Source organism: Lemur catta, chromosome 4, assembly GCF_020740605.2.
Source record: "Lemur catta isolate mLemCat1 chromosome 4, mLemCat1.pri, whole genome shotgun sequence".
Classification (NCBI taxonomy): domain Eukaryota; kingdom Metazoa; phylum Chordata; class Mammalia; order Primates; family Lemuridae; genus Lemur; species Lemur catta.
The window spans coordinates 44,333,952-44,622,309 of NC_059131.1; the positions used below are offsets into that span (position 1 = coordinate 44,333,952).

Sequence of the window (288,358 nt, forward strand, 5' to 3'; positions counted from 1 at the left end):
GCGGCATCTTTGCTTCTTTCTACGGGTTCTGCTGACACCTTGATTTTCATGCAGTAAAACCTACTTCAGGTTTCTGACCTCCAGAACTTTAAGATAATACATTTGTGAATTTTTGAGTTACTTTTTGGTAATTTGCTACAGTCATAATAGGGAACTAATACAGAAGTTATACAACCATTTTTTATCCTAATGGTAGCAATATTCAAATTTTAGAAATGTTGAACTTATTATTTCTTTGCCAACATCAAGAACAAAAAGGAAACTATTAAGTCTTCTCAGGTAATATAAAAGATATAGCATGCATTTACCTTCTGCCATTATTTTTCAATCTGAAGTTTGTTCAGTTGCTTCTTTGCTTGCTTGTTTACATGTCTATGAAATAATTCAGCTTTTAAATTCAATTAATTAGTATTGTAATTAACATTTTTTATTATGAGGCAGTACAATGTTTGTTCTGGAGTCAAACATGTTTGGCTATGAATCCTGGCTCTACTACTGCCTGCGTTGTGTGACCATGGACAAATTATGTAGACTTGCTGAGCCTATTGACCTTACATGAAAAATGGGTGGAGAATTCACATACCTACCTCATTATTATTTGATATTAAATTAAACAATGCAGGAAAAGCATCTGGCACTAGTAATCACTCAGTAAGTGCGAAATATCATTATCTTCCCTTGCAAGAATTCCTTTTTGACCTTTGCACTAAGTACCTAAATCATGTTACACATATTTAGGTATATAAAAGGTAAAATTTATTTGAACAGATTTATTGCTCACTACAATAATTTAGTTATTTTATTAAAATTAATTTTTTTGTCTGACAGAAATATTCTGCTTACCTATTTGTCTGACAAGAGTATTCTTTGGGGAAAAATTTTGAGAAAGAATATGTGGGTAGGTATATTGTGTGAGTCTTTACATAGCATGAGAAACCATTATGTTGCTCTCAAATGTAAATGTTAGCTTAGCTAGGTATAGAATATTAGAAATTTTTATGTTTGAAGCTCTCTCTCTCTGTCTTCAGACATTTGTTTTTTGGAGAGACCAATTTTGGGGCAAACTTGATTTTGTTTTTTCTTTATAGCTAGCTTTTTTTTTTAATTCAGTGAAGACATTTATTCACTCAGGTAAATTTCCCCCAATGTTTTCTTTGATGATTGGTTTTCTGTCTACTCCCTTTTCTTTTTCTAGAATTAATTCCTTGGGCTCTTGAGTTACACTGCCTGGGTCTTGCAAATCTTTTATGCTGGGCAAGTTGCTTAAACTTTTGTGCCTCAGTTTCATCATGTATAAAATGGAAAGCATAATAGTACTCACCTTGTACAGTTATTATGAGGATAAAACCTGTTATTGTATGTAAAAGATTAAAATTCTGCCTAGCAGATAAGTGTTCAACAAACATTAATTATTATCAATAGTATTTTAATCATCACATTCTTATAGAATTTCAAACCTACAGATTCTCTCTCACATTTTAATTTTAGAATAGTGTTTTGCAACTAAATGCAATCTTTTTGTAAATTGCTAAATTGTTTGCATTTTGATAGACATCATGTTTTCTAGACTCTTGGGGGAAATATGAAGTAGAGATTTCTGAAAAGTTGCTACTATTTCTTGGAATAAATCTGTTTTTATTTCTCCCCAGAAGACATTCGCTGTATCTTTTCACAATAGGTTTATTTCTTGGAATAAATCTATTTTTATTTCTCCCCAGAAGACATTTGCTGTATCTCTTCACAGTAGGTTTCCTCCCTGGAACTACTAAATATTTCCATTTACCTGGTAATTTTTCTGTTTGTTCAACCTTACAGAGCCAGACATTTTGTTCAGCTGGGGAAGTTGTTAAGGGAACCCCCAGAAATTATGTGGGTTTTCTTTTCTAACTTTTAACTCTTGTCAAAGGAGAAAGGAAAATGTTTTCATTTTCTATAGCTTTATTTTAAAAAATTTTGTAAATTATTATGGCTACATAATAGTTGTATATCTTCATAAAACTATAGAGGCATACAATGTGAATTAATCAAATCAGGATAATTGGATTGTTTTATTTTCCCTTATTTCTGGGAGCCCCAAGTGGCTGCAATGAACACTACAAGAATATCTGGGGAGGCAGTCACATGACAGAAAATTCTTCGTTTTGATCAGAGATTTATTTTTTCCACAATTTTTGAATAGCCCAAAGTTAGCTAAGCACTTGTCCCTGAATTTTCCACCTGACATGTCTAATCTCATGGGTGACCTGTTATGACATTGCTTATCTCAGTCAGTTGTCCTATTGGTGAACATCAGCCAAGCAATGTACTTTTATTTGCCCTCCACTGACTACCCCAGGGCACTCAATTCACAGCTTCTGTTCAGATATTGGATTTTGGAGAGGAGGCTCAGATCCTGTTCTCTTATTTTGCAGGTGAACTTTTTTCATCATAAGTGCCTAATTACAGACCAATTATTCTGGCCCCCAATTTGATCCCATTTGCACTGTGCACTACATTTTGTAAGGGCAATTATCTAAGTTGGGGCATCTTAAAGGCCTTCTTTCCTGTTACCCAACACTGTTAATGATTTCTTTTTCACTATTTCCCACTCTACATTTCTTTGATAAATTCCTTGGGACTTAGGAAAAGAGTGTTAAATATATGTGTTCACGTTACTATCCTGAAATGGAATGGTCCTATTTTTCTTTTTTATGGGAGATCCTTACTTTCCCAAAGCACTGACATTAGTATATAATGAACCCATATTTGAAGTATGTGATTAAATATGTAATAAATCTCCTTGAAAGAGAAATCAGTTACCTTATTTCTTATTAATGATAGTAAAGCTATTCTCTTAGATTTGTTGTTAAATTTCTGTTAAACAAATAAATAAACCAAATCACATGAATTTTTTAAGGTGCTACTTGATAATTATATGAAAATATTCATGGTACATATTGTATCATATTACAGACAACAAATATATAAAAGAACATAATCTCACTTGAATATTTGAAAATATATTTTAAAAAACAGAAGCTTAAAAACCATTAAATTCACTCCAGTTCTTCAATGACAGCAAAGTTTTTATTTAGTTCATCTTACCTTGTTAATTCTAAAAGATTTCCATTTTGTGAATAGTGTATGAGTGTTTACCCACTCAAAATTCAAATTCCTTTTATAGGAAAGAATTTTTAGATTGTTATGTTTCTGAAATTTATATTTCAAAAGGTATTTTTATTTATAAATATAATGTATCATTGTAATATTGAATTATACTTTTTTCAAGTTACAATACTTCTGCAGAAATTCTGATATGCCCTCTAGGCTACCTAAATATATATCCAACTCTTCTAATTCCTCTGGATGAATACAGTGATCAATATGGAGAAATTACACCTAAACATTTGTGCTATTTATTTATTTTTATAGTAGCAATATGGTCTGGCTAAGAATCAAACTCTGACTTTTCTTTTAACTCCCCTTTTTATGATCTAGGGACAACTGACCACTTCGAATTATAAGGGTATAATGACTGGTTCTGTCTATTCTGTATGTTTTGACCCATCTGCCTGGATGCTTCTCCTGCTCCAGGACCTCAGCACTTTCCAGTCTGTACTCTCACTTCATCCAAGTAAACTCTGTGCATCCACTGGTCTTGTGTCTTCTGCCTTGGGAAATTTTCTATACCCCAAGTTTGGCTTGTATTCCCTGTGTGTGCTCATCAATATTACAGTGCTTTTTGTATAGTATTTTAAATGGCTCTTTAAATGCCTTTCTTAGCAGATAGATAAATTAAACTCATAGCAGGCAAGGACTAGGTCTTCCTCAAATTTGTAACTATAATGCCAAGCGTAACATCAGCTCTCAAAAAATATTTGTGGAATTAATCACTAAATAATGTGACCATGTTGAACATAAGAACATTAAAGAGAAATTTTTAACACTGCTATCACAAAGTTGGCAACACTAAGAATATAAGTAACTATTAGTATGTTAAGTGTCAGGGTACTACCTGAGTTAAGGCTGATGAATAAGTAATTCTGAGTTTGTTTTTTAGAAAATTTAGCAGTAATCACAAAATGGAAACATCGTGCAATATTGACATTAGTTAACATTTAGCCATTACTCTATTCACACTAGGTTTTCACAGCAAATGAGATATAAAGAAGCAAGACAATTATCCAGGAAATTGGAGTGTGTGATGGGAATAGAAAACTTTGACCTAAATGACAATAAGTATATACTTTAATCTATCTCTGATTTTCTAATGCTATAAAAAAGAACTAGCATTCTAGTTACTTCAGAATCATTCAGCCTTCCTGACCTCCTACTTCTAGTGTAAAGTCTCCCCTTAAACAAGTGCTTGTCAATCTTGGCAGCACATTGAAATCACCCGTGTGATTTTGTTTATCAAGCTGAATTTCTGAGGAGGACCAGGGCATCTATCTACTCCTCAGAAGTATACTAGTTTCCTTATTGCTCAGAGTGAAGAGTAAATAAGTACTATTTCAAGAATTAGAGAATTGACTATGTTATACAAAATTATAGTTATAGAAGAACAACAGGAAGAACTAGAAAAACTGTGTACTTTGAATTTTTCAAACATTTCAAATATTTTATTATAGGGGAACACAAATATATACACAAAACAAAAAAAAGCACAGATCATTAGGAATGGATTTAAAAGAAGCATTAAAAATAAAAATAAGTATAAAACAAGATGATATAGCTAAGAATAAACATATTAAAGTATATGGAAGGACTACATGGAGAAAATGTTGAAAAATTATTTAGGGACATTGTTTGAAATAGTAAAAGACTGAATGCTAATTAAGTACCAATCAACAGAAACCTGGTCAAATAAAGTGTGATACTTCCATATAATCAAATACTGTCCAGCCATTAAAAATTAAAATGATAGTTTTTTCTATGATATGAAACAATTGCCGAGATATACTGTTAAGTGACAAAAACAAGGTACAGATTATATAAAATATGCTACTATTTGTGTTAAGAGCAGAAAAATAAATGTTCTTTGTAAATATATACATATGTACGTATATAAGCATTTGCATATATTATACGTTTAAATATGAATAAAATATATCTGGAAAGTGTAATAAGGAATTGTAGTTTCTTCTGGGAAACAGAGTTAGCTATGAGAGACTTACTTTCCATTGTATAACTTTTTGTAGAATTGAGCACTTTAATTAATTAATTTATTTATTTTTTAGACAGCCACAGAAGCTGGGATGAACATCTGTTAAATGTGCATGTATTATCTTTTTTTAAATAATAAAGTAAAATCTCTAAATTAATTCTGATACTGGAACTAAAGACCATTGGTGTAGTATAAAACATTTAGACCTTGATAAAGCTACTATATAGCAAGGGTTTTAACCTTTTTTGTGTCCTAGACCCCTTTGATAGTCTAAGAGAATCTTTGGAGCCATTCTCTATAAGCTTTTGTTGTTTTAAAAATGGATAAAATAAAATGCATAAGATTTTAAGGGAAATAAGATATATTAAAATTAGTTTTAAAATATTTTAAAATATTAGACCTGGCAGTGGGTCTAATAGCCAAAATTTTGTAACAGCAATGAACAAAAATGATATTTAGGAAATCTACAATAGCTCTATTGTGATATGAAAACATCTTCAATTTATTTTGTTGGAAAAATCACAGGTAATGTTAATACTATGTAGTTTGTTGTATAATTACAGGAAATTCTAAATTCTAGTTAAAATTAGTGAAAATAAAGATATGATTTATTTTTTCCCTTGCAAGCTCACAGACTACTCCTAATATCTATCCCAGAACTCATTGAATGTGTATGGATTCCAAATTAAGAACATCTCTTTTTTAAAAATTTCAAAATATTAAGGAGGTACAAATGTTTTTGTTACATGGATACTTATAATGCTTAAGTTGGGGCTTTTAGTATGCCCATCACCCAGATAGTGTTCACTGTACCCAACAGGTAGGTTTTTACCCCTCCCCTTTTCCCTCCTCCACCCTTCTTGATTTCTAATGAGTTTTACTTCACTCTGTGCCCATGTGTGCCCATTGATTAGTTCCAAATAATTAGAGAGTGCGTGTGGTGTTTTTTTTTTTCCATTCCTGAGATATTTCACTTAGGATAATGGTCTCCAGTTACATCCAGGTTGCTGCAATAGACATTATTTTATCCCTTTTTATGGCTGAGTAATACTCCATAGTGTATATACGTACATATATACACCACATTTTGTTAATCCACTCATGAATTGATGGACACATAGGTTGATTCCACATATTTATGATGGTGAATTGTGCTGCAATAAACATTCAAGTGCAGGTGTCTTTTTGATAAAATGACTTCTTTTCCTTTGGGTAGATACCCAGTAGTGGGATTGCTGGGTTGAATGTTAAGTCTACATTTATTTCCTTGAGGAATCCCCATACTATTTTCCATAGCGGTTGTACTAATTTGCAGTGCTACCAACAGGGTATAAGCATTCCTTTCTCTCTACATCCATGCTAGCATCTATTGTTTTTTGACTTTTTAGTAATGGCCATTCTGACAGGGGTAAGGTGACATCTCATTGTGGTTTTAATTTGCATTTTCCTGATGATTGCTGATGTTGAGCATTCTTCTTTTTTTTTGTTGACCACTTGTCTTTTATGGAAAAATTTCTGTTCATGTCTTTTGCTCACTTTTTAACGCAGTTGTTTGTTTTTTTCTTGCCAATTTGAGTTCTTTGTAGACTCTAGATATTAATCCTTTATCAGATATATAGTTTGCAGACAACATACACTGGAGAAAGGAAGTCCTATTCAATAAATGATGATGGGAAAACTGGAAAGCTATGTACAGAAGAAGGAAACAGGACCCTTATTTCTCACCATATACAAAAATTAACTCAAGATGAATTAAAGACATAAATGTAAAGCATGAAACCATAAAAATTGTAGAAGAAAATGTAGGAAAAACTCTTTTAGGTATCATCCTAGGCAAAGAATTTATGACTAAGACCCCAAAGGCAAATACGGCAACAACAAAAATAAATAAATGGGATTTGGTTAAATTAAAAGGCTTCTCCACAGCAAAGGAAATAATCAACAGAGTAAATAGACAAACTACAGAATGAGAAAAATATTTGCAAACTACACATCTGATAAAGAACTCTTTCTTTGTAAGAATTCCCTGGGCTTAAATTCCTTTGTACACAAAATAAGGCCAAGTACAGTAGCTCATGCCTGTAATCCTAGTACTTTGGGAGGCTGAGGCAGGAGGATCACTTGAGGCCAGGAGTTTGAGACCAGCCTGAGCAATAGCGAGACCATTTCTCTACAGAAAAATCTTTTAAAAAATTATCGGGGCATGGTGGTGCACACCTGGAGACAGGAGGAACGCTTGAGCCCAAGAGTTTGAGGTTGTGGTGAGCTATGATGACACCACTACACTCTAGCCTGGGTAACAGAAGAAGACTCTGTCTCAAAAAAAAATAAAATTCCTTTATATACAAAATAAAAAAATTTAATACAGACTTTTGTATCATAAGGATTTCAGATAAGGAGCTAAAAATGTTACTTTTATATTTAATTCGAACTCATAAGTATGCTTGAAATTTATTTTTTATTTTCTCTAAAATATCACAGACAACAAAGTAGCTATAAGTAATATGGCCATTTAGTTTGAGTGTGTACTAACACATGAAATGAAAAAATATAAATTACTCAGTGAATCCTTTCCATATAAACATCTGTCAATATTGATTCTACCTTTTTTTTACTAGGACTTTCTCTTAACATTTTTTTTTTTTTTACATTTCCATTATGCACAGGATTCAGCCAATAGCTTCCCCCATGCCTCCCAACATTATCACAGATGGCTACTGAAACCTACATCTTCATTTGATTTTATATAGCATTAACTTTTTAATCCTGGAATATGTGATTGAAAGAAATTGCTCAGGTTCCAATGCCCCTGACTTTTAAACAATCACTGCTTCTTCCTTTTGTCTCAACCACCAAAACCGTTAATACTTTGTACCCTCTATAAGTTGCAAAATGTCCACTTAAAACCCTTAATCAGTCAGAACGTTGGTAAATTATACCTTCATGCTATCCATATTGAGTACCCATTACTCCTGGACATAGCACATTAACTGACTCATTAGCTATTTCAAACCATATGGACTTGGGTTTGGGTGGGTCATTTTGATAATATCCTGAGGTGAGTTTCCTAATTATTGCAATTATGTGATCTCAATCATGAGGCCAGGTTCACAAAATAGTGTCAGTGCCTTTAGAATGGGTGTCACTGCACCCAGACAATGACTGAGATGAGCAACATGCTCTTTGGTTGTTATAAGTCCCTTGATACTCAAAAAGTAATTACTTGAAAAGTTCTGAGAAACTGCCAGAAACAGTCTGAGAACTGAGTAAGCATGGAATGGTTTAATGCTTGACAATCGTGGATAGATTGCCTGAAATTGAAAGTGGGAAAACTTGAATGCCTCAATGTTGATGCTGTGTAAACATGTGTTTCTAATGTAAATTATGTATACTATTTTAAGCAACAAGGTAGACTTTAAAAAAGGGGGGCAGGGGAGGACAGGAAAAGAGCAAATGTAAAAATCATGCTGTCCATAAGAAATTCTGTGATAGCATCACAAAACAAATATGAAAGGTAAGAAGTTCACATGCTACAGAGTTTGAGGATTTTGTATAAACAAAATGTGTCTATATCGCCTGCCCCTATCTATCAGCTAGTTAATATTTTGGAAGACATAGTGTATCAGAAGCAGGAAGACAGAGATGGAGAATACAGTGAGAGCATAATGTGAACTATCCACAAAGAAAGAGGTCGAGAGACAAAACAGAAACAAAAGATAAATTGTAACAGGAGGAACATCAATATATTGAATAAATATATTCTTGCTTTAAAAAATGTGTCTGTCTACACACATGTACCACATTTTGTTCATCCATGCAACTGTTGATGGACACTTGGGTTGCTTCTTGGCTACTGTGAAAAATGCTGCTATGAACACGGGTGTATGAAGATCTGTTCAAGTCCCTGCTTTTAATTCTGACCGGTAATCTTTAAAGCGCAAAATAGTAAATGTGGATTTTCAAAGACTGCTCTCTGCCTAGAAATCACTAACTACAAATTAAAATAAGACGTCTGCAATTAAAATGATGATCAATTTGAAAGTAAATTAGACGAAATACCCAAAGCTTAACACTTCCTTTCATGTTTCTCTCTTCTTTTATAGATCATAGCCAACGAAAAAAATTAGAAGTCAAATATTACTGTTTCTAGGCCTTTAAGATATATATGAAAGAATTAGCACAATTAGCCAGGCGCGGTGGCTCACGCCTGTAATCCTAGCACTCTGGGAGGCCGAGGCGGGTGGATTGCTCGAGGTCAGGAGTTCGAGACCAGCCTGAGCGAGACCCCATCTCTACTAAAAATAGAAAGAAATTATTGGCCCACTAAAAATATATATAGAAAAAATTAGCCGGGCATGGTGGCGCATGCCTGTAGTCCCAGCTACTCGGAGGCTGAAACAGTAGGATCGCTTAAGCCCAGGAGTTTGAGGTTGCTGTGAGCGAGGCTGACACCATGGCACTCACTCTAGCCAGGGCAGCAGAGCAAGACTCTGTCTCAAAAAAAAAAAAAAAAAAAAAAAAGAATTAGCACAATTAGAGTTGCCAAGGTAGGTCAGCTGGGGCCAGCACCTGAATACCATTATGGAATCGGTATAAAAGCTTTGGGGGAGCGTGGCCATTTTCAAAATATGGGGATTCACTGGGAAAAGCAACGAAGTTTGTAATCCATCCATTTGAATGCTAATGTGAACACTAACTGTCTGGTAAGGAATATTTTTGACTCTGAGGAAAAGTCCAAAGATGGGGAGACAGAAGAGCAGCTCCTGAAATAAACATCTATTTAGGCTGGAATTGTGGTTGATGTGAATGGGTCTCAGGTTTGCCAAGCACCATTTAGATGTGTAAATAGCTTGGAGGTACAGTGACAAATATTTCCAATTTAGAGGTGGAAATGACAGACTAGAAAACAGGATAAAACAGAAGTTAAAAGAAGCTTGGGGTTTTCTTGGTCATTCAGTTAGAAGAATTAAAGTACTTCAGTGAAACCTCAATTGGTAGTGGGAGCGTAAATTCAGGGGATTTATTCACCGAAGGAAAAGAAACTCCTTTGGCTTCAACACTTTTAAGTTTATTTTTAGTAGGAAAGAGAATTGTGGCCTTACTGATATTTTATTTTGGAATTGTATGTCCTTCTAAACTCCAGCCTGTCCAACTTTATTCCTTTCCAGACATCCACAAACCCATCTGAAGCAAATCTATTACCTCTGTTGTAAGGGCCAGATACCCTTTAGACATTTTATTTCAAGTTTTTTTTTGTTGTTTGTTTGTTTGTTTGTTTTTTGAGACAGTCTCACTGTAGCCCCTGGTAGAGTGCAGTGATGCCATGGCAGCTCACTGTAACCTGAAACTCCTGGACTCAAGCAATCCTTCTGCCCCAGCTTCCTGAGTAGCTGGGACTACAGGTGTGCACCACCACTCATAGCTAATCTTTCTATTTTTTGTAGAGACAGGGTTTCACTCTTGCTCAGGCTGGTCTGGAACTCCTGGCCTCAAGTAATCCTACCACCTTAGCCTCCCAGAGTGCTGGGATTACAGGCGGGAGCCACATCACCTGGCTTATTGCAAAGTTTTGATATTTTCATAAAAGACCTGACTCCTAAAACACTAAGCTCTTAAGGCATTGCATAGTATTTAATTATTGCTGTAAGCTGAGGATGCTAAATTTAATTGGTTAGTGTGACAGCAATTTTATGAGAAAGATCAATCATTTTTGGAGCTAGGAATTATCAAAAGAGATGCATATATAAAGGAAAAAACCTTTATCAGAAGCCAAATGTAAATGTGGGTGATGGACATTGCTTTCTGCATGGTGGTTGGCTTGTATAATAAAGGCATAAAGGCTAGCTAGTAAAGCTTCTCTTCTGGGCAAAGGATACTTCATATGGTCATTCTTTAATTGAGCCATCCTTGTCCTTAATTGCATGTAACACTGAACAAAGTATGCAATTTAGTACAGTGGTTAAAAGTACAAGTTCTTCACTTAGACTTCCTGGGTTCAAATCCTATCTCTGCTGCTTCCACACTATAGGAAGTTACTTAAGCAAGTAATTACACTGCTCAGAGCTCCAGGTTCATCCACTATAAAACTGGGAAAAGAAAGGGCATATCTCATATATTTTCTTTTTTAACTATTAAATAAGTTGATTCCCACAAAGCAATTAGAACTGGGCTTGGCACATATTAATAGCTCCATATGTGGTAAGCCATTACTATTGCTGTCACTGACACGGTGGTTTCCCTCTTCCATTTGACTTCTTAAGGAGAATTCAAAGGCTAATTTTAAAGAAATCTCAAATTGAAGGATCAGACAAAGGAAGAGAATCACAAGATAGAGTTTTTTTTAATTAAATGTCTCCTACATTTTAATCATTTTTAAGTTAAATGTCTTTTATCTACCCTTGTGTTTGTTGCTCAAGGCTCTTCTGTGAATTTTGCAAATTCATAAGCCATGGTTTATCTATTGTTTGACTTAGATCTGATAGACAGCCAAGGAAGGTGGCCTGAACTTATTTTTCAGGGACAGAATGAATCCTCAAGATGGCTTAAAGCTGTCCTTCTGTTTTGGAATGCTTTTTCTTGGTGTGCATTGAGGTTGATTCAGTTTACTAGAGAAAGGATGCCAGTTGGGTGGCTTTTATAGAAAAGGTAAGCTTCTGCTACACCTGAGCTTTGCCGATCACTGGCTCCTGTATTAGCCTTTCCAGGCAGTGCCTCCTTTATCTAACTTTTGCTCCCATACCCCTAGTTCCTTTTCATCTAATTTATAAAGTGTACAAAGTATTCATCAGTTTGTAATGGTCCCTGTGATTTCAGTATAAATGACTACTCCTCATGCATTAAATAGTGTTCTATAAAACTATGTGTAAATGAAACAAAATGTGACTCTACTGGGGTATTTTAATATTTCAACTATTACAAGTCTTCCCTCGTTCAATGTACTCTGTCTCACTTGTTCCATTACATCATGGGGGTGTACAAAGTCAAAATTGCCTAGCACATTTTCCCTTCTAGGAGAATAATGGAAAATTTTTGAATTGCTGAACTTATTGGAATGTCTGTTTCCTAAGAGCAAGTGTTGCCAATGAGACCAATGGGGTGGGGGGGGGGAGAGAAAGAAAGAGGGAAGAAAGGAGGGAGACAGTATAGTGTCCAGTTTATGAAATTAATTTCTGGAGCATGAAAATCTAAGGAAAGTTGATATGAATTCTGACAACTATAGATCCACAATAACTCTTCCTATGAATATACAACTATGAAAAATAAAAAGGTTCCCAAATGGTTTGAGGTTCTTGCATGAAGCTTATCAGTATTGGCATGTGCAGCATTTTAAAAGAGTAAGTATGGTTCTGCTGTATTTTTAGAATGTATTGACCTTAATGGAATAAAATACCATATATTAACCTTATTTTTCTTTTAGGCTGGTGTCAAAAGGTAAAATATTTCTTTGTTGACTGCTGAAAGAATATGAATCTATAAACTTTAGCGGTTTGTAGCTAACTCATGGCAATATAGTTTTTAAACTTTTACTTAAATAAATAATGAGTAGTAGAGCTGTTTTATTCAAATTAGAAGCGCCCTTCTCTTTTTAACTCTTTCTCTCTCTAATGTTCTAGCTCTGCCATCCCATCATATTCCATAATTAATGGCACCAATCCAGGATGCCCAGTGACTCAGCAGGATGAGAAAAACGTCATCAGAGACCAGCAAGAATCCAAGGTACGACAGAAAGACCAAATGCCATTCTGTCCAACCCTATGGACATACGTAAGATTCCACAAGTATTAAATTTACATCCAGAAAATGTACCAGGGGTGGCTAGTGGTGAGAAGACTTCTACGGAGTAAGGAAAACAGCCATCAATGATAGTATAATCTCTAAAATAAATGAATATATATTCAAAAGAGTCTTTTAAATGACAGAGAACTGGGTTTCCCCTACTTAACACACGTGTGATTTTGTGTGGGTCACATGTTAGTGGTGGTGATGGAGGGAAGTGGTGGAAAGGGTTGGGGGGGATGGATTGGTCAGCCACCTGTGGAAATGGGGGCTGCAGAGTTGATAAAAAATGTCAATTATAAAGTTAGTCAACTACATAAATTAAAATTACTTTTTTGTACATCTGAGTCATTATATATAAATATTGATCCCTGTACAGATAGAAATATTGACAGAACTTTCTTACAGGTGTTTCAGACTAGAAAAATAATCTTGGCTCTATCTATAAGATTTATAAAAGTATAACATGGGAGGGTCAACAAAAAGAGAAAAACAGGAATGGTGACATTAATAACAGAAAAAATTTTTCCAGAAAAGAAATTAAATTGCATTTCCATGAATATGGCCAAAATTTATAAAGAGAGATCTTAAGAAGGGGAATTGGGCTTGACTAAATGACATAGTTTTAGGAAAATGTAACACTACAGTAATTATCTGTCTGCTAGAGGACAAAGACCACAGCCGGGGCTTTCAAATGAAGACGTGCCTAGCAAGGAAGATAGTGACTATCTGTTATTAAATAAGGCTCAAACAATCCCTTAATCTGGGGCTTTAATCTAGATAGAAAATGTCCGAATACTGCACCTGGACTTGCCAGCTAGTTTTAGGATAGATAGCAGGAGAAATCATTTTTATCTTGGGACTTCTATTTATTCTGGTCTAGTGCTTTATACTCCAGGGCTCCCAGAAAGAGGTGACATTTCAGACGGACAACAAGTAATATCATTTCCTGGTCTTATCCATAGTTCCTATTTACAATAGCTCTGCATCAAGGGTTAGGGATATGACAAAAGGAAACTGTTTCTTCCAAAGAGCAATCCAGTGGAATAGTTGCCAGATTCTTAAAACTCTTGGAAGTTATGTTAAAACACTTAGCAATTTTGATTTCTCTAGAAGAATACCCATAGACATTCTGGAATATGAGAGATCTAATTGCAGTTCAGTTATTCAATAATTTTTAAAAAGCCAGCTGAGAAATCTATCTGACAAATTCCTTGAGAAGCCAGAAGAGCTCTGTGGAAACAGATCAGCTATTTTCTATTTCTATTGCAAATGAAATAAAGGGGGAAAAATAATAGACAAATCTCCAGATACGAAGAAAACAACATAATTTGCATCTCCAGTTTCCTTCCACCTCAATGTCTTTTGCCTATTTGGCCCACTTCCACCATTCTTCTTTGTCTTAAACCAGTCTCCTCTCAGCTACCACTGGAGTTAAACTCTCAGAGGTCTCTCATTTTCCTCTCTAGCATTGCTAGATGGGACCATCGTGCTTTGCATCAATTCAGGTAGAAACAAGGTTTGAGTTTTACAGAAGGACTTTCCCTAACATTTAAAGAGAAAGTTAAGTACTTCTGTATTGACCAAATGTCTTGACCAAAAGATAGTAGTGGAATAGCTTGCAAGATCTTGCCCTGTTTTCTTTTCTTAGCCACAATCTTTTCTTATTGCTATATTAAATTATTCAGATTGCTACATTGAGGCAGCTGTAGACTGTCTCATCTGTCATATTGAGGTTCTTAGGATTTGTTTTTTTTGTTTGTTTTTGCATCAGAGTGACCATTCTGATCTGGGTTCTGATGAACTCCTGGTCTACATTTATGTTTGATCTCATGTGAGTTTTCTTTGAGTATCTAGATGAGTAAGGTACATTCCTATCTGGCCCCTAATGATACCTTCTGATGTTCTGAAAGAAACAATTCACACAGCATTTATCACTGCTGAACTGAATATTAGTCAAACTCTAGAGTCATTGGAGTTCCATATTTTCCTAGATTTTGGATTTCTGTCTGGTCCAGTCTGAAAATCTTCAGAGGGCAGTTATTAAGATAACTAGTAACACTTTAATTCTTATCTAAGTTAGCAACCCAGCTTAGCTTCAAAGTCATTTTTTCAGTAGGTAGTCTCAGGCATGATGCTTATTCTTGTCCTGCAATGGCTAAAGGACCTCTCCTATTATAAAGCTGTTGCTGCATGTTAGGTTGTCTCAGGCCTCCTTCAGCTCTCATCAGCTTCATACAGATACCAAGGTTTTGCTCAATGAATATGCAAGCAGATATTGCTGTTATTTCCTCAGATCTAATAACTTTAAATTAATTACCCTCTCACAATCTTGCCATCATCCTAAGCTTTGACATGGGCCAGAAAAAAAAATCATATTTTCTTGTTTGATCAAATCGTATTTGAAATGTCTATTAGATCTTTATAGAAATATCAAGTAGGAAGGTAAACACTAGCTTGGAATTTACTGGATTGCTCAAAATTTGTGTGACAGATTATACTTTTCAAAGATGGCAGCAAAAATCTCTCCCATCCTGCATGTTCTTCTCTATTGTGATCTTCACAGTACTCCCATCCAGCGGTGGGTCTACCTTGCTGCTCCTTAAATCTTGGTGGGCTTGTGACTTGCTTGTAATCAATAGCATGGGGTTAAAAGTGACATATGTGACTTTGGGGGCTGTGTAGGAAAAGGCAATGCAACTTCTGCCTTGTTCTTTGGAACACTCAAGTTTGATACTCTGAGATACCAGGTAAGGTAGGAACAGTACTCCGAGGCTGACACTCTGCGAGGAACCTACTGACCTACAGAATATGTGAGCTTAATAACATAGATGTTGCTTTCTGCCACTAAGTTCGAGTGGTTTGCCACACATAAATTGTAACAGACTATCCTTCACTTTAATAAAAGATGCTCAGTGTCTGCACTCTGGGTACAGACTAAACAGAAGCAGATTAAACAAAGTAGACTTGGAATAGCCAGTGGGCCAGAAGGAGCACCAGGAGAGTTTGGTGTCATAATAATAAAAAGAAGAGAATTGAGCTTAGAAGTGATGCATTTTTTTGAGATAAGAAGACCAATAGTATGCTCCTCCCTTCCCTCAGAGTGATTGGCTTCAGTAGGGGCAAAGAAAAAAAAAATCACTGAAGTCGAGAGGTCAGGTAAAGAAAACTTTCAAGTACATTTTTAAATGATGTTTAAGACAATTGTTTAGACTCCAGATCGTTAACACCACCAGTATCCACCAACTATAATTTCCCTATGTCATGTACAATTCAAATGATAAGCCAGGTGCTTCCCTTTCTCTCAAGATCTAGGTAAAATTGGCTTAGAACTCCTTCCTAAAATTTCTCAGGATTTTCAGGGGCTTGTGTTTCCATGGCTACCTCCAGATTGCTGCTTCTTCATGTGCTTGAGTTATATCTGCTCAGATGTGATACATGGACTCTTCAATTTACACACTCACTCATACAAACTGAAAAAGTGAAAGGAAGGTAGAAGAGGAGTTGAAATTACAGCAAGCCAAACAACTTAGAGTGGAACAGTAGACAATGTCATTCTTAAATGGCTCTTTCTCCATCTCACAACAATGACCCACGATGACCTTTTACCCTATACAGCATCCAGCTACATACCATCTCTCTGGGTGGTTGATCTCCCTTCCCCTTTCTGTCTTGCTTCTCTTCTCCCACTCTTGGAAAACTCAAGGAAATCCAAATTGTTTCTTAATTCTAAAGAGCAATTTTTCTTTCAAGGTTTTCAGCAGATAAAATTCACTTCCATAGCAGTTATTGTAGTTATGAACATACAGAAAATAAGCCATGCTCTTACTTTTGACTCATATTTAGTAGTTTTTCCTGGGATTTTAGTCGTTCTACTCAAGAAGGTTTCCATATGTTTTCTTTCAGCTAGGGCTGCTATAACAAAATACCATAGACTGGGTGGCTTTATAAACAATAGAGATCTATTCCTAAAATTTATTTAGTTCTGGAGGCTGGAAAGTCCACGATCAGGGCACTGGCAGATTTGTTGACTGGTGAAGATCTACTTCCTGGTGCATAGATGGCTGACTTTTCACTGTGTCCTTACATGGCAGAAGGCGGAAGGAAGCTCTCTTGGGCCTCTTTCATAAGGGCACTAATCCCATTCATGAGGGCTCTACCCTTACAACCTGATCACCTCCCAAAGGTTTAGGACAGTTCTCTAGGTGGTTTTGTACCATCTCAGTACTCTGCCCTTTCTCAATTGTAATTCTTAAGAATAACTGTAGAATGTGCTGGAAATGCAAAATTCTGAGATTAGGTGGAGCTGCTGGAACACCCAAGGCTCTGTTCCAGCTTCCCCTCACCCCCTGAATAGGATGTCAGTGCTTTAGCCTAACATCTCATGTGACATTGGGGAATAAAACCCAGGATGGGCTCCTTTTCCTCTGTTCTATTCCATCGATTTGTCCTGGCCTCAGAGCATAAACACCACCTCTCATTTTTGTTCTTCATTTCTCAAGGCAAGGCAAAAGGAGGCCTGACACCAGATTGTAGAAAACATTTTTTTAACTTCATTTATCTATTCAAACTATTTATTAAACAACTATACAATAGGCCCTATTCTAAATACTTGGTGGTTGTCTCTTGGTGTGGGGAGCAATCTCAATAGTGCCAACTTATTGCTCCATAAGGCCTTTTAGGCCCATGATATGGTCTGAATGTTTTGGTCAATATAAGTGAGGTTGTGCTCCTGATGACACAATGCCTAGGTATTCTTTTCAGCCTTAATACCTCAAAATTTCAAGGGGTGGTAGTATCACTTGTCAAGTGCTTTCTCTACTGTATTATGGGCACATTGCTCTTCTAAAAGAGGATGTTTTACATTGGTATGATAAATCTTCTTTCAACAGAATTTTATCTAGGCTGGGTGCAGTGGCTCATGCCTATAATCTCAGCACTTTGGGGGACTGAGGCAGGAGGATCACTTAAGACCAGCAGTTTGAGACCAGCCTGGGCAACATAGCAAGACCGCATCTCTATAAAAAAATTCTTAAAAATTAGCTAGTGACACTGCACTAAAGCCTGGGCAACAGAACAAGACACTGTCTCTAAAAAATAAACAAAAAAATGCAATTCCATCTACTACTTTTAACAGAAGTGCCTCAAAGTTTCTTACATATGTCCAGTATTAATCTTTATTTTCTGCTGCTAATATATTTTTATTATTTTTGATATATAAAATTTGTATATAAAATATTTTAATATTTTAAGTATTTTATTTGTTATATTTTTCTCTATCCCCCTCAAAAATATTATATTGGACATTTCAATGGGTATTTGGGAGGAGGGATGTAAAAACCTGCTCTTATCGTTATATTAACCAGAAGCTTTTCAATGATTTCTTCACCAAACTATGTTCCCCTTAATCTCTGTCTTGTCTATTGTCTATTTATTACATTATTTTTGTTATTGGTAGGAATTGCATTCCAGAAAATTATTATGTATATTAAAAACTTAAGAATATCCATGTAACATGAAATATCCTGTAATAGATTGTCCAGATAGCTTCAAAGGAAGATTTCCTGATTCTGGTAACATTTGCATTTCATAGTTGATCAAGTGCCCTTGTAAAATAATCACCACTGTCACGAATACTTCTCACTGTTGAGTCACTCCAATACATTGGCATTTGAATGTTCATCACCCTTATCAAATCAATTCAGCATTGCTAACTTTATATCTAGGGAAAGGGATTTTTGTAGCTTTCTCCATAACTTGGAAGAAGAAAAGAGAGAAAGATCCATGAGGTATGAAAGAGCACTAGAATTCTTCTATTTTATAAGTGAATTCAGATGGCATCAGATGAAACCCAACCGCATATGCATGGAAATATGAAATACTAAGGTGTGGATAATAGTCAAGTATAAAATGAGATTGCTGTGTAAAAAAACACCATCTTTAAAATAAAGTTGTTCTTTTAAACTATATAATTGGGAAATAATCCTGAAAGAAAGAATTTCCATTGCTTGTTATGGTTGTTATCCATTAGGAAGACTTCCTAAGAACAGCTTGAAAGAATCCTCTTAAAAGTCCTTGAATAACAATAATTTTTTCTTATATGCCTAATACAGCTAAATAAAGCATGGTCTTTCCAGAACTGAGACCAATACAATATATCATTAATTTTATCCAATTGCTTCCTGAAGAGGTCCCAGTTATATGACTTTTTTCCTCACCTAATATAATTGGTAAATAGGAAATAGAATATAAAAAGCATTATATTTACTTTTCCATCAAGAAAAGGGAGTATATTAGATGTAACAAATTATTTTGCACACTTTGTATTAAAAAAAGAATATATATTCCTTTAAACTATAAAGTATCTACCTTCCATGTGGTACTAAATTATCTTTTCTTAAGACCTCTTCTAAAAATAAATGTGGTGAACAAGGGGTGGGCAGATCATCAATTTCACTTTATAGCGATAACACACTTAGATTTTTCTTTGATGTAGTGAGTAAAAAATGTCTGAGATCTAACATAAAATATTAATCTACTCCTCTTTCTATTCCATGTCTTAAGATAATCCATGTAATCAGTATCAAAATGGTGTACACCTTCCACAACCTTTTCTATGCTCATACAAATAAAATTTATATAAATTTAGATACAGAGAGAAAGAATATGTGAAACTAGCCAAGACAGTACCAAAAACATTAAATGTATTATAAAATTACTATAATCTAAAGAATATGGTATTGGCTAAAGAATAGACCTTTCACATAAACACCACTCTCTATTCTATGTGGCTATCACACATGAGCAGTTAGTGTTAGCCTCTTGCTCAAGTTTCTAGTAATTCTCTATTGTCTATAGTACTGATGCCCAATAGAATTTTCTGTACTCATAGAAACATTTTATAATCTACACTGTCCAACATGGTAGCCACAAACTCCATGTGGCTAAAGAGTACTTGAAACATGACTCACACAACTGAGGAAACAAATTTTTAATTTTGCTTAATTTTAATTAATTTAAATGTAAATGATCACAGGTGGTTTGTAACTACGATACTAGATAGCAAAGGTTTATAATGTCAAGGCCAACCACCTTATCAAGCACTTAAGCTCTCCACAATTTTAGTTCAAACAACTTGAGCTCAATGTCTGCAGGGCTTGAGAATAAAAACAGAAGACTCTGTTAGAATCTATTTATATGCGAGGGGTAGTTGGGGGCAATGGAAAGGTGGGGTGCAGGAGACAAATAATTTTTTACTCTTGTTCTATAGACATTTGCATATGTACAACAGAAAACTTAAAGAAAAAAAGTTGTTTGAGGAAGATACAGAGACCAAATTCCTCATATTTGAAATGAGTATTTTAAAAGGAGTGGGCCAATACCTTCCTACTCAAGAGTATTCCCAGGATCAAGAAAACTGAGGAAATGTTACCAAAAACTTGGCACTTATCCTGAATGAGGACAAGAGGTTTGAGGAGAAGGAAAGAGAAGTTTATTAATTTGCTGGCAAAGGAGGAAGTTGGCAGACTCCCATCTTAAAGTGCCAAGGACCTGCCTCTGAGCAGGAATACAGAGCTTTTAAGGGGGAGGTTTTCAGCTTCAAGCTATTGTTGTTCTACTATAGTTGATGACTCTGATTCATCCCATCTTTAGCCAAGACAATCTCTTGACCTCCACCAGACAATTCCCTTGAGTCATCTCCTGTGGTACAAAGAATGCAGGATACCCCCCTGCCCCTCTTGACCACTGGCCTCAGGCAGAGATGCAGGTGTTAATTCCCAAAAAGATGCAGGGAGATTTTAGAGAGACAGAAAAACATTTTTACCCCTTTTCAGGCCATTTCTTATGTTACAGCAATACACTCATATCTGAGGGAAATATCGACTCCATTAGATGGTTTACCATCTTCTCATTTAAACCTTACAATACTTCTGTTATACGTACCCTTCCCTTTGGCTAATAACAAAACTATTTTCAGAAAATGATCAAATAACTGAATTGAAAAATGGGCAAAGCTATAGAAAAAAATTAATTTTGTGAAGTTCAAATGCCTGATAAATGAGAAGTTGCTTAACTTTATCAGTAATTAGGAAAATAAACATTAAAGCAGCACAATAATTTGCCATCTGATTGGCAAAATATTTAAGACTGAAAACAGGCAATGTAGCAAGTACTTATTCAATGAGCATATATTTGATTGCTTACTACATGCCGGTAAAGGGATTACAATATGATACTATAGGGGGCAATGCTCTTTTCCCCCTAAGGTTCATTGAAAAGTCACTGATATGAGGCAGATCAATTAATAGGAGGAAAAAGATACAAATTTATTTAACGTCTATACACAGGAACCCTCAGGATGAAGATTGAACTTCCCAATGGGTTTTAGAAACTTGTATGCCTTACTGGTAAAATGGGTTTTGGTGGGGGGAGAAAGAAGAATTCTGTTGAGAAGTAATAAAGGATTGCTAGGGAGGATTAATGGATGGGGAACAAAGATTAACTGGTAAATAGTTCTCTTTGGAATTTGAATGAGTTTGAGAGATGGGGCATTATCTCCTTAAAGTATCTGTTCAGGTGTGGTCACATTCATGGTATATAGGAAGGGGAAGAAAAGAAAAATTGTTGCTGCCCAAATGGGTTATATTGCGGACACGGAGAAGAGCCAGTACCCTGACGCACAAAACTCTTTGGCTGCCTCCTTTCTGCCTAAAAGCAGGGCATAAATTTCCCTTTGTAAAGGCAATATAAATTTCATTTGTAATAGTGTTTCTCTTTCCAGTACCAGGAAAAGAATGACTCTTATCTGCATAACAAACTTTACTAAACAACCCTTATCTATTGTAGATTTCCCAGTCACCTTTCCACAATTTCCCGCCCCTAGGAGCCCAATCCTCCCACTTTCTTTTGTCTAGTCACTACTCTACAATTTATCACCCTTTGTTAAAATGGCATATAAGCCCCCAAGTTTAATTGGTTCTTTTTGTTTTCATTTCTTTTCTATGAAACCCCATGCACATTTAAAAAAAAATAACATCAATAAAAGGACATATGCCTTTTAGCCTATTAATCTTTCCTTCGTCAGTTTAATTTGCAGGCCCCAGCCATACAACCTCCAGTCACTGCTATCGGTGCAATTAAATTAAGACATAAAAATCCCTGTTTTCTTGATGATTCATAATCAGACTGAAAATACCTAAATAGTCTTCTAAAAGAAAAATGGTTGAATGATGATACATCTATACCATGAAATACTAGAAAATGTTTGAAACTGGAATGTGGTAAAATAATTATTTATTAATGCAGGTTTGGGAAACTAAGATGCTATTAATTGGTAAAAATCAAGATGTGGAACAGCAAGTAAAATATTATCTCATTTATGTGAAAATAAAACAATTTTAAAATGGCATTATGTAACCCACATAATTCTGGCCAAGTTGTACCACATTTTGAAAAGAGGCTCAGCATAGGATCATATTCCCAGAAACAACTCTCCTGCAGCCAAAGATAATTGAAAGCAATGTGCATCCTTATTGCACTTGCTCAAAACATTGCCACAAGGGGAAGTACATTCAACTCTTTAAAAAATGCTCTTTTTATATCTCTTTCAGTCTCAGTAATCTCAGAGCAGTGGCTCTTCACAAAAACCTTTTCGTATTCCTTTCTCCTTTCTCCCTGAAAATCTCCTAGACCCAATAGGATTGAACTCTGCCTTTTTTGCCTCTCCTTCAGCCTTCTTGATTTACTATTTTCTCTTCCTTAGTAGTTTACCTTTATTTCAATATGAATTCCTTGGCTTCCTAAGATCTTTCTTTGTCTTTCTCTAGCCCATTACCTCAATGTGCACGTTAAAGACTCAGGACTTGGCCACTAAGTTGGGGGAAGGGAAACACTACAGGCGAGGAGAAAATGTGCCTGTTATACCTTTAATTCAAAAAAGCAGAATAAAGATAGTACATACACACAATGTGAGTACAGCTATGGAAAACATATAACCTGAAAACTTTTATGGGAAGAAAAATAAAGCACTGAAAGGAAATGCACTAAAATGTTAACAGAGATTATTTTTTAAAATTGTTTTTCCATGGGCAGTTTCCCCCTCCCTATTTACTTCTTGATATTTTCTTAAATATTCCTAATAAGCATGTATTTTATAACATACAGACTTAAATATTGGTATGTCTCAGCTAGAATCTATATTTTTGCTCATTTCTAGATTCAGATATATCTGAGTCTATTTACCTGAAATAACAAGGAGTCTCCAGTGAGAGAACTCATATGTTAATGACAGAATGGGAAGTCTGGAAGATCAGGTTTGTGCGGTAACTTTCCTGATGTCTGAAAGACAACAAATCTGAATATAATGTGCTATCTTTAAACTGCTGTGCCCACTAGCTCCCCACTGCATTGTGAAGTCCTGAATTTGGGGGTAGCACTTGGAAGGAAAACCTGAATAAACTGTTTACACTAAAATATCTGCTAGCCCCAGAGTAAAAGGGGTAAAGCACTGAGGCAAATTGTGACCCAAAGGGGCAAGACAAGCCTTTCCTCTTGTGTGGACCACAGCTTGGTTAAGTGCATTAAGGGTTCCAGAGAACCCAGGTACATTTCCATGCTTTGCAGGCTTTACAGTGTGTGGAAGGAGGCAAGTAGCAGTATCAGCCAGTACCTTGCACCTAGTTTGTTTAGGAGTCTATGTCTCAACAGTAGATATTCACCAAAAGGTCCACAGCAGGAGAGAGAAAATGACAGGGTTTATTTAGGAGCACATCTGAAATAGTCACTGGGAATGGCTAGGATTATTTGGGGAACAGAAGGTTCTTTCAGGCCGCTCAGAGGATGGTGCTGCAACTGCATGAAAGGAAAGCCTAATAACAAGGCTTACATGATTGCCGCCCAACCAGGTTCACTTGCCTGCTGCCCAAGAGGAAGCCAATACTCTGAGACAGCAGGGTTTGCAGCAGAGAAAGTTTATTCCGCATATCACTAAGGGGGGACACAGGAGAAATTTCTCAAATCCACCTCCGTGAGAATTTGGGAGAAAGGGTTTTTAAAGACCCCTGGCATACTTGCCATAGGCAATTGAATCTGCTAATTGGCTGGGTTCAGGGTGGAACCATAAGGTTGTATAAATTGTCTTCCTTGCTAACCAAGTTCTTGGGTGGGGGTCATAAGACCAGTTGAGTCAGTTCCATGGTATTGGCCACTGGTCTGGGTGGGTCATTCTACCAGAATGCGGGACCTGGAAGATATCTCAGAAACTACCCCCTAGGTTTCAAAAAGGTGATATTTTCTAAGGAGAAAGCTAAGAATCTTTATGACCACCAGCTATGTGGCTCCAGAGTGGCGATTATAGAGAAGTAAATGGGGGACAATGGATAATTATTATTATTTTTAGCTAGGCCTGTGCCTTATTTTTAGCTAGGCCCTTACCGCAGTTCTTGCCTTGTACCCCTTTTTATTAATTTGTAAGCGTGGTTTCAACATGACATATGGGACAAGTGTTTCTTATCTCTCCTCTGAATACATCATCAACTCTATTCTTACTGAATGCAGAGATTCTGCTTAAAGATCATTCAGCCACTTCCTCTTCTTCCTTTCCAGATCATATTTTTGGTTACTGCAGGCATGTTAGTTGGGGAGAAAAAGGATGTAAAGTATAAATGTAGTCTTAGGATTAACCTTTTATGAAGCTTGTATTTGGGGAATGGACAGGGTAAGACTCATACCCTTTTGGTTAGTCAAATATTAGGTTTACTACATTCAATTGTTTGAGAGATAATTTCATATATATTTACATTTAAATTGTTTGGCAGCAGGGTTCTATTAATATCCCTAAAAATATTTTAATTGAGCCTGTTGACATACTGACAGAAGACATTTTAAATTATTTTTTGTATCCTTGTCTTTCATTTATATGGACAATCAAGAATTATGTCTTTTGGATGATTAAATTCATGCTTTGCATTATAATAGTCTATATGTAAAGAACACAAAGGACATAGATATTTGGTCTGACTGTGTATCTGATAGGCTTGGGATTCCATTTACTTGAATTCTATTATTTTCAAAATTTCTGTGTCAATAACTGCTTAGCTGTCCAGGGGTTGTGAGTTTATGAGTACAAATGGCCTCCTCATTTTTATAAAACAAAAACTAGCTTTGCTCTGGCAGGCAAAACGTTCCCACTGAAGTGATCTCCTTTTCTCACTTTAAATAACAAAGATTTGATTTTTCTAAATGTTTTGTCTATGCAACATCTTTAACACCTTAATTGATTTGAAATGATCTTGGCCTTGTAAATATGCTCACTAAACGGTTAGGTTTTTCTTTTTCCTTTGAACCAGTGTAAGCATTTTATAGCACCTGGTCCTTTGAAAAGCAGAACCCACACCATACCTACAAGTTGGCATACAGCCAAGAAAGTCCGTGTGTGTGTGTGTGTGTGTGTGTGTGTGTGTGTGTGTGTGTGTGTGTGTTTGCCGTGAATCATTCATAGCCTGTAAGATCTATCAAAATAGCTTTGTTTGAAAACCTTGTTTTTCTTATCTTTTTTTCTGATGACTCACATTTCAGTGCTTTCATGTCTAGATTCTCTTTTCTTTCTTGTTTCTCATCATGTTCATTCAGAAGATGTTCTTTCACTAGTTCCAAAATTTGTATTTCTATATTCTGTCAGTTTTCATCTTGAAACATACACACAGCAATATGCTCTGAATCATAAAATTCTGCATTAAATCTCAACACTTAAAAAAACCCATATTCTCAATATAGGTTTACCTGCACTTCTGTTGCCATTTTTATTTAGTACAAATTTATGAACGTTTTAAATTCATTGGCACTTATGAAACCTGAAATTTTATTTTACTGTTAGGAAGATTTTGGCTGCAAAAAACATAAAAACTAATGCTAAGTGATTTAAACCATAAGTACTTAATGCCACATAGAGGCATATGAAAGTACAGTGGTTCAGGATTAGTTGAAGTAGTAGTTCAATAATGGCTTCAAGGACTCAGGTTCTTCCCATTTTTCTTTTCCGCAATCTTTTAAATCAGTTTTATTGAGGCATAATTTATAAATAATCATTTTTAAGTATACAGAAGAGTTTTGACAAATGTATACTCATATAACCACTACTACAATCAAGAAATTGAGCATTTCCAACATTCCAAAAACTTCCATCAGCCCCTTTGCGGTCAATCCCATCTCCTCACATAATCTCTGGTAATTTCAAATAAATGGAATTAGATAGTACGCACTCCTTTGTGTTGTGAACTAAAATAAAATCTTAAGCCCCTCATCTGACTGAATGGTATTCCACTTGGCCAAGAGGACCCCAGGAAAACCTTAAAGCTGAGTTGCTGGCCATGAAGACAAGGGATGTCAAACACACCTTATCACGTCCCCTCCCTTTTGGAGTTACTCTTTGTTACAATAAGATACTAAATTGTTAACAGTCTAAAGCCGTGGGAGGCAAAGCTTAAAGCATACCTGCAGGCCATTAATTTACTTAAGAGATTATTCGAGTTTTGGTAAATGTCCAGTGACTTGTCTCTGATTAATAGACATCCTTATTTTAAGTTAAAACATTCCAAGCCTTTAGACAAAGCTTCATTTCTTTAACCAATTACAAATCAAAGAATCTTTAAAACCACCTTTAGTCTGTATCCTGTAACTCCCGGCTTCAAGATGTCCCACCTTTTGGGCCAAACCAATGTATGCTTTCCACACATTGACTTATGATCCTATGTGTAATTCCTGCCTCCATGAATATATACAACCAAACTGTAACCCAACTACCATGGGCACATTTTCTCAGAACCTCTTGAAAACATATGTGCTCTGGGCCATCATCCAGGTTGTTGCTTGTCTTGGTAGTTTGTTCCTTTTTATTGCTGAGTAATATTCCATTATATAGGTGATATATTACAATTTGTCTATCCATTCATCAATTGATGAAATTTGTTTCCAGGTTTTGGCTATTATGTATGAAGCTACTCTAAACATTCACATATAAGTTTTTGTGCAGATATAGGTTTACATTTCTCTTGAGTAAATACCTAGGAACATGAATTCTGGGTCATATAGTAATTAATATGTTTAATGTAATAAGAAACTGCCAAACTGTTTCCCAGAGTGGCTGTACCATCACCAGCAATATAAGAGAGTTCCAGTTGCTCCACATCCTTGCTAACACTTGGTATCTTAACAGTGTTTTTTGAAGAGCAAACATTTTTAATTTTGATGAAGTTAATTATCAATTTCTTCTTTTAGGTTTCCAGCTTTTATTATGATTATTATTATTATTGGACTTTCTAAGTACACAAATTAAAACACTACAAAGACTTTCTCCTAGGTTTTCTTTCAAAAGTTTTATAGTTTTAGCTCTTAGATTTAGGTCTATGAATTAATTTCAAGTTAATTTTTACGTGGAGTGTGAGTTAAGGGGTGAGGGTTTTTCTTCCTTCCTTTCCTTTTTGCATATATGGGTATCTAAGTGTTCTAACCTCATCTGTTGTATGTTCTTCCACTCCTGGTGTATTCGGTTTGTACTTTTTCCCACCCATGTATCGCAAGATGACTGTAGCTGTTCTAGGTACTACATCCAGAAGAATATCCTGGACAGGCTCCCTTTTTCTAGAAAGCGTTGAGGAAACTTTTTTCACCCCTTACTAACTAGACTTGACAAAGGTTTACTGTTTGATGTCTAAACTAATCACTGGACATGGGAATGGGGCCACCATGACTCATTTATTCATTCAATAAGGAAATGGTATGTTCTCTATATTCTTTCTAGGGGTTGGGGATACAGTAGTGACTAAAACAGATAAAAATGTTGCCTGACTTCATGAAGCATACAATTTACTGAGGAAGACTATTTGTCTATTGTCAAAATAAATATGTAAACTATATAGTACATTGCTATCTATTAATGGGAAATAAAGGAAAAGAGGCTATGAAGTATAGTCGGTGGGCTCAAATTTTAGATAGGGTGGTTAGGAAAGGTGTCACAGTTGACTTTTGAATAAAGACCTGGAGAAAATGATGGAGTAGGCCATATAGATACCAGATTGAAGAATGGTCCAGGCAGAAGGAAAAGTGCAAAGGGAAATTTTGGCCATAATTAGGGATGTCTGGGGACATTTGGTTGTCATAACTTGGGGGGAAAGGGAGTGCTGGGGAGGCCAGCGTTGCTGCTATATATCCTACAATGTACAGGACAGCCTATGTCTCGACCTTCCTCCTGCTCCAACAAGAAATTATCTGATCTGAATGTCGATGGTACCCAGGTTGAGAAATGCTGTTTTAAGTCATTGTAAAGACTGGTGTATACACTAGAATGACAGTGAAGTGTTGTCAGCTCAGAAATTAAGCTTTTAAGAGGATCACTTGGCTGTCTGTTGTGAGTAGACTAAAGGGGTAAAAAGGGTGGAAAACAAGTATAGCATTTAGGAGAGTATCCAGACAAGAAAATATGGTTTGGACCAGGATGAACCTAGTAGGGGTGGTCAGTGGTAGATTGTGGATATATTTTGAAGGTTGCGCTAACAGGATTTACTGACATACTGATATGTGCATGTGAAGGAAAGGAAAGAAGTATGAGTTATATGCTGTGGCTGGGGCTGCAGCTGTATCTTCCCAAAGAAAGGGACCTGGAGAAGTGGTGGAAATCTGAACACATTTGGAACGGGGGAAAGACTATGCATGTGGTTATTAGGTTAGGTAATCAATTGTATCTGTAACATATCTATATTATGGAAGTAAGAATGGACATTGTTGGATAAGTGAATGACTACTTTAAAGGGCATAATTATTCTAAAACCTAAGTTTCTTTAAAAACTGCTTTTATATTCACCACATCGTTTTTTAAGAAACATCTTCTCATGCCATCTTTCATTTTGGTGAGAGTTTGATAGATGTAGAAGTCCCAATTCCTTATCCCATCAAGGTCACTAAAGGTCTTCAATTTTCCTTTCAGTATTTGCACCCCAAGCAATTATTGACTTCTCCTGTGTACAATGTTGATGTATTGTTTAATAGTTGTTTTCTAAGCATTTTTGTCTACTATAAAATATTGTAAGCTGAGTCCTTATGTATTAGAAAACTACTTAATATAGTACTCTCACTTGTCAAAATAAACTTATAGCCTATAAACTGGGGTTAATTCCATTTCACAGATGAAAATGCTGAAGTTTAGTAAAGTAATTTCATTTAGTCAAGATTATCCAACTAGTAAATGGCAGAGCTAGGTCCTGAGCCAATATGCCTTTCAGGGCCTTAAACGGCTGTGTTTTAGGTCCTCTTACTCCACCTTCCCGTTCCAGGGGGCTTGGTTAGCAAGGTGAGTTGCTTGTTGAGAGTTCAATAAGGACTTGCCGATTGACTTGGAAGGTCCTGGTACTCAGGTCACGGTACTGGAGACCTAAAATTTTTCCTATACAAATGCACGTCGTGGTTATTTCACACCAGACTGATCCGATGGCTCATCCTCCAGACTCTGGCGGGAGAGGCTGGATGGCAACAATAAAGCTCCCATTCCCGATTTAGCCCTGTCACTCTCTGTGCTTCCCCCGGGCGTCTCCAGGCGTGGACAGGCCGCCGGCAGGGCACCGCCGGCAGTGGCCCGTCCGAGGCGTCGCGGGCCGTGGGGCTGGCACGGACCCGCCCGGCGCGGCCCCGCCGGAGGGAGGTCGGCCTGGCGCTTCCCGAGGGCCGGCTCGGGCGCAGGGCCCGCCTCCCCGCGGGATTGGAGGCCCGCGGGCCCCGCCCGGCCCGGCCCAGCGAGGCCGGCGGGAGGCGGCGCGCACGGCGGGACGGCGGGAGAGCCGACACCCGGTCAGTCAGCTCCGGCCCGGCGGTTCCGGGGGTCGGGGCGGGACCCCAGCAGGTCCCCGGCCTGCCCTCCGCCTGTGTGGCCGCGCCCCAGGCCCGGGGAAGGGCTGCCGTCGGAGTGGGCCTCCGGGGCGGGGTCGTTGCTTCAGTGGTCGGTTCCCGACTGTTCCCTAACTCAGAGTAAGAACTGGCGGCACCTTCAACCCGCGTCTGCTAGAAGTGGGCTTGGAGGAGTTAGGTGGAAAAGAGTTGAGCTTTTCTTTTTGCCGGAGCAGAGAACGCGAGGCGGAAGTCAGTCTCCCGGCGCCAGCGGCCTTCCGGGGCTTGGGGCGGGACCCGGCCGGGGGTCCCGGGGCCGCCGAGGAGGGGCCGCGCTGCTTTCGTTTCCTCCCCCGGTGTCAGTGGCTGCGGTCGGCCTGGAGCCCGGCTCTGGTTCATGTTAAGGCCCCTGGGTATCCTTTGTCGCTGGAAACTCGTGTTGCCCGCTGATCACAGCCCTGGGAAGTTACCCGGAAGCAGCAGGGAGGCCGCCCCCAGGATGTGCATTTCATATCAGGGGCTCCTTTCAGGTCTTAAGTGCTGGTGCCACTGACTTGCCCCCACACTGTGTTTGCTTTGTAATTATTTAGAATTTATGCTCTACTCAATAGTTGTTTTTCAAAGACTTTAAGTTTTAAATCAGCAAGTGGATAATGGGCATCAGTATACGTAATGTATTGGTCAAGGGAAACCTCCCTAAAAACTTTCTACTTGATGATACAACTCGTTAGTCACGGTTCACCATTCCAAATTCCTGGCTTCCCTTGTGTTCCTGCTGGGAGGAAGACAGGTGAATTTTGTTGAGGTTATAGGCTGTGTTCCTTCACTCTGCCTGGGGCGTTGCTATTGTTAAGTAAAAGCAGGGCTTTGGATTAAGTAGGTTAAGGAGGGAAAAACCTATTCAAGGAAAAATGGATACTTTCTCATATGGAAATGGGAAGTTTATATGAAGAAAACTTTACATTTATGTATATATATATTTATAATTAAATTTCATATCAAAAGCATTCATCAGTTAAAAAAAATTCTTTAGAAATACTTAGAAGATCACCATTACCTTTAGTTAGTTTCAGGCCTATATGCTGGTATATTTTTTTCCCTAAGAAATTTTCTTCAACTTAAAATCTCCCATTGTAGGCCGGGCGCGGTGGCTCACGCCTGTAATCCTAGCACTCTGGGAGGCCGAGGCGGGTGGATCGCTCGAGGTCAGGAGTTCGAGACCAGCCTGAGCAAGAGCGAGACCCCGTCTCTACTAAAAATAGAAAGAAATTATCTGGCCAACTAAAATATATATAGAAAAAATGAGCCGGGCATGGTGGCGCATGCCTGTAGTCCCAGCTACTCAGGAGGCTGAGGCAGTAGGATCACTTGAGCCCAGGAGTTTGAGGTTGCTGTGAGCTGGGCTGACGCCACGGCACTCACTCTAGCCTGGGCAACACAGTGAGACTCTGTCTCAAAAAAAAAAAAAAAAAAAAATCTCCCATTGTGATATTTGCTAACCTGTGTACAATTACAATTAATTGATTAAAATTGTATGGCTGTACTGCAGAGATTTTGCTTTCATTGTTGGTGGTACAGCAGTAATCTCTGAGGCAGGGCTATTTTCACTTTGATGAAGTGAGGAAGAGAAAGGGTAAGAAGGCAAGAAGCGAAGAGAGTAGTTTGCTAGCCCTGAAACTACTCAGTGACCTAGTATTTTACTAAATTATATATCCATGAAAATCCCTTGATCATTTAGCAAATATTTACTGAGTACCTACTCTAGGTCAGATGCTTTGCTTGGTAGCAATGATGTGTATAAATACATTACCGTTGTCTGTATTTTCGCAATATAAAACTATTCTTTCCTAGTAACTGAAGACCTTTTCATTTTTAACACTTAACAGTCTCACCTAGAGGAGTATTTCCATGTATATGAAATTTATTTTATTTTTGTCATTGGAAATTAATCACTTGTTTCTTAAGGTGTATTCTGCACTGTTAATATGTATTATAGATTCTCTAAATGAATTTTGGAAATGTTGAGTTAAATGAAATTAAACAGATTGGTTTGTTTTTGTTTTTTAATATAAGTACCTCTTAGATTTCAATATTGTATGTGAATTTCTAATTTGAATATAGTATATGGCTTTCCCATATTGAATTGACTGTAGAATCTTAATTTCTGGGAACCTGGGAAAGTTCCCATAGAAGACATTTTGGGAAATGTAGTTTAACGCTAAGGAGTTTTTTTGTTTGTTTTTATTTTTACCCATTTATCTCACCCTTCCTGCCAACAGAAGTGATGCCACCAAGAAGAAATGAGAAATACAAACTTCCTGTTCCACTTCCAGAAGGGAAGGTTCTGGATGACATGGAAGGCAAACAGTGGGTACTGGGCAAAATGATTGGCTCTGGAGGATTTGGATTGATATACTTAGGTAATGTATAAGTGTAAATTATCAAATATTCTTATATATGTGACTGTTACTGCCATTATTTAATAATTAAAAAAATTGAAAAATATAGAATTCATAAATATACTTTATTAGAATTCATGAATGTACTTTATTAAGTAGTAATATGAAGATAGTTAACGTTTAGTACAATGTCTAGGGTTTATGACATGACTGACCTACTCCTTGTTGTCCATGTTTTTCTGAATACCTCTTAGAAGTCTTTTCAGAGCATAATTATACAATCTGCCAGACAGAATGCTAATGTTCCTTTTTTGAGAGCTTGTTTTCTTGGAAACATGCTTTTTACAGCTCAGAAACCACAACTGTATAAATACAAACACTTTATGTTTGTGAATCTTAATCATTAATATTTAGGTAATGCAATGGTCTAGTCATTGCTTAACTGAGCTCCACTGACGAGTTAATAGATAAGGCGTCTATTGCATAGAATGAATTAACTTCTCTCTTGTGTGTCTAGAGTGGTATTAATTATATGCCATCCTTGGGATACTTGAGAAGGTAGGCACTCAGATTATTTTCTGTGTTCTGTGGTACAGGTAAGGAATCTTGGCAGGCTATGCTTTTACACTGCATTTAAACGTCTAAAAATTACACTGAATTTAAATAAATCAGTCAGGGCTATCTTAAATCCGTAGTGGAATGAGGAGGGGATACCCATTATAAGACTGGATTTGGTGAATAAAATAAGATAAATATGAATGATTTTTTAAAAAATACCCTCAAGGATAAATTCTCCTAAATGTATTATCTCATATTACATCTGTTTCCATAGATGTTTAAGAAGTTAATAAAAGAGTCATGGATCATGAAGGAAAAAGATTCTCTTCTGATAAAATTAAGATTGTAGTTTTGAATGAATGGATGAAATTTGGTCAATAAGCAGCTGCTTGTTAATTACCTTAGTGTCTAATCTAGTTGGAAAGGCAAGATCAGCACAAAAAAAATTTATGGGCTAAGTAAAGGATAGTTTCCTCATTTAAAGGGTCCAAACTTGTTTGAAAAATGCTGATTCTAAGTGCTAGATTGAGCGGACAGGCAGCACTGTACAATAAGAATGTCATGTAAGCTGCATATGTAATTTAAAAGTTTCTAGGAGCTACATTAAAATATGTTAAAAGAAACAGGTGTAATTTATTTTAGTAATCTGTTATTTAATCCAATATATCCAAAATAAAATTCCAATATGTTAACATGAAAAAATGAAATATTTTACTTTTTTAGGGAAGGTCTTTAAAATCCAGGGTGTATCTAGTCTCAAGGGCTCAATAACCACATATGGCTAGTGGCTACCATATGAGATAGTGCAGATGAAGACCATGTGAGTGCTTGGAATCCACAGAGGGTAGAATTCCCTGTCGAATAAGTGTTTGAAAATTGGAATTAGTGAATTCTCTTTTATAACGAAGAGTTAAGATCTCTAGTATACTATCTGGACTCAAGGTTAGAGATATGGAGTTGAATAAATTATTTCCGATGTGTCTGAGCTATAGTCTTAGATCCCACAGCTTATCACTTTTATTTTCCTAATGTTTGAATTATTTGAGTAATATCAAAGAACTAGAGATAAGCATTGATTGGAATCATATCTTTTTTGTCTTTTAAAAATGTAAATGTTATATGTATTAATATGTATTTAAATTCAAGTGCATTTTTAAAACTGAATAGTATGTCTGTACACATGTATGTATATATGTCTACAGATACTACTGGTGTGGTTCCTGTTATGAAAAAGGAATGTATTTGCTCAGGCATGTGACGTATTGTTCATATTTAAATATAGAAAAGTTCTTCTTTCAGTCACATTTTTAAACTTATTTTTTGTCATTACCAAAATACTACTGTTTTACAACATATTTCAGGGTTTAATATGTTATACAGCACCCTCTACTATCTGAATTTTATTTTTATTTATTTGGAGACAAGGTCTCCCTCTGTTGCCCTGGCTAGAGTGCTATGGTGTTATCATAGCTCACTGCAACTCCAAACTCCTGGTCTCAAGTGATCCTCCTGCCTCAGCCTCCCAAGTAGCTGGGACTACAGGTGTGTGCCACCATACCTGGCTAATTTTTTTATTTTTTGTGGAGATGGAGTCTTGCTGTGTTGCTTAGGCTGTCCTCGAACTCCTGGGCTCAAACAGTCCTCCCACCTCATCCTCCCAAAGTGCTAGGGTTCCAAGCATGAATCACTGCACCCAGCTCTATCTGGTTTTTAGAACCTGGACCCTAGAAAGATTAGTAAGTGCATACCACTGGGGAAACATTTTTAAGAAATGTTTAGCTATTTTGAGAAAAAAGTCTCCATACTTCAGAATATATAATAAAGCTGTATGTTCCAAATGTTGTCATTGTTCCATCAGAAGTGATGCTAATGAATCATAGGATCAGTTTAACTTCATTAAACTTAGTTTTTACTATTTTCAAAGCTATATAAGCAAATTCATATGAAATTACATCATGTTTTTGCATTTTATCATGACTTTCATCCCTCCCTGTATATAAATAAAGAAAAGAAGCAATTAAATTCAAGTTTTCTTCAATACTTTGTGTCCAGCTACATTCTTTTCAAGTATAATTTCCAGATACACTGTTTTGGCAGACACTTTATCAGCATTTGCTGCCTGAGGCTGAGAAGAAACTAGCTTCTGTGTCTAACTCATTGTGCATGTACAGCTGTCCTCTAGCTTTGAGATCAATAGCCAAGGCCTTTCAGTAATCAGCAACTCACAGTAAAGGGGTAGGGGCAGAGAAGTGGGTATTTACTCGACTTGGAGAAATCATGTGCCTGTAGCATTAACAGGAATAGTTATAAGAGAGAAAAGAAAAGTTTGAATACAAGAACAAAGTCAAGGTTCTTTCTTTGTATATGAAAAGAGAGGGGGGTGAAGAAGGAAGAAAGGAAACTGGTTTAGGGGATGGGAAAAATTGTTCTCATTTTAGTATCAAATAAGTGAAAAAGTTTCTAAAACTCCAGGGAAGGAGAGAGAACTGAGGGTTTGAATTCTACTTTAATGCTAGGCTTAACATAGAACCGAGTAAACTAAGGGAGAATTGCATAAATAAGAGCAGGGATTTTGGTGTTTGGTCTGAGTTGAATCCTGACCTGACTAAGCCACTTAAAAACTGAGTTACTTTTACCTAGTTACTTAATCGTTTGGATTCTTTGTTTCTATTCTGTATAATTGGGATAATAATAATTATGAGGATTAAATGAGATAATTTTTTAAAGAACTTGGTAAACTCTTAATAAATGTTAATTATGCACTTAGAATTTTCCATTCTAAATATCCAGGGTCACAGTGGATTAGGATGGTGACAAAGACCTCCATTGGAAGGGTTTTTTAGTTATCCTGCCATGGACTCAGGTGGAGTTAGTTACTAATGTGGTAAAACTAGGAACATAGAGAATGTCAGCAGGAGACTTTATGACATTTTATTTATCAACCTATATCTTTTTCTTCCCTTAAAATTTAGTATAATAGCTGTGATGGATGGTGAAAAGTTCTCATTTAAACTGTATTTTATCTGCTTTAGATATGAAAGATGCTGGGTTTCAGAAATTATTCAATATCTAGAAAAACAGAATTGTAGTATACACTTCAGCTACATTCCTTTGAAGGCTGATTATATGAGTAAAAATAAATATGATTTATCTGTGGAAGTTTTTGTTTTTTGAAGTTTGGCATAGTGATGACCATTTAGCATCTTTGGAGTGTCAAGACAGAATAGATGTTCGACAGTTATTTGCCTAAGAGATTGAGACTGGGGTTGGAGCACTTTATCAAACAAGTTAGTTTGCTTTGTCCTCTTCTGTGATTATAGATGTCACTCTTAACTCCAGTCTGCAGTCTTACAGATGAGTACCTTTAGTCACAAGGAAAGATGAGTCAAGGAAACTATCATGATTTCATCTAGGAGAATGTACATCTGCTTTATTGATGGTAAATCAATAGCATTAACTTTATTATTAAAGAATAGCACATTATTATAGCTAAAATTAATGGTGGTGAAGCCTTACGATTGGATCATTTATTCATGGATAAATGTTTAAACTTCATCCAAGTGACCGTTAGGCATTTTTGGGGACATCCTGTCAGATTACCCTAATTTTGTACTTTTGAAACATGGAATCTTTTGGGGGAGATTTTTAGAAATTATCAAAGTTTAACTCATTTATCAATAAAGAAACATTTCTATTTATGAAGAAATAGAAAGAAAACATTTGTGCCTGTATGGTTTTTATTTTTTAGTCAGCTGTAATGGATTGATTGTTTTTAAGATATGCAGAATAATGTTCACTAAAGTCCAGTGATCATGCTAGCAACAAGGTAGAGTATTGGAATACATATTGCTTCATTCACATTGCAGTATTATATGCTATTTTGGCAGTGTTTTATAGAGACAGCTTTAAGATAAGCAGTTAGTCTTATTTGACACAATGCAACATTATGGTGCCACTGCAATTGTTAGTAGGCAATTTTGCAAATGATACTGTGGGGGTGAAAATAAGGGAATAAATGTGGAAATAAGGATAATTTATACTAGAAATCATAGTATGTGATAAATTAGTTCCCAGATGAAGGTGTAAATAATGGAAAATAACTCAAAAAGAAGGGATCACTTGGTATTTTGTAAATTTAGTGCACTTGTTGGACCTTTAAACAAGAAGTAAAAGTCCCTAGAAGATGTATTTTAATTTTGTATGTGTTTTAATTTTGAGTTTTTAAAGAGATAGCAGTGCTCATTTACCTATCAGTTAAGAAATCTAAGCTGTTAAGAAGGTTTGGGTTCTTCTATAAAAAGAAAGTTCTTGTAAGGCCTAGCCTTTGCTTGTGTTTTCATTTTTTTAAATGTCCTCTTTTTAACATATTTTTTATTATGGTTCTTTATTTGTAGCATTTTACTGTCAAACTTTTTTGCCTTAAGGGAAGGTTTATAAACTACTTCATTCTTCAGTGTGCTTATATATTATGTCTATTCCATTTTACCTGTTACTATCTTGTAACTGTTTACAGTGGTCAAGGTTTTTTTTTAAAATTTGAAACCTATTGCTATGGGGAAATTTTGTCTTCCTGAAATGAGCTCACCTCTATTGCCACACAATAAAAGAACTCTCAGTTTTTGAGAGCTTCTGGCCTCCTTATGAAATATGGATAGACTTCTGCTTCTGAAGTGTTTTAGGTTTTTCCCTTTAGATAAGGAAGAAGAGGAATAAATAGTATGAGGTGTGTTTCTTCTTTTAAGACACAAGAATATCTATAAAATAAATGAGAAGAAAATTAAGATACTTTAAAGCTTTAAATGAGAGTTCATTAGAAACTAGCTATTGGGATGATGAATCTTTGTTCATCACCCACACTTAAAGGTACTTTTGGCTTTTATACTACTTAAATACTTGATTTTGCAATTTGTGCTTCTTTTAGAATGTTTGCCTCTTATAGCTCCATTACATGACTGAGTTTTTCCTGAACACTATATAGTATTCTATATGAACGAATATTTCAGGAGAAAAGATAGAAAACTCAGTAATTATTTCAAGATAGTTGTTGAAGACTTCCATTGTTTCTTTTTAAAAGGATGACCTTTAGTTAGCCAGGTGGATTTATCCTTTCTTTAACATCACCAATCAAGTAATACTTGAGGGAAAAGATTCTGTAGAAAGACATCCATTGAAGGCCAGAAACATCTACAGATGCAATATGATCCCAAGCAATGAAGCATGTGGCCCTTCATTGGCATTATATGATAACAGGAGGATCTTCTGGCAGAAGAACTGACTTTTGCTGCGTTCTGCATGCTGCCCCTCCAAACCCATATTTGATTGGCACCTATGCCCTATTGAAACTGGCATCACACCTTCTGAATGGGCACAGTGCCAGGCAAGCAGATGGGTATGGGCAAAAGCATGCCAGAAACCCAGTATGTGAATCAAGTTTAAGTATCAGGGGCCCAAACTCCCATCCAGGGATATAAAAACTGCAGTCTGTTGAGAGCTTTTTGTGCTTAAGGTTAAAGGACATGCCATTTCTACTCCAGCTTAGAGGTTGATTAATTTTGAAAGTCAAATAGGAGCTCCTGTGGCTGTATCAGGCAAAATTCTATCTTTGGTGAATGAGAATTACTACTTCGTGTAGGGAAGGGAAAGTATTGTAATGAAGTTTCCAGTGAGAGTTACTCTCCAGCAAGTGCCTCCAGCACTTAAGCAGCATGCATTCAGTGGAGATGAATATTCCTATTCTCCTACAGAGCCAGGTGCAATCAAAGCCAGATCTTCAACCTGCTGCAGTAAAGAACCCTAAATTTAGAAAGGGCAAGCAAAGTTTAGAAGAACTCCTTGGTGGCAGCTCTTCTCACCATGAGCTGATGAAGCTTCACAAAAGTGTATAAAGGAGATGAAGGGAAAACTCCAAATAAAAAACCTTCATAATATTTCAGCCTGAAACAGAAAGGTCTTTAATAAACCAAAGCAAAAAGTTTAGTCCTTTCTCCTCAATGCAGAAATTCTTCTGAATTTTCTATCAATAAAAATTTAGTTAACCAAAATGTTAGAACCAAATTAATGCATAAGTAACTAAACTTCCTATTTTTACATTTATTTCATTGCATGTCTGTCATGTATATAAACTTTGCTTCTTGAATAATGGATTTTGCATAAAATTGAGTTCTAAACATCATATTCCTTATGATTGTCTCACACCCACTACAGAACTCCCCCTTCCCCCAAAAAGAGGGCACCGTTCCTTGTGATCATTTTAGTCACATCTTCTAAGTGCTCTTAAATTTACAGGAATGCCTGTAAGACCAGCTGTGGCCAAGAGAAGCTTTTCCTAATCGCCTTATAGCCATTGCTTTTGCTTTTCCACTGTGTAAACTTTATCTATGAACAGATTCCATGAGACCGTTGTGAATACTTCAACGTATTCAAAACATATAACTGCCACAAATTAAACTACTAAAACTAAAGCTGGTGCACTGTAACTGCCAAGTAAAACTGGCACGTCCCTCTGTCAGACTGCAGGAGAGAGTGCCATACAGTCCTCGGAAAACACAATTCATCCAGAAGCACTCTTGTCACTTGCTCTGATATTAAACCAGAGAAAGTGACATTAATTAAAGAAGTGACATGAGCCAACAAAGGCAATGAATTTTAAGCTTTGGCTCATGTGCAGACCTTAATCCAACCTGTTCTGCTTAGGTATTGTGGCCATTTTTGAAGAGTAGTTAGTGTGGCTACTTTCACTGCTCCTCCTCTCATCGTGCCATTTTGAAACACATTTGCAGGAAACTAACATTTTATATCCAGAGTTGGACTGGTTAATTGGCACACTGGTAGTCATTGCAGGGCTTCCCAAAATAGTGTGGTGGCATGTGATGCATTTATTGCACTTGATAACTGTGTGAGATGTACAACAACTAGAGGTACAGGAGAGTTGGTCTAACAAAAAGGCAAGCAACAGCCAAACAGCAGAGCACCTAGTCTTGGTAGACTGGAAGCTGGGAGGGTCTGTTGCTAGGACTTGTGGAAACAAATGGTAGCTGGTAGCTGTTATGAAAATTGTAGCATGTTAAACAGGCAAGCAGGGGAGTATTCATAACTTCTCTCTCTTTGTTTCATAGTGTGCTTTCTTGCGATATTCGTTATTTCATATGATTACTATTTTGTACACTGTCTTTTTAACCATTCCTCATACACACATGCGTGCACACTCACACATTATAAATTCCTTATAGACAGTCACACAGAATGCTTAAATATGGCCTTGCATGTTATAGCTTTTCAAAAATGATATCTTAAATTAACTCTAGAACTAGTCTGTTATGGAAAAATGATTTTCCTAATAGGTTGTCCGAGACTAAATTTTTTGCTTTATATGTGGTCTGTATATAAGGCACTGTACTTTCAGATTTAGAGACATTATTTTGTATATTTTGGGGAGTTTGTGGAAGTATCTCTTCATTCCCTTTTCAAGTAAATTTTTAAAGTAAAAAAAGCTGTGTACTTAATTTATAGATTGCAGCATTTATTGGGAAAAGTACTCTGTTAATGCATAGTATAGGGGATTTAAAAAATGGACATTGTGTTAAGACTACCAGTTTTGTGTTTAGAATAAAACATTTCTACTGAATAGCATTTAATTGAAGTAGACCTATTAATAATAGCAAGTAAAAACTTTTGTGGGGAAATGGATGCTGTTTACTGTAAAATGAATTGACTTGTAGGCATGTAACATGCATAAGAAATCAACTTTTCAAAGAATGTAAACACAAATTTAACAGAAAATAAGTTATTGGAATTTCTTTTAATCTAAGTCTGAAAGGTTTGATTAAGGGTTTTGTACATAGTCAGAAGCTTTTGTTATGGTTTCTGGGCATAGGTATTTTATGTTTGAGATTGGGAATTTTCTATCTATGTAATTAGTTATGAAGTTTAATGTACATTTTTTTATATCAGGCAGACAATGGCTTCAAAGAGACAGCAGTGCTGCAAAGGAGCAAGAAGAGAAGGCCAAAGTTGACACACAGAGAGGCAAAACAGTGTAGGAAAAAATCAACACGTTTTGCAAAATCAATCATTGAAAATGTGTCAGCATTCAGGAGACTGTCTTTAATTTGCAATCCAAGTGAAATAGAGTATTTAAATATGAGAGGCAGTATTATTGAGCCCAGCATGCCTGCTACCACTTGTTTGACTAGCTCAGAATAGAACACTGAGAAGCAAGGGCTCAAAGTTAAATGAACATTTATACATTTTAAAATCAAATGAAAGATTCAGAGTATATTCATGAATTAAAATTTTTTTTCAGAACCCTAAATTTAATCAGCTAGAATTACTTTTAAAGTGTCATTCTATTTAACTTTTGGGAATGATGAATTTGCCTTTTAATAAGGATGCTGTATTTTATCATGAAGATGAAACAAACTGTCTTTTGTTAATTATTCCCCAGAGACACTGGCCATTTTTCTCTCTCCAATGCTTAGTGTGGAGTAAAGGCAGCTTCCCGCAAATTTATTTCAAGGAAGAGCAATTGGAAGCTTCAACATGTGTGAAAGAGGCGCATGGAGAACATAGCTTCCATTTCAGGTATTCTGTGTGCCACCTAATGAACCTCTTAGAGGTGATGTTGCCAAAGCCCCACTGAGAAGGCCGTGAACATAGAAAACAGAAAAGTAAGAAAGAATGAAAGAAGACTCTGGCAAAGAGTAGCGGATGTGTCGATTTGTCTGTGGCATCTGATAACTGCTGGGACTAGTTTTTGAAATCTTTTTTAGAAAATTATCATCTTCATCATCAACTACTAAAATCTTTAACTTAGTGTGTGCCAAGCTCTGTGCTAAGTGCTTTATTTCATTAATCCTCCCAGCAACTTAATAAGGAAGATATTAAGGCCTAAGGAGGTTAAGTAAATTGCCTCCAGGGCAAAGTTTTAATAATTGTCTCCATCTACATCTGTACTCCGGTTTCTTTGCTCTACTGATTGATGTCCCTTGTCAAAGAACGCTTTGAATTTATTGCTAGCCAGAGAAAATAGTGGCAAATGGCATGCTTATGACAAGCTCATTTCTAAAGTAACAGCAAAATATGTAATTGATAGTATTGGCAGCTAATTTAAGAAATCTGTTAGTGATGATGCTAATAATGGTGTCATTTTCATTCAGATTGACAACTCAAGGCGTAGAGCATCAGTGATATGTTTTTAATATTATTAAGATCACAAAAATCTGTGAAAGAACATCTGATATTTATAGTAAACCTAATGTTAAGCACTGGAAAAAATACATTAAAAATGTACCATGTCTTAGATCAAATATTTTTATGAAAAAAAGTGAGAATAGTCATCTAGTAGTGCATACAATCTGATTGAGAAAGATTTGGTGGATTTTTATGCTTTTGCAAAAATGAATAAATTTATCTAGCTTATAGGAATTTTATACATTGTTTGAGTCAAATAAGCAACAGGAAGATCTAAAGAGGCCTCTTTAAATCCCTGTGATACGATTTTAACAAGTATATAAAAATAGATTTAAAAAAATATATTGAATTATTCTTGACCATGTTTTTTTCCACTGGATAATAATTTAAAGATACACTGCTTAGGAGACTAGGTTTTTTTAAAGAGGAAAACAAACAAAATACTTAGATTAAAGTGGAATCTTGTTAAAGACTATGTCCCCTTACAGAATTTGTTTCAAATACCAAAATATTTTATTTGTAACATGTCTAGGTTTTAGAAAATTATTCAGTTCTTTCAAGATATTACACAATAGTAATGATTTATTGTAAACCTATAGGTGATTCATGAAAAAGTTAGAACATTTCATGTAGAGTTAAACCCTTAGGTGTTTTTAATAGAGAAGAGATATTTATTAGCTACTGCAATGCTCGTTTTTATGCTAGAATACTTTTTTTTTCTTTGGCATATATACATAGCAAGGAAAAGAATGAGCAAAATACAAGCTATTATATTAAATACATGTATTTGAGCACTTATGGTGATATGGGGTTGTTAATTTCAAATTCTGGAGAATGTGAAGAAAAGCTATTTGTTACTTGATCTTATTTCTATTAAAAAATCATGTGTTACAGTTCTTAGATCTCTAGTGTCAAATGTGAGTAGTACTATTGAGAATGGAGTATTAGTTATATAAACTTTCTTTCTGACAAGTATTAGGAGGATGGTAGACAAAGTAAAATTGACAAAAAAATTCCTACAAATTACACTTAAAAGTGAGAAGACTGAACAAAGCTGTCTATCTAATGGGGAAATGAAAATGGGAAGAAACAATTGTATGGTCTTTTATAATCAGAATTTCTGCTCTAGCAGAAAGCTTTGAGGAAGTATAAATGTTTTGAAATTAACTAGTTTAATGTAAAGAAATCTTTGTAAAAATAGGATATTTTTATTGGGAGGAAAGACCTTTAAGTTCCTTTTGACTTTGAAAACCTGTGAGATCCTGGAAGATGGTGTTAAATATGTAAATGCTCTGTCGATATTGAAACATGGACATAGGCACTGGCATTAAGGAAAGGACTGATGCAGCTGAGTAAAGAACTAGTTATACTAATAATGAACAAGCAAAGCAAATCTAAGTCACAGAAAAATGACATACAGAGATCATCAAGAGGTAAAAATAATGGCTGTATTATCTGTTTATATAGTGTATCTTTGGATAATAAGAAAAGCACACGCAATTGTAAAGACACGTAAAGCAGAGACCATAATGAAAAATGTAGGAAAAATTTCCTTTATTTGCAGCCTAATTACAGCATAAATATTAGAAAGTGTTTCAAAAGAGTGGGAATAGGGCTGGGGTAAAGATTCTTATATAATAGATTTTTAAACCTAACAAACAGAATTTCTAATATCACTTAAGGAAAGGAGGTCAGGAACTACTTCAGCCCTTACTTTGTAGACTTGAAAATAGAAAGACTTCATGACAGCAAAGGGAAATACGACTATCATTCCAGTATATTGTATGGCCAAATAGAATGTCCCTTAGGAGAGAGAAGGAAATATTTGAAATATTTGAGATCTTAGGAAACCTGAAGTCATTTCATAATAGATTATCACTAGAATAAAATGATTGAAACAGACTTACAAGAGATAAATTAACTAAAATATTAAGAAAAGATTTGATGATACAAAGTAAAACTAATAAAAATTATGGAACTTATTTTAAGAACTGAGTTATACACACAGAATTTTACAGTGAAATTCACGTTTCTAGATTAATGAATTGTCGTTCAAATTATAGAGTTAATAGCTAAACCAACAAGTTAAGTTATGTATCAACCCTTCAAGCAAGCTCCAAATGTATTTAGTTAATAATAATGCAAACAGCTGAGTTAGTTATCAGTGTTAAGTTTGAGAAATAAATGGATTGAAAAACATAATGTTGTAAGATGAAATAAGCGTGTAATGTATATCACAGCCAGTAGGTAATTGGTGAAGGAGAGCAAATAAAAATAATAGAAATTATTAGATTATAATACAATTGTCAGTTACTACATTAGATAAAAAGTCTTAAACCCTCTATTAAAGAATATTATTGGTAGAACCCCATAATTGCCAAAAGAAAAATACTTAAGATAAAAAGACACCAAAAGGTAATATTTTTCATGCACATGTAAGAGTAAAACAATAGCAGGATTTCTTGTTATTTTACATTCCATAGTAAAAATCATTAAGAGAGTAAACAACAATGTTATATGAGGTGAAAGGTTAATAAAACATAGTGAAAACATAATGATAGAATTTAGTATGATGAGAATGCTACTGTTTATTTTTATCCTTGAAGAGGAAATCTAGCAGCCATCCAATAAGAAATTATTGTTAAGTATAACTGGAAATATTATAAATAATTCAGAAAATGACAAAGCAGTTACTGCTGAGTCTTTACTCTGGTCTCTAAGGAACTCAGGTACAGAGGTGAATGGGGTAGGGGTTCTGGTCTCCACTCCCATGTTTCAACCTCAGTATTTCTGCTTTATCTCCTCTATATCAGGCACACCTCATCCTATTGCACTTCACTTTATTGCGCTTCATAGATACTGTGTTTTTCACAAATTGTAGGTTTGTAGCAACCGTGCAATAAGCACGTCTGTCAGTGCCATTTTTCCGATAGTATGTGCTCACTTCATGTCCCATTTTGATTATTCCCACAGTACTTCAAACTTTCATCATTATGTCTGTTAATGGTGATCTGTGATCAGTGATCTATAATTACTATTGTAATTGTTTTGGAGAACCACAAGCCATGCCCATATAAAACACAAAACTTAATTGATTAATGTTGTGTGTGTTCCGACTATTCCATCAACTGGCCATTCCCGTATCTCTCTCCCTCTTCTCAGACCTCCCTATTCCCTGAAACTCAACAATATTGAAATTAGGCCAGTTAATAACCCTACAGTGGCCTCTAAGTGTTCAAATGAAGGGAAGAGTCACACATATCTCACTTAAAATCAAAAGCTAGAAATGATTACGCTTAGTAGGGAAGGCATGTCAAAAGCCCACGTAGGCTGAAAGCTAGGCCTCCTGCATAAGTTAGCCAAGTTGTGAGTACAAAGGAAAAGTTCTTGAAGGAAATTAAAAGTGCTACTCCAGTGAACACATGAATAAGAGAGTGAAACAGTCTTATTGCTGATATGGAGAAAGTTTTAGTGGTTTGGATAGAAGATCAGACCAGCTACAACATTCCCTTAAGCCAGAACCTAATCCGGAGCAAGGCCCTAACTCTTCAATCCTATGAAGTCTGAGAAAGATAAGGAAGCTGCAGAAGAAATGTTTGAAGCTAGCAGAGATTGGTTCATGAGCTTTAAGGAAAGAGGCTGTCTCCATAACGAGAGTGCAAGGTGAAACAGCAAGTGCTGATGTAGAAGCTGCAGCAAGTTATACAGAAGATCTAGGTAAGATAATTGATGGGTGGCTGCACTAAACAACAGATTTGCAGTGTAAACAGAACAGCCTTCTACTGGAAGAAGATGCCATCTAGGACTTCATAGCTAGAGAGGAGAAGTCAATGCCTAGCTTCAAAGGACAGGCTGACTCTCTCTTTAGGGGCTAATGCAGCTAATGCTCATTTACCATTGTGAAAATCCTAAGGCCCTTAAGAATTATACTAAGTCTACTCTGCCTGTGCTCTATAAATGGAACAACAAAGCCTGGGTGACAGCATATCTGTTTACTGCGTGGTTCCCTGAAGATATTAAGCCCACTGTTAAGCTCTTCCGCTCAGAAAAAAAAATTTCTTTCAAAATATTACTGCTCATGGACAATTCACCTAATCACCCAAGAGCTCTGATAGAGATGTACAAGGAGATTAATGTTGTTTTCATGCCTGCTAGCACAACATCCATTTTGCAGCTCATGAATCAACAAATAATTTTGACTTTCAGGTCTTATTTAAGAAATACATTTTGTAAGGCTATCGCTGCCATAGTGATTCCTCTAATGGATGTGGGCAAAATGAATTGAAAACCATCTGGAAAGGATTCACCATTCTAGATGCCATTAAGAACATTTGTGATTTGTGGAAGGAGTCAAAATATCAGCATTAACAGGAGTTTTGAAGTTGATTTCAACCCTTCTGTATGACTGAGAGGTTCAAGACTTTAGTGGCGGAATTAACTGCAGATGTTGAAATAGCAAGAGAACTAGAATTAGAAGTGGAGCCTGAAGATGTGACTGAATTGCTGTAATCTCATGATAAAATTTGAATGGATAAGTAGTTGCTTCTTATGGATGAGCAAAGAAAGTGGTTTCTTGAAATGGAATCTACTCCTGGTCAGATGCTATGAATGTTGTTGAAATGACAACAGAGGATTTAGAATATTACGTGGACTTAGTTGGTAAAACAGTGGCAAGGTTGGAGAGGACTGACTCTAATTTTAAAAGAACTACTGTGGATAATATCCTATCAAACAGCATCACATGCTACAGAGAAATCTTTTGTGAAAAGAAGCACGGCAGACTTCATTGTTGTCTTATTTTAAGAAATTGCTACAGCTGTGCCAACCTTTAGCAGCCACAACCCTGATCATTCAGCACCCACCATCAACATCGAGGCAAGGCTTTCCACAGCAAAAAGATTACTATTTCCTGAAGGCTCAGATTATCATTGGCACTTTTTAGCAGTAAAGTATTTACTGCTAACCACTGACAACCACTGAGCTGTTCTCCATCACTATAAATTTGTCTTTTTAGGCATGTACAGGACTACTGTAAATGGAATCATGTGGTATGTAATCTTTTGAGATTTTTTTTTTTCCCTTTGCATAATGCCTCTGAGATTGATTCAAGTTGTGCATATTAGTAGTTCGGTTCTTTATTGTCAAGTAGTATTCTATGGTATGGATGTATCACAGTTAGTTTATTCTAACATTGAAGGACATTTGGGCAGTGTGATTCCTTCAGTTTTTTTTGTTCAAAATTGTTTTAGCTATTTTAGTTCCTTTGTTTTTCCAGATACATTTTATTATCAATTTTATATTTATAGAAAAAGCTTTGTGGGGTATTTTGATTGGTATTGAGTTGAATCTATAGAAAAATTTGGGGAGAATTGACATTTTAACTAGGTAGAGTCTTTCAAACCATGAATACAATTTAGGTCATCTCTGATTTCTTTTTTCAGCTTTTTGTAGTAATAGTTCTTAACATACCAGTCCTATGTATGTATTATTGGGTATACGATGACTGTCTGGAAAGTATCCAGCCATTGTTAATAAAACAAGAACGGTTTGCGTTGACACTGATGTAACCTGGCAGCCAAGGAGAGTGGACTGTCATGCGCATGTGTGAACAATGACGACTTCACTGTACTAGTCAGTGGGGTGCTAGACACTGTTGAATGAGCATGTGTACTGTGTGGCCATCACATTCAAAATGACTGAGCAAGTAGAGCAATGAATCTGCATCAGATTTTGCATTAAGCTTGAACGTTCCTCCACAGAAACTATTCAGATGATTCAGAAGGCTTACAAGGATGATGTAGTGGGTGCAGCATAAATAAAAGCATGGCACAGACACTTCAAAGATGGTCGAGAATCTGTTGAAAGTGATCCATGTTCTGGAAGGTCTGCAACAAGCAGAACACCTGAGAATGCTGAACGTGTACGGGTTAGGTTAAGAGACGCTGGGAGAACTGTGTGAGGTCCCAAGGTGCCTACTTTGAATGGGACTGAGGCCTAGATGTCCTACGTACAATGTTTCTTGTATCTTGTATCTTCTTCAATAAATGTCTCTATTTTTCATATTACATGGTTGGATACTTTCCAGACAGACTTCCTATGTAAGCTTTTCTTTTCAAGTTTGATGTTATTGAAAATGTTATTGCTTTTGTAATTTCAGTTTTCATTTGTAAATTATTAGTATATAGAAATATGATTGATTTTTGTGTTGACTTTATATATCATGATCTTGGTAAACTCACCTATTCTAGGATTTTTTTTTTTTCTTTTTGGCATATTCTTTGGGATTATCTATGTAGACAATCATGTCATCTGCAAACAGGGAGCATTTTCTTTCTTTCTTTACAATCTCAGTGGCTTTTTATTTATATTCTTGACTCACTGCACTGGCTAGGACTTCTAGTCCTTTATTGAGTAGGAATGGCAAGAGTGGACATCTTTGACTTGTACCCAGTTTTCTGGAGAAAACATTCGACCTCTCACCATTTAGAGCAATGTTAGCTTTAGGATTTTAATAGATGTTATCAAGTTGAGGAAGCTCTGCTCTATAATGTACTGAGAGTTTTGATCATGAATGGGTGTTGAGTTTTGTCAAATGCTTTTTCTGCATCAATTGATATCATAATATCATATGGTTTTTCTTTAGATTCCTAATATGCTGGATGACATTGAATGATTTTTAAATATTGAAGCATTCTTGCATTCTTCAGAGAAAGCATTCTTGCATTTTCTGGAGAAAACATTCAACCTCTCACCATTTAGAGCAGTGTTAGCTTTAGGATTTTAATAGTTGTTATCAAGTTGAGGAAGCTCTGCTCTATAATGTACTGAGAGTTTTGATCATGAATGGGTGTTGAGTTTTGTCAAATGCTTTTTCTGCATCAATTGATATCATAATATCATATGGTTTTTCTTTAGATTCCTAATATGCTGGATGACATTGAATGATTTTTAAATATTGAAGTATTCTTGCATTCTTCAGATCAACCCAACTTAATCATGGTGTATTATTCTTTTTAAGTATTTCTGGATTCAGTTTGCTTGTGTGTAGTTGTGGATTTTTGCATTTATATTACAGAGGGCTATTGGTCTATAGTTTTGTTTTTCTTTTTTTTCCTACCACCTTTGTCTGATTTTGGTATCAGGATAATGAATGCTGGCCTCATATTATAAAATGAGTTGTGAAGTATACTCTGGTGTCTGCAAGCGAACGTGTAGAATTAGTGTTAGTCATTTTTTAAATGTTTTGTAGAATTCTACAGTGAAGCCAACTGGGCATAAAGATATATTTTTCAGAAAAGTACTTTTTTAAAAAAAAAACATGATTTCACTTTCTTTAGTGGTTATAGGACTAATCTGGTATTCATTTTATCTTGGGTAATTTTTAGTAGTTCATGGTTTTTAAGGAATTACTCCTTTTCATCTAAATTGTCAAAGTTTTGTGTATAGAGTTGTTCATAGTATTCATTTATTGTACTTTTAATGTCAGTTTTATAGTGATATTCTCTCATCTCTGATATTGATCTTTTTTTATCTTTTTTGTCAGTCTTGATACAGGTTTATCAATTTCATTGACCATTTCAAAGAAATGACTCTTGGTTTCATTGATTCACTCTATTTAGTTTCACTGATTCCTGGATATTTCCTTTATTATTTTCTTCTTTTATGTCCTGCTTTGCCTGCATCCCACAAATTTGGTATGTTGTCGTTGTCTTATGTATTATATCTTAATTTGTTGAAAATTTTATCAGTTCATGTTATAATTTTTGCTCCAGCTGTCAAATATGTTTAAAAGAATTGAAGAGGAGACACATAATACATTACATGTTTCTAGATGTTTGCCACTGTTTCTCTTCCTTTATTCCTGATGGTCTACATTTTCTTGTCTCAGTATCTTTAGCAGTTCTTACAGAGCAAGTCTGCAGGCCATGGATTCTCCTAGTTTTTCTTCACCTGAGAATGTCTTTATTTAGCCTTCTTTCCTGAATAGTATTTTTGCTAGATATTGGATTGACAACTTTAATTTTAGCACTTCCCTTTTTTTGGTTTCTGATGTGAAATCTGCAGTCATTTGGGTCATTCTTTCCCTATAGATAATGTTTTGTTTCACTCTGGCTCCTTTCAAGATTTTTCTTTGTTTTTTTAGCTTTTAGCAGTTTGACTATAGTGTATCTGGACGTTGACTTCCTCAGGTTTATCTTGTTGGAGGTTCTCTGAAATTTTTGAGTCTGTAGGTTTATGTGAAAATAAAACTTGAGATATTTCAGTCATTATTTCATCAAATATTTTTTCAGTTCCATGTGCTTACTAATCTACTTCTGGGACTTGAGATGTTCAATGTTTTGTTACTGTCTGCAGGTTACTGAGGCAGTATTCAGTTTTTTATTATTTTATCTCTCTGTTGTCCAGATTGGATCAATTTTCTATTGATCTGCCGTCAAGTTCAGTTACTTTCATATGTCATCTTCATAATTGTATTCAGCCCACTCAGGAATTTTAAAAAAAGTTTTTGGTTACATATTTTTCAGTTCCAAAAGTGTCATTTGATTCTTCTTTGTATTTTCTATGTCTTTGCTGCATTGTTCTATCTTCCCATTTGTTACAAAAGTGCTTGCCTTTACTTGCTGGAGCATTTTTATAAAAGTTGCTTTAAAGTCTGTCAGGTAGTTTGAATATTCCTGTCATTTTGGCTTTGGTGTCTGTTGATTGCCTTTTCTTATGTGAATTTTTTCTGGTTTTTTGTATGCCTCATCATTTTGGATTATATCATAGATATGTTGAATATTATAAGAATTCGGAACTTTTTTTATTTCTAACAGAGAATACCAATATTTTAGCATATAGTCTTCCTGGTTGCATTCAGGCCTCAAGTTCTGACCAGTCTTCTATGGTTTGAGGTACATTGTTGGCTTAATTTTGAGTAGCATAAGTGTTATTCAGCACCGGGCGCGGTGGCTCACGCCTGTAATCCTAGCACTCTGGGAGGCCGAGGCGGGTGGATCTTCTGAGCTCAGGAGTTCGAGACCAGCCTGAGCAAGAGCGAGACCCGTCTCTACTAAAAAATAGAAAGAAATTATCTGGCCAACTAAAATATATATAGAAAAAATTAGCCGGGCATGGTGGCGCATGCCTGTAGTCCCAGCTACTCGGGAGGCTGAGGCAGTAGGATTGCTTAAGCCCAGAAGTTTGAGGTTGCTGTGAGCTAGGCTGATGCCACAGCACTCACTCTAGCCCAGGCAACAAAGTGAGACTCTGTCTCAAAAAAAAAAAAAAAAAAAAGTGTTATTCAGGTCTGTTCTGTTGTGTTACACTTAGTGACAGGTTTGGGACTTGGGCAGTGGTCTGTTCTGTAGTTTACTTTTCAGCCTATTTATGCTGTTTAATGTTAACTCCACATATGCACAACTTGTGAGTGAGCCCAGGAGTTCATAACTTTTTATGCTTGCTTTCCCAAGCTCTTCTCCCTCCATGATCTCCTTGGTACTTTCTGGTTCTGTGGGATCTCATTTTCAAGTTCTCTGACCAGAAAATTGGGCCTTTATTTATCCTTTCCTGCCATGCACCTGTGTCTAGGGCAAGTGGCAAGAAGATGGAGAGAAAAAAAAGTTACTGGATCACCCTACTCTGTTGTGACCACAGGTCATTTGATTGGAGAGGAAGGTTCCCATCCTTCAGAGTTTTAGGTCTCTATGGTTTACTGTTGCTGCTGCCACTGGCCTTAACACAGAATTGCGTGGGTGCTCGGATGGGAGAGAAATGAGAGAAAAAAATAAAGGAAAAAAGAAAAACAGCATTTTCCACACTCTTTCTGAATGTTAGGAAAATGTCAGTTAAATTCATTGATTGATGGTGCCGTCAGTTCAACTACATCCTTACTGATTTTCTGCTTGCTGGAACAATTACTCATAGAGGTATGTTTAAGTTTCCAACTATAACAGTAGATTTGTCTATTTCTCTTTGTAATTCTTTTAGTTTTTGCCTTATGTATTTTAACATTCTGTTGGTAGTACATATGCATTAAGGATTTTTATGTCTTCTTGACAATCAGCCCCTTTATCATTTAATGTTTCTCTTTATCATGGATAATTTTCCAGGTTCTAAAATCTGCTTTGTTTGAATTTAATGTAGCTACTCTAGCTTTCTTTTGATTTGTGTTAGCATGGTATATCTTTCTCTATCCCTTTACTTTTAATCTATCTGTGTCTTTATATTTAAAGTGAGTTTCTCGTAGACAACATATGGTTCGGTCTTATTGTTTTCATCTACTCTGTCTCTGTCTTTTAATTGCTGTATTCAGATCATTCACATTTAAAGTGATTGTTGGTATATTTAGATTAATATTTAGTGAATTTATAACTTTTATATTCGCTATACTTGTTTTTTATTTTCTTTTTTTCTACCTTCTCTGGTTTTAATTGAAGATTTTTTATGATTCCATTTTCTCTCCTCTCTTGGCATATCAATTATTTTTTAAAAAAAATTTTAGCAGTTGCCCTAGAGTTTTCAGGAAACATTTACAACTAATGTATACTTTCACATGACACTATACTACTTCACAATTAATACAGGTACCTTATAATAATTCTTCTTTCTTGTCCCTTGCTGTAATTCATTTCACTTATCCATCAGCTGTAATCACCAAATACATGGTTGCTATTATTAATTTGAACAAATACTTTACCAATTAAAATAAGAAAAATAAATTTTTATTTTATCTTCATTTATTCCTTCTCTGACGCAGTATATTTCTTTATGTAGATCTTTGTAATAATACATATATTGTTTTCCTTCTCTCTGAAGAACTTCTTTTTAACATTTCTTGCAAGGCAGGTCTTACTGTGGTAAGGTGTGGGAGAATAGGAGGCCTCTTACAATCTTATGATTAGATCTGTTTTTTTAATGGACCTATGCCCCTGGGATGTGACCTTCACCAGTGTTTCTCAGCACCCTTCTACCCCACTTAGGTAAGATGGGAATGCTAGAGGGGACTGGAGTTGGTTATTTCCTTTCTTTCATACTGGCTCTGGCACAGTAGGTTTCCCCTTCCCCTGCTGGATGCAGGAGGGGATTTTTCTCTGATCTTCACTGTGAGAACCTGGTGGGCTCCTGGAGATAAAACTCTGCCCCAGTAAGCTGTGACTCCGTATTCACTTGCCTCCCCAGTTGGTGGGCACTGGTTTTTCCTATAATCTCAATTCTCTGGTGGATCCAAGAAGAGTTGTTAATTTTCAGTTTGTTTAGGTTTTTTCTGTGAGGACTAGAGTGAGGACCTTCAAGCTCTTAATATGTCAAGAGTAGAAACCTCCACTTACTTTTCAAGAATGTTCAAATAGCTACTGTAGTCTTTCTGTCTAGTTTTTATAGAAGTTTCAGTGGGAGGCATAGGGTTGAGTGCTCCTGCTCTGACATCTGTACAGATGCTCTTCAACTTGTGATGGGGTTATGTTCCAGTAAAGGTATCGTAAATTGAAAATATTGTGAGTGGAAAATACATTCAATATACCTAATCTACTGAACATCATAGCTTAGCCTAGCCTACCTTAAACATGTTCAGAACATGTTCATTAGCCTACAGTTGGCAGTTGGGCAAAATCATCTAACAGAAAGCCTGTTTTACAATAAAGTATTGAAAATCTCATATAAGAGTATCATAAGGCATATTGCTAGCTGAAGAAAAGATCAAAATTTGAAATTCAAAGTGTGGTTTCTATTGAATGTATAGTGCTTTTGCACTGTTACAACAGTGAAAAATTGTTAAGTTGAACCATTTTAAGTTGAGGACCATCTTTATTTTTTAAACTGCTCACTTGACTTATTTAATGATTATATTTCTATTTAGGTTTTTTAATTTTCTGAATTATTTTGGTAAATTATATATTTTCTCTAGGAAACTGCCATTCCTTGTAAATTTTTAAATTTATTGGTGATAATATTTATAGTTTTAGCTTATCTTTTTCAAAATCTCTTCTGGATCTATGATTTTGCTCTCTTTTCTGTGCTTAAACAGTTTTGCCAGAAGATTGTTTATCACCTTATTTAAAGAACAATCTTGATTCTCACTTGTTTGTTTAATTTTTTTTTTTACTTTTTAAATTTACTTTGTAACTTTTAAATTTCAGATTTAGAAAGGGCTTGCAAAAAAGAGTTCTATATACTGTTCATTTAGCTTCCACAAATGATAATATCTTACAAAAACATAGTATATTACATAGTAATCAACACCAGGAAATTAACATTGATACAATACTATAATATTAATGTATTTATATGCTTTACTAAAATTTTGCCAGTTCTACTGATGTCATTTTTTTTGGTCCAAAATCCCAAGATGACACAATACATATATTAATAGTTATCATTATCTCTTTAGCTCCTTCTGCCTGGTAAAATTCTTCAGTCTCTCTTTGTCTTTTATGAGCTTGACACTCCTTTTTCTTCTGCTCTAAGATATTATTTATTGAAATATTTTCTTTGTAGACTTTAAATATCTTTGTGTAAGCAATTTGGAATAGAAAGGATAAATATTGTATTGGACCTAGAACATACCCTTTCATTGAATCATGGTTTCTCCACAGAAGTCTTTGGATTCTTAATTAATTGAATTGATCTTAGTTTTTTATTCTCTCAGAACTTTCTTTTCTAAATCTTAATTGAGTGTAAAGTCCTATCTGAAGAATTCCTGCCCCTCACCTACAGTCTGTTAGGTGAGTTATTCTTCTGTCTCTTAGAGAAGGTGAGGCTAGGCTGCAAAGAACCCCTACTTCTAAGGGTCTTCCCCATTTTCTCAGCCTCTTTAGGCATGTTTTTGGGTATATAATAGGGATTAGAAGTGTCTTCATTTGGCCTCCCAAAATAATTGGCCTTAAACTATAAGGTGCTTCCAAATTAATCAGAGCAAAGTAATCTGGGAGACCCCTCACTTCTACCCACCCATCCTTCGCTACCCCCTCTGGCAATTCTCCAGAAATCCTTATCTCCGAGGTTCTTCTCCCTATTAAAAAAATATGTATTTGAAGATTAAATGTTTTGGAGTCTTATACACTGCCACAATTTGCTATGGAGACATCTGTTCTGTTGGTACTGGGATAAGTTCGATATCACCACATAAAACTTTGTTGTCCCTCCTTCATCATGGAAAGGAATTAGTCTGAATTCTGTTAATTCCCTCACTGTTCCTATGCTTTGAGCAAAGGGACAGCTGCCAACGTAATTTTGTCCTTTCTGGAACCACCTCTTAGGCCAATCTTAGAGCCTTCCAGCTTTCCCTCTCACAGTATTCTCAATCTTCAGTGGCCCATAGGACCACAGAATTTTTTTTAAAACATCTTAACCATTTTTATTGGTACAGTTCAGTAATCTTAAGTATATTCACATTATTGTTCAGTAGATTACCAGAACTTTTCCGTTTTGCAAAACTGAAACTCTGTGCTCATTAAACAATAACTCCCTGTTTCCCCTTTTCTGTGGCACCTGATAACTACCATTCTACTTTTTGTTTCTATGAATTTAACTACTTTAAATACCTTGTAAAAGTGGAATCATAAAGTATTTGTCTTTTTGTGAGTGGCTTATTTCACTTAGCATAATGTCCTCAAGGTTCATTTATGTTGTATCACATGACAGGATTTCCTTCCATTTTAAGGTTAATGTTTGATTCTATGTATAGAACACATTTTGTTTATTGGATCATCTGTCCACAGACATTTGTGTTGCTTCCACCTCTTGGCTAACTGTCAGGAATGCTGCTGTGAACATAGATGTGTACACCCACCTAATTTTTCTATTTTTAGTAGAGATGGGTCTTGCTCTTGCTCAGGCTGGTCTTGAACTCCGGAGCTCAAGCGATCCTCCTGCCTGGGGCTCCCAGAGTGCTAGGATTGCAGACATGAGCCACTGTGCCCCGACTTATGTTTTATTGTTTACATTGCTCATATTTTCGCTTTCTCAACCCTGGAATCAGCCTTTTCTCCAAGGAGCCATTGTTCATTTTATTGGAAATGGTATTAGAAACCATAATGTGGGTGTTAGGTGTGCTGATTTCTACTGGAAAATTATTCCTTTAGGCCTTTTTAGCTTTTTGGTTTTGATTTTATTAATTTCTGTTTGTATCTTTAGTTTCCTAAGTTATTAAGTTGAGCACTTAGCTCACTCATTTTTCAGTTTTCTTAAAAATAAAACACTTAATGCTATAAATTTCTCTCTAGGTATCTCTTTTATTCATTAATTTGTTTACTGAATGCTATGGTTTGGATATGGTGTTTTGGCCTCACCCAGTCTCATGTTGAAATTTGATCCTCCTTTTTGGAGGTGGGACCTGGTGGGAGGTATTCGAGTCATGGGCTTGAATCCCTTGTTAGTGGCTTGGTGCCATTCTCATGGGAGTGAGTTCTCACTCTTAGTTCCTATGAGAAATGGTTGTTAAAAAAGAGCCTGGCATCTCCTCCTCTCTTGCATGTGATCTACACACACCAGCTTCCCTTCTTCATCTGCCATGAGTGGAAGCTTCCTAAGGCCCCCATCAGAAGCAGATGTTAGTGCCATGCTTCTTATACAGTCTGTAGAATGTGAGCCAAATAAACTTCTTTATAAATTACCCAGCCTCAGTTATTCCTTTATAGTAACACAAATGGACTAAGACATCAGATATTTAATAAAATAACATACTAGGCCCTCTTCTAGGTGCTTGGAACACATTTAAATAAAACAAACTATTTCTGTCTTTGTGGAGACAAATATTCTAGCAGACGAAGACAAGTAATAAGTAAGGTTTTTAACTGTATCCTAATGAGTTTTGATGTGATACTTTCACTACTACTCCGTCCTATGTATTTTTTAATTTCCACTGTGATTTCTTCTTTGCCCAGAGAACATGGGCAGTAGTACTTATTTGATATTTATTGAGACCTGCTTTCTGGGTAAAAATATGGGCAGTTTAAAAATATATTTTTGATGTGTGCCTGAAGAGAATGTATGTACTCCATTAGTGTTTTAAAAAATCTGTCCTTTAGAGAAAAACTGGTAATTTCATTGTTTCAGTCTATTTTTGTCTGCTTACCTATACATTATGGAATTGTATTAAAATCTTCAACTATTTTTGATACTATGTTGTCAACTTTTTTCCTGCTGGTTTTTGATTTATATATTATGAAACTACATTGTTAGATGATTTCAAGTTTATCATTCTTATCTTTCTGTTGCATCATTTCTTTTATGATTAGATCAGATTAACTTGATATCTAGTAATTTGTAATTATTACCTTTCTGTTGCTTCATTCCTTTCATGATTAGGTTAAGCTAACTTAATATCTATTAGGCAGGGACCAAATTTGCAGGTGGCAGATACAGGCCAGGAGGGTGGTTCCTAGGGGTGGAGAATCAGGGGAAGGGATTGCAGGAAAATACAGAACACCTGACAATCATGTATATCAATCATCTGGTAAATACCACGCCTCCCATGATCCCTCACCCAGACCAGGCTAATAAAAGGGAATCACCTGGAAGTCCTTAGTATTTTTCTCCACTTGTGCAGACCTGTTCCTCTCTCCGGAACATGCTTTTGCTTTGTGCAGCTCCCTCCTTTTCTGCAATAAAAGCTGTTCGTGTGGAATTGCTTCCTATCTGTGGTCACTCCTTCACACCAGCCCTGCTTGTGAATTTTCCCAACAATGAGCCAAAGAGCCAGGACAACAGTCCGCCAAGAGGCTGGACCTGACAATATCTATCTATTCTTCTTTCCTGAGATTTATTTAATTTTGAAAATGTACGTTCTACCCTTCTTTCAGCTAGTTTTGGCTTATTAATTTATTTTCTATTGTTTTTACTTTGATGCCCTGTATAACTAGGTTTTTTAGGTTTGTCTCTTATAAAAACAGTATATATTTATTTATTTTTTTAACAGTCTAACAGTTTCTTTTTTTAGTTGGTGAGCTTAGTCTATTTAAGATTATTAAATACATTGTGATTACTGACATTTTATCAAATCTAAGATGTCATGGATTATAAGATACATGATTATTTTATGTATGTTGAGCCTATGTCAGATGCTTAGAAGTTCAAAATTATTATCTTACTCTTGAATAATTTCTTTTGTATTTCTGTAGGATGTGCTTTATATCTAATACCTAATGCTGCCCTTTAAGTTATGACACAATACTTTAAAAACAGTCTTACATATGGAATTCATAGAATATTCAGTTGTTGCAGTTGTATCTTACTGAACTTTTTTCCATTAATATCAAATTTGTGTCCCGTTGCTCTGGTTTGGGCTGGGTAGTTAATTTTTCTACATAAACAATAATTTTTCTTATCACTGCCAAATCATTATGAATAACAACATGTAGTTCTATCAGCTATGTACGTAACTCAGTTGAAGTAAAGATAAATGGACAGATTCGTGGTTGCATAGGCAACAGCAACTTTAAGATACCATAATTTATAGGATGCATTGAGATTTTAGAGGTGTTAACAAATGAAAAGAGTAGATAAAAATTGATTTACTCAGGTATTTTCATTTATTTTATTATTATATTTTGTGTGTTTTCTATTTCCTCTAACATTTCTGTTTTGTTAGAGTTTGGTTTAGGGTTAACTCTAACCTGGAAGAAAGGTTTAGAACCTTCTTTCCTGCCTTCTATTAAATTGGTTAGGTTTTTTTAATTCTCTTTTTTTCTCTACTGATGTTGAAGTTACACGCTTTGTTTCTTTTATTTTAATGGTTAACCTTAAAATTTCAATGTACTCGATTTAACAAACTATAAAGCTAATCAGTATATCCACTTTTCTGGATGATAAAAGAACATTTCAACATTTTAACTCTGATCATCCTGTTACTGCGTTATGCATTGTTTTGTCAGTGTTTTCAGTCTACCTTATTCTAGATTTTAGTTTTACATTTGTGTATGAGTATTTAATGAATGAATATTTAATTACATATCTTATAATCCATGACATCTTAGATTACTATACTGCAAAAGTATATACCATGTCTGTTTTTCATCATCATTTAATTTCACTAGCTAGAATAGGACTTGGCTTACAACAGAAAATAAATATTTTACCTGGGCAAGGTGGTATGTGCCTGTAGTTCTAGCTGCTTGAGAGGCTGAGGTAGGAGAATTGCTTAATTCCAAAAGTTGGATGCTGCAGTGAGCTATGATGTATCCACTGCACTCTAGCCTGGGCAACAGAGTGAGACACTGCCTCAAAAAAACAAACAAAAAAAAGAAAATATTTTGTTTCATTAATTAACTGATTGCTTTTTACTGTTTTACTATAAAAAGATCTCTGGTAACTAGAATAATCTATTTGTTCATATGGAACTTCCATCTCTAAGAGCCTTCTAATCAGTTGATTTTGGATTTCGATCCTCCGATATAATCTGACTTGGAAGTTTGTAGAGATTGTTGTGTAGCTACCAGTAACAAATATAGAGAGGTTGTAGCACGTGATTATATTCATTTGAAATAATGTGAAAGGAAGATTTAGATTATAAAGTGATAGGGATAGAATGATTGAAATCAGTGAGGAGTGGGATCTTGGACTGGTTGGATATCTTTTTTTCCAGTAGTAACATAGTAAGTTATTTATCTTGTTGAAATCCCTATTTTCCTCTGTACTTTTCAGCTTCTTACATTCTGTTGGGCTTAAAGATTCATTTGTTGCTGTGGTTACTTGCTGTTAGATAAGAGGCAGAAGAAAGTTTCTATGGTCTACTTCAGGAAGCAAGCAGACTTGCCTAGAGTAGGTACTGCTCTAAGTGGACTAAGGTTGAGATAGGATATTTTTCCCCAGCCTTCAATACCATGCTAGTAAGACAGTTTATCATAGGGTGGAAAGAAAGTTTTTTTCTCACCCCTTCCTCCATACCAAGACTGGACCGCTTCCCCTGCACATACTTTCTTCAGTTTTCCTCTTATTAGATGTAGATAATTCACTCTTCTTGTTCTCTTGGGACTATTGTATGGGTGAAAATGAAATAACTTTACATGAATGAAGATGAAAAGAGAATTTTAAGTGATATAAATAAGTTTAATTTGTTACTGTAAAGAGGTCAGATAGGACTAATGTTATTGATATCTAATAATTTACAAGTTATATCTAACATCAACTAGAAGAGTATTAATAAGAGGACACAGCATTTTAATAAACATACTGAAACTATATCTGAAGAATTTGATCTTGTTCTCAGTCTGAGTACCAATTTTCAATTGTATTCAATATTAGTTCCGCTTTTTTTCCTTTGTCTTTTCTTAAAACATCCTAACTAACACTTAACACAGTGCCTGGCATATTCTAGCTTCTTGATAAATATTGGCTAGTTGAATGAGTGGTGGAATACATGGATAAAGAGTGAATAAATGAGTGAATGACAAAGTTTTAGAGTTTTATAATATAAATAAATATACATGTAAATTTCCCTTACTCAGGTTTGAAAACAGAATAATCTTTTAATAATTTAGGTCATGTAGAGGAAAGGATTGATTTATTCTAAAATTTGAACACTGGATTTTTTCTGAAGTCAGATTATAGCATCTGAAAATGGATAATAATAAAATGAAGTAAGATAACGAAATGAATTTATGAGATACATATTCTTTAATGTAGGAATAATTGCTAAATTCAGAAGATTATTTTTAAAGACTTTATTCTTATTTTTAACCTAGTTTATTCTAGAATTTTGTCAAGTAGAAATTGTTTTGAACTTTCTACTTAAAATGAATCCATTTTCATTTCTGAATTATTATAGATTCTAATTTAATGAAATTGAACCAGTGAATTTTATAAATATTATACATCAGCTATTGGGTTTAATGGCATATATTTAGAAATTATTTTTCCCTGTGTACTGGATCCATATGATTAATATTTTCTTTTGGTTCCTGTATTTGAATTTTTGGGTTGGTTTATGGTAGAGTGTGGGCTGTGATGCCAGGCAGATCTGCATTTCTATCCCCAGTTTGTCACTTAATGAGAAACTTATTCATTCAGCTTCTCAAACTTTTGTAGCATATTGTGTGAAATGGAGATGATACCTACTATCATCTACTATCATAAGAGGTTATTGGGATGATACAATAAACTAATACATGGAAAGTGCCTGGGATATGGTGGGAGACTCAGTAAGTAGGAGCAACTATTTTTTCCCATTGTTTTTTTTTTTTTTTCCTGCAGCTTTCCCCACAAATAAACCAGACAAAGATGCAAGACATGTAATAAAAGTGGTAAGTGTTACTCTTAGATTTGTATTTTACATATATTTGAGTTTTTTCTTTTCTGCTTTATTTTACTTTTTTAAATGTTTCTCAACATAATTTTTATAATTAGTAGGCCATTAAATATGAAATGTCCAATTTCCAATCAAAAGTGTGGTTTATTATATCTCAAACAAGAAGGAATGCAATTAACCAAAGTATGTGCCTAAACTGTTGACACAGTTTTGCCATTTTAACTTAACAGTAGCTTGTTTATGCCAGCAGTGAAGAAGCCTGGAGAGTGAGTGGCTTTGAAATCACAAAAGGCATTTTACACAGCTTTTTGAGAATTGAATATTTTTCCTTGCAATAAGTGGCCCAAAGCCTGGAAGAAGTGGTAGTCAGTTGGTGCAAGGTCTGGTGAATATGGTGGGTAACAGAGAGTCTCCAAGTCCAGCTGCTGTAATTTGAGCAACATTGTTTGTGTGACATGTGGTCGAGCATTGCCCTTGCCAGATGATTAGCCTGTCTCTATTGACCAATCTCAGCTGCTTCATCATAAGCATCCTCATCTTTTAGTCCAATTGGTTGCAGTAGACATCCACTGTAATCAGTTGACCAAGCTTCATGATGCTGTAGTGGATAATACCAGAACTGGACCACCAAACAGACACCATTAGTTTTTTTTGACAAATATTCGGTCTTTGACTGTGTTTCAGCACTTCATCTTTATCCAACCATTGTGTCAAACATTTGTGATTGTCAAAAAGAATCCATTTTTTGTCACATGTAACAATATGGTGTAGAAATGGTTCACCTTTACGACATTACAGCAAAGAAAGGCAGGCTTCGAGACAATTTCCCTACTGATGCTCATTTAATTCATGCAGAATCCATCTATCCAGCTTTTTTACCTTGCTCATTTGTTTCAGATGGTTTAGTATTGTTGGAATAGTAACGTCAAACCTTGCGGCTGATTCACACTAGGTTGAGATGGATTTGGTTCCACTACAGCTTTCAGCTCATCATTATCCACCTTGGTCTCAGGTTACCCATGTGGCTCATTTTCAGAATTAAAATCACCAGAACAAAACTTCTCAAACCATCAACATGCTGTTTGTTCGTTAGCCACATCCTTCCCAAATACTTTGTTGATATTTCAAGCTGGCTGGGCTGCATTGGTTCCACAATAGAACTCATACTTGAAAATAACACAAATTTTTGACTTATCCAGGATTTCACAAAAATTGCTCTAAAAAAAAATTTGAAAGATAATCGCAAGCCAAAATGTGTGTTTGAAAGACTGAGGATATACATTCACAATAAAAATAAAATAAGAAGTGTCAAAATGAAATGTCAGGGATATCAACTGTCAAACTTAGTACTTAAGGAAATCGGACATTGTGTTCTTAATATCCTAACATTTACTTATAAATCTAATGTTCTGACATATTTTCACATCATTAAAATGTTAAGACTGGAGAACTGTTGTTTTTCTATATTGCCATCAATCATGCTGGTATCTTATCTAATTATCTGTGTTCTCTTTCTCCCTCCCTCCTTCTCTCCCTACTTTTCTATTCTAAATGGTAAGATCCTTAAACACAGGCATAGGGTTTTATTTCTGTTTGTATTCCCTGTGCCTAGTATGATGAATGGAATATAGTAGACCACTCAATAAAGGTATCCTGTATGAATGAACCACAAGGATAGTTTGCAGTGTATCACCCTGATGTACGTATTAGCATACAGTGTCTGTGTGTTTATGTATACAGTTCTCAGTGCTTTTAGTAAGTGCGTTCTATAAGATTATTTCCTGTGTAAAACTGAATAGGGATGATACTATAATATGTTGTTTATAAATGAATGAGATTCTTCAAGTTTATTTAGTGTTTTCTGAGATTTTTAGTGGAAATCTGGTGCATATTTTATATTAATAAAAAGTGATCCAAACACCATATACCTACTCATATTTTTACAATTGAAATACCAATTCCATTTTTAGGATTTTTTCCCTGTAAAATTAATTATTCTTTACTTTCATAGGAATATCAAGAAAATGGCCCATTATTTGCAGAACTTAAATTTTATCAGAGAGCTGCAAAAAAAGACTGTAGTAAGTAAAATTAGCAAAACAAGCTACTTTCATATATGTGCTTGCTGAAGCGAGTGTTGATATTTTGGTCTTTTCTAGCCTTCTGGAAAATTCAATAGGAAATTTTGTTGTAAAATGATATGCTTAACTGTTGTAACATATAAAAGCAAGACAGATGGTATATAGATCTTGATACGATGTACATAATGGGCTAAATGTTTTAAGTCAAAATTGTTTATACTACCTTATATAAAAGGTTGGGTTGTTGATCTAAGCTATCTAAGCTACTGAGAGTTATCTAAGTGTAAATGATAGTAGAATGAAATTACTTCTTTTACAAAAAATAAATTTGTATAGAAAGGCTATAAGGAAAAGACATTAAAATAGTCAGTAGTTATATATATATAAATAAAAAGGAATGATTGTAGAATGGATTAAGGTAAGGTGTGTGGAAATGATTAAACATTAGGATGTTTAAGAAAATTTTAGAGGCCGGGCGCAGTGGCTCATGCTTGTAATTCTAGCACTCTGGGAGGCTGAGACAGGAGGATAGCTCAAGGTCAGGAGTTCAAGACCAGCCTGAGCAAGAGCGAGACTCCGTCTCTACTAAAAAATAGAAAGAAATTATCCAGACAACTAAAAATATATAGAAAAAATTAGCCAGTCATGGTGGCACATGCCTGTAGTCCCAGCTACTTGGGAGATGGAGGGAGAAGGATTGCTTGAGCCCAGGAGTTTGAGGTTGCGGTGAGCTAGGCTGACACCATGGCACTCTAGCCTGGACAACAGAGCAAGACTCTTGTCTCCCAAAAAAAAAAAAGAAAATTTTAGAAACCTGAATGTTGGAAAATTAATTGAAGCTGATATAAGATATAAGAAATACCATGTTAGAAGATTTGAATGTGAAATGAATAAGGTCAGAGATGAGGAAGAATAAAAGCATTTTATAAATATTCTAAATACTCTGTGATATACATGGGCTAAGTAAAACATTAAAGAAGTAGATAGGAGTAATGACTAGTCAGGGTCCTTTACATCATGGTTAGGAAAAAGAATGATTGGTCTGGCCTCAATAATTAACTTTGTTTTCCTTAATAAAGCCATCTAAGCATTAAGACTGTAGTTACTAACTGCTTAAACTATGTCAGTGACAAATAGAATCCATTAAATTTGATTGTTTATCAGTAGAGCTGTCTTAAACATTAAACATATATGATAGAAGAGTGAAAAAATGATTACAATACCTGATTGTTTAAGTGGATTTGATTTTTAGTAAACTAAGTTTAATCAAAATTTCTGTATAACATAATTTCAGAGTAAGATGATTTTTCAGCCTAATTTTTGTTTCTTCCTCTACTATGGCTTTAGACTTTGAAGTAATAGGGAAGAAAAAGCCATCTCTCTACTAATCCTTTGGTAGTTAACATATGTTATGTTTAGAAATGTTGTTAGTATATAAAATAATGAATTTTTTTCATGAATAGAAACATTTGTGTATATGGTACCAATGTATTTTATAATACTATGACTTTTGTTTTTGTTATCATTGATTTAACTTTAAAATTTCTGTATATGTTTTTTGTTAATTATAGTGATAACAAAGAGTTTGAGGTCATTAAATAGATATATTTGATTTTAAAAATTTTTACCTTCTAGGAACGTCTAATTACTATTTTGCTTGGCTAAGTAAGTCTTAGTATCTATGCAAAGGTGCAAAATATCTTTTTAAATAACATTAATCTTTTTTGTTGTTGTCGTTAAATTTGTCTTTGCAGTCAAAAAGTGGGTAGAACTCAAACAGCTTGATTATTTAGGAATTCCTACATTTTATGGATCTGGTCTCACTGAATTCAAGGGAAAGAGGTAAAAAGGAATTATAATCAAATACTGCTCTATTAGTTATCTATTTCTATATAACAAATTGCCCAAAACATATTAGCTTATAAAACAAACTTACATAGTAATATCTTAGTTCTGTGGGTCAGGAATCTGCAAGTGGCTTATCTGGATGGTTCTAGCTCAAGATCTTTCATGAGGCTTTAGTCAGATATCTGCTGGGCTGCATTCATCTCGAGGCTCGACTGGGAAAGGATCTCTTTTCAAAGTCACTCATATAGCTATTGGCAGACCTAAGATCTGCTTCTAAATTTACTTAGGTGGTTGTTGGCAGGCCATACTTTCTGACCATGTGGGTCTCTGCATAATATACTAATATAATATAATATTAATAAAATATATTACTATGATACCTGAGTATTATAAAAAAAATGGCAGCTGGCTTTCCCTAGAGGAAGTAATTGAGAGAAAGAGCGCATGCACAAGAGAGTGTATCCAAGAAGGAAGTCATAGTCTTTTTATAATCTAATCTTAGAAGTGATATCCCATCACTTCTACTGTATTCTCTTTGCTATAAGCAAGTCACTAGGTTCACCCATACTCAGATGTAGAATTAATTAAACACTATCTCTTGCGGTGGGTCACAACAAAGAGTCGTAGCAATATCTTTTAAACCCTCCAATATAGCTAATTATCATATTATATAGAATCCATCAATAGAAATTTGAAAAAGGAAAAAAACCTCTTCATTTGTTATATATCCATTTTGTGCCAGGGATTTTTTTATATACGTTATCTTGTTTTGTCCTTTGAATAGCCTTTTAAGATAGGCAATATTATTTTTATTTCATAGGTGAGAAGATAGACTCAGACATCAGTACTTTGCTCAGATGGTCTTTAAATGCTATAAATAAAAACAAAATGAGCAAAGAATAATCTTGAAACAAAATAAAAGGCTGCCAGTAGGGGACTGAATGACTGATTAAATCATGGTACATCCATATTATGTAACATGCAGCCCATTAAAAAATCAATTAGAGCTACACCAGTTGACTTGGAAGGATTTCAATGAGATATTATTGAAAAAAGTAAGATGGAGAAAGTGCATATGATAAGATCACATTTTTGTAAAATAAAAATTCTTGTGTGTGTATACATAGATATAGAAGGCGGTGGTGATGTGGGTATCTAAGTAAAGGGAATAAAAGAAGGGTGGAGGGTGGCAAATGTTAAGGAAAAAGAAGAGTACTTTAAAAAGACATATTTATAAATGTATAGAGGCAATAAATATCTTATAAGATCAAGAAACAAATACAAATAAAACGTTTTGTGTGGACAAATAATTTGTTCAAGGTCACATGGCAAGAAGGTGATAGAGTAAAAATGAATTAAATTCAGCACTATCTAATTTAAAAAGACTGTTCTTTTTAAACAATGCACGGTTCACTGCAGCATTCTCTTCTACTAGAAAACTAACTGCAAAGTAAATAGTAATATCTTTCTGCAAAAGAATAGCAGGATTGTTAATGTACGTTGATTCTCTATAGTTTATTTATTTATTTTTTTTATTTCAGCTCATCATGGGGGTACATAAGTTCAGGTCATATACATTGTCCCTGTCCCGCCCATCCCCCCGAGTCAGAGTCCCAAGCGCGTCCGCTCCCACTCTCCAGACAGTGCGCCTGGCACTCGCCATGTATTCATACCTCGATCCCCTCCCTTGCATCATACCTGGTTGTTTAGGTCAAGAGTATTTTTCCTTGTTTCAGGTTCATTAATAGACAGTTTTAAGCATTAGTTGTTCAGAAAGATCTCTTTTTGATGTCTCTTTCTTATAGTTACAGATTTATGGTAATGGAAAGACTAGGAATAGATTTACAGAAGATCTCAGACCAGAATGGTACCTTTAAAAAGTCAACCGTCCTGCAGCTGGGTATCCGAATGGTAAGAAGGAATGACTGATTTCACGTTTCATTTTCATATTATTTATGTGTTAAAATATACAAATATGTGCCCTTTGTGGAATTATCAGAGAATGAAGGATTATTGCTCCAGAAACGTCAGTTATTGAGAGTAGAGGGTATTTTGGTGAAATTGATAACTGTGGGCTCTGTAAGTGACAGAATGTGCTGTGTTTGGCACTGCAAACTCAATTAGGCATTGGTTCTACAGTCTAATCCTTTTTTTCCCCCTCACAGCTCTATTTTACATACCAGAACAAGCTTTCATTGCAGTAAGAATAACCTTTCTTTTGTCAGTTATATTTGTAACAATGAAAATCATGACAAAAGATATTTTTTTCCATACTAAACATGGTGGTCTGGGGGTACTATGAAGTTTTTATTATGAGTCTGGGATGGTGGCAATAATTAGTTGTGGCAATGAATAATATATACTTTGCCAAATAAGAAGCGATGAAATCTTAATAGCACCCATGCACACATTTGTTTATACCACATATTTGTCTTATCTTGCTTGCGTTTTGTTTGCCAAAGTCTCCATTTTTTTTTCCATTTTTAATAGAATAAAGCTACTCATATCAGGTTGGGATGTGGCAAATAGAACACATTAATTTTCCCATTCATGCATTAATCCATCCACCCAGCCAGTAAATGTTTGTTGAACACTAAGTGTGTGTAACATGGAAGGCAGAAGGGCTTTAAAGATGAAACTAAGGAGTTTTCTATTACTATACAGAGGAAGAATGCCTTTCCCTGTACTCATGGACATGGTCTTTTGTTCTGAGGTCCTCAAGACTTGATTTATGATTATTGGGTGAGGAATTGCTGAGTGGGTTTCATGATTATTTCACTGTGGGTCTCTGATTTTATGCTGTATTTTTCCTCTTTGCACAGTGTGGTTTGGCCACTGGGCTATCAGGAGCAATGGCATAAGCATTTTTGAATTCTGGTTTCCTTCCTTCAGAGGTTCAATTAAAACACTTGATATTAGAGGATCATTTTATTTAACTTTTTTCCAGGATGAGCAACTAGAAGATGTGATATGTTAGAACAGAGTAATGAACCGGTAATTGTGAAATATATCACTTTGTCATTGTTAATATAAATAAAATCCCATGTTATTCTGTATTCAAAATGTTCAAGTTGATCATGAGTTCTAAATAGATAGCAGTACAACCTTTTATTATCTGTTTCTTTTCACAGTTGGATGTACTGGAATATATACATGAAAATGAATATGTTCATGGTGATATAAAAGCAGCAAATCTACTTTTGGGTTACACAAATCCAGATCGGGTAAATACACATATTTAGCTTTTGCTTTTGGTAAAGGTCCTGAAAGTACCATAATGAAACATTCAACAAACAAACTCCTAACTCAGAAGAGTTTACAAATGAGGGCTTGACATAGTCAATGTTATAATTTGTCTTACCTTGCTTATCTAATTTAATGCTTACATCAAACTAAGGAGTAGTTAGGATGAGAAACTGAGAGTGAGAGGGGTTAAATAATATGTTAGTGGCCACATAGTTAAGAAATGGCTGAGCAGGAATTTGAAGTTTTGAAATATAGATAAACAAAGAACCATCAAAATCCAGTGGGAGAAGGAATGGATTTATGCAGAGAAAAAAAATATAGCTGTCACATTAGTTCCTCTTCTCTGACTGTATAACCAACTAAAGTTTTAAATAGAGAAGCATTTCCAGTAGAACTTTCTGTGATGACGGATATATTCTGTGTCTGACTGTCCAACATGGCTGTTAAGTACTTGAAATGTGGCTAGTACAATACCAACTGCTGGTGAGTATATGGGGCAACAGAAACTCTCATTCATTGCTGATAGGAATGAAAAATGATATAGCCACTTTGGAAAACAGTTTGGCAGTTCTTAGAAAACTAAAATACTCTTACCATACCATCCAGCAGTTGTGCTCCTTGGTATTTACCCAAATGGGTTGAAAACTTACATTCTTACATTCACACAAAAACCTGCACACAGATGCTTATGGTAGTTTTAGTCATACATGTCAAAACGTTGAAGCAACCAAGATGTCCTTCAGTAGGTGAAAGGATAAATAAACTGTGATACATACAGATAATGGAGTATTGAGTGCTAAGAAGAGACAAACTATAAAGCCATGAAAAGACATGGAGGAAACTTAAATGCATATTACTACATGAAAAAAGCGAATTTGAAAGACTATACTGCATAATTCCACAATTTCCAATTGTGGAAAAGGCAAAACTTTGGAGACAATAAAAAGGTTAATGGTTGCCTGGGATTTGAAGAGAGGGGAGTGATAAATAGATGGAGCACAGAGGATTTTTAGGGGAATGAAACTACTGTGTTTGATACTGTAACGGCTACGTGTCATTATATGTTTGTCAAGACCCATAGAATGTACAACACCAAGAGTCAGCCTTAAAGTAAACTATGGACTTATGTGATAATGATGTGTCAATGTAAGTTCATCTGTTGTAAAAGATGTACCAGTCTGGTGAGGAATATTGATAGTGGGCGAGGCTGTATGTGTGGGCACTGGAGATATATGGGAACGTGCTGTACCTTCCAGTCAATCTTACCTAAATTGCTTTAAATTTAGCTAAATTGAATATAAAATTTCTCTTAAAAAGGCTATTTAAGAAATGTGGCTTATGTTTTTAAATATGAAAACATTAATATTGAGGAACTGAATATTTAAATAACTAAACATAAGTAGTAGCTATTGGCTCATCACAGGTTTAAGGACTTAAAAAATTGAGTCTATAAAAATTTTAAAAAATGTAGTTAAATATTTAATCTCTGTATGGGAAAGAAATTTCTAAATAAAAATGCAAGAGAAAAAAATCTAAACAGAAAATACTGACAAATTTAAAATTTTAAGATGTCTTTTTATTAAGAAAGTTGAAAAAGTGAAAGGTAAATGAGAAATTGTAAAATATATTTATGACAAATATTTGAGAATATCTAGCAAGCACTAAAAAAAATAAGAAAAACACCAAATGCTTTCTTAAAGCAATGCCCAAAAGGAATGAACAGACAAAATAGAAGAAACACAACTGTCCTAGAAACAGATGAAAAAAATGTCACCTTTGCTAAAAGTAAAAAGATGAGGGGATCAAAACAGCGAGGCACTATTTTTAAAGGATTTATCAAATTGAAATCATTTAAAATAACAATCTGTTAATCTTGAGGCTGATGAAGGTACCGGCACTTGTATAATCCCTTTGGGAATGTAAGGTAAATAGGAGTAAGAGAATAAATTAAGTTAATGGAAGGGAAATTTGTTAATATATATTAAAAGCCTTTAAAAGTCTGCATACTTTTTTAGGGTTAGGTTTATTGAGATATAATTTACAATAGTCACCCTTTTAAACATACAGTTTGATGTGTTTTGACACATGTGTAGATTATGTAACCACTACCATCATCATGATACAGAACATTTCTTTTATCCCCAAAAGTTCCCTCTTTTCCCTTTATAGTCAGTTTTCTTCTCTTGCCCCCAACCTCTGATAATGATTTCTGCTCCTACATTTTTACATTTTCAGGAATATATATAAATATATAAATGGAATTATAAGGTATGTACTCTATTGTGTCCGTCTTCCTTAGTGTAATGCTTTTGAGATTTATCCTTGTATTTCATTAGTAGTTCATTCCTTTTTATTGCTGGGTAGTATTCCACTGAAAACTACTGCAATTTTGTTCGCCTGTTGATGTATATCTGGGTTGTTTCCAGTTTTTGACAATTATGAATAAAGCTCTAGCATTCATCTACAATCTTTTGTGGAGGCATATGTTTTAGTTTCATCTGGGTAAACAGAAGTAGAATTTCTGAGTCATACGGAAGTGTATATTTAACTTAAAAACTGCCAAAGTATTTTCTGGAGTAATCTTACCATTATATATTCCCATCAGCAATGTGTGATAATTCATTTGCTCCACATCTTAGTTCCATTAGATTTTTAAATTTTAGTCATTATAGCAGATGTATAGGAATATCTAGTAATTTAAATTTATATTAATCATCTCTAATGACTGTTATTAAACTCTCTTCTAATATACAGCCAATATCATACTATCTTGATTAGTATAGCCTCATAGTCTTGAAATTAGGTAGTGTGAGTCTTCCAGTTTTGTTCTTTTTTTTCCAAAAAATTTTTGGCTATTCTGGCTACTTTGTAGCCAGAGTAACTGAGAATGGTGACGACTATGAGTTGATTTCATTACTGATGGCATTACCAAAAATGATACTGAGTAGTGATTTTGAGTAACATCCATTTGGCTGTATCTCCTGGTGTCACTAGTGAAGAAAGTTGAAGCAGTTTAACTAAAATCACAACTTTTATTTCAGTAGTACAGACGCTATCCTCACATCTGGAAGGACACCCCTTTGTTGATTAGAAGCATATTTCATGCACCAGCTTACATTCCTGCTCTTACATAAAGCCTTTTTGATGATTCTGGTCTATACTGACCTTATCATTTTTCTTATGTCCTTTATCTCCAAATGTATATTTTAAATTTGTGGGCACTCAGGTCTCACTTGCCTTGTGTTTTCTTACATTCAGAACTAGAACGAACTCTTTAAGACTTATAGGTAGGTATACTTCTTCTTTTGTATTTCTTATAGCACATATGTTTGTGTTCCTTTCCTACAATCAATCCTTCAAGAAATACTTATTGATTGTTTTAGACATGGGGCCAGTCTTGATGCAATATCTGTCATCTCACTTAGTGCCCAGGAATACCTTGATTGCTAAGCCCCTTGCCCCATCATGCTCCATGTGTTTCTGTTCCAAAGCTGCCTACTAAGTCAAAGAGGACAGCCCTCACAGAGAAGAACAGCTCTTCATGTCAATGCAGGATACCTGTGATTTTTAAAAACACTTGTCACAGTGCCTTCTTGGCTACTTGGAGTTGTGCTGAACTGAGAGTGAGGGTACTAAGTTCCAGCTGTGCTATTGAGCAGAACTGTGGCCTTTAGCAAATCATTTAACCTGTTTGGACTTTGGCTAAATGATCTCAAAAGTTTTCTCTAGCCCTAAAATTCTATGATTCTCTGAAAGTGTGTTCTCCAAATACTTAATGCTCATTGCAGGAGGTAATGTTAGTGTTTCCAAAGTGTCTTGCCTATTTTTGTACAGTTAAGGAAGTTAAAAAGTTTAAATTTAGGAAAAAAAATAATGATCTGGGAGAAGAAATTGTAGCACCTGACCGGTAGTATCTGGTAGCAAAATACACACTTTCAGATTTCCTAGGATATTCATAGGGTAGGTAGGGTCATAAGCCTCATTAAAGCTGCTTGTTCACTGTTTGCTAGAGGGAATTCTAACACAATCCATTTATCAATCATGCTTGCTTGTAAAGTGGAGTGTGATTGTGTTTGTAAGAATTTTACATGGAATGTGCACATAATACAGTTAGATACGTATAATACATAATACACTTAGAAGTAGCATTTCCTTTGTTGAACATATAAAAATTAAGTTCTGGTCACCTCTATATATGAACATATATAAAATTTAGTTCTAATAATATCCTTATCTTTCATTATCTCTAGAGTAGTAGTATATATCTTAGCTGGATGATACTATAATATTAATAGGTAATATAGCTGGTGAGGCTACTATAAAGTATTCTGTTACCATGTGGATGGATTATATCATAGATTAAATAACATAGTGGTGTTTATAGTCACTCATAGCGTGCAGTAAGATGCATGTTATTCTTTTTTTCCTTCCTAGGGAGGTTCTGCTGTATATTTTCAGTTAGGCAAAAGAGATTTTGGAAATTGTTCCTGTGATTTTATTTATTTGGACTTTTAAAATCAGTATTTTATGAGTTTTATTTTAATGGGATTATTTTTAAAATATATACTTTCACTGAATTTTTCTTTATTTCAGGATAGCTATTTGTCATATGAATATATTGTTTTTGAGCTTTAATAATTTCCTATGTATCTCTTTTTCACAGATCAGTTCTATAAACTATTTTAGGGTTCTTTCAGTATGATTTGTCAAATGAAAATAAAGTCAACCCCAAATTTTATTTCCATCTAACTGTGTAATGTGTTAGTACTGCTGTTTTACTAAACTCTAATATGTTTATTAAAATATTTTAAAATTGTTTAATCACATGCATTTTTTAGCTTAACAGTGTTCCTATTGTCAAAATTCTTTCTTAACATGGGTGTAATCAGATTAGAGCCATATTAAAAAATTCTTATTTTGATATATTATGCAAGTGATAGGCATCTGAATATGGCCTACTAGAGTGTTATTTTGGAAGGTAGTGATGGGTAGAAAATATTGAAGAAAACAGCATAATAATTATAATTTAGAAGCTGTAGTTTCCATATTTACAATTTTTGTGAAGTTTATTTTCCAGTGCTAATAAGACTCTGAAGCAAGTAAGAACCTGTTAAACATATAATTTTGCCTTTAGGATAATAAACTATTTTTAACCTTTTATTTAAAAAATTTTCAAACATACTGAAAAATGGAGAACTCCATATGCCTATCACTTTAATTTAAAAATTAACATTTAAAAATTTTGTTTGATCTATTTTTTGACTGATATATTGTAAAGTAAATTATAGATATCATGACATTTTACCTAAATACTTAAGTATGTGTGCATCTCCCCAAAATAAGGGCAATTCACCATATTATCACAATGTTATTAACACTGGTAACAAAATTAACAATCATTCCTTAATATCAGATACAATTTTATTTCTCCCACTTTCTTCTTTATCCTAAAATTTATGAGAATATGGGAATACAGATAATTGTTATTTCAGTTTCACTTGCGCTCTTTTCCTTTCTTTATGACTTTTTTCAGTAGTCTTTTTTGTGCCATAGCTTTCCTTTCTGTAAGTTGAGTAAATTTATATCATGTAATTTCTTGTCTCTTTTCTCTCTCATAGCCTCCAACTCACTGGATAGAACTGGTTGTTAGTTACAAATATGATTTAAGAAACTACTGGTACAGAACCAGGTGAATGTGATTCCTTTCAGTTATATGTTTATCAGGAGAGCAAGTTTCTTGTATAAGTAGGAAAACAGGGATTGTGTTTCATTTGCTGTTATGTTTCCAGCAGCTGGCACAGAGCATGGAATATAATAAGTTCTCAATAAATAAGTGAGAAATTGAATAGATTAATGCATAAGTAAATCTGTCACTTAATCAATGTTCAGAAGTAATAGCCAAAACCAACCAAGTGGAGCTGGTTGTAGTATATAGCCAGGTACAGTAACCAAGTTATTTGTACATTTCTTAAATTTCTATTGGGTGAGATCTAGTCACTGTGTTAAGAGACCTTTACTATTTAATGTAGCCATTATGAGCATTTTCTTATGGATAAAACTCTGTTAGCATATTCACAAAGAGTAACTGAGAATGGTGACTACTATGTGTTGAATTGTGTCCCTTCAAAAGCTTTTGATGTCTTCACCCCTACTGCCTGTGAATATGACCTTATTTGGAAATAAGGCCCTTGGTGGTGATCAAGTTGAGACGAGATCATTGGGGAGAACCCTAATCCATATACAGATTCCTTATAATAAAAAGGGGAAATTCGAATACAGACATGCATAGAGGGAAGACAATATGGAGAGATGGGGAGAATATCATCTATAAGCCAAGAAATACCTGAGGCTATCAGAACCGAGGAGAGAGGCATGGAACAGATTATCCCTCACAGCTCTCAGAAGAAACCAGTCCTGCTGACACCTTGATTTCAGACTTCTAGCCTCCAGAACTGTGAAGCATTACATTTTTGTTGTTTAAGCACCAGTTCAGGGTATCTTGTTATAGTATCCCTGCAAAACTAATACAGGGACTTAGACATAAATCTTTGGGTGGAGGTTGGGATCATAAATTTTCCAAATAATTTTAATAGGAATCTCAAGATAATGTTCTATTCCATGTAAATTGCTAACACCTTATCGTGAAAACCAGTGTGTATTTTAGCCATATGTAAGCTTTGAGCAACAGAATAGGGAAAGAGAAAAATAAGGAAAATTGGGAACAGAGGGCAGAAAGAAGTATCTACTTTTATTCTGCCTATGGCCACTCCAGGTGGGGCCAAACCAGTTATTCTTCCTAAAATGATTTGTTCTTACACATAAGGCCTTCAAGAAGTTAGTTCTTTAGCACTGCAGTCCTCAGCCCCTGGGTGGTGGACTGGTACCAGTCTGTGGCCTTAGGAACTAGGCCACACAGCAGGAGGTGAGCAGCTGGCAAGTGAGTGAAGCTTCATCTGTATTTACAGCCATTCCCCATGGCTGGCATCACCTTCACCGCATAAACTCCACCTCCTGTCAGATCAGCAGTGACATTTGATTCTCATAGGAGCAGGAACCCTACTGTAAACTGTGCATGCAGGGGATTAGGTTGCGTGCTCCTTATAACAATCTAATGCCTGATGCTCTGAGGTGGAACTGAGGCACGGTGATGCTAGCGCTGGGGAGTGGCTGTAAACAGATTATCTTTAGTAGAGAAATTTGACTACATGATAAATGTAATGTGCTTAAATTACCCCAAAACCATCCCCAGCCACCCCACAGTCTGTGTAAAAGTTATCTTCCATGAAACTGGTCCCTGGTGCCAAAAAGGTTGGGGACCGCTGCTTTAACATATATAATGGGATCTATTGGGATCCCCACTTCATTATGTAGTCTACTTATTTATTCAGAAGTGTCCTTGTACAGGATCAGAAAGAAGATATAAAAAGAAAGATGTTTACTTTTTCCTAATCCCAGACAAAAGGTTTGACAGAAGAAGGTTGGGCCTGTTTTCTGAAGCTCTATTTTGTGTGACTTTCAGTTTTGGGGATTCAGTGTAGAGTAGTTAAGGATTTGAGTTCTGGGATCAGACTCCCTGGGTTTGAGTTCTGGCTCTATGTCTTGTTACCTCTGTGATCGTAGCCAAGTTATTTTACCCCTTTTATCGTCTCTTTTTACCTATTTTGTCCTCTAAAGATAAGAATAATGATACCTCCCTCAAAGTGATATTTTAAGGATCAAATTATTTAAACATGTAAAGATTTTAGACTAGCATCCAGCAAATAGTAAGCACTTAGTAATTAGAAAAGTTTTTTATGGTTGTTATGCTGATAACAAAAGAACACCTTATCTTATTTTTCTCCACAATAATTCTTTAGATTTATGAAACAAGACTTATATTCTAGTTAGATATTAAGAAAATGGTAATGAATTAGACTTAATAAGTATAGTTCTCCCCAGGTATGTAGTTTGATGATAGACATCCTCCTAGTTATAGGAACTAGAACATTAAGGGTCTAATTTCTACGATAAGGGGAAAAGTTTTCATACTTTAGTAATGTATGTACTCTATAAGTGTACAGTGATCCATTTAACAAATCATCTATCCCCAATAATATAGTTCCCAAGAGAATGCTTTTGAAAATTAGTGTTTTGCAGTCTACACTCACTACATGTTTATTGAGTGCCTAGTGAGATCCAGTGGTTATAATTCTATTTCTGAAAGCCAGATACATATGTGACCAAAGAACTCTTTATGACCAAAATATTTGAGCATCTTGATTCACAAAGGGTTACATAGGGTTACTTTCAGGCTTTAAAAAAAAATTAGTGTGGGAAAATGGCCCTTCTGAATTTTGAATTACTCATTGAACTGTGTAAATTGGATGGATTAAGAGGTATCCTTGATTAGGGGCTGTTTAAAATCATTGAACTCCAAGGGCTACCCATGTAAGAATGGTGCTATTGCTGACAACCTCAAATGCTGTCTTTGAAATTAATATAATTTATAGTTAGTGTAGAACAAGTAGGCTATTTCCAGTGCTGGATAGCTATGTTTTATGTAGACACACCTTATATATGTTGAATCTTTTTGTAATATAGCAATGATAATCAAATTGTATCAGCTAACATTTTGTGAGTATCTGCTGTTTACAGATATACCAAGCTCTGTGAATGCTTAGTGACATATTGAAAAGTCTTGATTAGGTTCAGATTTGAATTAGACAAAAAGGAAGACCATTAAGTGGATGCAATCCAGGTTCTCCTCTTCCATTGCTTCTTTATTTTGTTAAAGGATAGATACAAGTTGTGTGTCTTGATATAGATGAAAATTAAAAAGAGACGGTATTATAGGTTTCTCTATATAATCCTTCAGAACTTGTGTCAAAAGGACAAATTGGAAATAGACTGTAATTGGAAAGGTTTCTATGATAGGTAAAGGTATTTTTAGTAAAGAAGCAACCACTATGAACTATTGAGGGAATTTCCCCCAAAAGTGTGGAAAGTATATTAAGTCACAGTCCTATTTGATCAAATAGGTTTGCACATTCTGTCAGGAAGGAATAGAAAAGCAGGTCATGGGGTCAAAATGCTAATATCATTTAGAATATTGCTAAATATACCTCAGAGTTTTGACATGTGAATTCATGGCACCATTCAAGGCAGTCGCAGCCGCGGGCCTGCAGGGCAGTGGGTGCAGTGAAGTGATAGCGGTAAGAGGCGTGACTTCTCTGGCGCTTGTTCGTATAACTTCATGGGTGTGTCTTGAAGTCTCTACTCTCGGTGAATAGTAAATATAAAGAAACATAAAGGATACAATTCCAGATTGGAAATATGAATAGGTAATTATGAGATCTAAGAAGAAAAAATCCAACATATAAGCAGATTATTTTAAGAATAAGCACATGTTGCTTCCATCAAAAAACAAACTGCAGACTATACGGCTCACTAAAAGATAAAGTGTCAAACTATAGTTTAGAAAAATATATCTTCATGCTTATTCTAATAAACCTCATGTTTGAAAAGTAAGCTAGCACCTTTTTGTTTTACAATAGGGTATGCTAATTAAAAGGATTTAACTGTATAAAGTAGTCTAAATTAGGATAAGGTATTAGATTGTACAACAGGAAAAATTTAGTGTATCTACTGAACATCACTCTTCAAAAGTGAGCCTCATTTTTGGGACTGTATCTGCATCTCTTCTCTAATGTGACTCTGCATGGTGGAGCTAAGATAGTGAACAAATGTGATTTACTAGGTGGTCACATCCCAATGGACAGTGACACTTGTTCACATTAGTGTCCTGCTTCTTTCTTTGCAAGCTCTAAATGTCTTGTATCCCTTCTTCAGCTTATTTTCTCCTATCAGTCATATCAACATCATATCAAGTATTGAGAAATGCTTTCATTTGAGCCAGGCTGACAGTCAAGGAAGACAGGAAGGCAGTCACCTTTGGTGGGAAGGAAGCCTTTTACTTTTCTCCGTAGACTACTACTCTGTCACTCAGTTCTCCATAAACTGACAGAACCAGGAGGTAGCTGAATTAGGGTGTTAGTCACTGATCAGCCATTTTGCTTTTGGTACAGAAGTGATTAAATAATTTTCTTTCCAAATCTCCTCTTCCGCTACGTGTTGCTTTTCTCTATTTATTGAATACTCAGCTAAACTAGCCAGTTAAACTGTTTTCAGAGTTAAACTGTTCAACTGTTTTCGGAGTTACCTTTTGACGCTTGCAATCCACTTCCCAGTAACTTACGGCTCTCTTCGTTTCCCTTCTGTTCACCAGAACGCTGGTCCAGCCTCCCATTGCCTCTAGCCTGGACTCTCTGCTTCCATTTCCTTCTTATGATGCTGCTAGTGCTAGTAATATTATTTATTGCTTGCCAAAAAAACATTCAGTGACATCTATTTACTTATAAAGATTGTGTCCCAGGTTCATAACATGACTTCCAAGGCTCTCTGTAAACTGATGCAAACCTTTTTTTCCGGCTTGTGTTGTGTTTCCACCAACCTTTCTGGTCACGTCTCACACTGACCCATGCCCTGGTTTTCCCTGTTGTGTGTTACTTCTTCTCTGTCTCTGTCTGTGGAAATCTTAGATATTTTTCAGGGCCCAACTAAATGTTGTTTCTTTCTCTGAGTCTTCCTATTAGAAATATCCTTTCCTTGCTGTGAAATCTCATAAACTATCATGCTTTTGTCAGAATACAGGTTATCTCTAGGTCTGTAGATATCCTTATGCCATCTCCCTGTCCTCTATATGGGACATATGGAAAAAAACAGCCTTCTAGTCAGACTGGTTTAGGTTCCAATCCCAGCTTTGCCAGTTACTAGACATTTATTTGTCTTACACAGAGCACCTCACCTTACTCATCCTATTTTCTCTTCCCCAAAGATCTTAAAATAACTTCTTAGGGTCATGAAGGATAATCATTTGACCTCTGTAAATCATTTAATGCTCTTACATGACAAGTATTCAATAAATGTGCATTCCTTTTTCTTTTTATTTCCATTTTAAAGTGTACAATTCCTGATAGTTTATTATGCTTGGCACTCAAATATCTGTTGAAAAGAATTTAGTTCAATTTGTCCAATTATTAGCATCAAGTCAAATCAATAAAAAATTTATTCAGACCGGTGCAGAAGGCCTTAGAATAGTTGCTGTCATAGATACAAAAATGTATATATAACATTATCCTGATCTCTTGTCCCCTGGGAGCTCACAGCCTCTAAATGTGGAGCCAAGATATAAGTAAAAGAAAAGCTAAGTAACTTTGTATATAGTTAAAATAGCAGATTCATGTGGACATGGGTGAAAACGCAATACATTGCCTTGTAGTTAAAGGGATCGCTATATACAAAAATAGGATTCAGGTGTGAGTGGTGAATCCGGGCAGCATGGTAGGAAGTGGATAAAAGTACTTGGGATATCCCTGGAGGGGATCACCGTGAAGAACCTTTCATAGGGTCCTTCTTAACCATTAGCTTGACCCATCCATCTGGAAAAATAAAGCAGTGTGAGAGCCTCCAAGCATCAGGAAACAAAGGAGACTGGAAGTAAAGGCTTAACTAAGTGTAGAACTTGAGAATATGACATACATGGATAAAATCTGGCTCAGTAAAATAGGAAGTGGATTTTTGAGACAGGCCTGCTTAGTACAGGAAAAATTATGTTTTTCATGGTCATACTCAAAGGCTAATTTGTTTATCTTCATTTCATTTGTTACTCAAGGCTATGATTTATTGACCACCTGTGTCAAATTGGCTTCTCAGGGAGGCAGATGCTGAGACACAATTACAAGTACAAGGGCTTTTTGGTGGGGGAGGGGGAGGAGGTATAATAGATAAAAGGGGAGGAAGCAGGATTAGACGGGGAAAGCTTTAAGAGTGGAATGTTGATCTGACACTTGTGAAAGGAAAGGAGACAAGAAGCAGAACTGGGGAGAGAGAGCCTTGGACTATGATGCAGATCTGACAAAATAGAGATTGCCCATTAGAAGAGACTCTAGTTGGGAAGAAATGACCACACACTCTCCATGATCAGCCATTGGTGGGTCCTGCCCAGGAAGAGTGTGGCCTTGGTTTGCCTGCTGTGTCAGGTCCCAGTGGCCGTGCCCCTGGAGCCTGTCAGCTTATTGCATTGCATTCCTCACAGGTGAAAGGCCACTTCTTTCTTGATGACATTGCACCTCAGTGGCTACCACATAGTGTTTTCAATATTAAAATTGAAAGTCCATGAAAGAATTAGTTCAAATTAGATGTTGAATCTAATTGGCAGGGCTGAGTTCACTAAAACAATAAAACCCTTGTAGAAGCTGTACTTAGTATTGGTTAACTTGCATTATCTGGGTGCATACATTATTTTTGATCTATTAAATGTGGAAAATGACATACATCTGTCAGGTTTCAGTCTGAAACGTTGGTTCTTGGCACGCTCATGGCCAAAGAATGACCAGACATGCCAAAGTTAGACAAGCACGAAAATGGGGTTTATTGAGGAGAGAAAGATAGGATTATGGAGCAAGAGCAAGATACAGGTTTACAGAACATGATACATACGACACAGATGATGACTGGACCCATTTTTGCAGCCAAGTGAGAGCCAAATGAAGTGCGCAAAAGGAGAGCTTGGTTATGGTCTGGGCCTTGTTTTGTGGTATCTGGATAGGGACCTCCCCGTCACCACAGAATCACGTCACAGGTTCACACTTCACCACAGAATCACTTTGGATGGTTGGGGAACTGCATGACCTGAGTCTTACTGCACATGTGTGTTCTAGGTCACTTTCTGGACTTTCTGGTACCCATGTGGCTTGGGCTGTGGGCTAGAGTCTCCTCTGCATTCTTTTGCAGCTGGGGCACCAAGTTCAGATTGGCAGATTCATAAGATATTCCCTCCTCCCCAGATATGGAGAATTAGGGTTGGCCAGGACCAAGATGAGGGCAACAGCACCCACTTTCATCCCCAGGACACCTAGAATCCCTCACTATCTTTCCTATCTACCTTACAAAGTTGTTAAAAAACATAATATCTAAGAAAAGTGAGAAAAAGTGAGTACCATATGAGAGGCAGTACAGTGTAATAGATCTCTGAGTCAAAGTGAAGGGAAGCAGGTAGGGCTGTCCCTTGTACTCATGGAGAATGGAATTGGTTATTGCATGCAGAAAAAGTGCATAAAAAGAAAATCATTTAAAATGCTTTAAGGAGCTAGCCATTTATACATTCCTATGGCTAGTCTTACTATCATGGAAATAGTCACCCCTTACCCAATCCCGTTGTAAATCTTGAGTTTCCTAGATAGGCTTGTTTAAAATCAGGGGTATTATTTATACTTAAAGTGAAAAATATTAGCTAGTTATTTTCGATTTCACAGAGGAAAAAAAAGATAATATATAAAACAAGTTAACTGAAACCAAATTTTATTCTAGATTAGAGATTGGCAAACTTTTTCTGTAAAGAGTCAGATAGCAAATATTTTAGGCTTCTGTGAGCTCTGTGGGTCACATATGGTTCTCTGTTGCATTTTTTCCTTCTTTCTTTCCTTTCTATAAAAATGTAAAAAAAAATCATTCTTAGCATTGAGGCATACAAAAATAGGACTTAGACTGTGACCCATACTATAGATTGAGTTCTTCTTAAACTTATTTTTGACTTGAATATAATTTCAGAAATTGACAGAACCCCCAATTCTACATTGTTTAAAAAAGGGAATGGAACTTGGAAGTCATACTGGTCTGGATTTGAATCCTGCTTTCATCCTTTACTAGCTTTGTGACTTGGGCAAGTTATTTGTGAGTAACTGCTGGGATGCTCAGCTTTCTCATATGTAAAGTAAAACCAGTACTGCCTGGCTGGGTGTGGTTGTCTGGATTTAATGAAATAACTTGTGAAAAGTACTTTGCCTAGTGATTATTACATAATGGAGCCTCAAAAAATGTTACTTCCTTTCCTCCATTCCTCTTCTTGTTTGACAACATTTTCCATCCATTTTTTCCCCCTTTCTTTCAATTGTTCTAGGAAAATTGTAGGCTGTCTCTACTGTTATCTTAGTATTATAGAACTCTCAGTTTGACCTAATCTGAGTGTTTAGGGTCAAAGAGAAAACTTTCCTTCTGCCCTGCCTGAAGATTCACTGGAATGAGCTGACAGTGGACAGATTAACAGGGAAAAAGACATACAAATTTATTAACGTGTACATGGACACAGAGGTCCCGCAAATACGAGGCTCAAAGAAGGGCCGAGAGTGGGAGGTGGGGGGAGGTGTAGACAGTTTTAGCGGTAAATGATTTGTAAGGGAAATGATTGAGCCCAAAGAACAATTAATTGGCCTGGGACAAAGTTTCTCTGAGCTCTGGGGGAGTTTGTGGCAAATTGCAGGAAGGTGAGGGGTGGAAATTCACTGTGAGCAAAGGTGGTCTTACTATGCAGATAGAGGATCCCAGATAATCTCTTGGAGCTGCCCTCAGAAAAATAGATGAAAAGTCTATCTGGGTGTGGTTACAATTTTTTGTGTTTTCTCTGGTGGTTCATCTTTTCTGGTTATTTGATGATATTTTTAGAGAGGGAGTTTTAAGACAGTTGCATTTCTTCTAGAGGAGCTTCCCTTAATCAGATAAGGGAACTTCAGAGAAAGCCCCTTTTGGTGCTTCCAGCAAGAAAAGGGGTAAGAGAGAGGGGATAGGGGAAGGTCAGAGAGAGACCTTGGTTCTGAGGCTTGTTTCTGAGGCCTTTCAATTTTCTTTAATTCAAAACACTCAATATGTCGAAGTAGCATATTTGGGGGTATTATTTTCTGAGCCCCAACAAGTCAAAAAATTTGTCAATGTTCTGACTACTTGGGACAGATTATTAGTTTTACTTACTCTCACATATAATTCCTATCCACCAAAGGCAGTCACTCCTAGATCTCTACAGTAGTGCCCCATAGTCTGTATTTTAAAAATATATTAATATATGCTAGTGGCAAAACTTTCATGTGAATTTTAGAGAATTTTTCCTAGAATTCTGTAAAGAATATTCATATTCCTGTAGATTCTAAGAGAATTCTAAGAATATATATTTAGAATATAAATATAAATACTCTAAAATATATTTAGAATATAAATATCTTGTAGATTCTAAGAGAATTCTTAGAATCTACAAGAATATAAATATTTTGAACCATATGCTAAAGTAGTAGATAAAACTCCAAACTGGAAAAAAAAAAAAAAAAAAAAGAAGATATATCTGGAGGTGTGGGGGTAGGGATGGATAGTTATTCATTTTGCTAAAGGAATCTTAAACTTTACTATTTTGTTCAGTTGCCTTTTATGATTATTTGAATCCTACCTGTAACTCTCTATTAAAATCACCAAGAGCATTTCTGGTTGGTTGAATAATAGCAAGTGTTGCTTGAGAGATTTTTTTCCTTAGAATTTATGCTCCTCGAGGTTGCAACCATGCATATTTTAAATAACTTTTAGTCTGAAATAGTCATTGACTAAAATAGCAAACAGTTAAGTATGTCTTCTTTATTGTATTGTTAGCTTCTTGTCTTTATTTTATATGTGAACTCTCTACCGCCCTTCAAAGTTGAAGCAACCTAGCACAACCCTGAGGCCTATAGTTCAGTAATGACCAAGACAGCCTTAAAGTTCCCTTCAGCTTGGGTAAACTTTTGACAGGCTTCGTCCTGACTTTAGGCCCCTGACCTCCATTTTTAAAGCACATTTACTTGAGAAAACTTGAAATCGTAAATTCTGTCCCTGCCATTTTGAAATGTAAATCTTCTGCCAGCCTCTTGCTAGTTTTACAACCCAGGAATGGGACTCATCCCTTTGCAGGACAGCAGTCTCTGTGGAAGGTAGGAACCTAAGCACCAATTAGCAAACATAGATGGCTTAATCACATTGGCCAACCTCCCCCTAACCTCCTCTAGTACTTTTGCACTAGCTCTCCCTGGTGCTTAAAAACTTTACCACCTTTTGTTTTAGTGGATTTGAGTTCAAACTTTCTCCCCTACTAGTCTCGCTCCCTTATTGCAATAGTGTTGAATAAAGTCTTCCTTATCTGTTTAACTTGTCTGGTACGATTTCCTTTGACAGTGATTGAGAGTAAAGGCTCTACAGTCAAAACTACCATAGAATCCTGACTTTATTTTGCCATACAATTCACATACCCTCACTAAGCTTCAGGTTCCATATAAATAAGAGATAATGGTACCTCCCTACAGGACTTTTCTGATGATGGCATAGGTCAGTGAATGTAAAGCACCTAGCGTACTGTGTATGGTACATAGTAGGTACTCCATAAAATTTAGAACTTAATTTTGGGGCTAATGACTACAGAAAAAGCCTCTTGATAGTTCTTTTTTAAAATAGTAAACTTGTCTCTTGTATTCCATTTGCATAAATATGATTCCATTTGTTGAATTATCAATGTATACTATTTGGGGATATCTGCTTTGCAATGTGAAGTCTATTTTTTTGCAATAAAGGCAAAAATGCATCAGAAACAGTGAAGGCAAGCAACTGGTTCTATATCTGATCCTGAGGTGTCTAGTTTACTTAGGGCAGTGAGATCAGTTACTTCTGAGGCCATGTTGATAAACAGTATCTGTGGGAAAGAGAGGCAAACTGAAATATTTGTTTTCAGACAGTCTAGCAAGTTACTCCAACAAATGAAGAAAACTCTGTGCTCTTTATATTTAAAAGTTTAAAATATCTCCTACTTAGACTACCCTAAAGCCAAAAACTTAAACTAAAATTCAAATGCTGAGTTTTCTTTTAATAGATATTATATTTTAAAGTGCAGATTATGTTTCAATACTATCTTGAAGTTACATTATGAAACATTGCCAAAATTGCTAAATTTTAAAGAAATGTATATAAAATGATACCTTTGAAAAGTTGAAACTGCTTTTTTTTTTTTTTTGGTGAGGGGGAGTATGGTAACACATAGTTGGAAACTACTGTTCTCTGACTACATGTCATAATAAATGTCTAGTCAAAACAGTTCTCCATCCAATGTATGCTGTATCTGTAAAACTACTCCTCCCATCTTCCTTCTCTTTCTAAAAGTAATTTGAGGTAAATTCACTTGAATTGCTACCTCACTTTTAACGATCTGTATTCTGCTTGCAATTCTGAGTGACTTACAAAGGTAATAGTGATGATCTGAAAAGCCAAAAGTGCTGTGCTGATGTTCCATTCTTAAATACAGATAACATGATGGTGTTTTGGGGTTTTTTTTTTTGAGTCATTACTTCATATAGTTTATTCACTATATTTATATTTCTTGTTAATGTAACTTTTGTAACATTAGATTTACAATTGACCCTTGAAAAATGCCAGGTTAGGGGCTCTGAGTCCCCCTGCACAGTTGAAAATTTTCATATACTTTTTGAATCCCCAAAACTTAACTACTAATAGTCTACTGTTGACCTTACCAATAAGATAAACAGTTAATATGTATTTTGTATGATATATATATTATATACTATATTATATACTTTGTCTTACAATGAAGTAGCTATAGAAAAATATTATTAAGAAAATCAGCCCTGACTTAAGCATTATACAAAGTATTCATGTAACAAAAACATTTATACCCCCTTAATATTTTGAAATTAAAAAATAATAAATCATAGGGAAAAGAAAATGTATTTACTATTTGTTAAATGGAAGTGGATCATCATAAAGGTCTTCATCCTCATTGTCTTCATGTTGAGTAGGCGGAGGAAGAGGAGGAACAGGTTGGTCTTGCTCTCGCTCTCTCAGGGGTGGCAGAGGCAAAAGAAAATTTGTGTAAAGGTAGACTCACACAGTTAAAACCCGAGTTGTTCAAGGGTCAACTGTGTATTTGAATGTTTGCTATCATCTCTCCTTCCTGCTTGAAACAGTTTTATGTTTCAGGGAGGGGTTATGAGAAAAGGCAGAGCCTCACAAACTGCATGAATACAGATAAAAAGACATATTGTGGTTTATGATGTCTAGATGCCCACCTGGAAGGAAGGGAATTTAGGAGGAAAATAAAAAGTTTAAAAATCTAAGTCAACTCAGAAATAAGATATGCCAATGATGAAGTAAGGATTTAAGTTGGAAAGTTAGTTATTATGGCCCCCCGTTGTATCTACTTTATCCTAAGGTACCATTTGGTTTAATAAAATGTAGATCTGAGGCTGTTCTTAACCTATCAGTTCCTTAAGACTTAATTAAAAAGGTTATATTTTCAGAGGACAAAAGCATTATTCATTTGTCTATTCATGTCTTCCAGGTTTATCTTGCAGATTATGGACTTTCCTACAGATATTGTCCCAGTGGGAACCACAAACAGTATCAGGAAAATCCTAGGAAAGGCCATAATGGGACAATAGAGTTTACTAGCTTGGATGCCCATAAGGGAGTAGGTGAGTTTCTTTTTTCTTTTCCTTATTTTTATTTCAGAAGAATGATTAGAGTCAAGGGTAATAAGGCTGCATAAAATGACCTCTGAATAGTTTGAAGAATGAGAGCACTGGTAAGATTTTATTCAAAAGTAGTGAATTCCTGTTATGCCAATTAATATTTCTTCTAACAGTGAGAGGAGATACAGACTAGGACAAGTGATGAGGGAGCAAAAGGGTATCAACATAGCAAAACTTGATGCTTATTTTGGCCAGAAAATCACTAGTTTGTATAGGTTAAACTTGGAGGTCAGCGCTGAATTTTTTTGCTGTAGTGAATATCACAGATTTAGTGAAGGTGCACATGTGAATGATTATTCCTGTTTTTCCATTGTGCCATTATCAGAGCTTTAGAAGATACCATCTCTCAACAATAAGGATATCTTTTCTGAAACTATAAAGTGTTAACTTGTGGAAATCTCTCCTAGTTGCCTTTCATATATCTTACTTATTTAAACTCACTTTGATGGTATTGGAAACACATTTGCAGGTAAATTACATACATAGTCCTTTTATTGGATATTGATTGTACTGCCTTGCATTCCAAGGCAGACTTAATTCAACAATTCCCTAATTAGTTAAAGTCATAACCTATGTCTTGTATTCATTTACCATTAATTAAACCTTAGCTGTTTATTACACTGCAGTCCAAATCCAATAGCCGACCCAGAAAGCCATGGAAAAGGAAGTAGAAGGTCAATATTGAAAATATATGGTGCAGAGTCCCACTGATGGTTGCTTTGTTCACAATCAATATGGTCAATGCAACTGTACTTTCTTAGTTGCTCTGTCAGCAAGACAAAAAGTCAATTCTAATGTTATGCTAGTGAAAAAATGGTGATTATTGAAAAACTTTGGCTTTCAAAATTATATTCTTTGTGAACTTTGTTTATAAAAGTATTTTCAAATATGCTAGATCAAACAAATAATTTTTAAACAGCTTTGAAAGGACCACATTTTCATTTAATAATTAGACATTTGCACTTATTAATGGTTGTTGAACCCTAAACTGATACTTTCTAACAAGTTTTAGTTGGTGAAAACAATGGTATATTATTGCCTTTTCTATTAAAAGGGCCATTGACCATGTAATGTAGAAGGTCTTGATCACTTTCCAGAGCAATTAAAATCCACACTAGTTTAAGGTAGGCCAATGAAGAAGTGAAAGAAGTATATCAGTTGTGTATTTTCTTTTCAGAAAGAATCATCGGTTAAATTTTCTGAAATGGAAATTAGCTTTGGTATTCCTGATCAGAATAAAATGAATCACTACAATTTTTTTTCAAGTATAGTTTGGTTAAAAAAGTGATGATCACTCAGAAATTTCGTAGTGTTGTATAATGTTTTGCCATTCACATTGTTATAAATCAATGAATACTTAAAGATAAAATGAGACATATCTTTAATTAAATTAAGAAATATAAGAATTAAATGCTCATTGATAGTGGTTTTTTTTTCAATTTAAAGTTCATTCAATTTCATTCTTCATCTTTGTCAGATTTATTCTATTATACCTAATAGAATTTTCAGAAGCCTTAAAGTACTTTTTAGATAGTGGTATAACTGGGAATTCATCATACAGATTCATAAGCATTGGTCCAGTTATATTAATAATGATACCAGCTTGTGATTGGGCCATTTATTTTAAGTGATAGCTCTAATATTGCTCCAATCTGGTTCTGAGTATTAAAATAGCTAAGAAACCATTATGATGTGAAGGGGAAGTAGAGTTGTTATGTGTTGGTCTGGTCACTGTTTGGACTGCCGTAATTCTGAAAGTCTTCTTCAGTTACTTTCGTAATTTAGGGTAGTGTTTTCATTGTACTGTCTTCATGAAAGATTTGAACAGGTTTTTATTCTGTAGCCTATTGAAATTTTTTTCTCCCTAAATCATAATACATGTTGAATGCATTGGGTAGATTTCACCACACTAGGTCTTTGGGGAGAAGATTGAACTGAGAGTGATCCTAGAAAGATGACATTACATCCCCAGGAGGAATATTTTTGGTCATTGCTAGAAAGTTATATGCTGGAGTGAATATTCATTTTTATCAAAGAATGTAGTAGATTCTCCTAATGCATTTTAAATAGGATTTACACTAAACTAGGAATATTGATATCTATATGTATTAGTAGATTCAGATATAAATATAGATATACATACATACATATATATGCACATACATACACATCTGTACATACAGACATAGATACATACACACATATTTGCTGACATTTTAATATGCAGTTTTAGTCTGGAGTATAAAATAGGAGGTTTGATATCTTCAAATGTTTGAATAGTATTCATTCCTAATGTTTTATATTTAATTTTCCAAAATAAAACATCTCAGTTTAGGATTTTATTAGAAAAGAAATAATCATTTAGCCATAGTTAGAAACCAGAATAAACAGTGCCATAAATCCTTATAGGTAAATGCAGGTCAGATTTATAAATATTCATGTGTTTACTTTTAGTACAGTCACTATATAGTTTAATCTCAGAAAAATCTTTTCTATACCAGTCCAGCTATGAGATCAAATAACTACTGAGGAAAGATAATGCAAAGGAAAGCATAAAGAGCAAAAGTATTGTCATAAGGATATAGAACTTCTAGTTATCAAAGCAGAAGTGTTAGGTACTTTTATCTGTGTCTGGTCAGGCCAAGAGAAATATGCAGGCTTCAATGTAAAACTGACTTATGAGCTTAGTGCTAAATAGGGACTGTTAACCTGATCAGACTATCCGGTCTCTGCTACTTTTTGTAGTGATTATTCAAAAAATGAAGCTAAATCTCATTTTTCTGTGGATTAATTGGGTTTTTGTAATCAGCTGTTTCACTTAAGCATTTTCTGATTCAACTTTATGTAAAAGGAGGGTAGTTGAAAGGGAAAAAAAAACATTTTATCTATTATCTTGTTATCACAAACCAAAAAATATGCACAGAGATAGATAGAGATGGATGGACAGATGGATGAAAGGATAGATAACTATTCCTAGAACTGTCATACATCTATATATGTACATATATTTTTGAAAACTGTTTATTCTTCCAAACTCAATTCTCTTGTGTGACCTAGAGGTATTTTCTAAGTGGCTAAAGTGCCTCATTTAGTATAAAATCAGAGTAATGTATGTTGGGATTATTTCTTCCATTATTAATTTTTTATTCTTCATAAAAACTAGCATGTATAAACATTGACATATTTTGGGCTTGTTGCCTGATAATTAAAGAGAATGATATTTGTGTCAAATATACTATTTTAAAATTTGTTACATTCTTAGGAATGTTAAAAAGCAATATTTGGATCAATGTGTGATATAGATTTTTGTAGATTTTTCTACTCACTGAGGCATGCAGTCAATACCTAATTTCTCTAGAGAAATACTGCATTTAACATATTGAGCTTTTTTAAATACTTCAGACCTATGCATTGAGTGTATAATACCTGTTTTAATTTGACATCATTGATGACCATAAAATATATTTAAATTGCATTTTAAATGTCCATTTGTTTATGTAATATATTCAGTATCAAGGAAAGAAATATATTACATAGTTTTTTATTTTTGCCAATAGCTGTGGTATGTGAAATCCAAGGCTTGTGTTATTTCTTGCATGGTTTCATTTTACTCTAATACTTCAGCTTACAAAATATATGTGAAAGAAACTGAGAATGTATTTTCATGTTACCAAACTTGGGGAAATAACATGGTTTACGCACTGCTTATCTTCTTAACCAATAATTCAAAAAAGGTAACCCATTTTTCTATTATGATAAGATAGCAAGCTAAACCATCAAATTACTAACATTCCCTGTTGCATCTGTTACTAGTCAGAATAATATACTGTTTATTTCTTCTTTCATGTAAATTTGACTGCTATAAATAGTCTTTGGGTAATGTTTAAATAACCAATAATGAATACTTTTTTCTATATTGGCATAAGCCCACTTTTTACATTTAATCGTGACTTTTAAAGTCTTGGCATATATCTTGGCTTTTTAGTTGAACTATTTTGTTGGCCAAATGTAAGATACCTTTGCTCTGTTGAGTAACCTTTCCTGCTTCACACAGTAGTGTTTCACAAAAAAACTAGGGCTTGGAATTTAAAAACTTCTGAGAAAATAAGAAACCTGAGTTTAATATTTTATTTGAAATATGACACATTGCATTCTACCTTCCTAATATCCTTTTTGGAATTGCAGTAAATCATGGTCACCATAAAATTTACCAGCTCTTTTACATATCCTATTTGACAAAACACTGAATTACATAGGTTCCCGGTTGGAAAACGGAGAATAAACTTTAAATTTGTTCTGCAGATAGTCACCATTCACTCTGTCAGGTGAGCATCTTATTCAGATGTTTTCTGCTTTTTCATTGTCATTTCTGAGCACAAATACTAATATTTTGGGCATTTAAACCCTGTCTGCTTGAGGCAAAAGTTATCAAGTTCACTTTATTATTTTCTACCAAACCTTGTTTTCTTCATACTCCATAATATTACTCTATATGAGAAATAAAACTAAACAGAAAACACTTTAGGCAAATCAGCAGAACCATTTTGGAATTAACTCTTAGACTTTTCTTTTTCTCCTGATTCCTCTTTCATTCCATTTAGTGAATGAGCCTGGTTAATTTTACTCCGATTTGTCTAGAATAAGCACTAGTTCTCTAAGGTCACTTCTCTGCTGTTCTTGTACCAGCTTGGAAGGACCATTTAAAACTTTAAAAATAAATACTTTGACTAGAGATCCTTCTTTATCAGAATGAAATAGCTTTAAAGAAATCATTTCATGAAAAGATGGTTGCATGAAAAAGTTGATCAGTGATGCAGCTCAGTTATTCCTTGCCAAAACAACTATTTTTATGTCAGTATGTCTTAGTGTTTTAAGTTAAAATGCCTGCTTTAAATACTTCCCTCACTACAGAAGTCATGTGTATAATGTTGTTTGAATAGTGTTAAAACTAATAACGGAGGCAAATTAATTGTTAGATTGAGCACAGGCTTTGGATTCTGAAAGACTTGGATTTCAGTTCTGAGCTCTGTCAATTTTTGCTCTGTTATGTTGAGTAAGTTATTTAACTTCTCTGAGACTCTTGTTTTTCTTATTTATTAGCAAAGTTAATAATTGGTACCTTATATTGTTTGAATGATTAAATGAGAAAAGCAGGTAGAGTGCCTGGCACAGTAGCAGCTCTCCATAAATCATGTCATTTTTTTTATTTTAATCATGCATTCCACTGTGAGCTGTTTTTGGAATCTTCTTTTTAGTGAAGAATTTAAGTTCCCACCTGTGCCTTTTTTTATTGTTACTCTTAGCAATACTTTATAATTTAGAAAAGTTGAACAATGAAAATACCACAGGCTTTCAACAAAAAGTGATTTACATTGTTCCACATTAGTAAGCTGAATATAAATCAGTTGCTAAAATAATATTTAGAAGCTAACTTGAGAATGTTTGTAGGAAAAATTTTATTAATAACTAAATTTGACTACATTTACAAACAATAGTAAAAGTTTGATTTTTAGGACAGCTATAGGAAAACATACTGTTAATGGTTATATCAATTACCAAATGCAGCTGAAAAACCTTATGTATTATAAATAAATTATGCAGATAGATGACTCAGAAACAAAACAATTCATAGTATGTTTTCTATCCAAATGAATGAAAATATATTAAAAAGAAATATATTGCCCAACATCATCTGATCTTAGAGCTGAAAATGTAATAGTGTTAGGGCCAGAATTGGATCTCATTCCTAGTCCAGAGCTCTTTTCCATTTACTGCCTTACTTAGCATGTTTTAAAATGAATTTAAAAATTGTATAATGAAAGAAGCAACTTTCAAATTAAAAAATATTTTTTCTAGTTAGATATTAATATTCCTCTTCAACTGTGATCAATTCTTTGTGTAAATTACACATGCACATATAGATTCTAATATTGTCATCTAGAATATTTGTTTTTAATTAATTTAACAGGTATTAAAATTACTCTTCTGTGTATAGTAGATGGAAAGAAGACATAATCATTGGTAGAGTCTAAGATTTTAACTTTACTAAAACAAGTCAAACTTTTCAGTTTGTTTCCCTAGGAGGGAATTTCAGATAGAGTTATGTACTCAGAAACATATGTAATGCTTTTGTCTCTTCAATGGCAGAAAAGGGTGACTATTTGATGTTCTTTTTAGCATTATGTTTATTTCTGTAGTAGTAGAAACAGTTGTAAAAACTATCACCTAACCATAGTTATTGATGTATATGTGCAGTAAAAGAAAATAAGTAAAATCTTGAAAAATATGATAAAGTGTTTTAATTAGGTAAGACCAAACTATAATAGTGAAGTAAAGTTAACTCTCAAAGGGCTATTTCAAATGAAGACTAGTTTATGAAAGATTGGCTTCAGAAATCTAAATGACTTGTCATTACTTATAGCTTCATATCAATTAATCCCTCAGTTGGTGGAGGGGAGGGGGAAAGTGGCTAGGAAGGTTCATTCTATTTTAATTCTGATTGCTTTTCCTCAGAGGGCCTCTTGTGTGTAGCCTGTGTCATCCGAACAGGTGCCAGAATATCATATTTTGAAAATTAGAGGATGTGAATTTTTTTAAGTGGTGGTAATCGGGAATTGCCATAATGGAAAAGGGACTTGTGAACACATCTGTACAAATGGAACCATTCCATTATTAATGGGAGATTTATTACTGAAGAAATCACTACAGAACAGTGTGGTAGAGATTGTGTTTTTATTTTAACATGAGAGCCAAGTCTTGCATTAGGACATTGTTGAAGCTTGTGCAGAAAGCAAATGGCACCCATGGGACTGTAGCATTCTGCTAGATTGAAGGGCCTTTAATAATCCAATACTCTAATAGCAGTTAAGATAGAGTGTGTGTAAGAGCTAATCTTGTCTTCTGCTTTTATAATAACTTATGTATGGTAACCAAAAGAAGTTATGATGTGCTGGCAGCATTGTTCTTAGTAAATGACTTTTTAAATTAAAAACTAAGTTCACTGAGTAACTTTTCAGAGTTTATTTAATGAAATGTAATAAAATAGGATACCTGTTTACAGCAGATTTAACAGCCACGTATTGCTCTTAGGAGATTATATATCCCTACACAGATGAACATTCAAGTAATGGTAGAAATGTAAATACCAGCCTATTGTTTTATAACAATTTGGAATAACTATAAAAATGAGTTTATTTTATGGGTATTTGCTAATGTTTTAATCATTATTTCAGTGATTTGTTAATAAGAATCAGTTATATTTGACATGGTTCTTAGATTTCATTGTCCATCTTTTGATAAAAGGCACTTAAAATTATCTAGAAAATTATGATGAAATTAGTCTACAGCATTTAATAGCTTGATATAAATATTTACAAGGGCCTGAAAATGTTCTTTTAATGTATTTTTCATGAAAAGCCATCTTATATTAAATTTTGAAAGCCTCTAGTTGGCTTCGAAATCCACTCCCCACCACCTTTCCCCCAATCCCTCATACCATTGCTTCACTTTTATATTTTCTATTCAGGATATGGGACAAGAATTTTATTAGCTTGTTGCTGCTTTTATCTAAAAATAATAATTGTGAAATTTTAGCACTGTATATCCAAAGCAGTAGACATATTTTATTGTATTTTCATATAACTGGAAAATCTTAAGACGGACCTGTTTTTTAATACTGCACACTAGATGGCAGTTTTGTCATATTCTTCCAACTTCAAATGTACTGGTAAGAGTGGAACAGGAAAGGCCATCAGTGTTTAGTCTGCATTCAAAGGGTCTCTGCATGACCAGTGCAGACCCCATGGACTTCCTGGAACATATGTTAGCAATTTAGCTGCAGACATTTATTTCTTTGTTTTACTGCTTGGCTCTTTGAGAAAGTGTTGGTGCCGGGTTATGGGTTGTCTGGATCATGTCAGAGGCCATGGGGATCAAGTTCATGTGACAGGCCAGACTAAGGAAAGATGAAGTTGGAGGAGGTGAGGAAACTGACCCTTACTTTCAACAGCAACAAGTCACTGCCTGTCTGTGGACTGGGACCAAATGCTTAGGCGTTTAAGTTTTACTCCAGCTGAACAAACAAAACACTTTGCCCATTTGGCTTTTTCATATTTCATCAATAGTAGTTCACTCAAACATTTCTCCATTTCTCAAGAACTTGCTTATCCCTCATCTTTCTCTCCTAATGCTTACTCCTATAGCCCTGTCCAGACGAAGTGACGTTGAGATCCTTGGCTACTGCATGCTGCGGTGGCTGTGTGGGAAACTTCCCTGGGAACGGAACCTGAAGGACCCTGTGGCCGTGCAGACTGCTAAAACAAAGTACAAATTTTCAAGTATTTCATCATTTACTGCAACAGGTCTGAAGGAAAATAATATCCCAGAGAAGATTGGCATTCACCCAACATGACGACCAAAGCAAATTTCTTTAATTAGAAAAATATTTTTTTAAAAACCAAACAACTAACACATAAAATCCATTAATATAATACCTATGAAAGCACATGTATTTGAATTACAATTGAAAATATAAAGTAAAATATCTATTCCTTTACGTGGTGTTTTCCAAAGCTTAGATTCTAGGTGGTGGTGTTTTCAAGGAAGAGTATTTTCAAATTAGCATTGTACAAGTACGTAGAAGTATTCTGAGCTTGGTATGATTGATACTAACTGTGCAAAGCAACATTGTGAAATGAGACAAGTAGGGCTTATATTTTTTAAGTGAGAGCAGCTTACCTCTTATTCTTGTCATGGAGGAAGTATGTTTTGTTTCTTAAGAAATGAACAAAATTTTTATATGAGCTGTTTATATGAGATAATCTTACAGCCACATAAACATTTTTAATATTCCACATTCAGTTTTTTTATCACCTAGATTCTATTAGCATAAGAATTAGGTCAGACTAAGAACAGTGTGTGTTACTGTTTTTCAGTTCTCTCACTGATCAGGCCTAAAAAAAAGTCAACTGCATGTAATACAGAATAGCCATTTTTTCATCATATACCAAGATAATGCTCAGCAGTAGTTATCCACAGATATCACAACTGGAAAAAGCAGCTAGGTTTTAAGTAGGACAAGTCACAACAGATGTGTACAAAAGGGTGAAGGGGCAGTCGATTCATAGAAATCAATCTTCAAATTCAGTGTGGCATCAGTTTTTAATAGAAAGGCTAGCCTGCAGATTCAGATTAATGCAGATTACATTTGTAAATACTGATCTGTATTATATGAAATATTTCTCCCCTTGGAATCTTGGTCATCCTAGTCCCTTACCCAAAACTAAAACATTTATATAAGCCAATATTAGAACTACATCAGTTATTTACTACAGTGATTGTGGTGTTCATATTAACCCTCATGTAACTGATATTTTTTGAAGTCTGGGTGAAATCAAAGCACAATAATGGGCATATATAAACAGTTTTGGTATCTAGTTTTCCAAATCAGTTTACTTAATTTGAATAATATAATAAAGTAATGATGTTATTTAAAAAGCTAGCATTTTAATTCTAATGATTATATGTATATTTTTCTTTTAAGAAGACTAATATGAATTGTTTTACTCCTTTATCAGTATGCAGTTTATAATGCAGATAAACTACAGGCATTTGCAAACTTCTTTTAGTATATAACACATGATCATAATTTATTCAATTTGCTGAGAAAGTATAACATTTTCTTCATAAGGGCATGATTGCATATTCAACCATAACACTATATCTCCCTTATGTCCTTTATTTCCCTGACAGGGTGATATTAGATCAATGCATTTATTGTTGCTATTCTGCCTGTGCCTGAATTTGTGAATCACTCACTCATATCAATAATTTTAGTTGAATATTTATACAGGTTGAATATCCTTTACCTGAAATGCTTGGTACCAGAAGTGTTTCAGATTTGGGATTTTTTTGGATTTTGGAATATTTTCATTGTACCTACCGGTTGAGAATCCCCAAAACCTAAACCTGTTTAATCGTAGGACAGTATAAAACACTGCCCAATGGAGAACAATGTGAATAATTAACCGCTGTCCAATGGTAAATACCTGAGGAAAAATATCCCAAAAATTAGATATAGTTTCTTATTATGGTTTTTTTGATACAAAATTTATGTCACAGAAATTTTGACAAGTATCCCTACTTCTGCATTTTTACATGTACAAATTTGAGTTAAAGCATTTATATTATGCTATAATAATACATTGTTTAGTGTTGGGCTTTGGAAAACTATGCCCTCACAGTATGGCGCTTTGGCGTACTGAGTACTTTGAGCTAAAGGAGATCAGAAAGCCTCAAGGCAGGTCGTAGAAACTAAGACTCCTCTCTGCCCAAAGAGGTCACTCTCTCCTTTCTCCCTTGAAGACCTTCATTGCAGAGCAGAGGGGTCTTGAGAGGAAAGAATGCTACACACAGAGGCCAAGAGGCCTTGCTGGGTCTCCCTTCACCCCTGCCAGTCTGTTATTAGATCATACCCTATGTCCAATCACATTTCTATGCAGCTGTCCATTCTTCATGGAATCCAAGCATAAAGATAGACAATTTTCCCTGTGTCTTTGAGTCTTCATTTCTGAAGCCTCCCATGTTGTGTAGAACTTTGATTAAATAAATTTGTTATGCTTTTCTCTTATTAACCTGTCTTTTGTTATAGGAGTGTTAGCTGTGACCCTTATTATGACGGGTGAGGGAAAGTATCGCACCTTTCTGGCCCTGCATTAGTTTCTGGGTGATTAATATAAAATTAATCAATGGGAATTAAGAGATCTTCCTACTTCTGCTAACCCTCCCATTCATTATAGGTGGGGTTAAAAAAAAAAAAAGCATTGAAAATCATAATTTTGGTGACCTACCAACACAGAATTAGAGTTTTGCTTTCTAATCAAAACAGTGAATCGCGGGACTGAAAACAAATTCATTGTGTTTTACTCTGTTTTAGTCTGTTGGATGAGCTCCCTGAGTCAGTGCTAAAATGGGCTCCTTCTGGAAGCAGTTGCTGTAAGTCAAATGATAATTTCTACCTTCTTTTATGATTTACAGGTCACCACATTCGTCATTCTTATTTTGTAGCTTTTGCTTAACCTGCCCACTCCTATTCCCATCAGGGTAGGAGGAATCTCTTCAGGGTTGCAGATAGGTTGCTAGAGAACAGAATGTTTATTTAGATTATCTTTGACATTAGAACATAAGAACCCTATAAGAAAATAATTAGGTAGAGTTCTAGGCTATGCTGATTGCATTTAAAAAATATATATATTTGAGAATCATGCACAGGTTAAATAGTCAATTGTATCTGGTGTTTATAGAGTTAAGACTGTTTTTCTTCCTTAATATATGGTTGAAAGAAGATAAAGTTGACCTAAGGAAAGACTATTTTCAATCAGTAATTTAAAAAAACAAATCATTAAACACTTGAGTGCTATTTAGACCTGGGTTATGCTGTGACTGAATTGCCAGCAAAAATTTTTTGATTAGCAAGGTCATATGATTTTGGGATTTGGAGGTATATTTCATAAATGGTTTTCTCTTTCAAGTTAGTATAGAACTTTTTGGAATTCTTTAATTGATAATGTTATCAGTATAAAATAGTCAACTAGGAATTACCCAACTTCCTGTCATTTGTATATGTATGCCTGACACATTATTCAGCACTAATTTGACAATTGAGTTAGATTGCTTATAGAAAAAAAGCCAGCTCCTGCTGTCAGGCTTGCTTTTGCTCAGAGACAAATAAGCAGAGTGAATGTTGTTTTCTATTTGCATTGGGCAATCTCAAAGTTAGTTTTTAGCTGACTTCTGAAAGTAGATATGTACACTGACCCTCTCTAGCTAAGGTCAAAGAGCATCAGTTTCTATCTGAGAGTTGAAAAGTAGAGTTAAGTCATCTTAAATTTATATTCACAGCCCTTCTTTGACTAGAAACCAGAACTTCATTTGGATAGGAAATAAAAGAAGAAGAAATAAGTTCTATTTCCCACATCCATTTAGGAAGTACCATAAGTCTGTCCCCATGTGACTCTTTTGCTTTCCCCTTTCTGTTGTACTTTTCTTCTGATGGAGGCCACCAAACAAGGGAGATCCTTATTTGGAGAGATGGGTTGAAAGATGACAGTTTTGCTTTTGTACCTACATTAAATAACTTGGTCAAAATGACAGTATTGCTTTTTGTCTCATACTGTTACTGGCATTCTTACCAAGTCTATAGTTTATGTTTTAATCAGTGGGACAGAAAGAGAAGGAGATGAGCAGATGCCATTTGTTGTTTTAATTATATATCTCCCTTACCTTTCTTGTCCCTCGTATACAAAAGATAACTGTTCAATTTAGGATTAGGAAAAAAAACCTGATTCCCTGGATTGTACAAGATAAATGATTGTGGACCATTGTATATTGTGTTATTCTTCTGTTGTTAGAGATGAGTTAAGACTTGAGTTAGATGAGAAATTTGGTTGGGAAAGACACCAAGTTCTCCTTTCTCAGTACAAATCATTTATTTGACTCTGTACAATTATAAAATGCATATTTCTATTTCTAAAGCACAAAATATTGAAACTTTAATATTAAGTGATAATCTCTTAAATTAAGAAGTTGTGCTTAGGAAAAGCACACCATGAAAATTAAAGGAACTGATTTATAAAAGATTTATTACTAAGGCATTTTATGAAATAAAACAGCCAAGAAGTTTGCAGCATGCATGTCCAACTCAGAGTAATAATAGTTTCAAAAGTTTCGAGGCTGGGTGCGGTGACTCATGCCTGTAATCCCAGCACTTTGGGAGGCCAAGCCAGGAGGATTGCTTGAGGCCTGGAGTTCAAGACCAGCCTGAACAAGAGTGAGACCCCATCTCAGCAAAAAAATAGGAAAATTAGCCAGGAGTGGTGGCATGCACCTCTAGTCTCAGCTGTTTGGGAGTCTGAGGCAGGAGGATCACTTGAGCCCAGGAGTTTAAGGTTGCAGTGAGCTATAATGGCACCACTGCACTCTAGCCTGGATGACAGAGTGAGACTCTGTGAGTCTCAAGAAGAAAGAAAAAAAAAGTATCTCTTGAAATCATAATAATGATACTTAATATTTCCCTGGCTTAAAAAGTAGATGATTCAAGAATATCATAATTTCATCCTACTCAAAGCATTTTGTTTTATAGCTCTGGAAAGATGCTAGTAAATTTAAAAATGTAGTTAATATAATAAATCCAGATCTTGAAAGGGTAACATTTAAATCAGTACTACATTGTAATAGTCTAAGATTCAGGTTTATAATAATAAATTTATGAAGCGGGTGGTTCTTTTTATTTTCTCCCTTTCCTACCTCACTGATACCTCATTTTTCCAAACCCCAGTCCCATGAAGGCTTTGCAGCACAGCTGCTATCAGTTGGTGGAATGCCAGGAGTTTTCTATTGTCTTGTAACAGTGATTTGTTCCCAACATAGTCACCTCTCTTCTCCATTTGGGACATTCTGGTAAATGGAATTGTAATATATACATAACTTGGCGTACCACTCTTCAAAGGACCAAACAACAATATTTATGTTAAAATGGTAGTGAATGTTATTTTTTTAGTCATTTTAGTCATCCTTTTAGGAATTGGATGCTCCCCCAAGGAGCTCCAGGAAACATCAGTTATAAATGTGGTGATAAAGCAATAGCAGTTGCTAGTTAACAGAGATGTGGTTGACTAAATGCTGGATAACAGAATTTTATATATCTCATAAATTAGAGAGGAAAATAGTAGGTTGCATAATTGCTATAATGTCCAGGAAAAAAAAAAAAAAAAGCCCAGAGACAAGAGTTCTCATATTAACCACATTAGCTTCATGGTCCTGGAACATAACATAGCTCTTGACTCAGTGTTGTAAAATGGTTACTCTAACTTTAATAGGGAGAAAGGAATGATGACTATTCCTTTTGGAAGTTTTCCCTATAGGGAGTGAAAGCCAGTGCCTCTGAAATTCTGCTCTTGAGTGGAGGTAGACCTGGAGGGAAAGTGAAGGATTAGGAAATCACTTCTGCCAACCCATGAAGCTTCCCAGATTTTTTCCACTATGGGATATAATAAACAACTAAGTGAGAAAATAAGAGGTACTTGTATTTGGGTCAGTATTAAGTTTTAGAAGGGTAAAGGCATATCTAAACACATCTGTGAACAAATGAAAACATGCCAGTTTTTAAACAGTGTTTAGTATTATCACTACTTCTATCCCAGTATTAGATTGTTGTACCTCCGCCTGAAACAAAAATGCAAACTACGAACATTTTAATGCAGCTATGTTTGTAACTTTTGGTTACTAATTCTACTTGTATTTAAAAGTTGGTAGTTCATAACCTTTTTTGAAGAAGTGAGATTACTATGTAATTCTAGGGAAACATTTCTTTATGTTAGAGAAAAAAATAAAAGGTGGCAACTCCTTACTCTACTGGTCTAAAATGGAGAAGACTGCTGTGAATGTGCCAGGCTAGCTGGGTATTGAGGGAGGTTTCATGCAATCTAAAATCAATCACAGTTAGCAATATGGAATTCAAGGTCATTTCTAAATAATACTATTATAATTCCCAAATCAAAGCCTTAATTAAAATTTGCAATAATTTTTTTTCTTTGAAGTAAGGAGCTTTATAATAAGTAACATTTGTTTTTAACTGATTTTTTTAAAATTCAACATAAAAAGTATGAAGCATGTATAGTCTATTATATTATTTATGTAGTCCTTACTAGCACCTTATAAATCAAAATCACTAACTATAATTATTAAAATTTGCTTCTCTCATAAGATTAGTGAATTGTAAACATATCAAAAGATATGTAAAAGAGTTACCTGTTTGTCCCATCTTGTTAAATCTGTAGGTCAGTATACTTTAGTCACTTTTGAATATCATTTAAAAAGTTCTTTTCATTCGTTTGCTTTTAGTTTCTTCAGGATGTGTGTGTGTGTGTAAATGTGTAAGAGAAAAAGGTTTTGAGATTATTGGAATCCTAACAATTTTTGCCAATTATGAATGAAATGTAAAATTTTTAATATTTCACAGGTGAAATAGCCCAATTCTTGGAAAGTGCTTATCGTTTAGCATATGATGAAAAGCCAAACTATCAAGTACTCAAGAAAATTCTGAACCCAGGTGCAATACCTTTAGGACCACTGGAGTTTTCCACTAAAGGACAGAGCATAAATGTACATGCTCCAAACAATCAAAAAGTAAGTAACGTGATCCCTGGGATCATTTGATTATTTACTTCTGTGATGCTTTTCTATTAAATGAAGTTATTTTAGGTCTCAAAATGAATCTGACAACTAAATTTTTTATCCTTATATGTAATTCCTATTTCCCCTAATTCAGCACCAAGAAAGTTTATTGAAAGTTCTTTTGACCTATCATCTCTTAGAGAAAAATAGTCATAGAGCTATGACTAGAGTAAGCTTAAAGGCTAATGCAACTTTATTCATAAAGGCCTTTATTTGCTTCTTTTTTTCAGTTCTCTTTAGGTATTGTCGTCTGTTTTTGCCTACCAGTTTGGCCATGATTTGATGGTGATAATAGTCTTAGATTTAACCAGATTATTTTTATGCACTGATATTTCAATCTACAGAAACAATTCTTTAGGAAAAAAAGAGCTATCATTTTTTTAAAGTTACACCTCCTCCTTTACTCTGCTGTCTTCCAACAAACTCCCTCACACTGACTGAAAAACAAAAAGAGAGGAATCAGAACTTAAAACAATACAAAAGAATTAGAACTTCAAACATTTTTAAGAGGGTGGCAGAAACCTGAGACTGCTGTTAGCAACATCACTGGACAGGCAACTAACTGTCTGTTTCTTCCTTGACGCTGTCCATATGCAAAAAAAAGTGTGGAGGGCATTTTTTCCCTGGTACGTGTACAATAAGGTAGGGTCAGGATGCCATTCATTTTTAATATTCTTTATGAACTTTGGATCATCACAAGTGTTCATGAGCCAAGAATGCAGGATGCAAACTAATGTGACTGATAGGCTGCTAGATGAATGGTGAGTCAAGTATCAGTGCACAGATGGTTCTGATTTGCTGAATTTTGTAGCTGCTGCAACTGAAGACATAAAATATCCTTCTAGTCATAAATTAGCTCTTTGGAAGCAAAACCTTGGCACCAGAGCTTTACAACCTTCAATTAGTAGGAAAAGAAGTATTTGAATGACTGTGGTATTGACATCTGTAGGCCTGCATAGTAATCATTCCTAATAGAAGAGAATATCTGTTTGAGGAGGTTTTGCATGGCTAATTAACTACCAGTGAGAATATGTAATTTTTTCATGATCTCCTGATTGTCACCTTTCTCTCATGATACAATTACATTTTATTGTAGTAAGTGCCTCACAAACCAATTGTCAGCACTATTTACGTATTGCAGAAGGCAGAACAAAAGTTCATGTTTAATAAAAAGCCACTGGATTTTGATCTTGGTAATTACTAGACTTATTTTAACAGTTTTATTGACTTTTGTGTTTTTATCACTTTTGCGACAAAACAAAGAGCCATTTCCTTGACATAGTATTTCCCATGCAATAATGGTCACCACTTAATCTACACTAACTTAAGTAGTTTTTTTTCCTTTTTTGTAATTCTTCGGTTTCATAAACTTAATTGAAATATAAAAGAAGCCATTTTAAAAACTGATAGCTATATCCTCTGATATAAAATTCTAATTATTATCCACCAGAATTTTCAGTTTCATCAAATTCAAAGGGTGTTGGTTGTGAAACTTTTTATATGCAGAGAACACGACATAAAACATTTTTTCCAATGAGCCTCCATCAAAAATATTCCTTTTGATTAGAGCATTTTGATTATGAGTAAAAAGAAAACACTTAAGAATAATATGGCTTCTTAAGACTTTAGTTAATTTCTGTTAACAATGTGATCAGCTTGGCTATATAGACAGATAATTTGGGGATATATATCACAGCAGATCGATATTTATTAATGACTTTATTTCTCTAATATTTTTAAGTGCACAAATATATTTAATAATGATAATATAAAATATTAGCTCACTATATATGGGCTAAACTTGAAGTATCTTAATTTTTATTTATAATATTACAGATTTTATAATGCTACAAAAACAAAACCTGAAAATGTTCAAAGCAAAGTATGACAGTATAAACTGTCAACTCAATTCCCTTAAATGATGCAAGTATAAGATTATTTCCACAAGAGATTGCTTCCATAACAAAAATTATTCCAGAATGAATAATCAACCACATGCCTCCACATTTCTCTCTTTTTAGTCACAGACAGAATCCCCTTGTTACTAACTAAAAACATTTCTTGTTACTGTATACATGGATCACTTTAGTTATTTAATAGACTAGTGAGTGAACTCTGGACTGGTACTTTAAGTGGACAATGATACTTAAAAAGGAGCCATTGGACCAGAGAAGGTATACACATATAGAAAAAAAATGCTTCCAGTATTCAAAGGGGAAAAAGTCACAAATGTTTAAAATTTTTAAATGTTATTTTGGGCTCATTATAAGTGAAACTTATACTGAGGAAAATTTAGTATTCTTAAGAAAAATATGTTTTGGTTAGGTATTAGAAAGTAACACATCACCATAAAAATCTCAGCAACTTTACATCATCTTTTTGCAAAAGAAAAAGGTATTTTTCCAATTCTGGATTTTACTATGCATCATAAATTGCTCCCTGTAAACTGAGTCTTCCTCTTGATGTCCCCTTCTTATTACGGTGCTTGAATCCATGTTGTAATAGTGTAGACACCTGGCATAATGAGCCCACCCATCTTTCTTAAATGCCTTTTGTGTAGGCAGAGGAGTAGCTGTGTTCAAGCTAGCCTACATTTCAGGCAGTAAAAGTTTATTCCTTTATTCACCCTAAATCTGAGGTTACTACGGCAAATCCAGTGGTGAATGTATTACTATTGGTAGTAGTAATATTTGTATAGAATTTAACAGTTTACAAAATTCTTTCCTGAATTTTAATTCTCAAAATAATTCCGTGAACTTCTCTTCATGTTTATTTTCTCCATCTGAAGAAGGAAAGTAGAATACAGGTTCCAATTAGAAGCACATTTTTGGTTTATTAATTTTAAGAGTCCAAAAATATTCTTGATTTTATAGAACAGTGTGAAGTTCCAATGGAAAATTAAATAAAAACTACCTCATTTGAATAGCTTCTTTCTTGAAAATGACACATTTGGATAGTAATGTCCTTCTATTTGATTATGTGGGATGTCTGGGGTATTTCCTTTACTTACTCTTATATCTCTGAGAAAAAGAAACTTTCACAGTGTTCGCAATTAAGAATTAAACTTTATCATCCTACGTCACTCTTACCATTGTAAAAGTTTCCCTAGAAGTAGAAATTTTCCATAAATTAGATATCATTTTGTTTGTCAGCTACGAGTGTCCATGGCACTATAACCTAACCATTCAGCCAACTAACGGCAGATCTAGGAGGCATAATCTTCTCCAGGAAGTCTCACAGAGGACTGAAGATATTGTACCAAATTTTGTTTATACCTAGAGGTTTCCAGGACAAAAAAAACCCGTTCTATCTAGAGTTCATAACATATAGGAGGCACTAAAAATCTCAATAATATCTTAACTAAAAATAGAACTACCATATGATCCAAAAATCCCACTTCTGGGTATATATCCAAGGGAAACGAAATCAGGATGTCAAAGAGATATTTGTACCCCGTTGTTCATTGCAGCATTATTCACAATAGGCAAGATATAGAAACAACCCAACCTACGTGTCTGTTGGGTGAATGGATAAAGAAAATGTGAAGTGTACAGATGCGCACGTGCGCGCGCACACACACACACACACACACACACACACACACACACAAACACACACGATGGAATATTATTCAGCCATAAAAAGAAGGAAATCCTGCTATTTGCAACAACATGAATGAATCTGGAGGACTTTCTACTAAGTGAAATAAGCCAGACACAGAAAGACAAATACTGTATAATCTTCCTTATATGTGGAATCTAAAAAAGTTGAACTCATAGGAAGCAGAGAGTAGAACAGTAGTTGCCAGGGGATGAGAGTTGGGGGAAATGGGGAGATGTTAGTCAAAGTGTTACCAGCCTCCATTTGGAGGTTTTTCCAAGTTCTTGGTGTTTGTGGGGAAAAGAATTTCAGGATGCACTATGTAAGCCAAGCAAGTGACAGTTTTTATTTAAAACGAAAGTATACTCTCAGGGAGGAAAGTGGGCAAGCTCAAAAGAGAGCAGCTGCACTGAAAGCAAGTGGTTTTAGATCTTTTGAAGTCTTACTAATTGAGGGGAGGAATATTCAAGGCCAAGGGTTTGGCTTTTACTAAGAATGTGGGTAGTAATTCCAAGAATTGGGTTCCCTCCCATTTTCGTACTTTATATGGTTGTCTTGGAACTGTCAGGGTGATTTCAAGGGTGAAGAAATTTTAACACTACAATGTAAATGATATTGTAATTAGCCAAAGTTCATGTAAGGTGGCAGAGATAGCTGAGGAGCTAGTCAAAGCCAGCTTTTGCCTGCAGTTAGCAACCCCTCTAGTTAGCTTCTGCTGAAGAGTTGTTTATTTTAACACCTGCACCGATCTGCAAGTCCCTGCATCTGGTCTCAGCCCTGTCTCCTAGTTTTCTACTCTAACAAAAGGGTACAAACTTTCAGTTATAAGATAAATAAGTTCTGGAGATCTAATGTACAGCATAGGGACTATGGTTAAGAATACTGTATTGTATTCTTGAAATCTGCTAAGAGAAGAGAGTAGATTTTGTGTGTTCTTACCACATACCAAAAAATGGTGACTATGTGAGGTGATGAATATTTTGATTAACTTGATTGTGGTGATCATTTTACAGTGTATACATATATCAAAACATCATGTTGTACACCTTAAATATATACAATTTATATTTGTCAATTATATCTCAATAAAGCTGGAGAGAAAAGATCTCAACTAATCGTTTATGACATAGAACAGATTTTCACAATGATTGACAAGCCAGTGTCTTAGTAGGATTGAACTGTGCAACAACCTGGGGAAAGCTTTTGTTTCACACTAATGATGTGATGTACATTTATTACCAGGATGACTTCAGTGGAAGAGTGCCTCAGATAATGGTTACACGTCAATTTTCCCAGTAGTTTGGGAGGGTTGAGTGGTGGAAATAAAGAGTCCCTGCATGATTAGGAAACATTTCCAATTTGCAGGTTACTGAAAGGCAGTAGTTTTGCCATCCTTAGATAAGCTGGGATCCTAGAGGAGGGGCAAATAAAGAATGATGTTGTGACAACTTAGACCTAGCCACAAAACACCGGCATGTTTTAAAGAGAAGGAGTGAACACACTTGGCAATAGAAGCTAAAAATTGAGAGACTACCAATTAAGGCTCTGCTTGCCCAGCCAATGTAATTCATTCTCTGTTTTGGCACTGGCTACTCCATTATTTCCCCTTGTGCTGTTCCTATATTCTGCCCCCTATTTAACCCATGAAAAAAGGTGATGGCACTACAGCTGCTGTAAACATGAAGCTGCTGAACAAATACTTCACATAAGGACCTTCACTGTAGCTTTCAATGTTCCAACTGTATTGTGGGATCTGCCCTTCTATTTCCCTGTCTACTTCAAGGTTATTGAGAGTCAGTCATCCCCTAGATATCACCATGGTGTGAAAAAGAAACATTAGAGAGAGCAAGCTTGTTGTAGAACTTAACCTCTGATACTGGTACATGATATCAGATGGCATGAACTGTTAATCATCTTGCTCAAAGGTTAAACTACCTGCACCAAAAAGTAAGCAACATCACAAGCTCCTTTTATACATTCACATTAATTAGGCTCACTTTAATGATAGAAAACTAAGATTTTAATTAATAAGAATTTAAACTACAAAGATGTACTGGATCCACTCCCAGCAAAGGTTAATAATGAATTCATGTGCAGTTTTAAAATGTGACAATTTTCTGTAAAAATGCCGTTTTCAGTAAGCAAGTTATCTTTAGAGATAATTTCTAAAGAGTGCATAACAGTGACACTAATTTTAATTGGTCTTGTCCCATTGATGAGAAAGGGTCTGGATCTTGCCAACTACTATGTTTTTTTCTATAACGTCCATTTGCTGCTTTCCTCTGTATTTCTTTCTTTTTTAAAGGTTGGCCAGTTTAGAATTTTCAAGAGTCTGGACATGAATGCATTTTTATAAAAAAGTGTCAAAAGTTTTCCATTATGCATTATTACTTTCTGTACCAACAGGTTGATTCACAAAAGGCTGCAACAAAGCAAGTCAATCAGATGCAAAATAGGTTAACGGAAAAAAAAGTCCACAGTGAGAGAAGTGCTGAGTCCTGTGCAACAGGGAGGAAAGTGCAAAAGGAGGAGAAGCTCACTGGACTGATGAACAATGAAGCAACTCAGGTGAGAGGGGCTGCTGGGTTTTTTCCCCCTTAATGTTACATTAGAATATGCCCTTTGGGAAGAAAGACATCTTATTTTCTCCTGAGGACCAAGGTTGTATGGTTTTGTTAAATGAGAAGGGACAGAACATCCTATCCTGCTGATAAAATCAAAGCAGCCGACACCAGTTATCACGGAAACAGAACAGCAGTGGGCACATTGGCGTACAGATCTGATTTCTTTATTTATCCTAAGAATGTAATGAAGTTCACTTAAATTTCTTATGCTATCTATGATCCATTAGGGACTCTTAACATATTGTATACTTTTACATTTGTTCCTCAAGTCTAACCCTTATAATTAATGTAAGTGAAGTGTTTCCCTGTCAATATGGTTGTATTTTAAAATGATGTGTTTTTTACATCATTCAGTCGTTTGGGTGGTTAGTGACTCACCTTTAGCAGATGACTCATTCAGGCAAAAGCAAAAGCCCTTCCTAATCTAACCTTTTTTGACAAGAAGGAGAAGCATACAATGCATTTATATCTGTAGTGGAAAAATATTTAATTTTGTCAAAATGTCCAACATTTTATATGATTTATACGCTAGCATTTTCCCCAAATGATTTGAAGTAGTTTACAGTATGAAACAGGATAATTTAATACCCCACCTTGTATACCCTACCCCCAAGAAAAATTGATATATCAGGCAGCTGGGATGTTAATCACTAAACCGAGCACTGAATTTGGCTCTGAACTTCTTGGCAGCCAAGGCAAAAATTAAAAGCATAGTAGTTATACATTCCTCATCCAACCAGCAAGCATACGAGTTTATCCAGAGAGAGATATGCTTTTTTTTAGTATTATTAGGACTCTTTTACATTTATTCAGTATAAAATAGTAGCATTATTTGTTGGTTTATTTTAAATTTATGTAAAGGAGTCTATTTCAAATGGGTATATTTTATAGTTCCCATTTATAGAATTAAAGACAAATATTGCTTGGTGATACAGTTTAAGATTCTAAATCCAATTGAGAGATTCTTTCTCAACTCTTACTGTGCACCAGAATTACCTGATGTACAGAGGTAGGGAGGTATTATAAAAATACCGATGCCCAGGTTTCAAGCAAAAAATGGATTTATTTTGGCTGAGGTGGAAAGGGGATATGGATGTTTAGAAAGTCCAGAAAGTCCTTTATTTCTTTCCCCAATCAGCCCCCTTCCCCTGGAGGCAACCACTGTTCCGACATTCTGATTTTCATCACTAGGTTACTTCTGCCTCTTCTAGAATTTCATAATACATGCGGTCATACAGTATGCATTCTTCTGTGTCTAGCTTCTTCCACTCAGCTTGTTTTTATTTATTTATTTGTTTTTGAGATTTATCTGCATTCATGCATGTATCAGTGAGTTGTTCTTCATGATTCACATGTCCATTCTCCTGTTAATGGAGCAACCTGGGTTGCTCCTGTGTTCTGGCCACCAGGAATATAGTTGCTGTGAACATTCTGGCACAAATCCTTCTATAGGCATGTTTCATTTCTACTGAGACATGGAATTGTTGGGTCATAGGGCAGCTGACATATAGTTCTTGAAAATGACTCCCACCAGTAATATACAAGAATTCTGGCCATTCCACTTCCTCCTCAATATTTGGTGTTATCAGTCTTTTTAATTTTAACTATTCAAACATGTGCACTAGTAACTTATTATGGTTCCAATACTCATTTACCTCATGTCTAATAATCTTGAGCACTTTTGCATGTGTTTACTAGTCATTCATATATCTTCTCTTATAAAGTGTCTTTTCAAGTGTTCTGACCAATTTTATTTGAATATTTGTCTTTACTGTAAAGCTGTAGAAGTCCTTTATATATTCCATGTAAAACCCTCCTGTCAGATATCTTCTCCTAGTGCATGGACTGCCTATTCATTTACTTCATAAGTGTCTTCACATGAGTAGAAGCTTTTTATATTATTCATTACTTTTATTGGAAGTTTATCAGTTTTTTTTTCTTTAATAGTTTTTTTTTTTTTTTTTGGTAAGGAAACCTAAGAAATCTTTGCCTACCTCAAAGTCACAAAGTTCTTTTGCTATATATTCTTATAGAACGCTTATAGTTTTAGCTTTCATTGCTGAGTCTATGAGACTTCTCAAATCAATTTTTGTGTACGGTGTGAGGTAGGGGTTGAGGTTCCTTCTTTTCCATATAGCTAGCCAGTTCTATATAGCTTTATATTGCAGCATCATTTGTTGAAAAGACTTTCCTTTTCCTAATTGAGTTTCCTTAGAGCCTTTTTCAAAAGTCAGATAGCCATATAAGCATGGCCTATTTCTAGACTCTATTTTCTTCTATTCTGTTTGTTTCTTCTTACACCAACACTACACTGAAATTACTGTAGCTTTACAGTAAGTTTTGAAATTAAAAGTATAAGTCCTTCAGTCCTTTTCTTTTAAAAATGCCTTGGCCATTTTACATCCTGGTCTCCTCCATAAGATTTAAGAACCAGCTTGTCAATTTCCACCAAAAAAAGCATAGTGGACCTTGGATTGGTAGTATATTCAGTGTAAAGATCAAATTAGGGAGAACTGGAATCCCAGCAATGTTGTGTCCTCCAGTGCATGAACCTGGTACTTCTCTCCATTTATGTAGGTAGTCTTTAATTTCTCTCAACAATGTTTTATAGTTTTTAGTGTAGACATCTTATACATCTTCCATTAAAATTATCTCTAAATGTTTTTTGATCCTATTATTAATGTTTTAAAATTTCATATTCTAGTTATTTGTTGCTAGTAGATAGAAATATAATTGATTTTGTATACTGACATTGTGTCTTGGACCTTCCTAAATTCACTTATTAGTTCTAGGAAGTTTGTTTTTCAATAGATTCTTAGGATTTTCTACATAGGTAATCATGTTGTTTGTGAATCAAGACAGTTTTACCTCTTCCTTTCCAACATGTATGCCTTTCATTTTTGTTGTATTACACCTGCTAACATTTCTCATACTACATTGAATAGAAGTTGTGAGAGTGGCCTTCCTTGCCTTGTTCCTGATCTTAGGGAGAAAGCAGTTATTCTTTTACCATTAAGTTAGCCGTGGGTTTTTCCTAAATGTTCTTTATCAGGCTAAGGTAATGTTGTCATATTTGTTGAAAAATGAATTCAAGTCATCAATGAGCATTAAATGCTTTTTTGAGATCTGTTGAGATGTTCATATTTTTTCTCCTTTACTAGTGTGAAAAATTACATAAATATTTGAATGTCAAATTAACCTTTTATATCTAGGATGAACCCCATTTAGTCATGATATGTTATTCTGAATTCAGTTTGCTGAATTCCAACTCAAATCCTGCTGAATGTTAATTCCATGAAGGATTTTTATATCTATGTTGAAGAGAGATATTGGTTTGTAATTTTCTTTTCTCACAACATCCTTGTATGGTTGTTTTCAGGGTCATTATGAGTTGGAAGTGTTCCCTCTGTTTTCAGAAAATGTTTTGTAAGATCTGTCTTTCTTAAACGTTGGATAGAATTTAGCAAGAAAACCATCTGGGCAGAGAGTTTTGTGGGGAAAAGTTTTAATTATGAATTTACTTTCTGTAACAGATGAAGTGATCATTAGGTTTCTTTTTCTTCTTGTGTCAGTTTTGGTAATTTGTGTTCTTTAAAGAATTTGTCCCTCTCGTTTAAGTTGTTAAATTTATCAACACTGAGTTAGGATATTCTCTTATGATCTCTTTAAGATCTCACATATCTGTGCTAATGTCCCTTCTTTCATTCCCGATAATGGTAACTTTTGGTTTCTTTCTTTCTTTTTTTTTTTTTTTTTTTGATAGTCTAGGTAAAGTCTTATTGTTTTCATTAACCTTCTCAAGGACTTTCCTTTTTTTTAATCCACTGTTGTTTTCTGTTTCACTAATTCTTTATCATATCCTTCCTTTTATACTTATTTTGGGTTTAGTTTATTCTTTCAGGCTTTGTAAGGTGAAAGCTTAAATCATTGATGTTAAGCCTTTTTTCTTTTATAAAATATATAGTTAAAGCTATACATTTTTAATCTGTGCTTTAGCTGTATTCCACAAATTTTGATATGTTGTGTTTTCATTATTGTTTAGTTGAATATATTTTCTAATTTCCCTTGACTTATTCTTTGAGCCATGGATTGTTTAGAATTATGTTATTTAATTCCTAAATATTTTTGAGATTTGCTTGGTATCTTTTTGTTATTCATTTCCAATCTAGTTTTGGTGTCATCAGAACATATTCTCTATTATTCCAGTCCTTTGAAATTCATTGAAACTTGTTTTATCCCTCAGCAGAAGGCTAGTTTGGTGAGTGTTCCTTGTGTACTTATAAAGAATTGTGTATTTTGAAGCTTGGGGTATACTGGTGTTTAAATGTTAATTAGGTTAAATTGATAGTGTTGTTCAAGTCTTCTGTATCTTCATGTTTTTGTTTTATCCTTTTGTTTCCTATTTAATAACAAAAGAATGTTAAAATATCAACTGTAATTGTAAATTTGTCCATTTCTCCCTTAGTTCTATAAGTTTTTACTCAGTGGATTTTGATGTGTGTTATTAGATGAGTACAGATTTAGGACTGATGTTTTCTTGGTAACTGTCCTGTTTATGAAACATTTTTCTTTCTATCTGTTTGGTACTCTTTGTCTTGAATTCTACTTTAATTTTTAATAATTCCAACCTTCCTATGATTAGTATTTACATGTTGTATCCTTTTCTATTTAATCCATCTGTCTTTGTATCTATATGTATTTTTGTAAATAGTATATAGTTGTCTCACTGTTTGATAAAATCTGACAAACACTACCTTTTCATTGATTCATTTACATTTAATATAATTATTGATATAGTTGAGTTTAATCTATCATTTTGCTATTTGCTTCCTATTGTTCCATTTGTTGTTTGTCACATTTTACCTCTTTTCTGCTTTATTTTGCACTGAGAATTTCTATTTTCTTGGCTTTTTAAACCATACTTCTGTGGATTTATTGTTTCTATAGTGGTTACTAGAGAGCAGGGGGTCAGCTCTATGGCCTATAGGCCAAATTCAGCCAACCACCTATTTTTGTTTTGTTAAAATACTAAGGAGGTAAAATGTTTTTGTTACATGGATACCTTGTATAATACTTAAGTCCAGGCTTTTAATGTGCCCAGCACTATAGTAGTGTTCATTATACCTGATAGTTTTGACCCCTCATCCCCCTCCAACCCCACTTCTTGGTTTCCATCATCCTTTATATCTCTTTATGCGCACATGTACCCATCATTTAGCTCCCCATTATTAGTGAGTACATGTGGTGTTTGTTTTTCCATTCCTGAGATACATCACCTTAGGATAATGGAATCCAGTTCTCTTCAAGTTGCTGCCAATGATATTATTTCATTCCTTTCTCTGGCTGAGTAGTATTCCATGGTATGTGTATGTATAATATACACACACCACATTTTCTTTATCCACTCATAAACTGATGGGCACTTAGGTTGATTCCACATCTTTTCAACTGTGAATTATGCTGCGATAAACATTTGGGTGCAGGTGTCTTTTTAATAAAATGACTTCTTTTCCTTTGGGTAGATACACAGTAGTGAGACTGCTGGAATGAATGATAAGTTTACATTTATTTCTTTGAAAAATCTCCATATTGTTTTCCATAGAGGTTGTGTTAATTTGCAGTTTCACCAACGGTGTATAAGCATTACTTTCTTTTTGCATCCATGCCAGCATCTACTGGTTTTTGTGTTTTTAATAATGATCATTCTGACAGAGGTGGGGTGGTGTTTCATTGTGGTTTTAATTTGCATTTCCCTGATGATTATGGAAGTTTAACATGTTTTCATATATTTGTTAGTTATTTGTCTATCAGATGTATAGTTTGCAAATATTTTCTCCAATTCTGTAGGTTGCCTACTTAACTCTGTTGATTACATCCTTTGCTGTGCAGAAGCTTTTTAATATAATTAAGTCCCATTTATTTATTTTTGTTATTGCTGTATCTGCCTTTGGGCTCTTAGTCATAAATTCTTTTCCTGGGTCAATGTCTGTAAGAGTTTTTCCTACCTTTTCTTCTAGGATTTTTATGGTTTCATGCCTTACATTTAAGTCTTTTACCATCAGTTTTAATGTCTTTTATCAGTTGTAATGTTTCCTTTTTTATTTCTGATTGAACTTACTTGAGTTCTTTCTCTTCTATTTCTGGTTAATGTGGCTAGTGGTCTACTGATTTTATCTTTTCAAAGAATCAACTTTTTCTTTCATTGATTCTTTGTATTGTTTTTTTAGTTTCCATTTCATTTAGTTCTGCTCTGACCTTTGTTACTTCTTTTCTTCTGTCCCATGTGCTGATGAGAATTCTACAGTTTTTGGGTAGAATGTTCTGTAAATGTTTATTAGGTCCATTTATTCTAGAGTCTCATTTAAGCCCAGTGTTTCTTTATTGATTTTCTGTCCAGTTTTGTCAGTGGGGTGTTTAAGTCCCCAGCAATTATGATGCTATTGTTTATTTCTTTGCTTAGATCTAGTAGAATTTGCTTTATAAATCTGGGGGGTTCATATGTATTTAGGATTGTTATTTCTTCTTGTCAAATAATGACTGTCTTTGTCTTTTTTTTTAATCATTGTTGATTAAAAGTCTCTTTTATGTGACATAAGAATGGCTACACCTGCTCACTTTTGGTTTCTGTTTGTGTGGAGTATGTTTTTCCATCCCTTTGTCTTGAGTCTGTGCAAATCCTTGTGAGTTAGATGTGCTTATTAGAGATAGCATATACATGGCTTATGTTTTTTCATCCATTCAGTTTCTTTTAAGTGGGGCATTAAGACCATTTGCCCTCAGTGTTAGTATTGATACGTGGGATACTGTTCTGTTCATCATGTTGGATGATAGATACCTTGTTTTGTTTTCCCTCTTTTGCTATTGTTTTGTAAGATCTTTGAGCTTTAGCTTTCATATGTTTTTACACTGGTATCTATTATGCTGTTTCATGCATAATACAGTTTGGAATATTTCCTGTAGGGCTGGCCTAGTATTGACAAATTCCTTTAGTGTTTGCTTGTCTGGAAAAGTCTTTATTTCTTCATCATTTATGAACCTTAGTTTTGCAGGATACAGAATTTTTGGCTGGCAGTTGTTCTGTAAAAGACAAATAAAAATGAGCCCTCAGTCCCTTCTGGCTTGTAAGGTCTCTGCTAAAAAATCTGCTGATAGACTGATGGGTTTTCCTTTGTAGGTTAATTGTTGCTTTTGTCTTGCAGCTTGGTAGAATTTTCTCATACAGTTTGACTTTGGTCATGTTCATGACTGTGTGTCTCAGAGATGTCCTGTTTGCTGTGAATCTTCCTGGTGTTCAATGACCATCTCTGAGAGATTGTTCATTCTTCTTTCTACATCTTTGACTGACTGGGTTAGTTTGAAAGCCTTGTCTTCAGGCTCTGAGATTGTTTCTTCTGTTTGGTCTAGCCTGTTGTCGAAGTTTTCTGCTATATTTTGAAGTTCCCTAAATGACTCTTCATTTCTTTGAGTTCTGTTATATTCTTTCTTATGTTGTCTAGCACTTTAGCGACTTTTTCATTTTTTTTATTGATGTCTTGAAATATTTTTTTTCTTCTTTGTGTTGGGTTTCAACTGTCTCTTCAATGTCACTCATCTTATTTACCATCCATATTCTGAATTCCATTTGTGACATTTTGACAATTTCCTTTTCATTGGAGTCTATTGCTGTAGATCTATTGTGATCCTTTAAGAGTGTCAAACTGTTTTTGGTTTTTTTTTTTTTTTTTTATATGCTGCCAGAGTTCTTTGGCTGGTTTCATTTCATCTGAAACCTCTTCTTTCAGCTCAGGGCAGATAGGTTTCCAGCACACCTGTTCTTTGCTGAGAACTCGCCTACTTAGTGAGAAGGAGAGGTCCATAGATTGCACTTTCGTGACCTATTTCGGGAGACTGACTTGGCATTGGAAGGGTGGATGCACTGAGAGCCTGTAATGCAGCTGTTCTGCGTTGTCCCATTCCCCTGTGATTGTCACAGTCCAAATCGGTGCTGGGTGAACTCTGAGCACAGTGGTTTCTTATTCTCCAGGCTCCTATTGAAAATGCAGGCAGGGGCTGGGCAAGTCCTGCTCCATGGAGGCTAGCATTGTGGGATATTGTTCAGCCTGGGTCTCCCCGCAGCTGTGGCAGTGGCAGCTTGCCAAGGCTATCTAAGCAGTGATCTTGGGTGTCAGGGCTGCAGGCGTTTGCTCCACCTGGGTCCAGGTGCGATCGTGGCTTGTGACTACAAGGTACCTAAGAAAGCATTGGGCCAAGGGGTTGATTCCCACCAGGCAGTGGGTGGGAACCCCCAGGGTGGGGCTGTAGGGACCAGCAGCACTGGAGACTCAATGGCAAGGGCTGCAGGGCCTGGTGGCAGGGAGCCTCAGGGGTAGGGCTGCAGGGCCCGGTAGCAGCAGCACAAGAGCCTCCAGAGGGGCATGGGGACAGGCCTCTGGGCACCTGGGGCTCTCCTCCTGCCCATAATCCACTGAGGCAGTCACCATGGGGCCTCTCAGGTGGTGTCTGTAGTGTCCGTTCTGCCCCTCTCCCATGTGCGGGGGAGGGGTGCTCAGCACCCTGTCATGGGCAAGCGAGAACATCTGCTCTCTCTGCTCCCTCCCCGGCCTGGCCAGGGTGATGCAAAGTTGCGCAGCAAAGCCGAGCCCGGTGTAGACCAGGCACTCTGGACCTGAGAGCTCAGAATGGCATCTACTGCAGTGATCTGGGAACAGAGGTCACCAGGTTCCTGCTGTGCCCACTCTCCAGTGCACTGTCGCTGCACAGACTCCAAGCAGCTCCATGATCAGTACGAAGGTCTGCAGCAGTGGTGGGAGTCCCTCACAGCTCGGGCCGCAGTATCCACAGGGGAGCGTGGAGTGCCAGGGTTCTCTCCTCCTGGCCTTGCCCACGTGTGGCTGTCTCCCCCAGATAGCTTCCGGTCTTGCTCAGTGAATGACCTCATCATCTTCTCCTTCACTCTGATTGTCCTCTGTCACTTCTCTGATGATTTGTAATGCTCTGCCCAGGAAGGGCCCTCCGTAGGTGGAGGTCCGCCTCCAGCTTTCTGTCTTCCCCTTGAGAGCGGAGGGTGCGAGCTGCTTCTAGTCCACTGTCTTGCCGGGTAGCCCCCAACCACCTATTTCTGTAAATATTTTTATTGAACATATCCACACTCATTTTCTCACATGTTGTCTTTGACTACTTTTGTGGTATAGTGGCAGAGCTGGATAATTGCAGCAGAGACTATATGGTCCAGAAAGCCTAAATTATTTACTATGAGGCCTTTTACAGAAAATGTTTGTAAATCCCTGCTCAGAGTTAACTCTAATAGAAATGTAATGTGAGCTACATATGCAATTTTAAATCTTCTAGTAACCACATTTTAAAAAGTAAAAACAAACAGGTAGATTTTATTTTAATAACATACTCTAATTAAACTAATCTTTACAATGTTGTAATCATTATAAAAATTACTGAGATATATTACTTTTTTTTTCTAAGAAGTCTTCAAAATTTTGCGTCTATTTTATACAGCTCATCTCAGTTCCAATTAGCCGTATTTCAAGTGTTCAAGTCACATTAGACATCACAGATCTAGAAGGTACAATGTGCACCTTTAACCTAACATATCACAATCTACCTTGACTTAATATACCACTTAACGTATAAAATAAGAACCTTACAAAATTATACTTCCATTCACCCCCATCCTTTGTGCTACTGTTCTTACACATTTTGCTTTTACGTGTGTAGTAAATTCTGTGATACATAGGTATTGTTGCTTTAAGGAGTCATTTTTCTTTTAAAGAAATTAAGAAAGGAAGAAGAAAAAATACCCGAATATTCACAATTACTTGAATTCTTCATACTTTCAGTAGATCTGAGTTTACATTTGGTATCATTTTCCATCAGCCTAAAGAAATTCCTTTAACATTTATTGTAGTGTAACTTTCCTGGAAACCAATTCTTTTGCCTCTTGTTTGTCTGAAAATATCTTTAGTTCACCTTTACTCTTTTTTTCTTGAGGGGAGATCTAGGTCTCTCTTTTATTTCTGCATTTATTTTTGAACATTTTACTTTGAAGTAATTGTAGACTTGGAAATTACAAAAGCAATACAGAGAGCTAGCATGCATCCTTCACCCAGCTTCCCCCAACAAAAACATTTTATGTAACCATAGTATAATTTTCAAAACCAGGAGACTGACATTGGAATACTACCATCAAATACAAACCTTATTCGGATATCACCAGTTTTTACATGCACTCATGCATGCACCACGTTCACCCTACAGCTCTGTTCCATGAGCACAAAGAAATCCCTTATAATGCTTTATACTGACACCCTCTTCCCAATCCTAAACCCTGGAAAGCATTGATTTGTTCTGCATCACTGTAATTTTGTCATTTTGAGAATGCCATATAAATCAAATCGTATAATATACAGCTTGCTGAGATTGGCTTTATTTCATTCACCATAATGCCCTTAAGATCCAGCCAAGTGTTTCATGTATCAGTAGTTCATTCCTTTTTATCAGGTTATTAACATATTAACTGCCATGTGAGTTGTATTTAACTCACACTAGTTTTGAGCTTGGGGCCTCATGAAGCATATGTAACTCACATGTCTCTTTACCTCGGGACCCATGTGAACTATTTTTCAAGTTGCATATGCCTTACACACAGAAAACAATAAAAAATAAATTTTTCATTACATTAGAAAGGATCATTTTGTTTTTGAAGTTTGTATTCTATTTTTGTAATAAAACACCATGGCCCCAAGGAAAATTTTTTTTTCTAGTGTGGCAGTCAATGAGGTAAATATGAAATGGCCAATTTTGAATTGAAAGTTTAGTTTATTACATCTCAAACAAGAAGCAGTACAGTTTATCAAAGTGTGTGTCTAAATTATTGACACAGTTTTGCCATCTTAATGGTAGCTTGCTTATGCCAGCAATGAAAAAGCCTGGAGACCAAGTGGCAAAGAAATCGCAAAAGACATTTTCCACAGCCTGATGAGAATTGAATATTTTTCCTTGTATGAAGTGGTCCAAAGCCTGGAAGAAGTGGTAGTCAGTTGGTGCAAGGTCTAGTTAATACAGTGGATGACAAAGAGTTCCCAAGTCTAACTTTTGTAGTTTGAGCAGTGGTGAGTGGTGTTTGTGCGACATGTGGTATTGCAAGAAGATTAGCCTGTCTCTGTTGACCAATCTCAGCTGCTTAATCACAAGCATCTTCATTATTTATTTCATCCAACTGGTTGCAGTAGACATCTGCTGTCATTCAATGACCAGGTTTCATGAAGCTGTAGTGGGTAATACCAGCGCTGGACCAACCAAACTGACACTATTAGCTTTTTTTGATGAATATTCAATTTTGGACTGTTTCAGCACTTCATCTTTATCCAACCACTATGCCCAATGCTTATGATTGTCAAAAAGAATCCATTTTTCATCACATGTCACAATATAGTGTAGAAATGGTTTGCCTTTATGTCGTGACAGCAACGAAAGGCAAGCTTAAAGACAATTTCTCTGCTGACGCTCATTTAATTCACGCAGAACCCATCTATCCAGCTTCTTGACCTTGCCATTTGTTTCAAATGGTCCAATATTGTTGGAATAGTAACGTCAAACCTTGCTGCTAATTCACGCATAGGCTGAGATGGATTTGCTTCCACTACAGCTTTCAGTTCATCATTATCCACCTTGGTCTCAGGTCACCCACGTGGCTCATTTTCAAGATTAAACTCATCAGAATGGAACTTCTCATACCATTGACACACTGTGTGTTCATTAGCTGCATCTTTCTCAAACACTTCATTGATATTTGGAGCTGTCTGCACCGAATTGGTTCCACAACAGAACTCATGTTAAAAAATAACATGAATTTTTGACTTATCCATGGTTTCACAGAAATTACTCTAAAAAAACAAAATTGAAAGATAATTACAAGCCAAAACGTGTTTGAAAGAATGAGGATGTGCCTTCACAATTAAAAAAAAGAAAAAAAAAGAAGTGTCAAAGTGAAATGTCAGAGAGATCCACTGTCAAACTTAGTACTTAAGGAAATCGGACATTCCATACTTAATAACCTAATATTACTTAGTAGTATTCCAAAGTGTAGATACACTGTTGAAGAACATTTGGGTCATTCCCAAACCAGTTTTTGTCCTTTAACCATTTAGTATGTTAGCTGTAGACTTTTTCTTAGATGTTCTATCAAGTTGAGGAAGCCCTCCTCCATTTCTAACATACTTAAGAGTTTTTATCCTCAGTGAGTGTTGAATATTGGCAAATGCTTTTTCTATATCAATTAATATGAACATGTGTTTTTTTTTCTTTAGACTTTTAACCATAATGGATGACACTGATTTGTGTTTTTGAATATTGAACTAGTCTTGTATTCTTTGAAGCAACTCCACTTGGTCATAGTGTATTATTCTCTTTATATGTTTCTAGATTTAATTTGCTGGATTTGAATGAGGATTTTTGCTTCTGTGTTCATGAGGGCTATTGTCTGTAGTTTTCTTTTTATCCTACTGTTTTTGTTGGGAATGAGTTGGGAAGCCTTCCTCCATTATTTAATTCCTGGAAAAAAATGTGTAAAATTGGTGTTGTTTCTTTTTAAAATGTTTTGTAGAATTCTTCAGTGAAACAGTCTGGGCCTGGAGATTTCTTTTCTAACTATTTCTTTAGTAAGACTGTTCAAATTATTTATTTCAAGAGTGTGCAAACTTTTCGGTAAAAACACAGGCAGTAAAAATTTAGGTTTTGCAGGTCATATGGACTCTGTCACAATTATTTAACTCTTGCATTGTAGTACAAAAGCATCCAAACAAAATGTAAATAAATGAGTATAGCTGAATTCCAACAAAACTTATTTTTGGCACTGAAATTTGAATTGCATATATTAATAATTATCAAGTGTCACAAAACATTTAATTTTTTCAACCATTTAAAAATGGTTTATCAACCCGAGATCTGTTTCATGTTAAATTAGTTTTGCTAATTTGTGGTTCTGTAGGAACTGATCCATTTCATCTAAGCTGTTAGATTTTTGTTGGTAGAATTGTTTATATATTCCTTTATTTAAATTCCTGAAATGTCTGTGGGGTCTGTCAGGATATTTATTTTTTCCCAGATATCAGTTATTTGTCTTTTCTCTGTCAATCTTAGTAGAAGTTTATCAATTTATTGGTTTTTTTCACATAACCAGCTTTTGATTGATTCTTCTGGATTTTTTTATTATCAATTTCTTTGATTTCTGCTCTAATTTTTATTTCCTTCTTTTCTGCTTGCTTTGGATTTATTTTTTCTTTTTAAAAAATTTTAAAAATTTCTTTTAATTGACAAATAATTATGTATATTATATTATGGGGTACAACGTGATGTTTTGATATGTTTACATTGCAGAATGATTAAATCACACTAACAAATCCAATATGTCACATACTTGTCACTTCTTTTTCTGGTTTCTGAGGTGGAAACTTAGATTCTTAAATTTAGACTTCTTTTCTAATAGAAGTTATTATAAATTCCCCTTCTAGCATGACATTAGCTATGTCCCACATATTTTGATATGTTGGATTTTCATTTTCATTCATTTCAATATATTTTTTAATTTCCCTGGGGTCTCTGACCCATTCAGAGGATCTCTTTAAATTTTCAAGTGTTTGGAGAATTTCTTATTATTCCTTTCCTTCACCTTGACTTTGGTTTATTTCTTCCTTTTTGTTTCTAGTTTAGGTAGAAACTTAGGTTATTGATTTGAACCATTCGTTTTTTCTAATGTAAGCATTCCATGCTGTAAATGTGCTAAGCCCCATTTTAACTTCATCCTGTAAATCTCTGTAAATGCTGTATTTTTATTTCATTCAGTTCAAAATATTTTCCACTTTCCTTTGAAACTTCTTTTAATATCTTAATTATTTAGAAGTATGTTGTTTAATTTTCAAGTGTTTAAAGATTTTTCTGTTATCTTTATGTTACTGATTTCTAGTTTAATTATATTATGGTCTAAGAACATAAATATTTTAGGTTTTGTTTTGTGACCCAGGATATGGTTTATCTGATGAATGTTTGAGTTACAGTTGAAAAGAACGTGTATTTTTCTGTTTTGGGGTAGAGTATTCTATAAATATCAGTTAGATCCCATTGGTTTGTGGTGTTATTAATTTCTTCTTTATCCTTGCTGATTTTCTCTCTGGTAGTTCTATCATTTACTAAGAACACGGTTTTCTAGTTAGGAAGGTGTAAGGTGTAAGGTGTTTGTTTACTGCATAGCAGGGATAATTAAAGGCAAGCTCCTTTCCACAGTCTTTGAGGCAATGGGAAGTAGAGGGGTGCTGTCTATCTGCTGATGTTTGCTTAGTGCACGGTGGGGATGGTTGGTAGGACTCTACTGCAGTCTCTCTACAGTGTCCTGTGGGGAGGAGGAGAGGCACCACTTTTGCTTGTGTTAGTGCAGAGAGGGACAGTCTATAAGGCTGTGCCCTATAGTCTTTGTAGCACCTGGTGGGGAGGGAGGGAGGGAGGGAGGCCACCTCAGTGGTGCAGGCTGGGAATGGTTGATAGGCCTCTGTCTCACAATTTCCCTAACACCGGTACATAGGAGAGGTTACCACCTTATTAGCCCAGGGATGGTTATCAGGGCTCCACTTCAGTCTCCAGAGTGCTTGATGGGGAAGGGCAGGTGTACTCCCTGGTTAGGGCAGGGTGGTGACAGTTGACAGTATTCCACCCCAGTTTTCATAGCACCTGGAGAGAAGGGGGAAAGGTACAGTTTCTTTCATGGTGTTTACCTAGAGTACAGCAGGTATAGTCAAAAAGATTCTGTCCTGTAGACCTGCCCTCCCCCAGGGCCATTGGTTAGATAGACCAGGTTTTTCTTAAGCTTTTTTTTTTTTCTGTCTGTGTATATTGCTGTTTCCAGGCTGCTTTATGCCCCAGGCTGGGATACATAGAAGGCACCAAAATGAAAGGAGGGTGGGGATTCATGAGTAGGTAATTCCTTGTGTCCTGAGGTCCTTAGCTAGTCTGCCTTTTTTACAACTTTCAGAGTGTTCTGATGCTTTTTGTCCAAAGTCTTCAGTTGTAATTAGCAGGAAGAATAGGGTAGAATGTACTTACTCTTTCTTGTCTGGAACTAGATGCCCCTCACTTCATTTTGAAGCCTTCGAGTATGAAATTTTTCTTTCAGAACTTTAAAGATGTTTTATCCCTGTCATCTTGGTTTTTTTTCTGATAAGAAGTTAGCATTTATTCTTATTATTGACCCTGTATATAATGTATCTCTCTCTGGCTGCTTTTGCTTTTTATTTTTGGTTTTCTAAGGATGATTGTCTTTGTTTATTGCCCTTTGGGGTCATTGAGCTTCTTTTATCTATGATTTGATATTTGTCATCAAATTGAAAACGTTTTCAGCTATGTTTCATCAATTTGTTTCCTGCTTTAATTCCTCTTACTTCTGAGATTCAAATACATGTATGTTAGAATGCTTTACCTTTTTCACAGACAACTGAGGCACTACTTTTTAATTAGTCTTTCGTCTTGCTATACATCAGTTTGAGTATTTTCTTTTGTGTGACCTCTAGTTGATTGTCAAATCAGCTGATAAAACCTAGCCAATGAGTTTTTCATTTTATACATTGTATTTTTCAGTTCCAGAAGTACATTACATTTCTCATTTCTCTGCTGAGATTCCCCCATCTGTTCATTAATTATGCTCAACTTTTCCTTAAATTTCTTGAACATTTATGTAGATGTTTTATAGTCCTTATTTGATAATTCTACTATCTGGGTAGAATTGAGTCTTGTTATTTTTCTCTCCTGGTTATGGGTCCCATTTCCTGAGTCTTATGTATAATAGTCTTATAGAATCTTAAGTGTGGCCTTCCTGAGGTCTGGGTTATTCTTGTTTCCCCAAGTATCACAGCCTGGTTTGTTTTAGGTACCTTATAAGTTATTCCATATATTTCGTCTAATTTTATTGTCTTGTATTTATTTCATGGGCTTTTACAGCAGGAGAGGAAGTCTGATAACCATTATTCATGGCCAGAAGAAGTGGTATTGACATTTTTCACAGCTTCCCAGTTGATTCTAATGTGCATTCAAGGTTAATAACTGGCCTAATGCAGGGTTTCTTGACAGCAGCACTCTTGGCACCTTGGGCTGGGTTATTGTTTGTTGGGGGAACTTTCCTGTGTGTTGCAGGTTGTTTAGCAGCACTCTCGGTATTTATCCACTAGATGCCAGTAGTACTCCCGCCCAGTGTGATAACCCAAAATGTGTCCAGAAATTGCTAAATGTCACTGTGAGGCAAAATCATCCCAGGCTGAGATGAGAACCTGGGATGCTCTAGTAGAATAGATTATTGCATTGCGTAAGTGTAGTGTGCAAACCAGCCGTACTGGCATCATCTGGAGCTTCTTAGAAACACAGGATCTCAGGTCTCAACCCAGACCTTTTGAATGAGATCTGCATTTTAACAAGATACGATGATCTGTATGCTTTCTAATGTTCATAAAACAATGCCATAGACCAGAGGCCAGCAAAATTTTTCTTAAAAGGCCAGACAAAATATTTGAGGCTTACAGTCCACATGGTTTTTGTCTAAATTATTCAACTCAGCCATTGCAGTGCAAAAGCAGCCATAGACAATACAAAAACAAATGGGTGTGGCTGCATTCCAATAAAACTTTATTCACAAAACAGGCAACTGGCCGATGAGCCAAATTTTGCCCACTCCTGTTATAGATTATCTTTCCCAATCATACCTCTCAGTATACTGAAGACCACTGGTGGTTAAATTCCTTGATGACTGCCTTCCCATTTGATGCCATTTGTTGCTGCTTAAAGAGAGACAAGTTGTTTAGGTTACCTAGTAGATAATTCTGCAAATTGTAGTAGCTTGACTTCTGTTCTTACCTAGGTGGAGATATTTCCCAACCTTCCACATGGAAGTTATATTAAGTTAGCTTATCCTTTAGAAATACATGATTTGATGGCATAATTCTTTTTCTTTGTGGAAAAATGTTTTATGGGCCCACTGGAATAATTATTCACTTCTTTTACCTTTAGTGAATAAAGCTGAAAAACTTCAGGAAAACTGTATTAATGTGACTTTTAGCTCAGACAGCAAAGAGTAGTTTAATCAGTAGTACCTGATTCTCAAATAATTTATATCTTTTTAATAGGAAAGCTAAAGAGCCTTCAAACATCTTTTGTTTTATGTATCATTTGTAGGAATCCTTTTGACCCTTCTAAAACTGCATCCAGAAAGTGACTTTTGGTGGGGAGGAAGGACGTTTGAAGGGTGGCAATTTAGAGGTTGAGGGGGTAATAGTTACCCTGAAGAATGATGGTGTTGCAGCATCACATGTTTCTGGATGAAACTAACAGTGAGCAAAATTAAAATACTTTCTTTTATAAATTTTCCTTCTTCTAAGATACTTGATAAAGGGTACAAGGAGAGGACCATTTATGCCAGAGACCACCAAAGTGAAACAGAAACAGAACTACTCTTAACTTGCAGCCAGTTACAGTGGTGAGCAGGCAACTGATTCCTGGGACTTGGGCTGACAGGAATGATGATAAAAACATTGAAGCAGCTTCTGAAATTTCCATATACGTAACCAGTTAATTTGTTTTGTATTAGTATCTATTGTCTGTTTTGTATTAGTATCTATTGTCTATATTGGTTGGTCTGTAGCTGTGGATTTCCAAGAGACATGACACTATACCCACCCCTGAGGCAGTTTTCTTTGGTTGTGTATAGCCTTGTCCTTTACTCACTTGAAGTTGCGAAGGTGTGCCAAAGGTTCAGAATCATATTAATGGCCTAAAGCTTTCTAATTATGACTATCTTACTCTAATAAGATTAAGCCCAGTTTTTTGGTCTTGCCAAGAAAATTTACTTTCCATATTATATCCTACAGTATAATTTAAGAGATGGCCCCCTTATACGGTTTAAAAAGAACCACTCAAGTTAGCCAGAATTGGTTGTTGGATGCCATTAGGTAATTCATAAACTTAAAAATCCAAGATTTTTTTTTTTTTTTTTTTTTTACTGAGAGTTTTGCTTTTGCCCTGGGTAGAGTACAGTGGCATCACAGTAGCTCACTGCAACCTCAAACTCCTGGGCTCAAGTGATCATCCTGAGTAATTGGGACTAGAGGCACGTGCCAAGATGCCCAGCTAATTTTTCTATTTTTAGTAGAGATGGGGGTCTTGCTCTTGCTCAGGTTGATCTCGAACTCCTGAGCTCAAGCAATCCTCCTGCCTTGACCTCCCAGAGTGCTAGGACTATAGGTCTGAGCCACCACCCCTGGCCAAAATCCAAGATCTTTGCCTAAAAATTACTTCTCTGGAAAAATAAAACACACAAAAACTTGATCTTGTATAACAAATTTTATTTAGCAGAATACACAAATACAGAATAACTCAAATCTAGTAACTGTACATGTATTTTTTCCATAGGAAAGCACAAGGAGAAGACAAAAATATCAAGAGTCTCAAGAAATTCTGAATGAAGTAAACCATTTCCCACAAAAATTCAGCTATATACAATTCCCAAATTCGTTTTATGAACCTCATCAGGATTTTTCTAGTCCAGACGTATTCAACAAGTCAAGATCTCCATCTTGGTATGAACACACTCCCACAATGAGTACAAGGATCACGGACTTAGAAAGTTCTACAGGACTGTGGCCTACAATTTCCCAGTTTACTCTTAGTGAAGAGACAAAGGCAGATGTATATTATTATGGCTTCACCACACTTGTCCTTTTGGTGTTAGTATGTCTTGCTTTATATTTTCTCTGAAGATAGCAAATATCCTTTTAATAATTTTTAAAGTTTCTAGTTCTTCATGGAAATGTTACATTTTTGTTTCAGGGTTTCCTCCCAGACATTCTCAAGGTAATTGGCTTAAAAAAGAGAATATATCTTAATAAAGACACTCTAAAAAATAAAATTGCCTTATACTAGAAATACACAGTTTGGAAAATACTTTTCTAAAGTTTAGATCATCTAGGAAATCTAGAAAAGGAGTTTAATTTTTTTATCAAAGAAAATTTGTAAATTAAAGTATTAATGCTAAGGACAATTTATTTTACAGAAAACTTCCTACTATTTTTTAAAAGAAAGTAACGTGTTTCAAAGGTTTTAGATAAACTGACATACTGTACAGGTATCTATCTTATAAAACACATTATTAAAAGCTGGGCACATTTTCTGAAATGTGATTAACAATTTGCTTACCTTACTACAATATGGGCATTCACCAAATATGATGTTAAAACTCTGTCTACTAGTCAGTAGTCCTCTCAACCACTGAAGATTTTTAAAAGATAAAGAAAAGGAACAGTGTCAGTATAATTACAAATTAGATACTCCAAATGTCATTAAGTGCACTATATTTTTATTCCAGATTTACTTTCTTAATTTTGTTTTGTAAGACTAAGGAGTATATTTCCTGAGCCAATACCAGATATTAGTATGCTGAATAACAAGGGGAAAGCAACATGGAATTTGAGATCTAAACCACTGGTTTATAACCAAATTATGGGCCCCTTTAAGAATGTGATGAGTTATGCCCTTTCTCTACCCGCAAAGCAGATATATACAAAAATAATGTATACAAGTTCCTGGGGTTCACAGACCTTCCCTAAATCACAAATTAAGAACTCCTACAGTAAAAGATACCATAGGCTCCTGAAAATTTAGGTCTTAGTTCTAGTCTTAATCACTAACAGTGGGTTAATTCTCAATCCATTGATTACAAACATGAGGCAGTCAATTCTAAAAAAATTAAATGAATATTAATTACTACAAAAGAAACCACATGTTCCCTAGGTGTAATTAGACCTGATATTTTATGATATTATATAAGGTAAATTTGATGTCTCTCCCTAAGTTCTCCATTGGTAAAGTACAGATAGTTCCACCTGCTATCTCTAAAAAGGTGATATTACAGAAGACACCAAAAACATAACAACTGCAAGGTGTTTTGTATATAGAGCACAGAGCTATTTAATATATCAACTGTGCCCTAAGATGAGTGCTGTAGAGGGCAAATGACTAAAGACAGGAATGAAAGCAGACTTCACACATAGTAAATAAATAGTTAATGGCATTGCCTGAGAGTACCATAAGATGTTCAGATCACAAAAGGCATTTTTTTATAATATCAAAAGTAGGATTATTGCATCTATTCTATACTTACATATATCCTGAAAAGTAACAAGGTACTACATGATTGCTAATTCCCTTTCACGTTATTGCTACCACCACTCCCACGTGGATGAATCGACAGTTTAAATTGTGGTAACATGAGATATTTATGGAAAAATTCCAATGTACCATCAGTTTAACTTATGTGTCAATAAGCTAGTCCATGAATATATTCGGGATAGATTTTCCCCCTTGGATACTTGAGAACATTTCTTCACTCATTAGTAACTATAATGAAAAAATGAAGCACATGAGCATCCGGAATAAACTAGTAAATAGCAAAAGAGGGGATCGCTATTGACTTAAGCAGATTTTAAATTCTGTATGTTCTGAATATGCATACTTCCTACGTTGTGTTAGCTGTAAAAAGTGTTGTTGATGTTATCTTTTACCTCATATAAGCATATTTGATGGAAAGGTTGTCCACACTGGGAATTATCACACACTTGATCAGGAATGGCACCATCAAGTTGATAGGCATAACAAATTCCACAATCCATAGTAAAATCCTTCAAAAGAAAAATAGTTATAAGCACATGTGTTGTTTTTACTTTATTATTTTTTATTGATATATCATACTTATAAATATTTTGGGAGTACATGTGATATTTTGATTCATGTATACAATGTGTAATGCTGAAATCAAGATAATTGGGATATTCATCACCTCAAACATTTATCTTTGTGTTGGGAACATTACAATTCCTTTCTTCTACCTATTTTGAAATATGCAATATAGCATGTGTGTTTAAGAGATATAAGGTGAGAATAGGAAGAATGAATGATACAATAATAAAATTTTGTAATTAATAGTTTGTATAAAGGTAACTTGTATTACAGGAAATACATCACTGTTTAGCACTGAGCAAAACGATTTGTAACAGAGTGTTTCCTTTTCATTCAATAAATGTACACAGATATACTAAAAAACAGATTCTATTTTTGGCTGGCAAGATGTTTGGGCTTTAGAAATTTTCTCAAATCATACATCAATATAATGTCCCTGTAGTATGTAAAGATAAGAATTGACATTAACTAGTGATTAGTAAACTGTGAAATTCTGTAACTAAAGAAAAGAAAAGAACATTACCACCACTTAGTAGTCTGCAACCTTAGCAACTGTGTCAAAAATCAATTCTATCATTTTGGGGATGTAATGGTGTCTATTCAATTTTGTAAAACTGTACTACCATCCTTCACAAATGCTTATATCAAGCTAATCAGAATTTTATTTCTGCCATCCATAAGCAGATAGTATAGAAAATCCAAACATCTCATTACCTACTTTGGACCTTTTCCCTTATTATTAATAATAAGTATCCGTCATTAACCACTTCACTGCTAAAGACCATGAAAAGTACACAGCTGACCTATGAGCCACAGGGGTTTGAACTGCGTGCACTCACTTATTCATGGATTCTTTTCAACCAAACACATATCAAAAATACAGTATTGGCGGGATGTGGAACCCACATTTACGTAAAACCTGCATACATGGGGGTTCTGCAGGGTGGCTGCGGAATTTGAGTATGTGTGGATTTTGTTATCCGCGGGTGATCCCGGAACCAATCCCTGGCATATACCAAGGGATGACTGTACTTATAACCACCAACTCAAAGGCTAACAAGTTCTTTGACACAACTCTTACTTGTAGTTCAGAAGTCTATATTATAACATTCTTTGAATTCCTTGACTTTTCTGACTCATTTTCCTCTGAAAGAAGCATTTAAATTTCATTATGCAATGCTGTCTGGAATATCAAAGCACTGATAAAACTTACAGATTTTTCCAGGATATCACGAGCTGGAAAATCAATTTCTAAAACATCTTTCAAATTTTGTAAGAGACTATTTTCTGGATCCCTGAAAGCAAGGGAAAAAAAAGTTATACTATTAAGTTTGTTAAATCATATTAAAGTAACAATTATATTGCCAAGGTACCTACCACAAATGTATGTTCCTGCTCAGCTTAATTCCCAGGGGTTTTACCACTTCAGATATTTAAAAAAAAAAAAAAAAAAAAAAGTTTAATAACTTAAGGTTTGCTGCTCTCATTTTATAAAGCTATATTTGGTAAAGAATTTGTTTCTTACCTACTTGATTAGAAAACCGAAATCATATATTATGTTATAAAACAAAAAAGCATACAGTATAGAATGATGAGACATTTTCACTTAAAAGAATTACCATTAATATATTAATATTTTCAAGTAATCTTTTAATAGTGGTAGGCAAGGATTTTGATTCTGCTAAAAAAAAATTTAAATGTGAGATCTCATACCATGGTCAGCTCCAAGAAAGCAACACTCAGGAAGCATAGTGGGATGTCTGGGGTCCACCTCTATATTTATGGAAACATTATTCCCTAAAATGAAAGAATATTAAAGTTTTTAGAAGTAGAACAGTTCATCAGATAAGCCAATAAAAAATAAAGGAGTTTCGGTCTGGCTACCTATATCATTGTATACCCAAGGAAAAGATTAACCAAATGTTTTTTAAATAGTTTTTTATAAAGATAAATGTATTATTATAGTTTAACCAAAAGAAGAAATTTTGAAATTATCACCATCACTAAAGATTCAGGGATCCTAAGTTTCAAAAAAACAAAGTTAATCCACAAATTACTATAATTAATTTAGATTAGAATTGTAGTGAATTCTATTACAGTAAAGTTTAAATAAAAATTTTCTGTGGAATAGTAAGAATATCACAAGTCACAAGTTTAAGAAGTGATGATCTAAATTACTTTGTATGGTTTTCTTGAAAAATTTACATTTCATAGAACTATGATCAAAACTGGAAATACAGTAAATAGATTCTTGTGGGGTTTTTTTTTTTTTTTAAGAGACAGGGTCTCACTCTATCATCCAGACCAGAGAGCAGAGCTCACTTCAGGCTCATACTATTGGTCTCAGGCCATCCTCCTGCCTCAGCCTCCCAAGTAGCTGGGACTATAGGCATGCACCACCATGCTTGGCTAATTTTTAAATTTTAAAAATTATTATTTTTTTGGTAGAGATGGGGTCTTGCTGTGTTGCTCAAGCTGGTCTTGACCTCCTGGCCTCAAGCAATCCTCCTGCCTTGGCCTCCCAAATTGCTGGGATTACAAGCATGAACCACCATGCCCAGCTTTAGATTCTTTTATAAATTTTAACTGTACTGGAGTTTAGTATAAATTTCAGAAATTTTACTCCTATTCTTGAAGGTACATAGTGTAATTGTTTAAAATCAATATGAATTTCACTGTTACGGTTAAACTGTCTTGATAAATTCTATATGCTAAGGCTGGCCACAATATAAATGCAGTTATTTAATACAAAGCTGGCAAAAAGAGGTCATCACAGTTAAAAAAAAATGACTACAGCCATTCAATGAGTAAAATAAAAATATTAAAAGTTATAACCTCATTTGTTAATGCATTCTTTACTATGAACACAAATTTCTTATTAGCCTTTAGCAAAGTAATCTACTAATGGCTCCAGAAAGTACTTTCACTTAACCACTATATTAACTAATCTTTCAATTAATTTGTTAAAAACTTAGTCGTAAGAAAGCAAATTCATGCCTGAAAGAGGAAAATAAAGGAGCTAAAAGGTAAACAGAGAATGAATAAAAACCAGACTGTTTATGCTGACCAATGAGAAATATAATAAAAAGTATATTTAATTATAACCTGATAAGAATAATTTATTTTAGTGGGGCCATGGTAATAAATTACTACATTTATTTGAAGAAAATATTTTCATTCTTAATATCTACTTGTTCACAAATATACCATAATTTGGTTAATTATTCCAAATTAAATACTTTTAGACTTTTTCAAACCAAGAAAGTAACAATACTATTTGTAGAATTACTGTATAATTATAATTTCTTCTTCTCATAATAACATGTCACTTTTTCCCCCCAGATAATCTATTATACCTGAGTACAAAGCATAAAAATTGCTCACTAATTTGGATATTATTCACATAAGAATTTCAAAATATTCTTCAGAATGTATGCCTTTCAACAACTTATCTATTTAGACTAGGGAAAAAAAGAAGCAAGATAAATGGGTATCATAAAACCAACTATGGTATTTAATGTGAGCTCAAATATACTTTAAAATATCTAAAATCTTGAGAGACGCTAAACTCTTAAACTATGTTTTGCTTTCTTACAATGGAAATGTATAATCATTTTATAGTTAACAGAACGTGATAAAATTCTGGGGATATTTATGGTTATACTATATCTTATTCATATTCCTATATTTATCATAAAGAAAATATATAATTTACTTATTTTGTACTTTCTGATTACTCTTTAATTGCATGGTCCACTACAGGTTCTTTTTTCTTCCTCTATATTTTTGCAAAAATATTCCCACATCTGTTCACATCAATCTTAGTCTAAGTTTCACAGATGATAACTTCATTATTTCTAACAGGCTTTTGTTGTTGTTGTTCTAAATGTTGAGAATTTTGAATAACCTACACTGACTATTTCTGTGCTAATTAACAGCTAATTAAACACTATCTCTGAATGTTACTTTCATTGGATCATCGCCTTTTATAATAGAACACCTAAGTATTTGCCTTTTTCACCTACAATATTTACATTTACATGCAAAAAAAAAAAACTACAGCTCATTCCAAAAAGTTTTAATAATTGACTTCATACAAAGAAGTGTAAGAGTCTGTCATCTTTAGATTCATTTTCATAAGTAATACAAAATAAAATCAAACAGCTAAAAACAAACCCTTAATCCTCTTTTTCCTACCTAATGCAATTCTGCGTGCTGTCGCACTCCGTGTAGGTTTTTGTGGCTCAAGTACCCAGGTCTTCTCATCGATTTCATCCATAACATCCCAGAATGCCTTCAGTGATTCTAATGCTGCCAAAAACTGACTATGAATGCTTATTAAGGAGCTCTGTAAAAAAATGAAAGCTGAATAAGTTATATGGCACTCTACCAATAGCAGATACTCTTTCACTTAAAATGCACTCAATTGAGAAATTTTAAGCTCTGTTTCATTTCAGCTGAGAAGCACATTTCAGTAAACAGAATTCAACTATCCCTGCTTCACATCCCTTCACCTCCTTTAGCATTAACAGGATTGTTTTTTATTGTCACCATACACCTTATTGAGAAAGAATGGTTTTTTAAAATCATGTTTATTATTATGATGCATGTTATACTGTATGTATGGAATAGTAATTAGTAATACAAGATGACATGTATGTATACCTTTATTAATGTATATATCTAACATATTGGATATAATATATAATTTTAGTATGAAAATAATTTCATTTTAGCTGCAGCAATCAGGTAAAATGCAGTGTTATTTGTAATTTGATAAATTGCCTTTAAATATTATTAATAAATAACTCTGCAGACCTAATTAGGCAGAGTATGAAAAGGTTTTACACATTTTTTAAAGAATTCAAACAGAAATTACAAATATTTTTTTCCCCATGTTTAACTTTTAGCCTATCTCTGAATTTAGTATTTTCAGACATTAATCCTTTATGGTAATTAGCTTAAATATATTTTCACTAAATAATAAGTAAAGCTATCTCTGATTTATTTTTCCATCACTGATTTTAAAAATTAATTTGTATTTTCACTTTTAAACAAAGTCAGCAGTTTCTCATAAAATCTGATATGTTAAAGATACAGTTTAATAAATACTTTTGATATAAAAACCAATCAAAACTAAAACAGTTTAAAAAAGAACTAAGGGTTTTAATTATTGTTTCAAATAAACAAAACGTAAGTCACTGAAAATACTACAAATGTATTCATCTGAAATAACTGACCATACCAACAATCCAAGTATAGGATACAACCTAAGATGAAAAGAAAGTAGCCACTTCCTTAAACATGTATGTTATATCTATGTTCTTAAGGAAAACCCATTTCATTCCATCACCTGTCTGGGTTTATACTTGGATTAAATTCATGGCTCCGTTTCACCAAGCTGAATTCAACAGTTCTAACCTTCTACACATATTACAAAAAAAAAAAAAAAACACAAAAAAAAGTATAAGAGTAAGCATTCGAGCCTCATGTCTGAAAATAACCTTTTAGGATACTGAAAGTAGAATGTCTGTTCTCTTCTGGTGTACCATACTTATTTTACAAGTTTAGATGACAGAAACCAGAAAACTAAACTCCCAAGGAGCTAGTTTTTAAATCAGTACAATACTGTCTCTCAGTGTGTCTGCTTTCATTTATTTCTATATATGTGTATTTAAAAATCTGTAATTACATATTTCACTATATACCCAAGAAAGTTTAATCCCTCCCAAAAAAAGTTACAAAATGTTTTCACAGGGGCATCTTTTATTTGAAATTTATTATATCCAATCACATTGTCCATTTCTTTTTTTTACAACTATAAATAAAACCCCCAACTCTGTATTATAAACAGAAAACTTTTTTTAAAATATGAAAAGACATCAAAAAGCAAAATGACCCTGGAACTAGAAGTTACGTGGTAATTACATAAAAAGTGAATTTTAAACCCTAAATTAAGGCATTATCTGATTTCACTAGATAGCCATGTGAGATAGATACATTAAATGGTATTACTACACACCAGACAAGACGCCAAAAAAAAAAAAAAAAAAAAGACAAGTGGTACACAGAAATATTCTCTTAGCAATTTCAATAACCTTAGGAGGTAGACATTAAAACTATTATATCAGTAAGCTATGTGATAAACTAATAAGTTTTTTCTCCAACTGCTTATTTTGTCCATTAAATCACTCACATACCCTTATTTTGAATTTATTTCCCCAATTAAATTAAAAAATATAATATTTCTAAATATTAACAATGCAATTAAATATTCTATATACATCACCATAAATGCCAAGGAATAATATGACTGAAATTCATTAAGAATTCTGCAGGGAGATGAGTTCTTTAAAATACATTTTCAAAAATAAAACTAGCCAACTTCTTTTGTAATATAAGCAGTCTCACATCTCACCAAAACTACTAATACTACTGTTTTAAGTTTTTTTTTTTTTTGGCCAATTTGCAATGTGTAAAATAAAAAAAAAAAAGAAAAAATTTTCAGAAAAAAGTGAGAGCGCTATTAAGAAATAATATTAAAATAAAAATATAAACATTGATGAGGACATAAAGCAACTTGAATTCTCATATACTGCTGGTGGCATATAAAATGGCAGAACTGTTCTTAAAAAGATTTGGCAACTTCTTTAAGAGCTAAATATATTCCTGCCTTATGATCTAGCAATTCCACTCCAAGAAAAGTCAAAAGGTATGTCCCATAAAACGACTTTTACCAGAATGCTAATAATAGCAGCTATATTCATAAGCACCAAAAACTGGTAACAATCCAGATGTCCATCAGTAGAAGGAAGGATAAACCAAGCCCAGTATATTCATGCAATGGTACACTGTTCAGGATTGAAAAGGAATGAACTACTGATACATGTCACAACATGGATGAATTTCAGAAACATGCTGGGTGAAATAAGCCCATGTACAAAAGAGCACATGCTTCTGTTTATATGGTATCTGGAACAGGTATAACAAAGCTCTCTTTAAAAAAAAATCAAAACAATGAGGTGTTACTGGGAAGGGACAGGATGATGATAATATTTTGCATCTTGACTATGGATCACACAGGTATATCCATTCATTGGAACTTGTGCACTTAAGATTTATGCATTTTATTGTTTCCAAATTTTATTAATACAAAGAACTGAAATTTAGTTAAACATATACATGCTGGTGTATTTTGAAGAAAGTTTCTGATACCTGCAAATTATTTGGGAGACACTAAAAATTAAATGAATTTATGGATGGATAGAGGATAAATAACTGGAAGGTTATATGATAAAGCAAGTTATAGTAAATGTTAACTGTTTAATCTAGGTGGTGGATATATATGGGTATTCACCATTAACTTTTTCAACATTTCTGTATGTATGAAAATTTATAATAAAATATTGGGGGGATGGAGGTCAAAAATATTAAATAACTTATAAATTATGTGAGTTACTTATAACTGAGAAAGTTAATCCAAATTATTTTATGCATTGGGTAATAGACTAATTTGTTTCATTTTTTTCAAATATTTAATAACTGGCCTTTTTACATAAATCTTTTAAATCTAAATAATATATCTAAAACCTTCTCTTAACACACAAATACATCTTTCTAGAAAAAAAGCTCACTGGATAAGACAAGTTATAATCTTTGAAATGCCTATGATAGGCATTCTTAACCAGAGAATCTTAAGCAGATTAAAAAAAATACATCGTTATATTCTAAGTAAAATTTAGCATTTCCTTCTACTATGGATATAGATAACCACAGAAATATTATCAGTACCTTTAACGTTCTCTACAATAAAAATCATATTGGAATCACCTAGGGAACTTAAACGTTGATATATGGATTCTACTCCCAGCTATTCCTTTTGAATTGATCTTAATGCAGCCTTTGGTACCAGGATTTTAAAAGTTTCCCAAGGGATTCTAATGTGCAGATAAGGTTAAGAACCACTGGTGGAACAATGAAGAACAGCCATGCTTCTTATTGTCCAAATATTACCAGAGTTATACTTCCGTAAGATCTGGGCAGTCCCGCTTGTGAGGAAAATAAAGGCATCCTTAAGAACATTTTCATCATAACTTTGTTTTTTTTGTTCTTAGTGTTTAAAATAATATTTTATTTTTATAATAAATTTTGGGATTTTTGAGGAGTATACAATGAATTTATTAAAAATAAAGCCCATTTTATAAAATTAGACCAATGAAAGAAGTTGTTTTACTTTTAACTTAAAATAGTCAATTTAGAACTACATTCAACCAACTATCTAGGTCTAGCACTGGAGAACGCAAGTCCTTATTTACAACACACCAAGTTATACAAAATTAAGTAAGCAAATACTACAAAAATAAATTATGTCCTGATATTCAATCAAGCAAATGTGAAAAACGTGTCTAACTATTATTACACTCTATACTAGATACTGGTGGTATTAAGAATATAGAAGATGCAATATAGTATGTTGATTAAGATCACAGACTGTGTAGTCAAATCTCAAGTCCCTTTCTTGGCTCCACCACCTAAAGTTAGCTGCATCTTTTTCAACAAGTTACTTAATTTTACTTAGCTTCTGTAATATGGAAACAGTGTTAATCCTCACAATATCTGAGGGAGATAAGGTATGTAAATGCTAACTTCTTAGTATATAGTAAATGTTTAAAATTGGGAGCCATTATTATAAGACATACAGTCCTTGACCTAGAGAAGTTCACAGTCTAATGAAAATGCAAATGGAAAAAATCTGTACCCTACTAGACAAAGGATTGATACCTTTAATATATAAAAAGTTACTGAAAAATCAATAACAAAATAGAAATGAACAGATATTAATAGAAAAAGTGGGATAAAGACATAATTCCCTAAAGAGAAAATACACACGATCAATTAAAAAATATTCAACCTCATAAGTTCATACATTATTTCTCTAATTTTAGAGCTTCAGGGTAAGAGAAGGAAATAAGCAAAGCCTCAGAGTTAAAGGATAGTGAAAAAAATAAATGGATTTTCCTTCATTAATTGAAATAGCTTAATTGCAAGGTTTGTCTCCACTCTTTATGGCATTCCCCTTATTAGTTACTCCATTACTATAAAACCCCAATGAAGAGGGGAGCGTTTTGTAGGTCCTAAGGACCTCGATCCATACACTTAATCGATTCCAGAATAATCAAGAGTGGTTTGTTCTGACTCTGCTTCAATGCCTTTATTCCAATCCTTCACTGGTCACTAGTTAGTGCAGTTTAAAATAACAAACACCTCCTTTTTATGACAATTTTATTTTCTTCTTTGTACTTTTCCATATTTCCTATAATAGCATATTATTTTTATAATCATAAATAGCATATGTAGAAAGAGAAGTAAATTGTTATCCATCCTTTCATGATGTTCACAGTATAGTGAAAAAATATATTAAAGTTAATTCAGTGAAACTAATATTTTAACCATTTGCCAGGACTATGTTGAATTCTCTGATACAAAGATAGAAGCACCCAGTTTGCAAGGAAGTCACAGCTCTAATCTTGATGGTAACAAGGTATTTAATCTTAAAACATACTCAGTCTCTCTAAGCTTTGACATTGCCCCATAAGTGTGGGTGTGCAGTAGATAACTTCTAAGGTGACTTCCAGCTCTACAAGTCAAGAATTCTAAATATAACTGTTTGAAAATCCATATGGTAGGTACAATTTTCCACTTAAAAGTACCTATGTTCCCTTTCAAGATGCCAATTATTATAATGTACTCTCATTTATTTCTAATTCTTGTTTATGAACAGATTTTATCAATCTAATAATATAAATATATATCCATTAAATATAAATAATGTATACTTATATGATTTAACATATAGTAATCATTTCCTCTTTGATCAAAAGAACTTTCATAGCAGAATCAAAGAACTTTTTTATATGAGAATCAAAATATTTAGATTACATTATATTTTATATCCCCCCATGTATTTAAGGGAGAAGTAAAAAATGCATTATACGACTACTGTTATTTTCTAAAATATAGGAGGGCTATTGCAATCTTCCAAAAATTCTGACTTTCTGGAATAGGTTTGGAACCACAAATTCCTAGCAGAAACAACGAAGAAATTACACAGCTTAACCATGGTGAAGATCCAAAAAATGACATCCAGAACATTGCAACTGGTAGATTTACTAATCAAAGGAAAATGCCATCTCTTTTAGCACATCTATACAATAATAATAATTAATAATAAGACAAGGAAATGAAATAGTAGAAGAAAGATATAGCAAACTGGAAAAGGAAGACAAAAGAAATTGGCAGGAGAAAACAAACAAATCCATAAACATATACAAATATAAGGCTGAGTGTCCAAAAAGTAATAAAGTCTCTTACAGAGAAGAAAAGTATCCCAGAAGCCAAGATAATAATGCAGAAGCCTCTCAGCTAAGCCTTGGTATAGTGTAAGGGAGAGAACGGAATGCTAAGCAACCTCTTGTCCTTCAAAAGCCCAAAAAGGACAGAGGAAACATCATGAGAAAGAAAATATGAAACAAGACACGAAGAATTGACAGTCAAGTATATTCTACGTCATCTGCCCCAAAAGGTTTGCAGAAAGGTTAATGTTGAAAACAGACCAATCACAACAGATTTTTTTAATCCATTTGTCTATCTATTTTAATGTGCGATAGGGCTGTAGCAGAACAATGAGGCACAGACCAAACAAGAGAAACTGGAAAACTACCTCTATAATATTACATGCAGAAGGAACACAAAAGCTAAGTTTAACAGGGAAGATATTCCCTGATACGGAATCCAATCTTCCCATAGTGAAAAGCAAAGGTCAGGAGAATAAAAAACGTATTAATCTTAAGAAAAAAATAGACATCTCCACATGATTTGAAAAGAACAGGCATAAACACATTAAGAGATCAATCCAATACTAGGTCCATCTAAGGTACTTAATGGAATCTCTGCACCTAAATCAGAATACCTGGACTGTTCTACATATGGGCTTCTCCATGAAAAGATCTGTATTGGGGATCTCTGTGTTAATGTACTAAAAGCTCCTGAACACATATAACTGAAAAGATTTCTGAACAAACCATTCGTTCAGTACGGTATCTTTGGCATTTAAACCTTGAGATTGTGAACTGTTAGAAATTCTGTTCAAAGGTCACCAAATTACAACCTTACAAAAAACTAAACAGCTAATTCAATTTCCTGGATAGTTTTACGATGCTGAAGCACAGTCTATTTCGGCAATGCTTGCCAATTTTTATGCTGGAAGGTATATTAAGTCAAACACTCCAATATTCGAGTAGGCAAGGACAGGATTGGTTATTGTTGTTCATGTTTAATAAATGAAACAAACCATCAGAAAACTGGAAATCATTATTCTAAAACCTCAAAAGGTATCACATTTTCTAATTATTGCTTATGAAGTATAAGCCAATGAATAGAGAAGTAAATGAACATTTTCTTATTAGTTCCAAGACTAGAGAATATACCTTTAGTGAAAGAAATCAGTGGTCTGGTTTCTATAGTGTCATCTTCCACTGCTGAATTATTTGCATGCTTAGGTCTAAACTCTTTTGAAAACATATTAGTACCTCTTATTAAAATGTTTAGAAACACTTTTCTTAAACAATTCTACTAGCAAACTAGGTATAAGTGTTGCTAAGACACTAGTGCCTATAGCCATTGTTATATAGAAGTCATAGAAAATTTTTCAAATGGTGGTGACAAGTCAAAGGAAGCTGATAACAACTGTGAAGATTACAATTTTCTATGGGCGAGGAAATCATTTGAGAGAAGTCTAGTGAGGCCTTTGATTTATAAATTGATTTTAAAGAAGGCCTGCCAAGTTACACTGCTTAGGAGGTCATATATAATTGCATAGGTTTTGTTCAATCTTGAAAAACAAGTCGAACAATCAAAAAGAAAACATCTGGGTATTTTTTTTTTTAAAAAGGTAAATTTCTGGGCCATACATGATCGGTGTATTTTGATCTTTGTTGTATACATCTTTATCCATAACACATGACAACGACAATTTGAGCTTGAAATTCCCCCAGAAAACAAAGCCTGAAACAAGGGCTTGTATGGAGATTATTGGACATGAACTTACAGAATGGGAGTAGAAACTGGAAAACGTAAAACACAAGATAGCCAAAATAAGGCTTTCAACCTGGTCCTTGTGGTCAATGACGGCTCTGTGAGAAGGTATAGAGAAAGCTCCTCAGAATTCCTATCTAAGAACCTGCTGCCTGTGGTGGTTCATGCCTGTAATCCCAGCTAGCAGGGAGGCCATGGTGGGAGGATTGCTTGAAGCCAGGAGTTCAAGGCTGCAGTGCGCCATGATCACGCTGGTGAATCACCATTTCATTACAGCCCGGGGAACAAAGTGAGATCCCGTCTGTAAAAAAAAAAAATTTAAAAAATAACAAATCCTGTCCATGAGCATTTATGCCCTGGCTTCCATTCCCTACTGGTCGAGTTGCCCTCAGGGGGACTAATTCTCTCACATTTCCAGGTCTGCACATGTACATCTGCCTTTAGGCTCCCACAAGCACCCTCGGTCTTTAAAAAAATCCCTGGAGCAAAGAGAGGAGATACAGCAAGAGCTGAGGTGAGGTCTTTTGACAAGATATACCACCTTGAAGCAGACTGAAGCAATGTGGCTAAGTAAAAATTGTTGCAAAGAAAGTGCAGTAAGAAGAATTTATCTGATTCCTAGCCAAAAGGAATCAGGCAGTGACATAAGTTCAAACTCCAAGCATTAAGTAAATATATTTTGAAAAATTTTTCCCTATGAAACCAATTTATATACAGCTTTAATGGTAGTAAAAGGAGTATCCTTGATGTATCTAGAATGTGTGTCTATATAAACACTGCCCATTTGGGGTTTTCTTATTATTGAGCTTTGAGAACTTTTTATATATTCTAAATACAAGTACATCATCAGGTATATGATTTGCAATTATTTTCTCCTAGTCTGTAGCTTGTCTTTTCATTCCCTTAATAGCATCTTTCAAGAGCAGAAATTAATTTTGATTAAGTCCAATTTATCAATTTGTTCTTTTTCAGACTTTGAATTTGGTGTTATAGTAAGAAATCTCTGCCTAACATAGTTACACTTTATCCTGTGTTTCTTCCAGAAGTTTTATAGTTTTAGGTTTTACATTAAATTTATGATCCATTATAAGTTAATTTTTAAAATATAGATCAAAGTTCATTGTTTTTGCATACAGATCTCCAATTGTTTCAGCACATGGTCCTTCCTTCACTGAACTGTTTTTGTGCCTTTGTTGAAAATTGTTGTATCAGTCTATTTCTGAATTCTCTATTCCAGTGATCTATTTGTCTACCTTTATGACAATACCTTATTATCCCAATAAAGGTAGATTTATAAGTCTTACAATCATATGGCATTAGTCTTCCAATTCTGCTATTCTTTTTCTAAGTTATTTTGACAATTATGAGTCCTTTGCATTTCCATACACATTTTAGAATAATTTTGTCAATTTCTAAAAAAAAAAAAAAAGAATTCTGTTAAGATTTTGATTGCATTGAATCTATAGATCAATTTGGAGAGAACTGTAATAGCCAAATCCTGAAAACAACCCATATATCCATCAACAGGTCAATAGACAATATGTGATATATCCATAAATACTCAGCAATAAAAAGAATGAAATTTATTAATATTACATGCTGCAATATGGATGAACCTCAAAATAATTATGTTGAGGAAAGAAGCTTGACATAGAAAAACACATAGAATTATACATGATTCTAGAAAATGCAAACAAATCTACAGCAACAAAAAGCAGATCAGTAGTTGCCTGAGGACCAGGGGAAAGAACAGGAGGGAGGGACTACAACAGGGAGGAAGGTAACTTCCCTTCCTATGATGAAAATGTTTGTTATCTCGATTGTACAGATGATTTCATGGGTGTAAATATTTGTCAAAACTCACCAAATTGTACACTTTAAATATGTTTACCTTATTTCATGTCAAGTATACTTCAATAAAGCTGTTTAAAAAAACACTACGATTTCTGGACAGTAATGGATCTACATAGCAGTGGTTCCTTTGCAACAGTTTTCTTAACAACGAGGAACTTAAAAAACAAACACAAAATAATAACACTCCTTATAGCAAGGACAAAGAAAGCAGAACAGTTCATACATCCAACACTTAGAGAATGAAATTTTATTACTTTATGTGTATATGTAGATATATAAAATGTGTATGTATTGGAGAAGGAAAGGGGAAAGATAATATAGGAACTAAGATGTTAGCTATTCCCCATTACTGTTATTAAATTATATTAAACTAGGAAAGCACTTAAGCAGAAAAGTATGAACACTGCCATTCTCAAATGTAATGCTTATTATCTTTAAAAGCATTTTGTTACTTTTACAATACCTGAAGTGAAGTAATAATGTCAGTCACTTAACCAGATCTTAGTGTATAATATCTTCACTCTAAGTACTATTATTTCCAGTATTTTAATAATTTCCACACAGTTCCAGAATGTGATCCTTTTGTGCTCTGATGACACTTAAATTAATAGCATAATCTTCTGGTACTTGCAACAGTTGCTTTCCATTCTGATTTTTTCATTCTTTCCTATAATACTTGCAGATAAATCCTCTAATAATAATTTTTATCTTTATTTTTGGGGGATTCAAAGGCTTCAATAGAATAAGGAAATATTAAGAGGTAAAAATGTTCAAGAAATTTAAATATTAATTGCCATAATTTCTATCTTTAAAGAGGTGATAAATCTTCTAAATATCCAGTTCTTTTGATCTGACTTGGATGCTATACTGATGTTCTCAACTCTTTCTATAGGTACATCTATAACTGAATCTGTTTAATCAAATGCTGTTATCTGTCAAGCGATCCACAAAGAGCTTATTACCTCTTCTATACTTAAGTTATTCTGAGTGTAACTGACCACTGATCATTTAAATATTTGCTACTATTTTTAGTTCATATGAAGAGGGTATCTGCCCACAAGGTCAAATGAAAGAAGTCACCTCATGTATAGCCAACAGAGAATGACTGTAGCAATTCTATTAAAAAAAGAGAGAAAGAAAAAATGTTTGTCTAGTACATGTTATAAATAAGTAGGCACTATCAGTCTTATCCTCAGCTATCCTATATTGTAGACTACTAAAATCAAAACCAACCCAGTTAGGAAAAAAACAAAGCAGTCTAGCTTTTTGTTCCAATTAGGTATTATCAAAAAGAAGGGCACTACCCCTGACGAAAAAAGTTAGCTATATCTAATTTTTCATCACTCACAGTAAAAATAACAAAATAAGAAAACAAATGGTCACAATAATCTTTACTTCAGACAAAGTCAAGACTAATAGAAAGAATACCATTGTGCTGATGGCTGCCAATATTTACAGTCAGAGTCAGTGAACTAACTGCTAACAGCAATATCATTTAAAAAATAAATAAATACTGCCCCATTGCCTCTAATCTCCAACTCCAATATTTCGGTTTGCTTCCCTACATCTATCTGCTAAATTGGTTTGGCTTCTGATATTCAACTTCTATTTCAGCACAAAAGGATAGAGGGGAATATTTCGTAGGTGACAATGTTAATATAGTGATTTTGGCACATATTTGCATTAACACTTCTTACCACTAAAGTATCATTTCTGTTTGACACCTACTGGATTTTTAATCTCAAAATAGCCATCTATTTTTCCAAAAGAATGGCTTAAAACATATATGCGCACACACACACACACATACACACACACAAGCATACCAATACCCATATATCCCAAATTAGCTTTTGGATTAAAAAACAAATTTTAAGTATAAACACACACATAGCGTGCCAATTTACCAGAGTCCCTGACAAGAAAACCTGAGGTAAGGAATGTTAATAAATTATACTTGTGTTGAAATAAATTTGCTTCAATGATATTTGCTAAAACAATCTTTGGATCCTCAAGGAGACTTATATTTTTATTTTTTCTTTTACTTGGAACACCTGCTATGTGAGAATATTTTACTGAGTTTCTCTAAATCATAAATAACACTATTAGTCCATCTAAGTATTAACGTGTATTAACCAATAAAATTATAAAACCAAACAATATTTCTCTTAACAACTCTTATCCATGCTATTTACGGTACAATGTGTACATAGTCATCTGCCACATCTATATAGCCTGGTGAGATCGATGGTTCATTAATCATCCCTATTTCATTTCTGAACGTCAAAAAACTCCTTGATTGTTGAATATAAATAAAAATGTTGTCTTTCAATATATACTGGTAGGAACTATTTGTTGTTATATAGATATGTATGTGTACATAAACACAAATATACAATATAATGTAAATATATATGGAAGGTATCATTTCTTCACCCATATTAGTTCTATTTTAAGAGCTCACCAATTCATAAACTGCATTAACTCCCTATATCACTTTGTACATCTGTATAGCACTTTACAATTCAAAAAGATTTTCATACACAATATCTCAATTTACTCTCACATACAATCTATGATGCAAATATTATTTCCCTCATTTTATAAAGTTAAATGATTTACACAAGGTAATGAACTGGTATGGACACAGCCAAGCTTGTAACCCAGACTTTTAGACTCTGTGTTCTCTTTTTACTATGCTACCAGTGGTCCCGCAGAGTAAACTATGAAGCCTACCAGGATGGTCTGTAGCAAAGTCATATTTATTAACATCAGCAGGTAAATCATTTAATGCACCTTAAGATGATACTGAAGGCTTCTGATAAACAATGTGTTCCATACAACTAGTTTCTTTGGGTCTTTAAATCCACAGAAGAGTTTTACCATTCCACAAAAGTATCTCACATGCTCTCAATGCACAAATCTAAAATCTCTTCAAAGCTTAAACCAATTTTGATCATCTTAGAGGTCAACTGAAATTCTACTGATATAATAATATCTTCTTCCTTAATCTAGCAAGTAAATGATGGTCTGAGATTCAAAGTCATATATCCAACTGCCCACTAAACACATTGACTTAGAAATACCACAAGCATATGGAGGTTGAATGAGTTATAACCACCTAGAAAACTAAGGAAATGAAAAAGTAAAATAAATGTTAACTCTAGGAATAATAAAAACCAGGGCAACAAAGGAAAAATAATCATAGTTAACCACATCACTGTATCAACATAGTATAATTATATATCTATAATAATGTAAACACTAAATGTTATTAAAATTACAATATAATTATTTGGAGAGAACAGGAAGATAGGAAGTATGCATGTGTATGGGGTGGGGATAAGGAGAGAAAGCAGCCAATTCCTCAGTATCTACAGTGGAAGTTAATAGATAATGCCTAAAACAAAAGATAATAACATGCAATAAAATAAATTAAAATCAAAAGAACCAGCTGACAGTTAAAAGTATTTGCCCCTGGAGAAATTGGTGAGAAGGAGGCTAGGAAATGCTGCTTTGTCTAAAAACAAAAACAAAACAAAATAAAATAAAACAACCTGTAAACCTAACTTAAAACTATGTTCACGTATTACTTTGATCAAAGTAAAATTTTTTTAAAAAATTAATAGCCTGCCCACATTCTGATGATCAACTAGAAAATATAACCAAAAAGATTGCATTTATAATAGCAAAAAGAAAAACTTCTAAATACTTAGGAGTAAATTCAACAAAAAATGAAACATGTAGATTAAGAAACCACTGCTACTTTACTGAAAGCTCTAAATATAGAGATAACATGTTCCTAGATTGCAAACATATAAATTCTTAATTTGATGGATAAATGTAAACCAAATTATAACTAAAACTCAAGTGATTCTAAGGATTATCCAGAATAATGCACAATATTATCAATGATCTTTTAGAAATGAAAATCTGTTAAGTGACAAGCACAGTTTCAAACTATTATCCAGTGAGATCTCAATTCAAAATAAAGGCATTAAAGGTGATTTTATATTTTCTTAATTTTGCTTGCTTGTATTTTCCTTTTGTCATTTAGAATCAATGCAGACTACTTTTTTAAATAAGTTATTAGAAAACAGAAAGATAACTAATAGGTGACTGAGTTCATAGGTCACCTGATCCCTTCACTGATACTTTTTCTACCATATCACAGAATCTCAACAATGAGTTTCCTTTGACTTTTTTATCCATACCATTGTGGCAACAATAAGACTGCCAACAAGGCAAAAGTATATGTAATTAGCCAATTTAAAGTGAATAAAAATCCAGTACTATGAGTTCTCCAACAAAGATAAAAATAGAAAGAAAGAAATTTCAATTGGTCAAAAGAACTTCCACAGGATCCTTAGATTGTATAATTGAGGGTTTATGCCCCCCGACATTGTGCTTGTTTTAAACCAGATTTTGCTTAACATATCTGTGAAAGAGAAAGTTCACTATTTCCATATACAGCATATATGAACTGAGACAATCATGTGACTTGTTTGAAATTATACAATTAAGTCAATGGCTGAACTGTAAACAGAACTGAGAATACCCAACTGCTAGTCTGCTGCTCTAACTAATGGATCATGCTCCCTGCTATATAATAGGCCTGTTTCTTTTAATTATAAATTCTTCATTCACCATCAGTTTTTCAGCCAGAGGCTTTATCATTAGTTTTGCTCTTCTTGAATTCATGGCATTATTCCAAGAATATCAGATTTCCATAATAAAAAATACAAATACCACTACTTACTGCCCCACACTAAATCTGAAAATTCCAAATGACTATGGCAAAGAGTTCACCAAGTCTGCAGCTAATGGCACATTTACGAATTGCAATTTTAACAACCATTTTTGCTTAGTCAGTAACTTGAAAAAAAAGAATTTTGTTTTTATATAATCATAGTATCAGTGCACTTAAAATCCAACATTAGGGCATTCTATAGCCTCATTAGTCAACAATATGCATGTATATGACTTGTATGCAAAAGATCAAAAGGATTGTTAAAGATATATTTTGGAGCATTTGTGATGTAAAATGGTAGAATAAGATAAAATCATGAGAATGTTCTTACAATCTATGCTAAAATCTACATTAGAAAATTCACTGAGTAAACAAAGTAAATATCTGAAAAGAGGTATTTAGACACTTGTCTTTGAGAAGCACTTTGTGTTTCTTTGGCACATATCACGGCAGCAATAGTAGCAGCAGCCTTGCCCTTGGTGCTGATTTCTTACTACTCTAAATGTCTCCTCTGAGCCAGAATACACTGGCTGTTGCTGATCATGCTGTGAGACACCTGCACTGGCTACTAGGCTTGTCATGACGCACAAAACCCTACCATCTTCAGCTTGACATTGTGCAAGTTATAATTATTCATCCAAATGAATATGTCAGAGCAGCAGCAGCAGACCTCTCATCAGAGCAAAAGAAAAATACATCAAAACATTATCAACCCAGCAGGAAGACAGGGACCATAAGGAAAATTACCCATTTTTAATATGGATGCCACAAAGCCATGTCTATTATATTACAAAAAGAAAGGAAAATAAAGATCTTCCAAGTTTAAAGTCCAGAAACACTGAATCCAAAGAGGAAATGTAAAAAAACAGACCAGAATTTTTTTTTAAATCAATTATCTGAAACCTAGTTACGGTCTGTTAAATATAACTTTGCTATTAGACTACACCAGTAACATTTATGTTGCTTAAAAACCACAATTGTTTAAAAGTTGTTAAAAAAAAAAAAACCCAAAAAGACCTCCCACAAATAGAACTGTTTCCAGCCAGTCAATGCAAAAAGATCATACATAACAAAGAAGTCTCACATTGCTTCTTACTTTCAAAGCATAAACTAATATCGCCAACATTTTTATCATGTCTAAAAGACTCAGAGTTCATACTGCTGGCACCATCACAAAATCTTTATGATATACACTTAGACTCTTACAGGTAAATGATATTTTTTGAGAATTTTCTAAATTTTAATGGCAAATGTAAAAGAAAAACTGTAAAATCACTTCTTGATGCCCACAAATGAAGAAGACACATCCAAACTGTATAAGCATATAGAAAACTGGCAAGTATATATACAGATTGCTATTTCATACTTACATACTTAAATAAATATCAAAAAATCAAAACTTTTAGAATTATATGAGAATATCTTTTCACAAAAAGATATGGAGGATTTTATGAGAGACACAAAAAGCAGAAACCACAAGGAAGAGTGATGTGACCACATTGAAAGTTAAACTTCTGCATGACAAAATATATCATATGCAAAGTTAAAAGAAGCTATTTATATCCCATAAAACCAACAAAGAATTATTATACAAAATACAGAAGGAATGCTTATTATAAAAGAAAAGAACATTTCAAGTAAGCAAAGATATGAACACAATAATGATTATAAATTCTTGATAAGAATTAAGGCCAAATTAAGATCAGACTAAAACTAGAAAAGGATTTAGAAAAGTACAAATTACTATGCATTGCTAGGTGGGAATATAAACTTATATATCCAATTTGGGAAGGCAATTTGGCAATATTTAGTAACCTCAGAGAAGAACATTCCCTACAATCCAGCATTTTCACATCCAGGAATAACCTGCTAAAAATCTCATATACATGTGAATAAGAAAACATGTAAGGGTGTTCACTTCAGTGCTGTAAGAAATTGTGACCAATCTTATCAGTAGAACAACAGATAAATAATTGGTTGACTGACATAATGGAATAATATAAAGCATTGGAAATAAATATATCAGACACATACAGATCATGGATAAATAACTGAAATGATATAAGAAAAAAAGATGAAACTGCAAATACGACATAAATGTGTCAAAAAATATGCACAGAGAGCATACACACCAATTTCAGAAAAATAGTTACCTATTTAGAGGGATAGAAGCAAAGAAAAAGGAGTGAAAGAAAAGGGGTCTTAGCTGTTCCTTAACATTTTATTTCTAAGATAGAGATAAAGAGAGAGAGCTATCTGAGGTAAATGTGACTAAAATATTAACATCTGTCAAATTTGAATTGTGGATAAAAAGATATCAATTTTTATCTGTAGTTTGCTAAGAATTTCAGTATATTCTATAAAGAGAAGAATTTATGACATTGCATTTACTACTAATTAATTCTGTTTTATTGGCGATATTACAAAACAGAAAACTTACCTGTCCCAACTAAACCTAAAACTTAAATTTGAAATAATATTATTTACACATATTTATTTTATATTTATATGAACAAGGCACTGAGCTGGTGTTAAGGAAGGAAAATTTAAAAGCAATTGTCTTCAAAGATTTTCCAATCTACTAGAGAGTTACAAACTAATTTTGTTAAATGGCAGAATAAAGTAAGTGCTAAACAATCTTTTTTTGCAGATGCAAACTTTTTCATAGATTAATGTCGGGAAAACTTCTACAGTTATCTACATAATAAAATACTAAGAAATTGATCAACAATATATTTTTCAACCTTGGAATTATAATAAATATTAAAGTGTAATTTAGAGATAACATCTGGAAGGAATAATATAATCCAGATACAATATTTTCACCTGATCTCACTGAAAACATAATGATAAAGATTTCAGAGCCAAATAGAAAATGTATATTAAAAAAACAACAAAGCTATACAACTTATACATAATTCCAATTCTTTAAAAAGAAAAAAACACAGTATTTCCACACAGTATTTTTTACATATTTATTACATTCATCAAAATAACAAAAGCAAATCACATGCTCTTTCTTGTCCTTTATTTTGCTGTGTTTTCTTGATTTCCAATGGGGGAAGTGGGACTTTTGTCTTTAAAGAAGAAAATGAGAAAAATAATTTTTCGATAGATATAATGCATGATTAAAATAACATCTGCACCTTCACAAGACTATTTAAATCCTGATAGGCTTTTTTTTTCAACAAATTTCGTATCTAATTACTTTACTCATAAGATACAATAACAGCATAAATTTTTATTTGAATCTTATCAAAATTTTATAACAAAAATGAGTGGTCTCCATTTAAAGAATATTTGTAAAATGTCACTAGAAATTTTTTTTTCTCTTTGCCCAAGAATAGAAATGGTCTCTCTAATTTACTATCAACTGCCACAATTTGCTTGATGAAAGAACCAATGCCTATCATCAGACTGTTCTTTGAACCTAACTAATCATATTCTGCCACATCTTTAAAAATCACACACGATATGTTGATAGTACTATTAATAATCATACCACCTTGTATCTACAAGTTATAATTTATAATGCACTTCTAAAAATCATTATCTTAATAGACATCATCAATGTACTGAGAAATTCAATTGACAGAAGCAGAAGAAAGAATGTTCTACATTCTTTATTCAAAGTATGAATGTTTTAAAGCATACAAAAAAAGAATACAGTCTAACTTCAAAGATAAATTAAAGACAAACACTTTAAAATAATAAACTGAGTAAAAATGGCAAGGTTTTTATTTTCAGTCATAATTCATTCTTCTCTGAAAAAGATTCTCTGATACTATGTCATCAATGTTAAAAGTTTTAGGAATATGAAAAATTTTAGCCAGTTTTCCACTTACTGCTCATGCTTTCTAAAGAATTCTTTAGAATTCATATTTAAAGGAAAATGTCTGTCAATAGAGCTTCTGAATGTTTAGCCACAATGAAACACAAAAGTCTGGAGGCGAGAAAGAGAGTGAGAGAGTGAGAGAGAGAGAGAGAGAGAGAGAGAGAGAGAGAGAGTTGTGTGTGTGTGTGTAAAGAGAGAAAGAGAAACAAACTTTAACTGTTAGGAAATATAAAAGAAGCATTACAGAAGGCCTGTTTATAAATAAATGCTTTTTAAAAACTGGAAAAAATCACTTTATGACCTATAATGGCCACTTGAGTAAAATGAATATACAACTGGTCCTCATATCCATGGGTTCTTCATTTGTGGATTCAACCAACCGCAAATAGAAAATATTCAAAAAATAAATAAAAAAGATAACACAACAGTAAAAAATACAAATAAAAACACACTATAACTATTTACATAGCATTTACACTGTATTAGTTATTACAAGTAATCTAGAGATCACTTAAACTATATAGGAAGATGTGTATGGGTTATAGGCAAATACCACACCATTTTATATAACGGACTTGAATATCCACAGATTTTGGTATCCACGGAGCGTCCTGCAATCAATCCCCCACAGACACTGAGAGACAACTGTACTTTTTAATTATTTACAATACATCTAAGAATTTACCTGTGGTGTCCAGGAAACAGAAAATGGAATAGGAAAATCCACAAAACAATCTGGTGATTCTGCAGGGTACTATGAAAAAGCATAAAATTATGTCATTTTTGCTTCTTTGTGATAATTTCACATGAAGTATTTTTAGAACGCTAGATATATTAGGAAAAAAAGGACTATTATAACTGCAAATGTATTATGTATAAATATTTTTATTCTACTACCAGAGTGTTACCAAGAGCTAATAGTCAACCTATGTTCAGGAGATACAAAGTTCAGTGATTTGTGAGTGGCAAAGCAGTCAGTGTTGAGTAAGAGTAATTAATTAAGTCAGTGTCAGGTTAGCTGCTAATGTTATGGTTTGAGGGGTGAATCAAACTGGATCTCAGTTTATCTTAAAAATGAGAGATCAAATTGTTAATATTTAATTTCCCTCCAGCCTAAAACTTAATTTCAAATTTCAGTCACCATTTAAGTAGGCATATAAGTTAAAAGAATCAAGAAATGCACAAAAATGAATATAGTTATCAATTAAAAATTGTTTTCCATATTAAAGCAATTACTTTTAGCAAGAAGATAAAAAGAAACAATGAAACATCTTCTGGTTTATTAAGGAAAAATAAAACTAATAGTTTTAAGCAAGAAAAACTTTTTCAAGGTGGGTAAATACAAAATTAATTATTTTATTAGTTATACAAAAAGTGGCAGTCAATAAGAACAAATCAAGTTTCTAAATTAACAAAGATAGGCTGGGCATGGTGGCTTATGCCTGCAGTCCCAGTACTTTGGGAGGCCAAGGCAAGAAGTTTGCTTGAGGCCAGGAATTTGAGACCAGCCTGGGTAACATAGCAAGATCCCCATCTCTACATATTAAAAATTAGCTAGGTGTGGTGGCATGCACCTGTAGTCCTAGCTACTTGGAAAGCTGAGGCAGGAGGATCTTGAGCCCAGGAATGTGAGGTTATACTGAGCCATGATACGGCCAGTGCACTCCAGCCTGGACAACAGAGACCCTGTCTCTAAAACAAACAAAAAACAGAAAGTTAACAATGACAAAAGGACAAAAGGTATAGTTTTTCTGAAAATCAACTTTCTTAGAGAATTATACAACATGATTTCTCTAAAATCCAATTCTGATTCTTCAAAGTCTCATGTAATTAAAAATACTCAGTTCTTGCCATTAAAAAGTTAAATTTACTGAAAGGATATTAGTTTTAGAAAAACTTTGACAAAATGTTCATTTGACAAAATGTTTAAAATAAGTTTTAGACTTTCACTTTTTTCAGCCTCTTATTTTTTAGTATTCCACTGGGTAAGCAGAAGGGAACAAAAAATTCTCACTACAGTATTTAACATATATCTGAAATCAATGTTTTCCAAAAAAGTAACATTTAGCTACAATAATTAGTTGGCTAAAAAGAAACTTATCAACATATACTCAGACTAATGGTATCTGGCTATGCAGAATAACATAAAGGTAGATATATAGGAAATCACATAAAATATTACAATGTTCTACTTCTGGAAAAAAATCGGGCTAAGATTAAGGGAGGAAGCTCTATTTCAGACAATTAAAAATATCATATGATGTACTTCAGAGTATAACTGCTGTAATCACTAGAAAAACAATTTGTACACCATATTTAAAAGTCATGTGATTGTCTCAAAGTAAATACAGACAGGACCTCAGCTTTTTCTGGTTCTAGCTCTACTAATTAACTTGTAAGATCTTGAACAAGTCATTTAATTTCTTTGGCTGTTTTACATGTAAAAATGATGAAAATCAACTAAAAGTGTTAATAAAATTTCTTTTCCCTCTAAAAATGTCAGGATTCTTTAAAAATAATAATGCACACTTGAAACCTCCATGGGTCAAAATGGAAAATTTAGTTCAAGTTGCTGCTATTTATCTTCTAGTGATGCTGACAATGAACAATAATGAATCATCAATCTAGATAGAGTAAGAAGTTAATGAAATGTTTACTGTACTGGGAATAGATATACCAAGTAAAGTATCTGTGGCCTCATTAAGTACATACACAGCTCATTACGTTAAAAGAGAATAAGATTCCACATTCAAGTAGGACTCAGTATAGTAAATGATACAAATGTATTGGCATGGAATGGGATCCACAAATAGTTAAACAAAAAAGCAAGTTACAGTAAATACAATATGATCCCACACACAGAAATGAGTCCACTATGCTGAGACGATGACATCTTTTAAATATATTTTTATATTTGTAATACAAGTATGTATATAATAGACTGATCTATTTATGGGTGGTTTACCGTATCTATTACGAATTAAATATATATGTGTTAATTATATACACACGTAAGACCAATTTTGTTTATATAATAAACTTTACATAATTGTATAGAATCTTAAAAGGATTTATCATAAATTATTAAATATGAACTAGCATTCTAGATATTCATTTGCAGAAAGTTTCTAAATCATACCAGTACCAACTACAATGTATATGACTAAATACAATGTCACAAAATAACTTGATCAAAATTAGGATAGTTAATTTTAAGAAACTAATTGTCAAAACTTTTACTTTAGAAGCCTAATTGACAACAACAAAACTCCACTACAGGAATATTAATCGAAAAATGAGTATAGTATTTAATTATTTTTAGGTAAAATAGAGATCTCTAAATCTCACTTGAAGCAACTCAATAAAATCAATAATTATAAAAGAATGAGCATTATGTAATATTAAGTATAAAATCACACAATATTTTTTAGGCTATACAGTATATTATTCTAAAAAATTTTTAACCAAGTCTGTTCTGTGATTGGACCATCTAATCAGTAAGAGTGACCCCAAGTGAATGAATACATACAAATTGCAGCAAGAGACAGAGCACACAGCATCTGATATACACCTGTGATTTGTTTTTCAAGTAGTTCTAATCTTGACCAAAGCTGAGGAAGCTCTAGTCTACTTCTTTTGTAAAACCAAGATAATTCCATCCCATAGTTCAGATGTACTCTATTACATAAAAATACCTATATATTATATTAAATATATTATACCTATATATTAGGAGGTGGGGACTTTGGGAGGTGGTTAGGTCATGAAGACGGAGCCCTCATGAATGAGATTAGCACTCTTATAAAAGGGACCCCTGAGAGCACTCTTACCACCCTTTTGCATTTTGAGGGGACAATGGGAAGAAGGCAGTTTGCAACCCGCAGAAGGGCCCTCACCAGAACCCAAATATGTTAGCACCATGATCTTGGACTTTGAGCCTCCATATTTGTGAGGAATAAATTTCTGTTTATAGGCCAAAAAAAAAAAAATTTTATACACACACACACACACACACACACACACACACACACACCCCTATAAAAACCACAAAGTTTATCTGTTTCCTTTATTATATTTGTTTTTGATTTATATATTTATTTTTAATAGGGGCTGTCTAGCCATAATGGGTATTGTTTTCATTGTGGGATTTTGGAGATGGTGAGGGGGAGTGGAAGAATTGGGAATGTATTATAGGAAAAAATAAAACAGTGCATTTCTTTACTATATATCAAAAAATCAAATTAAAAAAATGTATGTATCTATAAAAACAAGTCTGCTCTAATGGTTTATTGAAAAAAAATCAGCTTTCCCCTTAAAACTTAGTTTGGATTAAGACTGTGCATTATGTATCCTTATACAATTTCAGCTATAGCTGTTTTTAACTGACTCTCCTAGGCCCAAATATTCCTTAAAAAATAAAATTTTGGTATAGATAAAAGCTAAACTAGATGGACAAATAAAGATTCTAATAAATCATACCAACATAAGATTCAGTTTCATCCTGTCTTTTTTTTTTTAACAGATTTTTTTTTTCCCCTAATTCCTTCCCAGCTCCAATAAAGCTTACTCTTCTCTTTTGCCAGAGCATATAAAAGTGCTTCATAACTACAAATGTTGCAAAACTGACACTGGAAAATATTCTCCAGAGAAATATTAAAAGCATCATCTTATCCACCTTAAAAAGGTACAAGAAAAAAGCAGACAGAATTGACCATATTAGTTGTCAAATCTTCACTCTCAATACTACCAATAAATGAAATAAATCGCATCACCTGGATTAATAATAAAATCTTGTAGGTGTAGTTAAAGGCAGCATAGACTTACAACATTATCTTCTTAGTAAGTAGAAGACCTTATAAAAATGAGGACAGGATGTATTTAAAATCCTTCACTTTGGTCTTCATAGGAACAGAGCAACTTTTATCAAGGTACAAAATATAAACAAATAGACCTTTGAAGGAAATGACAGAACCCTTGCCACTGGCAGCATGTGACCTTTTGGAAGGATAAAGGCAGATTTCTCCCTGATCTTAAAAAAAAAGTAAACGTTTAAAAACTAAAAAGGAATATAAAAATCTTTTAATTTTAGTGAAAATAACCATCTAACTTCCTTTACAAACAATAAGATTTCTACCTCACTAATTTTTTTTCAATACTTATCACATATGGTTCTTAAAATTATACCTAAACATTCTGTGTGTGAGAGAGAGAATGAGTCATTTCTCAACCTGTCTGATACAGAGCCACTATAAGATATCAACTTTTCTGTGTCACCCAGTACAGCTTTATATATTAATTTTCTCTTGTGGAAAGCTTAAATGCCAGACACATTTTTAAAAAGGACAAACACAATTGATCTTTTCATCACTACAATCTTCTGAAATAGAGTTGATTGATGACTCCTAGGAACAATAAAAAAAGTTGGATGTCCTGGTTTTCTTCAAATTCTAATGTTTCCTCAGTGATTACTAAGTAAATGATTAATATGCTGAACTTGCTTATTCAACTTATTCCTCAAAATCCACAATCTAGAACTAAAAAATAAAGATACAACAGCCATGTTTTGTGCCAATAAAATTAGTGAGTAGTTACAGATCACTAGCCTATAAGGGCTTTATAAATAGAAGCATAACCTTTAAAAATTCTTAAAATACATAAGTCAAAAAGCTTTAGCCAAAACAAACAAATAATAAAAAGTATCCATATGTGGGTTTCTGTGTTAGGCAGTAGGGACAGGGGTGTGGGTCAGAGATAAGAACTACAAAAGAAATTCAAGAGTTGAAAGCAAAAGACTTCTTCAGTTGAACTTGGGCTAGTGGAAGGATTCACTCATTTCTATGTAGGATGTTACGAAAACAACATTATGGTATTTTGAGGCTGTCAATCTTACTTGTAATATTTCTTTAGTATAAAAGTCTGTATTTCGATTGAATTTGGACTAAAATAGTAACATAAAATTATATCTAGGCTTTTGGAAAACTAGTAAATAAATTCTTTGAGGTTTTCCAAAATCAATTTTTAAAAGCATCATATACGTATTTTTTGATGCAGCTAGCACTTCTTTACATTGAAAACATTCAGAGTTCACTTCACAAAGTATCCCCTGGTCATAATAACATTTAACAAGGCACATACCTTAGCCTTCAACTTGAGAGTGATTAGATGCTCTCTACCAGAAGCATCTTCTGCTTTTAACTTGATGGTACTGAAGCAAGTATCCACATATACAAGTCTGGTGAACAGAACAGAATAAAAAATGATCACACTGAGGAGGGCAAAGGAGAAGAGCTGGGATGGTAGGATTCAAAATGAAAATATTTGCTATATTCCTATTAATCCACTGTAAAAATTAATCAGAGGAATTTCTGCATGCCAGCCCTTTCTGCTGCTATAGATTTACTGCCGTTAATACACCAGCCTAGCTCTTAATGCAGTCATAGATCTCTGGATTATTTACAATGTGTGTCAAGGCTCATGCTGTGGTCAGTGAGCACTATGTTTCAGTTTTTCATCACTGGAACCTTTGGCACACACAGCATGTTCCTGTCAGCCTCTACTTATGTACACATTAAACTTCCTGTCAAACTCTTTGATCCATTTCTGTAGTTTCATGCAGTATGAGACTTTTATGCTTCCTTTGTTTTCCTCCTCGATGAACTTCTCCTGTATTATCAATAATGTTACTGCACACAATCCTACCTGATATTAGTTCATATACTCAAATTGATCCTCTAAGGAAAATGCTGTATAAGCACAGGTACAGCCCAGTCTCCTAACAATAAATTTTCTTTTTGTGTGATATATAGCTTCTGACACTTAACATAGGCATGTATTCAAGATGACTAATATTCTAAACATATAGCATAAGCACAATTGTTTTGGCTTTAAGTTGCTCTAAATGCATGAATTTTATACAATGGAAACCAATACCCTTTGAAATATATCATTCTGCAAAAACATGGTCCCCTGAGTAGCATAAGCTACTGCCAAAAAGGTTCAAATGTAGCAGTATATTTACTAGTGAACTAAGCATGTGGACATTTTTTGACATTTTTACAATACAATTCTCTTGTAAAGATAAAAAGTAGTCTAAGAGTATCGCACAACTTATCACCTAGACTGATGGTAAGACCCATTAGAGTTCAAAACTAACATTAGCCTCCTAACTTAGGAAATAATTTTTTTTAACATCACTATATGCAATTTAGTTACTGATCAGGTACTCTATAAAGGTAAAATGAGTCAACTGCAAGAAATGCTGGGCAATGAAGTTGTGGAACACTGTAATGAAAACAGATCTAAATCTGAAGAAGATGTCTATTTTCAATAATAGAATAAGAAGTAAAAAACCTGTATTAATAGACGGAAATTTTATCATAATCTGTAAAAAGTCTAAGATCTCAGAAAATAAATGAAAGTAAAATTATTCTGGAAAAAGTGTTTATTTACATAAAATATAAATGGCTATATAATCTTTATTTTCTTTTGGCTGTATCTGTAAACATCTCAAACACCCCACCTCCAAAAAATTAGAACATGAGTCTTTACCACATTTTTTATCATATGACTCTAAAGTTCAGATACATAGATATCTGACTCTACAAATTTCCACATTTCAGATTCAAGATGCTGAGATGAGCATGTGCATTTATACACTCTCTCTAGTCCCTAAAAAATTATTTAAAAATAAAGCAATTTTAAAAAAGTATAAACCTATAGTTACAAAAAGAACAAGAAGTAATAGCATTAATAAAAGCAAATTTTCAACAACTTTTGTAAAAATGTAAATCAAATAAAAGAGCACTGGCTGACAAAACAGATTGGGGGGGGGGTTCCAGGAGAACACAGCTGGCAAAAGGGCAAAGTCTATAGACTAGAGAGTATGAGGGATACACTGGAAGAAATTATGGGAATTTTTTTTAATACAAGAAACCAAAAAGGGAAGAGAAAATTTTAAACTGAATTATAAACAATACAGCTGTGTTAAAAAATTGTAATTACTCTACCATTAACTTTTCAGCTAAAAAATATTTATGTAGTCAAAAAATTAAACTGATTACTAATTACAATTTTTAGAATTCAGCAATAGACAAAGCTAAAAGACTTAATTATAGTTACAGAGACTAATGTAAATATATTTGACCACTGTAATTTAAAAGGAAGAGATGACAAAAATTGGGAAGTAGAAATGGGAAACATATCTGGAGGGAAGATTAGGAACAATAAAATCTGTAATTGCTAATTTGAGAGTCAAGAGATAACCATCTTTAATTGAATGGAAATAAAAGAAGTTTAAGAAATAGTAAAGCTAATGGAAAAATTTTAAAAAATGAAGGAAAAGAGAAAGTAGTATATTAGCTAAATTATTTTTTTATTATAGTAGTCAGTATGGAATTCCTAAAATTGAAAAATCAAGAAATGGAGATAGAAAATGGTGTGGGAAAAGGCTATTTGCTTTTCATTATAAGCTCTAAACAGCTCATACCTAAGACGAATAGAAAGAGAGAGAGAAAGAGAGAGAGAGAGAGAAGGAAAACAGGCCTACCTGTGCAAGGAAAGAAGATACTATGAACTATGTTTTTCTCAAATTTACTGACCAACTCAACAAAAAGCATATCTAACCAAACTTGAAACAAGAAGAAATAGAAAATCTGATTAGTCATATCAATTAAAGAAACTCAAAAACTCTCCTGACCCACTCTTCACTTAATTCTTTTAAATATTTAAGAAAAAAGAAGCAACAATCTTACACTACGTCTCCTAGGGAACAGAAAAACTAGAAAACAATTCCTCATATTTTTTATGAAGTAAGCATAACATTTATGCCAAAATACGATGATGATAATACAAGATTGAATTTGTAAATATAATAATACATCATAGCCAAGTTGGTATTCCAAGAAAGCAAAGTTGGCTTAACATTCAAAAATCAATCATACTAATTCACCATATTAACAACAATAAAAAACAGGAGCAAGGGAAAATTATATTATCATCTCAATGCAGCTAAAAACATGAGATAACATACATTCATAATAAAATTCTTAGCAAACTAAGAATAAAAGGGAACTTTCTCAATCTAATAAATATCTAGTGTTCCCTTCAGCAGCACATGTACTAAAATGAAAGGATACAGAGAAGATTAAGATGGCCCCTACACAAGGATGACACACAAATCTGTGAAGCATTCCATATTTTGCACATGCCCTAGAAGGTCATTTTGCTATTTGCTGATTAGCTCCAATGAAACAGTGTGAGTCAAAGCAAAAGAGGTGGCACCCAATACTGAAATTGTGATTTTCATGACAAAAATATCTATGTAAAGCAATCTATGAAATTAGAACATAGCAGATTACACATAGACACTAATGTGCAAATATATCATTAGCATGCACCTCAGAAATGGAAAAAAAATCTTAAAAAGGTATGGTAAGCATCATATTTAGGGTCAAATACTGAAACATCCATTGAAATTCAGAGCAAGACAAATGCTTGCTATAATGACTTCTATTCAAAAGTTTACTGAAAATCATAGCTAACACAATAATGCAAGAAAAGAAAATAAAGGGTGTAATATATAGAAAATAAGAAATAAAATTATTATTTGCATTACAGATGATTGGCAGCTTGGAAACTTTAATAGAACCTACAGATATATTAGAATCCATAAGTGAATTTAGCAAGATCTCTGAGAGCAAAATCAATATGCAAAATCAATGGTATTTCTATATACAAGCAAAAAACATTTTAAAGAGTGACATTTTAAAAAGGGATATCCTTTACAGTAACATTTAAAAAACATTAAATATGTATGAATACATCCAATAAAAGATATACAAAATCTGAACACAGAAAAATACAAAAATGTTGATAGAAATTAAAAGAGACTAAAAAACAGGAGGATATATGATGTTCATGGATTGGCAGTCTCAATATTGTGAAGATGTTAATTTTCCACAAATTTATCTATTTATTTGATTCAATCTCAATCAAAAATCCAGTGTGGTTTATGTGAAAATTCACAGGGCTACTTTGGGGTAAGCAAATATATTTTAAATAAAACACCAGAAGTGCTAATCATCAAAGAAATTCATAAATAAACATACACACACACACATACCCCACACACACAAATAAAAACTGGACTACATTAAAATTAATAACTTTAGTTCCTTCACTGACACCATTAAAAAAATAAAAGGCAACTTACAGAGTAAGATGATGTTTGTTTGTTTATGTTTTTGTTTTTTTAGAGACAGAGTCTAACTTGGTTGCCCAGACTGGAGTGTAGTGGTTTGATCATAGCTCACTGTAACCTCAAACTCCTGGGCTCAAGGGATCCTCTTCCCTCACTCTCCTGAGTATGTGGGACTATAGGCATGACCCACCATGCCTGATGAATTTTTAATTTTTTTTTTGTAGAGACAGAGTCTCTCTATGTTGCCCAGGCTGGTCTCAAACCCCTGGCCTTAAGGGATTCTCCCACCTCAGTCTCCCAAAGTGCTAGGACTATAGGCATGATCCACTATTTCCAGCCCAAGATGCAACATTTTTAATATATACACAACGGGTCTTCAAAAAGTTCACGGAAAATGCATGTTATGAAAAAGTTATGCATGGATTTCAAAATTTTTTGCACTAAAACTCATACTAACTTGTTATCACATGTCTGAAAAGGACCTATTTAATAGTTTAAGGAACTAAGAAGGATAAAATATCAGTTTGAAAAGAGCCCCTCTCAAAGGAACATGAATTCTGCTAAAATTGAACCAAGAATAAACATCAAATTTATTGTGAAGGTCCAGTGGAAGAATGGTAAAATCACTGATGCTTTGCTTTACAAAAAGTTTATAGATACAAAGCCCCCCCCAAAATCAGCAGTTTACAAATGGGCAACTCATTTTAAGAAGGGACAAGGCAGTGATGAAGATAACGCCTGCAGTAGCAGACCATCCACATTAATTTTGAGGAAAACATTTATCGTGTCTGGTCCTAACTGAAAAGGACTCACAATTAACAGCACAAACAATAGCCAACACCATATACATCTCATTTGGTCCAGCTTATGCAATTCTAAAAGAAAAATTATAGTTGAGCAAACTTTCCACTCGATGGGTGTCAAAACCACTGCACCCAGAACAACTACAGACAAGAGCAGAGCTTTCAATGGAAATTTTAAACAAGTATGATCAAGATCCTGAAGCATTTCTTTAAACTTAAAAGAAAAGAAGGAGAAAGAAGAATCTATAACAGTCATAAAAGATAAGAAGAAAGAGTTTTAAGGAGGAAGAGTTGGTTACTATTAACAAATACAAGAAAAAGTCAAGAATAAAGACCACTGGACTTGTCAAAAGGAAGGCAATCTTCATGAACACAATTTCAGTGAGGATGTCAGAATGAAAGCCAGATGGCAAAAGATTGAGAAAACAGAGACAAACTGATCTTTTTATTTTTAATACTACTCATTCCATAAAGGATTTTTGAAAAAGAAATTTACAAAAAAAAAAAATTTTGAAAAATAGAAGAATAAATAGCAGGAGAACAAAAGCTAGGATAAGATTGGTGACAGAAATCGAAATCCTATATCTAGCACAGCTATAAAAAGTGGGCTAAAAATTTGACATTAACATTCCCAGGGGCCAAGTCAAAGAGAGCATAATCAATTATAGGAAACATATTATTCATTAAATAACAGGTCAGATATTCAGGAGAAGCATGATTTTTTCAACATCTGAACTGGGAGAAAATTTCTTTCCCAGTTTCTCATAAAGATAGTGTTGTAACATAAAATGGAAGATCTCCAAACGTAAAATCCCTAATGCATTTCATCAGGCTGTTTCGTACAACATCCCTTAATGTAGGTTAGTGACATCCTCACGAGCAATTAAACAAGAGACCAAAATAATGCAGTTCCATTCTAAAATCCAAGGGTAAAATTTAGAAAACATATAAAATAACTGGATTATATGGACTTTAAGCTGTCCATTTATAGTGAAACACTATTACTTGCAATCATGATCTTAATAAGGTTTTAACAGTTGAAACTTGAAGTTACAATTTTTGGCAAGAACCAGAGTATAAATACTCAGGGGTTCCAAACGACAGATCCACACACTTTGACTATTAACCAAGAAGACAGTAAGGTTAAGAAGTACTTACAAAGAATTAATAAGTCAACTAATGTACATGCCTAAAAGAATGACTAACCCCATCTCTGCACAGAGTTGCACCAAAAGAGGTATGGCCCACTCATTCAAATTCAGTAGTGAAAAAAAGAGAAAAATCTGATCTGCTGTATATTGTAAGGAATATAAAGGGAAGTAAGAGGCACAGGCAAAGAACAGAAAAGAATCTTGCTTCTTTTTCTAATAATCACACTGCATTTTTATCACTTCTAGAAAAAAATTTATATGTAAGTTGGAACTCTAAAATATGCTTATGTCTCTAGTTTTTCTTCAGCTATCAGGTAATGGTGTAAAATACATTAAAGAACATATATTTTGTACTTAAGATATACACCTTGCTTTCTTTTAAATGGCTATTTGATTTTCTGGTTCTTTTTAGGTTAGCTATCAAAAGGCCAACTCAAAGAAAATAGCTAAAAAATAACAAACAGATGAATAATAAAATGCTTTGAACACATTCAAAAAAACTTAGTGGTGAAAAATTCCACATTCTTTCTACATGATAACTAAAAGTCAGCCTTTGATTTATCTTAGTAACAGAGCAATCTAAACTGAAACAATAAATGAATACTAAAACATTATTGACAGTGGTTAAGAAGTGATAAGAACTAAATTGACATATCTTTACTGCTCTTTAGCTCAAAGTAGAAAGTTTATAGTATACCTAATAATAAATGTAATATTTCAAAGTACCCTCACTAAGAAGGCATTTAAATTCAGAAATTGAATAACAAGCAAATCACCACAGATTTTTTTTGCAGGTGATATTATGGATGAAGCTTTAACAACCTGCATACCCATCTACCAAACTTCTTTTAAGTTTCTTTATGCATCATTTTTTTCAAAAAAAGCTAGATGATTCTTCCAAACTCTACTTACTAAAATTCACTACTCAAATTACAAAAACACTTAAAATGTTATATATATTAAATTTAGACAAATTGAATTGTATATTAATCCAAAACAACTAAATTTATACCAAAATACTGCATTTTTTCAGTCTTTCACATTTCTAAGCATCACTTTTCAAATATGAATAATTTAGTAAGAGAATAACATTATATGTTCAGTAAAAATATCTATTATGTTAACATCTTACTGTGTACATAAAAATGTCATTTTTTTCCAAATTACATTTAGCATTATACTTTGTAGGTTGATTTTTTATGATATTCCTTTTAATTCACAGCAACAATAAGGATCGGATACTCTAATTACAATGAAACATTTTGACTAAAGACAGGTATAAAATAAAATTGCTTAAGCTGGAAATAAATTAAAATGTATAAAACAAAGGCATTTCTAAAACATATTTTAAAACAGACATACTTATCCCAACCGAGAGTTCCTATCTCTTCAATAATGCTTGAGTAGAACTGAGGAGGAGGAGGTAGTGCATATAGCTCTTGTCTATTCTTTAAAGCAACTTCCTGTTTACAAGAAAAAAAAAAAAACTGAATCAATTGTGGAATGTCAGACAATGAAATGTTAGTACTTGAATACAAAACACAATTTCAAAATCTCCTTAGTGCGTAATTAAAGTGTCTACTGCTTTTACAGAAAAATTCAGCTGACTCACTCCTCTTCTCATGAAAAAGAGACATGAAAAAGTTAAAGGACTGCACTGAAGGTCATGCAAAATGTCAAATTTTATACCATGAAAAGAACTTAAGATTTTAATATTCTCCTGGACTATTATGCCTATCAGAGATAAAAAAAAATTTAATCTCATCCTCAAGGCTTTACTATCTTTCTACTCCCATGGATACGATGTTTGATATTTAAAAAAAAAGGTGCCGTTAAGAAAAGCCCAAGCTCTAAGTACATTGCATTGACTGATATATTTACATACCATTATGAACCATATCCTAACAAACAAAAACCCCTCCTTATCACAATAACTACATGCTAATTTCTGTCACTGATTTATATATTCTGTATTTCTCCTCAACTAGGTAAGTTCAAGCATTACTGCCATCCCTCTGGCTAGGGCCTTTTCTTGCTAGGTCCACATACGATGTCTTCAAAATGGTTTACGTTCCCACCCCACCAAAACTAAAATTTATATTTTTTACAAGAAATAACATCACCAGAATTGCTGAGGCTAAAAATTACCAAGTACTTTAAAGTTGCTAACCTAGACAAGTATCTTATTTGGAAAAGTAAAAACAAATGTATCTACAAATCACTTAGAGGTTTGTATGGTCTGGACTATCAAAAGGTATGATAAAAAACAAAGAAATAAAACTTCCAAAATCAGCCACATTAAATAACAAAAATCACATGGAAACAAGTTAAAAAATCATAAACACTTCTGACAAATATAACCCTCACATAAAAGTTGAAATGTTTATTCTTTTAAGTATATCATCTATTACTACTCCTTATACTTTCTCTTTTAACAGGGATAGGATACTATTAACTTGAGATAATATTAGAAAGAATAGATTCTTATAAAATGGCATTTCAAAATCAGGAGTATTAACTGGAACAACCTCAATCTAGTTCTGAATTTGCTTTAGGATGAAAAAAAAATGTAAAAGCAAATTCAGAAAGCTAAGAAAGTCCATATGGATTTAATTTCAAGGTAAGCTCTTAGAAGACAAGGCAAATACTGCCTTTCTTATAATCTAAATGCCCAATGATATCTAAAAATAGCCTGATGGGTCACAAAAATAAATTTGTACTATTAAGATTAACCTCTAATAGTTACTAAATGAGTTAATATAGTATAGTATTTCTTTTGAAATTTCTGTTTTTATTCAGATATATTAATTACTGCTATCCACAAAAACTGAAGATAAACTTAGATAATAATAAAAATATTTTTTAATACTAGGCTTATGACATTTAGAAACTCTACCTTCTACTTTGGAAAGTCAGATAAGTTATTTCTACTCTAGAACCATATCAGAAAAAAAGGGCAAAGGCAGAGAAGCAACACATTCTTCATAGAGAAGGAGGCAAAAGAACAGAGTAGAAAGGTTTTACAAACAGAAGTTTTAAATCTGACTTTAACAATTCCTAGTTTTGAGCCCTTATGCTCTCAGTGGCTCAGCTCTAAAATAGAGATAAGATAACCTACCTCATAGGGTTCTTTTAAATATAGGTAATTGTTCATTTACTAAAAATATATATGCTTGCTGTATGCCTAGTAATTACTAGGAAACTCCAAGGGAGATTTACAGCATTTAGTAAGTTCAGTAACTACTGACTTCATCTGAGCATCACTGTCAATACCTTCATCCGTGATTATATTATAGAAATCCTATTTCTCACAACACAACCTGGCAAACTAAAATTCTTACATTTTTAAGTACACTATCTTAAATGAGCAATAAAATCACCAACTTTGTCCATAATTTCTGAAGAAAGCTAAAATACAGGTTCTCATTTGTATTCAGAAATATAATAACAAATGTACTAAATAGATCCAGAGATCTCAATATTTTTAGTTTTAAACCAATAAGTATTTCTTCAAAATTAAATGAACAACAGAGTTGTGACTTACAACCTAATAAAGTTAGTTTCGGTAATAAGTGCTTAATGGGACATGTTATATATAGTTTTACTCGGGTTTCCTTAGCCCTTGTATTTGTACAGTTTTTTAAAATTACAATAAAAAGATTAAAAAAAAGTTTCAAACTTTTCTCCAATGTCAGATGTAAACCAAATATGCTTTCCTTCTTCACTTGACCTTTTTATTGTATTACGACATTTGATAAAATTTATAATCAGCTTTCCATTGAAATACCAACATGTTTCAAAGAATTACGAAAAACAATCCCAAATTTCACATAGAATCAAAAAAGAACCTGAAGGGCCAAAGCAATGCTAAGCAAAAAGAACAAATCTGGAGGCATCACATTACCTGATTTCAAATTATATTACAAGGCTATAGTAACCAAAACAGCACATTGCTGGTATAAAAGTAGAAGCATAGATCAATGGAACAGAATGAACAACTCAGAAATAAAACCATGTACCTCAGAAATAAAACCAGTACAGCCAACTGATCTTTGAAAAAGCAGACAAAAACATATACTGGAGATAGGACGTTCTATTTGATAAATGATGCTGTGAAAACCGGATAGATAGATGCAGAAGAATGAAATTGGATCCCTGTCTCTCTCACCACATACAAAAATTAGCTTAAGATGGGTTAAAGGTTTAAATGTAAGATCTGAAACAATAAAAATCCTAGAAGAAAACTTAGGAAAAACTCTTCTGGACATCAGTACAGGCAAAGAATTTATGACCAAGACCCCAAAAGCCAATATAACAAAAACAAAAATAAATAAAAGGTACTTAATTAAACTAAAAAGTTTCTGCACAGCAGAAAAAATAATCAACACAGTAAATAGACAACCTACAGAATGGGAAAAAATATTCACAAACTATACATCCGACAAAGAACTATTATAACATCCAAACTCTATGAGGAACTCACACAAATCAGCAAGAAAAAACTAATAACCCCATTAAAAAGTGGGCAAAGCACATGAACAGACATTTTTCAAAAAAATACATACAAATGGCCAATATATGAAAAAAATGCTCAACAAAACTAATCATCAGGGAAATGAAAATTAAAACCACAATGAGATACCACCTTACCCCTATCAAAATGGTCATTAAAAAGTCAAAAAATAATAGATGTTGGTATCGTTGTGATGAAAAGGAATAATTCTTGGTGGAAATGCAAATCAGTACAACCATTATGGAAAACAATATGGAAATTCCACAAAGAACTAAAAGTAGATGTACCATTCAATCCAGCAATCCCCACTACTGGGTATCTAACCAAAGGAAAAGAAGTCTATATCAAAACTACACTTGTATGTTTATCACAGCATGATTCACAACTGCAAAGATACGGAATCAACCTAAGTGCTCATCAACTGATGAGTAAATAAAGAAAATACACACACACATACACACACAGAGGATCACTACCCAGCCATAAAAAAGAATGAAATAACGTCTTCCACAGCAACTTGGATGGAACTGGAGGCCATTATCCTAAATAAAGTATTTCAGGAATGGAAAAACAAATACTGCACGTTCTCACTTATTAAATGGGAGCTAAACTATGGTTATACAAGTCATATAGTCGTGACACTGGAGACTCAGAAGGGAGCAGGGTGGAAGCGGGAGTAAAGGATCAAAAATTAACTATGAGTACAATGTACGCTATTTGAGTGACAGGTGCACTAAAAGCCCTGACTTCACCACTATGCAATTCATCCATGTAACAAAAAAAACCCTAAATCTATTGAAATAAAAAAAAAATTTAAAGAAATTTATAATCAATTTTGATAAACCTTATTAATTAGGGTTTGTAAGTTAATAAATCAAAATTTAAACTTCAGAAATTGACTTTAAACTCTAGATTCTGATCCCAAACATTTTATAAAAGCCTTACCTCAAAGAATTGTTATGAAGATTAAAAAAAGGACTCAAAAAAAAAAAAAAAAAAAACCAGCAAATGAGCTCTCAGTATGTGGTAGTTGCTGCTAAGAATTAAAAAGTCTCAAAAAGAATCACAAAGAAATATCAAACTGCTTTCAGTTGTTAGTAGCAGTATTAGTATTGTAATTTTGATATAAATAAATATACAAGTAGGAAAAACATAAGTAAAACAGAAAAAGTAAAACATAATTAAAATATCATAATACTATAATGTTATCATTAAAAACCAATATTTTCAGAAAAGAGATACAAGCAAATAGGTAAAAACGTTACAATGCCAAATGTGAATTGGAAATATCAATATGAACTCATGATTAATTATACTCTTTCTAAAAAAATATTTTTTCTTAGCTTTGTCCACTGAAAATGCCTAGAAGTAATAGCAATGAACAAACACTCCAGTTTCCAGATTGAGGCATCCAAATACCATTCCCCACAAAAAAACCACGGCTTTTTGGAGAAATGACTGATTACAGTTCTGGATAGGATGAGGAAATAAGCCTGAGGGCAACTCTGTCAGAAAGCAGAGAAGCTTGGGTTAAATTAAAAGAACTCAGGAGCCAACATGAAGGGGCTTACACTGACCAAAAATGGGACAATTTAAACATCAAAAAAGAAAGCGACTGCAATGGATTAAGTAAAGTTAATCAAAAATATAAAAACCCATGAGTTTACACTAATACTTAAAAAAAAAAGGAAATCTTTACTTCCCTGTGGCAGTTTCTAGGCACCAAATTCATTATTCAATAAATTGATTTTTTTAAAAAGGGAAAAGAAACAAGCAATTATCCTATCTCTGCAGTATGAGTTGTGCCTCAAATTAAGCAAATAACAGATGAGGGTAAATTCTTCTCTACAGAAGATTTTCAGCTAATAAATGCAGATGATGGAATTTTAAAAATCACTATTTGTAAACCCTAATGAAATAGTGGATGTAGGCAATGATTATCCCTGGATGTTCAAATCACTAGATGATAGGCTTATGCGAAACTTTATATTAAGATGGGTCCAAACCTAATGTGCAATCTTAACTTTACTGAAAGAGGAACTATCAGACATCATATGTATCCTGATGCAATATAATAAGAAATACAGAGCACCAAGTATTCTTACCAGAACAAATGAACCTAAATCTGCTGAGACCTCCAAATCTAACTGCCCGATTACAAAGAATGAATATCTAACAAACCAAATGCAGAATGTGGGAACTTTATAGGACATATAATTGGGTTTATTCAACAACTAGATAGAATGAAAAAAAAAAAAGTGGGGTAAAGAGAAGAAACTGCAACAAACTAAGTGACCTTGTAAGTCTAATATAAGACTTAAGATACATATTAACTAAATATATGCCAAATTTTATTGGCATGCAGCCACACCTATTATTTGGATAGTAATACAAAGTAGCTATAAGGAATTATCATTAGCTTTGCTGGAATTATAATAGTATATTTAAAAACAGACAAAAATCATTTAGCTGTTAGAGATTCAGAGTGACATATTTATGGAGGGATGACTATAATGTCCGGGATTTCCTTTAAAATACTCTAGTCCTTTTCTCTAGAAAAGTATTATAGGAGAAGAAATATGACTGTCAAAATGTTGAAGTTAGGTCATAGGCCCATAGGTATTCACTATAATCTTCCCTATTCTTTTGTTTATGTTGAAAACTTTGGTAATGCAAAGTTTTTTTAAGAAGATAATAAAATGTCTATAGGATAAACTAAATAATCAAGTATTTTACACAAAAAAATTATTAATTGAATAAACTGTTACGTAACTATACATATGAAATGAAGCCTAACAATTTTTTCAGAAATCTGTGCCTATATACAAAATTATTTATACAGCATATTATATCTTTAAGTATGACTATCTAACTTCTCCTTAGATGTTAAATTCTCTTACAGGCCAGGAGTATATTTTATTTCTTTACCACCTGCCCAACACTAGTGTCAAGGGTATTCAGTTTATGATAAAATCAAAGTGGTTCCTACGCACAGTTCTGTCCCTCACGCAGTTCAAGAAAAGTACCACCAATATTTATGCATACAGTAAAATAAAACACTAAATGACTGGGAGTTGAGAAGATTTAAATTCTAATAATGTTAGCTTTTAAAGGAATTACAGGAAAAAATTAACATTTAGAATATGGTAACAGTGTTAGAAAAAAAAAACTTACCAAAACCATCTTCAACTCCATCATAAAGCTCATTAAATCAGGAGAGTGCTGCATTCTCTAGATCAAAACATTTCCAATTAATCTCATTTGTACAATGAATATTATATCCATTGAAATTGAAATAAAAATATAAGCCCAAGTGAATGTAAAAAAAGATCAACTATATTTACATCTGAAAAGTATAAGAAGTGAAGTACTGGTCATCAACCCAACTATTCCTATCAATTTCATTTAAAAGAGTAATTACAGCCATCAAATCTATTCTGCTGAGATATATTGAATTGTATAAGAATGTCAGTTAAAACCTCACATACCTCTGTTCCTTTACCACTGTTTACTGCCATATTTAGCAAATCTAGCAAGCTACATGACTATTTTTTTAAAAAGTGGTATGAGAGTCATGTGATTAGGAAGAGGAGCATAAAATATAAAAATTCGGAAATCTAGTTCAAGCAATAAATTAACAATTACTAATCAACAGTATGCTTTACTTTGATTTTTTTCCTTTCCCTTAAATACTACATAATCGTTATTTTTGTCCTTTCACAACTAACCCGTATTCATTCAAAAGGAGACAATCATTCATTAAAGCAAAACCTGTTATAATAAAATGTCAAAAAGGAAATAACCTCTGAAGTAGAATAAATATTTAAGACTGATGGTTCCATTTCCTTAAAATCCTTCATTCTTAACATAACTATAGAAAAGATCGAGATGGTTGCTTACACATAGATAGTATGTGCCTCCTCCACAGAGAGAAGCCGGAATAGTAAGCAGATTCTTACCTTTTGAACAGATCGTCTAGGAAAAAACACTGGGATTCACCAGGGGAAGCAACAGGAAGCATCAAAAGTGAATGAGCAGGGGGTTCAGGGCAACTTGCCCAACCAGGAGACAGCTAACACCCAGGAGAAGCCCCTGGATGCAGTCAAACAGTAAGAAAGAAGCCCCCAGGGCTCCACTCTCTGAGACAAGGGATCTCGGCTACAAGAGATCCCCTGACCCATGCCGGTCTCAGGACTAACATAGGGAGCTGCTGGAGATTGCACAGAGATAGTGTTACAGAAAGGGAACTCAGGTGGAATCCCACAGACATCCAAGCTTAGAGCAGCTTGAGCCACGCACCATTCTGAAAGCCTAAATATCAGGGAACAGTAGGGATGGAGCAGAAGAATCAATATTGTCAAAAGTAGTCTACAGATTGAATGTAATTCCTATTAAAATGCCAACATCATTTTTCAGAGAATTAGAAAAAAGCCTAAAATTCATACGGACCCAAAAAAGAGCACAAATACCCAAAGCTATCTAAGCAAAAAGAACAAACCTGGAGGCATTACATCACTTGACTTCAAATTATACTAAAAACCCATAGAAACCAAAACAGCATGGTACTGGTATAAAAACAGACACACAGACCAATGGAGCAGAATAGAGAACCCAGAAATAAAGCCAAATACCTACAAACAACTCATCTTCAGCAAAGTAGACAAAAGCATACCCTGGGAAAAAGACACCCTATTCAAGAAATGGTGCTGGGAAAATTGGATAGCCTCATGCAGAAGGATGAAACTGGATCCCTATCTCTCACATATACAAAAATTAAGTCAAGATGGATTACAGACTTAAATGTAAGATCTGAAACCATAAAAATATTAGAGGAAAACCTATCCTCGACATTAGCCTAGGTAAAGAATTTATGACTAATACCTCAAAAGCAAATATAGCAAAACATTGTGTTAAATAAATTAGACTTAAAAACTAAAAAGCTTCTGCACAGCAAACGATATAATCAACAGAGTAAATGGACAACCTATAGAACTAGAGAAAATATTCACAAGCTATATATCTGACAAACTCCTAATATCCAGAAAGGCCTAATATCCAGAATCTATAAGGAACTCAAATTAGCAAGAAGAATACAAATAACTCCATTAAAAAATGGGCAAAACACATGAACATTTTTCAAAACAAAATATACAAATGGCCAACAAATATAGGAAAAAAATGCTCAATATCTCTCATCATTAGGGAAATGCAAATTAAAACCACAATGAGATACCACCTTACACCTGTCAGAATGGCCATTAATAAAAAGTCAAAAAACAATATATCTCGTTGCAGATGCGGTAAAAAAGGAACACTTATACACTGTTGATGGGAATGTAAACTAGTACAACCTCTATGGAAAACAGTATGGAGGTCCTTCAAAGAACTAAAAGTAGACCTACCCTTCAATCCAGCAATCCTGCTACTAGGGACCTCCCCAAAGTAAAAGAAGTCATTTTCTAAAAAAGACACCTGTACCTGTATGTTTATTGCTGCACAGTTCACAGTTGCAAAGATATGGAACCAACCTAAGTGCCCACCAACAGTTGAGTGGATAAAGAAAATGTGGTGTACATATACATATATTAACTAACACACACACACACACACACACACACACACACACACACACACACACACACACACACACACGGAATACTACTCAGCCATCAAAAAGAATGAAATAATGTCTTTTGCAGTAACTTGGATGGAACTGGGTGCCATTATTCTAAGTAAAGTAACCCAGGAACAAAAAACCAAATACTGCATTTTCTCACTTACAAGTGGGAGCTAAGCAATGGGTATGGCATGGTCATACAGAGTGACTTAATGGACACTACAGACTCAGAAGGGGGAGATTGAGAGGGGGGTTGTTGGATGAAAAATTGCCTAATGAGTACAATGTACACTATTCAGATGATGGGTATATTGAAAGTCTAGACTTTTCCATAGTGCAATTCAGCCACATAACAAAAAAACCACTTGTACCTCCTAAATCTATTTAAATTTAAAAGGTTAAATTTTTAAAAAAAAACCTATAGAATACAAGAAAGCAAAAAAATTCTCAAGTTTTACATTGTTTTCTTAGATAGAACTCTACATCGTTTGTCTGCCTGAAAGCAAAATACGGTCTTTTTGCTTTTTATGATACACTGCCCTGACACCACACAACACTGAACAAAACCAATATGTGAATTTGGTTCACTCTTTTTAGATGAGAAAAATAAGACTCAAAGATATTTCAACAAAGCATGAACAATATGATTCACATCTTAACATAGCTTTGAGTGGGCACATGTTTGTAAAACAAATCTTTAACTATACCTTCTTCTATATGATATTTTCCCCTTAGTTTATTACAGATGAATAATAAATTATATCAAGGGTGTGGAAACTACAGCCCAGAGACTAAATCCAGTTCAGTATCTGTTTTTGTAAACAAAGTTTCACTGGCATGCGGCTACACCTATTCACTTACCTCTTGTCTGTGGCTGCTTGTCTGTGACACTATAAGGGCACAGTTAAGTAGTTATGACAGAGACCTTATGGTCCATTGAGCCTGAAAAATTGACTACCTGGTCATTTACAGAAAAAGTTTTCTGACCCCTGGCCCATATTTACTAAAATTAAAAATAATACAAGGGAAGAATAGTAATATTCACCTGGATTTTAAAAACACTCAAATTAATACTGGGTTCTACCTAACCAACTGGAGGACAGAGGGAGGTAATTAAGTAATTGGGACTTTTTCCAGGAACCTTCTTGGTGACATGGTTGAGAAAAACACAGTTATAGATCTTACTATTATACTTACCCTTTATTAGCAACATTTTTCCAGGCTATTTACATATGCCAACAGATCATTTCTTAAACTTTAGTGTGCAATATAAACAGTCATGGGGATGAGAAAAGAGGAGTGGAAAGAAAACAGAGAAATAATTTGAACAATCTCTTTAGAAACTTCTGTAATTACACTGCCAGGATGACAGCCTACATTCTACTATACAAATCAAATAGTTTATCTCTTATTTTTTTTGCAGCTTAGTAATACTTTATGTGAGAGTGATTGTCACTGTCAGTTATCATAGATAATAACCTACCTTTACAATAGAAAAAATATAGGAAATTGGAAAAACATAAAAATGAATAAAGCATCAAAAGAAATGCAATTCCACTAACATTTATTTTTCTAGAAGAGGCATTTTATTTTTACTTCAGTAAGTAAAAGTGACTTTCTTTTTAAGTTTTTCTAATCTTTAAAGCTGAGGTTCCCAACCCCTAGGTAGCGGCCCAATACTGTCCTGTACCGGCCTGGTACCAGTCCCATGGCCTGTTAGGAATCAGACTTGCATCACTGCCTGAGCTCTACTTCCCCCACTTCCCCTCTCTCCACTCACCACTCCACGTCCATGGAAAAATTGTCTTCCATGAAACTCTGGAACTGGGCCACACAGCAGGAGGTGAGCTACAAGTGAGCAAGTGAAGTTTCAACTGTGTTTACAGCCACTCCCCATCCCTTACATCATCGCCTAAGCTCCACCTCTGTCCCCACTCATGGAAAAAATTGTCTTCCATGAAACCAGTCCCTGGTGCCAAAAAGGTTGGGGACCGCTACTTTAAAGGAATATTCAAGCAGATGAACCTAAACATTAACTCAATTAATCCTGCCTATGTCTCACCTAAGCTGCCTTTATGTCCTCTCATTATGCAAGTACACATGATCCTAAATGATTTCTACCACACCTTTTCTGTTGCTAATTTAAATTCCATTTTTGCCACAGATATCCTATAGCTCTAAATGGGTCTGGATTTTTTTTCCTATCACCACTATTCAGTCTCAACAGAAAAATCACTCAAGAAATGATGGATACAGTTGAATGCATTTGAAGAACCCAGTCCCAAAGACGGAAACCAGTTTCAACATAAATGCTACCTAGAGATATGCTGAGGGTACTAAAGTAGAAAACACATTATATATAATGTACGGATCCTTAATATACTTCATATATAGAGATGAAACTTAAAAAACTCAGTAACCATTAAGCCAGTTTGTTACAACATTCTGCAAAGCAGGTCTTTAAAAGAAGAGTAAATTAGTAGTTTCTTACCCTCACTTCATACATAAACCTTTTAAAAAGGACTTACCTGTTGGACTATTTGATGATATCCATTAAGTATTGTTCTCAGCTGCCAACTACACAGTAATCTAAAATTTTAATGGAACAAAATTGTTTGTTCATTGTTCTGAATTAAAAGGAAAAAACTTATTTGTATGCCAATGTAAACATGCATGTACATAAAAAAGAATGCCATAAACATAATTCTGACAAGTTAATAAAATTTTCACCACTGATACTGTAGAAAGTCTTGTCTTCAAACTGTTGGTACTAATTTTATTTCAAAATATAAATAACTGCCATCAGTAAATGACAGGCAAACAGTACATCTTTTTTATCTTTAATACATCCAAAGCAAAGTTTTCCATTGAATTAGATTCTTCTCCAAGATAGGTTAAATGAAACCAACAGTTTTGATCATAATATATCAAACTTGTATTTGAAAATTTTACATAGCAAAGTAATCTTCAAATTCCAGGTTAATGTAATAAAAGGATACATACTTTTAATTGTATAAGTAGCAGTAAGTAAATGTTCATCCACCCACTGGCTCACCTCAGCTGTATTCTCAACGTTGCTGGGTATATAACTCTTCTAAGGAATTACTTTTACTTACCTAGCAGTAGGAAGGCTCTCTTGAGTTTCCCTGATGATGACCTTTTCAGACCTTCATGACTCTCTCTATTCTTTGTCTGTGAACCTCAATACCTATCCCACTCCTCTCTTAGTGGCAGAGTAGTTCAATTGTCCATTGGTAATCTCTCCAAAGGTGCTTTCCATCCCTTGCCACCAACTTGGTAACTTCAATTCAGAAATTATCCCTTTACTGTGGTATCCTTAATTTATATTCTGTAAGTTTTCTTCCTCCTTAATGAATTAACTAGTTCAAATATATATCATCTTTAAAAAAATCACAATTCTTCCCTTGAATGTACACCATTCTCTAGCCACTGCTTTTCTTTAAAGTAGTTCATACGGTTTCCATTTCCTTCCTATCCACTCATCCAGTTCAAAACCCAACACAATCTAGCTTCTATCATTGCACAAAACATACTCATATCCAACTTGATCTCTCTGCAACACTCAGCACTGTTAACTATTCCTTCCATAAGGTTCTCTTTATTTGACTTGAAGAGACACCACCGTCCAAGTTCTCTTCTTACTTTTCTGGTTAATCCTCAGTCTACTTGCAAGTTCCTCTTTAGTTACCAGTCCTTTGAATGTTGGTATGCCTTCAAGTTTCTGTCATTGGCCTTCTCTTTTCACTCTCCAGATAGAGGCACCAGAAAGTCTATTCATACTCATGGCCCCAAATCCTATGACTACTACATGTATCTCCACTCCAAGCCTCACACTCTAGTTCCACACCAGTACACCACTACATACCAAATTGTTCCTCTTGATATTTCACAACCAGAATGCCTTAAAACAATCTCCCTTCCATTTCCCCCATCTGTAATCTCTTCTATAGCTTAGTGATCTGAAACAGAAAATTAGAAAGCATCTTCCACTCCCCTTTCCCTCTTACCTGCACTTCTAATCAGTCACAAAATCCTCTCAATTCTACGCATAAATATCTCTGATTCCTTTTTTTCCACTCTTCCCCAGAGATATTTAGAAGCAGAATCGAGATTTGGGGCAGTACCTAAAATTTCAGTCTCATATCCCGAATAGTTCTCTCTATCAATACTCCATGTTGGTACCTAACTCTATAATAGGACTGAACTGTGTGTATGGGTCTTCCTATAGAATGAATATACACTAAATAATATTAGTCAAAAGTTGGGAAAAAAGAAGCCTCCTAATCCTTTTCTATTTTCCCTTTATACTCCTGTTCAGTACTTGTTAGTGAAGTGTACACAACTGCTGTTTACTACTTTAAATAAAAAAAAAAATTAGACTATTCAATGTGTTAACTTTGAAAAGCACGCACGTCAGTAACAGGGAAAGCTATTTACAAATGCTGCATTGGTTTGGAAAAAATCAGAAATGTTTCCCTCTAGTTGACTGACTAATAAGCATTTTAGGTAAAACTCAAATCACTAGAATCAGTTTATACCAGATTTACCACCTGTCCCACCAAGATGTATGTATATAACTAAACACCACATCACCTTGCATTCTTCAGTTGTAAATCTTCAGGCAACAATATTCTAAGGTGGAAGTCTCTTCCCTGTGGAAAACAGTGAAAAGGTTTACTCAAATTTTCATTACTCACTTAATGCTAAGAAAAATTAAACACTGAATCACATAGAAAAGGCCATGTTTTCCTTTATTTTTTAAACAGTATCAAATCTATCAAAATCTTTATACTTGTTAAAATCAAGCAACAAATGTTACATTTTTGAGGGGAAATAACTCAAAAATGTCAGAAACTTTTCAATTATTAGGAAATCAAAACACTAAGATAGGACTTCGTTATTAAAAGGAAAGTCACTCAAGAAATATCACAAAATTGCTAATATAGACATACAGGAGAAATTCAAATGTCATTTCTCAGAAAATAAATTTATGAGAAAGGAAATTTCTTCAAATGCTTTAAATATGGAAGAAAAAAATCACAATATGAAATAAGAATATATAACATTACAAACCATGTTTTCAACTTACTTTGTAAATTTTAATAAAGTGAAAATATATTTAGCTATACAATCTGAATATACAGACATAAGAGAAATACTTTCATAAATCAGAGTATATTTTATTCTCCCAAACTAGTGAACCATTATAATAAATAAAATCAGTAACATATTAAGATAGTAATACAATTGAATATATAGAATTTTATTCAAGAGTTTTTCTAAGGACAGAACAGACTTCTCTGAGAAATATATTCAATTTTACTTTCTTAGGAAAGTGAATGGGTAAGCAGTTTAAACTTTGTAACTTAAATAGGAAAACACACATGAAATTTGAGTAAAAATAAGCAGAAAAAGACAAACAGAAATGTAATCTTTTACTCCAACAGAATAAAATGAAAAAGAGTAATAAAATTCTCAAAAAACAATTACCATGTGGAATTTTAGCACAGTCTCCCTCAAAGCAGTTTCAAAAACAGAGGAACACAATTAAATGTACCCCATAACCTTTACTTTCATGGTAATATTACAGTTCTGACTTTCATTACATTTAAATGTCCTTTAAAAAAATGAAACAAAATGTACTACTGACCTTTTCAAAAGGTCAAGTAACAATAATTCACTATTTCATTAAAGCACTGAAAAGTATTATGTAGTAACTTTAACCTAACTTCATAGACATCCCACACATAGGTGTAAGAACAGTCTGGAATTCACAATTTACATGAAAAATAGTAAAACTATTCTACTGTAGAAATCTGTGCTGTTATTTGAAAGAATAAAATTCCAAAGTCCCTTATTTGCAAAACCCAGCCATTTTAAAAGGTCAAATGCCATGTCACATGCCACAATACTTTTCTGATTCAAGAAAATGTCCAAAATTACATTTTTAGCTAAAGCATCTAAAAAATATTAATTGTTCTCCAAAAGCAGATTTTTCCAGGCTTGTAGGAAACAAAAGTACTAACAGTTGCCTAAACCTCAATCTCCCCCCCAAAAACCCTACCCCCCAAAAATATAAATTAATATTAAAAACAAATAAAACAGGGGGACAAGGGCAATATATGTAACCTAAACTTATGTACCCCATAATATGCTGAAATAATTAACAAAAAATAAAATAAAATAAAACCACTAAAATCCCATGTTTTCAGCCAGAAGACAGGGCACACTATTGACTTCAAATTCTTTATAGGAAGAAAAATATAAACCACTTTCCAGTAGAGCCCACTCTGGGACTCCCATAAGTAAGTCCTTTTAGAGTGCTAGAGGGTTTAGAAAAAAATGTATGGAAGAGAAAATGGGGGGATTGGACTAAGTGCAGAAATAATATTAATAATAAAAAGTTCTGGTAGATAGGACACTGACTACAAGGAAGAGACTTAATGTGAACACAAAAGTCAATGAGCCAGTGTTGGAAAAGAATGCTTTCAGGGTAGAAGATGGTAAAAAGGTAGGTAAAGACACATTTTGGAAACCGGATGTTAGGAGGAAAAAGAAGAATAGGAAACTTAGGCTCTTATATAAGAAAATAAAACACACAACTCCTCCCCCCAACACTCCCCCACAATTCATCCAGAATCTGTACTTTGCTTCACCAACAGAAGAGGGTATTTTTGAACTAGGAATTTTATAAACTATTACAAACAGCCAAAATATTCACAAATACAAAGGTATTGTCTTTATCAATGTGAAGCTACTATGAGACAAAGAAAATGAGAATAAAAACATTTTAGGTCATGACAGCCCCTGTTCAAACAAAACCCAGAAACCATAAACAAATTATAATACTGAATTAAATATCATTAAGTGATCATTTGTACCCAGATTCAGAAATTCAAAAACTAAGACCAAAAATTGTTTAAAAAAAAGGAGGGGGGGATGGGGAGAGAGAAGGAAAGGAGAAAAAGGGGAAGAAATGAATGAACTGAGTAAACTTAAGGTAGGAAAATGGAGAAAAAGACAAAATTATATTAAAATGGAAAAATAAATTTAAAAAGGAACCCAAGGAAGAAAAGAACTAAATAAAAATGTCATAAGGTGCAAAGAAAAAGCAAGAAAATTACCAAATGAAAAAAAGAAAAAAATTAAAGACCATCAATGAAAAGTAGTTGAAGTAGAAAAGAGGTGCCAAAAAAAAGTCCGATATACATATAATTGAAAACCTTGAAAAGCAAAACAAAATAGTAGAAAGAATATTTTAAATTATATCAAAGAACATTTTCTGGAAATCCACATCCCAAAAGGACAACTGGCCACATGAGAAAAGTGACTCATAACGACCCACTCTGAGCCTCAGACTTTAAAAATAAAGAAAAAGTCCAAAATCTCAGAAAAAAGATCTGGGTTATATGGGAAACACAGTAAGACTGGAATAAGACTTCTCAAAGCAAGATAAAAAATAAAGCAAGAATGGAATAGAAATTTTAAGAAACTGAAGAGAACTGTTTACATACATGATGGAGCAACAAGGATAGGATTTACCCTCACCCCTTAATTTAAAAATGGACAAAATGTGTGAAATAATGATTTTCAGACATTTAACAATAGGCAGCATAGGACAGTGGTCTTTGAAAGCAGACAAACAAATGTGAAAATCTCTATAATGGCCAAGCTCTATAGGTCATTAGATATGAAATGTCCAATTTCTAATCAAAAGTATAGTTTATTATATCTCAAACAAGAATCAGTACAATTAATCAAAGTATGCGCCCAAACTATCAACACAGTTTGCCATCTTAACAGTAGCTTGCTTATGCCAGCAGCAAAGAAGCCTGGAGACTGAATGGCAAAAGGCGTTTTCCACAGCTTGTTGAGAATTGAATACTTTTCCTTGCAATTAAGTGGTCCAATGCTTGGAAGAAGTGGTACTCAGTTGGTGCGAGGTCTGGTGAATACAGTGGAGGACAGAGAGTTTCCAAATCCAGCTTCTGTAGTTTGAGCAGTGTTGTTAGTGTGACACATGGTCAAGTGTTGTCTTGCAGGAGGATTGGCCTGTTTCTATGGCCCAATCTCAGCTGCTTAATTGCAAGCATCCTTATCATTTCATCCAAATGGTTGCAGTACACATTCACTGTAATTGATTGACCAGGTTTCATGTAGTTGTAGTGGATATTAATAATACCAGCACTGGACCACCAGATACCATTAGCTTTTTATTATTAATTTCATAATTATTAATATATAATATTGTTCTCTCCACCTGGAATACCTCATCCCTGGGACACCCTTTCCCCATGCCCACTTCTCTACCTAGGAACTTCTATTTGTTCTTTAAGAACTCGACTCAGGTGTCACTTCCTCTGAGAAGCCTTGACACATCCCATCTCCCCAAACCTCCAACCCTCTGGAATCCCACAAAAATTTGCTCAGATTTCTATTATGGCCTAAGTTATATTACAAAGTGCTCATTTTCATACCTCCTTGTACTAAATTCAGAACTCCTCAAGGGCAAGGACTATGTCTAATCATTTCTTATGGTTCCAGTGTTTAGCTCAGTTCATTGTAGGTGCTCAAGGAAAGTGACATTGAATGAATCAATCATCATACCTCAAGGACCCTCTGTCTTACCAGGTACCATGCTAAGAGACATAAAGTTAAAAAGATTAGGCCTTTGGCCCCTTGAAGTTTATAAACAAATTAAGGATGTGTTCATATCTTTCAAATCTACATTATAGAAACCCAACACAAACTAGCTTAAAAGGAAAAAAAGAATGTGGGCAGGGGACAGAATTTATTTGTCCTAGGCAAGTTACTTCTATTAATAGTTTCAGGAATAGGTGAATCTAAGATCCAAAGGTTTCCAACAATGTTATCCTCCAGATTAGGTCTCTTTCTATAACCTGCTCTTCGGTGGCTTCATCCTCAGGAAATTTTTTTCCATGTGAAAGCCCCTCACAGCTCCATGTTTACTTCCAATTGTAGCAAAAATAGAGCTTTTTATGCCAATGGTCCTAGCAAAAGTCCTAGGAGTAAGTCTCAATGCTTTTAATTGAGTCACCTGCCCATTATAGTAACTCTGAGTAAGCCTAAGTCACAAGCCTACCTCTGGATTTGGAAGTGGGGTTGACCCCATCCAAATCATATGTATTAAAAGTGAGGGAAGGTTGTTCACCAGAGAAAAATCAAGTTGCTGTCACTAAAAGGGGAAGAAGGTATTAGGCAAGCAAAAACCAACACATGTCCTCCATGAAGGGGATGTCCCATACATCAGTAATTATATGGTAAGGCCAGGAGTGATACCTATCTTAAGTGCTTACAGCCAAAGATTAGGTAGGAGAAATGGATCACTTCAAGGACAGCTGCCCACAAACACCTTCTAGGAGGAAGCCTATGAACTAGGCCTTTTAAATAGGCAGGATTATGGTAGGCAAAGATGAGGAGGCCTTTCAGATATGTGGCATGAACAAAGGCAGGGAGGTGAGGATCCTTTGGAACTTTTACAAGTTTGCTGGGAACTTCGGGGAATTAAGTCTGGAACTTTGGTTGGGGGCGGATCTATACATAGTCAAATAAGTTCTAATCCTTTATGCAGATTTCTTCCATATATGATCTCAAAAAAGAGTAATTTTGGCAGGCACCAGGAGTAGGATTATTCTTCCCATGTTACTGATGGGGCAAGTAAGGCCTAGTGCAAGAGATGCCTACGGAGGGTCTACCCTCCTGTGTCCAGAGGCAGAACAGCACAAGAAGCCAAATTTCTGCCCTCCAGCCCAGGACTGTGCCTCTCCCCCCATGCACAGTAATAATAAAATCTGGGGTTAGAAATCACCAGGACAGCAGCTGTGGCTCAGCCCCAGGACCAGACTGAGGACACCCTTGGAGGAAGCTGTGGGAACAACCATATAAGCAGAAAGAAGGTATCTGACTTACATAATGGCTAAGACCAGAGACTCTGGAGTCAGGCTTGGTATTGATTCTCAGTTTCGTGAGTTAAGGTGTTACCTTGGGCAAATTACATAACTTCTCTAAGCCTTAGTTTCCTCATCTGTAAACAAGGTAAAGAACAATAGCTGTCTTACAGGATGGTTCATGAGGTCTGAATGTGGTATTGCATATTAAGAACTTAGCACTCTCTTCCTCGTTGGTTCTCATCTCCTCTTCTGGTTTGGTCTCCTCTTCCGGTCTCATCTCCTCTTCTGGTGTGGTCTCCTCTTCTGGTCTGGTCTCCTCTTCCAGTCTGGACTCCTCTTCTTCATCTGGTCTGGTCTCCTCTTCCTCTTCTGGTGTGGTCTCCTCTTCTGGTCTGGTCTCTTCTCCTCTTCCGGCCTGTTATCTTCTTCCAGTCTGGTCTCCTCTTCCGGTCTCGTCTCCTCTGCCTTGTCCAGTCTCCTCCAGTCTGGTCTCTTCTTCCTCTTCTGGTCTGGTCTCCTGGTCTCCTCTCCTCTTCCTCGTCCAGTCTTATCTCTTCTTCCAGTCTGGTCTCCTCCTCATCTTCCGGTCTGGTTTCGTCTAGCTTTTTTTGATGAATATTCGATTTTGGACTGTGTTTCAGCACTTCATCTTTATCTAACCATTGTCCTGAACACTTGCAATTGTCAGAAAGAATCAACTTTTCATCTCATGTAACAATACAGTGTAGAAATGGTTGGCCTTTATATCGTGACAGCAAAGAAAGGCAAGCTTCAAGACGATTTGTATTCTGATGCTTGTTTAATTCATGGGTTCATCTATCCAGCTTCTTTACCTTGCCAATTTGTTTCAAATTGTCCAATATTGTTGGAATAGTAACGTCAAACCTTGCTGCTAATTCACACATAGGTTGAGATGGATTCGCTTCCACTACAGCTTTCAGCTCATCATTGCCCCCTCAGTCTCAGGTTGTTCACGTGGCTCATTGTCAAGATTAAAATCACTATAACAGAACTTGTCAAACCATGGATTCATTAGCCACATCCTTCCCAAATACTTCCTTGATATTTTGAGCCGTCTGTGCTGCATTGGTTCCACTATGGAACTCATATTCGAAAATAACACAAATTTGTGACTTATCCATGGTTTCACAAAAACTGCTCTAAAAAAAAATTTGGAAGATTTTTTTCTTTCACAAGCCAAACCAGTCACTTGAAAGACCGAGGATGTACCGTCACAATAAAAATAAAACAAGATGCGTCAAAGATATCAACTGTCAAACTTAGTACTTAAGGAAATCGGACATATCATACTTAATAACCTAATACTACCTGGACAATTTTCAGACTACAAGGTAGGGGTGGAGAAACAAAGAGATCCTGACAGTGTTGCTGATTTGAGAAGAGAGAGGTGAGTTAGGGGAGGCCAAGGCATGTCAAATTCACAAGGTACAGTACCAAACACAAGCAAGAGATGTATGGAAAGGAGAGAAATAAACATAGAGAAGACTCCAGAGAACTTCAGAGGATTCCCTGCAAGGAGTTCAGCTGAGTACTGCTTGTCACATGGATGTGAGAAAATCACCCAGTGCTGAAGAACCATAGGAATGGAGTCTGCTGGATATAGTCACATTCCAATCAGCCATAGTGAAAACCTGGTAATATAAGAGCCATTAAATAGAGAACTCAGAGGGATGTTGTCTCATTTGTACAGCCAAATTAGCTTAGACTAAAGCTTTGCTCTGGTTCTGCCTAGCAAAGCTTAAAAGCAAACCCTGGGGCCGGGCGCGGTGGCTCACACCTGTAATCCTAGCCCTCTGGGAGGCTGAGGCGGGCGGATCGTTGGAGCTCAGGAGTTCGAGACCAGCCTGAGCAAGACCCCGTCTCTACTAAAAATAGGAATAAATTAACTGGACAACTAAAAATATATAAAGAAAAAATTAGCCGGGCATGGTGGCGCATGCCTGTAGTCCCAGCTACTTGGGAGGCTGAGGCAGTAGGATCGCTTCAGCCCAGGAGTTTGAGGTTGCTGTGAGCTAGGCTGATGCCACGGCACTCACTCTAGCCCAGGCAACAAAGTGAGACTGTTTCAAAAAAAAAAAAAAAAAGCAAATCCTTAAAAGATCAAACTTTCCAAGTAATTTAACTGCAGCTCACAGCAAACCTCAACAATATTTAGAGAATAAAAATACAACAGGTAGGCCAGGTGCGGTGGCTCACGCCTGTAATCTTAGCACTCTGGGAGGCTGAGGCGGGCGGATCGTTGGAGCTCAGGAGTTTGAGACCAGCCTGAGCAAGAGCGAGACCCCGTCTCCACTAAAAATAGAAAGAAATTATATGGACAGCTAAAAATATATATAGAAAAAATTAGCCAGGCATGGTGGCGCATGCCTGTAGTCCCAGCTACTCAGGAGGCTGAGGCAGAAGGATCGCTTGAGCCCAGGAGTCTGAGGTTGCTGTGAGCTAGGCTGATGCCACGGCACTCACTCTAGCCTGGGCAACAGAGTGAGACTCTGTCTCAAAAAAAAAAAAAAAAAAAAAAAAAATACAACAGGTAGAATTCATATATCTAGCATCCAATTAAAACATACTAAGTACATATATTTCCTGCAAAGAAGAATATACCCATAATAATGACAAAAATCAAGAGAAACAAACACAAAAATAGCACAGATTATAGACCTGATTAAAAGAATTAAAAGTTACATTTCACATGCTTAAAAGGCTAAAGGAAAGCATAAGCCTACCAAATATAAACAGGGAATATATAAAGAAAGACTTAAATAAAAGAAATGAAAAATACTTTCAGATGAAAAATATTCTACCCTAGATGGTATTAATAGGACATACTAGTGTACCTGAACACACAGCAATAGAACATATCCAAAATAAAACAGAAAGAAACTGAGGGGGAAAAAAGGAATAGACCATCAGTGACTTATGGGAACATAAAGTGGTCTAATATGCATGTATTTATAATCCCAACAGAAAGAGTGAGAGAGGAAGGCATAAAAAAACTTTTTTTGAAAAAATAATGGCTGACGTTTTTTTCCAAATTAAGTGAAAATGTGTAATCACAGATCCAAGAAGCTCCACAAACCCTATGGAAGAAAAACATGAAGAAAACTACACCAAGGTACAACACAATCAAATTGACTGAAACCAGTGACAAAAAGAAAAATCTCAAAAGCAGCCAGAGAAAAACAATATACTACTTACAGAGGAATAAAGATAAAAAAGAGTAGAGATCTCTCATAGAAAACAGTGCAAGACAGTAGAGCAACATCTTTATAGTATCAAAACACAAAACTGTCACCCTACATTCTATATCCAGTGAAACTGCCTATTTCAGACAATTTCAAATAAACACTTTTTCAGACATAAAACAGCTGAAAGAATTCATCAGCAGTAGACATGCACTAAAAAATGTTAAAGGAAGACACTCAAGAAGAAAGTAAATGAAACAATATGGAAATCTGAATATACAACAGAGTTACAGACAGAACATACAAGTAAATATAAAAGATTTTTTCTCTAATTTTTAAATGTATTTTTAAAGGATAATTGAGGTATCAAGGCTGGAACAATCTGAGCAACAAAGTAATACTGGACTATAACCCAAAGTATAAAATAAATGACCATAAGATCATACTGATATAAATAAATGGCTGAATTAATGGAGGAGGATAAACAAATCTCCCATGCAGTAGAATTCCAGATAAATTATATAAATACTTCACCTTAAAAGACAGGGAGTATAAATCCCCACTCTTTACGTGAGGGCTGCTCACAGTGACTTCCTTCCAAGGACTATAGTATGGAAAGAGGAGAAAAAGAGTAACTTTTACAGTGGAGAAGCCTGACAAAAACTACTTTAGCCAAGTGATGAAAGTCAAGATCAACATCCATAAGTGATATTGACAGACTGTACCCTTGACGTAATATAATGAGACAAATGGCACTTTAACTCTGTGATCTTCCTCCCAAAATCCCATAACCTCAGTCTAATCATGAGAAAAACACTGGACAAATTCTAATAGAGGAATATCCTACAATATACCAGACTAGTTAAAGGGGATCATTTTACAATCATACAGGAGTCATGGTCATCAAAAACAAGGAAAGTCTGAGAAACTGTCATAGTCAAGAAAAGCCTAAGGTGATATGACAGCTAAAGGTAATGTGATATCTTCGATGGGATCCTAGAAAAGTAAAACAAGGCATTAGGTAAACCTAAGGAAATCTTACTAAACTATGGACTTTAGTTAATAATAATGTACCGATATTGGTTCATTAATTGTAACAAATGTACCATACTAACATTAAGATATTAAGAATAGGGGAAACTATGTTATGGAGGAAGATCATGGTGTATGGGAACTCACCAGCTACTCAATTTTTCTGTAAATCTAAAACTGTCATTAAAAAATAAAGTTTATTACTAAAAAAAGGTAACTGTTTAATCAAAGTTAATAACTATATTGGGGGGATTATAAGATGAATAGAAATAAAGTATATGACAATAGCACAAAGGCAAAGCAATGAGAAATGGAAGTATACTGTCATAAGATTCTTACAAGGGAAGTGGTACACCTGAAAGCAGATTGTGGTTAAGTTGAAGATGCATACCGTAAACCCTAAAGCAAACACTAAAATTTTAAAAAGAGAACAAGAGACAAAATTACATAGCTGATAAACCAATAGTGCATATAAAATAGAATCTTAATATTACTTTAAAATAGACCATGATAGGCTTAACATGTATACTACAAAACCTTAAGCAACTACTTAAAAAAAACCAAAACAAACACAGCTAATAAGCTGACACAGGAGATAAAACAGAATTACAAAAAAAGAACTCAACTAATGTAAAATACAGAAAAATAGGAAAAATAAAAAAAGAACATATAGGACAAATAGAAAATAAACAGTAAGATAGTAGATTTAAACCCAACCATATCAATAATCACATTAAATGTAAATGGTCTAAGCATTCCCAAGTAAAGGGGTTTGTCAGATTGCATAAAAAAGCAAAGTCCAAAAGAAACTCCTTTTAAATATACAAACACAAATAAGCTTAAAATAAAGACTAGAAAAACATAAACCAACACCAATCAAAAGAAAGCTGGAGCCAGGCGCAGTGATTCACACCTGTAATCCTAGCACTCTGGGAGGCCAAAGTGGAAAGATTGCTTGAGGTCAGGAGTTCAAGATCAGCCTGAACAAGAGTGAGACCCCATCTCTACTAAAAATGGAAAAAATTAGCTGGGCATAGTGGCAGTGCCTCTAGTCCCAGCTACTTGGCAGGCTGAGGCAGGAGGATCACTTGAACCCAGGAGTTTGAGGCTGCAGTGAGCTATGATTGCACCACTACACTCCAGCCTTGGTGACAGAACAAGACCCTGTCTTTAAAAAAAAAAAAAATAAGTTTTATATCAATGATCTAACCTTCTATCTGAAGAAACTAGAAAACTTAAGATAAAAAAATCAATGAAATAGAAACAGAAAAACAATAGAGAAAAATCAATGAAACCAAAAGTAGGTTCTTTGAAGAGATCAATAAAATTTATAAACCTCTATCCAGATTCATCAGGGAAAAAAAGAGAGAAGATACAAATTACCTACTGAGAAATGTGGATGTGGATGGGAATTATTTTTAACCTATATCCATAAATTATTTGATAACTTCTACCTTTAGGAGTTGGTACCTAATCTCCCTCCTTTTGAATATGGACTAGCCTTAGAAACTTGCTTCTAACAAACAGAATAAAGCAGAAGTAAATATGTGTAACTTCAGAGGCTAGGGGATAAAAGGCAATGTACAGCTTTCTGCATGATCTCTGTGATGTAGCACACACTCAGGGGAAGCTAGCTACCATATCGTAATGACAGTCAAACAACACTATGAAGGGCCATGTGGTGAGGAACTGAGGCCTCCTGTTAAGAGAGCAGTAGCAAACTGAGGCCTCTAGCCAACTCCAGCCAAGCCTTTAGATAACCACAGTCTTGGCAAACATCTTGATTGCCAGATCATGAGAGACTATGATTAAGAACCACCATCTAGACCAGCATAGTGGCTCACACTTGTAATACCAGCACTTTGGGAGGCTGAGGGGGTCGGATCACTTGAGGCCAAGAGTTCAAGACCAGCCTGGACAACATACTGAGACCTTGTCTCTAAAAAATTTAAAAAAATCAGGCACAGACAGTGGCATGCACCTCTAGTCCCTAGAGTGAGAGGCTCTATCTCTGAAAAAAACAAGTTTCCCCAAATTGTTGATTCACAGAAAGAATAAAACAATAAATGTTTGTTGGTTTAGGCCACAAAGGTTTGGAGTAATTAGCTATGCAGCAAAAGATAATCAATATAGGGAGCATCATTATAGATACTAAAAACATTAAAAGGATAATAAAGGAATATTATAAATAACTTTAAGCCAATAAGTTAAAAATCCAGACAAAATGAACAAATCCCTTGAAGGACGCAAACTACCAAAGCTCACTCAAAAGGAAAGAGATAACCTGATAATAGAAAATACGGAATACACCTTCTTTTTAATCACACATGGATCATTCTCAAAAAAACATTACATATTAGGTCACAGGAAAAAAGTATCAATAAGTTCCACAGAATAGAGTTTTTTACAAACAATACTGTCTAATCATTATCCAATAAAACTAAAAATTAATAACAAAATTAAAAATCAAAAAGAAAATTTTAAAAACCTTCTATTAAACAACTCCTAGGTACAGAGGAGTTAACAACAAATTGAAATTACAAAACTTCTAGGAAATTATGATAAAACACTATATGTCAGCATCTATAGGATACTTTTAAAACAGTGATGACAGGAAAGTGCAAAGCCCTAAAAAACTTAAATACATAAAACTGTGTTCTCACTGGCCAAATCTGGGACAATTGGAGCACAGGAATAAAGTAATTGCTATAGTCAATTAAGTCATTTTTTAAAAATACATGAGTCCATTTTGCTGTAAATAAATAAGGGAAAGATACTCCTTATAATAAATTGCCAATGCATAAACATAGAAGGAATAATGGAGTCAGAACATCATTATTTGGCAACCATCACAGTAATAACTGACTCAAGCAAAAGTCAATGAATGGATGCTAAAACTGGGGGTGTAAGGAGAAGGTGAAAGTTTGATGCCTCACAGGACCTCCCCAAAATCTAGCAGATGACACCTTAACCAGGTAATCAAAGGTAACATCATCAATAATGGAATCAGCTAACCTTATGTGTCCTGAGAAGGACACAACATAGTATACCTGCCAAAAATGCATAATCTGAATTCAGTGGTGAGGAATGTCAGTCAAACCCAAACTGAGGTACATTCTACCTAATAAAAACCTGAATTCTTAAAAAAATGTCAAGTTCATGAAAAACAAAGACAAACTGAAGAACTATTCCCGGTTAAAGAGACATGACAGCTAATTATACCCTGGGATCTTATATCACTTGGTGGGGGATGGGGGTATAAAATACGTAATCGTACCATAAACAAAATTTGAATATGGACCCCAGATTAGATAATGGTATTGTATCATGATAAGATGTTCTGATTTTGATAACTGGACTGTGGTTATGTATAAGTGTGTCCTTGTTTGTATGAAATATAACCTGAAGTATTTAGGGATAAAGGGGCACTACATTTATGATTTAATCTAAAATGGTCTGGGAAAATAATGTGTATAAGCACCCATCCACATACACATACTCCAAATGTTAAATTAAATGGGGAAAATGTAAGCTGGTAAATCTAGGTACAGGGTATACTAGAATTCTTGGTACTGTATATTCTTGCTACTTTTCTGTAAATTTGAAATATATACAAAACCTTTTTAGACAATTAAATAAAGTGTTTAAGATTTAAGTAAACTGCTTAAGGCAGGTACAAATTAGAATTGTAACTACAGCAACAGTTATAGGAAAATTTCACCTAATCTCAATTCCGATGGCTGTACATTTTTTCTAAAAAGCTTTAGCAGATATAGACATACATGATACAAAGTATTTTCCTTAAATGCCTAAAATTAGCCATAACAAGGTGCCTAGGGAAAAAAGGTAACAAGTAATACTTCCTCAACTTTTCTAAATGTTGTCTGAAAGTGAATCATGTTTTTAAGTAGGTAATTCAAGACAAAAGTTTACAGCTGGAGAAGGAAAAGATGCATTAATTTTTTTCCATATATAATAATGAATTTTAACCACTATTTTCTGTGATGGTCACAATGAGTTTGAAGAACATGGAGAAGCCCAAGTGCACTATCTATAATTTTCCATTTAGCACAGAACATTCTGATTAATTCTACACCATCTAATACACTTAGGGGCAGGCAAAAATTTCATTTAGAAAATGGATTTGGTAATGCACTATTTTTCAGAGATTATTATGTCTTGAGATTTCAAAACGTGGTAATTCCTAGGATACGGGCCTTCTCCTCAAAGAGTGTGTGTGCTGGTCCGGGAGGGGGCATGGGGTTGAGTGTAACTGTCAGAGAGGAAAAGTCTATCCTCAAACTTCTAACCTCTCTTGGTGCAATGGAGGGGGAAAAAATCCAGGCCTGGAATCAGCCTGAGTTTAAGGGATTCTGAAGCAATCATGGACAAGTTACTTGACCTCTCCAATGTCCCATACCTTAACTTCCTCAATTATGAAATGGGAATAATGATTTCTTAAAACTTCTGCCTTAAAGGGCTGAGAATTAAGCGAGATATTGTACCTGGAAAAAACCCTGTCAACTTCTAAACCCCATACGTGTTAGTACGTGTAATAAACTCCTTAAGAGAGGCCACTGGAATCAGCAATTGAGTTGTTGTCAAGATTTCTTACAGAATATCACAGCCGGAGTTGCCCAGGTACACATGACTTGGCACAGGGCCAAAATAAGGTTTTCCTCCAAAATGTCCTTTCTACTGGAAATACGGATATAATTAGCCCAGATTTTCAGGTGAACTGCCAACATTTGTGGGGATGGAGAGTGCTAAAATCGAGGTAGGGCAAAATTTACCAAAAAATGCACAGTCAATTGCGGGACATACGTTGAACTGAGTGAGGAAAGAGCAAAACTCCAGGAGGGGAGCAGGCGCGAGCAGGCGTGGCCCCGGCCCGGCCCGCCTCCCGTCCCCGAGGCCGCGCGGCCCGCGGCTTCCAGCGACAGCGGCGGTTCCTAGTCTCCCAGGAGGGACCCGCGCCGGCCCCTCAACCCCCACCAACCTCGCCAGTCACAGACTTCCACGGGCGGAGCTGCGCCACGAGAGGGAGGCTCCCTTAGACAGCAACAACCGGGCGGGTACCTGAGCCGAAATGAATCCCTCATACACGGTTTTCTCCCGGTTCTGAGGCAGAAGCAGCGGGCACTGGTGCAACAGGCAGGCTTCCGTCCCCGCCATGGCTCAGAGTCCGGAGAGCCGCGAGAAGCTCCCGGCGGGACGGGCCTTGCACATGCGCAGTCCGGTTGCGCTCAACGGCCGCGGAGCGGAACCCGCGCCTTGGCGGGAAGAGCCCGAGTGTGGATTCCGCGGGCGGAAATGGAGGTCTAGGGCCCGGTTGGCCCGTTGGCGCTCTACGGGAGGCTGCATTGGCCCCAGCTGGAGGCAGGAGCGGAGATTGCTCTCAGGTCCACAGGACTCACAGACCAAGATCATTAAAGCCTTGATTGTATTGAAAGACTACTACAAATTTGGAGTTGCATTTCCTCCAGCATATAACTGTTTTTACAGTCTGAGTGTTGCAGCACTTCTGCTGCTTTAAACCTGTCTCTCCACCTCCCCTTCTTTGCTGTTGACCTTTCTCCCTTGGCATACAGAATAATGCTAATATAACATTGTAATACAATGTATTACAATACATTCAGTATGTCTTATACAATATAGTACAAGTCTATAGCTTACAAAGTTTCATCGGATATTATATTTGAGAGAACAAGACTGAAGTCAACACTGGACTCAGTTCTGTGTACTGTACTCACAACTACGTAAGGCAAAACACCAGAGAAGATTCCTGATGGATTTGATGAGCTTAAGTTAATTTTCCTCTTCCTATACATTATTCTAATTCAGGAATGTAATCCATTACCTTGTATTAAGGGTTGATTAAATAAGAAACTTAATGTTTACCTTATGATCATTCAGTATTCAAGTCAGTATTCAATGCATCACATTTTTGAGCCCTACTAATTGCAAAACATCATTGTAATATGCCAAAGGTTGTGCAAAGATGAGTAAGATATGTCCCTTCCCATATTTATTGCCCTCAAAATGGAATTGAACTTCTTGAAGATTCTTAAAGTTTGACAAGAATTGTCACAGTGTTCTGGTTGCTTGGGGAAAACAAAAATGCCGCAGCAGTTGTTATATATAAATTCCACTAAAACAGTGGTTCTCAAAATGTGATCCCAGAACCAGCAGCAGCAGCACCTGGGAACCTTATAAATATGCCAGTTGTTATCTCTGATGGGATACAGGACATGCTACCCCAAAATATGGCAATTTGGCATTTGAGAAGATAGTAAAAGCTTGGAAAATCACTCTCTAAGCCTCTCCCACCCTTCTGCCCTGAAGCAGGTCTTCAGACCTTCAGTCCAAAGGTGTTCTCCCTATACCCACAGGAAAGGAACATCCTTATCTCTGAAGAACAGGAACACAGAGAAGAATCTTAACAAACAGACCTTTCTGAGTTCCCCATAGTTTATTACCCTTACAGCGTATCTCCTTTATCCAATCGTACTTCCCCATGGCTGTCCACTCATCACTCTAAAAATATACTTTTCCTTGTTTCTTTAGATTTTCATTTCTAAAGGCTCCCATGTCACATCACATAAAACTTATATTAAATAAATTTGTATGTTTTCTCTTGTTAATCTCTCTTTTGTTACAGGAGCCTCAACGATGAACTTAGTGTTGGGGGAAAAAAAGATGTTACTCATTCCCTATAGGCCCTTATCTCAAATCTAGGGAATTCAAAACTCTGGGAATAGGGCCCAGCAGTCTGTGTTAACAAGCCCTCCAGGTGATTCTGATACATGCTAAAGTTTGAGAACATCTGCATTGGCAAGACATAACACCTGCTGAATTATGCAACTCATTTTTTTTTTTTCTTTTAGAGACAAAGTCTCTCTCTGTCACCCAGGATTGAGTGCAGTGGCGTGATCATAACTAACTGTAACCTCAAGCTCCTGGGCTCAGGCGATACTCCTGCCTCAGCTTTCTGAGTGACTAAGACTACAGACACATGCAATCATGCCCAGCCAAATTTTTTATTTATTGGTTTATTGTTGTAGAGACCAGGTCTTGAACTCCCGGCCTCAAGCAATCCTCCCAATGTACTGGAAATACAGGCATGAGCCACCACACCTAGCCCAACTCAATTATTAAGGATGACCATGCTACATGTTTTGTGATGGGGATAAAGTAAACGTTGTACAACAGCGGGGTCAACACAAAGATTAAGAGAATATAGAGTCCCTTACATCAAGCACTTTATAATTTATGTATGAATTAAGACTTTGACCATTTCTAGTACCTCAAACTTCCCCACCACCACACTTTCGCCATGGAACCTCTACTTTTCCTTCAAAGTCCTCCTCAAATTCACCCTCATTTTGGAAACCTTTCTTATCTTCTGAAAACTATTGCTCTTCCTAATTACTTAGCATATTTCTTGGTGCATTGTAGGTGCTCATTTGTTATATGTCTATTTGCTATATGTCTTAGTCTGTTCGGGTTGCTATAACAAAATACCATAAACTGGGTAGATTATAAACAACAGAAATTTATTTCTCAGCTGTAGAGAGTGGGAAAGCATCTAAAAGCTTTCAAAAAACTAGAAGAGCATGACAATGATATCCTAGTGTCTATGACACTGTGTCATAGAAAGGAAAAGACAGCAGATATTCAAGATTAAGGGCATGATCAGCAGTATGAAATGCTACATAAAGGTTGAACAAATTGAGAATTCTGGGAGGCCTTTGGATTTGATCATTGCAAAAGCATTTATTAACTTCAAAGAAAACTCAAGTTAATGCATCAAAGTAAATGAGAAGCAAAAGATGTAATCTTACTAATCCTCAATTAAGGGTCTCTGATACTGGCTCTCAACCATCAAAATCATGTCAAACTATTTTAATACATAGATGCCCAGGCTGTATCTCTGACTAATGGTCCTCAGAGTGTGGTCCCTGGATCGGTGACCTCACCATCGTCTAGGCACATGCCACCCCAGTCCCCTCAATTCTGAGAGAGGACTTTAGCAATCTGTTTTAACAAGTATATGTTTAACAAATCCATGTTTTAACTAGGCAAGTCTCATGTGAGCCAAAGCTTAAAAACCATCATCCTACATTTAGTAAATCTAAATTTTTACATCTGATTCTGTTGTGCAGCCATAGTTAAAAGTTACTGAATTAATCAAGGGAATAACCATTCAGACAGAGGTTTTACAGTTCCAAACTCAGAGCAGCTGGGCACATGGTTAAGGTGTAGAGGATATCGGCTAAACAAATAAATATAATTTATTAATGTCAAACCATTGTATAAAGGACAACTTAATATAGAGTTGAGAATTTTAGTTCTAAAGAGAGAAACTTTAAAAAAAAAGCTGAAAAATCAATCCCAATTTAGATCAGATATTATTAGGGAGGTGAAACTTTGTTAAACTTTCCTTCACAGTCTCAAATCTGGAGATTTGGAGTCTCCAGCTAGAACTCGTGGAATTCTAGTCATCACTACTAGACGGAAGGACAATGATAGCGTTCTCAGAAGTCTTTTTGAACAAGTCTTATATCACATTAGATATACTCCATATGCAAAGGGTCTGGGAAATGCAATTTTTTTAGCTGAAGACATTGCCTAAAGTTCTGTCAGAAAAAAGGAGAGAATGTTTATGAGATAGGCTCCTTTCCATTTCTGCAACACTATAAAATCTCCCTCAACACGTACAAAATTTGAACTTTATTGGCATAGTATTACTAATGAAATGCATACTCTATACGACAATTTTTCAGACTAAGGATCCACTATAAATACTTGTAATTCCAAAGATACTATAGTATGTTTTCCTGTATTTTTTATTTTTTCAATATGATTTTTCTTCTCATGGGACTACTAAAATTAATTTATGTTTTGTTGTTTAAATGAAATGAGCATCACCTATAAAAATACTAAGGATTAGAAACCAAATGTATAGATAACATCAGAAGAAACAATAGGGAATCAGTTTTACATTTTGGAACTTAATGTGTGATCTATATAGTAATGAAATATGATACAAATAAAATAAGGAAACAATGAAATTATGTTTTTCATCCTAAAATGTCCTTCAGCTATACAAATAAATAAGATCTGGCTGTGGCCTATGCCATCTCTTTAGAGAATTCTTTGGTGATAGGGATAAGATTTGCCAAAATAACAATTTGGTTTCTATTTTAATATTTAATGTTTCTTCCTTCTATCTATGAACAAAATAGAACAAGTAAAGTAACATGAATTATCTGTATTGTGAAAATAGCTGACTTTATAAAATTTTAATAAATAGTTGAATTAACAAAGTGAACTAAAATTTGTTCCAAAATTGAAAAGCAATTATATATACACAGTCATTTCAAAATAACAAAAACATTTCAAATATCTTTGTAAAAATTTAGCAATACCTTCTTATATTCTTCAACATCTTAAGCATATAAAAGTCAATATCAGCATGTCTGTGAAGAAATAGATATAATCATACATTGCTGATAGCTATTAAATATATGTAATTGGCAAAATGTTTTTTAGAAGCAGTCTACTTATATACAGCAAGAAACATGATTTTCTTTTGAGTATCACTTGTAAGAGTATATCCCAAGAAATAATCAAAAAATGTTTATAGAAATAGGAGACACCCAAATGTTTAATAAGTTGGAAATGGTTAAGTTATAGTAAAAGGATAGAATGTCCAAAATCCATTAAAATTACATGTATGCACACACTATTGGTACCTAAAAGTATATATAAAATACTGATGTGTGAAAAGATCAAAACAATGCCGAGATGAAGAGAAGGGTTTATAATTAGCTGATATTTTAAAGGTAAAGGATCTTTCATGTTTCTCTGTAAAGCAAGTTACTTCATAGTACCATGAATTTTTAAAAATAAGGCATCAGCAAAGATTTTTAGAAATGTAAACGCTGTCAGAATTAAAATCATCTATCAAATTAGAGGAAGCACAATAAATATAAAAGGAGAGTGAAGAAACTTGGGTTCAAACTCATGACTTTATTTGTTTCACTCAATATATCTTTGAATTTATTGCATACCATTAAGTATAGATAAACCTCATTATCTCTAAAGGCAAAACAAAAATTTATTTTGAGGAGACTAATATTAACTTTTTTCATTTTTAAAAATTAAGGTATAATTTACATAAAGTAAAATTTACCCTTCTAGTGTGCAGTTCTGCAAGTTTTGACCAATGTATACACTCAACTGTAATTTTGATAGATGTTGCCAAATTGCCTTCTTGAGTAGTTGCATCAGTTCACACTCCCATAGCTATTTATAAATATTTGCTTTCCTATAGACTTGCCAATTCAAATGTGTCATTGAACTTTTTGATCTTTATGAATCTGTAGGTGAAAATGTTATTGTATTATCATTTAAAATTTCATTTCTCTTATTATGATTAAGCTGGGCATCTTTTCGTTTGTATAAGATCGATTATTTCCTTTCTTTGAACTATCCATCCTTTTTTAGGGGGGGTCTCATTTTTCTATTGTGAGTTGGTGTTCTTTTTACAAATGCTTTGATAAATCACTTAATGATCTCTAAGGTACTTTGCAACTCTAAAAATGCATTTGTGAGAATAAATGGGTTCAAGACAACAGCTACAGTTAAATAAGGGTTATCTGAAGGATAAAGCTGAAAATACTTACTTTGAAATTCCTGTTCATGTGTTCAGTTACTCTGCTTACTAAGAATGTGTTTGTGAAATATAAAGTGGAATGCCAATGTTTGATATTTTCCTATTTTTACTATCATGTCAACAACAGAGAAGACAGTTTAACCTTGGAGTGGTGTCAGTGATGAAACAATGTCCACTTTGAGAAAGGGATTAATATGCTTTATATGTGGAAAAAAGAAGGATATTTGGTCATCAGAACAGTAAACTAGACAGACATTCGGGATCCCTAAGTGCACTGCCTCAACTGAATCCAAACTTCACAGAACAAATCTGTAAAAAGATGTCTGTGTCAAAAGTAAATTCATTTCTCTCCCAATATAATCAATTTTCCATGTGCCCCATATGTGTTTGATTCATTATCAAAATATTTTAAAACATGCATTATTTTGCTATTCTAATGATGTTAAAGGAGATTGTTTTGCAGACGTGTACAAAACTTAGCATCAAAATAAGTCAATGGCAATAACAGAAATATATATCTGATGCAATCAATAATTCTTCTATACCAAACCTTCCTAATGAACTTATCCATGGAAGGAAATTCTTTTTTTAGTAACTAAAATGATCTAATGATTACATGTTCATACTTTGACTACTTACCTCTTCAATAATCCTGATTACCAAAAGCCTTTTTTATTAAAAGATTGCCAATTATGGACATAGCTGAAATTATCTTTGTCATTGAGTCAGAAGAGTGCATTGTTTTTTGCTAAATTCGATAACTGAGACAAAAATGACACAATTGGCCTGATTTATCTAAATGGGAAATATTGTGGTAGAATTTACTCAATGACTGTCAACCCTCCATTTAATCACTTTCATGGATTATGTACTGTGCTGCCCAAATTCCCCTGCAGGACTGGCTGACATTGTCCCACCTGCTTAGAAGCTTGACCACTGACAGTGCTTAGATGCCAGCCCTTTCTGTGAATTGCCCTTTGCCGAAAAGTGAACTAACTGGCCCAAAGTCATGTGCTGTTCCCAAAGTGGCATTTATTTAATGACTACTAATGTAGAGATATAAGGGCTGCTCCCCTTCCCCACAATGGGAGATAACTCTGAAGGGCTGTCTCAGTTTCAGGCCTCCTTGTGCAATCACCTGAAGCCATTTGTGCCCAAATCACAGTGCAACTTTTTCTACCCAGTCCTGCTTGCTTCCCTTTTCCCACAGGTGTTGATCCCACAAACACTACCTAATAAACTTCCTCCTAGTAAACTTTCTGTTTCACAATCTGCTTCATGGAGAACCCGACCTGTCACAATTATCAACTAATATTTGGATAAATATATGTACAGAATAGCTGCTACTATTTTCTAAGACCAATAATTTATTAATAATAAGGGTGATTATTTTCATTTTTACATTTTTTAAAACCCTTTCATATACATTATATCATTTGGGCTTTCCAGTTATTCTGTAAGGTAGCTGGGGCAAGGATTACTATACACATTTCATAACTTTGTAAACTGAGGCTTGGAGAGAAATGGCTTCTTGATTCCAGGCAGAAATTATTATTCCTGTCTTCTACTTTTCTTCTTTGCCTATGATACTATTTCTCTTAGATGCTCTTATTCATAATTGTTATAAAACTCTATCTCAGAAGTTTTTATTATGTTCCCCAACTCAAGAATATGTAGTAAGTTTCTACTCATCCTGGCAGTATGAAATTCACTGCCATAACTACATCTGGATTTTTTTAAGACCTTATCCTCAAACCTTATTGCCCACATGGGCATTATATTGCCTTCTTTCCTTTTCTTCTTTCAATATTTGTTTATTGAGCATCTGCTGTAAATGAGATGTAACGTTTCCTGAGCCAGGCACTATACTAAGTCCTTTTCATGGATGAGCTCACTCAATCTCTGTTGACAACTCTATGATGTTCGTTCTATCATCTCCATTATATAACTGAGGACATTGAAGCTTAGGGAACTCAAATGATTTTTCCAAGGCTATACAACTAGTATGTCACAACATATTTAGGTTGATCAAATTCTAAAATCTATGCTCTTCTGCCTCTGTACTCAACCTCCATGATAAAAGAAAATGGAGAGATGAATAAGACATGGTTTCTACCCTCAAGGATTTACTGTCTAGTTCAGAAAGTCATTATAACACTTGATTATATTTTTATAACAGCTTTATTAGGAAATAATTCATATATAATATAATCCACCCATTTAAATTATACAATTCAGTCATTTTAACAAATTCATGGAGTTGTGCAACCATCCCCACAATTGATTTTAGAACACTTTTATACCCCCAAAGAAACTATACTTATTAAGTGTCACTCCTTATTTCCCCTATTTCTGCCCCCAAGCAACCAATAATCTATGTTCCATCTCTATAGATTTGCCTATTTTCTACAGTTCATAGAAATGGAGTCATACAATACGTGATCTTTTGTGACTGGCTTCTTTCACTTAGCATAATGTTTTCAAGGTTCATCCATGCTGTAGCTTCTATCAGTACGTAAATATGATTAAATATTATTTCATTGTATGGATATGCTACATTTTGTTTATTTACTCATTTATCAGGTGATGGACATTTGTTTCCACTTTTTGGCTATTAAGAATAATGCTGATTCTAAAGATGAAGCCAGATTGAAAAAAGAAAAGAAAAAAAAAAAGAATAATGCTGCTATGAACATTCATGTGCAAGATTTATGTGGACATGTTTTCATTTATCTTGAGTATATACCTAGAGTGGAATTACTGAGTTATATGGTAATTCTAAAGATATTTAATCTTTTAAAGAACTGCTATCCTGTTTTCCAAAATGCTGCACCATTTTACATTCTCACCAGCAGTGTATGAGGCTTCCAATTTCTCCACATTCTCCCCAATGCTTGTTATTACATCCTTATTTGATTATAGTCATCTTAGGTGGTGTGAAGTGACATCTCCTTGTGGTTTATTTATATTTCCACAATAGCGAATAATATTGAGCATCTTTTCATATGCTTATTGGCCATTAGTATATCTTCTTTTTAGTCTGTAGCTGCTCCCAGCGTGAGACCTCCACACTATAAGCAAGCTGGGGTGGGTGATCAGAGACCCCAGTAATCTAGGCCATCCTGTGCCTAGGGTAGAGCTGCTACCCTAAAAGAGGAACGGGGTGGAGAAAGGGAGCCTTCCAAGCTGCACTCACTGGAATTTAGCCTCAACAACCTGGAGCTAGAGGGGATAAGAAAGCTGGTCCCCTGCCCTCCCTGTGAGATATAGTATCCCTTGACTGTGAACTGAGGGGACAGAGCGCCCCATCTTGGTGACACCCACCCAAAGTGGAGCTTCCATCATGCTGAGCTAGAAAACAGGAGGGGAAAGTGGGCCATGGCTCAAATGACACACATACCATCATTATTGAGGTTTAGTAAATTTTCTTGAATAACTGTTTCTTCTTTTAAGAAGAAACTATGTGCCCTTAAGACAATTTCCAGAAATATCAAATCTTTTGTTTTTTAAAGAAATAATTTTCACCAGTTGTGATTGTTTCACTGGGCAATGGTCTCCAACAGGTCCTCTTCCTTTCTTTCCAGAAGACCTCTCACTTGATTATATTTTTAATGTAACTAGTTAAGTGGGAGGGAGGGTCTCAGGAGTTAAGCTGAATGGATTTAAGTCCAAACTCTCACAGATACCAGTGTATAACTTTGGACAAATTACATAACTTCTCTGTGCCTCTGTTTCCTTACCTATAAAATATGAAATAACAAAAATACATACCTTTAGGATTGTTGTAAGAATTAATGATATATATGTAGCATGACTTAGTACCTAGCTCTCAACAGATGCCAGCAATTAATAATCATAATAATGTTAATAATAGTTGGTATTATTATTATTATTATTAAGATATCCCACCAGGAATTAAACTTGTAAGGTTTTGTTCCTTTCCCAGTGAGAGAGATGCCCACAGAGGCTAAGTTACTCTGAGACACTGTAGTTAGTTCCCCTTTTCAAAGGGTTGTATATAGTTTCTCTGGAATCCCATCCAGTTAGCTGATTCAAAAACTGGCTTGGTACATCTACTTTCCTAGAAAGAAAATAGATGATAGACAGATAGATAGATATAGATAGATATGTATATAAGATTTTTTTTAGGGTCAAAATTAACAGCTACCCTATCCTGATGATATAGATATCTGAGGGTAGTGCAGAGTAGATCCAGGATCTTAAGAAGCAGACGTCTGAACCAGCTTTAATCCCATGATTCTGGGGTGGCCAGGGTAGGGGAGGAAGGTGTTTGGGCCCTATGCCCTGGAAGAGCCAAGCCTTAAGAGCTATGACTCTAGGAACCCAATCAAATGCACATGACAGAAGTCAGCACTGACAGAGTAATAATGCTCTTTCAAGGATATATATCAGCCTGAGTAAAGTGTTACATCAACTGTAGACCTGTAGCTCCTATTGCAATGGTTTTCAACTGGGGCAATGTTGACCCCCAGGAGATATTTGGCAATGCTCAGTGATGTTTTGGTTGTCACAACTTGTGTATATGTGGGTACTACTGCTGTGTAGTGGATAGAAACCAAGGATGTTGCTAAACATCCTACAATGCACAGGATGGCCTCCCTCAACAAAGAATTACTCAGAACAAAATGGCAAAATGTCTCCAGGTTGAGAAACCCTGCTCTATAGGGGTGTGCATTAAGACTCTTCAGCAGTCAGACTTAATTACCAGCCTTACTTGATACAAGCATCAGACTGCTGGCTGTCCCTACTTGGTGTATATGTCAGCTAGGACTGGCTACAATGTCCTGTGCTAACAGACAATTTTAAAAACTCAGTGACTTAATACAAAAAATGATATTTCTTGTTCATGATATATTGCAACACAGGTTGAAATGCTCATCACACAGAGACCCTGACTGGTGACTCCACAATCACTGCAGCAAAGGGCAGGGAAGGACAAATCAAGTACTGGGCCCTACAGACTGCTACAGAGAAGTGAAACACATCATCTCTGCTTACATTTCATTGGCCAAAGCAGACATCATAGCCACTGATTTCTTCAAGGGAGCAGGAAAGTATTAATATATATCCACTCTGTGCTTAGGAGAACCAGGATATTTGGGTAACAGCTTTAATGACTATCACAGAGTAAATATCCTTTTGATTATTCTTTTTAGATTGTGTAAGTCTTGATTGGGAGGAAGGAGCAAAGAGAAAAATGCTTTTTTCTTTTTTTGTAGTATGTTATTTAAGGTCTATTCTAGGTAATTAGTTGGAAAAAAACCATAAGTGATCACATTTATACTCAGCTTGTAGAGCAGTGCATTAAGGTCACATTTAGACACATACATACACTGTAGTAGGGACAGAACAATAGTGACCAATTCCACCTCACTGGGATCAGAAAAGATTTTATAAGTGAATTGCTTTTAGCTCAGTTCTAAAATACAGGTTAAGTGTTCACCAGGTGAAACAAATTTTTCCACAAAGAAGCTGAATAAAAGTTACAGAAACATTAAACACCTTGGAATGTTGAGGGAAACTGCCATTAGGTGCTTACAGGTAAGGGATAGGAAATAGCAAGACGTGAAGCTAAACAGGGAGGAAAGAAACACTCAGAGGGAGCTTTATATGGTGACCACAGACATTGGGGCTTTATCCTACCAGCAATGCAGAGCTATTAAAGGGTTTTAATGTGGGAACAGATCTCATAGATTTAACTTCTAGAAAAATTTGTCAAATTATTCTATGGAGGGTGAATTAGAAGGGGAGAGATAAGAGACAATAAGAATAATTAGAAGATGATTCCCATATTCCAAAGAAGATGATGAAAAAGTTAAGACATTAAGAAAGACATTAAGGAGGTAGATTCTTCCTTCTCAGCCCTCTTTTGGCTCCTCATTTTCATATGGTTGTAACAGTTAGGGTGACTCAGTGATCACTACTAAACTCTATTCTCTGTCTATCCTCTCTCTTTAGTGATCCCATCCAGTCTATGGATATTAAATGTCAGCCGTATGCTGATGATTTCCTAATTTATCTTCCTAGCCCCAACCTTCAGACTTTCATACTTCACTACTACATGATATATATACTTTGGATGTCTAATTGTCATCTCAAATTGTTTGTGTTAAAAATGAACCTCTAGAAAATGACCATTTTATGACTCCTAAAGAAATAATTGACTTAGACAATAAGTATCAGCATATGTTTAAACCATTAGATGAAAGGGTATGGTGAAATAGATATTCACAAGATGCAAAACTATTAACTTTATAATGGTGTCATGATTAGGTGTTTATAATCAGGACATGACACCTCTATAACTAAAAATGAGAAACCCATACATATATCATATGTCAACTGAGATGCTGCAATGTGAAGTACAGCACCAAAAAGGTTTGACCTGAATCTAATCAAGCTTTTGAATATACTAGCTTACAATAAAAACAGAGATAGAGGAACAAGTTAAATGACATCAGGAGGAAACAATCGCCAAATCTTGAATGTCAAGTATACAGTTGAACAACTGACCCAATTTTTTTATCTAGTCAATGGCATGAGGGGAAAAAAAGGAGGAGGGGAAAGGACTATTATAATTTAAAAGAGACTTAAGAAATATAACATTCAAGAGCAATATGAAACTATAATAGGTTAGTCCATTTCTGTTGTTATCACAGAATACCACAGATTAATTTGTAAAGAAAAGAAACTTATTTCTCATAGCTATGGAGGCTGGGAAGTCCAATCACATGATGCCTGCATTTGGCAAGGGTCATCTCATGGTGGGAGGATGGAAGATGAAAGCAAGCATGTGAGACAGAGAGAAAAATGGGGCTGAACTTAGACTTCCATCAGGAGCCCACTCCCTTTATAACAACACTCCTGTGATAACAGCATCATTAATCCATTCATGAGGCCTCTGTCTTTTAGAGGTCCCGCCTCCCAATACCATTATGTTGGCAATCAAATTTCAACAAAAATCTTGAAGGAGACATTCAAACTATAGCAGAAACATGGTTTGAATCCTGGTTTAAATAAAACAATTGTTCAAGAATATGCAGTGGCCCGGCAAAAGAAAGATTTCTGGATTGGTGAAGTATTGATAATGGCACAAACATTCAAGATTAGGAACAATGGAGGGAAAATCAATATATTTATAATAGTATATAACATGTTAAAATGTAGATTCTTGGGAAACTTTTAGTTAGAGATGACCATAGTGAATGGTTCTCAACTGAGAGAAATTTTAACCCACAGAGGACATTTGGCAATATCTGGATTTATTTTTGGTTGTTATAAGGGAGGAGACGATGTTAATGATAACTAGTGGATAGATATTAGCAACACTGCTAAATACCCTACAGTGCATGAGCAGGCCACCACAACAAAGAATGGTTTAGCCCAAATTGTCAATAGTACCAAGGTTAAGAAACCCTTAACAGGCAATCAGATGTAAACACAAAGAAGGTAGAGACCAGGATTGGTTTATCTGCTCTGAGTATGGCACAGCTCCTGGCACATGGTAAGTGTGAAAATATTTGATAATCCCTTTTATGTTGTATAAGCTTCCAGATTCTTGAAAAATTGGAGAGGGGGGCAAAAAGAAAAATATTGTTTTTGGGGGGTTGAGGCTCAGAGACAGATCTTAGAAGGATTTATAAATGTATGTTATTAGCATATAGGTGTAACAGAAACCTTGGGAGTGAATGAGAACTTCTCTAGAAGTGGTTCTCAAACCTCATTGTGGATCAAAATCATTTAAGCAGATCTGGAAAAAAATGCAGATTCTTGGTCTAACCCCAATGATTCTGATTTAAATGTTTGGAAGTGGAGTGTGTGCTAAACATCATATTTTTTTAACTCTCCATATTATTTTAAAGTGCAGGCACACTAAAATAGTGTGGAGATCTAAGATTTCCTTCTTTTTTCTGAACACAGATGAACTGTATTCATTATGATGGGTTCATTCATAAGACATACTGCATTCAGTGTAGTAGCTCAGGCAGTTGGCTGTAGTTTTAACAGTTTTCTAGGTTTGCTAAAGCAAACAGGAACCCACCGTTGGCCTCATTTGGTGAAATAAAAGGCCAGAAAGTCCTTGGCAGAACATAGAGGAAAGAATTTAAAGACTGGGAGATAAGAAAGTAGATTAAATGGATCATGTATCTCACCCCTATATCCTGCCAGAGCCCTAAAGACTTCTACTCTCTTGCCAATAAAAATAGAGCAAAAAGGGAAATACCCAAATATTTAAAAGTGCTCTGCTGGCTCTTCTTTCTGGGCTGGGAATGCTTGTGGAGGAGCTACAATAAAAATGGTATTCCTGATCTCAGTGGGGATGTGAGAAGCCAGCTGAGGCCTGGCCCAGGTGATGACTGTTAACAGTCTGAAGCAAAGTGGGTATTGTTTTAATAGCCAGATGCTACACTCAGGGATAAGGGAATGGCTTCAGTAGCAGAAATATCTGGTTGTGGTTAATTAATCATGGGGTCCCCAGGAATGAAATAGACAGACAGCCAATTAAGGTGTGTCTTGATTTATTTAACCAAAGGTATTCTAGGTCTGGTGAACAGAGGCCTCATTGGAGCCAATGTGCTAGAGAATTTTGGGTTCACAGACCCAGCATCACCCAATGAAGGAGAGGCTAGTACCTATGAGGAAAGAGCCTGCTGTCACACTACACAGGCAAACTGTGAACCTTCTGCCTTGTCTTTCCTAATGGGGCTGGCAGTCGTTAACCTGAATACTTGTGCACTGAGGAAAGGGAAACACTTAAACTCGGGAAATATTGGATATTGGCTCAAAGTTATCACTGATTCCTGGGGACCTATAATTCCACTGTAGTCAGCCAGTCAGAGTTGGAGATCATTATGGAACTCAGGTGATAAATGGAGTTCTGACATGAGTTTATTTCACAGTAGGCCCAGTAGGACCCTCCAAAATATCTTGGGGTCATATTTCAGTTCCTGAGTGAATTGTTGAAATGGATATTTTAGGCAACTGTGAATCCCCACACAGTTTCCCTGATTTATAATGTAAGACCTGTTATTTTGGGAAGGGCCAAGTGGAGGTCATTTGGCATTCTCCGTGGCTGCCAAAATAGACAATGAACAGGAACACTACAACCCTGGAAATTGCTATCTGGAAGAGGTAGATTTGGTGATTCATTTAATAGGCTGGGTTGGCTTTTGCAATCTGATAGGTCTTAAAGAATGACAGTAGATTATTAGAAACAAAATCAATTGAGGCTCCAGTTGTGGTGACTATTGAAGTTATTTTCTCCTTACTAGAATAAATTAACGTATATTTTAGTACAGTTCTTGATCTTACAAAAACATCTATTTTTCTCTTTTGGTTTGTAGGCATCACCAGAAATTTGCTGTCTTTGGTAGAGGAACCTCTAAATCTTTACTGTCATGCCTCAGGGATACGTCAGCTGTCTGGCTCTAGTCTATGGTCTACTTTGCCGGGACCTTGACCATGTTACCATTTACTTTGATCCATAACCCACAAAGCATCATCCTGATAGGACAAGATCAGAAAGTAAAAACAACCCTGGATGCCTTCATAAGTCATATATGTGACTACGAAATTCTGTAAAAATAAAGATTTGATGTGACAGTAGCAGGTCTGCTGTTTGAGGATCTGTGGCCTACCAGGCCACTCATTTCAAAAAGGTATCTACATTTGAAATGCAACACATGTATGTCTTACTCTGAGCATTAACAAGATGATCCAAATTTTGTCCATTTATAATTTGGGACTACACTAAGAGAAAGCTTAGCACCTGGTCCTAGGTTTCAGGACAGGTAACTCTGTCAATTTGTCCTCATGACCTAGAAGGTCTGATGGTACTTGAACTTTCTGTAGCAGACCTAGACACTGAATGGAGACTTTTTAATTCCAGGTAAGAGATACACACAGAAGGACCCTCAAGTTTGGACAAAGGCCATGCCCTCTTCGGTAGCTAACATTTTGTGAAAAAATTCTTGATTTTATACAACTTCTGGAGGAGACTGTTTGCCATGGGATTTCATTTGGTAATGAACTGGGCACTACCCAATCATCCCAGCCAGAAAGATTGTGGTGCCCTGTAACATTTAACACCCACACAGGTCCTACATTCCTATGCCTTCTCCAAACTGCCACACTGGCTTCAACTCACATCCATAGCCTAAAGATACTTTCATATGACCAATTGACTGAGGATATAAAGCCTTAAGCCTGATTTAAGGATGGCTCCACACAAAATAGCTCCTCACAAAATTCCATACCAGATGGAAGAACACCACTGGCTCCTAGGAAAATGGAGAATAGAATATTAATGGTAGGCAGAACTTGTGCTTTACTTTTCATGGGAGAAGATCTGACCTGAGGTTTTCTGGGCAGGAGCTAATGGTATGGGTCTAGAAAGAACAAGATCAAAGGATTAGTAAAAACTAAGCTTATGGAATAGGTGTATGTAAGGGGTGGATTTCTTAAAATAGTCCTAGAGCCTGAAAATGTCCCTCAAGCAAATACTCACCAGAAGGCCTCCAATGGTGATTAAGGCTCCCTTTATACAATCAAGTGGACAGGATGATCTCTGGGTTCAGTGTTTGATCAATGATCTCATCAACAGAGTGGTGTTGGGGTAGGAGATCTGAGGAGGGAGTTAGAAGGGAGAAAATGGAAAATGAAACAGGACATTGCAAAAGACAGACGACATGTAGAATTTTTGCCAAATGGCTCTTAAAACCCAGAGGAAGCCAGAGATGATGGATTTGCAACTGCAACATGAGCAAGTATAAGTTTTTCTTCTGAATATAAGAACAGTAAAGCAGAATAGATCCAAATTTTGGAGTTTACAGGTAGCTGTAACTAGTAGCACAGCTTGAAAGTGGAGTTGATTAGTGAGTAGGGGAGCTGTTGCTCTGTCTGAGAAAAACCTGTTTTCCAACGTTGGTTACTTTTCAAAAAAATTTGCAGAAGTAATAGTTGTTGACATGAAAGTTATCGATATTATGATGCAAAGATGTGAGGAAGTAGTGTGAAAGTAGGACTGTGACTCATATTACAAAGATTCTGTTGAGTTTGGTCACCTTTGTTCACTAGCAACCACTGCACAGGGGTTGGCTACAAAGCTCATTGTTCTGATATCTGAAACTAGCTGTGCTTGGGGGAAGTGGAGCGAGACAGGATCTAAGGCATTGAGTGTTCTGGCCACAGAATGGTTCAGTGATATACCTTAAGGTATATGCTGAATAGGCAAAGAAGTAATCGGTGACAGACTAGAAAAAAGGGATTAAAAGATTAGAGTGCATGGGTCAAAATGGTATACACCTGCAACTCACCTCTGCTCTGGCCATTAGTATTTTCTTGGCTCTTCTTACAATTGCTCCTTTCCATGTTTTTGCCCTACTTCTCATTGGAAATTCCTGCCCCACCTGCCAATTCATACACTACAATTTTTTGTAACCTTGCTCAAAATTCATCTCCAAAAAGTAGATTTTTTTAATCACCCTAATTACACCTGAATTTTAATCCATACTTAATCTATACCCTTAATCTCATACTATGTGAAGACTGCATTATAATAATCTGACTTGTTGATGTACCTATGAAACTATGTGTTTACTGGTTTAGTTTCACGTACATTTGTTCTGCTTCCCTCCCCAAACTGAAAAATGGCTAGCAAGTATCAGACGTGGTGCATTCACCAATGTGCATGTTGATACAGAAGAGATGTTAAAAATGTTTGATTTGATTTGAATCATGTGAACAGGTTATGAATTGCTGAATCCAATATTTTATTGATAAATTTAAATTTTGTATTTTTATCATATTAAAAAGGCATTTTGGCAAGAAGTAAAAATTGTGAACTGGAAAACTCAGAAGAATTGGAACTAACACACCTTTAGAATGCTTTAATTTAATTTGATATTCAGTGGGGGAGCATGAACAAAATACAATTAAAATTATACCAGAGAAAGAGTAATAGTAATCATTTTTTGGAGGAGACTTCATCCACAATTGAAAATTATATGGGAAAAATACTGAAATTGTTAATAAAGAAAAGAATATAAGTTAATTTATGGTGCTAAAGGGATAGTTCTTATATCATAAATTGTTTTATCCTTTTAATACTGACAATATTAGTTAATTTAGTACTAGCATTTTTCATGGGGGCCTCTTACAAGCTGAACCCTTGAGTTCAAATAGATTTCATTTTGACAAATGCTGCTTTGTAATGTCACAGAAAATATTTCCCCTGGAAAAAAAGACTGTGTTTACTCCATTCATAAAAGATTTTGGCAGGGCTTGATAAACTATTTTTTAAACAACCCTCAAAATAATATACTATTTGCTTTAGGCTTATACATTTTATGGGATGTGTCAAAGATTCTGAGCATTACATTTTAAAAGACTTATTTAATGACAATACCTATAGATCTAAAAATAATCTGGAATTTAAGAAAGTTGCCCATTTTAACCAGCTCCAAATAAGATCATTTAAGTCTGATCTAAAGGGATAGTTTTTAAGACTATGTAAAATAATTTGCATAGCCACTTACAGATTGTGGATGGATTACTCATTTTTGCTGGGTTGTACAGAGGAACTCTGCACTAGGGGAAGATAAGGACAAGATAGATGATTCTTCTGATCCCTTTCAGGTTTGGGTCTATGAATAAGTGAGAAAAAGCACCAGGCTAGGAATCATGAGACCCAGGTTAAGCCATGATCTTCCTTACAAATGCAAATAGATGAAAAATATTTGTGGCACATGCATTGATTTTTATGATGTGGTTTGGTACTTATTATGAAATTTTTTTATCATAGCAAATTTTAAAATGAGATTAACAAAGCACTATAAATACAGACCACTTACCAAAGCTTAGAAACATTTTCATTATTTGGCTTCTATTAAAATTGACTTTTATATTAAATTTTAGCTATTTCAGAAATTAACTTTTAGGTCTGGAGATTCTGGATAAATTGCTTCAGGTTGCCACTTTACGTTGTTAGAATAGACCCTGTTTGTTTTTTATTTAACCTTTAAGAAAACATTACAGAGAATATTTCTAATCTCACCTACAAGCAATAGACACTCTTTAACAGTTGTGTTTTTTTTTTTTTTCACATGAGGAATCTACATCTATAGTACAGGTCAATTTCTGTTGCCATACATAATGTTTAGGCATAAAATCTGGTGAGATTATTTGCTGAAACAATCTGATTACAGTAACTTTTAATATAAAACTTTAGGGAACCAGATTATATCAGATCATAAATATGTGGTATGTTATCCTAAGATAGGAAATAAGTCTGATTTCCCATAAAAATTGTTCTTATTCCATTAAAATTATATCTCATGAAATTAACTGTATTAGAAATAAGTTTCTTAAGGCTATGAACATGTATTTGTTTCTATTCCTTAAAACAACTAAAACTGTCTTGTACAATAAAAATTAAAAAATAATTATGAAATTAATCTATGAGTGAACATAATAGGCTTCTAAATTATCTGAATGGCATGATAAGAAAATATGAGAGCCTTCCTCACTGCACAAAACATGACTAGGTACTTTTACCCAATGCCCTATCTCTACCAGCCAAGGAACTGTTATTAACATTTCTCAGGTTCCACAAGGAAACTCTACCACTTCTAGAAAGGAAAGAATAGTTATGTTGAGCCTATTTAATTTATGTTTAATCCATCTCTACCAGGTCCATCACTATATGAAAAATAAGACTTAAAATTCATAATCGTAAAACAGCGCATTTAGTATTATCACTCGAGACATAATAACATAGGCAGTTAGCAAAAATGGTTCTCTAACTAGTATCCTAACTGATCCCTGCTTCCACCCTTGCTATTACCAATATGGAAGCCTCTAAGATCCTTTATATGTATACATATGTGTATATATCCTTTTTAAATGGAAGTCATGTCACTGTACTGCTCAAATCCCTCCAATAGCTTCCCATTTCAATCAAGTAAAAGCCAAAGTTTTCATAATAGTCTACAGGGTGTACAAGATCTCTCTGGTCACCTCTTTTTCCTCTTTGATCTCATACCCTACTATTGTTCATTGTTCTGGCCACAATAACTTCCTTGCTATTCCTTGAACACATCAAGCATGTTCCTATAATGTATCCATTCTTCACTGGTTATTCCCTCTGCCTGGAATGTTTATCTCCTAGATGGCTTCTCCCTCTCTCCCCTTCTTCAGGTCATTGTGTAAATGTCATCTTTCCAACTCTATTCAAAGTTGCAGCCCACCACCACCACATCTCCTACCCACTAGCCTGCTTTATTTTTCCTCTTAGACTTATTATCTTCTACCAACTATAAATTTAAATTGTTTATTTTGCTTATTGTCTGCCTCCACCCTAATAGTGTGTATAAATTCCATGGAACAGGATATTTTTTTCTGCTTTATTTCCTACCATGTTTGTAGCACTTACTCTAGTCTCTTGAACATAGTAGAAGCTCAAATAAATATTTGTTGGACTACTATATTATAAATTTTGTCTTAATTTCATCAGTTTTCAGCAATGTTAGAATCACAGAATTAAACAGATGAATAAATGAGCCACACAGTATTGAGTATCACGTTTTCCCATACATTGTAATATATTGGAACCTTGGACATATTTGAGGAATATGTTCACCAGAATGGATTACACAAGTACCTATGACCCTGAGGTGAATCAGAGCTTACTTAATGTTGCCCCAAACTGCAGTTGAACTGGAAAATATTCTAGCTATAAGATAACTGCTTCCAGATACAGATAATTGTGAATTTTAAAAACCTCAATTAGTGTGGTAGATCAGGTGGGCCTAATGGTTACTAACTTAACCTAGGCCTTCACTCATGGGAGAAAATTCTGTATGAAGGTGACCATTGTTGAGGACTTCCTCACTTGAAGGCTTTAGACATTCCCTATTTTGACCTTTCTTAGATCATGGGTCATGAGTTGGAGTAAAAGGCATTCATTAGTCAGATATAAATAGTCATGAAATGATCTTAGGGAATACTGGCAACTGAGCCACTGTATTAATTTGTAAAGTACTGACTGTATTACTTGATTAGTTATCCAGTACTTGAGAGTCTGCCATTGCTTCATAGACTTACAAATAGGTCCTGGCCTTTTGCACTGCTGTTTACACCAGATGCCAGAATCCAATGAAGCCCATAACTTTACGTGGGCTTTATATGTAGCAATGGGAGATAAAAAGGATGTTTGGCCACGTCAGCCAAACCAAACTTGATGATCAGTGGGTGATAGAGGTCAAAACCCTCCCACTCTGGTGTAGAATTATGTCTGATTCCTCTGCATCTTTAGCACCACTTACTCATTTCTTCAACACTTTATTTCTTTGCTTGAAAATATTTACTGAGAACCCATGTATATAAGGCACTTCTGGAGCTAATTTAGTAAACAAGAACCAATATAACCTTTCCAGGATGGAGCTTACATCTAATTGAAGAGGCAGTTGTATTACAATTGTGGTATCTGTCATAAAGGAGAAGTAGAAATTGATGAGGAAGCATATAACCTAGACCTGACCTGGTCTGAGGTGTAATATATAAAGTCTGTTAGGAAGTGACTGAGGTCTTAAAAATAGATAGGAGTTAGCTAGACAAAAAAGAGAAGGATAATCATATGGGAACAGGGGGGATGCTGGCCTGAGGTGGGAAGGCAAAGAGTATTTTCGAGAAACTGGAGTATAAAGAATAGGAGTGTGCAGAGAAATACAATGACTCTAATATGTGAGGTAGGAAACCAGTTTTAGGAACCCTTGAAGTCAATGAGTCAATGTAAAGGATTTTTACTAAGGGTAAAATAAAGAGTTTGTGAGACCTTAAGCAGGGGAATGACATGATTAGATCCTAGTTTTTAGCGGGGAAATCACTTACTATAGTATATAATATTCCTTGGTATATAAAATCTCAGTGGCTGTGGTGTTGATATGGAAGAGCCAAGGATCAGGTAAGAGGCCAGTTAGATAATTACTTTTACTAACTTCCAACTAGGCCTTTGGATGTCTCTAGTGATATTTGGAAATGAACTTTCCTAGGGCTATAAATTGTGTTTTTCATACATTAGAGCAGAAGCAGAAAGACCAATTGAGAGTAACCTGAGTAAGCTATGGTGACATTTGGACTGGGATAGAGTAATAAATATGGTAAGAGTAATAAATATGGTAAGAGTAATAAATATGGATAGAGTAATAAATATGGTAAGACTCCATCAGAGAATGGAGTCTAGACAATATATTGAGTGAGAAAAGAAGAGGTTTCCTTGAGGAACTCAAACATTTCAAGGTTGGGCAGAGGAAAAAGGGCTGGCAAAAGATATTAAAAATAAGTTATTAGAGAGATAGGATGAAAGCCAGTTAGCATGAGCCCACATATTTATGGAATGAATGAATGAATGAATGAATGAAGAATGCTGGAGAGATAGTACTGGATTCTTCCCTTATCAGTGGAACACAAAGTGTTTCTAGCAGTAGACCTGGGTATCACAGATAGTATAGAAGCATCTATGCCTGCTGGGAACATCTATCCTTGGCTGCTGAAAGTGAAGTCTACAAACCTCAGCCCAAGACACACGTATGCCCTCATTGCCTTCCTGCTTGGTCTTGAGTCTGGCTGGCCCATGCTGATTTTTTATCCAGGAGGTAGGCATTGTTGGTGACAAGCTGGCCTTAGTTGGCATACAATAATCACCACCTAAGTCAGGCTGCATGCTGTAGGCATTCTAGCCAGCATATCAAGAAGGGACCTGGGTCATGGGAAATGACATCATAGGCCAGCTACTATGCTGACAAGGCATGGAAGCCAACCTTCATTTCCCACCTTAGACATTGTATGTTCTCTACTCCTGAGTAGAGGTTAGAGGAGTACAGAGGGGTAAAAAAAAAAAAAAAAAAAAAAAGTAGTAATATATCTAAAGCACTTAGAGGTGAATACCTGTAACAATATTCTCAACTTTTACTTTGTACATGAACTACCTGGGAATCTTGTTAAGAGGAAGATTCTGATTCAGTACATCTGATGAGCTGCCTGGGATTCTAGATTGTCAACAACCTCCCCAGGTGATGCAAATGATTCTTCTCCAAGGACCATACTTTTTAGTATCTAAAGTTTAAATTATATTTGAAGGCTGGAAAGCAGGAGAATAAAATAGCCACCTAAACAGCTAGAGCAGAGACTGATCAAGAGTGAGATGGGATGCTATGGAAAGTCTAGATGTGAACTGCAGGTTCAGAAACAAGTCCTCCAACAAAGGGTATGGATGGCTGTGACCAATTAATGTGTATTGAACTTGGTTACTTACTGGGCTCCTCCATTGTGAACTTCGTGGTCCTTATATGTCTTTTAGTTTTCTGGATCCCCAAACATACTTATTCCAGGACAGTTTGAAGCACAATACATTTGTAAACACAGATAAAAAGCACAATTCCATGGATCAGCAGACTCTTAGCTGTGATTCTGCTTTGGAATATAAAGAATATTCCTCATGCTAAAGGCAATAAAGAAATATGTATAGTAAGAAAATTGAATCTACTTAATTTTTGAAAGTTTAATTTTATAAGGCATATATCATAATGAATAATTATTCTTTTTGTGTGTGTGAATGAGCCTAGAAACATATTTGGATCAGCATTTAAATTTTAAAGTAAAATACAAACTCTACACCTTTACAGATTTTGCCTTCTGTAAAACATGTTCAAAGTAAAAGTTGAAAAAATATGACATAAAGAGCAGAAGAGAAATAAGAACTGGAGAATATATAATATAAAGAGAAGCAGATAAGGAAAATTAAAAGAAGGATTTTTGCAGGGGAAAAACAATTTCATTTTATTGTGAAGACTTAAATGAATAAAAGAAGACTTTGAATGTGAAGATGATTAAAAAGACAAAATCATTAGCTAAATATATTTACAAGTTTAGACTCTTTCATTCTGATTGTAATTTTAATTAGCTGGACACTGGGGGAGAAGAAAATGAAAGCCTACATCATCTACTTACTCTTTAAATTGCGTTCCACCTTAATTTTCTGCTCTTCAGTTCTTAATTTTCTCTATTTTTGTTCTAAGTAATCCGGTTATCAGGCTAAAGTGATTTTCCCTGAGCCAGGTTTAGCATTCAGTATTTGCATCTGTGAACAGAAAAAGTTTACCCCATTGCTTTAGTTTTTATTCTTTCAATAGCAAAAACTCTCTACAGGTAACTTTTTTCAGTCCTTTGTCTATCCAGCAGGGTGCTTTGTATACCCATGACAGTTAGATGACTAATAACAAAGGCTCCTATTTTTAAAATAATTATGCTCTATTTACACAGTTTCCACAAAATTTACTCATAAAATTCAGAAGGCAGTAAAGCTTTAAAAAGCTGTAGTTTGATTGTTCATTAAAACCATTTTTTCTGTGTGCAAGCAAGGTGCTTGTTTCTGTGTGTGATAAAATAAAAGACAAAAAATTCAGTATTAGTCAAGTCCAGAATTTGTGTATATATGAATAAATTTTTTAAAAATTACATTGATACAAAACATCTGTTTAGAGTAACCTACTTTCAAAAGGTTTTATCTTCAAGAAATTATCTGGCCTTTTAATAGGCTTTTTATTTTGCATTTGTTAAAGAAAACAAAATTAGCATAGCTAACCATGTATTATGCCGCCCTCAGTTTGTCCTGTCTTCCAAAAGAAATTCACTCAAATAATGTGAAGCAACAATGTTGAAGCGTCTTGAGGTTTGAAGATGAAAGGCACTATTTAAGTGGTGACAATTATTATTCTGCCATGGATAAAGAGTTACAATTGGCTTTTAAAATTATTGTGGACAATTTCGTTTTGCTTTGCCATAAATCAGAAGCAATTAGAGTATGGAGTTTCTCAGCACATGAGCTATACACTCAAATTAGAACAACGTATATACAGTAGTGGGGAGTATAAAAGCAATTATCCTAGTTATTAAACACTCCAAATATAGCATTGCCTGCCAATCATAGCCATCCAGATGGTATGGTTTAAGGGATAGCAAGAAAACTCAGCTGTACATCATTGTTGGCCTTTGCCTAAAATTCCAAATTTATTTGTACTTATTTAAAGCATTCTTCACCTTAAAATACAAATGTTCCATGAGATAGATGATCCTTTGAACCTTATCATTGTTGCATTATTTTAAAGAGAATGAGCTCCACATACTTTCCAAATACAGAGTTTGGGAAAGGGATGGAATAACAGAAAAGAAATAAAAAGTTGAAAGAAGGAATTAGAGGGAGGTTTCAGGGTGGAAAAATGTGCAGAAAATGAAACACAGGAGCAAAAGAGATCAAGTTCCTGATTTTGCTCGAATGTGATGATCGTTAATATTATAATCACTAAAAATGATAGTGATGCTATAGAATCCCCTTCTGTGAAACAGTCTTTTAAAATAGGATACTTGGGTCTTCCCAGCATGGTTTAAGTGTACTACTGCATATAAATAATGTGATTACATTGATTAATTGTTCTACCTATGATTAATTTCTTTTTGAAATGTATCATACCTGAAAGGTCTTATTCTGTAATATACTACTGGAATGATGTACCAATCTGTTTATAATTTGGATATGCTGTAGCAGCACTGAGATGTTTTTCCTACTATTTCTTGTCTCACTATTCTTGTCTGTTTCGCCTAACACTTACTGCTCAGTGTCTTCCAGACTCCTGCATCAAAATCACCTAAAGTGCATTATAAGTATATAGATTCCTGAGGCCCCATCCTTCTTTGGGATCAAATAAACCCAATTTGTAAACCTGCAAAGGCCTACTAAGATAAGGGAGGGACCTGTTTTAGGAGTTAGGAAGTCAAACAGAGAGTAGCAAGGCAGGGTATTTTCCAATAAGATGATATTACTGTCACCTGCTGGGGTCCCCACCAGGTGCATTCCTCAACCTGAGTTGGGGTACATCCTCTGGCTCCCTAGAACCCCCTCCCACCTCTTCTGTTCTTAAGCTTACTATCAATGTATTGTAATTGCTTGTTTAGTGGGGTAGCCCCTTCTTGACTCTCATATCGTTATAGGGCCATATGTTTCTTGTTTATTCTTAAGTCTCCAGAATCTAGTACAATTTCTGAAACATGGCAAATGCTCAATGATATTTAAGAAAAGAATAAATTAATAAATAAACTTAAAGGAGAGCTGGTTCAGTAAGTTAAATTTTAAAAAAATGAAAGAAAAAAGAAAAGGAGTTTATATTGCCAGCTAAATGAAACAGAAACAATAAATCGATAACTAACAATTATGAAATTCTTACTGTCAGGAATTGTTCTAAGTCCTTTAAATGTAGTATTTAATTCATATAACTGTGTAAGTAGAATACTATTACTATTACTTTTTCAAACTAAAGGAAAGTCCAGTAACTTGCTCAAAGCCAGACATCTAGTGAGAGACAGGACTAGGACCAAGGCAGTGGGAGTCCCGAGCCCATGCTCTAATCTATTACTCCACAGCGAGGTAGCGTGATAATGGCACTGTGCTAGGAGCCGAGGAGGATGCTGAGAATTGGCTCTCGCTTTCAAGGGAGCTTACAGGAATTAACAACACATGTTTATTTGAATAATTTACTCCTTTTTCTCTCCAATTTAAGAGAGAAGAGAGAAAAAAGAGGGAGACGGGGAGAGATGGACAGAGGAAAGGAAAGAAGGGAGGGAAGGAAGGAAGGAAGGAAGGAAGGAAGGAAACAACTTTAGTTCTTTATCAGCAGATTTGTGAGCCATTTTATATCTATCTGACTTTGTACCAGACAAGGAACATCAAATGAAAAACTCTCATACCAGTACTTAACCCACAAATTTTTTTTCACCATTCTTTGAGTATTTAAAAAATCTGAGAATTATTCTCTATTAGAAAAAGAAATTTTTCCTTTGAAAATAACTCGAAAGAAATTTTTTTTGCTGTCAGAAATAACCAACACCTCCTTTATATATGTGTAATGTATTTAAATTTATACATATGCAAAATATATTTAAATTTTTCTTAGACTAATCTCACACTACCAATTTCAACAATACCAACATAGCATTTACATATATTTTAAAACTATCCAATGATGTGACATAAAGCAGCTAATTCATTTTTACTGATGATCATAAAACCTTAAAAGAATTTAGTTTTATCAAGCTTCTAAACAAAAATAGCAAAATATAATATAAGGTAAACAGAGAGAAAAAAATTTTGACTTGTTAGGAAAAAAGGGTTCAGGTACAGGATGAATCATAGCAAAGGCATATGAAATGTCATTACTTTGAAAAAATAAAAGAATAACAAGTTTAGAAAATTAACTATCAAATTACATTTTTTAAGAGGGGCAGTTAAAATGTTGATGAACAAATAAATATAAGATGATGACTCAGGGGCACTAAAAATACAAAATGTGTGGGTTCTACTAGATAATACAATAAGTACTGGGAGTTTCACTTTATAACCCATTGTGATTAAACAGCATACTGCTGAAAATGCAGATGTGATACTACCATAGTAAAACCAGCCTTTTTAAAGATGTTTCTAATTAAATCATGAAAAATCAAAAAGCACATGTTGAGAAAAGCCATTTTGAAGATTTTATTAATGGTGCATTCATGGAGAGGGCTTTATTAGATTTGAACTACCAAATGCTAATGCTCATATACAAAATGATAGATAAGCATTTTTCCCCCTAAAAAGTTCTTTCTTTTAGGGTGAAAAGTTTTTTGTAATATAAGCACCCTTAGATTCAGTTAAATTCTAGTAATGAGGTACTTCGATATATGAGCTACTAATGCTTTAATTAATCCACATTTGTATATGATTTACATATATTGATTGTTGCCATTTCTGCCTCAGAATTCTACTCATAAATAGAGGGTTCCTTTTAATATTCAAATTGTTTTCCTCAGGAGTCTGAAGGTCATTGACTTTATTGGATATTAATATCAAAATTGATCCTATTTCTAAGTTGTCAACCAATTATCTAAAAACTAGCCTTTTTTTCCCCCATTGAATTGGGAAACCCTTTTCCTATATAAATTTATTATACCTCATAGATTCCATTTTGGGGATACCTTTCTGTTCCCCTGACCTGTCCATCTACTTATACCAGAACTCCACTGTTTTCATTTGTAGTAGTAAGGCTGATACCCTTTCATCACACTTCTTTTTACCCAGAATTTTAAAACATGCTTTTGCCTATGTATGATTTCAGAGAATTCTGAGAAAAATTATATTACTTTAGAGTGGTATAATTTTGTAATTCTAAGCTATTAATTTTTGTTTTAACTTTCTAAGATCCCATTTATTTTAGCCAAGTTGCCCTGTCTTAGATTGATCACACTATGTTAAAATATAATTGTGTTTCTGTCAATGTCTTTTTGGTTCTATAACAGTTTCTTCCTTAGGTATTTTGTCAGTCTGGCTTTGCTATTTGGCACTTAATATCAGTTCCCACGTGAGGACTGGCCTGGGGTAGGCCAAAGTCCATCTGCAGAGAAGATCCACAGGGTATTCAGGAAGAGTGCAATCAGAGGGTGAAGACCAGGAGGAAGATTATTTGATGAGGAGAGAATTGCATTGCCAAAAGCCCTGGTAGATGCCAAGGCTGTGAGAACAAAAAAAGTCTCAGTACGAAATAGTCAAGGAAGCAGCCAGGGATGAAAAGGGGTGGGTATGGGGATGTGGTGGGTTAAAAGAATAAATAGCCTGGAATGAGAGTTGGGTTTATGTTGTGAAAGTAAATAGGAGGATAAGAAGTTTGAGTAGCTTCTAGAAGTATTGGGTGTTACCAAGAAGATAATCAGCAAGATAATAGGAAGGAATAACCCTGTGCTTGCTTAGTGTTAATCTGTTCAGGCTGCTATAACAGAATACCATAGACTGGGTAGTTTATAAATAACAGAAATGTATTTCTCACAATTCTGGAGGCTGGGAAGCCCAAGATCAAGGAAGGCATCAGCAGATTCTCTGTCTGGTGAGGCACTTTCTAGTTATTAATGGTGTCCTCACATGGTAGAATGGAAAAACTACAGTCTCCTGAGCCCCATATAAGGGCACTAACCCTGATTATGAGGGTTCCACCTTCATGACCCAATCACCTCCCCAGGCCCTACTTCCTGACGCCATCACACTAGGACTCCGGTTTCAACACATGAATTTTGAGGGAACACAGAAAGACATTCAGACCACAGCATTAGTCTGCCCAGAAGCAGAACCCTGTGGGAAAAGCAGGATCCAACTACCCTCTCATTTGAATTTGGGTCATTTAACTTTTCTTTTATACGATAAAATGGAGAAAAAGGAAAAAAATGGGAAAAAATCTTCACTTTAAGTGAAACTTATAAATACTATTTTGTTTGAAACTGCCACCTTTATATCCTTTTGCTTATTTGTTTTGTCTGTGTCCCTTTTACTTTGTATTTGACCTATCTGTATTATTTTGTTTAAGCCATGCTTTTTGTTATCAGAAAGCTGTTGGATAAAAAAAAAAAAAAAAAAAATCCAACTTGGGAATATTTGCTTTTTTGTTGAAATGAAACCATGTACATTTATGGTTGTGGTAGAGATGTCTGGCTGTTCACTGAAGAAAATGTGATCCCTTCCCATAGCGTAGAGTCATTGCTGGAAAAACGCTGCTCAGCCAGGGAATGAAATCTCTGCACATGTAAGTGTGAGCAGGAGTGAGTGCAGTGGGTATGTCTTCTTCACTGTCGCTCTTTTCCCCTGATCCTGCTAGATGTCAATGCCCAAGGTGACTTTTTTTTTAAGAGTCAGGATCACTCTGTTGCCCATGCTGGAGTGTAGTGGTGTCATCATAGCTCACAGAAACCTCAAATTCTTGGGCTCAAGCAATGCTCCTGTCTCACCTTCCTGAGTAACTGGGACTACAGCTGTGTGCCACCACACTCCAGCTAATTTTTGAAAAAAGTTTTTCGTAGAGATGAGGTTTTTTTCACTCTGTTGCCCAGGCTTGTCTCAAAGTCCTAGCCTCAAGTGATCCTCCCGCCTTGGCCTCCCAAAGTGCTTGGATTATAGACTCAAGCCACTGTGCCCAGTCCCAAAGTGACATTTGAAACTGAAGATGGCTGAACCCTGGCATCTAATTCACTGAATGACCTAGTGCAGAACCCTCACATCCCTCATGCTAATACACACATTATATTGGGTTGTTTTATGGACAAAAATTAGACTTTTATTGTGCAAAAGCACTGAAATCTTAGAAATGATTATAGCAGCTAGTGTTACCCTAAGTTACATGAATGTTTAGCTTTTTCTATTTTTATGTTTCTTTGCTGTTTATTTTTCAATTGTTTATTGGCAAAAGCTCCTTTGAAATATGTACTGCATTCTGTATTCTATTGTATATACATCAATGATTTGTGAAATAAGCATGTTTTAAAATTTACTATTTGTCTTAAAGCTAAGCCTATATTTATCTTATTAGCAAAATTAAGATAATGACTAAAGACTCTCAGAAAGACAAGGAGCTAAAATTCTTTTGCTTTTTATTAGCTTTTGCTAATTTAATCTAGAGTTACAAGTGCCATCATTTTTTTAAAGTTTTATTTTCCTGATTTTTTATTCTATTTTTTAACCATTATGACAAAACCAACCATTTCCTGATTGATCTTCTTTTCTCCACTTATTCTTATACCTTTCATTGATTTTGTTCTTATATTTCATCCTTTTCTGATGCAATTTACTGTTGATTTATCTTTCAGTGATAAGAAGGGCATCTTTAAGTATTAATAACTTTTCAGAAATTATACATGGCTGATACATTTTCTGTGGCCTTTTGCATCTGAGAATGTCTTCTCATTGCCATTGCACATGACCAGCAACTTAATTGATTATAAAATTATTAACTACCTTTCCCTCTAAAAGTGGTATAGAAATTTCTCCAATTATATTCTGATATTTATTTTCTCAGAGGCTAATCTAATTTTAATTACTTCCAAAAGCAAATGTATATGTGTATGTGAGTGTGTGCATGTTTGTGCTATTTATAAACTTCCTTCATCAATCAAGAAATTTAAAATTTTACCAGGCTACATCTAGGTGTTACTCTCTGTTTATAATTTTTGCCTATTACATGTTTAGCCCTGACAATCTCTAGTCTTATATTTATTTTTTCTGTTTTATCTTTGCTTATTGTTTCTGATCTGTTTGCCCTATTCTTTATACCTATTTAAATTCTACTTCATATTTCTCTGTATATATTGTCATTTAGATATTTGGAACATTTCTCAAGCTTAGCCTTTATAACATTGATTTGATTTTTTTTAATCTTATGTCTTACAATTTTTTTTTGTTTATAGAAAAGAAAATTTAATTTTGTTCAATGTGTTTTCATTTTACTCTACTTTCTACTCATCTTGTCCTGCTAATCTCAGGAAGGTGGGTTGGGGTGCCTTGGTACAGTCTGCAGGGGTGAAAGTTTAGGCTCCCCACTTGGCATTTATTGCTAGGGATATGAGGATAGGAGCTGCAGGTTTTTTTTTTTAATGGTGTTTGCTAAAGTAGAACAGTTATTGTCTATTAATAAAAGTTTCCGTCTTGCTAAGCTATCCCTTTTTAATTCCTTTGGTTAGAGATAACATGCTTTTCTTGAGGTTTTATGATCTGCACCCATTAGTGTTTCTCCAGTACCCACTGAGATACATGAGGCATAAAGAAAACCCAAGGAACTCACCACCGTGTCATTCTTTGGGGCCCAAGGTCCCTAACCTGTCTTCCTTCTTCTCTGAACCTTTAAGGGTCTTCTTATGTTTGTTTTATATACCTATAACATCCAGGGATTTTAGCTGTACTTAGAGGAATATGGAAAAGTGCATCTACTCTGTATCTTAGAAAGCAGAAGTCTTTAAATTAAAAATTAAAAATAAATTATGAAAAATGGAAAGCAATGAAATGTATATGGTTTTTCCCATTCTCTAGTCAAATCATCATAACTTACATTTTCAAAGAATGGCCCTAGTGCCCTGGTTTGCTCTACCTTTCCTAGTCAGGTGCACAGGGAAAGCCAGGCCACCTCCACACAATGTGGTCAACCCATACAATCTTAGAATATTTGATATTTTAATTCTACAGTTAATTCCAGAATCTTTTTTTTACTGGTTTCTCCACATTACAGCCCTTGACTCATTTGTCTTTCAAAGGGCTAGTAAACCTTAATTTGCTTTAGCTGCTCTGAATGGATTTTTATTGTTTCTTACCACTGCCTTTCAACTCATATAATTTGAAAACTAAATGCAAACTGTAAAACTCAATCAATCTGGTAGTATTCTTTTAATATCAATTTTTATATAATTAGCCCCCAAACTGTGTTCAATTACTAACAATTAATCTTATGCACTTTGAGGGACAACACTAATTTCACACTTAGCAGCATTTAAAAGGAAGGTGGTGTGAATACCACAGGGAAAAAGTCCCTCCCTGAGGAATTATGCTTTATTATCACTGACTAGAGAATAAAAATGCCTTCCCACTGCAATACATGGTGGGGGCCCATATTTTCTTCAACTCCCAACCAGTAGAATTGTGTAACAAACACATAAGCAAAATCACGCACACTTAATTACAGTTTTCAGTGAGACGGCCAGCCTTTTTAAAAAGATTCTGAATTTTCTGTGTTCTTTTGACAATTTTCTTCAGTTGTAGTATTTTTATCAATGCTATATGGTTGATTGCTCCATTAGGCTGACTGTGAGAAGCCAAATAATGGAAATGTAATAGGACAAAGAATGAGAACAATAGCTGAAGGTAAAAAATTGTGGAAAACTTCTTATCATAGAAGAAATGCCCTCAAAAATCAAGAAATCCCCAATACAGAATGTATTTAGTCAGTGCTTAATATACATTATAATACTGCATAGTTTTTTAATATATGACTGACTTTACTTTTTTAATAGTATAAATTTACAATTGGCAAATTACACAATATCTTATTAGTGACTTGTGTATACATAATTCCCCTGATACTTGTTATCTAAAGATGATATCATCATGTCTGAATCATATGAAAGTAATTTTTAAAATATCATTTTAATTTCTCCTAATAATTCAAGGTCAACTATCATGAATAAACCAAGGTTTAAGCCGTCTCTTAGTGTCAAAATTATAATGAATACATGTTAGATTGTATGCCTGGTGTTTAGCAAAAGGTGCACACATAACTGTTTACTTTGGTACTTCATGACTTTGACCTTTTAGGTGCTTCCTGTTAGTAATTGGTTGATGAGGAGTTGTAGCCAATTTTAATGTTTGTAATTCATACTCAGATATGCAAATTGTGAGCGCATTATAAATTTTTAAAATTATAGGAACAATTTATAGAGCAAAGTGGCATTGCTCCAGGGGCTAAGCAGTGGCCCAGGAACTCAGAGTTCTGCATTTTAATTTCGATTAACTCTCAGTGTGACCACAGGCCTAGTACCTTAATATCCCTGTATCTTGGATTACTTATCCATGAGTGTTACAATTTTCTTCCTGTAGTTAAAGTGAGGAATAACTATGAAGCAGAGAATGGTTTAAAACTAAAGAGCAATACACACACACATACACACACACACACACACACACACACACACACACACACACATATACCACACAAAAGACCAATACAAGGCTAAAGATTTTATGGGTTTAATAAACATTAAGTGTTGTGTCATTCACACAAAGATAAGACAAATGACTCACTATGAGAACTATGGAAATTACTATATCCCAATCTAGAAATTTTATTAAAATGTATGTAACATAAGAAATAAAAATTTATAATAACTGTCAGATTTACATGGAATTCATTATTAAATGAGCTTTATTTTGTATTCTGTTTACTTCCATGCTATATATGTCTTATAAATGTATAATAATGCATTTGTAAATGCTTTACTAGGTACACTCTTTAAGAAAGCATTTCTTTTTCTCTCCCTAACAATGCCAAGGTTTCTATTAGTCATTTAAACTTTACACCAGGAAAACAAAAATCATACAAAGGATTTCACCTTAAAAGTAGGACATTACAAAAAAAAACCCACTCAAATTCACAGTAATTCATAGCAAGGTAAATCTGTACTTTTAAACTCACCTAGTTGTCCTACCTGTTAAATGATATACTGTATCCTGAGAGCCACGTAATACATAGGTGCAACTGGTGAGTTGGTGATGGAATTTGAGCCTCTTTACTTTTCCATATATTGAAACATCCATCTTTTTAGCTTAATAAATAGTTCTGCAACATTGAATTTCAGCAGGGAGGCCATTCTCCAGTTGTGTAGCAATACAATTTTGAGTCCTAGTGTCTTCCCAAGTCTCCCTTGCATTGTGAAGCCAATATTTAGAAAGCTCTAGCAAACTAACACCTGCTAGACATAAATCACATGCAGAAATCTACAACTGGACAAGCTCAGGAAGACATAATAGATCAAATCCATGAAGAAACTCACAACGAATTAGGAAAATCTTAAACTTAATCCTATAACCTGACAGGCAGTCAGCAGACTGACTTATGGAGATCTGTAATGTGGGAATTAGACTGAATGCCAGATGGCTTCTAGAAGTCAAATTAAAAAAAAAAAAAAGGAATAAACTGCAGTTGATGATAAGCACAGGGAGGGAGGCTGACAAGGAAAATGCAGTAACGAAGTAACACACAAGGATGAACTAATATTTTACACTGTATTGTCTTTCTTTTGTTTCTCCCAGCCAGCTTGACAGAAAGTAGTAATGTTTGACTAGTCACAAGCCTAATACCAGATGCCAGTTTGAACAGGTGCAAAAACAAAGAACAGAATACTACCATTTGGAACATCAGCTCTTTACATAGTCCCTGATATGCTTTGTGGGAACTCACCTACTAGGTTTCTTATTGCTATTTCGCTGATTAGGAGTTCTATTTGATGAATATGTAGCATATTCCCTTAGTCAATGGAAAGAATCAAATAGAAGAATCGCCAAGTAGTTAACAGTCTGTCATTGTGAGATGATACAAGTGCTGGAATTTTGAGATCACACTGGGTGGAAGGAAATGTGCCTGTTACCTGTTACCATTACTACACAACTGTAAGGTGCGACAACATTCTTCTGCTCTTGAAAGACGGTGGAAATTGGCACTGCCAATTATCAATGTTAAATGTGTGGCCGATCAGGACTAAGGCCTCAAACAAGCTGGCGGCTTGTTTCATAGAGTTAGTTGGTAAATTGGATGCAGGCGGACAGAGGAACACAATATCCCTCCTCTGTAGGTGGTCTCTGTTTCATTAGGTTTCCAATTGATGTTGCTACACAGTAATCCAAAAATGTGTGATGGGAACATCACTCTCATTTTTCATTAGCACTCCTTCGCAAATGTATCGGAGGCAGGTACAAAACAAAGATTTTGCCAGGCTTACTTTTATCCTTTTGGAGACTATTTCTTATCCAGCATCGCTGCTGGGTGCTTCGATTCTCCTCGTTTAGAATCACTGTAGTGACTCACCACTGTTTGATATGATCAACTTCCTTAAGGATGTTGTGGAAAGGGTGGGAGAGCTACTAATCTTTAAAAGACAAGTGATTTAGGAAAATCAGATTATTTGTAATGATGAATAGTAACATGACCCCTGAAGCTGGATGGGAAAAGAAGAAATACAGATGATGCCTATCATTTCAGGAAATCTACCTGAAATGTGTAAAACATGGAATTTTTTGAGATACCTTAGAGGTCATCCTGACTGAATTCCCCATTTTCATTTCATAAATGAGGGAATTCTGGCTCCCACTGGCTCTGGCTTTCCCAAAGCTTTGCAATTACTGGCAACATCTAAGATTGGAAAGCAGGACCCGTGTTTTGTGCTCTATTCGGTATGCTATGTTCAACCTATTACATAATACGTGGGTGCAGATAACTACCACGAACTACATAATCCACATCCTCTGTTTCCCTAAGCTTATATCATAGCTTTTATTTATACAGTTACATCAATATATTATCTAAAATATTCCCCAATTTGTAGCTTTTGGAGAAATCATTCAGCATTATGCTATGAGTAACATAACAGTGTTAATTTTCTGGGATAAAATGTTACACATTTCTAGTAGATTTCCTGAGACAATAGGCATCATCTTTGTTTTTCCTTGTGTTACCCAACTTCAGTACCCACGTTACCAGTGGCCTGAAAGCCTGTCCTGAATCCCCATCTAGTGATGGAGATGGTACCACCCTACCTTGATTGTACCCAGAAGCTTCACCCCCAAGATAAAGGATGGACACCTCTCAGATGACCAGCCTCTTTTGTCTGATTACAAAGAAAAGGCTACTTCCTGCATTCCTGGCAACTGTGTTCTCTCTACACGATTGGACTCTTTGTTGGCAGTGCTTTCTGGATTAATGAAAGAGACCCAGTGCATAGGGCTAACCCACTGGACATAATCTCCAAGCCAACTTTGTCTGCACTGGTCCCATGTTTTTCTCTTCTGCTCTTGTTGAACCATATCTTTATTCCCTGTGCTTCTGGGAATTTCTTGCTCCAATAAGCGGAGAATCACCATGCCTCAGTCATAGGTTTGACATACACCCCAAATGTTGAATGATCACATTATTTTTTGTTCCGATGTATTTTTCTAATGCACTCATTCCAAAATATGAATCTCAAGGAAAAGAATGACTGATTCCAAACTCTTTAAAATTCTTCAAGATACTTTATATTTTGTATGTATAAATACAGAACACTTTATATATGTGTATATATCTCTCAGAGTTTGCTCAAATTTTCAAGTAAGTGTTTTATTTATTTCTTTACCACTACTGTTAGGAGTAAATTCATACTACCCACTGTGTTTCATCTACGTTCAATTTTAAGAGTATCCAATCCTCATCACCAAAAAGAGGGTCATATAGGTAACAGTAACAGATAAAGGAAAAAGAAGTGACATATTTTGGTATGGTATTTTATTGTAATTAAAAGTCATGTAATTAATCACATCCTATTTCTTATTGTAAGAGTGAGAAGAACATGCTAATCAAATAGTCAAAACAAATGGTAAGTATACTGAGCACATCACATTGCTTCCAGACAAATGTTAATTTCATTTATAAAATTTGTCTATCTTCTTAAAGTCTCTTGTAAAGTTATCATGAAAAATAAATAATATAAATGAGTAGTAAGTTGAGAAACTTAAAAATATATGTAATAGCCACTCAGTTTCTTTGGAAAAGTGTTTCCTTGATTCATATCAATACAAATATTATTTATATGACATGATTAATGGAATTATTTAAACATGGGTATTCGTCATTATGCCACTTTAATGCCATATATGTATATTTTTAAATGTATCTTACTGGAATCATATATATCAACTGTGTCAGGATAATGTTTGAAGAATGTTACTTTGCTTATATCTTTGATTGAGTAAAAGGATCTGTTGGGCTTCAACAGAGTGTGCATGGTATGACTGAAACCCTCTACTCTTATTAGTGGGTTTCTTTATCAGGCTCACAGTCGCTTGGGAAGTAGTAAGGCCTAAAATGGGTATTTTTAAAATTTGATATCCATATTGACTATGATGTTAGAAATAATGAAAACTCCATTGAGAAAATGAATTTGGAATTTAAATATTCGAGTAGTGGAATTTTGGGCACAGCTATGTTGTAACAAGAAAACCGCATCATTTGCTGTAAATAGTCTATGTTCCTTGTGGCAATAACAAAATAAGACAATAAATATATTAAAAAATGGGAAGTCAGAGTATCAGTTAGCACACATAAGGCTACAAATTACAGAAAACCCAACTAGAGAATGTGTAAGTGAGAAAAAGGATTGATTGCTCCAGTGAGGAAAATCAAGAGGTAAGGCAAACTTCAGGGCTACTTCATTCAGACTTCAAACCTCAAGTGCTCTTCTACCCTACTAGTCAGCAATCTTCCCGTTACAATAAGGGCCTCACCGCAAGGCAGCTTCCCCCTGTGGCAAGATGATGGTTCCCAGCCTCAGTGGGGCTTCCAAGCTTCTTCAATTCATAGGAGAAAAAGGTGGGTGGAACTGTGAGTGGAGTCAACTCTGCCTGAAAACATGGATTATGTAGGGAAGGAGTGGATACATACCCCTTCCCCACACACAAACACAAATTCTGATTTCTGAAAGAATGAGGAATCTGGGTAGGTAACCAATATTTGTGTATTATAGAATTAAAATGCTCAGATTAAATTTGACATGCACCAGTGAAATGTATTAGTCCAGTGCCTATTATTTTATTTAGGGAAATTATCAAAAAATTTAAAACCTTAAATTTTAACATATCAAAAGACTTTTATTATAGTAATAGTAACAAGAGATATATAAATTGAACCTTACAAAACAAAATTTGGGGGAAATGTAGAGTCATACTTTTATTAATAATAACATTAAAGAAATCTATGAAATGCTTTATATTTCTTGCTAGTGTCACTTTAAATCTTCACATCCAAGAAACTCACTGTTTTCTTCTTTTCTTCTTTTTAGCCCATGAAAAAAAAACAGAAACTCTCTCAAGGACTAACAATCAGAGCTGCCTGGTTGACGAGGGATGTTTTGGTTGCAAGAAGACCCTGAAGCAAGGATTCTAAATCAAAGATTCAGGGGCAATCTGAGTTTGCATTTAAGATCCTTCTGCCCATAGCAGTAGCTTATGTGTTATGTTCAATTGAGGTATAAGTGCTGTGAAGAGATACTCTATTATAACCTCTGAAGACATTAGCATTGTGTATTTCATAATGTAATTTTAGATAGAAAGTTGGTCTATGTAATTCAAATTATGATTCTTCCTTAAAAGCAAAATTTGAAAATTCACTTTCTCTACATAATTGACTTAAAAGTATTGATTGCATATCTATTCCATACCTAGCAGTGAGCAAGATGTTATAGAACAAAACATACAGAAAACTGCAACTCTTTTCACAGGCTAATTGCTTCCCATTTTAAGTAAGAAATATATGAATCCCTGAACAGTTGTTCAAATTTATATTAAGAATATCATTATTTTGACTAGATGATTTTACCAAAATAGATCGAAGCTGTGAGAAAGTGTCAGGAAGAAAAAATTAAATGACCATAATCTTCCCATCTCAACATAAGAGAATTGATTTGCCTTAAACCTGTAGAAAATAAGTCCTTTGGAGTTTGCATTTCCGAAGAGTTGCAGTTGGCTTTGCATGTAGTGGCTACACTTCTTTATAAAAATGTACTTCTGTGTTCAAAGTCAGTAGCTAGGGCAAAGAAAATTTCTCCTTCAGCCAAACAAAAGTTCAATGCTAAGAAAGAAAGTAGAAGGAATTTGTGAGTATTCTTTCCTCTTTGTGCTTAGGGAATGCATGTGCATTTCTACAGCAAAGGATAAAATATAAAATTAAAGGTAAACATTCTGCTCAAGAATCTTTCTTTGAATTTCATATGTAGACTTAGAAAATAGTATCACTAGCCTTATTTATTCTGAATAATACTTTTCAGACAGGTGTAAGTTTTTTTTATGTTTTGTTTTGGGGAAGAGCTACTAATTTAAGTAAAACTTTAAAAAGAAAAAATAATTATAGTGACGCATATGCTTCTGAACTACATTTTTTATTTGTATGGTCATATATTATTTGGAGGGGATTTTTTCCCAGTCTCCATTTTTTTCTTTTGTAAATGTCTTTACACAATTAGTACAATTTGTGAAAAACTCTTTTATTTGTCAATCTTACTAGACAACTAAAGTTCTAATCTAACACCTTAGCATTTTAATTTCTATTCATCTCCCTTTTGGTGATATATTGATATTCTTGTTTAATTAGTGGCGTGAGTGGTAGAATCTGAGATCTCAAATTATTTGCCAAAGTCACTGGGTTATCTCCTTAAAGCTGATCAGATGGGCTTTCTTTCTAACATCCTATTATAGGAGGTTTTTGTAAACTAGTGATATAAACGATTATTTTTAGTTAAGAGAAGCCCCAGGAAAGATTAAAAAAATGGATATAAAGACATTCCAGTTCTTGATCTTATCTTTTTCTCATCTCAACCTTTAGAGAGTCTTGCTGGAAGAACACAAGGAAAGGCAGGAAGGCTTCTTACAGATCTTTGAGACCTCCTTCCACTCAAATCCCAGGGGAGCTAGAACGCTATACCTCTGTGGTTCAAAAAGTCTTTGGACCAGAAAAGGGGCCTTTATCTGCCAACATTTCAAACATATTCAATCAAATATTGATCTAGAAAATCAGCTACTTTTTCCTCTAGCAAAGAGATTAAATTAGTACTACCTACTGAAGGCCTACACATGGTCCTCGGGAAGATAATGATGGTACCCTAGGCTATTCCTAGGATCAAAAGTTTATATGGACACCAAACTGATTTAACGTTTTCTGTAATGCATGGAGACAAAAGGGTGAAAGATCTGCTTGCCAATAGTAATGTGCTGGAGATTATCTCATGTGGCGAGTCCTTGCATCAAGAAGCCAGGTTATGGTTTTCAAATCCATCTCATCTCTGAAAATAAAAGAAATGGAACATGGCCTGTTTCACCTCACTGAAAGGTTTTCATCACCAGAAATATCTGATGCCTCTTATTCAAGTTGACAGTAGCACATGTTCCTCTGACTCATAAACAGCCCTTCTCTCTATTGTGTCCTGTTTCCAAGAAGTACCTGATGTTACGTTATTAAAGAATAGGAGGTTTTTCTGCCTATTCTTCCATAAATATAAGGCTATCAAAAAATGATAAAAAGCTTTCCAAACTCTAAAATCAATTGGAATTTCAAGCTTAATTTATGAAATAATGTGTTCAAGTTGGTGTCTGATATAAAAGGTAATCTTTAGCCTCCACATACTACAAATTTGGAATAGCTAAATTTTAACTGGAAATTGTAGGTTGTGGAGAAGCTTGTCTCTTCCAATAGTACCTATGATTTATTTATATGCCACCTTTGTACTCTTAACAAATGATTTTTTAGTTGTCTTTGAATTTACCTTCCCTTAAAGAAACAAGAAAGGGCTATATATCTTACAAATTGTACATGCTCAAATCAAAATTTTCATGCGTTAGTGAAACTAGGAAAATAAAACATCACTCTTTCTCCTTTGAACTTTATATGTGGCAACAATGGCTGTCAGTATTGTGAAGCTACTTATTAGAAGCTGGTGTTATAGAGACCAGGCATATGAATAGCCACTATACTCAGTAAAAATAATCTTTTAGGTTATGGGATTATTAATTGTTTGACAGAAATGTTAGATGCTTAGGTAAGATGGGGCATATGTTGGAAATCTGACACTAACTGTGAGTTTTTATGTACTGGCCCTTTATTAAGAAGATTGTTTCAAACATTGTCACCATGTGGTCCACTTGGTTTACTGTTTTGGCTGAACTGACTGATGATGACAGTGAACCAATACTCTGAATTCATTGTTGTTTTTGGCATTATGTCAATGCAGTCAAAGAATTATGGAAAGAAATAATGTTCTTGAGCAATTACCATATGCCAGCCACTTTGCTAAGTGATGAGTATATAGTAACTAAAAATATACATGGGCCTTTTTCTCAAATAACCACATAATAAACACAACATTACATCTGTGATAAGTGCTGTGAAAGAGAGGTATAGACATTTGCTAAGCACCTGGTTTGTGCAGGGCATTTTGTTATTACATAAATCAATATAGAATCTTACATGAAGGTTGAAAAGATTAATTGCAAGTTTAAAACTAAAGAGATTTAACTTCACAGGATTCTTGCAGAAAAAAAAATGTCAGAAGAGTTCAGTTTATGGCAAGCTTAGGAGAAGACTGTGGGGTAATTTGATTTTCGAAATAACTCATACAATTTTAGAAACACTAACAAAAGCCCCAGGTATAGATTAAGAAAGAAAAAGGCATCTGTGTATTTGACACCAGTCACGTGCATTGGGCTCAATTTCTGGGAAGCACAACTTAAGAGAGATACATTATAGAAAATTGGGTGGTGTCCTGTCCAGAGGAGCTGAACCTACATGGTTAAAGGTCCAGAAACCACATCTGTGAGAAATATTTGAATAAAGTGGGAAGCTTTTGGCACAGAGAAGACAAGGGATATTATGATAGTATCTTTAAATAATTAATATGCTGTAATGGAGGATAAAATAGATAATGTTGTATGGTCATGTGTCACAAATCTTAGACCAACCAAAGGCTGGAAGTTACAAGTTTAAACTTAACATTAATGATGAATCTTTCAACAATAAAAGCTAGTTGAAAATGTAATGAGCCCCATCGTGAGGTAGTGGATTCCATGGCATTAGAAATGTTCTAAGAGTGGCTTGAATAAAGCCTTTTTCAAAAATGTTATGGGAAGATTTTTTACATTTATTGAGACATTAGACTAAATATTTTCTAAGCTCTCTCAACTCTGAATTTCTATGATTTTTATGTTTACTAGAAAATCTCATCTTCTGGAATGCACAAATGTCAAATTTTCAACCTTCTGTAGATAGTTAGTGATGGTCTATCTCTGTGGGCAAATAAGAATAAATAACACGTAGTCTCTGACCTCAAAGTACTTATAGTCAAGTGGCGATAACATGCATTTGAAAATGAAAAAATGACTCAGGATGCAATAAATGCTGTGATACAGTCATACACAAAGTTTCTGAGAAGACATGATAGTATTCAATCCTGAAGGAGGCGGTAATGAGGGAGAACTAGAAAAGGTTAACAGAGAAGCCAGGAGTTAATTCTTGCTTTTGTTTCTTTTGGGGGATGGATGAAAAGTAAGAAGGGTCAAAACCCAGACAAAGAGCACATTATATTACCTTTCCCAAGGTACATCAGTTCACTATGAGAAATAATCACACAAGATTGGGAGAATATGGTTCTGTATCTGCCTTATAATATATTGAGTCCTATAAGCAATACAGAGGATAGAGATATGGAGCATGGGCTCTGCTATAGAGTCCCATACATAAAATACAGGATTTATACACCCATATTGGGAATGAAATGCTGTATAAATATTTAAATAAAGTTGAAAAGATACTAACACTTACCATTATATAATTTTGCACCGAAAGTATTTTATTTATTTTTATTGAATATCTCTACCTGGAGATGTGCACTTTTCTTTCTCCATGGTGGCTTTAAAACAATAACAGCTTTTTGAAATTTAATTCACATGACATACAATTCACTCATTTAAAGAGCATAATTCAATTTTTTAGTATATTCACAGATATGTGCAAACATTGCCACAGTTAATTTTAGAACATCCTCATCACCTCAAACCCCATTCCCTTTAGCTCTTACCCCCTCCTCCTTCCATATCCTCATCCCTAAGCAACCACTAATGTTTTCGAGATTCTTCTATGTTGTAGCATGTATCAATGTATCATGCCTTTTTATGGCCAAGTAATATTTCATTGTTTGGATACACAACATTTGTTTTTCTATTCATCACTTGATGGGCATTTAGGCTGTTTCTACATTTTGGCCATTATAAATAATGCTACTGTGAACATTTGTGTACAAATTTTTGTGTGGATGTATATTTTATTTATCTTGGGTATACACCTAGGAGTGGAATTGCTAGTTTATATGGTAATTTATTGTTTAACTCTTTGAAAAACTGATAGACTGTTTTCCAAAGTGGCTGTAGCATTTGACATCCCACCAACCATTTATGAGGGTTCCAATTTCTCTATATCTTAATCAACACTTGTTATTTTCTGACTTTTTTATTCTAGTCATCCTAGTAAGGGTGATGTGGTATCTTATTGTGGTTTTTATTTGCAGTTCCCTGATGACTTATAATAATATCTTTTCATGTGATTATTGATTATTTTTATAACTTCTTTAGAGAAATGTCTATTCAGATTCTTTGCCCATTTTTAAATTAGGTTACTTGCCTTTTTATTATTGAGATGTAAGAGCTCTTTATGTATTCTACATACAAGTCTCTTATCAGATATGATTTGTAAATATTTTCCTCCATTCTATGGGTTATCTTTTCACTTTTTTGATAGGGTTCTTTGAAGCACAAAGTTTTTCATTTTGATGAAGTCCAATCTATTTTTTCTTTTGTTGCTTGTGTTTTTGTATCACATCTAAGAATCCACTTCAAAATCTGAAATTATAAATATTTACCCATATGTTTTCTTCTAAGAGTTTTATAGTTATAGCTCTTACATTTAGATTATGGATGTAGTCTCATTAATGTTTGTATATGGTGTGTTGTAAGGGGGTCCAACTTTATTCTTTTGCATGTGGCTAATAGTTGTTCTAGCACCATCTCTTGAAAAGAGAATTATGTCTCTATTGAATTGTCTTGGGATCCTTGTCAAAATCAGTTGACCACAGACACATAGATTTGTTTTTGGACTCTCCATTCTATTCCATTGATCTATATATTTATTGTTGTGCAGTACCACACTCTCTTGATAACTGTTGTTTTTTTAGTGAGTTTTATAATCTGGAAATGTGCACCTTCCAACTTTGTTCTTCTTCTTCAAGATTATTTTGGCTACTCTGGGTCTCTTACAATTCCATAAGAATTTTAGAATCAGCTTGTTAAATTCTGCAAAGAAATCCACTGGGATTTTGATAGGGAGTTTATGGGATCCATAGATCAATATTGAGAGTATTGCCATCTTAGCAGTATTAACTCTTCCAATTCATGAATATGGATCTGTTTCCATTTGGTTAGCTTTTCTGTAATTTCTTTCAACAATATTTTGTACTTTTCAGAATATAAGCTTTGTACATCTTTTGTTAAGTTTATTTGCAAATATTTTATTCTTTTTTGATACTATCTTAAACAGAATTATTTTTTTATTTCATTTTAAGATAGTTCATTACAAGCTTATAGAACTACAACTAATGTTTGTGTGTTACCTTTTATCTGGTAACCTTCCTGAATTCATTTATTAGCTCTAATAATTTTTTAGTAGGTTCCTTAAGAACTTAAAGCTTATGGTCTCCATATAAGACCATGTCATCTGCAAATAGATATAGTTTTACTTCTTCCTTTCCAATCTGGATGCATGTATTGTGGCTTATTTAAAAATAATCTATAATCAAAAAAAAGAGAGGGAGTGGGTAAAATGGCAGATACAGTGCTGAAACATGCATATTTAGTTTGTTGTGACTTTACGTTGGAAGAATAATATTCCAGTTATTAGATAACAGATCTAAACACTTTGTACCAAGCACTTTATACTTATTATTTAATAATCACAACTTTACAAGGTTGTTGTTTTCCATTTTACAGATGAGAGTATTGAGACACAGAAATGCAAATGATTCCACAGCCCATAAATGGCAGAGCTGGAATGAAGGAATTAATAATAACAGCCAGCAGTTGTACAATACTTCACAACTTACTAAGGATTTTCAAATGCTGTAATTAATTTTTCAATTAATCCTCAATATAACTAAATAGAAAACATGTCCCCATTTTACAAATAACAAAACTGATGCTCAGAGATATGATTTGGAAAAGGTTCAAAATTAATAAGACAAAATCTGAATGGGAATTCATAACTTTAGACTGAGGCTTTATTTATTAGATCACAGCTACACTTTTGAAAGTCTTTTCTACATATTAGAAATGGATAATTTTCTGGAGCAGCCCAATGGCTGATACATAGCATAGAAAATATTGCTATTTTAGCTAGGGTTCTTTGGAAGCATGAAACAGAAAGGTATTCTAGCTAATTTAAGAAAAAATAGTGAATTTATTAGAAGAGTATAAAGCAGCTCATGGAACTAGAGGAAAGCATGACTACCAAGCCTTGGAAAGTCAGATTCCATAACAAATATGAGAATCTGGTTTATAGGAATTAGTGAGCAATTTTTCCAGGGCTTTGTGATTAAGGGGTGTCAGTTCTAGCTATTTTCCACTCTGGTGATATTCTGCTCAAGATTCTAATTGGATGAAGAGTCTAATTTTGCTTGACTTAACTTTGTCTGTAGGTCCACATATTGGTTTCCAAGTCCCACAGAGAATAAGTTCAATGGGTGTAGCAAAGAATGGGGATGCTGTTTTCAAGGGGAAATGGGCACTGAGCCAGGGGAGCTCTTCTATTTATTATGCCAATATGTGCAAACCACTTTTCTCCCACTACCGTAAGTCACTCAAATCTCTAAAACAGGGAAAGTAAAAAGTGATCAGTTGGCATGTTTTGAAAATTAACCTTTTAAAATGTCCTTTGAAATTTATGTAGGGAAAGTATACTATGAATATGAACCCAATACTTATGACATTTTGTCTTTTAGTCCTCTCTTTCCAAGGTACTATCTATCTATCTATTCATACACATTACACATAATAAATGTACATACACCCATATATACATAAAAAAAGAAATAAAATGACAATTTATTTAGAGTTTACAAAGGAGTAAATGAATTTTTCCATTTTTCAGTGGGAAAAAAGTATACCCATTGTCAGTTTACTTTAATTTTTATTTTTTATTTTTGTCCTCACCTCAGGACATGGAATACAGTTATATCACAGGGAAACCATTGTGAGTGCACTCTCTGTTCGATAGTTTATCAGCATAAAAATGTGTCTTAGGACAACAAAAGCTTTTCCTACAGGTGTGACCAAGGTTGTAAATTGCCTCCATTGCTTCATGTATAAATGTGGTATGGACTGCTTAATTATAATTTTTTTCCACTAGTTTTGTTTTTCTTCATTATTGTGCCCTCACTGTAAGGTTCTATAATGCAACTTACAAAAGAAAAGCCATAAGATACTGGGGAGAAAATGAGAAAAATCAAGAGGAGGTGGAGAGACAGGTAAATGAAATTATTATTATGAATGGTGCATTGTAAGATTTCTGCACTGTACTTTTATATATAAAGGAACAGAGCTATTTTGCAGAGCTGCATTTTAACTGCAGCTTTTAAACTGCAGTGAAAGTACAGTTTAATTGGTTATAAGTAAATGTACATGACTCGGTGCAGTTGTGTTGCTCCTGGTGAAATCGATTTGTATTCCAGTATTTCTTAAGAAAGACCTTTATTTTTCTGAATGGGTACTTCCATTGGTTTACCAGTGAAGATATTTGTGAATTTGGCTGCAGAAGATGTAGAGTGGCCACTGAGCAAGCTGCAAAGAATGTGGGCTTTAATAAATAGGAATTCCAAAGGATTTTGCAGGTTTAGTTGAGTGGTGACACCTATTCTCTTCTCTGCTGCCACAGAATGGAATATGATTTTTGCACTGCCATGTCACATTGGCCCATGATAAACAAAGCTATTTATTTCATAAGAAACAATAGCAACAGATATGACAACTTGAGCTGGTCCAGTGCAATTGAATTGTGTTATTTTCTGATAACAGGAGTATAGCTTTGTCATGGCTGTGTATCACTTTCTCTGTGTAAATTCTGGGGTTTTTTAAAGTCTAAAAGACAAATCTGTCTTTTGGTTTTTATTAATTTTGATAAGTTACATTTCAAGAACTATTGCTCCTTGCATTAAACTTACATTAAGAAACAATATAGAGAGACTTGAATTAAGAATTAATATGATTGCAGTCCATAATAAATAATTAGGCTGCTTTCAGATGATAAAATTGTCTACCACTTGGCTTCATTTTTTTAATCTTTCTTTCCAAAACCCTTATCAGTTAAGATGCTTCTAATTTTAGAGAATCTAGAATAGTAATTTTCTTATATAAAAAGTACAGAAAGCTTTTGCTTTGTCCTAAAAATCACAAATAAACACACCTAGATTTTCAAATTAAAAAGTGTGTATTTAAATTTTACACAAAAAATTTTTAAAATTATTTTTCTGTTAAGTTTCCATGATAGAAAGGTAAAATTTGTTAAAAAAGAACTATCGTTTCCCACCTCCTGAAAAGTACAGGTATATATACATTATTGAAAGTATTACAAGCATGCTTGTTTTATTATTAAATTATGCCACAAATTCTCCTTGCCACTGTATTGAGAAAGCCCAGGTGTTCATAAAAAAAACAGTGAATATCTGCAAATGTTATAAAGCTATAACAAATCTGTTTGATATTAACAGACATTGTATGTTAGGTGCACAAAACAGTTAACAAAAACTTGAAGGGCAGAAATAAAACACACAGAGCAAATGCAAGTCTTTTCTGATTAACAAGTAGCAGTTCTTTAAAATCACCATAACCTAGTCATGAGTAGTAATGAAATTTACCACTGGGTTTTGAGGATAATATTGCCTTTTTATTTTTGGTTATCTTTTTCAGTAATACACATTTACCCTTCAAGGCTTTAATTTTAGGTATTCCATTCTTTCTGAGATTACCCATATCTACTTATCGTCACTTATTTTAAATTTATGCTGGGTTAAAACTTTTTACTCTAGCCACCATACTCTGTATGACTGGGCTGGAATTGTAGTAACAGTGGGTAAAGGAACATGAGCAAGAAGAAAAATCTAAAACAAACCAATAGTAACAATAAAAACTGGCCACAATGGTAGCATCTCTATTCTGGGAGAAGTGCTTGGTTGCATATGAGTCCAGGAGGTGGTAAGCGTGTGACAGTGGTTACCATCCCATCGTCTCTCCTCTGAAATAGGTCACCTGGATATGAGTGTTGAGGCTGGTGGATGTTGTGTGTCACACTTGCTTCCCAGGCTCCTGAGACACTGGAGGCACAAATGACAGGGTAGCCTGGTATTTGGTCTGCACTCCTCAAGTCAGAGGAGGGCTGCCTCTAGTAGCTCACCTGGATGTGGAAGGCCAGGGTGGGACCAGGAAAATCTGCCAAACATGACTTTTTCCACCTATTGTTTCTCCATGAGGGAGAGAGATTCTCTTCTTTTAAATCCCAATCCAAGGGAGAAAGGGGCCACATTGCAGGAAATATATAGCTGTGAGAAGCATGTTTATCTCTCAGGCTTTAACACCAATAACAAGGAGATCAGTTGTTCAGGTTAAGTGAGTTGATGTAGATGATGTTTGTCTTATGGTAGAAAAATAAATACTCTTATCATAAGGGGGCAGATAACAAGATTTCTAAGATTCTAGCTCCATTTCATATAGTGTTATGGCTTAGTGTATTGCGTGTTTGTGTGTACATGTATGTGGTAAGGAAAATATATAAGGTTTAAAAAAAAGAGCATAATAAAAATTGTGGAAATATGTATTGTTTTTTCTAGGCACAATGGTTCTAGCTCCATCTCTGTTACTAGCCAGTTCTACGACCTTTAACCTTTCTGGGCCTATTTCCTCATCAATCAAACATGAAATGGAAATAATATCTGTTCTGCTTCTGTCACTGGTTATTGTAAGGCTCAAAATAAAAATGAAGAGACCTAGTGAAAATGTTGTACTTTAAAGCACTGTCATACATAAGCCTCCTGGGTTTTCATTCATGTAAATGTTCCCCACTTACTGCAAACACTGTTTTCCCTTAGCATGACATTTGTTACTGCAACTTTTTTCTCTAATGTGCTTAAGAACTTCATTCATTCATTTATTTGCTTATTCATTGAACAATTGCTTATTGGGCAACCACTTTTTGTAAGGCAGACAGATGATGAACATATGTAAAAGAAAATATAATGTTCCTGCCCTCAAGAAGTTTATATAAAAATTCTATCACAGTGAGGCAAAATATGAAAATTGACCAAATGATATCATGTGACAATTACTGGAAGAGTTGTAGTGGGAGTGTAGGGAAGTTCAAACTTTTCCTCTGAAGGTTCAAACAAACTGACAATAAGAAGATTAATAGGAGAAAAGGCATATACGTTTATTCATGTGCATATAAAACATAAGACTCAAAGAAAAGCCACATTGTTGAAGCTTATATACTTTCTTCTTATGGGAGAGGGAGAGGGGGAAAATGCAGGCAATTTTGAAGGGTTGAAAATGATTTTTTAGAGGAATTGAAAGGACCCAAAGAGCAGACAATAGTTTGTTTGTAAATGATTCTTTCTGGAAGCTGAATGGGACCACAAGTATGGGAAGGTGAGGGGCAGAACTACATAGTGAACAAAGTTTGTCTTATTATGCAGACAAAATCTCTTAGCTAATCTCTCGAAACTTCCCTCAGAAGAATTGCTGAAAAGTCTAGGTGCAGTGATGCCTTTTAGTCTGTTTTCTTCTCCAAAGTGAATATTTCCTGGTTATTTGATGAGATTCCTAGGGATGGGGGTCTTAAGGTAACTGCATTTTTGGGGGAAGAAATTTTCCTCAGTCAGATAAGAGAACTTCCAGAGAGAGCCCTTCCCTGCACTTGTGGAGGTTGGGGAGTAGAAATAAGAGAAGGTTAGAAAGTCCTTGGTTCTGAGGCAGCTTCTAAAGCCTTCCAATATTTCTTTGATTCAAAAGTGCTCAGAATGCTAAAGCACCTGACTTTGAGATATTGTTCTCTGTGCCCAACATTAGCCATGAGAAAGAAGTGCCTAAGTATTGTTCAAAAGTATTGTTCAATAAGTATGGTTCAAAAGACCACCAGGATGGCTGAATAGTAGGAAGGAAATTTTTATTGGTGATAACAGTTTGCAAACCAGGAAGAAAAGTTCTGACATGGACTGGAGCAGCTCTCTCTTGGAGGAGGTAAGGGTGGGTTGGGTTTTTATGTCTCACAGAGTCTGTATTACACAATAGAGTCAAACATATTCAGCAGATTTGGGGGAAAACTATACATGTATCTATGAACGAAGTAAAGAGCATGAGCGATGGATAAACACACATCCTATGTTCACTTTGGGGTGAAGTTTAAAATGAGGCGGAATCTGGCTCTTTATGTCAAAAGGTGGACTATAGGACACAGAAACAGCTTGTGTGCAGCCTCTATAAACTGGCTGAAACTGGCTCAAGGTCTGCAATTGCTTATCAGAAAAGAATGTGTGTAAGGCTGTTCCCCTGTCTAATGAGAGTGGTAGTGGTCTGGGTTGTTAATCTACCTGACACCTCCTATTGTTAGGGAGTTTAGCAAGGGTGTGGCTTTGCTTGTAGCCTTAGGAATTTAGAAGTTTGCCATGCCAGCTGGGCCCTGAACCCTCAACCAGTAGGTACTTTGGTTTCCTTAACCTTAGGGTCTATCTAAGTTGATTAGGGGTGTCTATTTTGGTCTGTCAGATCACATAAGGACATTTGGAAAATCCTCACAGAGCAGGAAACACTTGACTCTTAAGGGAGGAGTAGAACTTTGTGGTCTGAAGTGGGGAGAAAATTTCAGGGAGCAGGACTCCTGTGTAGTAAGACTAGGAGGTGAGCAAAGTCAATTCAAGGAATAGCCTCTTGTGCACTGTGACCTAAAAAATCAGAGGGTATGAGGAGGGCATGTTATGATTAAAGGTATCGTTTGTCAAAAATTTCAGTCAAGGATGACCTTCTGTGGATAAGAATTTGAAACTTATTCTGTAGGTGATATGTAGCAATTGTTGAATGTTAGGTAGTACTATTATCTCATTTGCATTTTGGAAAATTAACTTTGGGGATGTAGGAATGCACATGGACTCCCAGAGTTGCTATGAAGATGATTTTAATGTGAAAACAGTTGAGCTAAAGAAGATACAGAAAGAAATGTTATCTGGGCTTCCCTTATCTAACTAAAGCAGGGCCTCCAGAACTTACAGCCGCCATGAACTCCTCTTTGAATGGGTTTCCTGCCAATTCAGCCTGCATGGAGACAGACTGCCCATTGCCATTAGCATCAGAAAGCTCAGTAGAACTTTCCATCCCTTTCCATACCTTTCCACACCTTTCCACTGAAGCTCTAACCCTGCTCCTTTGTTAATTTGGGCATATAAACCTTTTATGTCTGGCTATTGAGTGAGTTACTTATCACTGAGTAGTCCCATGCCACATACAAACAAACCTTGACTTTTCTCCTGTTAATCTGTCTATTGACAGTTAATTTGCAGGCCCCCAATCACTGGACCATTGGAAAAGGGAAATTTTTCCCTCACCAGTATTGGCAATGACAATGGAATGTGGACTCCCTACTTGCTCCAGGGACTGCAGCTAAGATCCCAGGACCTCTGACCAAGGTTAACCTTTTACCAGTCAGTCTCCTGGGTCCCACTCTGGTTCTCATCTAGTGAAGGTAGTTAGAGCCTTCCATCTTTTCTAGAAGGAATTTTCCAAAATTTAGGCTTACAGGAAAAAAGCACTTTAGGAGCTAGTACTTTGGGTATTGTGACTCTTGGTTTAAATACTCTTATTGTAATCCTTTCCTTCCTAGGGACAGCCATTTTGTTCTGTTTGTCTCATTTTGCATCCTGAGAGCTTGGCTTGGATCCAATGACAGCATTATCTTACCAGTTTTCTCCCTGCTGTGAGGTGGGCGCAGATTGTCTGGTTTGGCCTGTGGTGAGGCTGGGGGCCTGAGACACTTTTCCTACCAATTGTGTCAGCTCTCAGGGGAATTTGCCTAAATAAAGGGGCTTAGCCCATAAGGACTTGTGTCGCCTCTTTCCTCACTGCCTTGCTAGTGCTCAGAAGTCGCATCTTCTTAGAATTGCCTGCCTGGTGACATGAATTAGCAGGTCCATGACTGGAGATACCTCGGTTTTGTGGGAAAAACAGGAGACACATATTTTTATAAACACCATTCATACCACCTGTGACAATGAGTATCTTTGACTTTTTTTCTCTTTGGATATCTTTGAGTGACTTTGGATCATGGGGGTTCCATCTTCTGCACCCTGGTTGGGGACACCTCTTGGATCCACTGTTAAGCCATGAAAAGCTCATGGTTTGAGTTACATTCTGAATGGGTATACTCTCTGCAAGTGGATTAGAATCCCAGACTTCTTTGTGTGGAAGGTACTTCCTGGGCTGGAAGTTTTTCTCTCTGGCTCTTGTTTCAAGGCCTCTCTGTTCTCTCTACTTGATCCTGCTCCTACTTGATCCTGCCGGTCTCATGGAACTTCTCAGTTGACTGAAAAGCCCCTCTTCTCAAACCCCTGCTGACTACAGTGCTAACTCTGCCCACTTCCTTTCTTGTTGGCAGGAAGGATAATTTAGAATTTCAGTGGCTCCTCTGAGAAAACTTAAATCTTGCAGACTGGCTTCTCTAAGACCTTTCCCTTCCCACTCCAAAATTTAGGACCCCTGTCTCTCTCCAACCCTTAGGGGCTCTTGAGAGACTCAGAGACTCCCCAAAACAACCACCTGGGGCTAAAGAGGCTAACTGAAAACAGACTTAATATTTTATCCACTTAGATGGGCTTTGGAGACATCCTGAGGGCTGCCTGATGCACGGCCCTCACAAGATCACATACCAGGTCAAATGAACACCTTGAAAGACTCCTCCACAAATATTGCCACAAAAGCTTTAGCCCTCATGTTGAGCAAGTAACTTGTTCCATCTGCCAGGTACACAATTCAAGTAAAAACATAAAGTGGAACAAACATGCAAAACAATTTTTATATAAATTAGTATGTTTTGTATTACTTTATTTATGCCTGACTCACGGCTAAAATTTTAGAATGAAATCTATAATGAGATCTCTACTTGTGTTTATCTGTCTGTATATGTTATGTTAATGTGATATTTTCTTACCTATGGATGGTATTACCAAATCAATAAAAAAGCTCTATTTTAATTGGCTTAGAAAAAATAAGCATTAACATAAGTTAATATTCATAAAATTTTCAAAAATATAGGAACTAACACAAACGTTTTTCAAGTTTATGTGATTTGGGTAAATCTTTGGAAATAAGGCTAGTTTAATCTTGTTACTTTAATAAAAATAGCTGTATCTTCTGAATTATCAGCATGAGTATAATGTGAGCACGCATTTTTATTCTACTTAGGTTTACTACTTAAGTAAGCTAATATTTTATTTACTAAATGTTTAGGATTTTAAGTCAAAGTGAGTCATTGTCCTGGCAAACTTTATTTTAACAATAATTATGTTTTATAATACGTCTGCTTAGAAGTAGTTTTCAAAATCTTTTTGGTAACTTGAAATCTTAAAGTTATACCAAGCTAAGTAATAGGTATTCATTAAATACCTGAATCATTTTTAAGTAATATAAAATACAGAAGTATTCCTAAGTTTAATTTTAAATATCTTTAGCTTATTATTTTTACAGAGAGACTAAGGATATTTGGTGTTTTTTGCTACACTGAAAAATTGTACTATGAAGAAGCATATACCTTGAGAAGTTGTGAGATGGTATATTCATAAAATTTAGTGATTTGTACGAAATGGTGGCATATGATAGTCAATTCACAATTGTCTACTTCCTAGATTTCTCTGTATAATAAAGGTTACTAATGGTTAAAAATTATAACCAATATATATAAATGAAACTACTAGAAATAATAAAGGTAAAAGGAAAAATCTCTGATGGAGTATTGAAGGAATGTAGAAATTTTTTTGTTATGAGAAAAAAGCGAGTAATATTGTCCTAAAGTACCTGTTTAGAAGTTAAAGTTTGTGCCAGAATGAAAAAGTGAAGGACAAAATACTGAATGGATATAGAAAGTTGTAAAGATACAGCAGAAAAGAGAAAAAAAGAAAGATCTTCTCTTTAATTCTTTTCCATAGAGAGAGAGAGAAAGAGAGAGAGAGGGAATGAATCTTATCTTATTTTGTCAAGCTGGTAAGATTGAATGGATTTATTATAACATTTTAAAATGAACTTTAATATCAATATAAAATATCAATGCAAAACTGATGTTGAGTTTTCTCTCTTGTGAAAGAACAGTTTCTTAAATTACTGGTCAGTTCTTAATAAAAGATTATAGAGGTTTTCTTTACCTTTTGTGTAATCCACCTAGAAGACAAAGATCCTGTGTCTTAATAGAATATTCCCTGTGCTTGATGTTTTCTTTATCATAATTTCTACCATTTCAGAGAACTGAATATTCTCGATATTAAAGAGCTAAGTTTTCTGTCATCATTGTTTTTTTTTAACAATCACATTGCCTGCTACATTTAATTATAAACCTCTTATTGTCACTTTGGTTGTATAGGTAACCAAGTATGGTTTCATAGTTGTCTGTGATCCTATTTAATCAAGTGCTCAAACTTTTTGACATTTTTGGCAACTTTTGATATTTTGCCTTCCCAAGTCAAATCCTAAATAAAATCTTCATCTCAAAATTATTTTGAGACTTCCCAGAAGGCCCCTTGAAAATATCAATGTGTTTGTTCTTTCACCTTGTAAAAAGAGAGATGTGGAAAAAAAAACAAAAACTAGATTTATTTTGTAGGTTGAATTGCATGAAAAACATTGTTAACTGAGAAGAGATATTTGACTTTCTCTGGGTTATATTTGTAAGGGTACATGCTGTTAATCTAAGTATTTCAAAGTTATACAAAATTCCTAGAAATTTGTCAATGCCTTAGCTGTCCATGCTATGTCCTGATATAGCATAATGTTATCCACCATAATTCCTCTTATTATCTTAAAACCTTGTATGCTACAAAAACAACCAAATTTCCTTGCCAATTACATTATTTTTATGATAAACTTTCCTCAAATCTTTAACTATGGCTATTTAAAATATGTCATTCACAAACATATGCTTTCCAGACAGCTCTTGCAATCAACTACAAGCCAGAATGCTTCATCTTCCACAAAAGGAGCTATATCAGAGGCCCAAGGAAAGGATGGGACTCTGGGTACAGGCTTCTGGTCACCCTGCTTAAATAACTTTGAGATCATACCACTGGGCTGAGTAAGGATTTCCAGAACTCTAGTGGAGAAGCTGACAGATCATAAAACTGCTGGCCCAAGATCAAGCAGAACAAGAATTAATTACATGGGACTGAATGAACTAATGAAGAATGATTATAATTTTTATGGCCTTTTTTTGGAACATTGCTGGTTCTTTAATGTACTATTTTCTGGATTTTAGGAACCCCTTTCATTTTTCCCTTGAGTATCTATAATGCAGAACAATTGAGTAGATTATACCTTTGTGAACAAAAATAAAACATTTATCTCTTCCTCCTGACCTCATCCCTCCAGAATTTGGAAACTCTTATTGAGTATTTTATTTTTCATAGCAATATAGTTATTTACAGAAGTTCAATAAGAATCTGTCCTTCTTCTAATGGGACGTTTGTAAAACTTACGATGTTTTAGATGGGGGGGAAATGTGACTTGGCTTTTGGACTTTGTTTTAGTTGGGTATGTCAAGAATGACCTAAATCGTATGATCAACTTTCACAGAGTGAATATCAGAAAGTTGATAGATAATGTAGGATCAAGAACAAAAATAAGGAATTAACAAGAGAAAAAGCAGCAAATTAGAGTAGAAAAATAAGATCCAAAAAAGGAAGCACAAGCCACGTATTGAAGAAGTAAGGTGACTGGAGGGATTTGCATATTGTTCATTGCCCTAAGATTATAAGCGTGAGAGGCAGGATGGAATTAACTGGCCCTTAGGGTGTCAAAAGTGACTGAGGATTCCAGGCAGCATCCATCTGGGGGTCCCTACTGATTTGCCTTAGTGTCCTAATGACAATGTACAAAATGACAGAGCCTGGTTGAAGTTATAATGGATTCAGTCTGGGATATAGTGTCCCAGAGACCATCATACCTGGCTCCTGGGTGGAGGCATTCAGAAGGCTCAGGCTTGCACAGGAAGTGCTCTGGTGTAGCCACAGCTGGCTCAGCCTAATTCAAGCTATAAAACACCACTCTTCTGTCAGAGTCATGGCAGACTTGGCCTGAAGGTTTTGGAGATTTAAGGGCATTTGAACAAACATAATTCACATGCTTGTCCAAACCCTGATCAGAACACTCCAAACATTTCATGCCTGCCATGCTCAGTTAGAAATCCCTTGATATGTTCTCTATTTCTGGTTCCCAATTAAGCCAAAACAAGAGCAGCGTTTTGCATGGGATTCTGGTATATTCACTCAACCCAGATAGAACAGAGATTAGTGAAAATGGAAACTGACAAAAGAATAAAATTTCCCTACCCTCTAAAAAATAAAGTGGGAAACTTGTTTTTGCAGGACTTGGGTAAATGTTTGTGAGGTTCTAATTTTTGTAAATGGATGGTATGATTTTTTCTTTCATTTTTATGCTGAAACAGCTTCCATCCTAGATAACCCCTCTACATATAACATGTGAATCCATATGATTTAATTCTGACATTTCCTGCCATCTCGCTCGGAAATCTTAAGTCATTACTTTTTAAAAAGATCAATTCAACATAGCATTTCTTTTCTAATTCCCTAGAAGTGTCGTAAAGAACTATATTATTGCCTACTTCAATTTACAAAATGAATTTCAAGTTAGCTAACTTTTTCCTGATATATTTTCACATATATATTATATATTTTCATAGATTCACATATCATGTCAAAATTTATGATTTCCATCATTGTGCCCCTAAAATTTGTGACACTTATGAAACATTTTTGATAAACAAAATTCATACTGGTTTTGACACATATAGAACATGAATTTCAGCTTGCAAAAATCTGATGGCTAAAATCTATAACCTATACAATTCTTAACAGTTTTTATACCTGTATTTTCCTAACTTTCATTAACATTTAATTTCCATTTATATCACATATGGGCATTTTTTATTTGACTTAAATTATATATTTTGTATGTTTGGTGTCATTTGTAGTGTGATCTAGCTTTTTCATTACTCATTTTACCCACTTTATAATGTGTCATATTTTCTGATGTCATTATACTATTATGTATCACTTGTTTATCTGAAATTTTTTAACATTAACTCTACAGTTCTGAAGACCTACTGCTGAGTTACAATGCAATCAAGTAATCTATGTAGGAACTTAGTTTTTAATGTGCTTTTCCATATAAGATACATTTATTTTAGAATTCTCTGTGAATAGGTATATATACATAAATATTTTGTATTTATAATGTATATACTAAGTTCAATGGATAATTACTAATTACACAGATAATTGCACTTTGAAAAGTGGTGACATACACTAGCAATTATGACTGCTAAGGTTTTTGTCACTTATTTGTTGTTATTTACACTAAGTAATCATCATTATCAGGGATGACTCGGTTGTTTCTCCTTCATTACTAGAAAGGAGTTTCCTTCTTATGACTAAATTATGTTTAAATTTTATTTATAAATCAGCTATTAGAAACTGTAAATTCATTAAGAAACAAAGCAAAGTTGTAAATACTAGTTGGACTCAAATTGGGGGGACCTTCCCAGTTACAGTCCTGTCTCTGAGAACTTTCTTTTACCCTAGAGGGGACCGTGATGTTTTAATGTGGCCATTGCCCTTTGGCAACAGTTGATTGAACAAAAATAGGTTGTCTAGTTAGAGTGAAATGAGTCCAAATGCTCTGCATAGCCAGGCCTATTCTCTGTCTTAGGAATTCAGGATTAATGATTGAGATGTGGGGAAAATGCATCCACTGGAATAGAGCATTTTCCTAGAAGGTCATGTTAAATTGGAGCTGGTGGATTGGGGGAGGAGGGGATAGAGGAATGCATCTTTTGACCCTGCGCATGAGAATCAGAGAAAAGCTTGTCTACACAGAGAAATAGATGGGTTAGAGAATGGAGACCATGGTGTTCATAGACTCCTACGTGATGGTGCATGTTAGTTCCTGCCAGATTTCAAACTCTTGCCTCTAAATCCTTTTGCAGTCAAGAAGTGCTCTCTACCTTTTTGTACCATGAGATTATTCAAGATTATTTTTCTTTAATAAATATATCTTTTTTCTTTAGTTTAAATGGGTTGTTTTCCTTGTTACCAAGGGATTCTATCAAAGTCACTTGAATATAGCTCTATTAAACAGGATATAGCTGAATTACCAATACGTACTCACCAGTGTTTGGGATTCTGGAAATAGAAGTGCATGTGAACTAGGAAGGAGAAGGAGAAAGAGAGTTTCAAGTCAGTTTTAGGCAAAATTTCAAAATAGGCAAAATGTGAGCATGATAACTTACTACTCCTTTTCTGAGCTCTAATCTCCCAGTGTTTTTTTCATATTCTGAGGAAGATAGAAGAATAAATCTATTTAACCTTCCAAAGTGTCCAACATCCCCAATCTATTTACCATTTCTACTCAACAAAACTGATGCAGCATTAAATGGAAGGCATACAGCCCTTGGAATGTAAGATTGTAATTATGTCACAAATCTGTAATTTATCATGTGGTCTTGGTCAAGCTCCTTAACCTTCAATCCAAGGTTTACGTATCTCTAAATTAGGGATCTAACCATTTCACACATATCATTGTGATTTCAGTTAACAGTAACATATCTGCTGCATGAGCCTGCTTTAGTAAGAACACAATTAAATCTAAACAGGAGAATAGAACCTAGTTTAACAAATATTGAACACTGAATGATCACTGTTTCAGATTCATTAAAAGGCATCTCTTATCCACCTTGGGTAGAGTCTTCCTTTTACAAGATTCTACTGAGGGGCAAAGAAAAGCAAAAACTTGATCTTCAAAATAAGCTTTCATCAAAGTAAAATATGGCCTCATCTTTTCTTTACTTAAAATTTAAATTCTCCTTCTAATATTAAAAAAAAATTTCTTTCATCAACTTGGAGAAGGAGTAAAATCCAGAATAAACAAAACAAATGAAACAAAAACTTTCTTTCCTAACAGGTTTAGGGGCCAATATTTCATTTTTTTCTTTATTCCTAAAGTTGCAAAAAATATGCAACTTTCAAATATTCTTAGTAGGTTTTAGAGCCAGGATTCAAACCCAGGAGAACTGGATCTGGAGCCTACATGTGTATCACTACATCGTGATCATTCAGACACACCCGGTATATGCGCAGAACAATGAAGAAGTCTTCAAGATGAAACCCCTGGGATTTTTTTTTTTTCTTGACCAAATCCATTGGGGCTTATACAATTTATTTATTGCTTCTATAAGAAGATGACTCTGAGGAAGAAATTAATGGTGGTAATGTGTGAAGACATGTCTAGAGAACAGTGGTATGGAATGAAATGAAGTTTTCTATCCATGAATTCTGGTAGTTTCATGAACCTAAATCAGTACACTCAGCTGCTGTGGTCAGGGTAGGAATATTGACATTTCCATAATGAAAATAACAGTAAATGAGTTCAACTCCAAGGTAGGATAGCTTTATCAGGTAATAACTATTCTCATTCATTCAAAAAGCTACAGATGACACAAATTTTTCCTTCTAGATACAGGGAACAGAAGATCAGAAATGGCTTAAATACAGATATTTAATTTTCAAGATAAGGCAACTAGTCATTTGAAGTGAGCAATTTGAAGTAGCACATATCTTTCTATGTCCCGGAAATACATGGATCTATGCAATAGCTAGTAATAGCAGAGCTAGTTAGAGAAAGAGAAATGTGGTTAATTAATATTAAATCTAAAATGAGAACTTTTAGCAGGTTCTGAAAGGAGAATAAATGAATAAATCTTTTCTGCAATTAACATTTAAGCCCTAAAATAAGAAAATGGACCTTACAACAAAGAAATCATTAGGATATGAACAGCCTGGGTCCCAGAAGAGCAGTTAATGTAAAAAAACAACCAACAAACAAACAAAACAGAACAATCAACCTGAAAGAGCACTTGGGCTAGTTTAGAACAGAAATATTTCCTTTATCCACAACTGGCTTAGGGATTTGTTTATATTTCTTAGTGAAGACAATTTAGCAGTTAACACCAGAATCATTATCATTTTGCTTAAGTTGTATAGGTAATAAGCTGTATATAATCTTCATTCTATAAATTCTAAACCAGTCATTCTATATCTCATTTTGTGGTTTTATCACATTCTGGCAACATGGTACTCCAGGAAAAGGGCAGACCTTGGAGTAAGGAAGACAAGTGTTCTCTTCTGAGCTCTACCTCTTACCAATCATGCTCCTGTAAAATGAGGGTAATAGTATCTATGGTGGTAGATACAGATCATCTTTCTAGGAGGGGTATGGGGCTAACTATCTTGTTGGCAAAGGGTGAGGGATTTGTCTTGAAGTTTCATTTGTTGAATAAACACATGGTTTTTACTTTAATTTATTTGAAGTGATAGAAATTATAGGGAATTTAAAGTTTATCCCCACACTCCAGTCATTCATTGCCACCACCATGGGATGGATGCAGGGTTAGCAGGAAGATTTTTTGGGTAACCTAAGCATCAAACTCACTAGGTAGGTACTCAGTATTAGTTTTCCTCACTGTAATCTTCCTGTGAATTCAGATTTTACATAGGTAGATACTAGAATAAAATTCTGATACTCGGAAGAAAAATTCAGGTAAGCTGCACATCTGACAGACTAGTGTGGGGAGAAAACCTGTTCCCATCTTGGTTGGCCACATGCAACAAATGTTTCAATTATTAGGAGCATGTTGAATTACAAAAGAGGTCAAAGTGGTTCCCAACATCAGTATGCCTTCTTTCCTTCTCCTTTCTTCTTCATTGGCAGAGAATTTATGAAAATAACACCACAAGTACATCACCCTTGTAGAAAATTTGAAAAAGGCTAAAGAATGCAAAAGAGGAAAGAATACTCATAGACAACCTCACCACATAGATATAATCACCATTAACATTTTGTTAGCAATTCCTAGCAATGCCTACTGTACGCCATCTACTCTACGGGGGCTGTGGGTACAAAAGTGACTAATTCATACTATCTGTCCTCAAAGAGGGGTAGAGAAAAGGGATTTTGCTAGTCTTGTACCTTGAATATGTAATGGGCAGATTCAGGATTCATTTAATCTTCTCTGCTGTTTTAAGTCTTTTTATAAAGCTTCTTATTAACATTGTTGTATGACAGAAGAGTGCTGCTGCTGGTCTTTCTGCTGTTCCAAGAGGTACCAGTTAGGAAGTGAAAGCGTACTGTCGAAGCAGGGTGGCTCAGCAGGCGTGGGTCTGAGGTGAAGGTTATGCACAGACTCCTTTTCCCTGCCCCCATGCCTGGCATTTCTCATTTGGGTTCATCTTTAAAGATGTCAGAGTGCTTTGCAATGTTTTACAGTATTTTCCACTAAAAGTGTGTCATATAAATCAATCATGGCTTCAATTTTTCTGTCAGACTCCAGTAACCTTAAACTGAAGCTTTCAGAATTAATCAAAGGAGTAACTCAATTTAATTTTTCATGAGAGGATAACAGTATGGGGTTTGTATTCAGCTATCTCAATTATATGTATTTAGTAATGAATTTTACCTAATAAATTTTTACAAAGGGAGTCTAAAAAATGGATTATTTTATAAAAAAATCTAGTCTTAATTTTTGTTAAGCTAGTTGCTTTTTTCCCCCCTACCTGAGAGTGAAAGGAATTGTATCTCTCTCCATTGCAAAATCAGAGTGTGTTCAGTGGCATAGATCATTTATTAGTTTATTTATTTAAAGACAGTCTCCCTACCTAAACTGTTAACTGCATGGAGATGGGCCCAAATCTCTATAGTTAACTGCTTACATCCAACCTCTAGCCCAGTGTCTGGCACATAAGTGCTCGATAATTATTTGATGAATGAATAAATATTTGTGTGTAAGAGTAAGGGAGTCAGTCGAAGAGTTGTCCTGGCTAGTTATTGTCATGTAAACCAGACAAAAATAGGAAATAAAGCTGTAATCTCCCAGGAAACTTCAAAAAATAGGCTTATCAATTAGCCGGCCATTACATGCTCATTGATGTTGTCTTGTAAGGTTAGGAATTATATAGAAGGAACATTTTTTTTATTTATTTATTTTGCCATCCCTTACTTTATTTTTTTAAACAATTTTACTGAGGTATGATTAACATATAAGAAGCTGTACATATTTAATATATACATCTTGTTTACTTTATAAGCATATATAATATTGCTCCTGGGACAGGTGGAAATCAAAAACATAACAGAGGATAGTCTGTCCTTGGGACTGTTACCATTGTTGCAGATAGGACCTACCTCAGTTGGCTATTGGGTTTTTATTTTCTAATACAAATGAAGATTATTTTTTAGTTATTTCAGCTGACATTCTGATATTCAGTGGCTGGGTCTTTTTGTTTTTTGTTTTTTTAAATTTTGTTTTACTTTTAACTTAGATATCCCCTGCAGAGAGTATAGGAAAGAGAAAGAACACTCTGAATTCTAAAGGAAAACAGAAAAGCCAGATCTGTAAGAAAATCTTTTCAAGCACATAGATTGAGTAAATAGATTATTGCTTCATCACTTGGCTAACTCTGTGTTATAGTCGAACCATCTCATGAATATTAAAAATTTCCACTAAATACTTTTGAGGATATATTATATGAAAGGAAAACAAAAGTGGCTAACCAGAAATCTAAAATAGCCCTGTGTAAGTGGTGATTGGATGTTGCAGGCAGTGGAAGAAGATCCAACCAAAGAAAATGCTTCAGGGAGGCTGGTCACAGAAGAGGAGTGGGGACTTGAATAGCCTCTTAAGGAAGATTCAGTTTAGACGTGTAGAAGTTGGGGTTGGGTGGTAGAGGGGTGTGTGTGTGTGTGTGTGTGTGTGCGCGCGTGTGCTTAAGATTCCATGGAGACACAAATATTCAACAACTCTTCAAGCAGCTGTGAATAGGCTGGGAGGTTCACAGACAGGTCTGGGGAGCCATAAATTTTTTCAAGTATGTCAAGGTCAGATTGTGGAAGGCCATGCATAAAGGTCTGGGCTTTGTTCATTTGGTAAATTAAAATACACTGGCATGACAAAACAGTTTGAATTAGTAAGGGGATCACATATCTTGAGTTATATTTTAGTGTTATTGCTATGTATACAACATGCTCAAGTGAATTTTTTCACAATCTTTTTATCTATTTGTACACAGGTTCCTAATGACTCTGTGTATCAAGAATTGTGCCAAAATTTCTTATTTTCCTTCCTCAGTAAATGAGCCAACATAGTCATTGTATTCAGCTTCTGTTTTAGTCCTCACAACATTACTGACTTTAAACATTATGAAGATAACCACCTTTATAAAATTGCTAAAACCAGTCCTTTTAATCCCCCAAATAGTCTACCATCTCTTACCTCCTCCAAACTTTGTGTCAAAAGCTCAAACCAGTAGCAACATTAATTGACTAGAATTTTATCAAATTTCTCTTACTTGTCACCCCTCTAATCAGAGTGACAATGAGTGTATATATGTGATCCAGAAGTAAACCAATCTTTAGAAAAAAAGGAAAGAAACAGAAACCTGAAAGTCAGTGCCTGGATCAAGAAAAGTTTATTGTGTTTGGAAAAGTATTAGTTCATAGTGTAAAGATTTATAGAGTTTTTTATATACCCTGGTTGTTATGTTTTCCAATATCATGGTAATATAATTGAACAAATACTCCACAAATATGAATATGCTAATTTTTGCAATATATCTTATCAAAGTATTAAGACCCATGTTTTATTGAGACATGTGGCATGTTGTCTTAATTTTAAAATTTGCTTGTTCTTTGCAGAAATAGAACAAGATCAAGGGTAACAGCATAAATAAAATGTTAATAAACTGTTTACAATTTTTTTGAAAGAATCCAGGTGTTTTGAATATTCTGCATACCTCCGAACTCTGCAGTACCACACCTCCCCCAATTCATATTTCCTTTTGTGCTTCAAAGACTTATTTAGGTCATTCTTATAATTATGTTAATATTGTAGACTTGCTTATCCTACAACAGCATTATGAGTGGTTATCACATTCTAAAATACCAGATACTGTTTAATTGTAATGACGCCTACTTTTTTATCGAAACTATTCATATTTTATTACTGTAAACAACTTTGATCATAATGATGCCATTCAAAAGAGCTGATCAAGCTGAGAAAAATGACACTACAGTCGTAAACTTACTCTATATGTAGCTATTAACATTTTATAGTGTATATAAGGAAAAGAGTTTTAAGTTGCAACCATAGACAAATAAGAAAATTAATTTTAAACACAGGACCATCCTTTTAAAGATTGGAAATATTCTACTTAAATAATTATGGCCAACAGATACATTTAGATTCTAACAGATGACCTTCAACACACACACACACACACACACACAAAAAACCTCCCAGCATATATGGATTTTGCATTACAGAGATTCAAATCATCTTAGTTTGCTGGGTAGAAAACAAGGGCTTTCATTCCTAGGAATAAGTAAGAAAGAAACACACCATAACCTCACTTCAAAGCTATTCTCTGGTTACATTCCAGAGGGGGCAAGGTTATAGATGAGGAGTTTTAAGAGATACATTCTTGCGGCACTTCTAGGATCTAACACTCTCTTCAGATGAAATCAAAGACACTTATCAGGTGCCTGCTACGTATGTGGCGTGTTGGAAAGTATGGCGAAGAACGTGGCCTCTGACATAAGGAAGCCTATAATCCAGTTGAAGAGAGATGAGATAAACACACGAACAATTAAAGACTAGAATCTCAATTCCACAAATATTTAAATAATAGAGTGACAACAATAGAAACAATACAAGACCATGTGTACACATGATGACCAAGAAAACTAGAGGGAAACAACCACAACTGGAATTCAGAAGGAGAGTTTAAGGTTGGGGTTGTCAAAGAAAGTTTGATGAAGGCATTCTTTAGCTGGGTCTTGAAGGACTGGTAATAATAATATCTTACATTTGCTAATGTCTTGTAGGGTGTCAAGAAGTACTTGAAGCTGTAGGATAAACATGACTTATCTTCCCGTTGTATTTATTTTACTTAATAAAAAAGTAACAAAAAGTTTCATATAAAAATAAACAGAGATGGACTATTTTATTATTATTATTTAAATCATCAATAATGTTAACTAAAATTGTGAACCACCTTTGTCTTGACAATGTCTCAGTGCTTCATTCATACTATTGTTTATAATGGAATTTATCATTTATACTGAAATTCAAACTTATTTTCACAAATAAATCATTGGCATGAGAGAGATTTTATAAGTTTCTGTAAAATATATTCTTTCCTTCTTGGGGTGTCTTCTGCTTGGGAAAGCATGGCTTGTCAGGCAGTTTCACTGACATTATTTGCTTTGATTTCCATAGCAATCTTCACACAGGGGCTACAGGTCCCAGAGATGAGCAAAGTAAATCTCAATGCCAATGAAACAGCTGGTGGAGACTAGACAGTAGTGAACTGAAGAATGTCCTCCTAAAGGCATTCAAATTCAATTTAAAAAATGGTTCAAATGTTGGAAAGTGGGATGGAGTGGGGCCAAAGAGAACTTTGAGCTTTATTTGAATTATTTGTTAAAAATTCACAGATGGAAGGGGCTTCGAGATGGCTGACTAGAGGTATTTGACCCTTGCCTCCTCCACAAAGAAGAGCCAGGCAGAGGATCGCTCTCAAACACAGCATCTAAGAGCAAACACTGGAATTCAACAGAGAAGTGATAGGAAATACCTGAGGCACAGAAGGAGAGGAAAGCAAGGCAGCCAGCACAGCCAGGATCGACTGGAGTCTGGAGAAGCTCCCTAGTGCAGGGGATGGGTAAGTGAGAGATCCCCAGTGGTCCAGATTCCACCATAGACCCCTGTAGCCATAGCCACAGGAGAGCTCCTCAACTCTCGTGGGCCCCGAGACTAGCATGGGGAGCTGCCTGGAGAACACATGACAGCATTGCTCCAGAGAGGGAGCTCACACTGGGCCACACACATCCTGAGTCCTAACAGCTGCAGAACAGCATCATTTTGAGAGTCCACCCTCTACTAGAATGCATCTTGCCCTGGGGCCAACAGCCTCTGCATCTTGCCACATTCCTGGAGCTGCACTGACATCCCTCATATCCACATGGAGGGCTGCAGCAACGTGACACTGGTTGGACCCAGTAGAGCAACAGGATCCCCAGAACTATAACACATATAATGTCCTGCATCCCAGGGACAGGGTAGTATAGTACACCAGAGAGGCTGTCCCCAGGACAAAGGGAGCCAAAGCATATGCTCCCCAGAGCCCAAAACCCACTGCCTGGGGCCACTACCACTAGCAGCAACCATGCCCCCACCAGGAGCAGAGCTGTAGTGCACCTGCACATGCCCTAAGAACTGGCTCTCCCCACTGCTGCCTCTGCCACCACTGCTACCACTGCTGCTGGGGGCCAAAGTGTATGTTCCCCAGAGACAGAGAGTTGCCTGCCTGAAGCTGCTGCCACTGACATCAGTGTTGTCCATTCCTCCCTCTTAGGGAAGCAGGGTTGCAGTGTACTTGAACACACCCTGAGGACAGGCTCTCCCTCTCACCGTTGTGGGTGCTGCTGTCACCCAAACACTCCACCAGGGCCCTGGGGATCACCCCGTCTTGCTCACCACAACTTGTGCCTGTGCTCAGCACTAGGGGGCCTGAGTATAGGCCTACCTGGCCTGGCACCATCATGCCTAGGGCCTGAGCACACTCCCCAGGAGCCTGGGGATTGCCCCACATTGTCCACCACTGCTGGCATCTGTGCAATCCTATTAGGGGCCTGAGGATGGGCCCACCCAGTCTGCAACTATCATCACAGTTGGCATCCACCTGCATGTGCCACCTGGGGACCTGGGGGCGGGTTCCCCTAGCCTGTTGTAGCAAATGCTACCATCAGCATGTGCCACTTGGTAGCCTGAGGATTGTCACACCACTGCTTCTGTTATCACTCATGCCATGCGCACTGCTCAGGAGCCTGAGGACCCATCCATCCATCCAGCCCATTGCTGCCACTTCCAGCACCCAAGCAAGCTATCTTAAGGCCCAAGAATCAGCCTCTTGGACCCGCTAACATCCATGCCTGCATATACCACCTAGGGGCCTCCAAACATACATGGTTGGCCCCCTACTGCCACTAGGGCCCAAGGACTGACCTACATGGCATCCCCATCCCCAGCCAAATTTCACATCAGTCTCACATCAGCCTGCACTAACAACCAGAACCTAAGCCATTGAGGAAATCACAGACACTATGGACACTGTTTATAGCTGAAGATATGATTTGGACACTCCACTACTGCATGCATCCAGAATCAAAGCTAAAGTGCTCTATCCAACTAACACCATAGACACATCTTCAGGAAAAACTCTACCCCTATGAAAACCAATCCAAAAAATTGGCAGAAGCTACTGTTACACCAGATGCACAGACATCAGCAGAAGGTCAAAAGAAACATGAAAAAGCAAGGAAAGATGACACTTGCAAAGGAACACAATAATTCTACAGCAACAGATTCCAATAAAAAAGAAATATAAAATCCAAGAAGAATTCAAAATTATGATATTAAGGAAGCTTCATAAGATACAAAAGAACACCAGATAAACAATACAAAGAAATCAGAAAAATAATTCCAGATATGAATGAGAAATTTACCAAAAAAATAGGTATCATGATAAAGAAACAAACAAATCCTGAGACTGAAGAATTCAATGAATGAAATAAAAAAAAAAATCAATTGAGAGTTTCAACAATAGACTAGATCAAGCAGAAGAAAGAAATTCAGAACTAAGAGATAGTTCTTTTGAAATAACCAAGTCAGACAGGTAAAAAAGAAAAAAGAATAAAAAAGAATGAACAAAGCCTACAGGACATAGGGACATAATAAAACAACTAAATGCTCAAATTTTTGGTGTTCCAGAAGGTGAAGAGGAGGCCAAAGACATAGAAAAACCTGCTTAACAAAATAATAGCTGAAAACTTTCCAAGTCTAGAAAGAGATTTAGAAATCCAGATACAGGAAGCTCAGAGATTCCCAAATAGACCCCAAAAAGTCTTCTTTATGGCACATTGTAGTCAAATTGTCAAAAGTCAAAGACAAAGAGAGAATTCTAAACACATCAAGAGAAAAGCATCTGGACACATATAAGAGAAACCCATCAGACAAGTAGTAGATTTCTCAGCAGTAACATTACAGGCCAGGACAGAATATATTCAAAATGATGAAGGAAAAAAACCCCATTAGCCAAGAATACTATACTCAGCAAAGTTATCCTATGTAAATAAAGGAGAAATAAAGTCTTTCCCAGACAAGCAAAAACTGAAGGAATTCATCACCACTAGAATGGCCCTACAAGAAATGTTTAAGGGAGTCCTATGCCTGGAAGCCAAAGAGTGATATCTACCATCATGAAAATACGTGAAAGAATAAAACTCACTGGTCCAAACACAAATGAGGAAAGAACTCAAATGTTACCACTACAGAAAACTATCAAAACACAATGAAAAACAATGAGAGAGAAAGAAAGGAACAAATAATACACTAAATAACCAGAAAACAATTAATAAAATGACAGGAATAAGTCTTTACATACCATTAGTAACTTTAAATGTAAATGGATTAAACTTTTCATTTAAAATATATAGACTAGCTGAATGGATTTTAAAAATGATCCAAATATATGCTCCCTACAAGAAACTCACCTCACCTGTAAAGACAAGTGATGGGATAGAAAGTAAATGAATGAAAAAAGATATTCCATGCAAGCAGAAACCAATAGCAAGCAGGAGTAGCTATACTTATATCAGATAAAACAGACTTTAACTTAAAAATAGTAAGAAGAGACAAAAGAGGTTGTTACATAATGATAAAGGTATCAATTTGGCAAAAGGATGTAACAATTGTAAATATGTGTATATAACCAACACGAGAGCACTCAGACAAATAAAGCAATTATTATTAAATCTAAAGGGAGAGAGAGATTCCAATACAATAACAGTTGGAAACTTAAATATCCCACTCTTAGCATTAGACAGATCATCTAGACAGAAAATCAGCAAAGAAACATTCAGTTTAAATTATACTTTAGACCAAATGAACCTAACAGATATCTACAGAACATTTTATCCAATAACTGGAGAATACACATTCTTCTCTTCAGCACATGGAACATTATCCAAGCTAGACCATATGTTAGGCCACAAAACAAGTCTCCACAAGTTTTTAAAAATCAAAATTACACCAACTATCTCCTCAGACAACAATAGAATAAAATTGGAAATCAATAACAAGAGGAACTTTAGAAACAATACAAACACATGGAAATTAAACAATATGCTCCTGAAAGACCACTGGGTCAATGAAAAAATTAAGAAGGAAATAAAAAAAGTTCTTGAAACAAATGAAAATGGAAGCACAATATACCCAAACCTCTGGGCTATAGCAAAAGCATTGCTAAGAGGGCAGTTTATAGCAATAAATGCCTACATCAAAAAAGTAGAAAAACTTCTAATAAAAAAAGCTAATGATATACCCCAAAGAACTAGAAAAGCAAGAGCAAACCAAACCCAAAATTAGTAGAAGGAAAGAAATAATAAAGATCGGAGCAGAACTAAACAAAATAGAGACTTAAAAAATCATACAAATGGTCAATGAAACAAAAATTGTGTTTTTCCTTTTTTTGAGAAGATAAACAAAATCAATAAGCCACTAGCTAGACTAACCAAGGAAAAAAGAGAGAAGACCCAAATAAGCAAATTTAGAAATGAAAAAGGAGACATTGCAACTGATACCACAGAAATGCAAAGGATCAGCAGAGATTGTTATGACCAACTACATACTAACAAACTGGAAAACCTAGAGAAAACTGATACTCTCCTGGACACATACAACCTACCAAGGTTGAATTAGGAAGAAATAGAAATCCTGAACAGAACAATAACAAGTAACAGATTGAATCAGTAATAAAAAGTCTTTCAACAAATAGAAGCCCAGGACCAGATGGCTTCATTGCCAAATTCTCCCAAACTTATAAAAAAGAACTAATACCAATTCTCCTCAAAGCATTTGAAAAAACTTAAGAGGAAAGAATTATATTAGGCCATCATTACCCTGATACCAAAACCAGACAAGGACACAACAACAACAAAAAAGAAAACTACAGGTCAATTTTCCTGATGAACACAGATGCAAAAATCCTCAAGAAAACACTGGCAAACCCAATTCAATAGCACATCAAAAGATAATACACCATGATCCAGTTGAATTTATCCCAGGGATGCAAGGATGATTCAGCATACACAATTCAATAGACGTGATACATCACATCAACAGAATAAAAGACAAAAGACATATGATCATCTCAAGAGATACAGAAAAAGCATTTGATAAAATTCAACATTGCTTCACAATAGAATCTCTCAACAGAGTAGGCATAAAAGGAATATACCTTAACATTATAAAGACCATATATGAAAAATCCACAGCTAACATACTGAATGGAACAAAAAGGCTGAAAGCTTTTCCTCCAAGAACTGGAACAAGATAAGAATGCCCACTTTTACCACTCCTATTCAATGTAGTAGTGAAGTTCTAGTCAGAGCAATCAGGCAAGAGAAGGAAATAAAAGGCATGCAAATTGGAAAAGAGGAAGTCTAATTGTCCTTGTTTGCAGATGAAATGATCTTGTATTAGAAAAGCCTAAAGACTCCACCAAAAAAATTCTTATATCTGATAAACAAATTCAGTAATATTGCAGGATACAAATCAACATGCAAAAATCAGTAGCATTTCTATACACCAAAAATGAAACAGCTGAAAAAGGAATCAAGAAAGTAATTTTATTTACAATAGTTACCAAAAAAAATACCTATAAATAAATTTAACCATGGAGGTGAAATATCTCTGTAAGAAAAACTGGAAAACATTCATGAAAGGAATTGAAAAGGATACAAACAAATGGGAAATCACACCATGGCCATGGATGACAAGAATTAATATTATTAAACTGATTATACTACCCAAAGCAATCTACAGATTCAATGCAATCCAAATCAAAATGCCAATATCATTTTTCACAGAAATAGAAAAAATAATCCTAAAATTTGTACAAGATCAAAAAAGCCCATATAGTCAAAGTAATCCTGAACAAAAAGAACAAATGTGCAAGCATCATACTACCTGATTTCAAAATATATTGCAAGACTACAGTAAGCAAAACAGCATGGCATTGGTATAAAAAACATACATATAGTCCAATGGAACAGAATAGAGAACCCAGAAATAAATCCACGTATTTATAGCTAACTGATTTTCAACAAAGTCACCATGGACATACACTGAGGAAAGGACACCCTCTTCAATAAATGGTACTGGGAAAACTGGATTTTCAACAAAGTCACCATGGACATACACTGGAGAAAGGACATCCTCTTCAATAAATGGTACTGGGAAAACTGGATATCCCCTATCTCTTACGACACACAAAAATCAACTCAAAATCAATTAAAGACCCAAACGTAAGACTGAAACTGTAAAACTACTAGAAAAGAACATAGGGAAAACTCTATGGGGCATTGGTCTAAGCAAAGATTTTATGCCTAACGTCTCAAAAGCACAGATAATAAAAGCAAAAATAGACAAATGAGACTACATTAAACTGAAAATATTCTGCACAGCAAAGGAAACAATCAACAAAGTGAAGAGACAACCTGTTAAATGGTAGAAAATATTTGCAAACTATTCATCCTACAAGGGACTAATACTGAGAATATACAAGGAACTCAAACAATTCAACAGCAAAATAATAATAATAATTCCCTTAAGAAGTGGGCAAAGGACATGAATAGACATTTTTCAAAATAAGACATACAAATGGCCAATTGGGTGTATGAAACAATGCTCAACATCACTAATCATCAGGGACATGCAAATCAAAATCACAATGAGATACTATCTCACCGCAGTTAGAATGGATATTATTAAAAAGACAAAATATAACAGATGCTCATGAGAATGCAGAGAAAGAGGAACTCTTGTACAGTGTTGGTGGGAATGTAAATTAGTATAATAATTATGGACAACAGGACAGCAATTTCTCAAAACAAAAACTAAAAATAGAACTACCATATGACACAGCAATCCCACTACTGGGTATTTATCCAAAGGAAAGGAAATAAGTATGTCAAAAGGATATCTATACTACCATGTTTATTGCAGCACTATTCACAATGGCACAGATGGAATCAACCTATGTTCCCATCAAAGGATGAATGGATAAAGAAAATGTGGTATACATACATAATGGAGTACTACTCTGACATAAAAAAGAATGAAATCATGTCATTTGCAGCAACATGGATGGAACTGGAGATCATTATGTTAAGTAAAATAAGCTAGACATAGAAAGACAAATATTGCATGTTCTCATTCACATATAGGAGCTAAAAAAGTTGATCTCACGGAGATAGAGAGTAGAATGATAGTCACCACACACAGGCTGGGAAGGTATGTGTTGGTGGTGAGGAGGTGGGGGGCAAGAGAAGTTGGTTAATGGGTATAAATATATAGTTAGATAGATGAAATAAGTTCTACTGTTCTATAACAGAGTATCATGACTATAATTAACAACACTGTATTGTATATTTCAAAATAGCTGTAAAAGGGGACTGGAAATGTTCCTACCATATAAAGATGATAAATACTTGAGGTGATGGACACCACAAATACCCTGACTTAATCATTCCACATTCTATGCTTGCAACAAAATATAAAATGTATTCCATAAAAATGTACAGATATTATGTATCAATAAAAATTTTCTAAAAACATTCATCGATGGTTACTTAGATAATTAAAAATAGTTAAAAAGAAAAAAAGCTCCCAATAGTAATCAAAGAAACAAAACAAACAAAATCCTGGGGTGGCAAGAAAAAAACTATTATGACTTTCAGGCCACCAGTTGGTATTTTCTGCCACTTGCTACCTGTCTGTGATAGTACCTGGACAGGACCAAAGGAGGGGAGTAGAACCTGCAGATAGAATCACGTGAGTAAATCTGTGAGGCATTGACCTGCAAGATGTGTGACAGGCCCTGACGCACCCTACTCTCTGCGTGGTCTGTCACGTCCCCCTGGCAGGACTGCTCTCTGTTCTCCCACACCCCTGATCAATCCAGATCTGTTGCAACCTTGCCTCCTCCTTAAAGCCTTCCTGGACATGGATTTCACTTGCTGTGTTAAATGATGTGGGTTTTAAACTGGCTTGCCGGGTTTGCTGTTACTTCACTCACAATAGTCATGTTTCCCCAATCATTACTTCTTTTATTAATTAATTTATTCAATATGCTCTTATTGCATGTCCCTTTTGTGTCAAACACTATAGTAGGTATTGGAATTATGACTGCAAAGAAGACAAGTCTGTGGTATATTTTCATGTGTGAATGAGTACACAGAAAATGATTGCTAAGTACTGGAAGGACTGATAAAGGGTTTCTCAACCTCAGCACTATCGACATTTGTGCTGGATAATTCTTTGTTGTTGGGGGCTGTTCTGTGCATTATAGGATGTTTAGCAGCACCTCTGGTCTCTACTCACTATATACCAGTAGCAAACACCATCTGCCTCCAAACTGTGACAAGTAAAAATGTCTCCAGGCTTTGCCAAATATTTCTGGGGGACCAAATTGCTCCACTTGAGAACTACTGGACCAATAATTTTGAAAGTCTCTAAGTGAAAATAATGTAATGTCAAATGTATCTTAACAATAAGTTATAACAAAATTCAGATGTGGGAAATAAAACCTCAAAAAAGGTCTTTGTGTCAACAAAAATAATTTTTTTATTTGAAAAGAATGGTGGTTTCACATAACTTTGAGGAAATTGCAGAGATGTAGATTGTTTTTGAGTATATTAAAGAATTGAGAATTCTCAAGGTAGAAATCCTGCATAACCTAGTTACTCTAAACTTATTTGCCTGAGTAATTCCTTTTATTTTTAAACATAGTACTTACTAATATCCTATGGATTAATACTCCATTAAACACATGTTGAGAAATTTCATATTCTATTTTCATTACATAGCTATTAGTGATTGATGCATTACAGGCATTTCCATCCCATTATCTACCTCTAATAAGATATGCCCTTAAGAACATCACTGCTGCTGGTCAGGACCCTGGTAACTAGGAAGGAGAAACAAGGACATTGTTTTAGGCCAGTGGTCTCAAAATTTAGAGTGAATCAGAATCACCTGAGAGGCTTGGGAAAACAAATTTCTGATTTAATAGGTCAGGATGGTGTCTGAGAATTTGTATTTCTAACTGTTTTGCAGGTCATGCTGATCCTGCTCATCCAGAGATTTCACCTTGAGAACCACTGTAGAGTATAATGAGAGCATCAGACAAAGTTTCTATTTAGAGTAAAAACCTTTCTTCATCTTTTGATGTGGCTAAACCTTACTACTGCTGTTTCAGAAAGCCAGCAAGTAGGGACCACAGATAAAGCATGAGCCTTTATAACAGGAATGACATTAAGTAGTCCATGGACAAATATTGGTGGCATTTTTCTCTTGCATTGGTATTGCACACTGGATATCTCTTGGTAATTGGGGTTCACTACATTTAGATGTTCAGAGCATTGCACAAAGGGCTGAACAAATTATAAGTTAAGTCTCGGACACCTTCTCTTCCCTTAATGAATTTATAAGACATTTGAGAGCCATTTAACAATACAAAACAGCATATTGCAAAGGCAAAATTAGTAGAACAGAAAATGAGGAAGGGGGGAATGATCGAATATCATTAATACTACTTTACCTAATTTATTTCATTTGCTACAAAAAGTCACAAAGTAAGTATTAATATTTCCATTTTCTAGGTAAGAAAACTGAGTCCTAGAGGTTAAGTAATATGCCCAAGGTGACCATCTCTGTTAGGCAGTAGAGCAGAGACTCAAATCCACATCTATTTAACCCAAGCACAATGCTATTTCCTTGCTGTTCATAGAAGGGCTCTTTGCATCTATTTTTCTCGAGCTGCTTCCCCTTCCTCATCCTCATCATTTACCTACTTTATACACTAGCTTTCTTTGTTTTTGTTTAGTGAATAAAAATGTTTGAAAACCAGCATGGTAGCATATTAGAGGTACATATACTCTATACTAAAACCTGATGTCAAGACTCATTGAAAAGATAAAGTTTACAAATATGGAGTCAACCTAAAAGGACAAGAAGACAACTCTGACATATCCTGTAAAAATATTTTTCAGTCTAACATGCTCTTTCTTTGATGTGGTGAATCCATGTAATTTTAGTGTATCATGTGTTGCCATCTCTAACTTTATATATACATGGAAACTATAGGGGGGAACCCCTCAATAAATAAATATCACTAAAGAACATTGTGAGCAATATTTATAAAACAATTAAGAATTTTAGAGCATGAAAAGAAATGAGAGAGAATTAAATGAACAGTTGCTCATGTTAAGATTCGGTGACTGTTTTATTAAAATAATCAGATCAATCTTCACAGTTAGAAGAGCTCAGATAGGACAAAGATGGGTCCTATATAGGAAGACTTTTTCTATTTGGAAGATTTTTGTGTTCTGAGAATTGGGTTCACAGAATTTTCAAAAAGACTACCGCATTGTTTTTTTACAATTTAAAGTGCATCAACATTGCCTGAAAGACTTGTTAAAACATACATCGGTGAGCTCCACTCCCAGATTTTCTGATTCAGAAATTCCAGGTAGGATTGAGAATTTGCTTTTTAAACAGATCCTCACGTCATGTTGGGTGCTGCTGTCCCGGGGACCCCATTTTCAGAACCTCAATGCCAGCTCCTTACAACCTGCTCTTGTACATCACTCTCTGTCTCACCCCTTTCCAGAACAGAAATCCTGCCTGGGGTCCACTCTTCACATAAACCACCTCTCCTACTTTTGCATTCTACTCTTTCTTTCCATGAAAGTCAGGCAGCCAGTTTTATTTTATGGCCCTCACAGAAGCATGATAAAGTGAAAAGAGAACTGGTTTGGGAGTCCAGTGATTGGTTTTAGTCCTGCATCTGCCTCTAATTAGCTCAGACATAGTTATCTCATGTTTCAATCAAGGGATTGGGACTAGCTGATCCCTTAGGTGTATTTCCACCCTCTTCTACCTGAACAGAATGCTATTCCTCAGTGGGCACAAGAAAAATATTAAATATTTTCAAGAACATGTGGAGACACTCCCGCATTAGTACCCCTGTCCCATGTGTGAGGAGAAATCCACTGTGCCACGGGCCAGTGGCTGCACAGTGCTCTGGGAGTCAGAGCCCTTGGGCTCCAGCCCTGGTTCTGTGTTTGATCAACCTTTTCTGAGTCTCAGCTTCCTCATCTGAAAATGCATGGGTATGCATTCCATACATTCTGTAGATAAAAATCCATATAATAACTTTTGTTCTATTCTCTGCTTACCACCTTAAAATTAACACTTGCCTATTATGTATGCCTGTATGGTAATGACTCACATTAAGGTGTAAAAAGTGAAAAAGCTAAATGTGATTTCCCACTTGGTATTTTATCAGTGAAAAATTCACTACTAACCAACAAGAATAAATAAATTTTCAGGTATTTATGGCTTATTGGGCTATGGTGGTTCTATTTTTTGGATAATACCTTCTCCCACACCCTTTAAGCAACAGAAAAAACCACCTATCCTACATGTCAGAAATACCAAGTCCTGCTTCATGAACAGTAATGGAGCCTGGATACAGATCATGCACTGTGTTTATTTTCCATTCTACCTCTTCTGATCATGGTGAAAAAGGAGTTAAAGCAAATCTACTTCAGCCCTTGTTAGGAGCTATGGGGAAATATCTGGACCACCTTTGTTCCCTTGTAAGTTATAGCCTTAGGAATGGACTGTTAAAAAGGAAAACTAAAAAATGAAGTGTCATGTTTAATATTTGTCATTTTAAATATTTGTCCACAGTTACTAGACATGATTCTTCTTGTCTGGAAAACAAGTTGGAGGGGCCCTACTATAGAAGTGGGTCACAATGGTTATGATGACGCGAATACATTTCTGTTACTATATATGGGCTTTAGTGAAGCTGGCATCTCACCTTTATTCTTCAGGAAAACAGCAGAAGACCATGGAAAGAGCACTGGTAGGAATGTCAGGAAAGCCAGGAACTCGGGGCTTAGATTGGTGTTTGGATAAAATGCCTTTTTGTTAAAAAATTACCTTGAGGTTGTATTTTATCCTTCAATTAAATAGAAACTGATAAGTTAGAAGTTGAGCTCAGAGAAGAGCATGGCCCTTTGAGCCCGTGGAAGTAACTTTGGAGAATTCTACAGAGGTCAGTATAAGGGGGAAGAGAGCAGCAAGGTTAAAAACATTCAAGGTGAGCATACTGACACTTGTGTGAAAAGAAGGAAATCAGCAAGGTTCATTGACACTGAGAACACAAAACATAAAATGCCATAAAAGAGAGTCAGAGGCAAGATCATCAAGCAGTTAAAGAAACTCTTCCACTGACAATACAAGACTAGTAGAAGTAAAGGCAAAAGAACTGAAAGCATCAATCCTGGTATCAGAAGAAGGCTACTTTCCAATAGGCATTCATTTCTCTTTTCAAAATGCCCTTCATATATGCACGGTCTTTTTTACAAGAGTGTGTGAGGAAGTGCTTTGCAGGTGTTAGCTAAGTCAGGAGGTTAATGGTCTGTGCTCCCTCTTCTGAATCTCTGATTCAGAGGGGGCTACCCCATTCTTGGCAGAAGTAGGGTGAGCTCAGGCCTGATCAGTCTTCAGCCTTTTCTAACTTTCAACAGCCACCAAACTGATTTTTAAAAAGCCCTATATTATTATGATGATTGTATTATACCTTCACCAGCCAAGTGTCTTTGCAAACTAGATGACAAAATAAAAATATATTGTTACAAATGCAGTTTAATTCGTTCAAGTTCCTAATATTTTGAACTCATGCTGTAATATACAAACAAATCAACTTAAAAATGAAATAGTAATTACTCAATGGTATTGGGCCAGTGATAAAATGAAGTTTTAAAAACCTTTAAAGCAATGTTATTTTTAAATTATGAGAAATTAAGGATTAAAATAATCTAATACATACATTAAATTTTATAGTAGACTATACAATATGTTAAGTGACTATTGAGAGTATAAATGGATCTACTACAATGTTTAGTGTGGAATGAATAATGCAGCTTTTAGACCCTGTGTTTAATCTTACAGTTAGTGACTAGAACATTTGGTGGTTTCATAAATAAATGAGTTATTTAAGCTATTTCCATCTCAGGCTTCCAATATATTTATCAAGGCTGTGCTTATTGTTATGAATTCACCTTTACTTTTTCAAGTTTAAAACAAAAAATTTATTGTCATGATGAACCGAAAAAGCTAAGAGAGCTTGAAATGAGAAACCATGGAAAATTATAGAAAATTCCAGCATTAGGGAAAAGGTGGATGTTAGAATTTGTCAGTTTCTCTTGATACCACTTCTCCCCCAACAGCTGTTCAGTTATATCAGGCATTTTACTAGTAAGCAACAGGCTTCAATTCACAGACTAAAATTCAGATGCAAGACTCCAATTCTTTGGGAGAAAAGAAATAATAGAGTAATGATCCATTCACAGGTGTCCATGGAACTTAGACAGAGAATAAGTAACAGGGGTACTAGAGACAAACTTGGAATTTATGTGGGGATTATGATCATGAATCTGGGCATTGGTTCCAAAAAGGAGCAAGATCTTCCACTGCAAGCAGAAACAAAGTCAAAACAGGAGAAGCAGAAGCATAAGACAGGATTGGTGACATAGACCCTAACATATCCTCTGCCTGGGGCCTTCCTTTGTCCCAGAGCCTGGTTGGGGCCTGGTTCTGAGATGGAACAGACGTTTTTTCAAACTTTTGCTTTGCAAACATAAAGATCCCAAAGAACTTACATTTTCCCTGGAGAAGGACAGGAGAAGGGAGAATGGGAGAAGTTTGACTTGACTTAGTTTGAATTTTGAATTGGACTAGGGGAACGTACACTTTTTTAATTAGAAAGCCAGAATGACCATAAAGAGAGAAGGTTTAGAGTTTTCCACCATCAGTGCTGTCTTCAGCAGCACATATACTAAAATTGGAACAATACAGAGAAGATTAGCATGGCACCTACGCAAGGATGACACACACGTGTGGAACGTGCCATAAAAAGAAGAGAGAGAGAAGGAGAGAGAGGAAGGAAGAAAATAAAGAAAGAAAGAACTTTGTACCATCAGTAGAAATGGTATGCATGTGCTTAGGAGCTCCAAAGCTAAACTGACTTTAGGTCTAGAAAAAAATGGAAGAAAAGTTCTGCACATTTCAATAATAATTTGTACAACTTGACCTAGCAATACAAGTATCTGAGTGCCCCAATTACATGCCCCTTTTTCATTTTTTTCCTTTTAATCACTCAATCTCAGTCAGTGTTCACCCTCTAAGTCCCAAAATAATAGATACAGATTGGAGTTTTAAATATGATTTCATTAATAGAATCAGCATGACCGGCATTGGATTTTTCCCTCTCTGTATTTATGTCAGCCCATCTGATCCAAAATGCTCCTCATATGCAGTAGATTGCAACCAACCAGCTTTTCCTCGTGGTTTGGATCTCATCCACCTGGAGGGTGACCCCTGCTGAAATCCCTTGTGCAATCTTTGACCAAATGGCTGCTGCTAATCCTTTCACTCAAAATTCCAGAGGACACTTAGGAAGGTGCGTTCCACATTCATTCAGGCTGACCCAGAATAGTCTGTTTGAGACCAAACCTTCTGCAGCAGAATTTGACAAGAGATTGTTTTGGAGAGATCTATTTCCTTCCAAATACCTAGAAACTTGACAAATAAAATAATTCTTCACTCAGATGAGTGTGCATTGTGGGATGTATAACACCATCCCTGGTTCCTACTCACTAGATACCACTAGCCCCTCTTTCTCCAGTTTTGACAATCAGAAGTGTTTCCAGGCATTGCCAGATATCCCCTGGGGGGGAGGGGGTAAAACTGCTCTCAGTTGAGAACTGCTGATATATTTATTTATTCATTTATTTTAATTTTTAACAGCTTTATTAAGGTATGATTTATATAAAAAGAGCTGCACATATTTAATGTATACAATTTGGTGGATTTGGACATATATAAATACCCATCCTTCCATCACCACAATCCAGGTAACAGACATAGCTAACACCTCCCAAAGTTTCCTGGTGTCTCTTTTCTGTGTGTGTGCATGTGTGTGTGTGTGTGTGTGTGTGTGTGTGTTAGGAACACTTAACATGAGATCTACCCTTTAAACGAAATGTTAAGTGCACAATACCATATTATTAATTATAGGCACCAGGTTGTACAGCAGATCTCTAGAGTTTATTCATCTAGCATAACTGAAGTGTTATACCCGATGAATGACAACTCCCCATTTCCACCATCTGAGAACCACTGACTTAATACTTTTAAAATACTTTGATTCTATAGACAAGATGACTAATTAGAGTGGTAACAATATTACCAATGGATAGATATCTATGTACAATATTATATTGTCTAACTTTAAGAAAAGATTATGCATATGTACAATATAAACATGATGAATATTGTTTTTTCTGCATCATTCTTGCCATCCAACCAACAAAATGTAATATTGTCTCGATCTTGGATTATTGAGCAATTGAGAGCACAACAATAAAGATAAAAATTATTAGGTGACCCATAAAACAATATTAAAATAAATAAGAGCTGAAATAACCAGTAATTTTGTTTCTACAGCAAGATCATTTTTGTATTTTATCTCCCTTTTAAGGAGCTATTTTTCATTCACAACACTGTTGTAAATTATGCACAGCAGACTTCTTCATTTAATAGGTTCAGGTCAGAGAGTGATTGTATTTCGGCAGTTGGTATTCAGGGATTTTGTAATTTATGAGGTTTATTAATTTAGCAGATTATTTGCTTAAGATGCCACTATCCCTTCACCAAGCATTCACTGTGAGAATTTCTTGGTCCACTTAGCATTTTCAAGAGACACTTCAGTATTTAGAACATTCTCATATTCCTCAAAATGATATAAATTCCATAAAATTTAGCCCATAGGAAGTGTCTAGAAGAGAAGTAAAAGAATTGTTTGTTCCTTTCATGCTTGTGAAAGAGGGTAGATGGGAAGTAGGAAGTTAAGGACTGAGGGGTAGCACCTTATTGTTCCCATGGAAGATTCAACATGAAATGAAATTAGAAAAAAGCAGGTACTATAAATGTCCATGTAGGAAGAGTTTACAGAATTAGGCCCCCTAAAGAGGGCAATCCCCAGCATTTCTGAGAGGATCTTGAACTGGTCCACTGCTTCTTTAATCACATTACAAAACAGGCAAGAACAGAAAGAGCAGGGAGGTCCTCCTGCTGACACAACACGGGAGATGAAGTACTCAGTGCTGGCTGACTCTGAGAAAGGGATAGGCAAGTTTTTTCTCTGTATTTAGACATGTGAACTGTTGCCACTAGGATGTATTTAAAACAAGACAATGGGTAATGAGAAATCAAATAAAATGATATAGTTGCAGGACCCTATGTGTACCCCAAACTCCAAATCTGACTCTGAGGTCCTCTCAATGTCCAAATGGAAATGTAACTATCTATTGGAGGCCCTCTCAGAGGATACACATGTTACAGAGTATCCTTCTAGAGAAGAACTTACCCAGGTCATTAGAAGCTAGGCAATCTGATTAAAATGAATCAGATATTTTTCCTTTAAAATAGGCTCCCCATATTCTGCATGGAAAGAAGGCCTATCATTTCCTCCTCTTTCTCTCATACAGCCTTTCAAGAATCTTCCTCCTGGTGTCAGTGGGGGTCTCCTCTCTGCCCTCACACATGCTTCCAGAATTCCCTCACCTTCATGTTTTGCTCATATTTTTTCCTCACTTAAAATTTCTTCCCACTCCTTTCTATGTGCATCTGATCATCCCTGAAGCTCTGGCTTGAGACTCAACCTTGTGAGTCTCAACAGTTCTTGAACACTATCCTCCACACCCACCTTGAAATAATATCATTAATCTTCAAACATTTATAGTCCTTGGTGCCAGGACCAGTCATTTGTCATTTCCATTCATTGTATACTTTAATCTTTTAGATGTGCATGTTTTATATGCTCAGTCCTAGAATATGGACCTTAAATATAGAAATGATTAATACTTCAGCATATCCTTTACAGATAATTGCTATTTTAGAAATATTTAGGTGAAATTAATTGAGAAGGAAGTGGTTCTTCCTTGTTGCATATATAATCTGACATTCAGGCATTCCTCCCCTTTCTTTGTGAACTTTCTCCCCAGTTCCAAGCATCTTGCTACCTGTACCATGACCCTAACTGGTTCTGTGTTTGCACTTTCTCCCACAGTCTCTGAAATTGCATTGTCCCCTAGTATGCAACAATAATGGGTTTACCAGGCCGTTTAATACCTGCCTATAAGTGAGTCAAATTATTAAAGATGAGTTAATAGGGGCTTTTTGTGCATAATATGTATATGTATGTGTGTGTGTGTGTGTGTGTGTGTATTTGAAGAAGGAATGAAGAGTTTCTTTCAACATTCTCAGATCATGCCCCCTAGCTGATGTCTATTGTACCTGAATGATCTGTTTACAGCTATAGCCTACAGGTAAATGTGAAGATAAGATGACTCAAGCTAGTAAGTCTGATGCAGATGATTTTAATCCACATTTATTGAACATCTAGAATATATGATGTATGATTATTCCCAATGTGACTTTTTAAGAAATCAGTTTTAAAGAAGTTCATTTTGTTATCCCAGCCCTCTCATGCCAGTGCACGTTTTCTCTTCTATGTGCATTGAACTGGAGTCAGAATCCCTTTGCAGTAAGACCTAGAAATCTGAAAAGATATTCTTTGTTCTTATAAAATTAACCTAAATTCACTACTTCAAGGTGATAGCATTAAAATTTAATATTAATTCTATACCATTTCGGGCTTTAGTTTCCAACTTTACATAACAGAGAATGGTTGTACTTTCCTTTATCTCCTTTTTTCTCTTTCTGTATAGCTATTTTAAATGTTCACTGGTTTTCTTGAAACTTAGCAATCAGATAAAACTGTCTTGATTGATGTTACAGAATCATGGATTTCCCCACCAAACCAAAGGAAGCCTTCCTCATTATCTCTGGTCTCTTCAGCTAGGCCACGCTCATCTTCAGGTAAATGTACTTATTCCCTATCTTCTCAAATCAGCTATCCACTTTTCTCCAGCCAGGCTTGGCTGTAAATTGACAAGATCTCCAGTTGTCTTTGTGATTTCCCTACAGAGTGCAGCTGGGTCCCTTTCAGTTGAAAAGAAACAGGTGTGGGGGTAACTCTGCTCAACCTTTAAAAAATTGCTGTCATAAAAGACAGAGATGGAGTGGTGACTTAAATCTGTGGGGTTTTTTTTTTTTTTTTTTTTTTGAATGGCAGAAACATCTTACTCTCATGGAATAGAAAATTTTTGAAACATAAAATAGGCTAATCACAAAGCATTGGGCTTACTGGCTGCTTCCATTTGTTCTTCATTTTTTGGACAAAAAGAAACTTTCATTTTCAAGCTCACAGATTTCAAAAGCCCTGAATATACTTAGAAAAATTAGAAACAGTGAGGTCAGAAGGTAGTAATAGCTTTGAATCCTTCCAAACTTGGTAAACACCAGAAGAGATTTTTCATAATAGAAGGAATGATGGAGTAAGAATTAAAAAGCTTGGGGTTCTAATCCCATCTGACATTAACTAGCCAAGAGGTCTTTGATGGTCAGGAAAGCTTTTTGGACCTCAGAATTCTCATCTGTAAAGGGAGGAAATTGAAGTAGATAATCTCTGAGTTAATATTCTAGCTCTAAAATTTAAGGGCTTAAACTGATATTTGGACCGATTTAATTTCCATCAGTGCATAATAAATGCAGCTTTTTGGGGTTTTCTAGAAAGAATGGGAGAAATTTAGAAGTAAAATAGTCACAATTTTAGACTTAAGACCAGAGATGCTAACAAGAAAGTTGAGTTTGTAGAGATATGATGGGAAGCATCCAACTATTAATGTTTTATTCTTAGACATGAGCATATATAAAATTGACTCTGTCTTAAATATCCTCTAATCCTCTTAATTTATGATTATTACTTTTAAAAATCTTTTTATTCTTGCCCATGCATTGGTGGGTTGCCTGGGACTTGGTTGATCTAGGCTGGGCTCAGCTGGCAGCTCTGCTTCAGTCCACTGGTCTGTGGGTGTATCAGGGTGATCCTACTTATGTGTCTCTTGTCCTTTCCATGCCAGAAATTTCAGCCAGGGCACGTTCTTCTGATGGTGATAGTAGAAGTTCAAGGGTAATACCCTTAATTTATAAATGAAAAAAACTGAAAGCTAGAGAGGTTAAGTAATAATAAAACCCACGTCAAACTAGATGAAGGGAGAAAGGGGGGAAGGGGTTAAGGGGTTTCATTCTCAAGCAGACTTGCTCCATGTGGCAGCAAAACAGCTGCCTGGAGCACTGGCCTTTCGTGCTCACAATATATAAGACAAACATTCTACCTTGTTGTCCATGTAACATTTGCAAAACCGTTAGATTGGCTGAGCTAGAGACAAGAACTTGCACCTGCCGAGCCCTGAGATAAGAGCAGTGAGGCCATTCGATGTCAGCATGGGAGGAGGGGGAAACAAAACAGAAGATGCTGAATTAACAAAAATTTCCGGAAATCCACTTAAATGTTTACCTAAAAGCCTACACAATTGGCAGAGCCAGGACTGAAACACATATTTCTTAAGTCTTTGACAGTATGCTTTCATATATCTTGTATGAATTAGTGGTGTCCTTTCGGCCCTGTTCAACAGTGGTGGAAAGTGGGTCTACCTAATGATGAATCGATGCCACTTCCAAGTCCTGGGTAGACAGAAATGATGCCCAGGACATATTCATCTCACATCTCTGGATCTCAGAAACACATTTAAGCTACTCGTTTAATCTCTAATGATGCAACAGATTGAGGCTGATCAGACTGCCTAGCCGGCTGACTCGGTTTAATGCATGAAATAAATGGCTTCTTGTACTCGTAAGAGTGGCCGTACTTATTTGCATATGCAATCCCCCTATGCAATTGAGAAAAAAAAAAACAACATTATTATTTTGTTTATATCTTACCCCACTGTTACGTTTGTTTTATTCATCTGCTTTAAAACAGAAACCATGGGCTCTATTAAGGACTTTCCTAAACAGAAAGTGCTTAGTCCTGTATTAGTTTCCTAGGGCTGCCTTAACAAAGTACCACAAACTAGGAAGCTTAAAACAACACAAATTTATTGTTTCACAGTTCTGGGGGCTAGAAGTCTGAAATCAAGGCCTTGCTCCATACGAAATTTGTGGGGGTAATCTCCTTCCTTGCCTCTTCCTAGTTTCTAGTGGCTTGCCAGCAATCTTTGGCATTTGTTGGCTTGCAGCTGCATGACCCCAGTCCCTGCTTCTATCTTCACATGGCATTCTCCCTGTGTCTCTGAGTCTCCATATGGCCATCCTCTTGTAAGAGCACCAGTCATGTTACATTAGGGGTTCACCTTTCTCCAGCATGATCTGATCTTAACTAAGGATGTCTGCAACAACTATATTTCCAAAAAATGGTCATATTCTAAGGTTGTTGGAGTTAAGACTGCAACATATTTTCTTTGGGGAGTTACAATTAAACCCTAACAGTGCTTAACAGGATAAAGGGTTAAAACTAAAGAAGCTGCTGTTGTTTAACACTCCACTTAGTGAGTGTTAATACTCCTCTAGGTTTGCCCTGCTGTTCCCTTCTCTCTTCTTCCCCTCTTCCTTTCCTGTTAGAATTGCCAAAGCACTTTCAACCTCAGGAGACAGATAATGCCTTATATGTAATATCTGAGAGCATTTTTCACACATTAACTTATCATACCTTATATTGATCCATGGGGTAAATTAGGCAAACTTCATTATCTCTTTTCAATAAATGACAAGAGAGAGAGAGACACCCAGAAATATAAAATGACTTGCCTAAGGTCATTTGGTTAGGTAGTAAAGTCTGGATTAGAAGGAGAATGTCCAAGTCTAATACCTGAGATTCATTCACTCCTCTATTGCCTCCCAAGTCCAATGAGACTCAAGGATTCAGCGGCTTTTAAACTGGTCTTTCCTTTCTACAAATGCCCCAGCTTTCCCTGCCTGTTCCATATCCAGCCATGTCTCTGCTTTTCACAGAACACTGATAATTCACATAGCTTCAAACCAGTCCTAAGAGCTTTCCTAAGCTTTGGGCCCCTATTTCAACTGCAAAGTGGGCATCTTCTCTTGGAGGCCTCTTAAGTATGGCAAGTCAGCATTTCCTACCTCCCCAGACGTGTTCCTCTTCTCGAATTTCCCCATCTCTGTTAATGCCCACACCAGTAGCCCAAGCCAGAAACTGGAGACTCCTTACTACTCCTCCACCCACACAGGCATCTCCCTCCTTGCCAGGTCACATTGCATTTACCCCAAACTCTCTCCAAGCTCTCTGTCCCTCTCCATCCCAGTTGTCGCTGCTTTAGCTCAGTGCCTCATCAGTTCTGCCCAGACTGTTGGTTTTCCTTCCCCTATTCCTCCCTGCTTTAACTCATCTTCCATACTGCTGTCAGGGCCAGCATCAAACGGCCAATCTGAAGTTCTCCAATGGCTGGGAGAGCTGAACTATAAAAGAAATATTAGTGGACAAGACACAGGAATTATGGCAGTAAATATGGCAAAGGTAGTCACATTATTCAAAATATACAAAGATTGTCTCAGATTTCTAAGCCATCCAAGAATATTAAATACTCAAAGAAGAGTTTACATAAATAAACACAGTTGGTAGGTGGGGGAAAATATATATTTGGGAACTTTGAACTACTTGCTCAATTTTTCTGTTAATGGAAAGCTGCTCTAAAAAAAACCTATTAATTAAAAAAATAAAAAGGATTGAGAATGGACTATTGTCATTACAAGTAGTTACAAAAATAACATAAATAAAATTAAGCATAATTACTTTTAGATATTACAGCTGGTTGGGATTCATGTTTAGGGTTAAGAGGACTGAAAGAAAGCCGATTTATATGCTCAAATCATATTAAAACCTAACTTGCTGATATGCTGCCTTGCTCTAAATTGCAAGTTTCATAAGCACTAAAAATTGGCTGACCTACTTCACCATAGTAATTGAAAGAGATTATTACTGACAATTAGCAAGCAAGCAATAGTAATAGATAATTTACTTTCCAAATATTTTGCAAGCAAGCACATTTTTTTTTTAAAAAGGAAACACATTAGACAGTTGTTTCTTGGCAAATTATAATGCATCTTTTATTTCTTGACAAATAATTCATACTGCAATACTTTTTTACAGCCTGTAATTCTAATGTGGCTGTTACATTTGTTATGTCTACAGACACTTTGTTAAGATAAATAGTCAGTACAATGCATGGGGACTTAGCCACACAGCCCTCATTACAGCCTTACAGCCAGTAGTCCCATGATCATGGTCTGGGCAATGCTGAGGGAAGAGGCCTTTTCTAACTACATTTTGTCCTTGGAGGAAAAATGGGGTCGTTTTCAATGTAAATTTTAAAACTCTTCCACCCTCAGATTTTCTATTATAGCCTTTCCAAGATGTTTTCTTTTCTAACCTTAGTGAAAAACACAGTAAAGTTATGGCATATTTTTCTCTTCCCACACAATGGAACAGAAATCACTATATCTTTAGCAGAGGCTAAGTAAGGTGAGGGGTGGAAGGCTCTAATGATTCAGAATGTATTATTAGACAATATCTTATTTTTAGGAAAATTAAATTTTGAGTTTAAATTAATCCATGCTCATTGGATTATGTTTCTGGTCACTATGCCATTGTTTAGCACTCAGTTATTCTCTAAATGTTAATATAACCTTGTCATAACAGTTTCTATGACTTCCTTTGTATCACTATAAGGTTAAGGTTTTTTTTTTTTCTTTTTTTCTCACAGTACTTGGAAGTCCAAGATGATATAAGGTTAAGTTTAATGCAAAATACGTATTAGGTACTCCAGAAATACTTGAATAAATTTAGTCCTTTTTGTGTTTTTCTGCAAAGGCACTGCATTAACAGGTTCCTCAATGTCAGTGAATCATTTTCTTTCCTTATCCTCAGAAAATACATTGTTTTTTGTATAGATAACATACAGGAAATTTATGTATAATATTTGCAAATGAAAACGCTGGAAGCAGTATGTTTATCTTTATTCTAATGTAAAAGCCTGGAATATTCTAAGGTTATTGACCTGTGTTAACATGTTTTTTTTTCTTTTCTTGGAATAGTACTCAAAAACTATTGTTGTATGAATGAATAAACAAATAAATGGATGAGTGAGTGAATGAATGAATGTCCTCTCTACATTCTCCTTCCAGAATCCAAGGCATTCTTTAGAGTTCACCCTTATTCATATGACTTATATAAAAACTACCACACACCTGTAATTATATTTTGTGCATCTTCCCACCTACCAGGAATCTGGCCTACTGTTTAGTGAATGTTTAGTAAACATCTAGTGAATTAATGACTCAGCTGACAGTAATGTACTTGTTCTCTTAATAGAATTTGACATTACTGACACCATGTCCTTCTTGAAACAAACTGTAGTCTTAGCTGATTTTTCTCCTACCTTCTACCTATTCCTTTTCAGACTTCTTTAGAAATTTGTTCTGGGCCCTCCTCCCTTACTACATTCAGTTAACATCATCCATCAATTTAGTTTTAAATACTATCTAGCATAACATCCTCCAGGTCCATCCATGTGTATTAAGTGAAATAAGCCAGACACAGAAAGAAAAATATTGCATGATCTCACTTATGTGTGGAATCTAAAAAATAGAAGAGGTCAAATATATGGAGATAGAGAATAAAACAGTGGTTCAGTAGTTAACAGAGCATTGCTGGGAGAAATGGGAAGATATAGGTCAAAGGATACAAAATAACAAATATGTAGGATGAACAAGTCAAAAGATCTAAGGTACAACATGAGGACTATAGTTGATAACAGTGTATTGTATTCAGGATTTTTTGCTAAATGAGTAGATTATAGATGCCCTTGCTACAGGGGTGGGGGGTGGGGATTGAGTACCTGTGAAATTGAGATGATGAATATGTTAATTTGTTCTACTATGGCAATCATTTTACTGTATATATATGTATCTTATAACATCATGTTGTATACCTTAAATATATACAATAAAATTTATTTTTTAAAAAATAGTAAATACTATCTAAATGTTGAAAACCCTCCAAGTTATATTTCTTTCCTAGATTAACATTCAACCTTCTGAATCCTGGACTTCATTCATTTAAATATATATATATATATATATAATTATATGTATCTTCTCTAGTCCAAGTGTCATAACAAAATACCACAGACTGAATGACTTAAACAATAGGAATTTATTTTTAACAGTTCTGGAGGCTGGAAAGTCCAAGCTCAAGATGCCAGCCAATTCAGTTCCTCAGTGAGGGCTCTATCCCAGGCTTGCAGATGACAGATGCCCTTCTCGGTGTGTCTTCACATGGTTGAGAGAGAGAGAAAGAGAGACAGAGGAAGGAAGCTCTCTGCTGTCTCCTCTTATAAGGGCACTTATCCCATCATGAGGAGCCCATTCTTATGATCTCACTTAAACCTAAATACTTCCCAAACGCCCCATCTTCAAACGTTGTTAAACATTATGAGCATTGGGAGTTAGGGCTTTAACATATGAATGGTGAGGGAACACAATTCAGTTCATAGCACCAGGTAACCTCTCCATGGATATATAATAGCAGTGAACAAAACTGATAAGCAATCCTTTCTTTTTCTTTTCTTCTCTTTTTTTTCTTTTCTTTCTTTTCTTTTCCCTTTCCTTTCCCTTTCCTTTCCTTTTTCCCCTTTCCTTTCCTTTCCTTTCCTTTCCTTTCCTTTCCTTTCCCTTCCTTCCTTCCTTCCTTCCTTCCTTCCTTCCTTCCTTCTTCCTTTTTCCTTTCCCCTTTCCTTTCCTTTCCTTTCCTTTCCTTTCCTTTCCTTTCCTTTCTTTTCCTTTCCTTTCCTTTCCTTTCCTTTCCTTTCCTTTCCTTTTACAGTGGCATCATCATAGCTCACTGCAACCTCAAACTCCTGGGCTCAAGCAATCTTCCTGATTCAGCCTTCCAAGTTGTTAAGACTACAAGTGTGCACCACTATGCTGGCTAATATTTCTATTTTATATTTTGTAGAGACAGGGTCTTTACTTCTAGGTAAATACACAATAGAAATAAAAGTATGTATCTAAATAAAAACTTGTACTTGTAAGTTCATAGCAGCATGATTCAGTATAGCCAAAATGTAGACAAAACCTAAAAGCCTATTGGCTGGTCACAGTGGCTCATGCCTGTAACCCCAGCACTTTGGAAGGCTGAGGCAGGAAGACCACTTGAGGCCAGGAGTTCAAGACCACCCTGGACAACACAGGGAGAGCTTGTCTCTACAAAAATTTTTTAAAAATATGCTGGTCATGGTGGCATGCACCTGTACTCCCAGCTACTTGGGAGGCAGAGGCAGGAGGATCCCTTGAGCCCAGGAGTTCAAGGCTGCAGTGAGATATGATCATGCCACTGCACTCCAACTTGGGCAACAGAGTGAGACCCCATCTCTAAAAAACAAAAACAAAAAATTTAAAAATTTAAAAAAATATTAACTGATGAATGGGTAAATAAAATGTGTTATATCCATACAACATATTAATGTTTGACAATAAAAATAATTGAAGTACTGATACATGCTACAACATGGATGAACCTTGAACACCTTATGCTAGATGAAAGCAGCTGGTCTAAAGAGACCACATATTGCGTGATTTATATGAAATGTCTAGAATAGGCAAATCCATGGGAACAGGAAGTAGAACAGTGGTTGCCAAGGGCTGGGGGTAGAATTGGGGAGGGGTAATGGGGAGTGACTACTAATAAATATACGGATTCCTTTTGGGGAAAAAATATTCTCAAATTAGATAGCAGTGATGACTATATAAAACTGTGTGACTATACCAAAAACCATTAAATTTTATAGTTTCAATGTGTGCTTTGTGAATAATATCTCCATAAAGCCGTTAAAGTTGTTAGGTGATGGAGATATTCTATATCTTGTGAGTTACATGTTTGAACCCATTTGTCAAAATTGTATAGTTGAGATTTGTGCATTTCAGGATATATATAATTTTTACTAAAAATAGATGTAAAACAATAATTAAGTGAGAGTAGAGAATACAGAAAGTACAAATAAGACAAATAGCAGAATGCTAATAATTGTTGAAGGTGAATAATAATAGGTACATAGTGGTTTATTATAATATTGTGTTTACCGTGTATATGTTTAAATTTTCCATCATATAACATTTAAAAGTATATATTTGTATATGTAAATATACTAATATATTTTTAGCCTAACACTTTTCAAAGGATTCCGATTGTGGCCTACAGGGCCTTGCATGACATAACCCTGCCACCTCATCCCTGCCCACCCTTTGGTCTGCCCTGCCACTCTGGCCTTCTTTCCCTTCCTCTCTACTGACTCAGGAATACTCTCCCTTTCATCCTTTCCTTGGTTCTCTCTTCATATTTTGGACCTCAGCCTAAAAGTAGCTTCCTCAGAGGGGCATTCTGTTGCCATCAAACTCTCTCTCATGGCTGCCTATTTTTTGTTTTGTTTTGCTTTTTCATAGAACATATCACAATATGCAATTATATGTTTGTTTATGTTTTCATCTGTGTTTTCCACTAGGCTCTAAACTTCATGAGGGCAAGGATTCTGTACTACTGTGCCCTACACTGGCTATCTTCTGCCTAGAATTTGTCTGCCAACGTATTAGTCAAACAATAAATATTTGTACATAGAAGTGAAAAATGAATAAATGAATACATTTAAACTCTCATATCATGTAGAATTTCTAGAACTAGATTAGACTGTATATGAACTAAAGCTTCAGAATGCATTTTCTGTTTTTTCAATGTTTCAGTAAAACTTTCTCCATCAGCAACTTTCTACATAAAGACTCATTTCTCAGATTTGTTTTTTTTAATGTTAATCTGAAACATTTCAGAGAGAGGTTAAAATTTCAAGGAAATCTTTAACTGTATTACCAAGATTTTTCTGATTCTATGGGGAAATTTAAAAAACATAATATGGCTATTGTTTTATAGCTTAAATAACTCAAGTGAAGAAATATAAACATAGCTGCTGGCATTTAAAATCTATCAAACAGGTAAAAAAGGCAAGAAAATAAGTACTAAACCTTTCTTTCATTTTTGATTGCCAATTCTGAACATTTATTTGGGATGCACTCAATTTTTAGAGGAGCAGAAATTAAATAGTTTATACCTTGGTAAACTATAATCCTTAATTTTCTTAACTAAAAGAGACATTTTCCTTACCAACATTGTCTTATATATAGTATATACTTTATGTGAGGTAGCTGCACTAGTCTACCTGACAAATTTTCATGTGCATGTGAATCCAGAAGAGTCTTATAAAATGAAGATTCTGATTCAGTAGATCTTGGATAAGACTTACAGTTCTGCATTTCTGGCAAGTTCCCAGGTAATGCCAATGCTCCTGGTCCAGGGACCACACTTTGTTCAGTAGTGCTCTATACACTATCGAACATTGTTAGCAGAGGTAGTTCCACTACTAAAAGGTATAACTGGAAAGTATCTTAAAGATCGTTTAGAACAGTCCTGCCTTCCGGAGTTAACATCCAACATATAGCATAGATAGTTCTTCCCTGTCTGAAGATCTTAAGGATACACCAAACTGCTTTACTTGTACCCCATTTTAATGATTACTCACTTTGATCCTTGAGGGGCACGTATTCTGGTAAAGGGGGCAAATATATAGGCCTATGAATGATTCAAAAGCAATAGATGACTCAGAGCTAGCTGCCACCCTTGGATCTAAATTCAAATATATCTTTCTCTATGTCATTTTTAACTTGATTTTATCTTTATTCTGTTCATATTATTGTATATGTAATCATATCCTGCATCAAATAATCTTTTGCATTAGAAGAATATAAGTTAAGAAATGCTACATGAGTATTTTACATAGCAAGCCTGACAATTCAGGGAAAGGGAAAAATCTAGAAATCACTACTCATTGTCCTAGAATGCTTGTTTTAAGAAGTGGATTTGAAGCTGGGTTTGCAGCAGCAAGTGGCAGTAAAGTATAGGAAAGTGGGTGAATAAATTGTCTCAGGTAAAGAATGAACACAACAACAGGCTAGAGAAAAGCACTTGTTAGGAGATTATAAGCAATGCAGGAGAATTCTAAGAAGTAAAATCGGAGTTACGCAGTGGGAAGCTTTAGAGAGTAAGACCCAGCTATTTGTCTACTCTTCCAAAGGCAGTGGGAGTCACTGAAGAGTTTCTGTGAGCAAATGCCAAGATGAAAGCACAGTCCAGCAGGCTCATGGAAGCAGGAAAGATCTGGAAGTGGGAAGACCATCAGCCTCACTCACCCTACAAGCCCAGAGGGCACTGGCATAGACCTGGAAGTGCAGGAAGGGGAAGTTAAATTGGAGGAGATGTATTAATATTTGGACAAAACAATCTGAATTTGGTCTAATACAAATGTTTCCAGCTTTAAGTGAAATCAATTACTTTTGTTTGATTTCTTTGAACATAAGAGAAAATGACCAGAATGTTTGAATAAGCCAAAAACTCAAAACGGTTCTGTGATAGAAAATAATGGGTATTTTATTATTTACTTTTTAAAAATCTGTCAAAATGTTTAATGCTTGGCTCTTTGTTAACCTAAAACACAAACACAAACATATACACACTGATTGATACATACAGAAATGCTCACCATCTTCTCTCAACCTTGCTCTTCCCTCCTTCTGCCATTCTCTTTCTCTCCTTAAAATGCTCTGTGTATAGAAGAATCTAAACTTACGGTCTACCCCTCTGTGTTGCAAATTTGCTCCTTCAACATGTTGCAGTCTGGTTTCTGTACCACCACCCAATTGGAATTTTGCTAAAGAATGATTTCCTTATTTTCAAACACAGTAGCCTAAAAATAATTTTATTATGAAAAATTCCAATCATGCAGGCAAATAACAATATGATGAACTCTGTAACTCCATCATTTATACTCAATAATTACCAAGATTTTGTCACATTTGCTTTATTTTTTTCTTCTGTTTTTCTTTGTTGAATTATTTGAAAACAAATTCCAAACATCATGTCATTTCACTGCTACACATTTCAGAACATTTTTCTAAATAAATATAGACATTTTCTTCTATAATTATAATGTCATTATCACACCTACCAAGATTAACAATTACTCCTTAATATAATCTAATATCCAGTACTATAATCAAATTTCCCCCAATTATCTCAAAAATGTCTTTCTATAATTGTTTTGTTTGAATCAGCATCCAAACAAAGTCCACATATGACATTTTCTTGATAAATCTTTGAAGCCTCTCATAATTAAAAGCATTTATCCCTCTTCTGTCCCTTCTTTTTCCTTCTTTCTTCCTCTGACTTTTAAAGAAACTGAGTCAGTTACTTTGAAAAGCATCCTACAGTCTAGAGTTGTCTGTTTTCTTGTGGGGTCATTTTGTTTATTCCTTTTCCTGTTGTATTTGCTGTAGATAGAGGTTACCTCTAGATGCTTGTTTGGACTCAAGGTTAGCATTTTATAGCAAGGGTAATTTATAGGTGATGCTATGTGCTTCAAACTGCATCACATCAGGAGGCATGTAGTGTCTTAAGTTCCACTTTTAGTTCTGCTAAGACTGATCAACAGGTTCAAGTGTTGATAGCCTGATCCCTTCATTGACTTTTCACTGACAGTTCATCCATTGTTAGTTCTTGCCTAAATCACTTTTTTTCATTAGAGTTTGAAAATAGTGATTTTTCTCATTCTATCTTCCATTGCAAATTTATGGAGTTTATTTATAAAGAGGAACTTTTCTTCTCTTATCAATAGGTCAATTTGGTTAGTTTATAATGTAGTTTATATAGGAAAAGCAGAATAAATGCTTTCTTCTTTCCTTTTAATTGCAAGTCTTTAAATTAAGGTATTGGTGTGCAGTTGCTTTCAGTGATATCCAGCAAGAAATTTTCTCTGCCCCCTCACTTTCGA

The 288,358-nt window shown here is 35.0% G+C and overlaps 2 protein-coding genes and 2 non-coding genes across 10 annotated transcripts; 3 read left to right on the top strand and 1 right to left on the bottom strand.

Annotated features, from left to right (window-relative positions):
* The first annotated feature begins 29,690 nt into the window (after positions 1-29,690).
* On the top strand, positions 29,691-128,942 carry VRK2 (VRK serine/threonine kinase 2). 4 transcript variants are annotated; one of them, XM_045549656.1, is made up of 13 exons: positions 29,691-29,755; positions 32,071-32,211; positions 61,105-61,154; positions 63,171-63,240; positions 64,995-65,082; positions 66,894-66,999; positions 68,220-68,312; positions 86,567-86,699; positions 94,958-95,078; positions 97,690-97,748; positions 101,773-101,939; positions 107,994-108,155; positions 126,665-128,942. In XM_045549656.1, the coding sequence occupies exons 2-13, from the start codon at positions 32,076-32,078 to the stop codon at positions 127,007-127,009; spliced, it is 1,530 nt and encodes a 509-aa protein (XP_045405612.1). In that variant the 5' UTR covers positions 29,691-29,755; positions 32,071-32,075; the 3' UTR covers positions 127,010-128,942. The 4 variants fall into 4 exon arrangements, with proteins under 4 accessions (XP_045405612.1, XP_045405614.1, XP_045405611.1 ...); XM_045549658.1 differs by lacking the exon at positions 126,665-128,942 and adding an exon at positions 125,432-125,590 and having other exon boundaries at positions 29,723-29,932; XM_045549655.1 differs by having other exon boundaries at positions 29,724-29,932.
* On the bottom strand, positions 126,581-193,206 carry FANCL (FA complementation group L). Of its 4 annotated transcripts, XM_045549662.1 has the most exons (14): positions 193,047-193,181; positions 178,415-178,473; positions 176,329-176,389; positions 171,358-171,414; positions 165,033-165,133; positions 157,654-157,750; positions 152,204-152,272; positions 133,184-133,334; positions 130,700-130,783; positions 130,364-130,409; positions 130,200-130,281; positions 128,812-128,928; positions 127,448-127,519; positions 126,581-127,113 (listed from the first exon to the last, which is right to left on the bottom strand). In XM_045549662.1, exons 1-14 carry the CDS (start codon positions 193,140-193,142, stop codon positions 127,078-127,080), a joined length of 1,128 nt encoding a protein of 375 aa, XP_045405618.1. In that variant the 5' UTR covers positions 193,143-193,181; the 3' UTR covers positions 126,581-127,077. The 4 variants fall into 4 exon arrangements, with proteins under 4 accessions (XP_045405618.1, XP_045405616.1, XP_045405619.1 ...); XM_045549660.1 differs by having other exon boundaries at positions 127,084-127,519; positions 193,047-193,206; XM_045549663.1 differs by having other exon boundaries at positions 127,084-127,519; positions 192,967-193,047.
* LOC123637576 lies at positions 160,612-160,717 on the top strand. Its single transcript, XR_006734944.1, has one exon. It is a non-coding gene; the product is annotated as a U6 spliceosomal RNA (small nuclear RNA).
* A 79,056-nt stretch (positions 193,207-272,262) lies between the features above and the next one.
* LOC123637581 lies at positions 272,263-272,369 on the top strand. Its single transcript, XR_006734947.1, has one exon. It is a non-coding gene; the product is annotated as a U6 spliceosomal RNA (small nuclear RNA).
* Positions 272,370-288,358: the final 15,989 nt, after the last annotated feature.

Coding starts and splice junctions, on each gene's coding strand:
- VRK2 (XM_045549656.1), top strand. CDS start 32,076: ATGCCACCAAGAAGAAATGAGAAATACAAACTTCCTGTTCCACTTCCA. Junction 86,700..94,957: donor GGATGCCCATAAGGGAGTAG/GTGAGTTTCTTT, acceptor TTACTCCTATAG/CCCTGTCCAGACGAAGTGAC. Junction 95,079..97,689: donor GTGCAGACTGCTAAAACAAA/GTACAAATTTTC, acceptor ACTCTGTTTTAG/TCTGTTGGATGAGCTCCCTG.
- FANCL (XM_045549660.1), bottom strand. CDS start 193,142: ATGGCGGGGACGGAAGCCTGCCTGTTGCACCAGTGCCCGCTGCTTCTG. Junction 130,410..130,699: donor CTTTCTTGGAGCTGACCATG/GTATGAGATCTC, acceptor AAATATCTGAAG/TGGTAAAACCCCTGGGAATT. Junction 127,520..128,811: donor ATCAAATATGCTTATATGAG/GTAAAAGATAAC, acceptor AAAAATCTTCAG/TGGTTGAGAGGACTACTGAC.